This window comes from Synchiropus splendidus, chromosome 4, assembly GCF_027744825.2.
Source record: "Synchiropus splendidus isolate RoL2022-P1 chromosome 4, RoL_Sspl_1.0, whole genome shotgun sequence".
Classification (NCBI taxonomy): Eukaryota; Metazoa; Chordata; class Actinopteri; order Syngnathiformes; family Callionymidae; genus Synchiropus; species Synchiropus splendidus.
In genome coordinates this window covers 26,934,086-27,197,778 of record NC_071337.1, presented here as the reverse complement: position 1 = coordinate 27,197,778, position 263,693 = coordinate 26,934,086, and the positions used below count along the sequence as shown (strand labels likewise).

The following is a 263,693-nucleotide window of genomic DNA, read 5'->3' as shown; positions in this document are numbered from 1 at the left end:
GGAATAGATCCAAGACTGCTGGTGAGCCAATCTCTGCTACATGGGGTGGTCGATGGACATTCCCCGAAGAAACCAGTCCAAATTTGAGCTGCATTCAAAACCGTGGGCTTTGTGCTGTTGGGGGCGCTGTCCACTACGCCTTCAGTGCTGCCACCAAATGTTTATCTGCATAGCTAGTGGCTGCTGGTGAGGAAAAGGGGGCGGGGCCTGGGTGGCAAGACAGGAAGCCAGGGGGCTGCATGATGAATTTCTGGAGTTATGTGACCATTTCACGTCTGTGGGTGCTGTAGTCCCAAGACGCGCTGCTATCGTTGTCTGTCGGTGCAATGTCATGTATGACCACTAGATGGAGCTCGCCAAACTGCACTTCCTTCAGTCTCAGTGAGCGGCCATCAACATTAGTTTTCAAGTTTTGAACTTTCAGGTGACTCTCAGTTTGATTCTCAAGTCTATGTGGATTGTGTTTGAAGCAGCGGTGCAGTTTACCTTCATCTGGTAACGCGTATGCAGATGTTTCTCAGCGGACACTAATTAATGCTAGCATTATCTCAAGTTCCGCATCAGTCGTAAATACACCAGTGTCTCTCATAGATGTCATCCCAGCAGATGCAGTGATGCTCCTGTGTGTGTGTGTCTGTGTGCGTGACGCCTCACTGCGCCTCACTCAGATCCCAGATGGCAGCTGTTTTGGAAGTAATAAAATGCAGCCCAGATCCATTTGCAGCCTGAATCATCCTCCACTTTGTGTGATTTACATCAGAGCTTAGCTTGAGTGTTTTTACTGTGTTATGCTGAGCAGCTCCTTCAGGGTCGGTTGACTTCATCAGCCTTCCACTGTCTTCTGACGCCGTGATGCTGTCAGAGCGTCTGATGTCATCACTGTCCTGATGAAGTTATATTTCATGATGACATCACTGAGCTACAGCTGTGAGCTCAGCAGCAGAAACACAAACGCTGTCTCTCTCCATAATGCAACTGTTGCTCAAAAGACTTGCATTTCTCCAGATTAATGTGTGCAAAACATCTAATACACTCTGTTTCGTTGGACCGCCTGCATTCGCTGTGGCATTGTTTCCATAAGCTTCTGCAATGTCACAAGATTTATTTCCATCCAGTGTTGCATTATTTTTTCACCAAGATCTTGCATTGATGATGGTAGAGTCTGACCGCTGTGCAAATCCTTCTCCAGCACATGCCAAAGATTCTCAATGGGGTGAAGATCTGGACTCTGTGGTGGCCAATCCATGAGTGAAAATGATGTCTCATGCTCCCTGAAACAGTCTTTCACAACTTGAGCCCGATGAATCCTGGCATTGTCATCTTGGAATATGCCTGTGCCATCAGGGAAGAAAAAATCCATTGATGGAATAACCTGGTCAGTCAGTATATTCAGGTGGTCACCTCATTCATTGAGCACATAATGTTGCTGAACCTAGACCAACTGCAGCAACCCCTGATCGAGGATCCAGGTGGTGACTTTTTTTTGGGCCAGGCAGTGTCTATTCAAAAGAAAAAAATCTGTTTTCAGATTTCTGATTTCCGAACAAAAAACACCAGGTGTGAACAATAAAGCACCTTTTTTGATGGTAAAATAAAATGTATTTCCTCATCTATAATTCACACCTCATGCTAAACTTTTCCCCGCTCATTGTCTTTTAACACAAACCTTGAGGGAGAGTTGGCTGTAAATCAAAACTTCAGGTGCTAACATTGTTTCTGTGTCCTAAATAGTGATGTCATGTGAGTAAAGCGTCAGCGCTGAGGGACATCTGGACAAACACCCGTGTGTGGATCTCAGTTTAAGAGCTGACACGCTGTTAAATTCTTTATAAAACATCTGCTTTTACCACAAGAGAGTAAAAAAAGAAACCGTTGAAAACATGTCCTACAAGTCGTATTCAGAACGGGAGGAGTTCAAGTGTTGACGGACGGATGGAGATGGACCAGTGGAGTACCACAAGTATCTGGTAAACACTGCCGTATTTCCAGTCCAGAGGACTCAGGCACCGCTCTGGATTTATGTTCCTACTCTGACTTGTGATCCAAAGCTTTGAGTGATGAACGGATGAACAGGAAACAAGCGGCCAAAATGAGGGTGAGAAGCCCAGCAACAAAGACTACTCTGCATCGAGAAGAGGCCGAGGAAAGGGATGCTCCAGTATCCCAGATCAGCCACTGCTGCTAGCAACAGATGCGCACTGCAGTTGATGATTAATAAAACACTGTGACGGCTTCCTAACCTAATCTGAACGGCGGTCGGGTGGTTGTTCATCACTTCATGTTTATCAACAGTCACTCATCACACTTGATGTCGTCCTCGTCTTGTTTCTGTAAACACTGACACACACTGTCTTCTCAACTTGATGCGTGCCGGTGTGAAAATCTCTGTTTCTTCACTCCTGCAGACTCGACACCTCAGGAGGGACATTTCTGGAATAGTTACTTACTCTCGGATAAACAATTTCATGGGGGAGCGACTCACGGCCCTGAAATTACTCGGCTAATAGCTTTCGACTCCAACCTCGGCGTTAAATAAATGAAAATGTGTGAAAACAAGAGCACCATCACAGAGTGCTGTGTTTGATTCAAATCTCTGCTTATTGTGGCTCTACTTTAGGTGGCAGCATTCCTCGTACTTCGAGGCACCCTGACAGATTGCCTGGCACTGTGAACGCACTGGTTAGATATATGGATCATATTTGACTGCTGTTCCACCCGCGAAGACTGTACCTCAGGATGCTGACCCTTTGTCATGGGTCATACTTTTTATGATCCCACTTTTCCTAACCAAATCACTTCTATTTGGCTCAAGATCACGTTAGTTTTTTTTTTTATTTTGAATGGTGCTCATGGCTCCATAAAGCAGAGACCTTAAACTCAGAGCTCTGTCACTCACCATACAGAGGAATGTCCTGATCTTTCTCCGGGTCTGAATGGCAGGACATCCTCACTGTGTCCTGGTGTAAACCAGTTAATTTTGAATAGTTTGAGCGGGTCATTTCTGTATTTAGATGCGGGTCAAACACCTCTGCTATAGACATGGTTGTTCTGTATTCGTCATACTGGGACCATCGCGATATTTACAGCGTGAATGAGGTATATGTCTCTTGCTAGTGCAAAAGAACTTCACGGAAAAGAGGGAAGTCTGGGCCTCTTTACATAGAAGATAGCCCCACGAACTGACCTCAGATAAGAGGGCAAAAATAGAACATACAGTTTGGAATGTGCCTGTTGTGCAAAAAGGTTTGACGATTTGGGACCTGAAGATCAGAGAGTTCAACTTGTCCAAAGGAACTGCCATCTTTGTTGCTCAGAAATACATTTATTCTGAAAATTACTCACCAATAATGAATGAAATATATGCTCAATAATACTAAAGGTTGTGCTGCTTTTATATAAGTTTTAAAGGAACATAAAAAAAATATATACAATCATGAATCATCATTTTTTGAGTAAGGGAGCGTCACCTATGAAATGTAAATCATTGTATTTTGGAGGAACAGCTTCCTGTTTGTGTTTCTGTTCCCGCCTGTGATGCTCTTGAAAAGTGCCCCGTCTGCACAGCCGCTCAGTCCATCACAGACATAGTATGGTCACACGCTACGAGGATTTCATCCACTTGTTGCCAGAGGGTCCCTTTTCTGTGGTGCCCCAAGGTTTGTGTTGAAACCCGACATAAATTCAGAAAGAGCTCTTCTTCTGCTTCAGATAACACTGCATTATTATTGTGTTGTTTGTGTTAACTACTGAGATCTTCGAATGTGGAACTGATACAGTCCCACCCCCTCGAATTCATTTCTCCTGCTGCCACTGGGTGAATGAATGACTGCGGCAGATTTTAAACGACTCTATTTATATCTAAAGAGCAATTTCTCTTCATTTGTAGTCCCTGAAAATTGACACAGCAATATGTTGTGAAAGTCAGAGCATCCTTGGGAGTTGATGCGGTGAAAAACATAACAGGAGGCTCTGAGACTCATGCCGCTGTTATCTTCCAAAGAAATTCGGTTGGTGGCAAAGTTAGCGTTAATAGAAGGTTTAAATCACCGTTTGGGGACAAACACAACCCAGAGGTAACAGGCAGAAGCATTTGGGAGGAATGAAATGAAGGATTATTACAGCAGATCGTGAGCTGCATGATGAATAGTCCTTCAGGATTTTAGATATACGTGCAGACAGGGACAGTGGGGCACTATATTTACAGATACAGATTTGTATTGGTATCCTTGTGGGGACATTGTGAGGACCGCTCATTGCCATAACCCTTTCCCCAGCCTCTCACCCTAAACCTACCCATCCAAAACGCATGGCTCACCTTAACCAGGACTCTGAACCAAAGTGAAACCCAATTATAATGACCCAGTTATTTTGAAGTCTTTATCCTCAAATTGAGGTTTCGACCTGTGGGCACTGACAAAAGGACCTCGCAAAGGCACAAGGTCCCCACAAGGATAGTGGTTTGTCAAGAATTGGTCTCCACAAGGATGGGTTATACAAGTACACACACACACAAATTTTGCAAAAAACGAATTTATACTACTTATATTACTCAGAAATACCTATTTAATTTGTGTAAATAAACAGCTCAAGATCGAATTCTCATATCCAACAAAATAGAATTGCATCAAAAAGGCATATGTTCTAAACTTTTTTATAACTATTCATTAGAATTCCACATCAGTGTGTCGTGGATTTGGGATGGATGAGTCACCAGCGCCTCTGGGAGTCCGTCTGTGAGATCTGCGTGGGAAGACTCAAGTACCAACAAGTGCTCTCATGCAGAAACGTCGTGCTTTAATTGTGTGATGATCCAGGCACATAAATCACTTCAGGTGCTTACGCGGCAAACTCAAACGCACCGCCTCCAAAACCCGAAAAGGAAACTGTGAGGAGCAGTTGGTGGTTTGTTGACCCAAATTGAACTGTGGAGGCTCAGGTTTCAAAGTGTCTGCTGCCGTAAAAACAACCACTGCTGATGGGACACTGACCAAGACGGACAACAAGATGGACAGGTTTGATCTGGTGAAAGTAAAAGTAAAAAACATATTTTAGTTACTGAAAAAGAAGTTCAAACTTATTTAAAAATATGATGTTTATTCAGTGTTACTGTCTCATCTGTCAACATCCATAGAACTTTTGTTCATAATTATGGTTTCAAATGTATATTTAATATATGAAGCCCAAAGTAATATCAGTCGAAGATTCTTGTTTGGTATTTTCATTTGGCCTTCCATCTGCTGTAGCAAACACAAAATTTCAAATTCAATACACACACATTAAACTCTGTGGATAAATAAGCTATATTCTGTCAAAATACCTCAGAAACAGATGATTCGAACAGATGCAGTTCTAAATTACCATCCAGGTAAACAAGTATTTTTTAAAGTATAGTCACTTTCTGTGGCGAGGAGCTCCAGTTTGAGCTTGAAGAACTCTTCCTACCGTTTACTGTGCATGCTGTGCGTGCAAGTTCCCGAATGCTACTGCCACCTGCTGAATGAGCTAAATGCCAATTGACATGAGGAAAAAAAAAGCAATGGGTGATACAAAGGAAATATGTTGGTGGAAATCTTAACAGATGTATGCACTGTCTCAGTGCTTTTCAAATGTTTCCGTAGACCTCTGTAGGGCACTGATCCACTCGTGTCACAGTTACAGAGGAGCAGGTGAGTCGCCGCTACAACAGCTCTACATTTTTATTTTCATTTATGCTATGTTGAAAGATTATTTAAGATTAACAAGTCACTCCCATGATGTTTTTATTCATTGTTTAATGTAATCGTAATAGCAGAAGTTGTAGATAGAGTAAGAATTGCGTGTGTGTGTTTATTGTTTTTTTATGTTTATTCATTTATTTAGTTTTGCCTCGTTTTTCATCATCTAATATTCTCTTGTTTTGTGTTTCCTTCCGGACTTTCGCTAAAATACACACGGTTTACACTGAACCGGGTGTAGTGTCCGATTTTAGCCGAATAAGGCTCGAGCGTCCCTTCGGCTGAAGTCGGAAGTGTTCGCGTGTTGCCGGAGTGCCAGGGGGCAGAGCGAGCGCCGCGCGCCTCTGAACGCTCCGGACCCAGCGCCATTCACGCAGGCGGACCGCGGGCGCACCTGGTGACACCGAGGGACCGCATCACGACACCGATACAGCCTCACACAGGTGAGTTTCTCCCTCCCTGCGGACACGCGGCTCCTACTTTGGCAACTTTGAAACTCCTCCAACTGAGGCGAGTATTTCGAGCAAACTTCAAAGAACCTGCTGGTTCCTGCAGACGTCGTCGCTGAGGTGATACTGAACAGTCGCCACGTTTATCTCACTTTGACTTCCTCTCTCCCAGAAACTCGAGCTCGTTCTGAGGAATGCGGAGCTTTTAGGAAAACTCCTTATCAACTGCACCACAGACTTTGAACATGGCAACGGGCGGCTTCAAGTCAAACGCCACGACGGACTTTTTGGAGGAGTGGAAAGCGAAGCGAGAGAAAATGCGAGCTAAAATGCTCGGGGACATCGCCGAGGCCACCGGTGCCCCGCTGGCTGTCAGCAACAGCACCGCCGGCCGCCACGCCGCGTCTGATCCTGCGGCCGCCGAACTCGGCTGCAGCCCGGACCGAGGTGCATCCGCCGGGAACTCCCTCCCCTCCTCCCACTCCCCGGTGGTTCGGTCCGCCTCCGGCGGTGCGATTAAGAGTCCAGAGGAGGACATGCAGCCCCCTGCCCACCCCGCCGCTGCCGCCGCCGCCGCCGCCGCAGCCTCTGTACCCGCAGGGAGCGTGAAGAAGCCCCAGTGCTCCTCCCCGGACTTCAGCACCATGACAGGTAATGACAGTGACAAGGAGAGCCCGTCTCCCGGGAAGAGCAAAGAAAAGAAGAGCACGGGCCCCAGTGCCAGGAAGGGCAAAGGACAGATAGAGAAGAGGAAGATGAGGGAGAAGAGGAGGTCCACAGGTGTTGTCAGCATGCCCTCCAATGAGGTGAGTCACATGAATACACTCTTAGGTGTCTGCTGATCCACAGAAGTGTCATTAAACTCGCCCGTGATAACCCAAACTTATCTGCTGGTTCAGAAAAGAGCTATAAAACACCAAGTCATACTGTCGGAACTACTTCCCTCCGCACTACCAACCTGCTCACAGTGACATTTGACCTCATTAATGACAAAAAGAAAGTGAAATAAGAAACTGTAACAATTATCGCACTCAAGATTATGTGTCCATCAACAGCAAGATTATAAATCCAAGGGAATTTTCAAAGGAAAAGTTGCACCAGTGAATGATAAGCAAATGCCTAAAATGCTCTTCACACAAATGCGGTTTGCTAAATGGATCACACATTTAAACCAGATATTTGACCACCTTTTCAGACTCTTAAAATGGCTAGAATTTCGAAGGAGGAATGTTCTAAAGAACTGTGGCCTCTGACACAGTTTGGGAATCTGCTCTCAGGTGACCACTCACTATGACAAGTCCCACAGTGTACTGCAACAGCCCAAGCCGTAATAAGTGTAAACAGCTTTCAGCATCAACTGTCACCGCTCCAAATGGCCAGAGGCCTAACTTTGGACCTGCATTGTTTACATAGACCAAGTGTTTCATTTGTTGCCCAAGTCCATTGCAACCATAGTAACTTTCCTTCTAGTTGATTATCTAGATGATGAAGCAACAGTAAGGATCAAATCAAGGACACTTTTGACTTCCTATGATGCGTGCATTGCGCTGAGCCTGGGGTGAAAGAACGTCGACTTGCTTCACCGTAGCCAAAACAAATCACCTTCCATATGTTCATGAGCATACTGTCCAACCACAGGATTTTCATAGCACACATCTGTATTTATGTATTTGAAGTTTGAAGTTGAAGCTTCTTTTGGTTGGTTGTTCCAGCATTCTATTGGAATATAGTCAGCTGGTAACTTTTTAAGGACTTTTTTTGTTTGTTTTCCTTCCGCCATGTTGAAAAAAAATTGCTCTCCCTGGCATGACTGATTCAAATCAGAGAATAACAGTTGTTTCCCCAAAGTCTCCAAATTCCTGCCGTACATGTGTCTGCTTTAATCGGGCCTCTGTTGTGAGTGAAATGAAAGCAGCGCACAGATGTGAGGAGGGGAGGAGGAGGGAGGGAAATTTGGAGGAGGTTTCAGTCGGAGTGTCTTGAGGTGTGTGTGTGTATTGGAATGTCTCCAAAGGTTTGATGCCGTCCCTACAATCAAGTTTGGTGATACGTTTGAATTTCTGGAGTTCCACTTTTACTTGACATTTTTGACTGCCACCCATATCCCAGTGCCCGGGGGCAGCAGAGCTTCGACCGGCTCCTCAGTTGGCGCTCGGCATCCTGTTATTAGGTGCTCAGCAGAGGCGAGTAAAGTCATTCGGAAATCTGGTCCTGAGCCAGCTCGGGCCGCTGGGCCAAATATCTGAGGTTGTGCTGATTAAATTGGAGTGCCTTTCTGTGCTGTTATGGGTGAAGGTGGGAAGTAATCTGATGAGATTGGAATGCTGCACTCAGGAAAACCACGAGGATTTGTTCTCCAGGAGGTGTTGAACAGACTTGTGCGTTCCTCCACAGTTCTAGTCAAAATGTGTGGTTCATACCAAGCAGTTCATTTGTGTTTGACAGTAGTGTCTTCAAATATTCATCTGAGAAGTGGTGAGAAATAGAGTTTGGGATGTCGGGTTTTTACTCATGTGAGTTTTGCCTTATTAATGGAGGGCCTGCAATGTCACTCTTTAAATATGATCAAATACATAGTTTAAATGAGTTGGAGCCCTGCTTCAACTGTTGACAATGCAATGATAACAAGAAAATAATTTGCTGTGATGCCCTGGGATTTGCTCACAAGTGACTCCTCTGAACATGATACAGACGAGATCTGAATAAACTGACTTTCAATAAAGCAATGTATGAGACCGGCCTCCGGTGGAACATCAGTGGTGTTGCAGTATCTTCCTCTCACTCACTGCCACATCACTGAACATCTCATCATACGTTTGAGCTGAGGCTGGAATTAGGTCGATATTTAGCCCTGCAAACTGGAGTTTCATCCAGTCTTCTCCCACTAAACTAGTCATTGTAGTCTTTTTATGTCTGAAATCGTCATTCTCATCAGAAACTGGGTCAATAATGACTCACTCACGTTTGTATTCAGTTTCGGGCGTGATCATAAAATGAGTCGCAAAACCTTGAATCCATGAGTGAGTTTCACCGGCGAAACCAAAATGGTGTTTGTTATTTTGGTTGACAACTGAAAAGAAAACCTTTCCCAGCCACACCCTCTATCTTGGAATGTCAACCATTTGAATTGCTTTGATAGTCCTGTGTGTGTCGCAGCAGAAGTCACCAACACACCAGCAAACTTACAGGCCTTCTGTCTTTTGTTTGTGACATGAATTCACTTTTTTTTTTACATGAAATTATGCGGTAGATTGTGGTCTCCTCTCTCAATCAGATGGAAAATTACAGGAGCTCTTTGTAAAAACAATAATGCCTCGTGAAGCTTTGCAAATGCAGCCAACCATCATTTCTATTAAGTGTAATCATAGTTTGAAAATACGTTCTGCTGCTGCTTTAAGACCTCAGATATGTGGCTCCGCTTTTGGCACTGGCTCTCACGTGGCATTTTTCTGAGACTTAAATTCAGAAATATCCCTATTAGCGTTAGAGAAATGAATTGATTACGGGAGAAAAAAATCCAAATAACGCAGATTATTTGTGCATACATTTTTTTCAAGGCACCATATCCAGCAGTGCTACATTATACCGTGTGATGTCATAACCGGACCAAATGTGATTATGCTGAAGGATGGAAAATTTAATTTACATCGCTCATCACTGATCATTATGTCATCAAATATTGAAATGCAATGAATTATGGTTCGGTAGGTGGTGCTCTCGAGTAAAGGAATGATGCGCAGATTCATTTAAATAACTGCTGAAAGCCAGAGATGAAGAACACAGAGTGCCATCTAGTGGGCTCTTGACCTGAGGTCGCAGCTTCATGAAGCTTCATGGGTTCATCACTTCCTTCAACAGCGCGGGGTTTTGACCTTTTCCACTTCTGTCACTCTTCATGTCTGTCTTCATGAGTAATAAAATTCCGCTCCTGTAATGATACGGTTATATCAAATGTGGAGCATGTCTGTTTCATTGATGGAAAGTTGTCCCACAGCTGCGATAAACTTCAGCGGCCTTTGATCTGTCTCTGTTTTCTCTCCTGCTCTTGCACATAATGAGGCTCAAACTATGCAAATGAACCCAAACTGTCTGTGTGATGTGAATATGAGCAGACAGGTGTGAATGGATGCGCTGGGTCATTGTCCACCACCTCGTTCTGTGCGGCAGATTTCGCAGCATCTGGGAAGCTCAATCTTCGACCCACTGAAGCTGTAATGGCTGATAAAAGAGCTCCTCTGAGTCGCAGCAACGCCAGCAAGGTGTCTCATTCCTCCCTCCCCACTCATCACTTCAGACTGGTCTTCATTGTTGTTTGGCTGACCTTTGGCTCCTTAGCTGAATGCTTATGCAACAGAGGAATGTGCAGGCCAGCCGGCCTGTGATGAGCCTCTCTGCTCTGTTTTGGGTCATTATTTGAGTGTTTCCTGTTGGTCACGCTGTGTGGGAGCTGATGACGATCCACGCTTTGCGAGCTGAGTTATGAGACGCCGCTACTGGGAGCGTGAACTTTTGTTTCAAGTCGAATCATAACAGAGGCTCCCGTGGTCTGCGCAGTCCCGGCCCACCAGGCTATTTGTCTGCAGAAAAGGTCATCAGGTTTAACATGCGATACTGTGCTGGGCACTCAGCTCGTTCACACTGGGGTGATAGTAGGACCTGTTGGACAAGGAGGGTCCTTGTTCGACCTGATCCTGTTCTAATGCGAGAGTGAGGGGGGGGGGCTCGTGTTGCTTCTCTGTTTATGTGAATGCATCACCTCAGTGCCAGAGTGGCTCATTAAAGTCTCATCCATCTCTTTGCACGGCACCTGAAATTGGACTGAGCCTGAACCGTTCAGTTACTTTTTACATGCTGCAAAAATAGATAAGAAGTTACACCCTACCTCAGTACGCAACGTAATGTGCCATATACTTTGAATACGCGTAGAGTACAGTCTCAATTAATTGGAATTCACACAGTAACAGGAAACAAGGTGTCCATGTTTGTTATTCTTTATTGCACTCAAAGGGAAGCTGTAGAAGTGAAATAAACATAAATATACAATCATCACCCAGACAACCATGTGTTGACGCGACACACAGAGAGCACTCAGGATAAAGAATTGTCTTCTATCAAAGGGCCAAACATTTTATCTTTCATCACCTCAACTACTGTTTCACACACCATGCATTACGTGTAATGCAATGCGATACATTAACCTCTTAAACATGTGTTGTTTGCCTTGGAGTGGTGTGATCAAAACCTTCTTTAATAACTATCACTTCATGTGTATCTCTTCATTTAAGTTGTAATTGGATCTTTGAAGGTAGGAAAACTGCTACATTTTTGTTCTTTTCCTCAAAACATATTTCTGTCATTGTTTAACATTTGTTTTTCCTAGTATTTACTCAGTTTCCAGATGTGTATGTCCATTTAGCATGTTTGAACCCAATCAGTGCACATTTTCACATGGCAACTGCTTGTCGTTTGAATGTATTGAATGCCATTTCTAAATGTTGTTTTGGGATTAATTGGTCAAAACAAACAAACAGACACTGCCTACTTTCTTTCTGTTTGTTTTCATAAACAATCAATTCCACGTTGGAATTTCCATTTCTTTGACATAACTATTAGCAGTTCATACCTATTTTTAAAAAGATAACCCATTAGATTCCAACTTGTGAATTTCAACATTTATTTAAATTTATTTTTTTAATATAAGAGACAATGCTGACATGTGACTTTTTTTGCTGGCAGAGATAAGGAATGCCGCCCATCGACTTCCATTATAGTGGATAGACCATAAGACTATTACTGCGTACTTGCCGACTCACACATTGGTTTAGTTGTGGAATTCTTCACTTGTGAAGTTAAATGTATAATGACAGTAACTCCTCTATGGAATGTCAACATTGATCAGCATGATGAGGAAATGGTTGAAAAGGAAATATTACATCATCCGAGACTTCACTATGAACAGGAGTCATGATGGAAGTGAAGTGAAAGCTTTAAGGCAAATAAATAAAACATGGAGTGAAGAGTTTTGGTGTGGTTTGTTTCAATTTAACATGGTGTGGATTGGCTGTACTGAGCAGGCAGCACCAGATAGGTTACGGTGGAGGAGACCCACGTCTGTGGCAAGCCCTGATGGGGACTCAGAAAGACAAGCTGCTAAAAGGGTAGCTATTGTTTTTCTTTTCAAGACTTTGAGACTCTTGTTTATACTTATTTATAATGGCCGTGCTGTTTGTTGTGTGGTAGATAAAGAGTACACCCTAAGCCAACTCAAAAAAGATCCAGCATTGAAGGGTGGAGACAATCGATGTTCCATCTCTCCAGTAACTTAAGCCAAAAACCCAGAGTTTAGAAACTCCCAGGGGTTGTAAGATATGATGAGGCTCTCTTACCGTACTTCACAGATGTGCAAAGAATGTGCGTGTTTTAATTTGCTTGCTGCACTTGCTGGTAAAAACCCTCTCTGTACCAGAACAGATCATCACAGTAAATACCAAAGCGATTTAATCAAGCCTGTTGCAAGCTCGCTGTGCTTTGTTTCCTTCTCGCCGCTTGTTGACTGAACAATAGCGCTGCTAATGAAACACACGTTTCAGTCAGAGCCACATTTTTCAGCTGTTATTGGGTGCTGTCGCTTTAGAAACGTTTTCAGCAGAGTGCAAGTGTTAATTTGGGAAAAGCACCAATAATAGGGAGGAAGTCTTGAACACCAGAAAATTGTTGGCAGCATGACTCCATCGATGTGGTCACCGAGTGGTCTCTCCGCACCCTGTTAAACACAGAGCAATTGTGGCCGTGGCTTTTGTGTCGTTTTAAGAGAGACATTAATTATCTTGAAACAATTCAAATCATGTCATGTTGTGTTGCTCCCAGACACAAACCCTGTTTCCTTCTCTTTAGCTCTATTAGCTCACAATGTCATTTTCTCATTCCTCGCTTGCTGAGTTGTTTATTTCTGAGCCCATTTACAATAGATATTGGGCGATGACCACCAACACAGTTTCGCTCCTCAGAAAAGTCCAGATTCAAACTGCACCACTTTTTTTATGCCTAACAACACGTTACTTCATGCATGAGTGAATTTAAGTTTATTTCATTCTCCTCAATACACTGCAATTACATTTGACATTTGCATGACTCACATTTCTTTGCCTTACTGTATATAACTTTGCTCCGTCATTGGTCTTACATTTAACTGAGATTTAAAAGAAGCCGTGAAGAACAGTTCTTGATTTCTACCCCTTATTTCCACCTTACCCTGTTGTCCCAGACAGTGTTCACTAGCAACTGTCTGCCCTTTTTTGTGTGTCATTTATGTTGTGTGTTACTGTCATAAGTAAGTCTGAGTTTTGAAGTCTCACATTATTGTTATGCCACAAAAAATAAATAAATAAAGGACAAACTGAATGTTGTTGGCGGTGCTTTACGGACTTGTTAAAGGAAGAAGAATAATTGAAAAATAATAATAGTCTTAAGTTACAGGTTGTTATTTAATTCAATTTTTGTAAAATATGTTAGACATTGTGAGGCATGACGTGAATATAATAGTTAGAATTGTGCAGAAGTTGTTTTTGACAGGCAGAAAAAAAAAGATTTCAAGTAAGGAAAGATTTCGGGAGGGCAACTCTTGTGCCGCAATACATTTGAACCCTTAGCTAGCTATTTCCTTCATTGGTTAAGCAGGCTCAAAACATTTTAGTGATGGCGTTTTAGGTTCAAGGTTTAAAAGAATGTAAGTGTTCTGCTTCTCTACACCTCTGTATTCCCCCATAAGATTTAGCAGTATGTTTCTGGGGGAGAGAGAGAGCCTATTTGCTGTGGCTGCTACCCTGTGACCTGACCTCACATAAACAGTGGAAGATGGATGGACAATGTGTCCTCATGAATGTCAAAAATTAGTTGTGAAAACAGTTTAGATCATTGGAGGACAGAAGACAATAAACTTGTTCTTTTTCCAGTCATGAAAGAGAAGTCCTTGTTCTCTGTGTCACTGCTCCTGAGTTATTATGAAACTCAGTGAACAGAACTGTTTACCAGAGATACTCTGCCCCCCGCGCTGCATTCATGAGGGTGCAGATTCATTCAAAATGTGCTCTGACGTTAAAAGCACGAGGTTACATGACGCCATTCAGGCCAAAAGGCTCTCCCTCTCTGTAATACTGAGCTGCAAGAACAATGTTGATCACCGACTTTGTTATCAACCGAGGCCAGTCTTAGCAACAGTTGGGAGCAACACCAACGGTTTTGGTTGCCTGCTTGTCATCATAAAAAATTCCTGAATGGTGGAGAAATGATTGATTTTGTGGAATTTGCATGAGTTCAGTCGACATGGCTGAGCTGAGTGAAGCGTATAACCGTTGTTAATCTTTAATCACACCGACTCTGCCTGTTCACTCTGCAGACACAAAACTGTGTCACCGTGACTGGTCGTGTCCCCATCTCACCCTCAGTACCAGCCATTGCTGTGACCTGAAAGTTCAAGATGAGCAGTCTTCATGATAGGATGTGTCTGTTCAGTCGAGATCACCTCTCGATCTTTGATCATGTTTTTGGTTTTGCACATTCCTATGACTGCAGGGAGTTTGTTACCCACACATTCAGTCAGGCTACAAGCCTGACCAGGCACTTAGGATTGGGACTGTTTGTCTTCATTCAAGAGGTGTATTTGTACATGCCACTTAACACTGTCCCCGACGTTTCACTGAGATACTCATTCAAATATAGTGGCCTGTGTGAAATGGCATAATTGCTTTTCTCCCCATCATTGGACAACGTACAGTTAAGGCGCTGGATCTGCAGTGTTCCATTGAAAACTAAGGTGCTGTCACAGGAACTGACTTCAATATCATGATGTTTTATGTGCGCTTCATGGATTAATGAATACACACTTGGATATTTTTGTGTTTGGAGTTGTGTTACGGCCTAGTTAGCAAGCCATCAGCCATGGTACTACAATCTTTGCTCTTTGTAATAGACAACAAGATCTGGTGAGTTTTCAAGCCTAGGATGAACTTTCATTGTATATAGATTAGAATTATTGCAGGAAGGTGTATACATTTTCGATTCCCACCACATAATTCATCCGAGTAGCTAAAATCAGTGGACATTCGGCTACGGAGGTGGTGTGGGTCTCAAGCAGTGGTGCAATGATGCAATCAAACAACATGCAGAGCAGGCCTGAACGATTATTTCCCTTAAAGTCAACAACGCGATGTAATAGAATGCGTTTTTCAAATAGAAAAATGTGCCATGGAACTGAAGACGGTGCTGTCGCTACTGAAGTTTGTTTCCGGATTTCTACTGCGGTGCATCTGTGAATGGTGGATTGGGTTGCCAGACTATTTGTCTGAATATCCGATGCATGCGTCCCGTTAATTTAGGTCATCTGCCATGGGGAATTATTTAATTGAGTAAGGCAAATGCCCTCTGTTGGACTGTGGAATGAAACTAAAGTTTTTGACAATAGACTGTAGTTTTTGTGCGCTCAGTACTGTACATTTTATGTTTTTTGTTCCTTCAGAACCAGGGTCATCCAGGCGTTCACGGTTGCATGAAGTCTCACAATTGTAGTAGGAAGTATGTGCTGTTTTTCCCCCCTTACCTTTTTGTTGTTAGTTAGATATTCCTTTCTTGTTATCTTGCTGTGTGATTACAAGTTGTTGTAAGCTGTCAGTCAGTTTGTTTAAGTGAGCTGGTTGAACCAGAGTTACTGGCTATCTCTGTACAGCATGGTAACAGAAATTAATTCCCGTGTTCCGACAAGGTTTGCTTTTCCTCACATGCATCTGTTTTTGATCAGCATGATGTTGTTATGCAGGGCTCCTACGGTGCTCATTTAGTCGAGCTTCCTCACGGGGTTCAACAAGTCAACAGGGTCCAAGATAGGATTGGTACCGTTGGTCCTGAAGGCGAACTCTGCTCTAATCCAATATTCCTGTGCTCTGCCTCGGTGGATGAACTTGTAGACAGGTTCACATCTAAATGACTCCGTCTCCTGTGACCACCCAATGAGCCTGCAATATGCCTATTAATGTCTGGCATTGTTTAAGGAATTCAGACATGAGTCAATTGTCTTACATCCCCATTGTCCGCTGCTATCTATGCTCCTGCAATAATTACTCCACAAGAAGTCCCAGCTTTGGTCGAGCATCCCAATGGATTACAATCCTCAGCAGTCCTTACCTAGCTTTGGTTGAGCGGGCTGAAAATGTTTCCGTGTCGGCGTTTTAAGTTCAAGGTTGCCCTAGACCTCCATGGTAAATATTTGCTGTTTTAAAGAGCCAATCTTTTTATGTGGAATTAACTGCTTCTTTTGCTTTTGTTTGAGCTGAGAGTTAATGTTTGACATGACTCCCTGCCTTGCTCTTACTGCCCTGTCATTGCGTGATGAACTATAATAAAAAGAACAAGCTTGTCTGCGGCAACAGGTTCCCAGTATGATGTAAGCAGCGATAAAAATCTTATCAGACGAGCAGGTTTTAAATGCTCTACATAAACCACAATGTGTCTCTGGGATTCAGTGTGTGATACTGAAGTCTTCTGAAGTCAATGGACTTGTGGTAGCTATGGAACACAGTAGCGCTTTTAAGGTGTCCACTTTTCAAAAGCCTTTGACAATAGTGTGTTCTCCACTGTTTATTAAACTGCTACCCTAAGGGAAGCAGGAGAAGATGGATGACAGAGATGGAGTTGCGGAGGACTTTGTATTGAAAACGCAGCTAGAAGCTGCTCAGACAAACTTCTGAACCAGTGAAATTGAATAAATATGTGGCCCGCCCAACACTGCCAGTCCCACAAAGCCTTGATCTGTAAGTCATTCCTCCTGACAAAGCGGTGTGCAACCTGCCTCAGCAGAGACAGGGGCTTTCTAGTTATTTAGTTTCTGCTTTGAAGGTGGATTGCTTTTGCATTTACCTGTGTAGTCTCAGACCTCGATGCCTGTGTTGTACTCATTTTCCTTTCCTTAATCACAACAATTGCTGTCTCTTGCAAGTCTCTTTAATGGTACATTCATGGTACATTCTCTTTCACGGTACATTATTATAATTACCGCTTGGTTTGTGTCGATGCCAACAGACGAAGAGCATGCCATTTGTTATTTATTTTCGCATTTCTCTAATTACGCCTTCATGACAACACAAGTTATGCAATTCAAAAGCGTGTGCACTGCAATTACATGTATTTTACTTTTCATTTGGTGCGGGAGTGAAACTTAGCCACACTGGTTGTCTTGTTGCTACATTCTGACAACAGCATACGTTGTGTACGGATTATAATATTTATTGAACCGTCATAGTGGCAATGCTTTTTACAGTAATGATTAAGAGACAATGATTTTTTTTAGGCTAGTTTAATGCACTTATCACTGGTTTATGTGTCAAAGGCTGATGTGTTCATGATTTAATTTCTAGCCAACCATGTCTTCAAGTAAGGAAAAGGACCACAAGTTTGACACTGATTTGCATTTATGGTACATTGGTTTGGCTTGTGTCTTGCAATATGACATCACAAAAGTAAATGTGGCGGTCAGCAGTTTTAACTGTTCTAAAAGTTATTTTTCTATCAATATTCGATTGGTTCACGACGATGCTCCCCATGTTTAGTGGTTGCAAACAACCTAAGTGATCATTAACACAGGTAGGTCTTGCTGATGAATACTTCATTTATGATTCATTGTGGTTAATTTTATATGGATGCATCAGGTTTTTGAGAGCATTCACCTGTCATAATGAGATTATTCACTTAACAAGTGCAACACAGACGCATCTTATTTATTCAAGGATTTAAATGATGCCGATTGTCATTCAGTGGTACAATCGCATTATCGTGCCCGATAGATATAAGGTCGATAATATTCAAAACTGTCAGTCATTATGCTATAAACGATGACTTTGCCTCTGCACTTTCTTGAGTAATGCAGCATATTGTTTTCAGTGTTTCTACTTTATTGCTGTTGCTATCAGTAAATCAAAGCCACCGTCACTTTTGACACCATGAAAGAGTGATGACCTGCTGAAACACTAACCAATGAACCTGTACAACAAACTCTGTGACATGGCAACATGTCGACAAACAATTGCCAACATTAAGCTGTCAATCTTGCGGTAGTCAGGCACACCCACTTAGTCTACACTTGCTTAGCAAACTGGGCCATTGTTGTCCCTGTTGTGCTTTGTCAGCTGGCTGCATTAAAGCACGCTACACTGGAAATTAAACAGTCAAAATACAGCAAAGGTCTTGGACTGTTGTCAGCCATTTGTATCCATTATAAATGGCATTTTGGTGTTGTAAATGTTTTACACGTATTTGGCAGAATAGGATTGTTTGTATAGACGTACTTTTGTGCACTAATTCCTGCTTTAGTAGGGCATGGGGTTTCTAATGCGGCAACCACATTCAAATTTAATTTGTTTTCCATTTCTCAGTCATAAAAACCCCCAATAAACTAGAACTTGTTTTGTCCGTCTCTCTGTCTGTCTGCACTTGGTATGACTCAGTGTGGAGTGACCCAGTCACAGTAAAGACCTGCTAAGCTAAGGATGAAATGTGATAATAATAACTCTTGAAAAATGTTTTGGATGGAATTGTTGAGATTGTTTTGTAATTTTGAGTTAAGTCTTAAGTCCCAAATTTTCATCGCTACCACCACAAAACCATATATATATGGTTTTATATATATATATGGTTTTGTGGTGGTAGCGATGAAAATTTGGGGTATATCTATAAAAGGTTGAGGCTTGTAAGCAGAGCACAAGTGTGTAAAGAAAATTTGCAGTCCAGTCTGGCTGGTTGTGAGGAATGAACACAGTACAGCAGATGGGCGTAGCTAAGGATGGAGCCATCCAGTCAAAATGTGGATTACAATTCTCGAATGATGTCAGCAAATATTTGCATGTGCTGATGCTCTGTACCAGCCTTTGTTTTTGTATCATCTCCATACAAAGGAGCTCTAAATATATTTCCTGTCCTGAAATGTAGCTATGTGAGGTATTCAGGTATGTGTCATCGTCTGTTTACCAGGTAGTTACATTCTCACAAATAAAAAAGCATGAGTCAGCTATCTTTAGCTTTGGCTCTGGCAGCGCATGTATTTTATTGTGATTCCTTGAGGCTCCTGTGAGTGGAGAGTTCTATGTTCCCCCTGTGCATGTGTGAGTTTCCTCGGGGCAGTCCGACTTCCTTCCTTTGTCCTAAAACATGCTGGGGTTAAATGTCTAAATTGTCCTCTTGTGTTAGCGTGTATGTGTGAGTCTGTGTGTTAGTCATCCAACCTGGCTTGGGTGGCTTATAAGTCATTAATAGATAACTAAAACTTACATTTTTTCTTTTACTGGAGCGTTGACATTTTTACAGACCGAAAGGGTAACCTAGCAGTGATTCAGCCATGTATTGATGAGTGACACTGAGGCAATTCCTTTGTTCCTAACAGTGTGCTGATGCCTGAAAGATTAATTGGATATCACACTTTTAAACTGTTCTATTACAAAACAGTAGTTTCCCATGCCAACAGATTATTCTCTGCCTCGGTTGTTGTAATTCCAGGTTTCTTTCTCTACACACACACAACATAATTCCTGGTTCTTTTGTGTTTGTCAAGCAATTGAAGGCCAAAAGTCCTTAGGGATTGACTGAATCTTCTCTGTGTGGCCGGGGTTCCCCCTTATCTCTCTCCCTCCCCCTCTTTGTGAAAAGTGGCTTTTTCCATGGGAGGATAAATGAGTCAGTCTCACAAGCTCTGTCCATCTTTCATGTCTGCCTTAAAGGTCACAAAATGAAATGCAAACATTTAGTCAGTCCCCCATTATCTGGAGGATTGGAGACATCTTTTCCCCTTCACACATGCCGTGTTAGCTTCTTTTTTTTGTTAAGGTAGATGGATTGGTAGGTTAGACACTAACAGTTTACATGTGGCTCCTGAATTTTAGATGGAACAACCTTGTCCTCTGATGTACCATTTGGTCACTAGTTGGCTTCCTCCATTTAAATATGGGTGGAGTTGAGTTCTGTAGTAGGTAGTGTGGCGTTAATCTTAAATTATGTGCAGTATAAATTTGTCTTTTCTCTCTCCCCAATACCATGAGCCCAGCTTGAGAGCATAGAAGAGTTGAGAACAGTAATAAAATGAATTCCATCATTCCTTCACTGCAGTTCTTTCATGTTAATCTAGTCTGATAAGGTGATCTTTTCTCTACACTTCCTCATGACTGCCACGGGGAATAAAGCTCAAAATAACCACTCCAATGCCTGAAGAAGTCAGTTTTGCATACTATAGTACCTCTCAACCCGTTTTTCTGTCCCAAACTTGTCACAACTTGTGCTCATATAAAGACTCAGATTCAAAGCCCTGCTGATTAGAAGTATGGTTGAGAGATGCCTTTCCCGGCTCACCCTGCTGGTGGGAAGTTCAGACTGTGCTTAGCATGACTCATGGTCTGGTTTAGACTCTGCCAGCCGACAAAAACAATGGCCTCTGTGCACGAGGTTCCTGCCTCACTCTCGCAGGAATGCAAAACATACTTCAACCATTTCCGATGCTGTAATTGCAAGGTTTTGTTGCATCCCGAGTTTGTGAGGTTGGTCCTCAGTTTTGATCATTTACTGTTGAATTGAATAAGCTGATGCGCAGTATACCTCTCCATGCATGACAAGTGAGTTCCAAAGTCCTTTCATGTTGCTCACAAATATTGTAGAACTGTGAAATGTCTATTACTTTGGAGGTTTGGATAAATATTGGACCTCTTTATATGGATTTTACATGAACGTTCGGCATGTTTGGTAATGGATGTCTGTGTGAGCTGTGGTTCTTCAGTGCTGTTTATTTGAGATGGGTCCAGCTGCAGCCTTGGCGTTTCAGTGTCCACACAACAACTCTCAAGTGGGTTTCCGTAGCAGTCTAATCTGGTGTTGTTTTGCAAATGGGTCGCCATTTCTCCTTCCTTTATGTTGACTGGCTAAGTAAAGTGGTTATTCGAAAAGAGATTATGCCGGAATAGGAAGAATTGGGGGCGTTGCTGTGTTGCTGAGAGTCCTGTTCCATTGTAGCTGCGGCTAGTTGGTACTGGTTTATTTGAGAGACTGAGCCGGTGAGAAGCTTTTAGTACGACAGTTGCAGAGGGGATTTTACTTCATCATCAGTGAAAATTTGAATGCTGATGATTATGAAGTGAAATGTTTGTGTCATCAGCTACAAACACATGTATCTCTTACCTTCTCAATCTCTTAGACTAGCTGGACTTTTATGATTATTGAAAAGATGTGCCCTTCTGATGGTTGTACCTGCCCACTCAAACACACCTTATCATCCAACAGCCATGTACCGCAAATGAGCCGGAGGCTTATGATGGTGATCGATTCGCTCTGGAGATCAGTTACATAACTGAGGGGTGCATGTACCGTTATGCAACTGTCTCACTGGAATGCACGGCAAACCAACATCTGTAAATAATCTCTAAACATTGTGGTTCTATACAGGCACGATTACCCCCATTTGCCTCGAGTGCCTAAAGGAACTAGTGAGTTTAAAAATAGATTTGAATTTGCTGCGCTAATCCCACTGTGATTTAAATTTTTGTCTTTGCTGAACGAAAACATTCAATTGTTTCCTGACCCCATGTGAGCGGCTTTTCTAAAAGGTTTCTATTAATGTGAATGTATTTCCCAGCAGACTTCCTCATTAGCATGCAAAGCTCAGTCACTCAGTCCTTAAGACACGCTTCACAGAATAGATAAGATGCTTGAAAAAACATGCGCTTAAGAAAAAGTCTGAGATCTCAACATCACCGTTGTGCAGACAGACCTCTCAAACGATAAGTGGAGTATTTATGAAAAGGAAATTAGTAAGATGTTTTTTTCTGATAGGTTTTATATGCCTGTGTTTGACCTTTGGACATGCCTGAATGCACATTCTTTCGCTTTGTACTCTTTGTCTTCATTCCTTTCTCTTCTGCCCCACATTCATCCCTCCAACCCTCGCGTCTGATGAGCACTTGGGCTTCTTCCAAGGATATCCATTATCGAAAACTCAACTAATTCCACATCTCAATCTCTTGCTTTCACTCTCTTCTCCGCCACATACACACCAAATCCTCTCCGCTCTTTTTTCAAAGATAAGCCGCAGTAGGGCACAGGGTTGTCAGAAGACTGTGCCTCGCAGAGGCACTTCATTTGTCCTGGTATATAATTTTCCCAGAGCCTCATGCACAGAGTAAGCGTTCTCATGAACAAGAAAAAAGAGGAGCTGAGAACAATGAGTTGGAATCTGCTGTCTCACCTTAGACCTTCAGGCTGCTTCTGGAAGATCACTGAGTTTATTACACATTTCTGGACTGATCCTCTCTACAGGCTGCAGTTCAACAAAGACTGCGCCGGGATGAACACAGATTAAACTAGGTCAAGCACGAGCTGGGCATTTCTAGTTGGAGATCAGGCCCTTTCAAACTATTTTCTTCAGAATGATTAAAAACTCCAAGGTGGGTTTAGCTTCAAAAGATGTGATCCCTTCCGGGTCTCGGCTCACCTCGAAGTGTACAGAATCATCCAGCAGGTGGCACCTTTTCTCATTTGTATTTGAGGTGTGACTTAATGATTTGAGAATTTTAAGTTATTTGCTTGCATGTTTCCATTTGAGCCCCATGATCCCAGTGTCAAAATGAACATACCCTTTTAGTTAAACTTTAAAATGATACAGTAAAAATAAACAGAAGAAAATGGGTTTCAAATATGGGACTTAAGACAGGGATCAAAATGTTATGAATGGAATTGAATAGAAATGAATGGAAATTTGGAGTGAAAACATAATTACGTCCTGAAGTAACCTTGACTCTGAACCCCTGAACCGAGTATAATTCGCCACCCAAATCCTCCCGTCCTCCTTTATCCAGGTGAAGAGGGGATCAAATGTCTCTTGGTGAAGCACAGGGCTTTGCTAATCTGTCACTTGTCTGTGAACAGGCAGGAATGACCAGTAAATAACAGCAACCGTGCAGAGCATGGCGAGCTGTGATAACTATCCACATTCTTTCTCTTATTTACATGTAAATACTGGGATGCAGCCATGCATTGAATCGAGCCTAGAGGGAGTGCTGAAGGGAAATAGAGAAGGGATATTTCACTGTCCGGGCGAGGAGTGGTGAGGAATGCTACTGAGCCACTGTTGTTGTTTCTTGCCTAGAACAAAGAAGAACCTGCTTTTTATCTTTTTCTTTACAACTGTATTCTAGAATGAAAGAGAAACAAAAGTAATGACTCATGAGTACAGCTTCAGAGATTTCCCCATTCTGTCATTTCCTCTGTTTGCTATGACGGGAATTTCGTGTCACATTGTGGAACCTCAGTTGAACTTGAAGACTTAGAAAAACAAGCTGTATTCAACAAAGCTACCCAACCGTGATTACTTTACCCCAGGGTCAGCAACTTCTCATTAAAATCAGGTTCGGGGTACTTTACCATGGGGGCAATTTTGATGTTAATCTACATGAGAAACATATGAACTCAATGTTCTGGTAACTCCAATAAGATCCCAACCCAAGTTTTTGTACACTTTTAATCTTCTTTTAAAAGCATGACTTGCTATCACTTGTGTGCTCAAATTGATGTCTGGAGCAAATGTGTTCTTCCACTGCCAATTCACTCTTTACTTTGGGGTGTACATAATATGGTTTGAAAAATCAGCTTCTTGGTGATGCCAGGAAAAGATGGACCTCAATTTGTGGTCTGAAGTAGTTATTCATTAATATCCTGAAGAGTGCAGCAGCTGGCTGAGAAAATTGCTGTTTATTTAGTGAATGGCTTGTGTAAATAATATGCTGCAGGTTCCTGGAACTCAAAATGAAAGTTAGGATAGGACATTTTTTCAATTTCGCCTTGATCGCAACCTGTTTGCAATCAATCGATTAAATACTCCAAAAATGTACAGTTTTACTTGTTACTGTAAAATAATTTTAACCTGTCTGTTCAAACGGAATGGATGGTCATATATCTGTCAAACTCTGCCATGTGTCACTTTTGAAGCCTTTGAGTTCTAAGTTCCCACAGGCCACCTTTTTTAATTCAGATAGTAGAAAGATGAAAAGTCCGTGCAAGTCAGTGTTGAGAAGTGGCACTTTCATCTAGACTATTTCTGCATAGTTCAGCCTATAGTTATCCTTTGTGTTTTAAATACTCTGCTATGTGAACTAAAATAACAACCATTGAAATGCACTGCTAGACTTCATTCACCTTGATGCCACAGATCATTAGAACCTGACCCCGTGGTGAGCCCGACACGTCGACACATTTAAAAGAGCACCATTTATTTGGTTTCTGAAAGTTCAAACACTGCTGAATGAACTGTGGGTCCACATCATTACCCACGACTACCAGCTGCTTCATGAAGGTGCTGGAGACACAAGACACAGTGGGATAGCACCTTGGACTGACTTCGTGGCCATAATTTCAAAGACAACAATCAGAATCAAATATATTGCCATGGTCAGTGGGGATCCCACCAACTAGGAAAGTATTTAGGAATAAAGTGCTGTCAATAAAATAAAATAAAATACATAGAAATATGTAAAATAAAATAAAATAAAATAACCCACAAACAAAGGCTGATCAACAATTCAGCTGCCAATAAAATAATAATAATAAAATAATAATAATAAAAGCCGCTTGTCGCAATGTCAAGGTATTTCTTTCTAGAGGACAGCATGTTAAATTGCTAAGATATGTCAGAATATCAACACCCACTGTCCTCATGAAGCAGCTACGCCATAGAGGTGGGGCCGATGACTGTGTGGATTCAAGTTCGTGGTCATAGACCATCTCCAGTGGATAACGTAGTAGTAAGCTGTGCAGGTGCCAGCACCTCGACTTTTCATACAGGCCTTCTTTACCTTGCAGTGTTGGGTTGTAGAGTGTTTATAAAAAAAAAAAAAAAGTACTTTTCTAGTCGAGGTGAAGTATCATCGCTCTGTTTTACAGTACAGCAGTATAGTTTTATTGCTTATTTCTTAAGTAGAGTGAGTGCAACACAGCCACAGGAGGATCAGTACCATTGTTGTCATGCGTAAGGTGCGGTGCCGGCGGCTTTTTTCATGGAGCATTTACTCTGCGACGAATCCGACATCATCCTCGAAAGTTCCCACTCTGGACCCTGTTTTCAAAAGTCGTCGGATTCACATGAAAACGGCAGAGACACTGTGGAAATCAACACTGCAACCGACACAAAACGGTGGAGGGAGCCGTTTCGTCTTAGTGTAAACAACACCCAAGACTTGAGATTTTTATTGTTCATCTAATAATTCTCTCATCCCTGTGCGTATACAGATGCTATATTTGCCTTGAGCTCTTCTCTGAACATGGTTAAATGCCAGTCTCGGCTTTTATTTTCGGCGGCCCCAGGATATGTCACGAAGCGGAAGCCCGACAGTGTCCCATCGAAGCGTGGTTGCTTTCAATTTCCTGGCTGCATCTTTTCTGTCTGGTGCTTTGATACGTGTCTGCTGAAGTCAGATAACACTCTCTCTGACAGTGAAATAAAACTGATGTTTGGAGGACACGGATAATGGCTGCTCACTTATTGAATGCAGATTTGAGGGCTTGCTGCTTGTCGTGTCATATTAACTCGCACTGTTCCTCTCCATCTAAACCTCCCTCCTTCCACACATGAACGGTTAAGAGAGAGCCCTTCTGTTTTGTGTGAAATGGACAGTGGCCACACATGTTGACGCATTATACCAGATGGGCAACTGATGGGTCCAATTCTCAAATGTCTGTTGCTCATCTCAGCAGGAGAGAGGACACTCTGGAGGGAATGTGTAGAGTTGTGCCAAAGGAAACTACATAGATAGATAGATAGATAGATAGAATGGCTTTATTCATCCAATGGAGCTATGAGGAGTGTTATATTGTTGCTGCTTTTTGGAACAAAAACCTGCACCCCCTGCACCCTTTTGTGGATCAGTTTGTGACCCCTGGATCAGCAGTTACAGGTGTGTGCCTGGTATATTCAATGGTTAATATAGATGTACCCTGATGTTGGCAGTAGTACAATACACTGAATGCAACTACCATTAAAAAACAATAATAATAAAAATGAAAAACGTGGTCTGAGCCTGTATTTTTGTGCTCTGTTATTACCATTTACATGTCATTGCTCTTTAGCCACTGACACTTCACTTTACCACAAGCATACAAAACGATCTGTGAACTGAATTTCGCCCGTCCCGACAGTGTAAACAAGGATGCGTTTGTGTTGCTGCAATTGTTGTTTGGGTGAGGAAGCACTAAACATAGGTACCTCCAAATGGTTCTGTCAAGCATCTTTCAATTATCCTGCATCTTACGAAAGCCATCGACTGCATTACCATGAGAGTAATTCATCCACAATTTGATAATACATGATTTTGTTGAAACTGGGTGGGCAATTATATACACCATGAAACAAAATGACACATGAAAAACCAAGCATTTCCATTCTCTCACTCTTGCTGTGGAAGGTGGGTGGCACGTCTGTTTATTTGGAAAAGGTGCTCCCACTAGCTTTAGAAGCTCAAGCGTGACGCTCTACATATGTTCCAACAACATACATTGTCAAAAATGAGGCAGCACGACCCACATATTAAAGCACTGCTATTACATTGTGGTCAGTCTTTTATTTTGTGTTAGTATGTCGCCGTTACTAAGATCTCACCGGGGTTGCACTGGTTCTGTACTCTGAACAGCAGTATATGTTGCTGGCAGAGCAGTGTTAAAAGTACAATCAAAACTATGATCATGAACTCTAGGGTGCTTGGCTTTGGTGTCGGGTCCATGCCGTAATATTCCAGTTGCTCTTTTATTGAATGTAAAAAAGGAACAGTCCCAGATTTGAAGCCTTGCCGCACATCGGGGACTACCTACTTGTCTACCATATATACCTGCGACTACCCTCATTTGCGTGAGAGTTGGCAGCCCTGTAAAGACCTGCGATGAATCTGCAGAATATAGCGAGGGAGCAGTGTGGTTGGTATCGGGTGCAGTGATGTGTGAGGATGGGTGTCAGTGGCGAGCGTCAGTGCTGGTATTGGTATCTCGACCTCCCAATACACAACACAATCAACGGTATATCAGGAATCAAACTTCGTAATTTCAGCCATCGAGGAAAGGCTGGAGGAGACCGACTGACTGAGATAATAAAAACGCTATTTATTCAGGGTGTTTCTGAGCGCTGTTCAGAAATTGCTTCATTGACAGGAGATAACTTTAACAAGAATATGGAATAAGAACATACAAAGATGCAGCTTTTCTTCTGTCTCAACAACTAAGTTGCGTTGTCTAGAGGGCTGTTATAGTAACAGCTTGAGAGCCATTCACAGTGGTTTATGTCAGTTCACTTGTAAAACTATGGAAAAATTATATTACTGAGTGCTGCTTTATTTTGGGTCAGTTATGATACCAAGACTATTTCAAGTTTCACATCAAGAAGTTATTTCGCCTCCACGGAGGAATGTCCGGCCTGCTACCCAGAGATCTCTAAGCCCTGCCTCATTACAGAGATAATGTCATGTAGAAGCTAAACAAATACCTTAAGCGACTTCTGAACCGGGCTCAATTCAATTATTTTTCAAAGGAGCATGCCAGACGAGGGCTCTCTGCGTAAAATCAAATTTAGCAATGAGATTTGGTGGCTTTGTCTGAAATAAATTGTCTTCTTTGTCTGGTTAGCCCATTCTGGGTTTCCCACATCTGCATTATTTAGCAAAAGAGGCCACAGTTTTTTCTTGAGGACGATGATTCACCGCTGCGGACATTTGTTCTCTTAGACAGCAAACAATGGTGGAGAATGGCAAACACTGAATAACCCCTTCATAATTAATAACATGCACCATCAAGGAAAGAAGGAATTATTTTTTCCAGGTGGTCCGTGTTCAGGAATTAGACCAGAGTTAAAAACATAATTCTTCAGTTATGGCTTGCTTAAAAATGCAAGGGCTAATTTATGAAAGTAAGGTGGAGCCACTCTCAGGCCCACCATGAAATAATTCTAATATGGTCAAACGCTTCTGAAAAGGCAAGACAGGTAAGCCTGAAAAAGAAAAAAACCCAAACGGGTCATGTGTGGAAACATTATTCCTCTAAGTTTTTTTTCTGGTCGAGCACTGCCATCAGGTGCATTAGGGTTGCAACTGCCTTCCATCTCCCTTATTTGCAAACACTCTTGAGCACCCCTGTGATTAACCTGACTCACCACTTGAGGTTCTCTCGAGCAGCATCCATCACTGGCCGCTCTGCAGGTCCTGTATAATTGGTACAGAATACAAGTGTCTCGATTATACGCAGCTATTGTCTCGTACCGTGGGGTGGATTTTAAATGACTTCAGATCCTGAGAGTAGATGTTGCTCATGCTCTTGTGACTTGTGACCTTGTATAAGCATTATTCCCTCATAGGCTGAGAAAAGCAACTTAAATACCCACCGGACGAACTCTGTAAAACACACTTGTGAAACTCATGCAGCATGACGGTGGCAAATGAAGGAAGTAATATTCCTGCCTGTTGTAATTTGCAGACATCACCCATCAAGTCTAAAAGCCTACATTGAGTTAATTTCAACTGTTGTGAGTCACTTGTTTAGAATGTTAGCCTTCTACCCATAAAACTACCTTTTACCAATTAAAAGTGGGTAAACCACGGCCCTTGGTTTGGAGGACTCATACATACATGCAGCGTGGATTAGGTCCTTATCCGAACATGAAAACTGGCTGAGTTCTCTGTTTTGAAATACTTGGCTCTCGCGTCATTGAGAAGTCGTACAATGTGAAAAAGCCATTACCACTGCGGTTTGCTGCGGCTGCATTCATGGACGACTGGATGCGGTACACTTGGCTTTAACTCCTGCCAGCAAATCTGTGGCTCTTTTGATAGGTCAATGAAACCTGAATAGTCCCAGAGTTTCTGGAGCCCTGAATGACTGCAAGTCCTTCGCCAAGAATACCGAGCTCCCGCCGCCAAAAAACATGATGTCCTAGATGAAAGCTCCAGCAACCGCCTCGTTCTAATTAGATAATCCCATGCAGAAGAAAAGCTACTCCTCATAATGTCAATCTCCATGGTCATTTTTTTTGTGCCAAGAAGTCAGCTGATGATACACTTCTGAGTTTACGTCCTGTACAGTGGTAGATAATCTCAGAATGTGGTCGTAGCCAGCAGCATTCAAACCCTCATTCGGTCAAGGATTAGGCTCGTGATCATAAGAAAGAGTCTTATGAGAATAACTGGTTGACAGAAGATTATTTTTATTGTTTCACATATGGACAGGATTTAAAGAAAAACTGGGTTCAGATCATTTTACATGTTTATTGTATGTAACAAAGGCTTTTGGAGAAACAGCCTGCTGGCAGCCCTCTTTGCTGACTGCTGGTTGCTTTTTGAATTCAACTCATTGAACTGATGCCATCGGATGTCCACTGAGTTTTAGCTTCAACTTCTTGATCAAGATGGTTAAAGTTGCGAACCAAATATACCATCGGCAACAGCAGTGAAGAGATGATACAGGAAAATGACTGCGTAATGAAACATGAGGAGAGAGGAGAGGAGAAATAGCTTGTGGCATCTAATGCACTGTTTTTACCTTAACATTTGAATGCTGCTAATAGGTGTGACTGGACAGTTTGGCCTTGTTTCTGAGCTGAGGAGCAGGATAGCTGTCGATGTGCTGAGTACAAGGACCAGGATAAAGGAGCGTGACAAATTCGTTGTGTAGTCAATTGATTTATAATAGTCACTTATTCCGTGGGGAGTAAGATCATTTTCCAGCCCATTTGTTTGCTTTTTGCATTGACTGATAGGACTTTACTAAGCTGAACGGGACATCAAAGTCGGTCTTTTTATTGCCAGGATCTGCCAGGAGTCCTCATTCAGGTGTACTTTTCCATGAAACATCAACTTCCATAGACATTAAACAGGGATTAAGGCCTTAGTTGAAGGGGATGAAGATGGAAATGTGAGAGTGGCAGGATCTTGTCTCTCTGCCCTTTTCTCTTCGGCATCAACGTTTGTGTGGTTTCCAGTTGATTGTGTGGTTTTTCCAAATCCTTCCTGACTTTGGGCTGCTGAATGGAAAATAAGCAAGCTCTGCTGCATTTCTGTGAAGAGCACAGACCTTATATTTGCAATAGAGATATGTCAAAACACAGCAGCTCCACTGTCTGGTCTAAGCTTTGGTGATGAAAACAGATCAGGAAGGAATGGAGTATGCATCACTGCACCAGAGGGGAAACTAGATTTAGGTTGAACAATATACACAGCCGCTTCTCCAGAAAATGTTCTGATTCTTCTCCGCTTTGAGTTGGTGTTCTCCTGCTCCACGGCGGTGACACACAGATGTTAAAACTATCAGCCCAAAGCTCTTCTCTTAACTTCAAACGAAAGCTGATGTTGCTCACTATCTGTCATGTAATGAGAGCGGGGAAGTCTCTGCAGGCGAGACAGGGCAACTTGATATAAATCTCTCAGGTTTTGAAGCCTTATTTATCTTCTTAATCCACCCTTTTCCAGTGGTTTTGCATTAACTTTGGGTCTCTTAAAGTCTTAGTGCAGGGGTGCCCAAACTATTTCAGCTCTCGAGCTACTTATAAATGACCAAGTCACAATGATGTACCGACCATAAAAATGCTCAACAAATATTTATTTCTAAACATATTGAGTATTCTTTATTGTTCATGGTTGCTATTTCCCTCTGCAGCAGGTACAGAAAAAGACACCTGGTTGAGTAATAATATCAATGTTAGAGGAATGTTAAGATAATTTCCCCTTGACATTGAATGTGGAGATTGTTGTCATATAACGTATAACAACAAAATAATTTTGCACTTTTGTTGGATGCACAATGTTTTAGCTCCAATGAACAACAGGATGAACAGTGAAAGTGTTTTTCAAGTTTTGCTTGATTATACTAAATTATTTTTTTTTACACATTAAATGGTTGCTATTTAGTTCAGATTTTTTAAATAAAATATTTTAGTCATTACAATTTGAGTTTGATCAGTCTATCAATTATGTAACTTTAGTAAATTGGTGGTGTGGTTATTAGCATGTGGCTGATGATGTAAAAATTCAGGGTTATTTTGTTCCATTTCATGGTTTGGTCACTATTCAACAACCAAAAAATTTAGTTTATGCTTCACACTCTCAACAAATAACTCCACATTCTTGAATTTCATCACTTCGCTGGAACTGTCTCCCCAAAAGTCCATTTTTCAGGCAACTACAGTGATGCCTGACATGCAGATGTTGACCCTCATCCCTTACCACCCTGTAGCAGAATGCTCCAGTGATCCCACCTGTCCCCAATGAAGCAAAGAATGGAACATTACATATTACTGAGGTTCTCACACAGATAAAGTATATATATATATATATATATATATATATATATATATAGTGGAACATTAAAGCGACTACGTAATACAATGGTTTGCTATTAATATCCATATTTAAATAGCCCTCGTGACATAAAAATAAAGGACTGTTGAATAGCGTGAGCAGCTGCAGCCTCAGTTATTATAATGAAATTATTCTGCTCCGACATCTGCTGCATTCGACTCAGTGGGTTTGTTTCTTTGACCTGCTGGCAGTGCTTCTCATCCAAATTTATGATGGCATTTGCATGGCTATTGTGTGAGACTAGTCCCTCATATAGGCGTGTTAAAAAATATGTGTTGACAGTGATTTGTTCAGGAGTCAAGTTTGAAAGTAACGATAACTGAGCAGTGATGGTGTGGTCCATTGAATGATCTGAGCTGACGTTACGTTCATTGTTATATTGTTATTTTCCTAGGATGAAACCCTTCAAAAACAAACCCCCAAATTGTTTGTGTGGCTTTTACAAAAATGATCAGGTTGTCTTTATTTAAGCCGCGCGGCGACAAGGAAGACTTCTCGTCCGACTGAGTAAAAGTCTGTTGAATTGCTTTAAGAAATCAAGTCAGTCTGTCTTAGATAATGGAATTTCGTCTTTGCTGTTCACTAGTTTTGATAACTGCTCACATTGAGACTCCCTTCACGGTGTGCTGACTGAAGTTCTACCACATTCACCGGACTGAAAAGGACACAGGCCAGAGAACAAGTTTGGCTAGTTCTAGTGAGCCGTTTCCCACAGATGTATTAAAGCTCTTGGAGAGCGCCAGATTTATTTTTCTCGCTCCCTGGTCCCGCTGAGTCCAACTGTCGTGCCTTTGGGCCAAAGCTCCATCTGACAGATTCAAAAGACCGCCGATGCTTCTGTGTCCAGGTCAACAGTCACTGTGGAACCCCGTTGTTTTCCTAAAACCTGTTTTTCTCTTCAGTGCCAGTAGAATGTTGGCGTGAAGAGAGGATTAAATATAATTGCTTACCAAAGGGAAGAGTTTTCACTTGGCTCACTCAAGTCGATAAGTTTTTAAAGTTGATGACTGCAGCCTGTAATTTTAGCTGTCCAGTACTTCTGAGAGAGAGATGTGAACACCGGCTGTTTTGGGCCACCGTCCCACCTCTCCAGGACAGAGCAAGCCCTGGCAGTGCTCTGCAGCTCTGGGCCAATGGTCGTCCCTCCCATCCCCACATCCCCTGAAACCTTCTTGTCCTGATTAAAAGATAGCGGCCATCAGTGTGTCGCTCCTCTGCTGTAGATCATTTTAATGTACCCACTGTGACCTGACAAGAGACAGCTGATTAATACTCACAAGTCATTACACCAGCAGAGAGCCCATATTTATGTTTGGATATAAATCAGAGGGCGAAATGGTTACGACACCAGAAGAGCCGCAGCAGCATGTCTCACACTAAGGTCTGTGGATACTATCTGCTGACCTTTTTATTGGGAGGTTATTGCATGATAAATACCATGCATTAAAGCCCATAACAGCTTTATGCCTGTGTGCTGTTTTAGTGCCCATATATATTATATTCACATGCCACTATAGATAACAATGGGTAAAGGCCCTTTGGCTCGTATTCCTTATCTGTTCTCCCTTGTGTTTTTAGCTTGTTTTTCTGACAATTCAAACAGCTGTGGTGTATTTATTCAGAAAGAAATATGGTTAAGAGACCTTTATTAAAAGGTGCTCCCCTATATTTGTTCTTATTGACATCAAATTTGATTGAAAAATATACTGTATATATTTGTGTCTTCAACTCGATTGAAGATTTTTGGTGACTCAAAGGGTTGGATGTGGCCCACATTAAATATGAAAAGATTGTTTCAGTTCCTTAAATCTTCTGATTACTATTGTATACATGTGTCATGCCAGGTCAACAGAGACTATTGCCTCTTATGGATTTGCTGCCTTTGTTTGTCTCCCTGCAAAATCAGTCAATAGATTTCAATTTCATTTTCAAGAAATTTGCATTTCATCCCGGAAATTTATGAAGGATTTATGGCTCTGGGTCTGAGAAAGCTGCTGCACCGTGTTCAGGACAGCTTGCAATTTGGAAAAATGCACTGTACAGTGCTATTAGCAAGACTGCTTCTTTGTGGTGAAAATGTATTCATGTTTGTTTTGCTGAAGACAATTTCAAGTCGTTTGCCAACCTGTGAACTTGGATGTAACTGCTACTCAAACTTAGAGTCTTCCTTAAGGTCTTGTAAGCAGCATCAACTAATGCCTTGGGGACCATCCTATTTCTCTTGGATTAGTCTGCTCAGTGCAGGGAGCTCAGGAAGGGTTTGAAAATGATCAGTGTATAAATGGTATAAATTTGTGGTGGAAGGTGCCCTCAATTCCGTCATTTGAAGTTGAATATACCCACAAAAGGCAGTCGGGACACATTCTGTACCTACACCATCGTCGCCTGAATCCAGCATTGTTCCCAGCGTGCTGAAGATAGCAGACTCGGACAAAAGTCTCATCAGAAATGAGCTTCAAATGTGGAGCATTATAAGTGGATGAAATTCATGATACCACTAGAAATGAGCTGCGCTGTGTGGGTGCTCATCTAGTGGCATGCACTGTGGAACAACGGTTACGCTGACATGCACAGTTAATATCCCGTCTTTGTCTTTGGTTGAGAGAGTGGTTGTGGTGGCAGGTTATGTAACATACGTCAACATACATGTAGGTGTTGAAATGTGCAGAGTCAGCAGTCTTCTGCAGCGTCTGCTGAGTTTCACTGGTGAGGTAGTCGAATTTATGTTCCAACTATACTTAGAGGCAATTATGGTGGTTTCTTCTGTATATGGGCAAATAATCAGGGGTTAGACTCTGTTAAGTGGCTGACACCTTAAAAGGAAGACAGAAGAGTTTTGGAAAGTGAAATGTTTGCGGTTGTGAAGAACTCTCAGCTGTTGAATACACAGCTAAACAACCAAAGACTTTTTAGCATGTCCGTTGGCATAAATCACTCTGACAAGCAGGGAAGTGAAACAAGCAAGCTGTACTTTTCCTGGCACTTTTAAATCTTGCTATTGAGTTATCAAACTTCAAAAATGTTTTTTATCCTTAAGGCAGTTTCCAACCGCGAATGTCGAGTCCAGTAGTCTGTCACGCTCAGCTCCAGTTGTGGATCCAGTAATTCGTGTGCACAAGCGGGGTGATGGACTCAGGGATTAGATGGGAGCTGGCCAAGATACTGTTTTATTTAACTGTATTTAGAGGGCTTGGGAACCTTTTGGATGAGAAAACACTGGGATCCAGAAACCTGTCGGTAGTTAAGATTGTTTTAGATTCCTTCATACACAAGTTGTTCGTGGTCCTAAATACCTTGAAGTGGCAACTTACAGCATGCATGTGAGCTCTGAAACTGACTTTGCTCAACTGCTCTTTTTGTTCTTTATGACCCTGAATTATATATTACTGCGTGTGAAGGTTTAAGCACCAATTTATTGTGCATTTTTGTTTAACCTGGTTAGCGCCAGGTTTCTGAATTGTGGGAATCAAGTCTTCTTCTCAGATGCAATACTATGTAACAGTTAAAGAGAACGAAAACGATGCTTTGTATGTATCTCGATACGCATTACTGAGGTGAATGCAGACATTTGAAATACGAATACTGTGGATGAGAAGAAAAACGTAATGTAGCAAGTGCACCTCACCTTTTGGCCTGCTTGACTTGTCAACAAAGTTTCTCTCGTGCCATCACTTTATTCCGTGTCTCTACAGTTCACATGGTACACTCAGAAAAGGAACAGACATCTTTTAGTGAGTCATTACTTTTCAGAAAGTGGTTGAACTTCCCCAAGACATTTCGGGTCAAATTGAGTGTATCCTGGAGAAATAAAATCAGTTGATATTGGGGTGAAAAGCAGCCCTTATAAGGTAACACTAGTCGCCCCCTTTTCCTTGTCTGAAATACCAGAGGGCAAAGATGGAGCAGCTTTTGCAATCCAAAGTAAACTGCCACACAAATTTCATCATAGCAGAAGGGTTTAGTCACTGTATGTCTCACTATGTTGACACAGTCTGGTCTATTTTTAGCTTCTATGGCACCCCATTGAAGTTGCAGACTCTGTGTGGGTTTGTATCAAGCAGGTACGATATTATGCAACTTTGTGCAAGAAGTTGTAAATGAGGTTGTTTTGCCTGTTCCTACCTGTACAGACAAGCGAGTGACTTGAAGTTGCTTTGAGAGGCAGAGAAAGTCCCTGTAAAAAAAGGAGCCGGTGTTTTCCCAAAGGACAGCTGATAAACAGTTTGGCAGGAAAGGCTTCTCCGATGACTTCATTTCTCGTTAACCTTGTAAGGCTATTTTTACCGCTGAAGATCGGCCATCTTCCGTTCAGTTCAGAATTTGAAACAGGAACGGGTGTTTTCATTGTGGTCCTCTGAGAATCAGGCTTTGAGCGGAGAATGTAGACGAACGTCAGGCTCTGCTTATGCAATTCATTTTCAACGGCTTGTGACAGATGAACTCCTTCAGCTCACCACACAGCTCGCTGTAACATGATCCAAATGGAAAACACACAAACATGATGAATTCAACTTCCCCTTGAGGACAGAAATCTGGTTTTGTCAATGAGCATGAACACAGAATCCTGGATAGCCGGTGAATTAATAGACCACAGAGGAACACGGGATAGTTGTCCTTATTATAAGATGGGTCTGAACAGAGAGGATTTGGTTACCACCTTGGTTTTACTTGGAGAACGTCACTGTTAAAGATTTTCACAAACGTTCACAAACTCCCAATATATTCAGCTTCTGCAGCTCCCTTCCAGGGCAAGACATGCTCCTCTAACAACTGTGTTTTGTTGTCGTGGGATATTCCGCTGAACTTAAAGTTCTGTCTGACTGTTCTTGGAGGTTAAAGGGCCTGGAGATGATCCTCATGCTGCTGCCAGACCAGTGTCCATAGAGCCTTGAACTATGTGTAAGCCACAGCTCTACAGGGATTCCTGGAAGTGAATGTGACCGTGCCCTAAGAGGATTAGAAGACAGAAGAGTTTGTCTGTGCAGATCTGGATGTTGATTTGGCTGTTTTGGTGGGAATGAACTTGCATGTCACCACTCATGAAAACCAAAGCGACATAGTTAATGTTACTGGAACTGGACTGGGAAGCCAAAACAAAAAAGTAACCTCAAACGCTGTGTGTTTAAAAGGTTATGGTGTGGGCCACTGAGAGGGATGCTTTCACAGAGACCCTTGTCAGTGTGGTTTCTCAAAAGACCTTAAGAAACTGCTCCCTGATTCACATTAGCTAGGGACTAATTTCCTGTAGTACTCTCCAATAGGAATTACATTTAATTCCTATTTCAAAAACAATATGGACAATTTGCCCTTCATCGTTCCAACTCTGATGGCTTTTGTATTGTGTGTGGATAATGTATTCTTTATTTTTGATATTGTTATTTGATTATTTTTTTAGCCACAGTATCATTCTCCGATCTAATCCTCTAAAAGTTGCACCATATTCCTGATTTATTTTTGTTGTCTCTTCTTTGTCGTGTTGTGTTTTCTCGATCTGCTAAATTGAAGTGGCAGGTTGCAGAGCGGTCCTTAGTTTATCAATGTATATTTAAGAGTTATTTTGACATTGCGTTATTGAGCACTCTGGTGCAGTCCAGGGAACGTATCAATGAAGCTGTTCACTTCAGAGGAAAAGTGTTCTGGTCCAGAACTGTATTAGCTATTGAAGGATCTAAGAAGAAGACATTAACCTAACAGCCATTCAATTTGAATACTTAGATTCTATTACTCTCTCAGTATAATTTTCCGATCTTGATTTTCTTCTCATCTTTTTCTAGAGTCTTGATGAGCTTGATGATGACGACACGGGGGAAAAGGAACGACAAGAAGAGGACGAGCTGGTTCAGGCGAACACTTTCCAAAACGAAGCCATGACAGCTGAGCCCACCACCGGCCAACTCGTGGTACGTCTTCACATTAACATGAATGATGAAATGGTTACGGAGTCTATCTGTTTGCAGCTAATGTGAGCCAGAGAAACGTTGAGGTTTAGTCAGAGTTGCCAGCCATGGAGAGGCACTGTTGCTCAGGGAGACAGGCTGCATTCTGGAGTTGAAAAGAATGTCTCTGCATTTCATCATTGCTGGAAAGTGCTGCAAAGAAGAAGAGAGAAAAATCCTATAATTCCTCTAAATCTTTTACTCAGAGGCCTACTGTTTAAGGAAGGTGCTGTTCTTCCAATGCTGGTGGCTGTTGCAACATCAGGGAATTGAGATAACCATCAGTTCTGCAACACGTCCCACAGTGTAATATATCTTGTATTCACATTTTATAAAATGTTTACGACCATTACTACACTGTGATGTTCTTACAAACTCCTGCAATATGTTTATGTAACAGCCCGAGCATACAGGCGCATAAACACTGCTTAACAACAGGTGAAATATAAAGGTCTGACAAATGATTTCAGTGGGATATAAAATACTTTTTAATTGAATGTCAAAGCCAGGATGCTAAGAGGCGTGTTTCTCATTTATCATCCTTTCCGCTTCAGCGCAATCCGTGTCTGTGAGTCTGACTGACTGAGGCTGTTTACTCAAAGTGATGGCTTGTGTATGAAATATGTAAATAAACAGCGAGCTAACAAGAGAATTCTGACAGCACCTGCGGGAGTTCGTGAGGAGCAGTGAAAAGCAAAAGACCATGAATAGACAAACATTTCAATATATTCTTCGCAGTGCTGGCCAGCCAACTGTCTGTTTGGAGAGTCTCGAGCAATCATCTGAAACAGAATCCATTGCATGGTATCAATTCTTGCTTTAGGCTAGAAAGTAACACAGACCAGATGCAGCCATGCATAAGCAATGCATCCTCGTCCAAGCAGTTCTTCTTTGGACTATATGGATGTATATGCCGTCATTTTAAACCTTTATTGTTTGGATCGACTCTGTGAAATTTCATTAATTTATGACTGCAATGCATCCAGATTCCTGAGAAGATTCTTCGTGCTGTGTTTGGACTTGTGGGCAGTGATAGCTTTGCTTTCTTAGTATCGCCTGTGCGCCTTCGTAACGGGGATAAAAAAATGCACATTGTGTTCTTCATCACTCACAATATTTCAATAACACTCACTCACAATATTATGCATCTCATACTCGATAAGCCAAAGTTTTTGTGTGGCTGTGTGAAATACCTCTACCCACATACCTGTGGCATGAGTGCTGGGATGGTTACATAAAATACAAATGAAGAGCTGGTCCCTGGATTTATTATGGAGCTGTCACTTTGGCATCTGCTATAACTTCGCACTAAATACAGTGTTCCTCCAAGGCCTCGTTTATCATGAAGACTTGGGCAGCTGCCATGTCTTGCTGCTACGATGTACAGTGTCCAGACGAGCCTCTTGGCTGGTATCAGGATATCTGGACGTTTTATCAGGCTCAGTCGTCTCTGTGGGAATCATGGCATTTCACTGTCAAAACAAGCCACTCTGTTGTGAGCTACTTTTATCGGCGTGTCTTGTCTATTGTCTATTTGAGGAACATTGCAGTCATTTGTGATGCACAGGAACACACACGTCCAGGTGTGCTCAATGTGTTGAGTGTGATTTAGAGAGGCCCTCTGCAGGCATGTGGTCCTAGTTCTAAACTTTGGTATGCGATCCATATGAGAAAACCTGCCCCACTGATCCAGCTGCCAGAACTAAATGGAACATTCCTCAGGATCGTCTGCTTTTGCTGCGGCACCTCGCATTTATTTCCGTCTCGCATATAAAACTGAGACTGTCACAGTTTCCTTCTAGCACCTTTGATCGAGGTGGAATTACAATTAGCACCATTCTGATTCGCGGTGAAGCTGCAGTGCAACATTTTAAGGGCTGGACAAGATTTACATTTGCTTCCTCCATTTTCAGCATTCAGAGATTCATTCTCGCTATATAACAACCTGTGCTGGGAGTCAGGAAACTAAATTCACACCCTGAAGCTCTAGTTGTGCAGCACGATTTTGTAACAGAAGAAGAACAGAAGTTGGTGGTCTGGTTTACAACACTTTAGAGGGTAGTGGGAGATCTCATTGTCCAGGTACTGGGTTTGAGTTGACAATGTTAAACTCCCCCACTGCCTGAGGGAGTCATTGAGGGAGAAAAATATATTTTAAGAATCCCTGCTCAACTGCCACTGTTGCCCTACTTATCGGAGGTCGGCCGCAGAGGGAATGACGACCTTTCACTGCGACTTCAAAGAGAATACAGTGAGGCTTTAAGTGCTGGTGACATGTTTTTGACAGTTTTTGTAGGTTTTGGAAAGCAGAAATTCTTCACAATATGTATACATTCATACAGCTTCTATTCTGCTCCAGAGGAAGTGTGCGGGTGCCAATCTCAGCATCAATGGGTGATAGGCAGGGGACACCCTGGACAAGTCGCCAGTTCATCACAGGGCAACACATATTCACATATTGACATTCTCACTTATGAACAATTTAGAGTGCTCAATTAACCTCAACCCCAAATGAGCATGTTTTTGGACTGTGAGAGGAAACCGGTGAAAACCTGCACGCACACAGGGACAAAATATTATGTGGCTAGCAGAGGTCTGGCCCGTTTTGTAACCAAGAATGCTGCCTCTTTCTAGCGATAGTTTTCTTTTTTTGGTTAGAAGTTTTTTTCTTCTCGTTGTATTGTACATTTATTTAACTTTCCTACGGATCTCGAGTTCCGTTACTAGTTTGTGGAGGTCTCCCTGGCTGAAATGGCTGCTCCAGTGGAAGGGTGTTGGTCAAGCTGGACATCCAGTAACCTGTGGAATGGCGGTTAGAATCTGCTCCACGAAGCAGACCTCCGGACATTTTAATGAATTCTGGTTGGAGGAGGTGTGGATGAGTCTTTCCAGCGCAGTTACAGTTGATACAACTGCTTCTCCGTCACACCTTGTTCCGTCATGTAATTACTCAAACAGATTCCAAGTTTGTTTCATTCCAGACAAGCCTTTAGTTCAATGTACTTCTGGGCGTCTTTGGGACGTCCAACACTTAAAGACAGGAGAAACTGGACGCCCAAAATTTCAGATCTCTATAGTCCCTGAATACTAGTGCCATCTATGCATTCCATTAAAAGGGTGATAGTTCCTAGTGATTTTGCTGAGTTTGATCAACATTCGCAGATTCTCATGCCTTTGTGGACCTGTGGCTTTACCATTGCCAGCACCATATTGTTTTGTCAAGGGTCACTGGAACGCCCTGTTTCAAAATTCTCGCTGAAAGCCTGAAAATAATAGTCAGGCCTGTCATCATTGTGAGCTTTCAGTGCCACACAGAGCATGAGTGTGTGCGGCTGAGTTATGTTTTACAATCGATATAACTCACTCTCATTGAGCACTGATGTCTTGATCCTGGACAGAAAAGGATCTGCTGCATTCAAATGTGCAGCCAGTCCCTACTACAGCAGATCTTCCAGCCTCTTATATACGATATGGAGTATGCAGTATAATGTAAATGAGTCAAATATATGATGCTGAGACCACATAATAAACATCTGCTCATTAGAACACACATTCTCAGGAGGAGACAATGTCCTTTTTTCCTCTGTCAGAACCTTGTTTCTGATTTTATCTGCCCCAAACTTGAATTTAGACTAGTAAACACGGAGCTTAAAGAATGTCGTATAGTTGATTCTAATTCTCCCCTTAAGTACAGTAACTTACTTTCAATGGTGTGTTGAAGAATTCCCTGCTCACCGAAGTCTCTGCCCTTGAATTTGTGCTGGTGAAATCTTCCATTGTGAGTTCAAAGATCAAACCTTGCTGCCTGCAAATCTTCCATCTTCATCACCAGAACAGATAATGACTTGAGTGCTTCTGCGTGGGTTGACAAAACAGCAAGTCTTATCCAGTCTTAAACAAGCCGCTGTAGCAGCGAGCTCAGATCGGAAAGAGCTGTGAATGTGTGAGTGCCGAAGCAGTACAATAGCACATGGTGTTGTTGAGACACCCTCATCAAACCCAAAGTGAGAGTTCATAGTTAAAGTGCTGGTTTCTTTGTTGATGTTTGCCACGATGCTTTCGCTGCTGCAGAAGAGCTTCACGGGAGCTGTCAGTGCTGCTCAAGCATGATGAATGAAGTTGAACGGCCTTGTGAGTGCTGAAGTCTTCACACATGAATTACACTGACCTTGTCCTGCAGATTTATCTTTCACATCATCAGCACCCTGACTAAAGGTGTCGTAAAAAAGGGAGCCAAATTTGTTATTCCTAATTATCATTGTCTTTGCTGGATGTGTTAATCTATGGTGTCAAATGTGACACATTGTTGTGGCATATTTTGCAAATTGCATGACCTCTGCCCTCTTCCTTCTTATAGAAGAAGTCAGATGGCAGACATAGCGGTGGGCTGGCCTGACTAACTGCCTGGCTCTGTTGCCTTCACAAAGGGGGACTCTATATAATATTATATATATAATACTGTATATAGTACCTTATAAAAACCGTCTGGTTCTATTTTCCGAACCTGATGACGTCACAATGTTGCAGTATTGGCGCAGAGCTATCGGGGGACCGATTTGACAGTGCTCCCCTAAATTTAGCTATAGTTCTGTCATTTAGTGTCGATGACATATTTATGTTTTTATTTTGTCCACCTTATGTTAATGTAAATGTAAATGCAAAAGGATGCATAAAGTTTTAGAAATAGGGTTGTGAATGTGAGCAGCTCTTGTTTGAACTGCAAATATCTCTGTATGTAAATGAACCCTGGCAGACAAACAATATTCTCACTCTGCTGCAACCTTCCTTTATGTTGTTATTTTGTCTCATATTTTGACCTTTTCCTCTCTCTGGAAAATAATCAATCCTTTTACTCACCCTTATCAGTTAGCTTAGATGCTCACATCACATCTCAAAGATCTCAAAATAGTGCAGTGTCCTGGCAGATTCCATAAATACATAAAAAAAACCCATCTTGGTTAATTCAAGTCTCGCATGTGTATTGTGAACACACATTTACATTTTGACAGCCTTTTCCTCCCGATGCTGGGGTCTGCAGGGACTAGAGCTCTTGGAATGTCAGTCTCAGCTGCGTTCCTAACTAGACAGACTGAACTAGACTTTACTATTAGAACTTCATAATTGAGTTCTACAGCTTCTTTTTAAAACCAGTTTCATGAAATTCAGAATCCCACAATATATTCCCAAGTTCAATTGAAAAAAGGTGCTTGTACATTTGTAAGAAGGCTTCAGGATTGAGAAACAGCTGCAGCCAATGAATATTTTAATAGATGACTAATCATTGGTTGTTGGAGCGTTTAATGAAATAGTTGAATAATTATCATACAATGTCTCATTAATTAAAGCTCTGTCTCAAGTGACTCACTGCATAACTGGTGAGGCACCTAAGAACATAATGTAAACATTGAACGGAAACATTTTAATATGAATTACAGGGCTTTTAAAGGGGCCCTAGTGTGCATTTCAGCCCTGCGGTAATCGCATTGTACATACTCAGAGGAGCGTTGCATGAGGGCTGCCACTGTCGGATAGTATAGTAGTCGAGTATTCTACCGATTATTTTATCGGAAAAATAATTAAAAAAAAAAATCGGAACGTGTGGATTGCCGTAATATAAAATTCAACAGCTACTCGAGGCTGAAAAAAGTCCTGTTTTGTTGTTGTTGTTTTTCTTTAAATTATTTGGGTAATTGTTTCACCCCTACTATGCATCAAAATAAAGTGTAAAATGTTTTTACAAGTTCTTTGAGGTTAACAAAATGGACACCTGCCGGAAGAACTACTTTTCTAAACAGACTACAACAATGGCTGACACACCACGCTACAACAACTCTGAACAAAATGAAGTGGCTGCAGCTGGGAAAACAAACTGAATCCACTGAGCCTTAATAGTGGGATCATAAGGGAGGCGGAAAATGCTCACCCTAATCTTGCAGTTAAAGTAAAATCCTTCCATCAGGTCCGTCGGCCTGGCGGTTTATCCCGGGTGAGGCGTTATCAATCCCCATAATCCCACGAGTGAGTCCATGAATCATGACATCGTGACACATTGGGTCTACTTTTAAAACCAAGTTGCATAGAAATTCATGACCATTGTTCTTTCACACACCACTCTCACTTCGGTCACTCGAGAGCTCACAAAGTGCACTTCTTCTTTTGATTATTACATTAACATAAAAAGAGTTCAAGCAGAAAGTTTGGACTTTTCAAGTGCACAGTTGGCAGCAGCTGATTTCACAGAGTTCTAGTATAATCCAAGGCGTCACCTAACCCAGCAGCGATCCGCTCTTAATGAGTCTTCTGCTGCAGACGACACCTCTCTCTGTTGTCAGTCCTGCTGAATCTATCAGGGTAGCGCCAGGTACAGGACACCAAGGCTGGGTTTTCATCCCCTCTTAATGGATTGGATGTCAGCGAGACAGAGGAGCCTCTGCATGCTTTAGGTCTTCCACAAACTTTCCTTTCAACCCTCTGGAGTTGTTCTGTGACTGATAGTCAAGTCTCCTCAATCAAACCTGGTGCCCCTCAGTGCTTTAGACTTTAGGAGGGGTGACATTTGTAATCATCTTGCAGCATCTGTGGCACACGCCTCGTTTTTCAGCCGAGTGTGCTGTTTGACTCAAGGTGATGGCGTCTAAGCCGCTCTGTGGTATATACCCAAACAGCCATTAGTTCAAACAACAATGGCAAAAGAAGATGAACATGTATCTCCATGGAGCAAACTAGATTGCCTCTCTAGCTCCAGGGGCTACATGGCTCCTGCTGAACTATTAAATGCAACAAAGCCTGAGTATATATCAGCTCTGCAGCTGGGGTTTTGGAACGTACCCGCACAACCCAGAGGCTTCCCACAAATGGCAATGCTGATAAATATCTCACGCTCTGTTGGAGGAAAATGGTGCTTTTCTGTCGGTCAACACATTCATATTCAGAAATTGTAGCTCATCTTTAAAAAAAAAAAAATGTCCTACCTTCAGATGCAGTGTGATTTACTATTCACACTTGTGCAGTAGTATTTGTATGATAGAAAATATTGTTGGTGCTGACAAATGGAAAGCCGTTAGTCTTTAACCCTTATTTTCTTCCTGAATTGACGTCAAGATGGCGGATGTCTCATCTGGGTTCAAGTTCGTTCTATGGTGCAATAGGAAGAATCAGACCACAAGATTGTTAATTCACAGCAATCCAAGACTGACAGGAAAGAGAACTGAGAGGGAAAACATCTGAAACTAAGGCCATAAAAGGAAAACACACCCTGGAGAACAGAGGTACAATATTCAAAATGATCAAACACATTGAGCAATGGTATAAAAATTGAGTAGAAGATAGATGGAGGCCAGAATACTTAAAGTAGAAAGTAGAAAACAAAAATGAGAGCAAGCAAGCACGTGGTGGTCCAACTCTCACACAGCTGAAACAGAGAGGAGAAAATGAGAAACAGAAAGCATGTGGCAGTCGGAACTGGCACACAGAGATTTTAACTGAACATGCTGAAGGACCAAAGATGTGAATCAGGAAGAGAGAACGAAGCAACAAGTGCAGCTACCTGCATGGCAACAAAGAGGTTCGGGCACACTGCAGTGGAACCAGGACGTTATTGCAGAGTGGATTTTTGCATTGACCCAGTCAAACTCATGGAGGCACAGCACATAAGCATGGATTAATGCTCTGAACTTAATAATCAGATCAGGGGCTGATAATGTTTTTAATCTCGCGTTTATGCTTTTATTATGTTTTATGTCTATTATGTAGTATTTTGTAGTTTTAGAAACTAGTTTGTTTCATTGTGCTTTTTACAACCTTCTTCATGTACTTTATACTACCTGTTATTTCATCTTGCTTTTTCATTGCTGCCATTCTAATATTGTTTTCCTTCTTATTATCTTTATCCTGGTCATCTTCAGCTTAATGTGATGAGATTGTGTTCCTGCCATTGGATCATTTATTTTGTGAACTACTAGGTCTTGTGGTTTGTCTTACCGTGTTTGGCAGCACGTACAGCCGCTTGCCAAAATACGTGAAAAGTGCTTGATAATGAATTGACAGTGGCGTTGCCTTGCAAGATGTGCTGTAAAATGTCTTCATCTGTGTGTCTTGTTGTTACGCAGGAAACTCCAAGACCTGGCGGCGGACGCCACACTGGGTGAGTCTTTTTTCATTGTCGTCACTAGAGATAATCTGGTGCAGCACCAGCCTTTATTATGGACTTCTAAAAACAAGGTGGTATCTTATTTCATAAGAAACCTTCATATAGGATTGAGATAATATTTATTGGGTTTTGTGATGTGTGGCACAGTCAATGTTAAAAAGAAAAAAAAAAGAATGTACAGTACCGGTCTAGACATGTACATCTGGCTTGTGAAACATCTTTAGATAGAAGGTCTGACACATATTTAAACTTAACCAATCTTATAGAGGAGTAATTCAGTTAAGACCCAGTTACCGGTGCAACGCTAGTTTGCTTTTAAAAATGTAATATCAACCTATTTTTCTGAGACAGCAGAACACATTTCCCTGAGAGAAGCAAGATTTTCTTGTGTCATGGCGTCACGCAACAGGTACCATCCATCCACTAGGAGAGGTTTTTATGTGGAGTCATTTCCCATATCAAAGGTCTCTGAGGCACAAGTGACGCCTCTACAGTCTGTGTATTTTATTCCATATTGATGCCTTGAGTTTTTCTCCTTCTGTGGTTGAGTGCTACCACCTGCTGAGGGCCCCAACTATGTCTGATTGGTCCCACCTCTCTCCTCCCTCCACAGCAGCCTGCAGGGTGCTAATGGGCCTCGGTGTGATATTTAGTAGTAGAGTTCTGGATGTTTAAGCTTGTCCTATCGCCCGCTGAGCCCATTTTGATTGTGTGTGTGTGTGTGTGTGTAGATGTGCGCGTGTGTGGCGCATGTAGAAACCTTTTCAAGCAAAATGGTTTAACCCTCTCACTCATGTTCGCATAGTGGTGAGCTTGTGTGTTGACGTTATTCAAGAACCGCAATGACTAAGAGTGGGCGATAACAAGGGCTGCATTTGGAGGTTACGTTGTAAACCTAAAGTGATGTGCTTTGCTTCTCATTACACTAGAAGAATTGAAATCACAAGGTTGAAGTCGGGTTGGCTGTGCTACAAGGTACACAAAGAAGACAGTATGGGACAATTCGGAGTAGTAAAGTACAGAAGGAATCCCTACTTCTTTATCATTTGCAAACCCTTTATAGCACCATATCTTAGGTTTTGCATATTAAATGTGTTCGTATAGAGGACAGCAAACCACTCATCGCTTATCTTCCTGTTCCTTTGTTCTGTAGTCTGACAAGTCTGGTGTCACTTTACCTCGAAATGACGAATCGCATTTGTGAAAAATTGAAATAATTCAAAAACATGAAAAAAACATGTCTAAATATGTTGATGTTGACAGTCGCTAACATCTGAATAAAAGGCTAAAACCGAAAGGGCATAAACACTTGGTACTGTATGGAGGACTGCGTTACGTATTTGGTCGTAAATGATGCCCCATTAGCCTTCTCTCACATGCCTCTGTGTGAGTACTGGAAAGCTGGTTTGGAAGGCTAAAAAATCGAGGGACATGATTTTAAGAACCTTGTTGCACATTAAGTTGAGTTTCTTAAACTGTGAGCTCCGAGTTTATGCAGCCATCTGGTGGCCTAACTGGTTACAGGTCGTGAATTTTGTTGCACCTCAAGGTGTTCTTAGCTGCAGATCATCTCACTTGTTTTACAGAGCCTGAATTATTTGTTCAAGCTTACCTCTCACTACAACCTTTGCAATTTCCCTGTGAGGGCATTTATTTTCTTCACCAAGTTAAATGTTGTAATAGAGAAAATATAGCTTTTAGAAAATATAGTGGCAGCTCCAGTTATCTGGTAGTTGGCATTTGGAAAACTTGCATTGCTCGTCATGCAGGAGACACCAGGTGCCACCCAGCAGATGTACTTTTCAATCGTCGTCTCTGGGTTTTTCCATCCAGCCAGGTGCGTTAGAAAGGTGCAATTGGAAGCATTGAAAAGGGGAAATGGAAAGAAAGTCATTTCTTTCATGCTGCTGCTTTCAAAAACCTTTTATGTCCACTTTCCTGGTTTCTCACTGACGCATTCTCCTGATCCCATTTGAAGTCTTAATATGTAAATTGTTTCTCCATCAGAAGCCTTTTGGCAGAAGTCATGGCAACCCTTTCTGCTGCCATGAGGAAAAAGGCTGATGATTGATGCGTAAGAAGTGAAAGGACAAAAGCCAGTTCTCCTTCCAACCTCTTCTTTTCATGACGGAGGTGTCAGCCACTTGAAATTTAATAACGGAGGAATGAGTCAAACAAACTTTTTTTTTAAACTCAAAATTGAAAGTGGAGGAAGAACTATGACGGTGAATGTCAAGAATATGAAGTTCAAAGGTGAAATATTGTCATGAATAACTCTTGTGTTTGGAACAGCTCCGTCGGATCTGAGGAGGAGCCGCTCCGAAACAGCAGGCCGCGACGTAGTCGTCAAGAAAGAGAGAGGGCCTCTTCGACTCCTCTGGAGAAGAGGTTGGAGGATCTGGAAAAGGTAACCTTGAATATGGCAGACGTTTTGGGGGACTTGATGCTTATTAATCACTTATTAATATTGTAGAGGATGAATTCATTTTCAGGACACAAATGGACACACCCAAACTTACTGGGCGTGAAGCTCAATCGCACTACAGACCAAAATGTCATGCACTGTCCCAGACATGGATGCACAACTGAGAAGCATATAGTATGTAGTGTTGCTTTGATCTGCAGCACCAAAATTACATTAAATACTATTCAGAGTATTGATGATGGCAAATAAGTGTATGTTTGACAGTGAATTTTTGTTTCTTTGTTTGTCCACGGTGACTGTGCAAGCATGTTCAATATATTCTAGGCTTTCACTCTAGACTTCTCATAGTATGACTGATGTTTGTGGATATAAGTGTTGAAAAACATTCTGGTCATCTAGGAGTATCGTGTCTTCCCTGAATTCCCAAAAGCCAAGATCATTAAAAATGCTCTGCTTCATGAGGCTCAATATAATGTTGTTACCACAGACCTCAGCAACAGATGGATCAATACATCATCATGAATACATCTGCTCCATGCTGGGTTGAAGTATAGCTGTCAAACTTTCAAAACAAAACCCTTTTTCAGCAGATGAGGCGCACTGAAACTTCAAAAACCTTCTTGTCAAACAGATGAACTTGTACGGATACATTTATTTCCGCTTGCCAGACTCCTGGGTAACTTTTAAAGTAACCACTCGGTGACCCGAGTGACTCCTCTCTGCCGTATTTGTGTGCATCCAAGCCCTAGAAACACTCTTTAAAATCCCATTTCACACAGATTAACACGGTGTCAAACTTCACTTCCATTACAGGTGGGTGAGTACCTGCCACAGATGTTGCTATTCTACTTATACCGGTAAAGTTCAGATTCAAGAGGGCAGAGTCTCAGATTCAGACCGACAGATCAAAACAAAAGTACAATCGTAAAAGTAAATTTTGACCAGCGTGTGTCTATCACCATGAATGGAGCTGCTGCAGTGCACTTGACCTTTGCTGTTTCTATAAAAATAATGTGAACTAAATGGTAACATATCCACAAGGCCAAGCTGTCAATATGAAAATGCTTCTGATTTATAATACTAATGATAATTCATAGGAAAATTTACAAAAATGTGCCTAAAAAACATACATTTACAAGTGAAGTGGACAAGCCCTTGAATATAAAAGTCCTTAGAAAATTTTAAAAATGAATTCCTTTAAAAACATAGTGGTATGTTTGAATAAAATATACTTAGTAAAAGTGCCATGTAATAACAAAAAATATACAGCATTATGTCAGTGACAAACCTCCAAAAGATAGAGGTAGGAACTGGTGAACGTAAAATGTCAATTTTGGCTCATTCTGGAAAAATACATACGTCATGATTAAAAAATAAGACAAACTGATGACAGACGTAAACCTCAATGTCACTTTGGCATTGGCCTCAGTTGGGCTGGACAGATGCGGCAGTGCCTCACTATTCCTAGTCCTGGTCTGGTGGTCATGGTCATTCAGTTGGGTCTGTGCCATTTTAAAGCAAAGTGTTGCCCACCAGGAGCTGGCCCGGGAGCATCAGGAGAACGCCAGGTTGCTAAAAGCCAACCAGGACAAAGACGACATCATCGTGAAGCTGAAGGACGAAATCGACTTTTTGAACAGAGTGAGTCCAGTCTCAAAGTGCTCTTTTCCATGGGCGATCTATCAAGAGTGTGATCCGCACACAACGACAGTGACAGTGTGAGGACAGTCTAGCGGTTCTAAACCAATCCTCTTGTTAGTTGTTACTTTTTTAATAAACAGTGTATAGTTTTTGATCAAGCTGAAGCCACAACACCCACCTTTGTCAGGCATGTATGTAAACCCTGCTGTGAAAGTTTACACTCTATCACAGAGCCAGTTTCCTCAAGATGACTCAACACACCCAAACATCGTCGGCTGATCAGCGTCCTTACTCGCCTTATTCGACTCTGATTTAGATTTGATTTTGGCCTGTCAGTCATCATCCAGTGATTGGGGTTTGTTGTTGTCAATGAAAAACCCACTCTCCTGCTGAACTGAAGTTTTCTGTGGCAGTAATTGCTAGTAGTCTGTTAATGGAAAGAACTAGACTGTTCACGAATGGTTCACATGTTGAAGAGTGATGCAGTCAAACTTTGAGAAACGTGGTTCTCGAAAAGCATATGATTCTGTACATAACATTTGGCGGTGTTTGGTCCGCTAAAGGGAAATGAAAGGAAACATCTGTGCTGTTATTGCTCACAGGATTATCAGAAGTTTGCTGAAAGTTTGTTGAAAGCAGAGCGCATCCGTGACCTTTATCTATACACCAGTAGAACCAATCATCTGTGTTTTTGAAAATGTTCCTCCCACGAGTGATCCGCTAAAAGCCGGCAGCCTGCACCCTGTTTTTCTGGGTCACTGCAGCTGATAGTAAAATCCAGCTCCAATTTTGGCATCTCTAAAGGCAAAGCCAGCTGGAGAGGATGCATCTCAAACGCTCAAACCTGTCTGAAATATTCTCCTATCGCGCCAGAGTGCAAAGTATTAAATTCATACCTGCGCTCCCATGAATATGAGTCTCTCGCCAAGACCTCCACATGCCCTCCAAAAGCACAGGATGATAGCATCACTTGGACAGGAAGCCTCTCCTAAGGTTTGTGTGGGACAGTGGACATGGTGATAGCTATCAGAGACGTCCCAGAGTGAGTCCACTGCAAGGCCTGATGGGAGATGAGGCTTTGCACACTAGACCAGCCCCCTTATTTGAACCCATATCACGGTGAAGAAATTTGATCCCATCCAGCATTTGACTAAAACTTCCTCTTTACAGAAGATATTTTGGAGCTATCTATTGGAAATTCGGTGTGCAAATGTTCTGTGCGGAGCAGGACAGCCATCCGGTGCAAAACACAAACTAACTTGATCCGAAGTCCCAAACCACGATGCTTCAAATGAGAGTATTAACTTAAGTTGTTTAGCTCGCTGGTCACGCCTCAGTGGCCTCTTACTAATGTGACATTGCAATCTGAAAGTGAGCAGCTGAGACACTGTAGGACCCATGAAGCTGCTAATGATCATATCAAAGTAACAGAATTCTTTTGGAGTGACGTGGCAGGCCAGCAGGGGGCGTTTGATGATCTAATCTCTGAACCAAGCTGATCGGACTGGTGTGAAGGCTGCCTTATCTGGAGCTGTACACACAGGCGAAAACCTGAAGAAAAGCCTTTAATCCAGACCTCAGAATCTTCACGCCATCTTTTCGGTCTGCTCACAGGATCTGGACGATCTGGAAGACGAAAACGAGCAACTCAAACAGGAGAACAAGACTCTGCTGAAAGTGGTGGGTCAGCTGACAAGGTAGAGGCACCAACCTCCGACTCGTCCTTCCTTTACTGTCCAGACAAATATCCATTCTTTCTCATCTTGTTGGTCGTTTCTCTTTGTGTCATGACGTTCAAATGAACCAGGGCCTCCTTCTATCATTGTATTTAATGTAAATGAGTTGTATATAGGGCATCGCACCTTTTTTTTTTTAGGTTTTACACAAAACTGAATGTATGTGCTCCTAAAGCACAAGTCCTCTGCAACTTCTTATGCTTGAAAGTACCAACATTCGTGCACAAACATCGCAGTCGAAATATAATTCTAGCACATAATGTCAGCAGCCAAAGTGGGTATCACAACAAGGCACCACATTTCCATCCTTACAAACACACTCTGAAAATACATAACCTTTTAAATTTGCTTGATGCATTTCATCGTCCTGTGTTCTGTATTTCACTGGCGGAATTTGTCTTTCTGTTTTATCTAAAAGTTTTCTTCTCAAGTGTTTTATTTTATTTCAGAGGTTTGTCTCTTAATGTAGTTTTCTCTTCTTTGGCATTGAGAACCAAATAAACGGAACAAAGGTTTGTTCTTTTCAATGGAGGAACGAAAACTGGAAAAAAAATGGTTTTAAGACAAGGAGGGTATGTCAGTCTCTGTTCTCTGTAGTCAAGGGTTACGGCGTCGCTGTGCCCACCTGGGTTTTCATTCATTAATCCACAGCTCACAGGGTCACACCTACAGATCTTTCTCTTTGTGTCTTTTGGATCATGGGAGGAAACCAAAGCTGATCTGTCCCTCGCAACTCACCTCTGTCCCAGCTCCCTCGTCTTTAATAGAAAATGGATCATTATGGTAGCTGTAAGTGAGAATCTACTAGACATCCTGTACGGGTGCATCCAACTGATCCTCAAAATGGCGGCAGTGGGTGCCGGCTTTTATCCCGACCCTGCAAGCAGAGATAGGTCCACCACTCAAGTGCTTACAGTCCTCAGACACCTGACTGCTGAGGTGTGTCTTGATGGGCTGGAACAAATGCCTGCACCCACGGCCGTCTTTCAAGGTCCGGTTTGACACCCGTGTCCTAAATGCTTGCTATTCATCAATCTCACAGCAAGGTTGCTGGTTTGAATCCAGCTGCTGAGCTTAGAGCGAACCTTCCCATGTGACGTTGGTGTGCTCTCACTGAGCGTGCTTTATGGTCTTCCCAGCACTCTGGTTTCAGCCCACTGTCCAAATGATGTCTCGAAATTGTTGGTAGATTTGTGTGTGTGTGTATGTAAGCCACGAGAATAATGAACAGGTTCGAATCAAATTCCACTTTTTGTAACCTCCATTGACTAGATTGAATGATAAACTTTAAAAAAATCATCTCTGTTCTCTCGACACGTTTGAAGCGGCTCTGTTGGCTCCAGTGTTGTTTGTGGCGTGCGGACATGTTGTGTTCTGCGACCAGCTCCGTGCTGAGAGCAGGGGGTAGGACAAGACACGGAAACTTGAAATGTGTGTGTTTTTTTTTTTTTGCTCCGTCTTCTTCCTTTGCATTATGCATGTTCCGATGATTAAGTCATTTAATAAAAGTTGATTATCTCCTCAGTTGCCTCGCTTGTGTTCATTAAGATTAATTTGATGTGATGGTGCAGAGCCTCTGAATCAGTGATGCGACGTGACAGAGCCAGAGGGGGGTTCAGCTCTTCTACCTGGCTCTGCTATCACCCACACTCACGGTAATTCAAGGTGTCAGTCAGCCAGTCTGAAGACCACGATCTCACATCCACCTCCTGGTCCCTATAGTGTTTGTCTCCAAACCACCAGCGGGAAGAGTATCACAGTCATTGAGCTGATCGTACAGATCCAGATCTTGACTTCAGGCTTCCTAAGGACTTCAAGGAGACTGTGAAGCAGTTAGAGGTTTGATGGAGGGACGGAGAGACAGGTACGTACACTGCTTGTGGGGTCAATGTGGGACATGGCGGTGAGATGTTGAATATGATTTTGTGAGAAGAAAATAACAGAACAATAAATAGAAGGGGCTCCAGGACAGGACCCTGAGTAACACCTGTCAGTCGTGGGTGTGACATAAAAACAAAGAACCTTCTCCTTCCTGTGGGAATTTGCTGAATCATATCATAGAAAAGTTGTGTAACACTAAACTTCTGAATAAAATGATGATGAATAATAAAATGAAGATGACTGTTTTTTTTACATAGCAAACAATTTTCCCTTTGTATACATTATCTGAGACCCATGAATCAATAATGTCTTTAGGTGTCCAGTTTTTTCTCTTCAGTAATCAAATCTCACACACTGTTAGAATAGCTTCAAATCAAAGCAGAATTTGTAAAGTTTGTAATTTCAAAGTCATACAGTAACAAGCTAAAGTTTGCTAAATGGCTGCCTCACGCAGCACTCTGTTAAAAGCATTTAAAATAGCTTAAACTAAGTGACCCGCGTGTCTTGGTGAGACGTTATTGCTGCTGTTCAACACACAAGTTACATATGGTGCAACGGCGAAACCATGTGACCCCAGGCTGACTCCATTCATTTTTTGTCAAATATGAAATCTTCTCCCTCCTGAGTTCCTTTTCATTGGAGACAATGTTTTTATTTTTCATATGCGCTGGGGGACATTTGGAATTCGGAAATAGTCATTTGTGGTATTTTAACTTCTCTTCAGATCAGGTTTCAGTTGCTTGTTCGAGTGCGCGTGTGATGCTCGGCCGGTCCGTCTGCGGGTGCAGCTTTCTTTATTTTGCTGACCTGATTATTCACTTATTGATTTCATATAGACACATGACGAATGGTGGTGTTTACGTTGTTTATCAGCCGCAAACCGCATAGTCACCGCACTTCATCTGTTCACCTGTTCCTTTAAGTTCAGCATGTGTAGCATTCTTTTCCGGTGAAAGGGAGGGGGGTTCTTCCATTTTTTTAGTTCACAGTTTTATTCATCCAAGAGGAGTTTTTTTGGTTTTATAGTACGCGCAGCTTCAGTGAGATTCATATTCTGACATCAAGGCTCAGACCCAGGACAAGTGAAAAAGCTCCTTCATTTTGGAGTGTCCATCCACGAAGCCTGTGTCTGTCAAACGCTCCTCACTGTGTCCAGTAGATCTACTGTAGCTGCTGCCTGCAGAGCCAGCTGCTGGGTGAGAGACTCCGCTGCAAGGTCTTATTAATGGAGCTTCACTGTTCTTCATCTTTCAAAACCATATTGACAAACGGTTAAGAAGTTGTCCTTTGGTATCACAAAGTGGCTCTGTTTACGGCGAGCAGTGCGCTGTGTGACATGAAGCCGGTCTAAAACACCATCAGTTAGGGTGAAGGTGCATCTTGATAAACATTGTTGATAAACCTACAGCATGGATTTGCATTCGTGGTCCCCATTAAAATACTGTGTCCTTGGGGAATCAGAATGTAAGTAGAGATGAAAGGAATCGCCTCTGTCTAGTCCTTGACCACTCACACTACGCTACATGGGTTTCTGTCCTCTCCCATTTCTTGGTCCACATCACAGATCGGTCCTTAAAACACCCTTCCACTGTCCAATGAAGCATCTTGCTGTCACATGACCACAAAGAGAAAAAAAAAAAAGCAGCCCGAAAACCATCTGTCTCCTGTGGAGTCGACCTTTCCCATAACTGAGAGCAAAACAGACTCGCATAATGTCAGTCCAGCAGAGTGGCTTTCATCAAAGAGAATCATTTCATGCTTAGCTTCATTAGCTGTGTCAGGCAGCCTCGGTGGGCTACAATGGAATATGGCTGTTGTGGCACGAAGTCGACCAAATCTGTGCTTGCCTTCTTGTAATTGAGTCCTGATGACTGTGGCATTAGTGGGGTTAACGCTGCGCTGTCAGACAGTCACACAGAGGGTCAAAACGTTTGACACCTTCTGAGTAGAAGGCTGGACACGAGTTTGATCTCACGCTCTGAATCCGACTCTGGTGTCACAAGAAAAGGGTTTAAAGAGAATAGTATCAGTCTCGGCTTTTATCATATTCATTTGGATCATTTCTGCACAACAGCTCTTCTGTGGTCTCTAGTGACTCGCAACACTAGACACACTCTCCATCGTATTGCAGCAGGAAGTTTACCTCAGCCAGGTTGTGAAACAACTGGGAATAGCCACAGGTTTCACAAACTAAACAAGCTGCAAGTGATGTTACCGACATATCATTAACCAGGAGTGAGTCCAAAACTCCTTATATATTGTGTACTCTTCATCTTCAGATCCAGTTGTTATTTTGACCATTCGCTGTTATGGAGCTGACTGTTGTCCAACTCCTCACCAGTTCTCCTTACTCGCTCAAATCTTTGCTGAGACCCCCTCTGCTTCTGCGTACTGAGCTGGAATTGTTCGGAGTTTGACCCAGTCACGACGACCAAGCATCGCACCCCTCGGCTGTGTATTTTGTGATAGTATCTGAAAATGAAATTGTATTGAAATTCACTGGAGAATGAAAACATCATTCCTTCTTCATAACAACGTGGTTGACTTTATATCGGTGACTCTTTAAACCTGCACTAAACTTAGTCTAGTCTGGTTTCATTTGACTGAAACTCTGAAATTGTAATCTCTCTTCAAAGATGCAATCCTATTTAACCCTGCCAATATAGCGCAATACATAGCACCACCAGGTTCCTATGATCCACATCTTACTTGGCATAGTTTGCTGTATTAGTGAACCAGACTCCCACGGACAAACATTCCCCATCATTACTTTTCATCCTCCGCTCATCCAAACATCCATCAGTCCCTTCAAATACTAATGGCTTTTTGCAAATGAAGCATATTTTGTTAAAACCACTGCAGCCTGGAGCTTTTTTTTCACACTGAAAACTGTCACAAATGATCAACATTACATCAATGTATGCTTCCAATGCACTTTGCTTCATAAGAGCCGGTCATCTACATACGACCGTAAGACACCTGCTGCACGTATTTAAAACCTCTCAGCGGCCACGTGTGGTCCCCGGACCTTGAGTTTGACACATCTTGAGTTTGCATGGCAACAAATAAAAAAACTTGACTGGTGTTTTCACCACATGCTGCATGTTCAAACGCCCCAGTGTCCTGGTTTCCACGAGTTTAATTGATGTGGGGAAGATTTTGTTCTTTCAAACTGTCAGAGGGAAAATATGGAGACATGCTGATGTGGACGTCCATATTCATGAGGAGAGGCGGGAGGCTAAACACACAACACTTCCAGCTGTCAGTGTTCCAGACAGCCCAGATTTTTCTCTGCGCCCAGAACTAACCAAATAATCCCACTTTTAATTGAGGATGAACTTGTTTGCATATTTTACTGAAAGGTTTGGTGGAAAAAAAAACATCATTTCTCAATGTCTCCTCTGAGTGCATATGTGTCTGGGTGTTTGCTGTCTATTCAAGCGTCCGAGGAGGATACGGCACTTCATTGTATACTGAGAGTTTACTTTTGATGTGCTGTACTTAAAATAGTACTCTCATGCTTTGACTCCAATATACTTTCTAAAATGTACTTGAAGTACAGTATACTACTTGTTATTTTCAGTACATTATTGTGGTGAACCAGAAGCAAAGGAACATGGGAGTGGGTGGCAGAAAACAGCCTCAATTTCTGTGACATGGTTTGATTCTCAGAAGGTTTTGATGGGAGTTGTTTCATTGAGCAACTTCATGAGTCACAGTCACAGTATAAAATCTGTGAAAATTGCTCCGGTGGCCCGGTGGTGTGCGAGGATTACATGTGCGAGTACACACGTGTATTGAAATTCTAGTATATTTCAGACAACCAAAAGATTTAGCATACTTTAAATGTTACAATTTAGTCCGAGTGTGATATGAGTAAACTGCAAGTGTAGTCTGTAGTACACTTTGCCATCCTTGTACGCAGGTATAATAACATGAACTCTCACTGTACCATTTAAAATGCTTGTATCTTTTAATATGTGACATTTAAATGAATTATTGACATAGCCACTAGCTCATTTATGTTGTTATTTTTAATCTCTAGTACTCACAAATTTCAAAATAGTCTGTGTTGCCTGCTCCCCGGGTATCCAGCAGCAGCAGGTGTCATTATAATCTTGACATGTAGCTACGCTGTGTAGGTAAGTGTGAAGGGAAGAGAAGCCATACTCAGCTCACACTGTGACCTCATAAAAAATGTTAGTATAGCCATCTGGATCTGCAAGACTTTCGCACGTCGCCTCGCAGGCTCATCGCTGCCCTGTCTGTGAACTCACAGCCCTCTAGCACCAGTCTCAATTTTTGTGTGTGAGAGTGAAAATGATGCGATAATGCCGTCTTCACGTGGAGGCTTCGCTCTCAGGGCTCTCCACAACAAAAAAAGGTCAGCGTGCTCCGCTGCTACCGTTGCTACATGATCCATGTAAACACGCAAGGCTTGCTGCATAGATGACAAACGTGTGTGTGTGTGTGTGTGTGTGTGTGTGGCCTGTTTCTCTGCTGGGAATTGAGTCATCTGATCCAAAGCCCCTCCCTCTATCTCCCTCGGTTACCATGGTAATGGGATCCAACATTTATCCCTATCCATCTTCTGCAGATAAAACTGTGTCTGCTGTCTGATCACATCCATCACATGCGGAGACTTGCTGAGGACAGACACAGAACACAGACAGGAAACCACACTTCTGTCTCACGCTCTTCTCCAACAACTCTATTGTGTATCGATATTGGAGTTGGACTCTTAGACCGTTTGAAATGATTCTGTTTTTATGTTCTACTCCTGCTTCCATATTCCTCCAAAAACATGCAGGAGTTATTCGGCGACTCACTTGAAGATGAGTTATTGTAGGTTGAAAGCTGTTTATTTACTACCACTACCACGACAGTCGTGACCGCTACACTCGCTAGCTGTTGGTGCGGGGTCAGATTAGCCTTATACTGAGGGAGGGGGAACATCTAGAGTGTGAGTAGCCAAGAAAGGGACAAGTTAAACCACAAAACGCTTCGCTGGAGTTGCTAGAGTATTTTAGGATATAGCTCTTTTAGATGCTGCTCTGAGCCAAGGTCTACTGGAGATTTCAGTCTGACCAGATGAAATGGAGGAAATTACACTCTACCGTAGTCCCTAGTTGAACATTCGCTTGAGCTCAGGCAGTGAGACGGGGTGGTATCACCGCTCATTTAACACTGTCGTTGAGTTTACTGCAATCTCATCACTCAATTTGAAATACCAACTATGCTATTGTTCCTCGTGACTCCAAAAGGAACAGAGCTACTTATGGTTTTGAAAATGACTCCCCACTAGATGGCACCCTCCTCTATAACCTTTTGTGTGAAACACAGTGAAACCACATGTTTTTAAGCGCAAGAGCCACCCTCTGTCTGACCTCTGAAAATGAAGCTTCACGAAGCTTCTGGGTTTCTTCTTCATGAAACAACCATGTAAAGATGCTCCGGTGAAATCTCCTGTTTAACGCTTGTTGTCAGTAGAGCATTGTTACGTAACCAAGCACATGGCACTCATCTGTGCCGCCAATGCGAGAGAGCAAACCAGATTAAATGATTCACAAAGTCCAGGAGAATAGGCTGGGTCTCCAGGGAGCACCGCGAGTCTCTGAAGGTCACTCTCAGCACTGTTTCCATGACAGCGCCAGCGTCCCTCTGAGAAGTTGGAGCATGACTGAACCTGCCTTTGGACGGAAAAACACCTCTAAGTCTCACAACAACAGCCCCCCCGTTGCCTCGCAGTTATCTAATCCGATGAGACGTTCATCGTGAGGCCTCGCTAGGAAAGAAACAAGCACCTTGGAGAGCAGTTTAGAGTCAGCCGAGTTTCGCTTTAAACAGCGGAGGTGCACGAGACAGATTTATTGTTCCGTCTCCCACGGCTGCCTTCAGCATCCTCTCGGAGCTGTGCAGCGGTCGCGGGTAGCGAGAGGCAGAGGTGCAGATCCCAGCAGCTCAGGTGTTTACCCCACCAATACTAAGAGCGCTGCATTCATTATGCATGACTACACCCATGGACACCCTCTGGAGAGCTGACTTCACAGGAAGCTGTGACAGACAATTATACATGTTGGTTTTTCATTTCTCACAGCCATATCTGACCAGGACCTGATGACCGCACTTTGAGCTACAAGCACTTCGTTTTAATCCGCAATTACTCATAAACATCGCAGTTTGTTGTGGGCGTAACTATCTGAGCCTCCCAGAGGTGCAACCAGCCTCGTGCAGAGGTTGAGTGTTTGTTGCAACTGCTGAAGACGTGTTTTCTGTTCTTTTGGTTCAAAACATGTCAAAACTTTAAATGTCTTTGTTTTTCCTCAAGTCAAATCTCAAATCAATATAGTCGACAATGTCTTCATCACATATTAGTGAGCTGCACACTGCTATAGTATATATTTGCCTTGGGACTTAATGACTGGAATTGATCGAGATATTGAATTTGACACCAGATTTGCCAAATTTAAGTAGAATCTGAAGAGCAGAGAACAACACATTTTTTTGTGTTTCTTGCCAGAAGAAGTCAATTGTACTTCATTACAATAGACTCCTTCATCGTGGGTGTTTTGGTCAAGACATCACATTGTATAATGTTGTGCAGCAGGAATTGACGCACAGACAAAGGTTCCTTGTGAAAGCATGTTTATGTGTGATGAATCTGTGTTTTTCACTTTGAGTAGTTATTATCTGCAGTTAAATCATTGAACTCTCTTTATATCTCTTGAAGTCCCAGCCTCACACATCTATGTTTTTAGGTTTTGTGGCGACATTTCATTGCCATAATGCTTTCCCCAGCCTCTTACCCAAAAGCTAACCATCCAAAAGAAATGACTAAACTTAACCAGGACTCTGAACCAAACTGAAACACAAAAAACAGGTTATTTTGAACATTTAATCCTCAAATTGAGGCAAAATGTCTCCACAAATCTATAACGAAAAACCTGTGTCATGAGGTGTTAGAAAGATGTGTTTCAATTGTAAATCCAATGATACTAATAAATGAATCCATAATAATCCTTCTTCTCTCATGAATCAAACTTCCCCAACTTTGAGTAACAAAGCTGTTGACAATCTTCAGAGTCTATCAGGTGTCTCTAATCCCAGCATGCACTGGGTGCTTCAAGATTTGGATGGCATCATCGGTGATGATGTGATTGTGGACTGCACGCCGATCGGTGCCCTTCTGGCTGCCTCATGTCAAATGAATCACTGACACAGAGAAAGTAAAAAAAAGTGCCCACTTTTGAACCCTGCAGAACGTAACGCCAAAGAACAGGTACAGCATTCAGTGCACATATTCTACCTTGCTATGGAGAGTTTCATCTGACATTCATCCACCAGAGCTTCCATCATCCAACATGTTACGCTCCTCTCCATCACAGTACCTGTGAGCCCTCACATGGGAGTGGCCTTATACCGCCATTCGTACCAAACCTACTTCTGACACCAGAGAGCAGAGAACACCAGACTTGACCTGCCTTCCACCCCCCTCCCTCCCAACAAAAAAAAAAAAAGAAAGACAGATCAAGACAGCAGAGTCATACATGTTAGTACTTTTGACTGATGCACATCCCAGAACTGAATCTGGTGTTCAACACGCAGTGCACACCTGAATCGACGCTGAAATTCTCTGCATGTCACATTAAGGTCGTGTATGTTTAGATGTGTCCCCTCCTCTCGCCTCTCATCTATCATCTTGGTTCACGAGACCATTCTAACTCTGACATTCTGCTTTGCTGGAGGAGCCACCGAGAGCATCCCGGGTAGGTGACACATGCCTGCAAAGGTCATCCTGCACGTGGAGTTATCTGGACCCGGCACATGACAGATTTAGAAGACACTGTCTTGCTGGACTCTATGTGAAATATTGACCTTCAGCACAAAAGAGCAGCATGACAGCCAAGTGCTTCCTTGACCCTTTATTGAGTCCTTCTGCAGGCTGGTATACACTGGAGGAAATTATCATTTACAAATCTGGCATGCACCTGGAGTCGCTGCGTGTGTGGCTGTCATACGACAGTAGATGTTAATATCTCTGCGAAAGATCGCCACAACTTTTGGCGTCCAGCAGAAAGAGAAAGGTCATCTTGACTAAGGGAGCTGGAATGGGAGCCGCGTGGAACAGCATATTTTGTGCTCTGTTTTCCATAATGGCTGCCAGTGAGGAGAATATTGAGGGGGTGATCTGGTGAATCAGCACTGTTGACGGTTTTCAAACTCCTCTTCAGAGCCATTAGTGGTTAGATTAAGAGTGGAGATGGACTTGTAATGATGCTCTTTCACAGGCTGCGTCTCCCCCACCTCTGCCAGATGAAAGAGAGCGGGAGCACTTTTGTTGTGGACGTGGTTTCACCCGAGGAAAAAAAAAAAAAACATCCTCTGCTTTGATCATCACCTATTTGCAAGAAATGTGAACGGCGAAAGAATGTGAGCCATGTCCTGGTCATCCAGCCATCAGTGGAACATCTGCTTCAAAAAAGTAAGTTAAAATGAATCTTTTCCCAACAAGACAATAGAAAAGAATAAAGCTTCTTAATGACATACGGTAACTGCATCACTGCAATCATTTATCCTCTCCCTTTGTCTACAAACAGCAGACAAAAGATTTCACCTTTTTCTTCAGCCCCTTGAGTCCATGAAGATAAAATTCTCAAGATGTCACTGAAACTCTCCAACACGTCTGCATGACATTCAGTATTCGACGGCACATGAAACTCAACTGGCCATGTAGGGCCTCACATTAGTGTTTATTAATGGTGCATTAAAGCAGTTGCTGACTCCACCACGATGATATTACAGACTCTGGCCATATTTTGAGTCACAATATACATGTCCCGGAATGATCAGTACCATTAAGGACAATGAGATAGAAACTCAGAGAGGTGAGACAATGTTGCACTTTACAAATAAAGTCTGCTGCAATAAAAAAAAAAAAGTTTCATAAACCTGAATTTCAACTAAACAATAATTTCAAGAAGGGAATACTTCTGGGAGTAATGGGTGCGAATGCCAAAACAAAAGCCAAACATTGGAAAACAGGTGAAAATGACACAAGCATGACTGTAACCTGGCAACCCTATTACCGTCTGACATTGAGGTGCGTTATGCTGATGTCAACAAAACCAACTTGGACTTCAAACTGAATATAAGTTTGATACATGAATTTTGGACGCATTAGTTTCATTATATTTTGTCTCTCTCAAAGAGTTACAGTAGCCATTTTGGCATCATTGGAACGATTTAGCCATAGCTACGCGGACTGGCTAATATACATTCACAGTCCAGTTAAAAAGATTCTGCTGACTTAAAACATACGTGTGGTGATGCTTTCCAGGTAATTTCACTTTTCTGAAGTGTCTCATTCCCACTGCTCAGTAGTTTGCATTGTTCCTGAAAGAGCACATGAACAAACAACAGTTGCTCAAAGTGGGTTGAAATGATACACCACAGTCTGTCTGGCTGAAGTAGACCACAGCTGTTATTATGAATGTGTCACTATAAAGACAAGTTGGCTGTTTAAGCAAGAAAACATTTATGGTGAAGCTTATCGGACTTGTATAATGACTTGCTGTAAAATATTGTTGGATTTTGTTTTGGTCCAGACCTTCTGGCCAAACAGGAGTAAGTCAAATTGACCAAAAAAAAAGTGTTATTTTGTATTTTTTTAACAGTTGAGTTAACCATAACTTGCCGCCGTCTGGCAGTGGCAAAAGAGACGATGAAACTATTCTGCTGTTTTTGTTATATTCAGACATACAAGACTGAGTACGTTTTCCAATTGGAGTGACACAACATGAGGAGTTGAAATGTCCTGTGAGGTGTAGGTCCAATTGTCATTGTTCATGATGGTGTGCTCAGACCCTTTTGGTGTTCTTCCTAAATACTACATCCTACAGATGTTTTGGTTTTTTTCCCAAAAAAATGTGTACTGGCTCAGTTTTCTCTTCATACAACAATGGTCATAATATTATGGATCGCATTAAATTATAGGTATTACATGTGTTTATTGTTCTGTCTTTGGCTTGTGGGGTCCACCATCCCAGAAGAAAGGCCCCTCGAGAGCAGGAAACTACCCCCATGCAGGTACAAGGTTTGTTGTTACACTCCGGAATCCTCCATGTATTAAGTCACACAGGTTGAAACATTCACGTTCCTCTCAGTATCTGCTGGATGAAGAAACGGACCACAAAAATGTGCAGAAGAGGCCGCAGTTTTTTTTTCTTTTTGAAGTTTGTAATTACGTTAAGGAGCTTTGCGATGCCTGTTTGAGCTGTAAGAGGATTCTATAGCGTCCAAGGACCGGCCGACGTGAAGTGTGTTGGATCAGCTGAAATGTTTGGGCAACAAGATAGAGCATTATACACCTGCACCTACTGTAGCTGCAGCCGTGAAAGCAGCCACATGACATGACACAGTAGGTCCACGCACACACTCCATGTGCGCCCCAGTGGATCTTCATCTGTTTTTCTGATGATAAGCCAGACTTTCCCCACGTCTGAATGAAGAGCACAAATAGGCTGAGGGTCTCTGAATAATCCACCTCCCACATCATATCCTCAATTTAACTGATCCTTGGAGTCAGGCAACAGTCACTTGATTCCCACTGGAGTGGAGTAAATGCAACAGTGAGGAAATGCCGCCCGACCATGCTGTTGGCGCTTCAAGCTGACAGGCTGGTCCTCTCCCTGTGATCGGTCCATGTTGAGCCAGAGATCGCAGGATCACTAATAGAGCCAAGTCACTCGACTCGACCTTTGATCTAATGACTGCTGATTCATTTAACTTTATATTGGTGGTTAGCACTGCCAATACCTGGATCTGTTTCTACCTTGAAGGGTGAACACTATAAACTATAGTCTTGACTTTCTTATTGTATTCATAAACTGCCATGCAAATGGATCAGTTTCTTCTGTTTTAGGCCAGACTCCTAAAACAAGGTTGTACAGTAGCAGTACCAATTACAATTTATATTTCTTGACCAGTCATTCACAGGGAGTATGAGTCTGAATGAAATGGGATTTTGACATCATTGGAACGATTTGTGAGCTTAGCTTCAGCTACGTGGACTGGTTAATATACATTCACAGTCCAGTTAAAAAGATTCTGCTGACTTAGAACATAATTTCCCTGCAACAGGATTTTTATTATTATTTATTTTCAGCTGGGAAGCAACCTGTCAAATGACAAAGTTCAGACATGGACTCGGGGTGGTGTGGTTTTTTGGTGCAGTTTTCATTAGTACTGAGTGTAATTTTGTCCAGCTGTATGTATTTAAAGGTCGTGTCCATATAAAATGACTTGGATACCGTGGCGTAAGTTAAGTTAAGTTAAGGCCAAAATGAGTTGTTTAGGATTGTTAAAGTGGTGGTCCCTCAGCATCTCGAAGTGGTTCTTCGTGTCATTTTCATCTCGATAATCTTCTACAAATGAATCTGGAAATGCTTCTCATGGCAAATTGAAGGAAATTGCGTGGAGGCGATGGCGCCTCTTGGAAAGACGGTGATTTTTTTCGATGATGAAATGACGATAATTCAAGCTGTCGTACTTGTCTCCATTTTCTGAAACCAGTGTGAGCTCTCCCCTGTTCTATAATATCTGCCCTGTCGTTGGTTGGTGTGTTGACCTTGGCTGATTGCGGTGAATGATCTGAGATGGAAATTACGGTTGGCAGCCGACAGCTGAAATACTTGCAAAACAATCCCTCTTGACTCTTGAGAGAGGTGAATATATCATTACATTGTTGTGTGTGTGGTGTCTGAATGTCGTGATAGCATCTCCGTCACGAGCCGATATAGTTGAGCTGGGTGAGATCACCCCCATGACACCTTTGAAAATGGCCCTAGAATGCCGACACGCAGGCATAGATCGTGGCCGCACCCTTGTTTTTGGTGTGTCCTCCGTTCCATCCTCCAGCCTTGGAACTGTGCTATCTGCAGAGTCCTGTACCAGCAGCCTTCAGCTGTGAGGCTCCTCTCGCTCTGACATCACGTGATGGCATGGCTAAAAATAGCGCGCTTTCCCACACACCAAGACGTTGATACCCAGACTAAGAATAGGCTCATAGGAGGCATTTGACATGATGCTAAATCACAGTCAGGCAATAGCTGCCATGCCCTTGAAACGCTGCGATAGCAGAAGAACCTGCAAAAACGGATTTGGCTTGTTTTGTCGCCTACACACATGGCAAGACGTCTTGGCTTGAAAGACTGCATGGAATCACGGCTAATACCGTACAACAGCCCCATAATATTTTCCTACTGGAAACCAGGTCATAAATGAAACGGGGATGATCACAAATCTTTGAAAGCCTGAGGGGAAACTGAGAGCTGGGGAGGGATGGATAAGTAGGACGGATGCTTGACCTAGAGGTGAAGTGCTGTTTGTCTGTTCGCAGCCTCACATGTGAAGATCGGTGTGGCAGCATGAGAGGGCAACGACCCAGAACACGTCCAGGTTTATTGGTCGGCCCCGGGGGGTGTTGGGGTGGGAGAGGGAAACATGGCGCTCGAGGTTGAGTGATTTGGTGTGTGTTGGATTCAAGAAATTGAAGTTAGAACTGGAATGAAACATTGCTAAAGAGATTTCAGTGAAACTGCAAGAATGACTTTTAGTTTGTCATCCTGTGCCACCATGGTTTATGAAACTTCATTTGCAGAATTCAAAACCGGCAGTTTTTTAATTTATTTATTTTAGGTCGACCTTTATTCACACACAGCACTTGATCATGGCTTTTTAAGACCTCATGGTTTTTTAGGATGACCCAAATATTGCTCTCATTTCAACTGTAATGCTCATGGAACCTTACAGAGAGGTTCCTGGGAAACACCTCTATTTTTATTAGTTTACTTAAAAAATGTGTGAAGAGCTTTCAATGTCAATGGAAAACCTAAATAAATCAATGGACCCAATAAGTGAGGATTCACAAAGACAAAAGGTGTTACTGCAGAAGGACCTTCCACCATATAGGATGTCCCTCTCTATTGTACTGTTGCAGATGCCAAATGTGTCCTGTGTGTGGAATGTGTCCCGCAGATGTCATCGTCTGCCGCTTCCAATCTGATTTTTTTTAAATGTTAAATGAACTATTTAAAGGCACATTCTACCAGACACAAAATATTTCTATCAGAAAAAGACAGTATTTGTCAGGCAGGTGCGTTTGCCACGTGTAAGTTTCCCCTACTCCCTGGTCTGAAGACGAAAGCACTGTCATTGGTTGACATGTATAGCTCAATGCTTTTAGTTGCCATTGTACTAAAATCAGAATCAAATACTTAGTTGACATGTATTCATTTATAGAGAAAACTGTTAAGCTTCCCACTATGACACAGGACTGTAGTATTGCTTAAGAAGTACCACGAAGTACCAACATGCGCTTGGTAAAGGACCTACTGGGCAAATATCGTCTTTCACTAATACAGTGGTACCTCAGTTTTTGAACGTCCCGGACATCGAACAAATCGGAGTTCCAAAAATCCACAACTGAAAAAAGCTGGAAAAAAACATAACGTGCGCGGACCGATCAGCTGACCCACGACGTGCTTTGTTATTGTGTATAACGCAGCCTCTGTATGCAGACGTGTCCCGTTAGCTACATTTACTGACTGTTTTTTCTTCATATTGAGGTGTAAAACCTTTCCTGTCTCCACACTGGACCGTGGTAGAGTGTCACAGGGGAGGTGCTCGCTCTCCACACCTCCGAGGCTGGAGCGCTCACTCCAGGGTTTGATGTCCTGTTGTGGGCTGGAGCTGGGACAGGGATGAGGCGAGTCTGGGACAGAGCGTTACTTGGTTTATGACTTTGTCACAGCCAAACTGCACAGAAGCGCACATTCAGAGCTGGATACGCACCGGGCACCTCTTCCTTAGTCAGACACGGCAGTGCTCATGTTTAATGTGAAAACACTGTGAACTATGGTACAGATCTGACTTGTGATCTGGAGCATGTGAATGCGTTGCAGTTTTATCGTGGCGACCATAATTGTGATTCATTCCTGCCTACTTTATGAATAACCCCTGGCGAGTCAATGATTCAGTTTACTGCCAACACTGGATACAGGGTGGAATATTCTTTACAACAGTCAGTCTTTTTTTTTCTTCCCTGATCTGTTACTGTACATTTGAAGACGCTGTTGACCTCAGTGCCTCGGGCAATGAAAGCCATCCACACGCGATGATGAACCTCTTCCTCAGAGGCAAACATGTGACCTTGCTTTTTTCACCTATCTTAAAATCCTTCTCCTGACTGAAGTGTCGACACATGATCAGTGGTCACAGGTGTGTCATATGTTGTCGAGAAGGCGTGTAGACCTCTTTAGGCCAAATAGGTCGATAAACATAGTTGGTGTGGCCTCACTGATAAGGGGATTAGAGGATTATGGTTTGCTGGAGGTTAAAGAAAGTAAAGTATTTTGCTTTTTTTTATCATACCATGTTTCAAAGAGATGAGTCAGACCATGTCACACCATCTCAGATGGAAGTTATAATTGTGAATCAAAGCAAGAGTAGTGTGAATGGCAAGAACATTGCTAACTCTTGTGGTACGACTTACATCAGAACGTAGCCTGAATTTCACGATGACAAGATTCACTGGCATGAATTTTTATTTTTTTATTCATTATTAGATATTTACTAACACAACTGTCATATCACTTTTAACCCAGTTTTCAACATGTAAAAATTCTGCAACAGACTTGGTTGCGACCGGGGAAATAGTCTGCTGACATTTTGGAAATCTATAATGACGAATTGAATCATTCGTTCCATTTTAAAAATGAGTCAAATCAGTGAGTGCAAAACATGAATTGAAATTACGTAAAAGTTGACATCCATGCCAGTTATTTCAACACAACTCAATTTCACACTCATGCAACATATCACGTATATTCCCTGGGATAGTGGCAGAAGGTCCCTGGAAAGCCTTTTTCAGGGTCTGTATCCATAACTTTTCACCTTTTCCACTCCAATGTGAGATGCCTGACAACTGCGTTGCCTCGGAGATCATGCCATTATGCATTCAGTTTCTTCTTCTTCTTCTGAAGGGCAAGAACGGAACTGTTTCCAGGCCCCTCACTGCGTGCTTTGTATGTCAACAGCCTCCCAATACCGCTGGTAAGCCGGTCACCACTAGCAGTATATGACATTTTTGTCAGACTGTGTGAGAGCACTGTTGTTGCAGGCAGTTTCTATTTGTGGCGTTGCTGTTAGTGTTCCCCGGCCCGGCTGGCAGCCCCGACTCATCCTCGCGATGACGTCCAAGCCGTGTCATCTCTCTGCACATTCATTTGGCAGTCCTGTGCCCTGTCCCCGCTGCTTGTCAACCATCACGTCTCCTTCTGGTATGCCTTGTTTAACGTTCACATCTATTATTATAGCGCCTCTGTGACGCTAACAGAGACTCAAGGTGGCGTTGACCAACACCTTCCTGTCATCAGGATGCTCCATGTGGGCACAGGGTTCAGCTACAGTTTAATATTAATGCTTTATCACGTACGCGCCGTCCTCTATCCCCCCCTCAGGCAGCGACTGTGAGTGGGTGAGAGTTGAGAGAGGAGGTGTATGTGGGGATGATGACACAGAGGCTCATGAGTGTCACATCATCCATCAGTCTGCCATAGACTGTCGCTTGGCATCTCCCTGAGATCTGTAAACAAGAGAGCTTCCTCCGGCGCTGTGCATACGGTCAAACCCCTCATGCTGTGAATCATACCTGCACAGACAGGATGGAAGTTCTGGTTTAGCAAACCGGATGGCTATGTTTTTCTAAATTTTCAACATGTCTAGATTCTAACTATTGCTATCAGATGACATTATTACATTGCTATTACATGCAGTTCTTCACAGCAGTGTTTTTCAGCCTTTTTCAAGCCGCGGCACACGTTGTGGCCCACCAACAAAGGAACCTCGGCCAAAGAGCAATTTTGCTTGAAAGTCCTGTAAAAAATCCCTTTTTATTTGTGAAAAAATGTAGCTACTGACACACGGCTATTTTGGCATGTTATTTGCAGAAACAAATTGCATAAAATGTGTTTAAAAATATTTCCAGAAAGGGGTGAGCAATAAGGCAACAATCATCATGATTGTTAATATTATTTATTTTAAATAACTCTTTCGATTTATCACAATGCATGATTTCCAAGGGAATCTTCAACGTTCTTTGCCTCAGCTTGCTTCATAACAACAATGATTCTTTCTCTCCTCACATTTTGGGGCAAATTCATTTGGTTCTGCATTTAGCTTAAACCACAAAGCAAACTTTGACAGTCTACAAGTGTCAAAGTTTTGAAAGGGGATGTCACATTAGCCGTTAGCTCTGTTAGCGCAGACACTCTTTGGCGTTGCGGGTCTGACAAGGAACACTCCATCATTCTGTCTACATCTATAGTGCACAGAAAGAATGTGACTGAATCCCTGTGATCTCCTCACGTTGGTTGCTTGTCAACAGGTTCTAATAGTTCATTTCCCACGGCACACCGGACAGTCTCTCACAGCACACTAGTGCACCGCAGCACACTTCTGTAACACAATCGTTTTTTCTGTCGGACCTCTGGCTTCCTTTATCTTGGCTTTTTCCCTTCTGTTTGCTGTTTATTGAATTTGAAGTGGGGAATCTTAATCATTATAAAAAAATATTTTCTCATTTATATATCTGAATTCCCTCTTGGCCTGGACTTCAAGAAAATGTGCAGCACAACTCTCAACATTCTGTGCAAAAGCACCTGCAAATCTTTTATCTTAAAAATTAGCACTACTGTTATGTTAAGACGCCTCATATGTATTATGGATTCACTTTCAATTTCTTGGACTCGTTGGGTGAACAGAAATTCAACTGTTTGGAGGTATAGGTATCCAACAAAGGAGTCCCAGAGGAAAATATTTTGTGGCCAATGCTTAAAATCGAAATTTCATATTTAGGCAGCCTTAGTGCGTTTATTTTTATTTATTCATTTATCTTTCCAGATTTTTCATTTTTTCACTAAGTCCTTCCATCTACCCTGAACTTCAATGTATTTCTTGACTCAGAGGCTCAGGCTTGTCGCAGCACGTAGTAGAGTTGATTCACGTTAACTAATGGAAATATTATGACACATTTCTATACGTAAAAATTGAGTGGGACTCAATTAAAAAACAAAAAAAAGATATTACTTGATTGAGGTTTCGCTCCAGTGATGACCAAACTCATTTAGTGCCCAGAACAACATTTTATCCTGATGTTTTTTTCACTACAACAGTTGCTTTGGTTATTATGACATGACATTGTACAATGTAGTAAAGTAAGTAAAATGCCTCATAATTTTCCCATTTTTATCTGTGAAATCTGTGTTTGTTTTACAGAAAAATCTATATCTGGAAATCGGAAGGCGTGGACACATCTTATGGGAAGGGATTGGTTTCTTCCAAATGTAGCTCTTGAATGCAAAGCAAGCAGCCTGTTATTGGGTCATCCTGGGTTACGCTGTTGCCTAACATCCTCGCGATGCGCAGCCAATCACCGCCCAGGACTGATGCGGTATCCTCCTCACTGGAGGGATTCCTAGCCACCACTGCGTGAGCATTCTTGTCACTGTGCACACCCTCCTCTTGTTCTGTCACTGGGAGTTATCCCCTGCAGCCTGACACGAGGCGCATCTGCTGTTTGAACAGCCGACAATCTAGCGCCATCCACACTGCTCCCACCACACTGGCTTAATAGATGGCAGAGCCAGCTCTCCTCCAGCCCTGTGTCTCTCCTCCTCCTTTCCTCTCAGCCAGGCTCCACCTCTAAGTTTTCCTACCTCTCTCTCTCTCTCTCTCTCTTCTTTTGTCTCCCACTCTCATGAACACCAAACACACCGATGCACTCTCCCTCTCTCTCTCTCCCTCTCTCCTTAAATCCTTCCTACTCCGTATGAGTTGCTTCCCTGTCAGGTCAGCAGCTTCTGAGCCGAAGGTGTGCTTTTGTTGCCAGGTAAGCGCGCGCATTTCTTCTTTGGCTTACTTTTGAAAGGCACGGATTCTTGTTGTTCCAGCGTCTGGTGATAACTGCATGTGTATTGATATGTCTGTGTCCAGATGACATAAGCAGGAAGAGGCACAATTCTCTGTGCTCCATTTCTACTTGTTGAAAAGGAAGATGGTTTGGAGAGCGGCTGGGAACAGCACAGATTGGACTGGAGCCGGGGATAGTAGATGGGCTAATTTATATAGTTCATGGAGCTGGTTGCGAGGGGAGACCACTGTGGATGCGTAGGCGGATGGAGAGATGAGGAGAGAATGGGAGGGGGAATTGGAGACAGAAGACGAGCAGCGGCTTTCATCCCATGGAAGCTAATCCTTCCGTTTGTTTTGCATCAGATTAAATGGGCGCTCTGCTCTAATGTTCTCCTGTCCATCTCTTATTTATAGCGAGATAGCAAGAATTTATGGCTCTGTCATGTGACATTTAAGAGTTGGAAACATCCAGCCGTTCTTGATTCTTCGGCTCGATGAGGTTCAGAGGATTATGATGTTGTTAAACTTGAAAAGTATTAACTCTCACTTCACAACCGTTTACAACCAGCAGCGACTCAGAGTCTCAGTCCGTAGGGTTTTTCCTGTGAAGATGAGAATAGCGGCTCATTAGAAAAAAGGCTTATCACTTCACGCTTGTGCTCAGACATGGGCAGAACATCGGGGCTATCAGAGCCTTGCTTCTCCCGTCCCTTGGCTGAATGTCTCTGGAGATGTGAGGACGCACCGGGAGTGAGGAGCAGGGGAGCTCAGGTGCACTTGTTTAGCCCAGTGCTTGGAATACATTAAGCAGGAAGCTCCCATGTGTCAAACTGCTACACCAGGTGCCAGGGAAAGAGAGGCATCGTACCGTGCGTGCATGTCTCACTGACCCCTGTACTCATTTCCCAGAGAACACAAACTGCCCTCAAACTTTTATGTTTATGCAATAGAGTAAAAAGCAAACAACAACAACGACAACAACAGGCATGATTCATTGAAGCTGTGAGGAAAACACAAACCTTTTACTTGACTGAAATTGTATTTCAGTTACGCATACTTTTTCGACAATAATCTAGTTCCCTTCATTTTATTTTCTATTTACAGGTCTCCAACATGTGTTGATGTATTCTTTCACTATTATCTTGAAGCTGTGCTTCTCATTCACCTCAGAATATTTGATAATTCAGTGAGTGGGTTGTTCACCCTCTCTCTGTATGTTCATTTCAACTTCTGTCAACTGGACATGAGGTCGGCACCCTGAGGTTCCAGAGCTGCATGTGGCTCTTTAGCCTCCTGGTAGAGTGTCCCTTCAGCGTTGACTAGCGATGGGTTGGTTGCGACTGAAACATACATAAGAGCTCTTTAAAATAAACAAGAACCAGTGTTCGACTAAGCTCACCCTGAGCCACAGTGCATGCGTATACACGCGCTGATGGTATCGACAGGGTGGAACTGAGCCAGCCAGTGGTATTTTTTGCATTTTCATATCACCAGGAAGCGCTGCTTGGTCAAGTCCCAGGACAGAAGTGCAGCACCAGAGCCCTACTGGAACCTCAATGAGTCGCCAGCTTGTCCAGAGGGACAATCTTGACTGATTCTTTAGTCCTCTATTTTGATCATTTTAAGGGACCAATAAACTTGTATGATCACCTTACCCCATCCACGGAGTCAAGCGTCGAGTCCCCTGTGTTTCTATCCCTTTATTGGTTGATGAGTAAAATGTCATTCATGAAACTGGTGTAAATATCATTTTTAGTTTAGTTGTTTTGGAGGGGATTCTTACTTCTTACTATTCTTACTTACAGCTTTTTAGATATTAAATAAATTCTTTTTTTTAGCACAAATACAGAAAGGACTCAACAGTTCCTGTGTACTTCAATATTTAACATAATTCTACAGTCGACCTGCACACCAACGTCTGTTTGTTGTATCCAGTTGTGGTACCAGGTTTAATTAAAGTCACTCACAAATAAATATCTTTGGTAGCTCCAGACCGCTTTTCTTTGTCAGGACATGAAACAAAAGAACTCTTTTGACTTGCTCTTGCGCCTCAAAATCTCTCAAAAATGAAACAAAACAAGCAGTTGTGATGCTTGATGCAAGTAGCTGCAGTGGTTTCTGACCTTGCTCTGATAAGACACGTCTCTTGGCTGAAATAATATATTTTTGTCTGCGATCTCATGACACCTGGGGTGGTTCTTCATGTCCTTGAGTTCACCGTGGAGTCTTTCATCATCATCTCACGTCGCCAGCGTCACCGCTAATGGCGAAACATAGAAAGTAATGGCGAGGTAATGGATTTCAGGATTATCATTCTTGCAAGATCGCGCCGCAGCAGCGCATGATGAGGTCTTTCCTCTATGATCATTGATTCAACATTCCGCTGAAATTAGTGTCACATTGTCGCAGCTACCGTTGGACACCCACATCGGCTCAGTAAGCCAAGGATTCTGCCGTTTCTTCGCTGCTCTGTCCTGCAGAATGGTGTTGAGTTCTACTGTGATAAGACATTCAATCTTATCATATAACATTTCTGGCATGTGGCATCAATGGTAATGTTCCAGCTACTTAAACAGGAGTTCAAACAGAACATGAAAAGAGAGGTATTCTTGTGTAAGTCTGCTAGTACAGTTGTGGTCAGAGAACCACTTGGGAGTTTTGAACGCAAAAAGCTGTGACTTCCTTTCCTAGATGCACATTTGGCTTTGAGTTCAGATTTGAGTGTAACTGTAAAAGTGGGGGCAATACAGTTGTCCAAGACGTCCTTGTTCATTGAGGAGAGAGAGTCCCCCTCGACCGACCCCTGAAGGCCTGTTGTAAAATGGTTTATTATGGTTATAATATTCAATTCTTTAACATCACAAATTCATCTTTACCTGACTATGTAGTTTCACAAATGGGGCAGCACGTTGGTGTGGTCGTTTCTGCTGCAACCTCACAGCAAGAAGGGCATAGGTTTGATTCCAGCAACCCACATGCTGTGCGGAGTTTGCATGTTCTCCCCCAGCTTGCTCTGGTTTCCTCCTCAAGTGCAGAAATCATACAGTGTGATTCTAAACTGTGGCAGGTTGGAGTGTGCTGGTGAATGTTTGTCCTGACTGTATGTGCCATGTGACTGGCTGGCGACCTATTCAGGGGGTCCCCCACCTCACACCAGATAGCACACAGCAGATTAAGCGTGACAGGAGGACTGAAAAAGCGTTCCACCTAGCACATCCACTGTAAATACAGCGCATCTCATTGTGCCACAGGATTCACTAGGTGGAACCCTTTATGGCACTTCTGGCACTGCATTGAAAGACAATTGCATTGTAATATTTTATTAACCCTCCTGACTCAGAGATGATGACTATATATTTATCAATTATCTACTGCAAAAGACAAAAAATGTGCTGCATACAATGAATCTGATTCTTTGGATCATTGCTAGGAACAAATGTACTGACTCAATGAGAGTAAAGAAAAACATGTCGCACCAACAAACATCTCCATATCATACATGTGACGTGTGACATGCAATTGTTTTCCCTTTTTAGCCATGAAGGATTGACATGTCACTGAAGAATGCTGCCTCCAATTATAGGCTCCCGACTGAACAATGCTTTTTGTTTTTTATTTGTGGATTATGCTATTTAGGCCTTCGCATAATGAGGGCTTGTCTGTTGAATGTGTATGTGCCATTGCTTGTGTAATAGCTCCAGATAATGTGACAGGGCCACAGTGGTTCAGGTGGTTGAGTAGGGTGGAGGTTCAAATCCTGTTTCCATCAGGCTGCCCCAGTGTTGCTACGGCTACAGGCATAGCTCACCACCAGCTGTGTGACAGTGGCGTGAATGGACTAGGGTTTTAGTAAAGCGCTTTGTTTGTCTATAGAAACGCTGTATAAATGTTCTGCGCCAAAGCAGGTGAAATGGGATAAATACCTTTTGTTGACAGAGAAATTATTATATCGCTAAAGAACATTTTGTGCTTAGTTGAACTGAAAACTGTAAAAACAGACAACAATATTTTTGTTTTTGGGCCGTTCACATCATTGAATACCATTACTATTTCTATATACATTGACAACAAACAATCTTGTGCAAACTGAGCAGTTGTTCATGAAGACCAAAGTATATTTATTGGTTTGCAGAATACATCAACATTTTTTACAGTGTGCCCTGGGAAACATTCATGTTTCTCACTCTCAGGTGTTTATATATACTAGTCTCACTATGCAGCGTGTACAAAGCCATCTATACTGTGTGTGTTATATTGGGTTCTATGTGTTCCAGTAGTAAACCTTTACAGCTGAACTTTCTTCATGGATGAGAGTTTTAATTTAAAAACTTCTCAAAGGGGGATATTGCTTTTTCCGTCATCATTTTTTTAATATCCTGGATCTCACCTAGAGCTGGTGAAACAATTCTACCTCCATTACTTGAGGGGGCATTGTGGGGAAGACATGAGGCATTAGTGTCTTGTTTGGGACTGAATGGAGTGATGCAACACCTTCCTCCAACCTCCCCGCCTCAGACTGAAACATCCCTGCTGTCCAATGAAAGCGTGAATGAATTATTAGTGAAGTTCATGTGTGGTTCATGAGGCTCTGGAGGACTATTTGTTATAAAAGCGCCATGCTCTTATGATTCATATGCTTGTGTTCCAGCTCAAAAGGTCACGTGGGTCAGTCTTTGCTGCACTTGCTGTTATGCATGCCAGTGAGAAAGTCGACCACCAAAGGGTCGTGTTTGGAATAACCAAATCTACTGCAGCATTTTCGTGTAATTGTATTTTTATCTCATTTTTGCCGTGAATTATTAGATTAGCAACACTCCACTTTGCTTCCCCTGTCAATTTGGCTTCTGCGGTTTTATAGTGAATTATCAACTGGGCAATGAGCCTGGACTCTAAATATCCAGAGTCTGTTGTTAAACAAATGTCAGCCTCTGCTAAATGAAATGAGAAAAGGCGCCGCTTTTTTTCCCCTCCTCTGTGAGCCCAACAGCAGATGAGGAATAACATTTTTTTAATTGAAAGATGAATATTCAACATCTAATTTCTGTGTGGAGTTCTACTTGGGCTTACATTTTTCCCCCTGTGAGTTTGTTAGAGCAGAATATCATTTAATTGTTGTTTAATGTCAAAAAAACAAGGCCTGTGTTCTGTAAAACTACGTTGAATAATTTAACAAAATCCATGAAAATGAGCGACCAGTAACTGAGCCTCGGCGTATTTCAGCTTCAGCTTCCATGTGCGTTACACAATCATTGCCTCCGCCAAGGAGGTTGTGTTTCGACTGCGTTGGTTTGTCTCTCTGTCTGTGTCCAAAATAGCTTCACACTGCTGTGGATGATGTTTTCAGGAAATATGTGAAATGGGACAAGCAATAAACGATTCAGTTTTGGGTGTGACCCAGATCAGCGTCTGGATCTACGGGTACTTTGTAGGATTCTTTAACATAACATACATTTTTGGAATTTGTTCCAGATTGGCATTTGGATCCAAGAAATTATTTCCAAAGGATTCTTTGGGAGGTTTAGTTGGGGGTGGTCTGAAGCGGCTTGGTGGAGGTTTACGCTCTCTGAGTGCTTTTCTAGTTAATATATTGTTTCAGTGGTTTTCAAATCTCCTTTAAGCGATCATTCCTAATAAGAGCATAAACTTTATATCTACTGTTTTCAGCTTCCAGAGCATGTGGCACCAGCACTGAATGACCTGGACACATATTAATCCTCACTTACCGGAAATGATATTGCTATATTGCTTTGATTCACTTTTATTGCTTCTTAGTCTCATGTGTACCAAGTCTTTTTTAGCCCAGTGTTTAAAGGTGCCTTTGCACTGCAGGAACCTTTGTTTTGTAGGATCAATTTTCTTCAACGAACTCCTCACTGTGTACATGTTCGCACAGCCACTGGAGGGCAGACGGGGTCACAGTGGTGGCTTCCCCGTTGCAATACAACAGAGTCGAGAACGTTCAATAGTGAACAGTGAGGTAACTGGAATCCATCTCCAATGAAAAGAGGGGTTTTGTTTTTAACACGGCCACAAACAAAGACAGAGACTGCTCACTTCCGTGTGTGACTTGTGTTATGGTACTTTGCGTTGTAAAATGTTGATCAACCTGCCCCACCATCTTGTCGTGATACAACACTTTACAGCCATTTTAGTCAGGTAAAAGAGGGAAGGGAAGAACATACAAAGACACGAGACTCGTGCAACAAAAACTCACTGCATGAAAACAGAAGAGAATAGAACAGTATGTTCAAGTTTTGAGAAAGAATTTGGTTTACTGTCAGTATGTGTTTCTATGATGTGGAAATCTGACATATATTAGTTGTAATATACTTCATTTTTTTGGTTAACTTCTTTGCAAAAACAATTTCCTTCTCTCCGGCTAAGTAATTCCTATCTCAAAGAGCAAAATGCAAAGTTAAAGAAAAGCTCAGAGGCTGGCTGGATGTACGATGTATGGTTAGTGAGGAGCTCTACATTTACATGAATTAAATTGGAAACAGAGTGACGTCATGTGATGGACTCACACACTGGTTTTAAAGATGGCTTTCAAAATGATCAGTCAACACCTGTAATTGTGTGACAATTGCTTCCCTGTAGGCGACAAAGTGTTTTGAGAAAGGGAACGGTTATTGATCCTGTGGGCAGGAGAGCTGAGAGGCCCATTATTACGATAAGGAAAAATACATGCAGATATATCGATTCCCATTTTAACTCCATTTTATATTCATATCTAGTTTATTTTTCCTTGTTTAGTTCCACTTAGTGTATTTTCCCTTCCCCTTTCCATATAAAAAAATATAAGTTATTTCCATATTATGGGAGTTCTGGTATGCTTAAATTGCAGTTTAAAAAAATGCTCCAGCCTGTAGTGGGGAGTTAAATAGCATCAATGATGTAGAATCACTTCATTTTACAGTGAATGTCAAGTGATCATAATCTATCCTGGAGTCTGTCACGGTGCCGCTGCGTCGCTCGGAATATGCGAGCACAACTACAAGCGAAGCCCCGATAAAGTTGGCATGTGCTCTTGGGTGTCCTTGTAAAATGCGTGAGTCATAAAGCAACATGACACAAAACCGTGTGAGCAAGATACAGCAGCGTGATGGGATAAAAAAAAAAAAAAAAAAGCAATTAAACTCAGTGTCTCCCTGCTCCCTTCTGACCACGACACGAAAGGCCTTGGTGGATTTATTATCCACGCTAACATCTCATTAAATACAGGGAGATTTTGCGAAATCCATTGAAGCATTTTGTATATTTCCTTTTAGAGAGTTTGATTAAATTGAGCAGGTTTTTCATACATGCCGCGGGGTGCTGTGTTTTCCCACCGATCAAGGTCATGCATCCGCATTAGATCTGGCGCTGCTGGATTAAAGGGAATAAACGCTCCGACAAACAGTCCACATGACAACCTTGATAATGTCGCCCCGCTCTGAAGTGCAAGGGGTGGTCGTCCCTCCGCTCCTGTGAGCCCCACTCAGGGCCTTTCTATGATGCGCTGGTGTCTAAAAATACAACAATACTTTTTCCACTAATGACACGAGGAGTATGCCGCTAAGACTCTGATGCAAACATCCTTGTTTGTCACCATGACAACCAAGTCTGCAGCCGGCTGTAGGTTGTCATGCCAGCTGCCTCCCCCATGTTCTCCCTCGTCCATGAGCCGTCTACTGTAAAAAAGGGAGGCTGTATATGGCGCACGTTTCATGGTTAGTCTTACTCTGCTTGTGCTGACCACCCATTTATTGGCTTTTCCCTGATCCTTGCATCCCATTACATCCTTGGTGACAGGAACGCTGTCACTTGAGAGAGATGCCAGGCGGCGGAGGAAGAGTCGATTTGTGAAATAATGACACAACTAGCAAAAGCTCACCGCTCACGAGGGTATAACACAAGTGGCCCAAATGAGCCGCGCGCACACTTGTTCACCCGGGCCTTGCCTCACTACGGAGGGAATCCAACATTCTGACATGTTTGGACTGGAACAAAAGGAAGCAGCACATGTGGAGTCATGATGATGTGGAGCCGGGCTTTTTCTTCATAACATGTCCACCCAGTCAGACGAAAAAACACTCATTACCACTGTGCCACGGGGCCAAGCCTGCCTGCCTACTTGGGGATAATAGCTAGGCATCCACTTCATTTTGATATAACGCTGGCATGCTGGCTTGTCTGGCGTCTGCGCTGCTCTCTTTGCTCCCAGAGCGTTTCTCTTCTGATCCTTACGTTGCAACCACAGGATGAGCCTCAACCCATATATGAAGAATCATTACCTTTATTTACCGATCAGATGTATGTCATGGGACCCAGTTCTTGGTTGAGAATGAGTCTAAAAGACGGATAGTGAATATGCAGAGATCTCATCTGCAGTTCCTTATCTCCAATTACTTTTACGTCCTCTTTTCAGGGAGAAGCTCCGCCATGCATTCGCAATGAGGCACAGCGTGCTGTGTTTCACGTGTGAAGCTCCACACAAGGCTTTTCCTCCACGCCCTGTTTCTGTCATCGCTTTAATCGATTCGTGAATGAAATGATGAGTTGGATTAATAGAGGTCATTGCAACGGCAGCACAGGGCGGTTGTTTACGGCGCTTCGTGTCAATATATGTAGCAATGGCTTGTTGTTGATGTTGCATTGCTGCCATAGTCCAGTCATTGCCAAACACATAGAAGGACATGACAAGTACAGTGCAGCGTGAGGGGCGTGTGCACGCCAGCTCACACCGGCCGCTTCATTCAGAGCAAGTTTGTACAGGGCTCCTGCTCCTGTCAATCACACGCTTTCCTTCAAGCACAGTCTAATTGCGTATGCAAATGGTGTTAGATGAGCGGTTGGTACCAAATGGTAATGAAGTGGCATCTCTTTTCATTGTGGGTGAACTCTCTGGCTTCCATCATGTGTTTCGCTCCCCAGGACAAGGAAGTAGCTTTTCTTCCGTTTGCTACTAGAACTTGATTGGTTTTATGTCGTAATTGTATATACAGGATTGATGATGGGGAAATTCATCGAACTTTGTCTGATATGAATTGCTTTTTAATTTTAGTGAAATTTCACTATCCTTAAACTGTTTTGTATATTTTATCACATTGCTGACTTATTTTCCTTTTTGGTTTAGGTCAGTCTATGTGCTTTGTATTAGCCAGCTTCGATTTTATTTCCATTTCTAAAATGTTTTCACCAATATTATTATTATTTATTTTTATGTGAAAAAGTTTAGCTGTGACACATGTGTCCGTTCGCTGACTCGGTTTTAACACACCATGATCATGTTCATCTGGTATCCATCGCAGTTAAGGTGCAAAGAGAAACGAAAAAAAAAAAAAATCTTTCGCAGTCTTACAGTTGAGAAATACTCAGCAAGCAAACAGGCCAGTGCTCATGGCTTTAAAAGTACTTCTGATGATGTGATGACGGGATAACAAGGTACCGATAAAAAAAGAGGAACATTCTGGCTGAGCCAACACCATTGTTCAAGGTGTTTTATCAACGGCATCGGTTCCAGCATTTATTCTTGACAGAGAAATGTGACCTTTCTGGATACAGCTTTTATTTGGCCCAAAAAAAAAGAAAAAGAGGACATTGCTTTCAAAAGGAGCCATGGAGAGCACAATCACATTTTACAGGAACTAAACAGAGCAAACCATAAACCTCGAACAAATAAACTAAATAAACTACTTTGCCTATAATTTGTCCAATAATAAGAAGAATCTCTCTCCAGAAGTGTAAGATCTGCAAGCTGACCCGGATGCAATGAAATAATGGCCCTTTCTGATGGTTGCCTTTGGCCCATGTGTCCGGAATATTTAGGTTTTACTGGTGAAGTCTGGCTGGAGTAATGCACTGTCTACTCCATCACTTACACTTACCAAAGGTTTTTTTTTTTTTACCAAAGAGCATCCCTCTGTCCATTCAGACACCCAAATCCGAATTCCAGGACCTAAGAATATTCACTGACAACTCTTAAGAATTATTAAGGCGGAGGTTATATAATACAGTAATCTTCCCCTGACCATTTTGTTTGGGATAGGGTCAGGGATATCATACTTGAATTTCAATTCTTCAAATGTCATCATTTCCCTGCTGTCGTATAACTCAGAGACCTCTGGCAATCTTTTTAAAAGGCAGATTCTAAACCCTGAAACTGCTTTGAAGGAGGATGCATTTATTTCAGTTTATTCAGTATCTCTGGGGAGTGTGAAGTAGTTAGTCGATAGAACGCCGTGACGGAGAATGCTAGAAACCTTCCCAGCGTTTTGAGAGTTGAGATAATGCTCGGCGCATACTTGATGTGGGGTAAACTGCACCGCTGCCCACCAACAATACACTCACGCAGCAGAACTGTGGTGTGGTCTTTCTGACTAAATCAATGGCACAGTCGTTGATACTAGATGTGGTCTGAAACCTGTGTTTAGCTGGTGATCTTGCTGCGTTCTACCTATGGTGTGAGTACATGGAAGGTCAAGGAAGGCTGCAATCCTTGTCTCAACTGGTGTGTGGCACCTCCACCGAGAATCCAATTTAACATATGAACTGATTTATATACGTTTCCATACTTGACTTCTTAAAAATCCCAGTAATCCCAGTACATTCCCAGTAAAATAAACCCATATTTCCTTTCAAGGTCATGGAAGGAAGCACCTTGAGGATGAATTTGCATCAAACTCATTTTTCACCTGTGACATACGGCTGTTTTCCTTGCACGCACATATCTCACCTCCGCTCTTTGTTGTCTGCTGGACTCATTCAGAGGCAGCGGTGAGGGCAACTTCAATGTCAGAGAATAAACCCAGCACACACAAACACACACACACAGACATCCTCGCCAGGCTCAGCCCTGCAGCACCTTTGGATCTGCTCACAGATTATGAGAAGCTTCAATCAATAACGCGGCTCTCGCCCGCCCTCCTCAGCTGACCAACCCTTCTAAATGCCCTTGTGAGGACTCGAAACCAGGCAAGCAGACAGATATCGGTGAGCCGGCCGTGGGCATGTTGCGTTGCTTTTGTTAAATAGAGCCATGCTGCTCCATGAAACAGTGGAAACTACAGGCCCAGGATGAGACACAAGCAACCTTTTAAATTGATCACTATTGGTCATGTGACCCGGTTTTGGATGCTTCGATGCAATGAGACGTCCCAGCCACTAGATACTGCTGTAACCTGAAATCTGGAACCTCCTGAGGGGAATCAGATATGATACATGTCGGCCTCTGAGAGTCAGCCAAGATGAACAACATCTGATCTTTGGTGTCCAATGATCACACAGTGCCATCTCATAAATCACAGTTCTGTCTATTGAATGATATTTGTGTTTTAAAAGGGTTTAATATAATACAAATACTTGATCCACTATCTATCTATCTATCTATCTATCTATCTATCTCTCTCTCTGTCTCTCTCTCTCTCTCTCTCTATATATATATATATGGCTATGTCTACACAAAACTAGTCTAGTCACTAGTCAGCTACGTTTTATATATATATATATATATATATATATATATACACACACACACAAGGTTCTGTGGATGAAGAGGAATGAGCTTCCCTTTTAAAGTGTGCAGTTTTATCCATTGTATTTCATTGTCAGGATCCAACTTTGTTGTTGCTGAAGATACTGGCATTTGTTTATGCGTATAAAAGTCAAAAAACCCTCTTGTCGTGCATGTTTTGTATGTGGCCTCAAAATAGAACTTTCCCGACAGCTGTCTTTATCGTCGCTCCAATTCCAGCAGACAAGACCTCTTATCGTTTTTAATTGGCCCTAGTTCCACATTGGTGCTCATAGAATTCAATTTTACTAATGAATTTTTAATTTGATGAGGCAAAATCTCAGTACTGTACTTTGATCCACATTGGATTCTTCAGTCATTAATTCTTGATCAGCATAATGAAGATTGGTTTACGCACATTTGAGCATCAAACCGGAGAAACATCTGCTTCTGTTGGGTTGAACTGACTTCAAGTGTTCTCAGAAGCATGTTATTTACCACGTGGATGACGTGTGGGAAGCCTTGGACTCGGCTCATCTCTTCTTTCCCGGCCGTCCTTCCTGCAAATCACCAGTTGCTGACTGACCTTCCACTCCTGGTGTGGGTAAATGATGTTGTTCTTCTCTGTTGCCTCGCTGGCTTCCTCTGTGGACTGTAAACAGAGTCACTGAGTCATGACTTCATCGACAGGTCTGGGGTCACCACGACCCTCCTCTCTGTTTACCCTTCATCTTTTTCTCCCCCAAGCTTTTTCAATCCATTGGATTTACCTCAATGTGCTGTTTTTTGAGATTCCATGAAACACAGGGGTGTTTAAGTCGAGGACCGTAAAAGCAACCCAACCGTAAAACAAGATCAGGACAATAAAGCCACTGTGAAGGAGAAAGTTTTTCTTCATTGCCTTTTACCTGCATGAAAAAGGTTACAGCGTTTGGTGATTCCAAGTGTGGCACACATCCATTAATATCACACTAACACAAAGCTCCACTCACAAATGTTTGCTGATATGGCTTTAAATAATGAGTAGCCTTGCATCCTGCATCTTCTCTGTTGACTGAGCACAGTCACTGGCATCGTGTGTATTTATCTGATTCGGATTTTGTCTGACTTGTTCTGATCTGTTTAATCAAGTGCCGAAGCCCAGTTTCTCTTGCAGCGCTTTGTTTTTTTAACAGGATCTGCTGTTGTTCAGAGGCTTAGGGGGGCAGTGACTCTAGTAATCTGACACAGCCAGTGAACTAGTCCTTTAAATGTTGAATCAATATGCAGTTTAATACGCTGGGTATTGGTGCCGTGCCAAGGACGGGATCACAAAGATTCCTCTCCTGTTGATTAAGACACACTTGATAGAGCGTCTGTCATTCCTGAAACTCCTCTCTTTTTCCCCACATCCTGTGAGGAAAACACCTCTCTGGACACAAATGTGTCTATTGGTGTATCGGAGTGATAGTTTTGCCATTGGTCGTTCTTTACAACGTGAGTATCAAACTCTACTAACCAAGGGGCCAAACTTTTCAAAATGTGTGAGGTTTTCAAGCGCTTCCAGATCATCTTTTGACACTTATAATTTGTGGGTATTATGTGGTTATAACAGCCATCATTTGGCGAAACACTGACCACCACGAGCCATAATACCCACATGCATAGAAAGTGATCCAGTTTTCCTCAAATTATCGATTCATCCTGAGCCAAGTCAAGCACTTATGGATCACATAAAATTATTTCTGACACATATACTTACTTCCCAAGCGTCAATATTGTTTGGTAAACGCGCTGAAAAAGGTGTAAACATTCCCTTTGGTGTGTTAAACCTTTCCTGCCTCCTCACCGGACCGTGGTCGGGCGTCACAGGGGAGGTGTTCCGTCACCTCCAAGGCTGGAGCGCGCACTCCAGGGTTTAATGTCCTTTTCGTCGGCTGGAGCTGGGACATGGATGAGTCGAGTCTTTGGTAGAGCGTTCTTGTGGTTTATTTCGTCGCAGTTCGAACTTGACACATACCGGGCACTTCTACACGTTTTCTTCCCTAGAGAGACGTCAATCTCCCGGCAGCCCCTCCCACACGCAGCGGCCACACTACACATACACGAACAGCGGCACACACTCCACACTCACTCCTACAACAGGTGTAACAAGCTGTCTTCGTATGAAAGTGCATGGTCATGTGCAGAGAGATGTGTCTCATTTCACCCCCACCATCCTCTTCCTCAACCAGCAGTAGACAGTAAATAACCTCCCAGGTCAACCCTATTCCCAGTGCATCCATCTCTCCAGAGTTTTGCGGCCATCACGGGTTTCCCCCCATCGATGTGCCCAAACCATCAAGCCATCTTGGCTTTGTTTCCCTTTTTCCCCACAAGTGCTGCCTCGCAGATGTACTTCAGACTGATTCCAGCACCAGGGACAGCTCCCCTTGTGAAGAGTGTCTTTGACACTTTTTAACTTTCACTGACTTGTGCATGTATTCATATGGGGTTCCAGTCTTATCCCCTCCGGAGTAACTCCCTATACTCTTGCATCATTCAGGGAGTCAGAGAGTCAGGGTTTTCATTCATTGCAGCTGTGTGTGTTTTTGGGCCGGGCGTCTTCCCTGGAAAAGGATGTGAAGGCTTGGCCAGCGTGACACAGGGGGTCACCATTTGTATATCTCGCCAAAGCTGCAGCACAACCTCACACTTGAGACATACAGCTTTCCTCATTTGATTTCACAATTAAAGGACCAGCAAGTAAAACTCAGCTGTAAGATCAGAGAAGATGTGCAGTGTAAATGATAGTAGCGAGAGAAAAGAAGGTTGGCTATGTTTGATGCATTTAATGTCCCGTATCCACGGACAATTGTGCTTTCTCTGTCCCAATTTCTTTAAGTGTTGTTTGTAATTCTGAGCTCAGAGTCGACTATAATGTGGCCACTCTGTCTGCATGTGAAACACTAGTGCAGTGGAAATGTCAAAATTTCCATGTTTTGACATGCAGAGAGTCACACTGTGGCGGCACATCCGCTCCGTGTTTGAAATGTGTCCCTCCTGAGACATGGTGCTGGCAATCTTTTCCTTTTTTCGTCCTGAAGAAAACAAAAAAGCAGGGAGTTTGCTACATCAATGATGACCAAAAATGAAAGGAAGACGCTGTTTACCCTGCACACTTTCATGTGGAGAAAAGAGCCACCACAAACATAAGCAACAACTCACTATCTCTGTCTATACACTTTGTTCTGCATCGCATGTGTGCAGCATTCTTACCGGCTTTGCATTTGGTTCCTTTGGTGCTCTGAGGAGGCACATCAGGCAAGACTCCTTCAACCACTGAGGGAAATGACATACGTTCTTCTCACTGCTGTCACCATGGTGCCCAATACCACCTTGTGCCGTGTGACGCTTGCATGCCACCCAGTGACCTACACGATTCCTCAGCCTTACGGTACGTACAGACCAAACGCGACTTCCGCGAGCGACACGACTGATTTGCATAGAAAGTCAATGGGGTTGGGCGACTGACGGCGACCAGCGGCGACCAACATGGCAGCGACACGACTGGGGTGTGCAACGCTACAAGATTTGAGCTACATACGGCGACTCCGGCTACTCAAGACGACACAACTGGGGTACAGCGACAGTCGCAGAAGTTCACCACCTGCGGAGCGTTGACCAATCAGAGACCAGATCCGCGAGTGACGTGTCCCGGCGGAGGAGAAGCAAATCGCTGCGGTTGTTTACAAGCAGACTTTCCGCCGTCCTGAGAGTGGCTCAAATCGTGCATTTTTTAATTTCCACCGGAACATAAATAGGAAGAGTCTTGTCCGGAGGGAAAGTTCGCCACAACGGTGGCGTTCCTGGTGAGTTGAGACCTTTATTTACGTAAGTTTACTAAAGTTATGTTCGCCTAAACGCAATGTCCACCGGGTTTACGAGGCGAATGTAGTGCTGCGACGGTAGAAACTACGTATGTATGGTGACGAGATAAATAAGTACTGTTTCTGATTTAATTTAATTCAGATGAGACGTCCTGAAGGGTCTGTTTATATGGGGGGAGGACGGTGACCGAGGAGCGGAGTGGTCAGCGGCATCTACTGTAGTGCCGTGAAGTGAGCGTTCTTCACCGTCCTCTCTCTTCTGGAGCCCTTCATCTCCAAGAGAGACCTCGGCCAACATGACTGGAGAGGCAGCAGCTGCTGCAGCAGCAAGGTAGCAGGTAGGTTTGCACGTTCATTTAGTGGGGACATTCTGAATACTAGATTAATATATAAATATAAAAATGTATGTGGCTTTCTGTATTGCTTTTTTCTGTAAAGCTACTACAATAATGTAATCACGCTATGCTGTCATTAAGGAGAGGAGGAGGATGGATCCACTCATGATGTTGGTCATGATGATGAGGAGGAGGATGTACCTTCCTCTGCCTCACCTGGTGCTGCTGCGTCTCCTCCACCTGCCACTGGCCCTTCCTCATCCACTGCTGCTCCTGATGTATGTAGAAATAGCATTTGCTAGTATTATTCTATTTTTTTAAATTAAATGTTATTGTTCTACATCATTCAAGCACTGTCATAGTGACATGACTTGCTTTAGGTTAACTATTGCTGTCCTATACAGATTTTATTTATTAGTACTCATCACTATGGCATGTAATTGAACTCAACTTTCATTATGTGCAGGACACCGAAGGAAGAGAGCAATGGAGGAAGGGGTCACCGGATGCTGAAGCTGAGCTCAAATATCTACTAATGTACTCCCTCCACACACCCAGCTCAGAAGAAGGGACAGTTTTCAAGGTCCTCGTTCCTTCCAGGTTCCACATAAATGTAAAATGTACATGTTACTTTACCAAGCAAAACAACAGCTGACTGAAATCATTTGGACCCTTCATTTATTTTCTTTGTAGCCACAGTTTCATGAAAGAACCGGATGCCACCCCACTTCCTCCGCCTCTCTTGACCCTCGTCCCTCTGAGGAAGATCCTTCAAAACACACCTACGTAGTTCACTTCAAGTTTGACTGTGATTCTGTGTGTATTGAATGAGTATAAATGAATTAGTTACTTTATTTTTGCAAATAAAGTGTTTGACAATGAACATTTCTTTTTGTGAAAAATGGATTCACAGAAAAAAATTAAATCAAAAGCACTTTGCAAAATGTCAACAAATTGAGTTGAACACAGCTTTGTTTTATTGCAGAGATGAAATATATATGCAAGAACCTATGCTTTGTTAAAATAGGTGGCTGACTCTTGAATGAGCAATTGTGTTGCACTGATAACTGTTTTTTTTCCAAAAAGGAGAAGCCTCATCTTCAACAAAAACATATGTGGTCGGTGCCGTGGTCCTCTGGTCAGCTCCTGGAAGTAGACCGTCACGCCAACACAGAAGCAGTTGGTGATGAGTCTCCTGTTACCGAAGACCTGCAAAATATAAACCATACATGGATATGTAAACATATATATGTTGGTGATAATTTAACAAAGCATATATCAACCATACAACAGTGCATCTAGGATAAATTGTTTCATCAGAATGCATTTAACTGTTGCATTCATTGATTACCACAAAGTGGCGCTCACTGAAAAGACTTTAGTGTACAAATTATTGACGATGACAGATTATATAACTCCGAAAATTACTTCAAGCATACAGCAGATACGACCGCGGACTTCATGAACTGATGACAGTTCAGAAAGACTTGGACACAAGTCGCCGTACATAACTACACATCGAGTTGCTTACCGAAGACAGACGTTCGCCAGAGGACAGACCGCGGCACTTGGTGTCCTGTATTCGGCCACTGATCCGGACCAACAGGTCGTCCAACTCGCGGCGGTTCCGCCTGAAGTACCGCACGAAGCGGCCGTATCCCGGTGACGCTGCTGGAGCAGGAAGTTAAATTCACCAGTGTGAGCGGCTCTGGCGAATGCTACGAAACGAGAGACGTCTCTTTTTCCATGTTTTCAATTAATAAGTAGCGATAGTTTGAGCACCGGCTCCGCCATCTTCAATCCACCGTCCACAACAACTTGAGACCACGCCCCCCGGCGACTGACCTACTTTCGATCCGGACAGGTGGCGACTAATGACGACCTGAGCAAGCTACCTGCTGCTGACGACTGGCGCTACAGCGACAGAAATGTCGCGTTCGGTGTGTACGTACCTTTAGTCATCCAAGTGGGATTCACTGCTCGGTCTCTGTTCTTCTCATTCCTCTGTCTTTTCTTCTTCTCTCCATCTTGTGAGTTTATGAGCTCCTCCTCCCTGGTGGGCCAACTCCAAACCCAATAGAGAAGTTGGGACTCTCCTCTTCACACTTGTGCTGATGACAAGACAAAACACCTGTCTGGTCAAAAGGAAAATGATATGGATCCCTTCAAGCTGTTTCACATAGAGCTTTGACACACTAATGTTTCCAAGTTTCAATTGTAGAAGCTGTGGATGACAAACTCAGCTGTCAGGTTGTGTTAATGGAAATCAGCTCTAGGTACATCAAAAGCGGATTAGTTCTCTCACAGAGTTAAGTCTTTGAATATTCTGTGGTATTTGCATCTTTTTCTGTGCAAACACTGCTTTATGTTAATTGTGTAGTGGATGAATCAGACGGGTGGTTTACCGCTACTTATCTACTAGTGCCACATCACACGCCACGCTGAGCAGAACTATACCAGAGCGTGTCAGCTCTGTGCAAGCCATCAATCTCTGCTCATCCTCAAGAGTCCAAGGAGCAGATAAAAACCTAATCAAAACTTCAGCCATCCACTTCATCATCAACGGCTTATGAACACCATCTCCTGGCACGACTTTTTGGTCTTCTTGGCAGATCTAAAGATTTATTGAGTAAAAATAAAAAAATAAAAAAGGACATCTTGCTTTCACCTGAAGCCTGTCTTTGACAAAATATATATATATATATATATATATATATATATATATATATATATATATATGTAATTCTAAAGTTCTTGTTTGTACCATATAAATAAGTTGAACACTTCTGGTTTTTGTCTTTTTCCATCCCGACCTTTTCAAGCTTTCAGGCCCAAAAAGAACATGTTCAAGTTCACTGCAAAAACAAAAATGGACAGTGATAGGCAAAACCTACCTCATCTTAGCACTAGCTCTTTCTTTTTAATAGCTGGATTGTTTTATTTGCCATATGTAAAGTTACACTTAAGGAGCCACACCATGTCTATACCTTCTGGAAGTAAAAATCATTGCCGTTTGTGTGGCATCCCAATTATAAGGGAGCTCAGTCCATTACCACACTTCCAGTCTTTGACAGTTGTCCCTACAACCGGGGTGCAATCCCATTATAGAGGATGAATGAGTTAAGGATACGCTATGCATTCCACTTGATGAGGCCAGGAGGCGGCTGACACCCATGAATCACTCGCATTTTTCATGAAGCCTAATGGAAATTCATGACAACCGTGATTGCTAACCTCAGAGGGACACACGGGGTTGTCATTTCATGACAAGTGCGGGATATTAATGTTTTTGCCTTTTGTTCAGCCGTGCCCTGAAGGCTTCCATGGGTGATTGTTTTTGGTTAATCTTCAGTCCTACACCTTGAAAAGCAGCAGCCTTTTGTGAAAAATAAAACAACAGACTGTTCAATCACTTAAGAAAACCCCTGAAAAATACTTTTTTGGTTATCCCGAAAGACTGTAGGAAACAGCTGGTACAAAGAAACTACTGAAGTGAAAGCATCCGCTTTATTCTCCTTGATGTTTAGTACTTAGTTCTGTTACCATTTTTGAAATTCCATGACATTGTATTCACATTACAAAAGGTGTACTGTGATCTAGTGAGGGATTAATGTTCTGAATTGCTCAGTTGCTAGATTCCACTGAAGTGGAGTGACTTTACTTTCAACATCTGACCTTGTCAGCGCGCAACACTTTTGGCTACGCATGGATTCCAACAGCAACTGGTCCCAAACCATCACTAGGTCCCCGTCAATGGATATCAAACAAGGGTATGTTTAACTGTGAGTTTGCATTGAACTCGTGGATGACAGAAAGTTTTCATGACCAGGATCATTTGCTAAAGCCCAGGAGTGGACGCCCATTGTTCTGTGCCTGCAGCCGGCATGAAACAAGCTGTCAGCTCTGATGGGTCCCCAGGGTTCTTGGTGGAACCACTGCAGCATGAGGGACATGAATGAATGCATCCTTGGAGTTGATGGTCGAGTTGCTACAAAACTATTCAGGTGTACGCCATCAACCCCTTCAATAGCTATACTTCAGTATGTTCGACATATAGACATTGAAAGACGCCACTAAGGAGCTGGCTGCTGTAGCTGCTGTGAGCCATGTCATCCAAAATTACAAGAGAGGTCCATAATTGGTCTCTTTTGCAATTGACCAGTCGCACAGAATCTCCGCTCCTTGTGTGTGTGTGTGTGTGCGTGCGGTTTGTCAACATCCATTTCCTTCACTCAGTACTAATACCCTGTATTGAGCAACAAGCAGGCCTGCTCTGAACAAAGACTGGAGCCTGAATGAAGCCAGCGCTTTCTAAAATGGGGAGCAGCGCATTCAGAGTGTGTGAAGCTGTTGCCGTAATCTGTCCTGATGGAAATCAATGGGCATTACCTCTCCTCATAGATGTATGAAAAGCCAGGGGGCTCATGAGCCTCTTTAAGTGGAAATCATTTGAGCATATCTTCAAAGCCTGATGCACAGACAGGCACACTTCCAGATGGTTTACCTCCCTGTTAACAGTGGACAGAGGCACAAAATCCAATTCACAGTGGGTGACGTGGAAGGTTTACGCCAGTGCTACGTGTCATGCTTGCGTCAGTAGCGCTTGCGTATGGGTTATAATTTCATGTCCGTTGAAATCTACTTCATTACAAAGTAGATTCACTCAGTAATAAGATGGCATTTAGACTCACAAGTGGTTGTCAAACTCCATTTAGATGGCTAAATGTGCCGCTGCAGTACGCGTTATATAATATTTATCTCACAGCAGGCCGTTGAAAAACTTGCACAGAACAACACTATCAATAATTGAAAAGGGCATATGTGTCAACGTAGAAATATGGATGCATCATTGAAGGATGGCTGAGCGTGTTGACTGAGTTGTCGCTCTTGAATCGCTGTGTTTTCTTAGACTGGCGCGTTTAACCAGATGTGATATTCTGCTGAGAACATGTCTGGGTGTAATGTAAATGCATAAAGACGGGAGGGGTGGCGATGGCTGGGTTCTGTCACATTGAATGTCTTCTAGAGTCTTTGGATTTGACAACGAATAGAGGCATGATGAATCTCGAGAATCTCCCGGTTTAGTCAGATCTGCCGCGACTCTTGCTTCTGCTCATATGTTGGCTTCAAAATGAGAGGTAAAATGTCACGGCATCCTCTGCTCCTCGCCCTGCTATCTGCCCTTTTCACTCGCCCCATAAGATACCCCACTGACCTCCGGTCAGGATCTCGTGCTCAGCGTGGCGGCCGTGTGCCAGCTGTGAAGAAAACGTGAGCGACGACTCAGTGTTTTGTTTTTGCACTGATATTTGTGTTTGTTATTCCGTCCTTCAAAGTAAAGACACTGCAAGCGTTGAAATCAATTGTATTTATTTGGCGATGCACTTTACATCTCACTCTACAGACACCTTGGCTAACACAATGAACGTGAATGTACTCTGACTCTGACTGGATAGACTGATGATATTTGTGATTTTTTGGTACTAAAACAGATGTCCCAAATTATAATCTAATGTAAAATTTTTTACGGATTGTTGATAGTTGCATTGAAGTCAATACAATTCACATTATTGATGTTATTTTTTTTGTTTTTTCTTTGCTGCGCAGTGTGTCGCCCAAATGACAGATATCTTCTGATTGGTGCAATTGCTTTTCTAGGTCAGACACAAGATCACATGCGTCCGCAGACAAATATGCTCTTTCTTCCTCACACTCACCCAAATACCACCACAGTGGAAGGTGATTCATATCGTTCGGATGGTTGCTTTTGCTCCCTTTTCCCATCTACACAGTCATGCTTGCACTTTCCCAACATAACTGTAAAAATAAAAGAAATAAATAGAAATGAGCTGAAGGCTGTAGATGGGTGATGGTCTTGTGGCTGCTAGGAGAAAAAGAAAAAAATCTGCTTTAATAGACTTGTGCAACTCCAACAGATATGTACTGCAACTTTTATTTAATGGTAATATTATTTAGTTCCCGTCTGTATGAAACTGTGGAGGAGATAGTGTCCTAGTTATAAGGGACAGATTTTTGCAAGCGACCAAAAACTAACTGATGGCCAATGCAAAACTGTCTGACGTAATAAAGGCATGACCTCGAACGTTTGCTAACCCAACGAATATTGATGACCAATGCAAACATCCGAGAAAGGTTTCAGGACTTCAAGCTGTTCTCACGTTTAGCAGCTTGTACACAACACGTAGATGTTCTTTCATAGACAGGGATGACCTTATCTGAACTAAAACTGTGGGGGCAAGCAGCAGCATTGTCAGATCGATCATCTCTACCCCAGAAGCTCAGCCTCATATGTCACTGTTTCAACATTTCTGCCTCTGTGCTTCATCACAGCTATCAATCATCGTGTAAACTCAGTGTGAACTGGCCTCAAAAGGCTTCTTTAACTCCACATTCTCTGATGGTTCTCACTGTTAACGTTCTGTACTGCATTTGGAAGAAGTCCTTCTTACAATTAATCGCACATTTTGTATCTGTTCTAAAAGTCACTCAAGTTTTTAATTTCCTTTGTCTGTGGGTTCCACATTTTCACTCCCTCTCTTGCAGTGTGCATGTATCTCAGTGTGGTTCTAGCATATGGTTAGTAGAAGTCCCCTCTTCTTCTCTGCTCCTCTTCATCAGGAGTAATTTAAACAGTTTTTTATCGTTGATAGCAGCTGCAGTCCATTTCTAGCTCTAACCATGACCCGCAGTGTTTGTCTCTCTACCAGCACAGCTAACTTCAGCAGTCTTGCTTTAGCTAACAGTTCAGTCATATGTGCTGGATATTTATTTTGAGAGCCTTTTCTGTGACAGAAGCAATGACCTTGTATTATTTTGGTCTCTGTTCCCTAAGTTACACAAGGGTTTTCAAGAGAATGTGTCTGATGTACAAACAATGGTCATAGAAAAGTCCCAATTTGTGGTGTAAAGTCTTTACAATGTGTTCGAGGAGATTGAAATAACTATTTATAAATTTGTTCATAACTAGCTCAGCACCACAAGAGTGGCCAATAATACTTTCCTTGTTTGTTTACTACAACAACCTCACATAAGAGAAATTATCTCAGAGGTACTGAATGCTCAAAGCCCTACTAAAAGCATAACATTCTCATTACATATCTGAAAGAAGAGCGTGGCGACGATGCCTCTGGAAGGATGGTCATGTTTGAACTGACGGGGAAGTGAAGTGTTGATACAGGTTTGCTGTGTTATTTGACCGATCAAAATGTAATATTTTACAAAAACCTGGAATGAATGAACAAGAGCTCTCAGTCAGCCTGTTGGAGTGTTTCAGTACAGTTTTATTGCTTATGTTTGGAGCACGATTGCTGTGCTGGAACACTGGGGTGAATGTGTAGTTGATAAGTGTGATCGCTGCGGAGCTGGCAGCGTAAGCACCGGTGACAGAAATGATAGAAATCACCATAGTTCAGCGTCGGCGCTGCTTGAACGTGGCAACATGAGCAAGTTTAGAGTGGGAACGCTCATCACCCGGTGAATACTCCACGAGACGCAGGGAAGTCAGGTGGTAACCGAGTAGACAGGAACTGCAAATAACTTAAGCCTTGTCAAAGAACAATCTGACATGTCTCTAAACTTGCCATTCGAATAACCGTCCCTGAACCCTGTCTACTTCCTACTGTCTCTGCGTTCAGGATAGATGGAGGGCCATTCAAAGAAGCAGATGTGCCTTAATCGCACATCAAAAATATTAGCAACACTAAGATTCACTACAGTTAATGCACTAACTTTGACAGTCTTGAGGGAGACCACTTTGTGACATTTCAAGAGACACTGACTGTGGCCTTTTATAGCCCTTCATTTCTGAAAAACCTTCATCATTTGCTACCGCAGACATCATAAGGTGGCCATGTCTGTTGTGATGCAGAAGCTCTCCGGGCTACTGTAGTACCTTTATACTTTCTCCATGTAGTACCGACATTTTCTTAATACTCTGACTTGAAAAGGCCTTAAATCTATTCATCAGTTTTTCACACTTCACACGCACCACCTTCAAAGAACAGATCAATTCCAACCTCTGATGTTAAGTGGTGCACAAAGAAACCAGTTAGTTCATTCTGCCTTTGATTTTTTCCACCAATCGAAGAGCTGCAGGTCAAACTGTCAACCTCCACTATTCTTTCATCCACGTCTAAGTTTTCTTTTGAAAAATCTATGCGGGTTGAATGGGGAGCACCTGTGTCTCGGCTTTGCATTTAAGCTGCAGTCAACAGATGAATATGAATGTGTTAACCATCCACTCACAGGTGCAGTACTGCAATCTTCACATGTAAATACTCAATGGCCAAGTTCAGGGACTTCATTTCCATTTGCATGTTGCAGTGGGAGCAGCAATAAGTCAGGGGCTTGATTGTGCCGCTCGGTCCCCCTCTGAATGCTAATCTCTGTATTACGTGTCAGTGGATTGGAATGTATCAATGCAGAATGCACATATAGTTAAAAAACAATTTTAAAACAATGTTTTTATGAGCTTAAAAAGCTTTGTTTTCTTGCATGAATCTTTTTCATGAATGTCATTTTTCTTTTAGTGATTTGGTTGGAAGCCCCGTTTTCCAGGGTCATGTTTTTGTTTTTTCATAGAAGCTACAAATGTAACAGACCATTCCAAAACTTCCTGAATGCAGAAGGAACTATAGATTGCCACCAAAATGTAATTGTTTATCTCATTCCACTATCAACATTTCCTGAAAAGTTCAGTGAATCACCTTCAACTTATTCTGCTGACAGACTGACAGCACGACTTCACCGACCACATCAATATTTTGGTGGGGTTAATAACTGTACTGGTATCAGTTGCATTTTATTGCAACTTTTATTTATGCTTTCATCACAAAAAGGTGATTTCTCCACCCCACTTTCTATTCTTGTTCAGGTATTTCGCTATATGATATATTTAAACCACTAACCATAAAGAAGGTTCTTTACTAATTTTTTTTTTTTTTTTAGAAAACTACAAAAAAATTAATGATTAAATGAGAACAGTCAGTGCAGAGCGTTAATTAGGAGATAACAGGTTCGGGATGCTGCAGGCTGTGTAGCAGGAAAAAAAGTCAGTCATCAATTTGTTTGCTTTTCCCTCTGAAATGTTGCACATTCATTTACTTTGTTTTCCGTCTCGTGGGCATTTAACTTGTTGATGGAAATAATTGTCGTGGAAATGACAGCTGCACTTTGAAAAGCATGCGTGAAAGTTGTGGTGAAATGTGCCCTTGGAATGACTGGTCATAACACACACTTGGTTTGTTGAATAACATTGACGTTGTGTGAAAGTATGATGGTAAATATCCAAAATAAAAGCAGTGTGGATTTTGTATAATTGCCAGTGGAAGGATGGTTTTCAGACGTGTTTCCTCTTTCCTGATCTGTATTTTGGACGCCTCCAAACAGCAGCACATTTTCCACTCTAGTTTTCGGCTCAGCTCTAAATTGGTTTGTCACATAGGAGCTCACAGGCTGCACAGCAGCCAGCCAGCCCAAACCAGTTGACATGACGCAACAGTCCATGTTATATAACCCACATTTCTTCTGGCTCTATGGCATCCCACTCTTCAACAGCTGACACACGCTGCACTAGAAGGTCATTCAACCTGGGTGACATCATTACGTTGACCAATTACTCACCAGTTTGTTCCTCACAATTTCTCAGAAGTTACTCCCCAAGAAAATGAGAAGTGCTTTGTGATGGAAATGAATCGCTTTACTTTGAGTCATTTTTTTCTTTACTGTTCCACTTAAGTCTTTACAGTAGCTAAGTGCACTGTGTTGTTTTTTCCTGGTAATATACAGAGTTGAGCTAGAGCTCAGCAGGGATGCTGTTGTGCGCACAGTCGCTTAGTTGCTTTCTTAATGGATTATATCACATGAAAGGTCACATACAAAGGGAGGAGGAGGCAAGGATTATACTGGTGCTGCTTTTTGAATCAGGCGGAGACGCAGCGGTAGAGATGGCAAGAATGGGAACACTGTTAGTATCCGTCCAAACCTTTATCATCATCGACCACTTTTTTATGAGTGGAGTTTAAAAAGAAAAAGAAAATAATGTTCAGATGTAAACAAAGAGATATAGTTGCCATAACAAAACACTGGGAGAGCTGCAGCTTATTTACCCACGTCTTATGACACATACATTTACAATTCTGATAGGTTTTTTAGTCTCCAATGATTTGTTTACTGCAGCATGCGGTGCGTCAATTTGAGATGGGAGACCCAAGTGCAGCAGGGAGGAGACTGAGACCGAAGGTCAAATCCAACAATTTAATCAACTGAATACACTCAGCTTCAGCACTGGAAGGAGGTCGGAAAAACAAAGAACAAAAAAGTGCTAAACACGAACTGAATAACGTTCTACTTCTACGCTAGAAGGAGGCAGAAAAAACAAGACAGTACAAAGCCTCAACAGTGGGATACAGAGTTCGGAAAATAAAGTCAAACAATTCAGAAACCAAAACGTCCTTGAGCGCAAACAAACGGAGGAGTCCAGAGTCCAGAGCACGAAATAAGTCCACAGGATTGGGGGTGGGGGCGAAAGGAACCATGGAAAATAGGCACAGAAAAAAAAGAGAAGAATCAGACAAACTCACAAACTCAAAGCACATGGCAAAATGTCCACGGTCAGGAGAGGAATCATTCACGATATGAATACAGGCACAGCGGGTCATACCAGAGCAAGCACAAGCAACAAACTGACGCCGGTTGTCTTCTGACCGGTGTTCAAGTAGCGCAGAGGACGATGACATGATTAAGCTCAGGTGTGTGTGTGTCTGTGACACCTGTGTGGTGGGAAGAAGACCCCCCAATCCTGGAAGAGAGGAGGAGAGAAAGGCGGGAGCAGGAAGCAGTCCAAACAAATAAGACCTGACGGAGGGGGTTAGTGACATGCGGTCTCCTTTAGCAACCTGAAAACCAAGAACAACTGAAAGAGTGATAAACCATAGCTGGATCCATAGTGCTCATAATGACTTTGGTGTTCTGACGGGGGATGTAACTGCTGTATGACACAGAGCAGTATACAAAGCCTAAAGAGAACTTTGGTTCAGTTCAAGTGCTAAATGGCAAAGACTGTCATACATACACTCATTTGATATCCACCCATTTCTTTACAACCGTGACGGCTTTTTTCTTTTCAATTTAATCATGTCATCTTTTTTGGAAAAGGTTTAAAATAAGTATGTGCTCGTGAAATGTTGGCTGAGGCTGCAGAGCAATTTACTTCTCTTTGACGCGTTGGACCCACTTCTTTGAATCTCAATGAGACTGAAAAGGCCAAATAAAGTTCAAATAGACTGACTCTTTGTCGGTTCACCTTGGTCCCCGCTGGCGACACTGTCGACTTGAAAGGTGAAAAAATAGACTTTCTATTTGGGAATGTTGTTTAGCCTGAAGACCACTGTTCAGGTTTGAAATGTGAATTGCATCTGCTCGTCGAGGTTTAGCTTTGCTTCGTCATAGCATCAAGAGAGAGTTGATTTTAGTTCCATTTGCGCAGTGTAGATTCTAGAACAACATAAAGTGGATCAGGAGGGTTTTTTGTTTCCCTGAAATGATTAAATGTCATTCTGAAATGTCCGCAAAGCAGTCTGACCTCCTTCATCTGAGTGAGGCTTTGGATCACAGTCCTTTCTTACATTTCTCCTTGAGTCTCCTCACAACATTCATGTGGGAAGTCCACAAAATCTATTGTTGCCCTTGTCTATAAATGGGATGGTTGGGCTTCGTGTCTCCCGGATAGCAATTTTCATCTTCAGTATTGGTGCGCGTTTGTCAATACTGTGCTGTATTAGTCATTCAACATCAGTTATGTGGGGGGAAGAAATGTAACCATTACTTTATAAATATGCATTTATCGTTCTCACTGGCTCTCTCCAGGTCAGTGGAGAGTTCTTGCCCCAAGTGGTGGAGTTTAAGTATCTCTTGGTCTTGTTCTCGAGTGAGGGAAAAGGGGAGCGTGAGATTGATAGACGGGTTGGTGGAGCGGCAGCAGTGATGCGGTCGCTGTATCGGACCGTCGTGGTGAAGAGGGAGCTGAGTCACAAGACGAAGCTCTCGATTTACCGATCGATCTACGTTCCCTCCCTCACCTATGGTCACGAGCTTTGGGTAGTGACCGAAAGGATGAGATCGCGGATACAAGCGGCTGAGATGAGTTTCCTCCGCAGGGTGGCTGGGCGCACCCTTAGAGATAGGGTGAGGAGTTTGGTCATCCGGGAGGAGCTCGGGGTGGAGCCGCTGCTCCTCCACATCGAGAGGAACCAGCTGAGGTGGCTCGGGCACCTGATCCGGATGCCCCCTGGACGCCTCCCTGGGGAGGTGTTCCGGGCATGTCCTACCGGGAGGAGACCCCGGGGAAGACCCAGGACTCGCTGGAGAGATGATGTCTCCGGTCTGGCCTGGGAACGCCTCGGGATCCCCCGGGAAGAGCTGGAGGAGGTTTGTGCGGACCGGGCTTCCTTGCTCCGAATGCTGCCCCCGCGACCCGACCCCGGATAAGCGGCAGAAAAAGGTGAAGGTGAAGGTGTTCTCACTGGTGGAGATTCCAGCATTTTACCCAAGCTATGTACCATAAAGTTGCGTTTTAACATCAGTAACAGAGTCTGACATCACAGTAATTGTCAGCAGCCTCACGGACGAGCTCAAGCATTGAGCAAATGGAAGAGCACTGTTTTGAAAACATGGAAATTTTGTTCACATGCTGGGAGACTCACAAAACTGTTCACTTTTGCAATCAAGTAATTTGACGTTTGCCTGTTTTCTGTTCACGGCTGTATTGTGTCTGGGGAATCAATGCGTCATTCCTGTAAAGCGCCATATGATGACTTCCACCAGGTTTGAGAAGCAAGATATTTGTTCTTCTAGGTAGCTGTCCAACCATGCAAACATAAGCAGAAAAACAGTCTGGTTTCAGGATGGCGCCTAAGACTAACCCTTACTTTACTTCAAGCAAGTCAAGTCTGAAGAGAAGCAAACATTTTAAGGCCACTCATGAGCCTACCCTATTGCCTCCCGTAGAGTATTCCGAAGCCACACCAGATAACCAATAACCACGTGATGTTTCAGGCTTGCTCTGACTGGTGCTGCCTGAAGGCTTATCCAGCAGAGGTAACCATGTTAAACAGTGACGGGCAGCACAGCTTTCTGCGTTGCACTTATCTGCGCATCAGCCACTTGACACTGATGAAAACCTTCCCAGTAAACGTTGAAGGTCACCAGCCTGGAAAGTCAAAGGACTCGTATCGTCTGCAAAAAGCAGGAATGCAATGATTGCATCACCACAGAGTTAACACAGCATCAGGGCTGTGCTTAGAAAGCGTTTTCATGGAGAGCTTGATGCCTGATAAGACCACTCTTGAGAAATTTGCTGGGCTGATCCCAGGAGCTGATAATGCCAGCTCACACCTGCCGTGCAGTTTTATGTCCCTTTCCTTTACTTACACGTACATTACATAGTCTTATGGTCTTCTCCAAGACATGTCTTTTTTAACAGTTCAGTTTGTCAAAACTGATTTTTATCTTGCATGCTCAGACTCCTCCAAACTCCTCATTGCCTTGTTTTTTTTTTTACAGCCAAACTTCAGTGCGCTGTTTCTGCAGTTCCATCTATATATATTGAGTGTGACACATTCTCACTCTCATTGCATCAAATAGCCACAATTTTCAAGTGGACTTTTGCACAAGCAGATGTTTTCAGGAAAAAAAAGCAGAGTAAAGATAATTCTGAAAATGTTTGCATCTATACAAAAAGACATTGGTGCATAATCCATGTAAAATTACCAGTTTCACTGATGTGGCGGGTGAAGTTTGCAAATTTTAAAATCAATGTTTTAAAATCAATTACTATTATTAATATTATTTATTTTACATTTTGTTTGTCTTTACAGCTACAGAGGTTAAGCTGCTCTCTTGTAATAATTACAAATCTCGACTGTAGTGATAAGACGGTCTTTGATGTGTATAAAGCACTAAGCTGAGCAAATTAGAATAATAAATAAGGCATTTTTGTTGTAAAAAAAGAAGGAATTTACTATATAACAATGATCATCACTTAAGTAGGAATCCCTTGACATCACGGTAAATGTGTTTTTGTGTTCAGACCCTATAGAGGGGTGAACACAAAAACACAGAAATAGGTTCAGAAATAGGTCGTAAATATCTTGTAAAGTTGAATGAGGTGCCCAAACAGTTAATTCTGTTTGACCCTAGATCGCTAACGTTAAAATTGGTAACTCCATCATATCATAGATTTTACCTCTTTACCAAAAACTCTTATTAAAAATCTGAACTAGACATGCTATGCTTAGGTTGTGTGTGTGTTTGTGTTTATTTAGTCATTTTTAATTTTATTTTTCTTTGGTTTTTGTTTTCCAAATTGTGCTGAACAATTTGAAGCACCAGACGTTAAGCGCTGCGAACCTTGGTGCACCTTGGCTTCAGAGTCCCCAAGAATGCAAACCGCAATTTATGTCAAATGAACAAAGTAAAGACTGATTCAATTTGGTAATTTAACAAACAAAATTGGAAGTGGTTGCAAAAATATTAAGTCAACTACTTTGAAAAATCAGGCAGCTGACAGCTGTTTGTAATGCGCTGCACTTCGCTGCAAGATGGAAGTGGTGCATATATTCATGAGAGCAGTTGGACCTGTCTGAGGGTATTTTAATTCTGGTGTCACGTCCAATTACTCAACGCTTAAATGTAAAACCAACCCACTCTCATGGAGGAGAGATTACTGATGACAAAGATGTTCCGGGTGAGTGAGCCCAATGTGCTTCACATGAGCATCAATGGGAAATGCTCGACGTGGCACCTGTGGAGACCATGTCATGTGATGTGATTGCACAAGTGCCAAACCTAAGTGTTTTTTTTTGTGTGAATGTTGAATGTGAGAGGCTGAACTCCCCCTCACCCTTGAGATGAGAGAGAATATGGTGAGCTGTAAGGGTCAGTTGATATGCAGTTAAGTGTTCCCCATCATGCTGCCTCACAGTGTCAGCAAGATTCAACATCACACGTCTGTGAAAGGATGATGTTCATGCCCATTCATCGTCATGTTTATATGTGTTGTGGGGACATTTCATTGACTTTCATGTTTTCCCCAGCCTCTCACCCTAAACCCTCTTCTCTTCCTTTCGGCTTCTCCCTTCAGGGGTGGCCACAGTGGATCATCCTCCTCCATCTCACCCTGTCCTCTGCTTCCTCTTCTCTCAAACCTACACACCTCATGTCCTCCTTCACCACCTCCATAAACCTCCTCTTTGACCTTCCTCTCCACCTTCTGCCTGGCAGTTCCAACCTCAACATCTTCCTACCAATGTACTGTCTCTCTCCTCTGTATGTCCAAACCATCTGAGTCTATCCTCTCTGACTTTGTCTCCTACTGCTCCTGCTCACTCCCAGAGAGAACCTCAGCATCATCATCTCTGCTACCTCCAGCTCTGCCTCCTGTCTTTTTCCTCAGTGCCACCGTTTCCAAACCATTCAACATTGCTGGCCTCACCACCATTTTGTACACTTTCCCTTTCATCCTACCCTTTTGTCACACAACAGTTGAGTCCAAGTACTTAAAATCCACCACCTTCTTTATCTCTGCATCCTGTAACTTCACCTGTCCACTTGGGTCCCCCTCATTCACACACATGTATTTCGTCTTACTGACAGTTATTTTGAAGATTTAGATTTAATCCTCACAGGTAGGTGAATTACCAAGAATAGGTCACCACAGGTACAGTTCTACAAGTTTGCACACACCAACAAAACAAAACAAAAAAAAACTACTGCCTTCACTGAAGTACTTCTTTGATGCGGCCATTATAGATTTTCCAGTGAGATTGAGGAAGTGTGTTTTTGACAGAGAGAGAGGCATGTGTGGATTAGTTTAAGGTGCAGTCAATGCCTTTGTGGTGACCTCAGTCCTTGTGGCCATTTTATTGACTTTATCTTCATACAACTTTGTAAATAGAAGCATTTCAAGTTTGAAAAAAAAAAATGCAGTTGGCCCCCTTCAAGACAACAACAACCTGAGAGAGAATGTCACAATCCAGCAGTCAGTCGTGGCTACGGCCACTTTCCTTAATCTGGAAACAGATATTTTCTGCACAATCCGCGGAGCTGTGCGAAATAATGGAGAGCAAAGGTTGACAAGGATCAGCCTCCATTTGGGTAGAATATAGTGAAACACGTTCTTTACAGAAAGAAAGCAAGTGTTATTTATTATGTTTTTATGAGACATAACTCTCAGTTGGCTTACTTTGTGTCTTACATTGACCTTTACATGAAGACAGAAACACTGTAATTCAGATTTTAGTTGTAATAAAAATGGAAAAATGCTGTTGATATGCTGTGAGTCTAAACTGAATAATTTCAAATCATGTTTTTGGAGTCCGTCCTCGTAGATCTTTTGTAGTGTGGATTTCTCCCCTGAAATTCAAAGGTTGTGTGTTTTGACGTCCAAGGACGGAGCAGCAGAGGGACGGAGCTGGCCAGTGATGTGTCACCATCATGCAGAGAGACCATCTGAATGTTATTATGCCGTCTGATTTGAGTGCCAGCTTCAAGGGCATCTCACTTTACCCACCGGGACGTTGAGGATCAGCATACCACTCAGTTGGAAGCAAAACATTTTTTTTAATTCTAGGGAAAAACACATTTCCGTCTACTTACTGCGTTTTAATCAAGTTACTTCAGTTCTTTAAAGACTCTTGTCCATTAAGCTGCTGTAATGTTCTTGTGGAGCCCGTCTGGTGCTGAAAGATAATGCCACATTACTTTGGTTTCTCCATCAGAACAACTCTCCATGCAATGAAGAGGTGGCTGTTATTCAAGGTTCCTGTCATGACTGCTAATCTACGATGACCCAAGAGCAGATGATTCTAAACTCAGAGAACTCGGATGAGCAAGTTCTGTTAGCGAATAATTACAATAAACACACAAATCAAACACGAACAATAAGGTGAACTGAGGGCGACGACACCAGAAGCGTAGCGTGGAGAACAAACACGAACAGAGGGGATAAACCTGAAACAGAAAGCAGGTGTAAGAAATACAAGCCTGAAAATGGGGACAACTAAGAAACACTCAGATATAACTCTGATACAAAACTAAAGATGCTCGGTAGAGGTGAAAACAAACACTCTAACCGAGGAAATAACTAGCACACAGGCTGAGCTAAAGTAGCGAGTAACACAAACACTCGAGGAAGCTAAAGATGGGGAGCAAGCGATAGGAGAGCGAGATAGAGTGAGAAGAGAGACAAAGGTGACAGAACGAGGAGATGAACGCAGAGCAAAACAGAGAGATTAACTGGGTCACAAGCGAACAGAGCGAATTAGAGAGAGGACGTACCATGAGAACAAAAGACGATCATCTGGCAGTACATGCTGGTTCTCCAGGTGTATAAATCTCTGCAGAGGCAATCAGTTAAATAAGAACCAGCTGCACTGCCATGAAGCTGGAGGGGGTGAGAAAGCAAACAAGAAAACAAGGAAGCGGAACACAGGAAGTGACAAAGTAAAAGCACAAACTATGACAGTTCCAGCCAAAGTGTTTTGTGTGTTCTAAGCAGCTCCTGGAGACAACAAGTAACTCAATGCCATTCCTCTAACTGAAATCAGCCTCAACAATGGGGAGTCAAATCATCTTCAACTGAGGAAGGGCACCGTTGGCGCACCATCAGTGGTCAGTGGTTGGTGGTAGAGCAGCTCTTGCAATGGAATGACAAAAATAGGGTTTATTTGTTTAAAACCAAACAGACCATAGAGTCATTGTCTCTTCAATAGAAAAAAAGCAATGGCTCCGTTTGGGCCCAACGAGCGAGGTTTGCTGCTTCTGTCTTGCTCCTTGAAAGTCCGGTTTATCAACAGCGTTGCACCTGACGGCTCTATGTTCTCTGCGTTTAATGAAACCATTTCATCCTGCTTCAAAAATCTAAGGAACAGCGCTGAAGCCTGATTCGCATATTCATGGAACAACTTCACTCTTCATTTGCATGTGTTCACTTTGTGACTGTTGCTTTTTTCAACGCTGCAAAGCGACTGATTGGCAAATGTCACGCAGTCTGAGGCGTCACAGGCAGCGTCATTAGCGGGAACACTGTACGCGGCTCCACACCCTTTTTCAGCATCTGTTACTCAGCGATTATTAAGCCTTTGATGCAGAGAGAAAAATGTTGAGTGACAAGCCGAGCCAGGATCATACGATGAATGACAGCAGAGGCTCATTTCTTCTTCTTTGCACAAAAGCACATGGCAAACAAAACATTGAATTATTTTCCGCCGCGACACTAAACAGACTGATGTGCTGGAGTGACTTTGTTCATGTTTATTCCCTTATTTGTGCATCGACTAGATGACGGCTGAATGCCGATGCGTTTAGGACACTTGACAGCGCTTCTCATGGTCATGTCAACATCAGACATGCTTTATTGCATTTTCTATCTGGAAATATTTTTGTTGTACTATATATAACAGATAGATCATTGTTTATAATATTCTACCAAAAAAACAAAACCTGCAGCTGCTGGCTACAGTTCATAGCTTTATTAAAATACACGTCTCAAATGTGCAGCAAGTAGTCATTTTAAATGTGGTGACAGCTGCGAAGATTGAGGAGCTTAGGTCTTTGGGATCAGTCATCCATATGAAGGGACGGATGTCAAGGGAGGTGACTATGCAGGATGGGTGGGACAGGTGGCGAAGACTTTCAGGGGTGACAGAAGAGTAGCTGCTACAGTGAAAGGGAAGCTTAATGTATCTTTTAAAGCAGTGGCAACCAACCAGTCGATCAGGATTGACTGGCACATCATTGTCCCTTTATAAGTCGCTCGCAAGCCGCCGTCACGTCAGAATCATCCCAATCTATGTGATACACAGCTGCAGTGAGAGATGAAGTGAACAGGCCTTAAGCCCCTCAAGAGTGCATCTTGAATTGTTCGTGAGGCTGACGCTCCTCCAATGTGACCACACGCTTTAGCAAATGGCTAACATGACAGTTTATTTTAAAAAACCTTACAGTATTTTTAAAAACCTATTTACAGTACGATCGTCGTTGTTTCATAGTTGCCTTAATACTAAATGCTGTATGAAATAAAAAAATAATAAAACAAATAAGTGCGCATTTATTACAGGATCCAGTGCAGCAAGTTAAAATGATGTTATTACGTTATTAATGTTGTGGATTGGTCAACACAATGTGTAAAATGAAGATGAGCGAATGTCAACAGGGAGGAGAGCAAAAACTAAATCTGATGTTTGAAGTAACAAATCTGAAATAACTCACCTGACAGCCAAAGATGTAAATCACGGTCTTCATGATAGGGTGGCGCGGAGCTCAACTCCACTTGACACCTGCATAATGAACATTTCAGCAACAACAGATAAAAAGATGAGTGGGTGAAGCAGACAGTGTCATATGGCTGTCTCATGACGGCCCACAAAAACACACAAGCCCCCGTGCAAAGGCTTGGCAGGACGGAGGTGTATTCATCTTCTGTCTGCTTGCTAACAGCCGGGTTGCTATCCTCCTGCCAAATTATTTAGGCCAACTTTGACTGTGCCATGGATTCGACTGTTGTCATAGCTGCCAGTCTGGTTAGAAGGAAGCAAACAGCTTCAGCAGAACAATGCAAGCAGCCCCACCGGCCTCCTCACTCTCCACAGGAGTATGAGATTCATTGTACGACCCTTGCTTCTGGGTGATATCTTCACACCGGATATTGGCCCTGCGTCCCGGCTGCTGCTCTGGATCCACCATTGGTCTGTTCTCTTCATCTTCTTAATAAATAGATGGAAAGATCTACACAGCTATATGAGCTCGGGATTGTTATCGATAGTGTGTGGTGTTCTGATGTTCCTCCAACTGCACTAAATATTGCTGTGTTTTTCTGGGCCAGAGATTTGACGTGGGTGGTCACTTGTTCATTTCACTTGCTGTCATTTAATGTTATCTCATTTGCTGCCGCTTATCTTGTCGGACAGTCGCTTCAGAATATTAATCCGGATGATCTTGGTAGAAAACTTGTTTGGTTGAAGTGATTCATTGGTTTGAATGAAGACTGAAGTATCTTTTATTTTTCCCTTACTCTGAAATAAATGTTTATTGACATGCAACAGGGTAAAAAAAGAGAAATTCTGTCTTATATGTTTAAATTCTTCTTGTTTCTATGAGTTTATAATGAACTGTATAGTGTTAGACACGTAAATCTGTCCCAATGACATGATGACACATTACATATTATAACTAATTATATTAACCATAAAAAAAGAAAAACAAGTAAAAAAAAACATTGTTATTCAGTCATTTTAACTGTGAATTGATGGGTGGAACCAAAGCATTTCCTGTCAGTATGATACTGACCTCTAGAGGGCTGAAGTTCTATATCATGTCATTTGACAGTTGTTTCTACTTTTGTTGGGAGCTTGCTGCAGTAATAATCAGTTACACCTAGTGATGACACTAACTCAGAGTTGTCTTCTTTTCAGATCCCGGTTATTTTCCAAAGAAGACTGGAGGATCTGCATTGCGTCCACTCAATGTAAGTGTCTGACCAATATTTTGAATAAGTGCTTGGTTGTCCGATCGTCCACGTTACTCTGTCCATCACTTTAAATAGTCAGTCCCTCCAGAAAACCACAATGTTGCCATCACAACTATTAATCCATTGATCCATTATTAATGCTTGACTTCTGTGAGGTGCTACCATATCACTTTAGTCTCTTTTCGCCCACCCCTCTTCGCAGCACGTGTGTCATCATATTCACTCCCGCCTTGTTGAGCTGGAGTCATGAGCGACGCTCACCGAAAGTGCTGCCAAGGGTCAAGATTCGGATGTGAGCAATTCTCTCCAAAGTCAGATAAATCATATCTAATAACACATTTGGTGATGAAAGGAAACTTTGATAAAAGGACAAAGAACAGGTGACTGTATCAGAGGTCGCGCACATTGACATCTACACAATGTCCTTCCTTGCTTACTGTGTATGTTGTTTGAACGAGTCTTGTGACGCTACTGCCACCTGTTTGTCCTTTGAGCTCATTTGAATCTTAATCGTATCAACTATATTTCAACTGCTTTGTATTTAAATGGATGAAGTAAATGTAGCGCAGGAATGAGAGGTGTAAAAACTCAAAAACAGAAGCATCTCAGGCGAGCGGAGTGGAGGTGTGGAACGTTGTTTGACCCGTTTATACAAGAAAGCAGTGTAATGTGCGTGGTTTACAGCTTGTTTCACAGCCCCAAATTTCAATTTTCCTGCCATTGGGATAAGTGGGATGATTATGTTTGCTGAGAACAACATCTTCCCCTCTGACGCATGAAGACAATATCAATCAAAGCAGCCCGTCCTGCAGGGAGTTGGGATGTTTGATGGCCTCGAGTCTCATTTCAGATGCAGACATTGTCCTGTTGCTTCCTTTAATGAGATCTGGAGGCGTGCAATCTAATATTCACCAGCGAGGCCCCAGCTTGGCCCCCAGAACTGCAGCCCTGAAGAGGTAATTCAATGGAGGGAAGTCAGCCAAGATCAGACGGGCTGGAGTGGTCATTCAGTCAAGAGGACCAGAGGCATTTGTCTTCTTCATATTCAACAAGTCACGTCGCTTTCATGCAGAATATACATATACTTGGCTGAATAAAGCATCCCGTGTTAGATCTATTACAGCAGCTGGAAGAGTGACAAGTTAAATTACAGTTAATATCTGGGACTCATTGGCAGATTGATGGCAGGATTTTATGTAAACCAGGTTTTGCTCCTCCGTTTCACTCAAACAAATGTCACATCCTTTAAGTCTAGTGGGTGGAAACAGCTGGCACGTGTCTTGAACTGACACTCCAGAGTCAAAAAAAGTTCTGTTTTTTTGTTTACAGTAACATTGTACTACAACAATGCATATTTTTTGTCAACTGAACTAATGTATTTGAGATCATAGTGATATATGCTATGTATTTGAACATAGATGTGTTTAGACCAAAACAAAACTCCTGAACAGTTTTTCATGAAAAGCAAGAGAGAGACACGAGAGCAAGAGAGAGCAAGGAAAAACACTGCGTTCTTGTCTTCATGGGCGCGGAGACGCCGGAATTACTCATTAGCCGAACGTGATTTTTGCAAGGCGACGCGTCTTATTACGGTGATGAAGCTGCTGCGTCTGTCTCAGCTGTCAGCTGTGATTGATGCACTGGTCACTTCCCGCCTTCTCCTCCTCTCGTCGGCGCCTCATACCCGATCATGCACTCGGGAAGCGCTTTTTCATTGGCTATCTTAGAAAACTCTTTAGGGCATGGAGTTTAGAGTCTATACTTCAAGTTGCAGACATCTGTCTTTCACTCTTCATTATGTCATTCATGCCATGACCAACATTCAGTGGTGGCGCTGCTTTTCACACATTCTTTCACGCAATGCCGCTTGATTCATGTATAGCCAGGGTTAAAGCAAGCTCATGACCTAATGCAACATTCTGTGGAAGTCAAACGTGAGGCATGGAATAGCCAGAGAGAATTGAGTGATGCAGAGGAAAGGCATATCAGTGCGTTGTTGGTTCAAATAATGGAACACTACTGAAGTGGATCGACTGTGGTGAACCTTGGGTGTTGTCAAGAATCAGCTCAAGCAGTGCAACCATCTCAACCCGTAAATGTTGCTGTGCGGTGTTTCAGTCCGCTCCACATGGGGCTAAGTAGCCATGTTGCTTGATGACCCGTAAAATAAAATCTTTGTCCCACAGTGGTTGTGTTGCTAAGTGATGCTGACTTGCACAATGAGAATCTGCAACAGACAACTATTTTTAATGTATTTTTCTTAGTCATTAAAGCATGAGATCTCGCTTCACTGCTGGTTAGAGGCAGCAACACAATGAGAATGTTTCATATAGATGAAGCTGAACCTGGAATTAACATGGCACAGAACATTTAAATCTGATGAAAACATGAATTGATTATTTATTTATTACCTTATTATCAACAAGATTAAAAACGAATTGCGATTTATTCTTTCAAGGCAGCGTGAACTGCAGTTTATTCCGACTGTTTGGTGCGTTTAGGGCATGTGGCGCCTGCTTGAGGCTGTCACAAAGTATTTTTTAATCATCGTATGTGATGACCCACCGCTGTCTGCGGTGCTTTATGATTCGCTCATGTCGAGAGGAAATGAAAATCCCTCTGGATAATCTCAAGAGAAGGAAACACATGAAAGACTTCAGCCTGGTGTATTCAAAATGGCTACTGGGGAGCCATTTCCCTCAATGCATCAAGTCCCCTGGCACCTCACTGTTGATCGTTCCTTTGTGAGCCAAAGTGTCTTAGACACATTGCGGTCACTGTGGGCTGGAGGAGATATGACAAATGCAAAAGAGCGACCTGTTTTTTTTTTTCTGTCCCTCCCTTGAGAGGAGATTGTGCAGCTTGTTGACGGTGATGAACTCAGTTGGGTGAGACACTTTGATTTTTATTTCCAACACTGTCATGCTTAAAATGCAACACAACATTTACTTAAATCCTTGTGCTTTCTGTGTCATGCATCATCTATTCTCTAATACCAAGTTCCGCTCAGAGTCTAGGACCATAGAACAAGACACATCCAATACATCCAAGATATATATATATATATATATATATATATATATATATATATATATATATATATATACTAATGTCAAGCCACTAGTTCTGATCAAAAATGGGGAGGTAGGTTGAAGAAACATGAAGGAAACCTGGAAGCTACTGAACAGAATGGTGGAAAATAAAGTGGTCTTTTCATTTGCCAAGTTCTGACAATGATTCAGATGGCAGGATTGAAAAGAAAAAACAATCACTGAGGAATTTACTGGTTACTGAGTCAACACTGGCTCTATGCTCACTTAGCATTTTCAGGCTCAGACCGAGGGGAACTTGCTTACATGATTATTATTACAGCCTGTTTTGGGGAGGTGCTGTGGGGCAGCACTTGGTCCAGTCCTGGACATGGTAGCAAAATGAGATGTCAGAGGCCAGTGATGGAACTGACCCCAGTGGAGTGAAGAGAAGCGCATTTACTGTGACATATAAGGTAGAAGTGGAGCACACGTGTGCACACAAGAGTGAAACCACCTAATTTTCAACTGCACTGTTGGTCATTCATAGAGCCAGAAATGAAACTACTACTACAAAGACGCAGATATGGATAGAAGGCGTGGAAACTTCTGTCAACACATGCTCAAACTACCCTGACATGAATGTACACGCCAATGATATGAGATCAAATGTGGAACTCACTGTCTGCAGGTTAATGTGTGGCCATATTCTGTGTCATGATGATCTTATGCCCATATAAATATTCAGGCACTGCTGTACGGACACTTTGCTTCTCTCCAGACAAACAGTCTTTGCACAATCAGAGCCTTTGGCTTGCATGGCGAGCCGTCGAGGACGCTTGAAATCAAGATAATAAACTGGCAGGAGATTCTCAGTCAAAACAGCCCATTACACCAAAATGTCAACGTTTGAAGAAATGCTGTTTTCAATTTCCCTCCTGCGTTCATTCTGTTTACGTAAACAAATATGAGTGTGATTTCAAACTCTGGTTTTCACATGAGTCAAAGCTCGCATCAGCGCTTGCTGCACTGAACCACCACAAACATCTGAGCAGGAAGATGTGCAGTCATCTTGTCAGCGGGCACTTAATGGATTGACTGGTTGAATTTTTGGAACAATTGAGTTGCCTCTCAGCGTCTGAGCAGCCCTTGGCCCATTTCCCCTTCTCACTGCCATAATGACTCACACTGAGGCCGACATAATTGCACTGAATTGTGTGTTTAGCAAAATTAATCTGCCAGGGAAACATTTGAACAGAGCACCAGTGTTAACTTCCTCACCGTAAGGATGCTTGTTTGAGCTAAAGATTTGACAGCTTATGATAGGTCGTGGGCTGGACCTCAGGCAGGCGCTCTCCAAAACATGTCTTTTTTCAAGGCACTTTTGTGCCTTTTGCTACTTCAACCCATTAAAACCGGAGCTTTTCTTTTTGAGATAGAAATGACCTTGAAGGAAAAAGTCTATTATAACTAATATATGTCAGATTCCCATGCCAAATGGAGTTCAAAACTGTATTATACATATTGCATGTATGCAAGTATCATTCTCAAGACTTGAATATAATTTTCTTTCTCTGTTCTGTTCTCATTCAGGAGTGGGACAACTCTCGTGTCTTTGTATATGCTTGCCTTCCTTCCTTCCATTTTCCCTCTGACATGGGTCAAATGTTGTTGTATTACTACAAGATTGCGTTCCTCAATGTGGCTTGTTGTTTCAACAAACATAGTACCACGGCAGTGAAAAACAAAATGAAATCTGCACATATGTATTTTGGGGCTGAAGCTCCGCCGTGAAGGCATCAACTGATATCTATAACAGGGTTTCCATCCACATCTAATTTTCAGAAATAGCGGGAAAAAAACAAACATCGTGAATGCTAGATATAAAAAAAAAAAAAGTCACTCTTGGAGGAGGTGAATTTTCAGTGTATGGATAAAAAGAAATGACGTCTTTTTGCCATGGAAACAGGTTTTGCCTCTGCTTTCTCAGAAGTCGCCACTTCACATCAAATGAGTGTACATTCCACGATAACTGTTCAGGCTGTGGGCCACACACATGAACTCAAAATCTTCACCTACTCTGTCATTATAAGCAGCAAATGATCGTTGTCATGTGAGCGGCACACGCTTTTCAAAGACGCCAGTCTCAAACCCAGGTGTAACGCATCCACTGAACGTTTATTTCCTCAAACCCCGATCAAACATGAACTGACGGAATTTAAATACAAGCTGGTTACAGCCATTCAGCAGGAAGCAGGTGACCACATGGCTGCTGAGAACCTTGAACGCTCTCCCATGTCTCTCATGTCTCTGACTCATGTAATAAAAGCTGAATCGCATCGTCGGTTAACACCGGCATCTCTTTGCTACTGATTTGTTTCGCTGCAGTGCTCATTTTAGCTCAGAGGCCACATTTGCGCATGCGCTGTACTGTGCATTACGGCACCTCTACAGTCCTGGCACGGGATCATTTTAGAGAGTTCTGGATGGCAGAAACAGCTCAGTATTAACGGAGCACTTTTTTGAAACCGGCATGGAAAAAAATGGGTGGCTCCATGTGGACAGAGCCTAATGCTATTTCAATTGGAAAACTGCAAAGAAAGTTAGCAGACTATGTTGTTTGCTTTGTGGCAGAGAGACGCTCTATGATGACATCATCTCATGGAGCACTCATGGCGTCATTTACATTCAGATGGATTCCGACCTTCTGAGGCAGCTGGAGTTGCAGCTCTCTCCCGGGCCAATAGTCCTCTGGGCTGCGTTTATGACCCTCGTGATTCTTGTGTGATTCCCCCGGACACTTTGCTGTGATTCAGTTAGTGCTCTCCAGTGAGGATGCCTCCTCGGTGAGGTGTCCTGGTCATGTCAGACTGGGAGGACTCATAAGAACAGATCCAGAACCAGACATACTGCCGTCAACTGAGCTTGAGGGAGTTTATTTTTCACACCCCCTGTTGAATATGATTCATGTACCCCATCTGGAGCAGTGAATGATGATAAGCGAGCCCGATTCTTCACCGAGAATCGGTCTGAAGATGAACCCCACATGGGCTCATTGTTCACTCAAGTTGCAAGTTAAGCGAAGTAGTGTTCAGACCAGTTCCAGAGAGTCACTTTGTCTGCCAAGAAGGAGGTTTTTCATGCAGCATTGTTCTCATAACTGCTGTTCATTTTGTTCATAACTGCAGTTCTATGGTGTGTGTTGGCAGCGAAAACGCCGCTGAAATTCATTAAAAACATTATTGTGCACCAAAAGGCATGGATTTGATTTGAAAAACCATCTCTCCCTAAAATGGCCGGTGGCTGTTTATTGCTGGGGATTTCTTTCAGGAGAGATTTAATCACTATTGTGCTCATGGTGTGTGGAATCAGCCCAGACTGGAGGGAAGCGTTTGCTTTCATCAATGCACTGAAGAATATTTTGGGCAACGTATCAAGGTCTTCCAAACTCGAAGACCAAGGTATAAAGTTGGCTGAGTTAATTGGCGAGAACGCTGGCATGAATGTCAGTCGAATTTGGCTCGTGTTTCGAACAGTGTCCTTGTTTCGTCTGTCAGAAATGATGTAAGGCATTTGGCTTTCTGGACAGCGGACCACTCAACTCACGAGCGAGGGTGCATTATTTTTATGAAGACGTTGTCGAACGTCAAACATGGTGCTGGGTCTAACAAAGGATTAGAGACTCCTGATGGCAACCAGAGCCAAAGAACCCAGATGCTTGTTTAATGCTGGGCTGGCTCACAGTCAGCTGTAAATTGAACACGGGAGTCTAATTCGGTGTGTCTGTTTGTTGTGTTCAAACAGCAGTGAACCTTCTGTCTGCATGGATTCATCACCCTCACCGCCTCCATCTCACAAGCCAGCCCTCAAGTTTGCCTTGTGATGCATGGGACACCACTTTGGTTCAACTGGCATTTTACAGGAAACACTTTTCTTGCTGTCACTTCACTCAGTAATTTTACATTAAATATTTTTTTCCTTTAGCGCCGTGTCAAAGAAGGCTCCCAACGAGTTGCTAGGTAACAAAAAAAGTGCTATTTCAGAAATCTGCCGGCAGATTTTCACACCTCTAAGAATAAAGTCTGTGCCGATGAGCTGCTTTGTTCAACAGATAGGATGACTAAGTCTGCCACACAATGCCGAAAATCTTATCTCTGAATACATTGTGCGTTCAGTGCCAGGGGAAGAGCAGCAACTGTAGCACATTCTGAAGAGTCTGGAAATTCACCCATGCACGATTGACATGACACTGTAATTGTTGGAGGTGCCACTTCACGATGGGACCTTCTTACAGAGGCCAAACAAGCTCAGCAATGCTTTTACCGGCAGAGTTCGTAAATGCACTCGTGTCCCGCCGGTGTAATCGTCCCAGCAGGGTTCAAGCCGACACAACCCCGGTGCAGCCAACATGGTCTCCTTCAACATCCTGGCGGAAGATAAAGAAAATGACGGCAGTTAGTGCTTTCTTTTGCCCGAGCACACTTCGTCCCCTCAGATTTGAAGATAAAAATGCAGCGGTTATCCTTCAGGGCAACTACTTTTTATAAAAGCAACTAGGCAGCAGGAGCAAATGACAGCTCAGTTGGATCCTGAACGAGCCAAAATCAATGGAGCCTTCCTGCCCTCTGTGTCAGCCTCTTCGGTGGCTTGTTGAGAGATGACGCTGGAGGGGTGCATTAGGCACAGGCAATCTTCAACTACACGTCCAGTTCATGATTCCTTATATATGTGCGGAAGCAGAAATATGAATGGAGCAAGGATCTGGGCTGGCGCACCTGGAGTTCAAATGTTCATGCCGTGGCTGTCTATGGGATCAGACCCAGGTGAAATGTGTGCTGGCTGACAGAAGGCTCGGAGACAAGGTTAGTTTAAAGATTTAAGAAACAACGAAAGTTATACACAGACAAACAGATGCGATGAACCAAGCGCACTGGAACCAGAACACGTACCAGGAAATACGCACAAGGTCTGGGGAAAAACCTGCAACAGAAAAGAGGCGAATTATAATCAAGCCTGACTAAACAGGGAGAACACAAACGCACTCGGGAATCAACTCGCGAGGCCCAATCAACAGAAAATGCTCGTTGGTGGAAAACACTCACGAGGAAATAACAATATATATCAGAAAACAAAAGTGAGATTTACAAAGCACTCACACTTGGATCGAGCGGAGAATAATCGTGGAAACAGAGAATGAAGCAAGGAGAGCGAGAACTAAGGAAGCGGCTGAAAAGGGAAACAAGCGCGCACAGAAGGTAAAATATTCAGAGAGGCAACACGAGAGAGTAGAGTCTTGGAAGAGTTTACCATAGGAACACGAAGTAACCATCTGGCGGCACAAGCTGGCGCCGAGGTGTTGATATCCATGAAGATTTGATTAGCAGATGAATGCCAACTGTGTCGCTTGGAAAGCTGGGGAAAAACAAGGAAACGGAAACGAGACCCAACCGGGAATCACAAAAATAAAAGCATGAAAAACGCAGACATGACATTTTATGTGATATGGATACATTGTAACTAATGGACTGAAAAGATGAAGACCGTCCTACACAGCAGCCACATTCTTTTAAATTCCTGATGCATGTCAATCACTGTTTACACAGGAGGATTGTAAGGTCCTTGATTCACTAGTCTGATTCTGAGTCCATGGAATTACAGTATGTAACCATAAGGGGCGCCGTTATCCTTAATTTTGCAGGATCATCGATCGGCCATTTCCTATTTTGGAAATCGATCGATCTTATCTACCTCTGTAAAGCAGGTCACTGTTCCTCCCGCTCTGCTGTGAGAGATGACTGTGTGATCAGCACGTCCACCAGGTTGTGCCTGATCTGGGCGTGTGCATGACCACAGCCACCTGCTGCTCGCTCCAGCAAACATATTGTCAGAGCAGGAGCATGATCCAAGTCATACAAGCCAACTGTGAAACAAGACCGTAGTCAAATCTATCACTAACACAACAAATCTAATTTGACACTTTAAAACTTGCTACCCCACGCAACATTTGGACCTTTGTTATGCTAAAGCTAAAGCTAGCTGGAGCGCACAGTCAGCATCTCTAATGAGCGGTAAGAGGGGCGAAGCAACAACAAGGAAACTCATGGAATTCATGGTATAGGAAGATCTGTTTTTGACTCGTTGATGACCAAGAAATGCACCACCTAGTCCCTGATATAATACGCAGATGTTTGTCTATAAGTAGCTATTTTATTGACTGCCTCACCGCCGATGTTTTAAAGGCGAAATATTGCGCTATCTAGAGATCATTTTTCAATATGTTTCAATAAGTTATTAAAAAAGAACACTGTAAACATCAATATTGGCAGGTCAGTTTTAACTTGCCAATAGTATTATAAAGCATGCACATTTGTTCGATTTTATTAGACTTGCATATTTGTACATTGAGATTGGGGTGCTTGCTGTTCAGCATGGAAACAGTGCCGTACAGCTGAGAGGGCTTTGCCAGATATGGAATGGGTTCGTAGGGGTTGAGGCTGTTCCAATGACACTTCAATGAGCTCCATTATCATGCACTGGAAAAACACTTACATTCTAGACCTCAAAGCAATTCGCTTGCTCAAACTTACCCTGAAATTCTCTCAAATCTTTGGCACCAAATCGTTCTTAATGATGCCCTGCCAAGTCGTAGCCCATGAAGCGCTTGAAATGAGACGTGCAGAAAAATATTTAATCAACCATTGTCTTGATTGCATTTCTTATGCAACACAGGTGCACCTGGCTCTTTCACTGCCGTCACCATGGAGATGAGCCCCCCAGCTGCTCCCCCCCGTTCGCTGGCCTACTTTAGTTTGCCTGCCCTTGCGAGCACATAAACTTGACTGCGACTCTTGCCTTGTGCCACAGAGGGCAGACACCGCTGATGACACATTACCACTCTCATTCCGCTGTGATGAATCTGAAGGGGGTGGGTCTGTCAGACAGGATCTCATCTCAACGGTATTTGTCACAAATGTGGGAGGACAAGGACGAATACTGGCCATTTTTGACAGTATAGCCCAGTAAAACAGCCACTAACAGAGCAAAATTGAGCCAAAAGACGCCTATGGGACCTAAATGAGTGAATTCAGTCACCATCCATCATGTGATAAGAGGAAACTGAAGAAACCGAGGTTGATTTTTCCAACATTATATATACAGGACTCTTTATTTGACTTGGGTCCTACTGAATAGAGACATGTGGCCTCATAAATGTACAGTATATTTACCCTGGTCATGCATGAATTGAATGTTCCTGTTTCAGATGTAGTAAAATGTTTTGTTTGAAAAGTAGGGGATAAGGTTAGCAGCCCTTAGCGTTCCAACATACAACACAAAAGTCCACTTGCAAATACTCACTGTTTGAGAGTGAGGATGTCGTGGAGAACATCACCAAAAACAATCTATGCTCTTAATGTTTACCATTACGTTGCTCCATGATTGTCATGATGGCTCAGGAGAACACACCCAAACGCTAAGATCATACCTGGCTTACAGGGGACTCGAGGACAAACAAGGTTAAATTTAACAATGTTTAATTCCGAGTTAACAAAGAAATAACAAACAGGAAATGAGGAACTAAAGGCGTTGCCACCAAAACGCGGAACGAGGGAAACACTCAAGGGCAGGGGAAAAACCTGAAACGGAGAAGAAGCGAATTACAATCAAGCTTAAACAACGGGGACCAGCAAATCGGATAAACTCATGAGGCCCAAACAACGAAAAACGCGTGGTGGTGGAGTACTCAAACACAGGCAAGGAAGAAAACAAAACGTGAGTACAAAACTTTCACATGAAGCACAAAGCTGATCGAAAAGGACAGAAGACAAACTAGGAAGTAACCAAGGAAGCGGCAGAAAAGGCACGCACAATAAAAAGTTATCAAAGAACGCGACAGAAGTCTCGAGGGGATCTTTACCGGTGAACGCCAAGCACCCATTTGGCAACGCAGACTGGAACCAAGCTGTAGAAATCAGTGGAGCTTGATTAGCCGATGTGTTCCTGCTGCGCTGCTGTGAAGATGGACAGAAAACAACATACAAAAAAACAGGCAGTAACAAAATAAAAGCACACAGAGACCAAACATAACAATGATGTCCTAGTAAGGATCTCCCAAAATACAAGGAAGGGGAAGCCATTCCTCCCCTGTGCTGCACCTCATCTCCTCCATTGGTGATTTACACACATGAATATTGGTGCAAAGAGCCTTTGAGCTATTGCCTGGAGTAGTCACTATGTGGGAGAGGGTTAAAGCTTACTGTCAAGTAATGACAGTAATGACAAGTGTGGTTACGTATCGCATAATATAAGGCGACGCAAGAAAGCAGCCCGTTGAATCCACACAAATGTGCAATGATCAGTTATTTTTTAAATCCCAGCATCAGCTAGACAGTATTTAGCTGCATGTACCGACTGTCTCTACTGAAGGCAAAAGACAAAAGATAGAAAATGAAGGCGTGATGTCTAAAACACACCCCATGTGTGGCATTGTCTGCGCCCTTTAGTTGTCCTGTGAAATCAATCGTGAGTGAGATACTGCATCTTGAGTCCTCAAGATCACAACATCTCTTTGTAATCTCGTCATTTAAGGACAGGGCATCCTTCCTCTGTCCCCTGGCAAGCTTCAGGCATGTGTATGTAGAGCAAGCCCGCTGCAGCTAGCCGTGAGAGCACCGCCTGCAGTGGATGGATAAACCATTGTGGGAAATGACAGGGACTCAGATAGGAATCAGCCATCCTCGGACAAGATGGAGACGGCTTCAAATGGCGCTCTGCCAACCAAGCGCACAAATATCTTTCAGAGTCCGGCAAATGCGTTGCGCACCAGACACATGTCCGCATCAATCATGATCACAAATGACCTGAACTGGAGTGGTCCATGAACAATGTGTCTATGTATTCAACGCTACAGATGTGGCGGCTTGATACAGTAAACATTGCTTAACCATGTGAGCTCCTCCATGCAGTACTCAGTGGTTTGACAAACTGGAGGTACCTGATGTATAGGACTTGATGCATTGGAGTGTTTTTTTTTTGTTTTTTTGGAAATGCCAGTCACAAAAGGAGACTGAATGAAAACTGAAAGACTGAAAGTGATTGTGATCGACCACTGTATTGTAAAAGATGAAAAGAACAAAAGGCGACTTGTGCGGAAAATGATTTGGTGTGATCATAACAAAAACGTCCTCAGCTGTTTAAAAACAAAAAGTATCACTTAAAAATAGGGTTTGAAAATCATGAGGTAGATCATAAGATGAGACAGGAAGACCCTTTCGTGTTAATCCTTCAGGTGCCATGAGGTCTGCAACATGATGTCTGAGTCTGATGGATTTTTAACACTGTCATCCATGTTGCACATGGAGCTCAGTGCCTTTCTCTAGCACACTTGCATTTCAACTCTAAAGTCTCTCCTGGCAATGACTCACCCTCAAAGATCCTTGGCACAAGCAAGTAAAAGTAAAGTAATGTCTGAGCATAATGGATGCAGAAACATGGCCTTGACTCTTGACTTCTATATATATATATATATATATATATATATATATATATATATATATATATATATATATATATATGTGTGTGTGTGTAACCAGAACACCCATGTTGCCCATGGAGCTCAGCTTGCGTTTCAACTCTAAAGTTTCTCCTGGCACTGACTCACCCTCAAAGATCCTTGGCACAAGCGAGTAAACAAACCTGCCTGTGTTCATCAACGTAATCTTGTTTGCTCAGGGCCGTGTCTTTGCTGGACAGCTCAGTGCCACACAGATAAAGACCTGTGCAGCTGAAATCGAGATCCTTGTTTGGGTCTTAAAGGAAGCCCTGGTGGGGGATTCACGCAGGATGACATGTGGTGACACAAGAGTAGCAAACCACAACTGACTCATGGTCGCTGGCGGAGCACGCCAATTCAAGGACAACTCAATCCGCTCTCTCCAGTGTTTATTTGTCAATAGCAACTGAAAGAAAATAGTGAATGGATTTTCATGAAATGAAAGTCAGTCAGTCCATGTAATGCCAATCTTCAAGATATTTTTGAGATAAACAGCTCAACTCTTTATTTTAAATCAGCAAACAGCTTCACATTTTGATGACTGTCAGTATGAAGGATGAAAAACACAGACCATCTGATGATGCGGCTCGTGACCATGAAAATGATGGATGGCCAATCGATCTTAAAACACTTACAACGCCTGTGGGCTTCGAAGATTTTGCTAGTGCAGTCGCCACTGTAAAGAAAAGCTGTCACATTACCAAAAACATATACAAAGAGTCAATTCAACACATTCTCCAACCATAAACAAACATGTTTGACCAGCAGAAGCTTCCTCCACGCAGCAGATGGCGAGCCTGGTGGAGACCTGTGTGCACAGAGGCTTGCCTTGTGTCGACGCACGACACACAAGGAGCATCGTTGTCGGGAGGCATGCTGGGAGACAGTTGCTAAGCAAGTCATTCTGCTTTGTAGCGAGAGATGCTGCGTGGAGACAAACTTCTCAGCCATTCATTCACAAATAATGTGTTGATGTTTTCAGCATTGAATTTATCTAGACTATTGAAATAACATGAACAAATGCATGTCATTACTAGACAATTACAGGCACTTCCATATTAGGAAATTAGAGTCCAAACATTATCTGTCATTTTTTGGGGCGGTTAATTTTAACATGGCTCACCACCACTGCAAGTCTTGTTCAAGCACAAATCTACTGTCTATCATCAGAATTTCTTCCTCCTTTATCACTTTCTTTGGAAGTGTATTGATGACTCACTCTGGCTGGAAAGCTTTGTGTCATGGACACTTAACTGTTTGTGAGTTATATAGATATTGACATGCTTTGTTGGTGAGCTGGTTCTTAGTGTCCTGTAGATATGTATTAAATTGGCTTTAGCTCCGATAAAGCTCTTATGGACCACATAAAATTGGCTTGGCGGGAGGGATTTGGCACCCCGGGTCATGAGTTTGACACTGGGCTTCATACCAGCTGCTGCTTTAACATATTGTTAAAACCAATACTGGAACTGGAGAGACGTCACTCACTCGGCAACCCCTCCCACATGCAGTGGCCACACACATAGAGGAACAGCGCACCTGCAACAGACACTCTACATTCACTCTGTACTCTGTTCACTTTGTATTTTTTGATAAATGGAAACTGTACTGCTTCTTTATCATTCGTAATGCGCTTGTCCTTGTACACAATCACCATCGAAACAACAGCAGAGTCTTTGCTCAACTCTCAATAAAACTTAGGTTCATCTGCCTCCAGGGTACCGATTTCTGTAACAATTTTACAGAAGTGGCGGATTGACATTTGGGAACATGTTCTCAACATTGTCTTTTGGTAATCACACAACTAAGTGGTGGTTACAACACCAATTCAGAGAAATTAAATTGCGCTGAAAAGTCACTAACAGCAAGTAAAACAGTTAAGGGGTTTCTCCTGCTGGTTTCAGATCAGTAAACGTGTCATATTCACAGTAGGATTGACGATGAGTATAATTAGGATGACTGACATGATGCGAAATTTATCAAGAACCTTGCCTTTGTCCTGAGCATCGCAAGCGCTCTCTAAACAACCCTGTCCAATTCAGAGAGAAATCTACAACAACAACGCTCTCAATGAATAACAAGGACCCCTGACTGATGCGGCACCGTTTTAGACCTGCAGTTATGCAACAGAAAACCATTCCCCGGCATCAGAACCTGGAATGACACTCATTCCGCTCACAGCATCCGAGATATCACACATGCAACATGTATAGAACAATCTCCAGGTTCAATAGCCCGTGGAGCTGCTTACCATGAGCCACAATCTCAAGATGGAAAAGCAGACCGGCAAAGAGCGAGTGCTGAAGCCGAGAAATGGGACTTTTGAAGATGCAATGTGCGTATGATGTTGTGGCAGATAAATTAGGTGATGAACTTTAAGCAGATGTTTATCAGCGTCAAGGATTTCCGGAACATGATTTAAGTTCCATTTTCAATCCCATTGACTATTCCATTTTCGATCCGTTGTTGAGAGCCATGTATCAGCAGAAAGATTATGTGCATGAAATCCATTGGAGAGGTTTTGAAATACAGTGGTACCTCGGTTGTCGACCACAATCCGTTCCAGACGGCCGTTCGAGAAGCGATTTGTTCGAAATCTGAATCGATTTTTCCCATTACAATGAATGGAAAAAGAAACAATGGTACCAAGCCTTAAAATAGGCTTTTGTAGGAGTGAATGTAGAGTGTCTGCTGCAGGTGCGCTGTTCCTCTATGTGTGTGGCCGCTGCATGTGGTAGGGGTTGCCGAGTGAGTGCCGTCTCTCCAGAAGTGAAGAGCTGCCCGGTGCGTGTCCAGCTCTGAATGTGCGCTTCTGTGCAGTTTGGCTGTGACAAAGTCATAAACCAAGTAACACTCTGTCCCAGACTCGCCTCATCCCTGTCTCAGCTCCAGCCCACAACAGGACATCAAACCCTGGAGTGCCCAGTGCGGAGACAGGAAAGGTTTTACGCCTCAATATGAAGAAAGAACAGTCAGTAAATGTAGCTAACGGGACACGTCTGCATACAGAGGCTGCGTTATACACAATAACAAAGCGTGTCGTGGGTCAGCTGATCGGTCCATGCACGTGATGTTTTTTCCGACTTTTTTCGGGGGCGTTCGAATTCTGCATTTTCGTTCGAAATCAGAAGCGAAAAAAATCTAGAATTTTTTTTTCAAACTCCGATTTGTTTGAAGTCCGGGACGTTCGAAAACCGAGGTACCACTGTATTGATTTTTATAGGCAAATAAACTTCAGACCAATGAAACCAGAGATGTTTAATATATTAGTTGACGTTTAGTATTTAGTAGTTGCGCTGATCTATGCCCCAGCATTTCCTCAGGAGCTACAGCCGCACCAGCTAGATAACTCTGCTGGCTAGTTTGTTCGCCAATTCCAATCAAGTGACGACCCCATGCGTAGCGTATAACATTTTATGTTATACTTGTTATATGTTATATATATATTTTTATGTTTTATATGTTAATGACATGGCACACTGGCTGTACAATAAGAGACATGTTTCTGGTGCTGCACGATATGGCCATCTTGTTGGAGTCTATAGGACACGAAACTGAGACTTTGAAAATGAGTGTACAATCTTGTTCATCTAGTCTGTTTTGGACATAGTTGAGGTGATGCAGTGGCCAGTAGCGTGCAAGTGGATATTATTTTTCCAGCTGTGGTGTCATAAATAATGGTATTATGAGAGGTATTGTTTGGAGTCTGGCGTGATAGGACATCACTGAAGGCCTAGGTGTGAAATGCACAGCTAGAATTTGCTTTTCCAAATGTCAAAACTTGCTCAATTCTCAGTGACCAAGAAATCCTGGCAACCTTTTCTATAGTTGGAATCCCTTAGGGGAATAAAAGAGAAATACTCAGAGAAAATCATAGTACACCAAGAAGCAGGTACCATCTCTACACAATCATTTGTGCTGATGGCTGCTGACACGTCATTCGTGCAACTATTCACTTGCTAAATTCTAATATCACATTGGCTTGGCTCATTGTGTTCAGCAATACATGAATATTGAACAGAGCATTTACAAAGATGAGTCATCATGGCTTTGTTCACTGCTTGGTCCATGACTGTTACCGGAACTTCAGCCCCAAATAAAATGGCCACGTGAGAACAGCTGCGTTAGAAAGGAAGTACAACGATTCTATCAACAAATAAATTAATACTACTTTTACTTCCAGATTCTTCAGACTTGATAGAAACATATTAAATGCATAACAATGTATCCAAGAAAACGATCTTTTCCCCTTTGTTCTTTTGTCCTGGTGACATGGAAAAACAAATATTTCTGTTGGTCTCATTATATTAAAGAGACAGAATACACAACCCATAAAGGCTGACAATTCAGGTAGCAACAGTGAGAAAATAAACATCATTATCATTATTAAAACAACCTGTAAAGAAGATAGATGTTAAGCTTTTCTAATTCATTTCAAAAACTGCAGTTTTCATGAACAGTTCTTAATCTTTTGAACCGGGTTCAGTGGAAGCAAGTATGTAAATACGGCATGAAAAATAATTTTACATGCATCTTATTTGAATAAAAATCATCATAAAATTATAGACCAAACATCGAAGATGAATAGGCAATTTATTTAAAAAAATATTCAGAATTTTCTCTCAACAAATTTTGATGATAATACTAAAATGAAAAAGAAGACACAAAGGTTTAGTCATGAATGCGTTGTGTTTACTGTTGAAACAGTACTGGCTAAAACGGAAACATGATTTAAAAAATGACAGAAAAATGACTACTTATCAGTCATATAGTTATAGTCTGACCTCATCAGGGCAGCAAAAACACAGGCAAAGGGCCGCATATGGCCCCCGTGCCGCACTTTGCCCAGGTCTGCAATACATTCACATCAGAACTCCTTGATTTCAGCCATGTGCTACTTTGCAATACATTTGGATATTCATGCATTGTTTTTAGATTATTATTTTAAACTAGCAGAGAAATGCAATGTGGTCCCTTTTTTTGACACTAGACTTAAGACAATCCACTGTGAGTCATTTCAACGTGAAAAATGGTATTCACTTCATGCATTATAGCGATATATGGAAAAGCCCAGTAACAAACGTTCTAAAGGAGTGAAGCGCTTCACTCACACGTCCACATATATATATCATTATTTTCTCAGTGTCTGCAGTCCTCCTCATGCTGCCGAAATGGTTGCCTCACTCTGCAATTTAATGTTGAAATCTCAATTGAACTGCGGCTGCTGGTTCAAACAAGGTTCAGCCGCTATTTACTGAGGCAAAGTGAGTGATTCTCCTCTTGTTAAATGGCATTTTGTATTGTGAGCGCGGAGCTTGGCCTTGTGCAGCCAGATAAAGGTGCAGAGGGAAGCCTGATACTGACTGGGATCCGAAGGAGCGCTCCAATTTTTCTTCCTTATTACACGTGACACGTCCAAAGTGGCAGAGCGCAGTCCACAGGGAGACAGGGCAACTGCTTAGAAGGTCGGAAAATGATCCGCATGTAACTCAGTTGAACTGTGAGGAGTCAGTGTCTGCTTGTTTCTCCTGAGCTGGCCCCCCAATTTTCATTGCTGAAGAATACCACTCTCTGGTGTCTGTTAGGGCAGATGAGGCTAAACTAAGAGTCTCAGGGTTCCTTAGATTCTCTGTCTTACTCTGACTCCAACTTTAGAGCTTAGCCAGCAGGTTGATAGCTGGAATAATGTAGTATGCCACCTCCTTATCAGGGCACCTTGATCCTGAATCTTTATTTCTAGCTTGAGTTCACAGAAGTAACTCCTTTGCATTCACTTCAAATTTGTCGTCCACAGCAGGTGAAAGTGTCTGAGTGTCTTTTTAACTTTAAATTCTATTCATTTGGCATTTAAAATATATTTTATGCTCACTCTATTTTTTATAGTGAAGGAATGCATGTTTATTTTCAAGGAATGTAAGGTGGTTAAGGCAGCAAACGCAGAACCTATGGAGTCCTCTGTGAGAAAAACCAGTGGTGGGCTCTGTCAAGGTCACTCACAAGGAGAGATGAAAGAGGGGTGGGCTCATCATTTACGGGGGAGTGACTTCAGAGCGCCTACGTGACTGGGAGATTTTCAGCTGGGAGATCTTCCCCTCTCATTCAGCACTGCCTTCATTCTGGCAATTGAGATTAGGATCTCGTGTTGCAATTATTGGTTCCGTGAAGCAGCCTAATTCTGCCACGTCGATGGTATCGCACCAGTCAGGTGCTGGAGAGAGAGCGAGGCAGCAGCGACATGTTCCAACCCTCTGCGGTTCTTGTCCATTATAGGACTGCCTTATGATATGTGTCTTTTCGATTCAATGTGTTCTGGAGTGATGGCAATCCCCCGGTTGTTGGAAGACGAAGAAAAAAAAGTAGCGAGATGAAAACCCATAGGTGTCTGGATTTGATACCTGATGCGCATCAGAGGCATCAATCACCCGCCGCAAGTGCTTGGAAACATATTGCAAGCTGTCTTTTCTCTGAGGAACACAGGTGCTTGACAGGAAAAGTCAATTCTGCCTAATGAGCAATTGTGCTGCCATGTTCAGTATTCTCCAGCATGCACAGGCAGGAGCAGATCCAGCCAGACTGCGTCCCGCAGAGACGGTTCAATCCACTCCTGTGACATTTGTCTGAGTCTCATGGCCAATTTGGGTTTGCAGCTCAAGTCCTGCTTTTGGAAGTTTTCATTTGACTCATTCGGCTGTAATGTTCAGGACACCTGCATCGGTGTAGAAGTACGATCCTTCCTGAAGTGGAGGAGGACAGCAGATAGGTGCTGTGTCTGCTCTGACAGGTGCACGTTTTATTGGCCACTCTTTTAACTGTCAACCACCAGCAATTCTCACCTCTGGCAGAGCCTGGATTTGGTGGCATCTCATCAGAATGCACTGTGGATGTCTCCTTGGTGATGTCCGACTCAAGTGACATCCGACTGGAAGTAGCCAGACACAGGACTCACTGGAGCAATTATTTCTCCCCGTTGTCTTGGGAATGCATGGGGAAAAAATAAATAAAATAAAACATCATCATCTTGGCTTCCACTGAAAAAGAATCGATGGTTTGTTGAGTGGAGTAATATCAAACTGCAAGAAGCACTTTCCTGATTGTAGTAGTAAACACTGTAGTAAACACTGAGTGTAGTAAACACTACGTCTTGATGACTAGCTATCATCTGTTATTTGAAGAAGTTACATCCGCGGATCTCAAAAGTGACTGCAGACCTTGAAAAAGCTTTGGGGGACTGCAGAGAAGCTCATCATACAAGCAGTGTGTTATGAATGGGTAGCTATTAAGCGAACCAATTGGTTTCTCCCAAAAAATGTTGCAAAAATTGAACACAAAATAGTCGCCCTACAAATGTTAGCATATCCGTGTGAAAAAACCCCCCAAACAAAAACGTCTCTGTCTTCCATGCTGGTAGAAACTAATGCCCTTTGTTTTAAAAAATGCATTTATTTATTTTCTCACAACATAGTTGCAATACATATACATATACATTCAGCAGGTATGTAAAATGAAAGTGTTTTTCCCTGCGAGGGGCGGTTTACATGTCAGTTGGAGCGGAGGAGCTCTTTGATGCAGGCTCGTGACTCCTCTGGCTCGTGTGGGGGCAAGTGCTACTCCCACGCATCTCTTCTCCTCCACCATTGTGGCGATCAAATCTACTTAGTGTTCCGAATCATCCCGCTGTACTTATAACCACCAGTAGGAGCACCCGAGCGGCAAAAATGAAAGCATGAGTATATGAACCAAACTGCACGGTCCCTATAGGACTAAACCGTAACGCAATGTCTGAACCAGAGCCACCCACCGTCTTGGCCACGTTGGTTTGCTCAAGAGTCTCTGAGGACTGAGCAAAAGGTCTTGCAAAGTCACTCCCCCCTCCTTTTCTTTAACCCCTAAATTAACCCCAGTGACAAAGGGGGAGTTATAAATGTCTTTTTTCCTTCACGGATAATGAAAAACATTTATTCCCCTGTGTATTGAAAAAACTCCTCCTGACCTTGGAAAGTGACAGTAAAGAGGTGGGAAGGAATCATTGAATTACAGTGTCTTCATGGACAGAGGTAATTACTGTTCCCCACTAATCTCCCCTCTGAGTCCTGTGCACAGACTTGGCCTGGGGCACCTCATCGCCTCAGCCCAGACACGGGGGTCCCCAAAAATATTCGTCTCATTAAAGCCACTTGAACGTTCAGAACGAGTCCTGATTCATTCTTTTCACATCCGCCAGCCACAACCACGGGGTCAGAGGGTCACTCATCTACCATTCAGAGTGCTATCATTGCCACTGCTGGGGATGGGAAGGTTGTGACCTCTGAGCTGCTTCTTTTGCTGACTAGACTGACAACAGAAGGTGATGTAGATGAGGACAGGTGGAGCTTCTGTGCCGACTCTCATGCTGTCTTATCGAAGGCGAGAATATGCATTATGTGCACAGATGATCAATGTTAGGTGAATGGTTGAACCAAAATGCATCTCACTGGTTGGACTTTTCCAACACCTTGACATATAGTTACTCAAAATACTTGTCAGCAGCTCTGCTACGTGTTATTTCAGATGCTTCATCGTTTCATTCTGAATTTACCTCCACCATGTTTTTTTGGGAAATTGTTAAGGAGCCGAGTGGAGTGGAACCCAAATGCTTTGATAAGTGAGTGAGAAGCGACACAATGCTAGAGGAAGAGTCCAGACATGAAGCGCAACACAAGAAAAGAGTGAGACAGAAACAGGAACTGAGTGACAGAGTAAAGCCAAGAGTCAAATGGAGTGGATCTGGCACAGGTTGTTGGAACCAAAGTGCTTAAGACAGCTCTGATGATTTGTTGCTCCAGCCTTGTGCCATTACCATGGTATAACTAGAAACAACCAAAGGCATAGGGAAAGGACGGAAGTGATAGAGGAAAGTGAAAGCAAATCTTGACAAATATATGTCGATACGTTAAGACAGGATTGCAATGAAAATTTCCAAAGACATTCGCAAGTGGACATATAGTTGTATTTTAGTGATGTCACAGATTATCATCTGGATCCTGTTGAACTGTCTACCTCGCTGGTTTCTACTGTATTGTGCGAGTGACTTCTGTAACACTGCCACCTGCTTTTCAATCGCATTCATTTGAATCTGGCTGTTAATGCTGTGGCGCTCTCTTGTATGCAATGAGACATACTATAGAACAGAAAAGCTGAAGCTAATTCAACTGTTTTGACTTGTTAAACTGAACATGAACAAAAATGGAACCAGTACGACCTCATATATCGCAGTGGGAAATTCATTTACAGGACATGAGGAAATGTGAACTTGTGGTTATTCAACAGCGACTTTGTTTTGGTGCAAATAGTGGATTTAAATAAGCATTTCCCCACAGTTTCAAACCTATTTTGTGGAGAATTCCCAGTGTGTTTTTTGCCCCATCTCCTAAGCGTGGACACAGCCTAACACTTGCCTGACGTCAGCAGCATCAAATAGTTTTCTGACCCGAGCAGGTGCTGTTTGTGCATCTGCTGTCCTCATGTTGCTAGAAACCCTGGTGAATGGAGCACCTGCTCGTATTGAGTTTTGTGAAGGCTCCATATTTGGATCGACACTTATCTACTGATGAAGCTGTAACTGATTTGTAACAGCTTCCTGTCTGTGGTGGGGAGGAAAAGGGAGGGTGATGAGATAGTGAGGGATGAGGGGGTGTTAATCGGAAAGATTAAATGAGAGCATCAGCTGTAATTATGCTTGATTTCCCACATTCAAATGCCCGAGAACCTCAGCAGAATTTCATAGTCTTGCTCTGCCTCAGCAAGTTTATCTTTAAAAGATCTTTTCCATACCACCTGATGATGGTTTGTCTTTCTTAATACAAAAGGAAAAAAAGAAACGAAATTAAATCATATGGAAAACACCGACAATAAACTCCCAACATGCTGTTAACCTCGATGTACTGTATTCACTGCATCCTTTAAAGAGGAAATATTTTTGGGCTGAATTATATTCTGCAAGGGAAAACACCAGTGATGTTTGACTTCATGTATCAACTTCCTGTGTGTTATAGATAAGCATGACCCGTGATTTGGCCGAGTGCAAGCGTGGCCCTTCAAATGCACCTGACATTTGGGGAATATTGAATTGCTCTGACCTCTTTTTTTAAGTGTAAATGTCATTGGTTTTTTTCTTCCTTAGCACACTTCATCTTCATCCTTTCTTGTAGGTTTCCTGTTTTTTTTTTTAAATCATGATGAAAAGATGCACAGTGTCTTAAATGTGTGTATGAACAATATTCACTATTCATTCATGGCTATTCTGGCTTCAGTGTCACCACTGAGTAAATCCGTTATCATGCTGTCCCTGGTCCTGACTGTGTTGTGATGGATGACCTCGTGCATGTGTCTCTCCTAACTCACTATTCTGCAAACCAGGAATCTTATACATAATGCATTAATACGATGCATTTTAGTTTGAGGCAGGAATCTTGGTAAATCTGCCCCAAACCCTCAGTTCCAACAAAAGCATTTGCCTAAGGTTGATCGCTTCAATGTTGTAAAGCTGGGTCTCCGGTTGCGCCCCCCATCCCATGTTTATTGTTTCATGAGGACGATCCGTGGCGAAACAGCGGAAAATGTAATCACAGATGGCAAAATGCACAACAAGTCAAGCTTATACTATATATATATTATAAACATCATTCACATCAGGAATTGAACTCCGTCATGTAGCCAGTGAGGAGAGGCAGGATCCAGAGACCACTTGACCCTGATAAAACTTTATTTCCACGACATGTTTCTGAACTCTGTTCACAAATTGGAACGTGAACATAGAATAATAAAGAGGAAGATACAGCTTCTTTTCACCTGTCTAACGTTGTTACGTCATGACTCGGTGTGCTTCAGTAAGGAGCGATCAAAGCGTGAGCACCAACCAAAACCTCTGTTTACACTTGTTTGGAGCTGATGGTGGAGACAGACGTCAGAGCCAGGAGCTAGTTTTCTTCCATAAGTTCTAGAACAATGGAACAGGGATGTCTCCAGCTCTGTGCGTGTCTGCAGCGGAGTCTGCGGCAGCTGCACGGACACATTTGTGACAGAACATGTTCCACTTGTCGGAACCAGATCGTCCATCAACACTGCTAATGACATGGAATCGGCTACACTCTCTTTTCTGTCTGATAAATGCTAGTGGACATTATACTAATAGCTAGGAAGCCAGACTCTGATTTATTGTTCCTTTAAGATTCCACTGTTACTACACTACTAGATGTCACTTGCTATATGTAGTATCCAATGTAACCATGAGATTCACTCATGAGGCCACATCTTCAGCGTTGAGAAAAAGTCCACTTGACAAATGTCAGTCTGACGCCTTCATGAGGAAGTGTTGGTTTTGGGTTTTGCTCACTCTCTACGTCTGGCCATGTATTTTTGTTTGCTCCGCACAGGAGGTTTAGTGATCGTCTGTGTTTATCCATCTAAATGCTGCTCAAGAAAGTTATAGCACATACTACCATCTGCTGTACAAAATTATTTGCCATTTATTTAAATTTGACGTTGAAATGATTTTAATATTCGAAATAAAAACAAATAGAAAACATAAACGTAAGCTAATAATATTGGTGTTGGTGAATGGCCAAGCTGTCTGAGTGCTTTTCTTGTGGCTGTTGTGGTTTGAAAGTGTTTTAAAGGGAAAAAAAAAAGAAATGCATGATTCCATCTCAGCTTGGACTGGGCCTGTATTACATATAGATTTCTAAATGTTTCTCCCCTTTGAAACAAACATTCAATTTCTTTCTTTTTTTTTATTCCTGGTGCCACTACAGTGTTATGGTGTTGCTTTAATTGAGTAAAGGCTTTTTATCCCTGTCAGTGGTTCAGCCAGTTCAATCACAGTTCAGTCTTTGCTGATCCCCAAATCCATAAAGGGACTTGTCTTTGGTTCCTTCCTCTGAGCTCGTAACTGTTGAGCTGGTACGGTAGCGTTCCAACAGAGATAAGTATAAAGTTGGTGCAGCCATGCTGTCCAAGCCCTGCTGTGAAAGACGAATTCTCTGGGCAGAGCGAGCTCAGCTGACTTTGCCAAGCGACACAATGATATTCTCCACAGAGAGTGGCTCGCTCCGCTCAGCGTGGCCTCCCTTCTTCTTCTGCTCATTAAGGTTGAGCTATTAGACTGGTGGCCACAAATCCATTCTGGCCACATCACCTCACCTAGAAATCGATGTCCATCCTGCCACACGAGCACACAAGTGAGTTAACCAATGCTTACACACAGAGGGGCAAGCTGCGAGGCGTCCAGGCAGGTGTGTTTGGTAATCATTAACACACACCTTCTGTTTACTTCCCCCCTCTCCGTCCATGACTACCAGCTTGGAAGCAACAGTGTTAGTGTTTTGGATTGTGTTGTGAATGCAAGTTATACCCAACTCCCATCACGACATGCCAAGGAGCATTGGACATCAACAAGTAGCTTTAGCAAATAGGAGATGTTGACTGTTACATGCACATTAACACAACCAAGGGTTTCGTCTAGTCACGCACAAGTGTGTTTCACTGGGATTCCATCTCCTGTTTAAGCACTTTATTATTATTTAATGTCAAGAATCTCCACAGGATATTTTTCCCCAGAATAGGGCCCTTAAGTTCTACCTTAAAAGGTGGAGTCCTGCTTGACTCGCACTTCTCACTACCTATATAGACAAAGACGCTCAAATACTGGTAAAGTGCCAGGGAGAAACCTGAATGTGTTTGGAACTACTGTTGGTTCATATTGCAATACACACACTGTGTCTTCATTATAGCCGCCCCAGTGGTGATCCCTTTACTGACCCTGTTATGCAACTATAAACCATCTACGCAGATTGAGTACATTTATTTCAGTCATTTTTAGTCGTTTCTATTCCACTTGACACAGACAAACTCAGTAATAATTTCATGTTGTCATAATCGACTTTTATGGAACCAGTTCCTGCGAATCGATGGGCCACTTTGCGTCCGTCTACGTTGCCGCATGAGGCTCGACATCTTGGCACACTTTTGTTGCTTCTCCTCCTTTCTCTTTGCATCTGCTGCCCCCTCCCTGGCAGTGCTGCGTGCAACATCTGGAGGGCCTGAGAGGGGAACGCCAGGCATCTCCTTGAGGATGAGAATTAGCATACGCTTATTCTGGGAATGCCCTTGACTCGTCAGCAGAATGCGTCATGGGCTGCATCAAATCCACGGGCGTGCAAACAATTACATGTAAATGACTGGTTCGTTTATGCTCATCCTCTGTTCCTCTCCCCCTTGAAACGCTCCATAAAAAAAGAAGAAGCAGTGTTGCGAGTAGAATGCGCATCTAATAGTCCCCCTGACTGAGGTTTGTTTTCCTGGTGTCCAATGTGCGTGTAGGTGGGGATAATGTCAGGAAAATAGTGAGCTGAGAGATTGAGGGAGTATGTGTGTTTTGTCTGACAGAGGAAGTTAGATGGAGCAGGAGAGAGAGGGGGGGAGGGAGCAGAGAGGGGTGGGGGCTTGGGTAGGTGGGCGGGAGCAGCGAGTGTCACGGACTGAAAGAGAGAGAGAGAAGCGATAGAGGGAGCTCGCCGGAGCTGTTGACTGTGCTCTCGTGTTTGAAATCAGGAGTAATAATCGGAAAGGGAAAGAAAGAGTGTTCATTGAGCATTTTTTTTTTATCTTTCTGCTCTCTTTGAAGTGTCAGCCAGATCTTCAATAGCGAAAGCAGAACTTGAAGCTGAAGAGGATCCAGGGACGACAGCCTGCTGCCAGGTAAGGGAAGAATGTGTGTGTGTGTGTGTGTGATGACGGTGACACGTTTCCTTTACAGTCTCTGCTTCTGCTAAGAGAACGATACGTGTCACCAAGGACGGGGTGATGGGAACTGGCATTGATGTGCATGTCCGAGTGTGTTTGTGCGTGGACACGAGCGTTGCCCACAGGACACCGAGATGCATGGCTGATGGGAAGAGTCAGATCATATGGTGTAGCCTGTAGTTTTCTGACAGCGCCTCATCCTGGATGACATCTGCCTGAGGGATTCAGACTGACCTCCACTTGGGTTGGAGATAAATATTCACAGTGTCAAAACTAGGAGACATTTTTCTGCCCATGTGTCTTCCCCCGGAGTTGATGTCCTGTCCGGGTGTTAATGTGAACCTTATTAGCTCCTTGGCAGAGGTGGTTCCTGACGCCCTCAAAAGAGCATTTAGGATTCATGGTTTCATAGTCTGCTGTCTTTCCCACTTAATGAGAAGTTGCAGTGTAATCAAATCACTGCGCTGCCTTCTCTGCTGTTTGTCATGTCCTCTTTGTCATTCCTTATCTCTTCTTCTTCCCCTCTGCCCTCATTATCCCAGATTCTACAGAGATGAAGGCTCCCTTCCTCTCAGCTTGTACATACAATGCACTTCAAATTCCGATTAAACAAACGCCTGGTTCCCATATCACATTTGCTTTCCTATTCCCCCTCCTCTCATTTAGCAACATGAAAGAGGTGACAGTTGGAAGGCTGTGTGCAGTCCTCAAATGGATCCTGTCCATTTGATTCCATTGTCTCTTGCCTGGACAGGAACTCCAGTCTATAAAAATGCAAGACAGTCAGTTTTGTCTTGCCGAGGGACTTCCATTTTCTCCTCCGCCCTGCCCTTTTATTCGCCCCGCAAGGTCACATTTTGTCCATTATCAACTAGGGCCTTTTGAAGATGTCTTTGTAGTCCATATTGAACCGCCAGCTCCCTTTCAGCAAAAAAAGAAAGAACCTGAGCTAATAATTGAAGGTATTCAACCGAGCTTCTTTTCTCTATGGACATTTCCATGTATATTTCTCAGATCTCTGTTCAGGCTGCTCATGTGATGTGCTTGCATGGGAAGGATTTCAGGCTCTGAAATTGGCTTAAAAGGAGCAGTGATTTTTTTTCATTTTCTTTTTCTTTTTTTTGTAAATCAAAACTCAGTTTAAATACAGCCAATGTGTTTTGACAACTGTGCCGTGGTCATAACGGATCTACTTTCCATCAAAACGAATTTGAGCAGACAATTGCCTGTGATGTGTCTTTGGCTGCAGCTACATTTGTAGATGGCCTGGTCCTCCTCTCCAGAGTGCAGCCTCTTTCAGTCCACTGGGTTCAGTGCGCTCTCTTCGTGACTCATTGCCTCGTGCGTTGCGATTGGTTTGACACGGCCGACGAGCATTTTGGCCTCACATGAGCGGGGATCAGCCGTTCTCTTTGCACGACGTGATCGCCGAATGCTCATTTACACCATGAAATTGAAAGCTGAAACATAAAAGGTGAACTGGGAAAGGATGATCAATCTATCTTTGAGATGCACTGCATTTGAAGGACACATGAGGCTTTCTCATAATTCTGGATTGTGTCAGTCGTGACAGCTCCGAATTAAACATGCACACAGTCTGCTCTCTTGTAGCAGTCAAAGTCCAAACCGACCTTCCGGTGCGGACAGTTTAAATAATTCCCCTCCTCTGTCATCTGCGCAGGCTTGTGCAGTTTCAGCACCATGGACAGCTCCTGCGGTGCAGAGACGAGTGAATTGTTTTTTGTTTTTTTTTATACACAAAACGGCTGTTGCATTGGAAAGGTGCTTCATTTAACGTGGCTTTATAGAATAATGCACATGATGAAAAACAAGAAAACAATGTTCACGATTCATTAGGGAAGCACCAAACGCATGGAAGATATGGTCATTCAGCTTTCACAGCCAAAATGATCGCACAATCTATTGCTGAAGCTGTTGCCTAATGACTAAAATCAAACACGCTCACAAAAAAAAAAAAAACACGAAATTGACACAGCAGTAACACAAAACCTGATTTATTTCAGTGATTAGATTGAATGCTACATTTGGAAAGTGAAGTCTTGCTGCAGTGTGAGAAGTCTCACAAATAATTTTTTTCACTTTTTGAGTTATGCTGTTGACGTAAACAAACCAACAAAAAAATGACATGCCTTTTTATCTTAAAATAATAAATGAATTGCCTTTTCTTTGATTAAAAAATACATATGTGTTTTTCTCATGGCTTTGACACAAAACCCAAAGCAGAGGTAAAAATAGTGACATATACTGCAAATGCAGGCTCAGCAGATTTTGGTCATTTTCTAGATTGTGTTGTTGATGGTTTTGAGGTACTGCATACATTTGTTTTGTTCTACACTGCAGACATTGATTTATTGATTATTTTGGGTCAGGTTTGTTACGTCCCATGTGAAACTAGAGCTGGTGTAAAATTCAAATGTCAACTTGGACATATTCATTTCCCACAAAATAGGGGGAAAAAATGCACTGCTGTTGATTATTGCTTCCAAAGATCAAAATTACACTGCAACAGCAGCATTGCAAGTTTTATACAATACATCAATATATAACGTAAGCTGATAAATAATTGCTTTGCGCATCTAATGACTCTACTCCCACATCAAACCATGTCTAATATACGCGCATAAATAAATATTTCTCAGTAAAATTGCACCCATTTATCTGTTGGATACACAATGACTTGACACCATGAATGAATTTAACAGCCCCGTTGTGCGTAACACAGGGGGAAGCCATTCATCTGGACATAATGTGAAGGATTGTTTCCCTTCTTCCTTCCGAGAGCTGATGCAGGATCACACTTTGACAAGACCATGGTGCCCGCTAGAGTGCTTGAGTTTCATACACAAAGTTCAAGTCACCTTATACATCGTATACGCAGGTGAGAGAATATAGGTTGTTCAATGAAGTCCTTCTTAACATTAAAAATGAGTGGTTGTTGAATCAGCAAATGATGCCGATAGAGATGTGTCAACTTGTTGCTGCCTTGTTTTTCTTCATAGTTGAATGTTACTTGTTATAGTAGTTTCTGGAGGTTGGAACTGTGTTTTAATATTCGGAGGGAATTCTTCACAACTGTATAGAAAATGGAGAACGAGTGAAATGTGATGTGAAAATTGATCATTTCTGGTGGATGAAAGCTTTCCCTACCCTGCACTTTGATCTTCAGTCGTGCCACTCGAAGGACGTGTTCTCGCCGTTTGACAGATAATCAAGACGCTCGGAAGTGCCACTTCTTTGCTGGTTCCCTCACACACGTCTGCACACATGTACACACACGTGCACGCTCATACGCACATGTAAATATGCAAACATGTTCTCAGCATGACAGTGATTTTGTGCCTCGCTGCCTGTCCTTTAAGCTAAGAGAATCTCCCACCACTTCCTGGCCCCTTGCGCAGACAGCACAAGCAGAACCTGCCCCGAGGCCTCTCTTATCACTGCACACCACCTGCACCCCCCACCACCACCACACATGTGCACTCACTTGCCTCTCCCATCAGAGCCCCCCGACACATGTCCACTCATTGAGTCACAACTAAGTAGGGTCATTTGTGTATGTAACCATTAGCATAATGGAATTGGCATGTCTGCTTTCGACTGCTGGACTAGGAACAAACGTGGTACATTGTTTCTAAATGCACAGCTATACTTACCTTTTTGTTGAAAAAAAAACAACAAAAAAAACCACCAATTACATGAACATTTGGTGGAACTTATATTCAACAAAACACCAGTGTGACTTGTTTCTGAAGTGCTGGTTATCGCTCTCCCGTTTGCCTATGTTACCTGAACTTAGAAGCTTCATCCTTCACTTTCTGCCCCACCACAGGACGAGCTAAGAAGCATTCCTGATGGAAGGCGTTTATATGAAGAAGTGATGTGAACTAGTCTTGCGGGGGTGAACGACAGGACGGGAATGCTAAGAGAATGTATTTTCCATCTGAGTACACCGTGGCTGTCATTCTTGTCACTGCTCTCTGTAAATCAACACGTCGTCTGCAGAGATCTGGGTGGAGACGAGATCCGCTTTTTATCACTACGTGGTTGATTCCATGCCAAGCCGCAGACACACCAGGGACGTCTGTTTTCGCAGAGAGAAGCTGTGAACTGATGAGATTCCTCCTCACCTCGCTCACCTGTATATATCTGAATGTTCAGTGTCAGTGATGTAGTTTCGGCGCAGCATTTAATATTGCTTTTCATTCGCTATTCATCATCTAGATCCCTCCGGTATAGGTTTGAAGACGGGTTTTCAGCCAAGAGGTAGATATAAAAATGAGCATCTTATGTGACATGCTTGGTCAGATTGCGCCGTCATTAAAGTTTACCGCAAAGCTTTCAAACATCCTCTTGAGCAAGTGTGTGTTTTGAAAAGTAGTTTCTGGCAAAGTGCTCTGTTGCCCTATATTTAGTCTTAGCCGTGATTCGATTCCCTTTCCCTTCCCTAGCAGTCAAACAGCAGGTGGCGGTAGCGTTACGGGGCTCGCTTGCACAGCACACACTTTCGTAAGCGACTTCTACATACAGAATATTACAATGCTGGACACTTGGTGAGCACAACTCTGGTCTTCTGAGAAGGCCTTATTCATTTTCTTTCTGATAGTCAGATGATGTTGTTGATTTTTTTTGGTCTGTACAACCAGCATTTACCCTTTAAAGAGCATCTTGAATCTCGAGACAGATCATTTGCTCCTGGCCGTATTGAGATGGAGACCGTCCTTTTCTGGCGCAGGGGTCAGCAGATCTCTCCGGTCAAGCCTGGTTAGCCGTAATTAAAGGATCTGTAATGTTTAAAAGGCTGCTGGAGAGAGGAAAAAGCCGGGAGGTTATCTTCACATCAGGCAATTTCTCCAAACCTCGTCCCGTGATACATTGACAGGTCCAGACAAAAAGCAGACGGCGGTAAATGGATGTAATCACTGATCTTGGGTGTCGATATAGGAGCCAGCATCAGCTGCCTGGTGGAGAATATCCACTGTTAGAGGAACTGATCCCATGACACCTGTCGGACACTGTTTCCAGGGAACATGCGTAAACACACGTCAATACGGAGGCTGCGTTGTTGTCCTCGTGACTGTAGATGCAGGAGCAGATTCGTCATTGATTGATGACAGAAAAAAGTTTTTTTTTTTTTGTCCTCAACAAGTGGAGTTGTTAGAATTGAGAACAAACCCCAGTGTCCCCAAACCACAGGCTCATTGTTATGGATAGCGACGAGCCGAATAATGAGTGCAAAGATGAAAGCGAGATGTTGAGGCAGCACAAGAAAAAGTTCATTCTACCTCTACATGCTATGAAATAGATTTGGCCCTTGTTCTTTTTCATTGCGCTCGGATCAAAGTGAAATGTTAAAAAAAAAAAAAGTGGCGTGTCTGTGTGTGAGGGCTGACGATCCAGAAACGCTTGTTCTGTTGGAGGTTGATGCTGAATCCATTCATTTTGGTTATGAAGCCATAATGTTCAGGATTTCATTTCTGATTCATCGCTATCTGTCCATCGGTCTCTTGCTTATTAAACATTAAGCATCTTTGTCATGAATCATTTACCTTGAAAAATTAAATTCAAATCTAAGGATTCGTTGAACGTTTCGGATCATTTGATCCATACTTGCTTGGTCGCCTTTGTTCACTGTCCAGCACGGGTTGGTCCTTTCATTTAGGTACGTTGGTCTCAAAGATCTTCATCAGGTCACTTAAAACCTTATCTAGAAAAATCTAGCAAAGTTATAACCCCAAGTGTTAAAATGAATACCTGCATTCTAGTAAAATATTTGACGCATTTAAAGAAATTTAAAAGAAGAGGCTAACTAGATCCACAGTCATTTTCAGTTCACACTGTGAATTGTTTGACTTTTACTTTTACACATTTCATATTTGAAGAAATGCTCCTCACCGTGTCCAGGAAATACATAGCGCCTGGTACGTTTTACCAACTTGTCTCATTCGATTTAAAAACAAGTAAATGACTGCAAGTTTATTCCGTTTCGAAGTCAATACTTGATAAAAAAAAAAATCTGAGTTGTGAATTGTGTGGTGATGGTGACGTATGAATCATAAAGGGCATCACTTGGACTCATTTATGCGCTTGAATTCAAATCCATACTTGATAAGGTGGTTGTAGTCAGGAGTAAGATCATGGTGATTAGGCGCAGCAGAGTGTTGCATTATTCATCCACTGTCACTTTCACGGCTGCCAAAAGTCGTGACTGAGTTTTGGGAACGGTTAAAGCCAAATTTCCATATTCTCACTTTTAATCCAGCCCGTCTTTCATTCTCTGTGTTCACTCATCTTCCACTTGTCAATCTAAGGTCTCGTTTTATTTATTTATTTTTAGAGGAGCAAGTTTAAAGTCACTCCTGTGAAGACGCATTCATGTACTTTTTTTTATCTCTCTTTCTTGTCCTCTGCATTTTCTCTCTCTATGTACCATGCATGTCAGTCTTAATACCATCTCTGTGCAGCTGATGTGACATCCCCCCAGGAAAAACAAATGGATGCACAGTGAAACCACAGTTCACTCAGAATGACTGTGGCTGGAGTTTGACATTCACTGACAACTTGGTGCTAATTTATGGTTTCCATGGAGAGGGTTTTGTGGCCAGAGTTCAGCCTCAGGACTTCAATTCCTTTTGAGGGCAAATGTCTGTGCCAAGAGATAGTCTGTCGGTACGACCCCTGTTTAAAAGCGGTTCGCATCATTTTGCAGTTTCTGGGGGTTGTTTCTGAGGTGCCATTTTGAATTTGAAATAAGGCAGTCAATAACAGAAAAGGTTAAAAGAATTGGCGTATTGTTCTACTGTCTGTGCAGTTGTGTCAATATGTAGACCATGTGACTAAGGACCTGTCCATGGTGCTGCCTTACTTTGGCCAGATGCAGGGGCAGGAACCACCCTGGCACCTAAGAGACAGAACATGGAAATTTGAATAAATCAATCGTTGTTCAGAGATGAGCTGCAATTTGATGTGATGAATACTATGGGATGTTGGAGTCGCCATTATGTATCTATGCATCTGAGCGTATGTGTGTGTTTCAATGGTGACACTCCACCATTGACACTGGTTTTCTCCATTGCTATACTCCTCTTTGCGTTGTATTGTGTGGTTTTGAGAGCTGTTTGTAAGAGTCAGAAGACAAATAGGATGAATGCAGAATCCAACAGTCTTTGAATCGTGTTTAAAATAGCTTGGCTTGGTTTTCTTCAGCTGGTGCACGTTGAGAGTCAATTATTTTTATGTCCGTGGATTTGATGTTGCATACTGATGAGTATGAATTTGAAATGTGCTCCAGTCAGTGCTGCAGATCATTTTTATTTCAATTCATTTTTTATTATTTATTTTTTTAAATGATAGTCAGTCTTTGAACTATTCCCAACACCACCAACAACCATGTGAGGACACCAATAAAATGACCTTTTAAAAAAAAGAAGAAAAACTTTTTGTAGGACCAATGTTTTCTACACTGCACACACATCAAGAAACTCTTATTGACATTGTCTTTATTCATGTGTGGGAAGGATAATGAGTCACCAAGCAACCATGTGCAGAAAGATAAGCAAATATATCAACACATAGGTTCCCGGTAAATGAAGTGCTTCTCACTCGCAGTAGAAAGAGAGCGCAGTGTTTCAAAGCAACATAACAAGTCTGATATGGATCATAAAGATCTCATTCACGACATACAGTTCTATGAATCACAAAGTATTAATTTATTTGTTTTCATTCCACACATTTGAAAATGATAGTAACAGCGGAAAAGTCAAAGCTCGGGTTTAACAGCAGTTTAGTAATTACAAAGTGAGTGTGATGTCAAGAGGAAGGGGGTGTTTAGAAGCTTCTTGTGAGCCAGTGGACCATGAAGACGGCTCTTTATTTCTTGCATGCAGAAGTCGGATCACTGACAGCTTCTGACCTCCACCCTTCTGCCACACGAGCTGTTTCCCTCGGTTTTGTCCATCCATCCATCACCCTGACCTGTGTCGCTCTAGTGAGCTTGACTGGCGCTCAGTGGGGACTCTGGTCTTGAGGGGAAAGATTAGCCAGTGTTGGTCTCCTTTCTGGAAAACCAATGAAAAACAAGATTCATCTCCGCATGTAACCCGCTGTCCAGGTCAAGGATTTTCATCTCCTCGATATTGATCCAGCATTGATTCTGTGAAGCCGATCGAGCAGATCTGCGTGTTCTGGAACAGCAGTATACACAAGATCTTTTAGTGGCCATCACTACAGCCGCAGCTTCAGTGTGGTTTTATTTGCCAAATGTGGCTATTAAAGTACAATGGTTAACAGCAGGTTTGACGGCTCATATTACCACCTTTGGCTTCCATCCTTCACACTGTCTCATTTAGTTGCCTTCATCATGGATGAAAAATCAACAGAGCTTATATATATATATATATATATATATATATATATATATATATATATATATATATATATATATATATATATATATATATATATATATATATATATATATATATATATATATATATATATATATATATATATATATAATAATAATAATAAGAAATGACCTTATTGGTCATTTGAGGACTTTAAAAATGTTATCCTTACATTAGAAGTTACATTCAAAATAGCAAACGCAAATGGATGTAACTAAAGAGTTACTTATACATTTTCCATCATCTACACAAACACTTCCTGTTCAGTTAGAGTCTACCATTGCTGTGTGTCCGTGAAGATGAGGTTTCTTTCTTACACTTTCTAGACAAGCAAAAGAGCTCCACCTGCAATAAAGTGGGTATAAAAGATCAGACACCTTCAAAGTAAGAATGTCACTGTTTCCCACACATTTCAAGTCAAATATTGAGCTTTTCATTACCTGCTGTCGGCACCACATCAAGTGTAATGACAGGTCTTATTGTGTCGAAAGGAGGACTTTTGAAAACCTTTTATTACCTTTTGCCATGTGAAAAAGACACTTGCAGGAAAGACTGTTTTCTCTTCTGGAGGTTTGGTAATAAGATTAGCTCATTTTCCAGCAGGGGCACACAGATGGCTGAGCTCTCCAAGTGTGGCCAAATCACCGGCTTCATTTATCTCCTTTTCACAGCACTTCCAGTCTCTCTAAATACATGGAGGCCACACTTTGCTTCCTAGACCTCAGTGTTACCTGGCCTGACAAGGTCCGACTCTTAGTGGAGTCTTCATCGGCTTATTGACAGGAGGTGTCATTCCTCTCACTGCTTCGTAGAAACATTACATTAAATGTCTGAAATGATCACATTTTATTGGTATGTAAAGCCCAATCTCTTTTTTTAATAATAATAAGACATTTTTATTAACTGGTAAATCACTTTTGAAAGCTGAAATTTGTCACTGCACCCTGTTAAGGACAGAAGATGATCCTCATTTCCTCCGATAATAGAGTTTTAAGCCAATTTCATTGTCCAACACTAAAGCTCATTACTGAAAGACTGTTACCCTCCACTGTTTGTTGCAGCATGCTGCATTCAAGTGGTGTTGGGACAATCCGCTGACAATGGTCTTTTGAATGGAGACCTGAAACAAATGAAGAGCAACACTTCATGACATGGTTTACGCATGTGATGGCAGGTGGTGTTTGATAAAGTCATGCTTTCAGCTTTGTGGTAAATGTGCTGAACACAGTACAGTGTTGAGGAAAGTGACTAATCTTTCAGAAGATTCCTGGATTCAGATTGTCTTTCATAAAATTGTAAAGCAATAGGAGGCACAGCAAAGGAATCTGCCTGACAATGATGTAAAAAAAAAATAATCTTAAACATTCAGTAATCTGTGATCCACAACCTGACTGTCCAGAGGCTCCATTTCCAAACCCAGAGTTGCCACCAGCTACTTTCAAACCCAGCAGTCAGATTAATTTATGTTTCGTTTCTATGACCGTATGAAGGTCACGGCTGCAACCTGGAAACATTTAATAGGGGCGTGGAATTTGTCACGTTATTTTTAGGGAGCTCAATTTTCACACCGATTCCCAGTGTTCTTGGATGTGTACGAGACAGCTTAACACCGTGCGCCCTCCTCGGTTTCCATGACGACCGTGATCCCTGTATGATAATCGGATTCCCACTATAGCTGTGAAAACATTCATTCCTGCCTCATAGAGGAAAATTATAACATGAAACGACAGTGAGGATTTGGAATCTGTGACAAACAAGCTGGCGACAAAAAAAAAAAAAAAAAAGCACTTTGTTGTGAAGCCGGCGTGTGGCGTCGGACCCTCTGTGAGTCGACTCCTAACTACACCAGCGAGGTGAGCTCTAACAGCACAGCAGCAACGCTGCCTCTGGTCCATTTACTAAAAAGGGAAGATGAAAAGATCTGCTTCATCAAATTTAGCGTGAGACTGTGATAGCCTCTGCGCTGTAAGTGCAAGCTTCGTTTTGCTCCCCAAAAAGCGACAAGCGAAGTCGCTATGATTGGCACATTTAACTTCTTACTTTAATTCAACTGTGAAAATGTGCTTTCACACTGGCAGCACTTCATCATTCGACAGAATCACATGGACTGAATGCAAATCAAGCAGGAGGTGTAAATGATTATGTGAAATGCGAGCCTCCTCTGACAGCGGCACCTTGATTTGGTGTTTTTCTCAGAGTATACATTCTGGGGATGTATTCAGAGAAAGTGTTTTACATTTGAAGGAAACCTTGCCTACTTCTATGACAAGCCCAGCCTCGCAACTGGGCTCTATTGCTTTGTTAAGCCCCGAATATTGGAACAAGCCCATGAAGCACTTGCGTCAAACTTGAGGCGCGGTTGCCAAATCCAGCACGCCACCTCACTTCCATGATTTAGGTCTTAGTTTGCTTGGTTTATAACAAAACTATAAAGCTATAAAACTATATAGCTGTGGTATTGTATTGAGATTTATTGAGGTTTTCAGTTTAAGGAAGGCTGAACTGCGGTGCTCCAAATCCCTGCAGTTCACAGTATCGCAAAGCCACGTCTCCTCCCCTTTTGCACAAGACAAATGACCTTATTACCAGAGAGGACCATTCAAAATAGGATCACGTCAGGCGTGGCAGAGCGCTTCAGAGGAAATGCAGGCCTGTTCTGCCAGCCATGTATTGTGTTTCAGGGGAGCCATCAAATGTCCGTTTCACTCTCAAAATGAGAGTTGTGCAGACTTTGCCTCTGTTGGTGTCTGTGTGACTCAATTCCGTTTGTCAAAAATGAACCATACTTTCTCTGAAATAGCTTATCACTCCTTAAGGGTGAGCCATGATGCCATGTTTGGGCGTTCAATTCCTTACTAAGGAATTGAACATTTTCAAGACCAATAAACTACAAGGCTGGGTATGACTCATACATGTCAGCCCTCTCAATCGTCCTCAAAAACATTGAGCGAGAATTGTGGACCTTAGTCTGACTTCTGAAACGTTGAAAAGCATTTGGTTTTGTTAACAAGTGTCATGCTGACCCCGTTGATCCTTGAGTCATCCCGGGAGAGCTCTCCTAAGAGTCGGCCATTGATTTGGTGGAGGATTGAACGGCACGGACGGAAGTGCCCGACGTGCGTTCTTGTCCGTTTGCAAACCATCAAGTGTTATTAGCGATGGCAGACCTCAGTAGCTCCATTCCCCGCAACCCGATGAGCAATTACATTCCTGTCAATCATCTGGAACTGGGCTGCTCTTTACAGTGGATCCAGTCTATTTACATAAATGTCAGACTTTGTGTACACATACTAAAACTACGCACTTCTGTACATGTAGAATAACACGCAGCATTACGCTGAAGGTAATGGTTTTTCATTTGTACAATTATGTGCAGTACGAAAGCAAAGTCTCTTTCTCACTGCTGTTTATTTTACCTGTGTGCAACTATTGCTTGTGCACAAACACTGAAACTTAGCGAAGCTTTTTACTTGATGTGCATCCCTGGCTGCAGCCTTTTTCTCATAGCAGGATCACTTCATTAGTGTACGCATATTCAATAATCCATTTACGAAAAGGACATCCACTGTGCCACTGTACGTTTCTGAGGCCTGGAACACTCTCTGAAAATAAACTCTAATACAAGGCCTGAATAGCGTCATGGTTGAAATCTGAATGAGAAGCTGCATCATTATACAACCCTTTACCTTTAGAATATAGATGAACTGCTCCAAAATCTTGTTTTTATTCCCCAATAAATCAAATATTCCATTAAAATCAATCTCGCTAAATCTCTTGATGTCGCATGTTATCATGTGTCTGTTGACAAATTCCTCCTTAAATAGCTAGAGTTTTTCAGTAAGCCTTCTGAAGTGTGTCTTTCAAAGTGTCCTGTTCACCTTTGCTGTGTGTCGTGTCACAGATGTGGCCTTCTCTGAGTGACTGGCTAAACAGTGTGTAGATGCTCTGGCCCTCCAGGTGAGCTCCTCACTCCATGTTGATGTTGCCTGTCAGCACCTGCCAGCAGACCCAGCAGCGCTGGCAGTCCCTTTCCCTTTGCTTGACCGGGGTGGACTGGTGAAGCACAGCCAAAGGTCAAAACTCTGTTCCTCTGCAAAGACGGCACACACTATGACTGAGAAGGAAAACAAACAAATTGCTTGCCATAACATTGATTCTTTCGGCAATGCCCTTCAAACATGTTCCAGTCACTAACAGTTGTGTTGAGGAAAGTTGCCTTTATGTGAATTCAATGGACACATGTTTCTGCCACACGACACAAAGCCAAGAAAAATTTCTCTTCATGAAAAGACAGATCTTCCCCTGTGTCATCTGCTGTAAAAGCTCCACACACATGCAGCCCCAGCCTTGGCTAAACTCTAACAGAGACAAAGTGGCTGTCATTTTGCCTCCTAACACCACCTAATTCTCTTAAATGTCACAGTGACTGTGTCAAACGTCCTATTTCCCTTGTGGGTATTTCACAATTGGCTCTGTTGGATGATCCGTTGGAATCAGGAGTGCAACAGCGGATGATGTAGTAGATGAAATCTACTCAAGTGTGGTTTTCCTGTCTTTGTTGTGTTCGCTGGTTGAAAAATCTGGGCCACAGGGACTTGAAAGCACTCACTGCGGGAGAAATACTGACTTCTGGCAGTAGATTCTTGGTAGTCTCCTGCTAATTTTTATACAGTAAGTCATCAAAAAGTGAGAAAATTATAGCTGGAAGAATAAGCGTTTGTCCACTTGGGTGTCAATTGAACATATATCACGATTCAGATTTATCAGTTTTATCAGTTTCTCACAGACATTTGATCAAAGTGGTGACCGTGGGTGGATTTGTGTATTTTTAAAGAATATCACTCACTCTTTATAAATATACAAAGCAGTTGATGTGAGAAAACAAGGTCAAGAACATCCTCTGACAGCAAAACCATGCGTTATCACGGACCTCTGCTCTGATGCAGCAGGAGAGAGACGACGTGTAAATAAAGAATATCCAACTACTTTCATTACAGTTTTACAGCCCAGGATGACCAGCAATGGTATGATATGTAAGATATGTAATGCTGAATTTGCAAAAAGTCACACTGTTCTAACCAAGTGACTTAAAATATTTATATATATTATGAACGCAGCCCGCGATGCGCTTGCCGAAACAGAACTGTGGAGTGACAGTTGACCTTCGTTGTCACCTTTTGATCAATTCCGTTTGGATACTCATGCCACCTTTGACAACAACACATCAAGAGTAGTATTATTTATTTCAGACACATTAAAGAAAACTATTCATTATAGTGGGCCACACAGCAGCCTCCAGGTTAGCACTCTTGCCTCTCAGTGGGCTGGACTCTCGGGTCAGACCGATGACCTTTCTGCACGGAATTTTCATGTTCTTCCCAGTGTGTTTTCTCTTCGTTCTCCGGTTTCCTCCCACAGTCCAAAAACATGCTCATTTGGGGTACAGGTTATCTGAGCACTCTAAAAAGGTTTGAACGTGTGACCAAATAGTTGTTTGTCTACATATATGTGTGTTGCCCTGTGATGAACTAGCCACTTATCCAGGGTGTCCCCTGCATCTCGCCTGTTGATTCTAGGATTGACACAGCTCCCCCCGCAACCCTCCTCTGGTGGCCACAGAATAGAATAGAAGATGAATGTACGTTGTCCATTATGGCAAAGATCCTGGGCTCGTGGCAAAGCTCAAAGTGTCCTTGTGAACCTGCCAGACTTCTGCAGCGTGGACTTGCAGAGAGTGTATCCAATTCCTTCTTGTCCCCCAGATCTTTCACACAAACAGAGGTCAGCATCATTTTTCTGGGTCCCCAATACATGAACCATTGGGAATCCTTCCAAGGGCGTATGCTAGAATCCCACTTCTAATCCCATTTACCCTGGTAAATACATTGACCAAAACATTCCTTACTTCTGTAATAATGCAGTGATGATAACTCCATTTCACTACCCACGAGCTCATGAGGTTCATGTCAGTTCAGTGACTGTTATAACTGAGCAAGTTGTGATATTTACCCACACGCCCTCATGGGATATCAAACAGCTTGTTCTGTCAAAGGTCACCGTTTACAGACGGCTGAAGACAGTGATCAAACATTGCAGGAAGTCTTTGGCTAATTCACACCAAGGTTATATTGCCAACCCTCACCGTACATTTGTTTCCCCAAAAGAACGCGTTTACACCATGTTTCTGGTGAGAAAGTGAGGGACAAAACCAAGCATTGCTTCTCATTACAAATGCTGAGTTGCAGTCTCCCTTCCCGCCTCGAGCCCCCTTCTAGCTGTTTTATCCACTAATCTTGATTAATTCTGTTTACCTCAGCTTGGCCATTACTGAGAATTGCCTCTTTAATTTAGGCGACAAAGGCCTTGGGAAATTCACTTCATGCTTTCAATTCTTCCCCTCCGCGCTGATGCAAGACATTCCAGAGAGGTAATATTAAGATTGGATTGAGTTTCTCTGCTTTGTTTCGGGGACAAATATGCCTTTCGGTTGCTCATCCAGAGAGCGGGGGCAAATCATCGTTTTTCAAACGCAATCATTCATTCATAGGTCTGTTATTTTTAAAAGTGAGGAAGAAATGAACAGTTATGAAGCCCACATTCTTTTCCTTGCCATTATTTATGAAGACACACGGTTAATCGTCTCTTATATTCCTTCAGCATGAGCTTTGTAACCAATAAGAATGGGAGACAGGAAGCGGCTGTTGAGGCACTGACGTGGTGTAGTGTAGCTCAGGGGTGTGCAAACTGGTCCTCAAAGGCCCAGGCTGGTGCAGGTTTTCGTTCCAACCCAAATGGCTCACACACCTTCACGAGTCAAGTCTGTGAACAATGTACTCAAGGGCTTCTCAGTCGGGTGTTGCTTGTTTCTGCTGACACACCCACTACCTTTTGTGGAAGAGTTTGCCCAACCCAGGTATAGCTTGCAAGGATGGTTTCCTTTTTGGCGTTTTCCTTCCATGCAGTACGTAGCTGAAAGTCAGGTTCATCTTGAGGTCTCTCATTTCTAACCTTGTGAAGTGAAATCATAAATAACATCCCGCTCTGTGTTACTGTTGCTCATTTTGCATGGGATTAAAAAATAGTTCATTTCCTACAACAAGCATTTTTCAAGGAGTTGGAAATGTTGACTGATGTCTTTAAGTCTTTTTGAATACAACAAAGGGGAGGATATAGCTCCCGTACGACACATCAAAATTCCGATGCACCCCAATGTGCAAAAACCTTGAGATGGATGATGACAAAAGTGGTAAACTTACTGATCCAAATGAGTTGCAATGAAACCTCACTCTCTTGCCACCACTCTTTACTTTGGCTTGTGATAAAGCAAAAGATTGTTCCACTTCGACTGCATTCCCCTCTGTGTTGTCTTTGAGAATGCAAGTACTAAACAGGGATGATGTCACTTCTTTTGTGCTGTTTCGAGCGCACTTGTTTAGATGCAATTGTTCGCTGAGAGCACGATGCACCGCAGCCGGAGAAGCGGCAGTTATGAGCTATTTTCTGTGATGAGATAAATGCTTGTTTGATGTTACAGATGAGGCTTTACCTGATTTTTGAAATCTGTAAAATGATAGCTGTTATAGTTTTCCTAATGAAAAGCATTCATACAGAATGCCAGCCATCTCTATAATAACAGCCACTCTGCGAGGGATGTACGATCAGCTGCGGTTTCACTCATTCCATTTAAAGTAACCACACTTGTTGCCGTCCCACTTTCCACTCATGACTCTGAACTGTTAGTGAATAAAAGCTGACGAAAGCCACTCTGTGAAATGTGTAAGTCAAGCTAGTTCATATGTCTCGAGAGACATCAATGAAAATGCAGCCATTTATTGCTGAATAACTTATGGTCCGATGGTGTGATACTTGTACAATGTACAGTGTGCTGGACTCTGCAAAGCGATTGACAATGCAAGCGGGGAAAAATCCTCAGAGCGTGGACTGCCACTCCCTCCCACACAGCTCTCAAATGGATCACTGTAATAGACCAATTTCAGCTCTGCCTGAAGCAAAGCAGTTCCTTTATTCATGCACTCTCCTCTTTTCCCCTCTTGCCACATTGCACAGAAAAAAAGCTTCAGAGGGCTAAAATAAAAGATGACGGAGCAATAAGGAATCCATACACACCTCTGAATCCACAGCATCCTGTGTACAGTCTGTGGTCTCAGAGGGTGCCGCACCTCATTCCAAGGTCACAGCAGCTTAGTTGGTAAAGCCATTCCAGAGTGTACTGTACTGTGATCCCCCTGGTGGAGGGGAGGAGGGCCACCCATTGTAGAGGAAGGCAGGAGTAGTAAAGCAAACTGCTCCAGCTGTTTGTATGAATACAGTAGATTATATGTAAACCCTCTCCGGGGAAGACTTCTACACTGGTATGAGGTAAAAAAATAAATATGTAATGTCAACTGACTAAGTTGCACACATCTATTTGGTGTGACAGGATGAAACTTCAAGTCCTAAAAATCGCATATGTTTACTGTAAAATACTGTAGAGAATGGACTGTGCTGTTTTGCTGTTCCACCCACAGCAAATGTAATATTTTCTCTGCATATTGTCTCATCCTAATATTGTGGTTTTGTATAAATGAGAGCTACACTTTACTTGTCTCTGCGTTGGTGCTGAGCACCTCTCAGCTTCCCTCCTCTCAGCTGCAGACTGATTTTTGCTGTCATGTGGTTGAAATGCCTTTTTGGCTGCTTTTTCAATAAAGATATTCTTGAGAAGACCTTCGAGTGCAGATGGTGCAGCAGGTAGCTGCTGATTTCTATCAATTTTAAGTCGACTGCTCGGCTGGTGATCTTCCAATTTTGAAAAGGAAGGCACCATTTGCTGCACTGTTTCTTTAACAAACCATTATGTTGCTACTTTTTGGAGTGTGAGAGAGTTTTGTTCAGCTATCGAGGTATTGTGAAGCTTTTTCAGATGCTGTAGTGAGCAGTGGATTTTTTTTTTTTTCTAGGGAATTTCTTTTGTTATGTGACTGTTGTGAATTCATTATTAATATTATTTTATAACTACTAAAATCTTACAATGTTAAACATTAAAAGAATATTTGTTGCACAAAGTCGAATTTTGCTAGACCCACAGGAAATGGCCGAAAATGCATTTTCAGGTTTGTTCGAAAGAATTTCCCCACCAAAACAACACGGCTGAAAATGGTATGATATGTAAGATGTGTAATGCTGAATTTGGAAAGAGTTTGTCAACATTGCACATAGTACATCCGGGAAAAAATGTGCGCAAATGCGGGTCTTGGCTTCGCTGATGCCGAGCTCCCGCAACAGTAAGACTGAATAAACACTATTTTCTTAACCTCTTTGAGCGGCAAACTACAGAGACCAGCTCCTCTGACACGTCTGCAGCAGATGTTATTCCTTTGCCGAATGCAAACAATGTCACCGTCTCTACGATAGTTGTGTTTTAGTCCAGTGCACAAGTTGAATGCCAGAACCCTTTGAATGTACACAAGCGAAAACAAAACAGCATGTGGCATGAAGACTAAGCGTAGCAATCGCATGGATGTTGGTCTGTCCATGTTTAATATGTTATACCTCGCAACATAACTGTGTGCTCATAGCAGCATCTGACATCTAAGCAGTGTCCAAACTTACCTCATACCTCTTCCTGACCTTAGCTGTCCCTCCGTGCAGCTTGGTTTCCTCCCACCGTCCAAAAACAAACATGACTGTTCAATGAATTGAGAGGTCATCTTGTACTGCTCTATTGTTTCTCAATTACTCTGCCGACACGTTTGTTTTTTTTCTGTTCCCACCTTCCATTCACTTATTGCACTGGAACGGCATGTTCCTAATGAATTGCTTTGTTCGTCTGCCTGACTGTGTGGCATATTTGTCATGATTAAACTGCCCCTCATGCATATTTATCATGACAAACGCGCGGCACCAGTGAGTGTGGAACGCCACCAGTGTCCTTATTTCATTATCACAATACATTTCATGCAAAACAATATTAAGATCGCGGCCTCTCTGAGTGCAAACGGCAAGAACTTGAAAACCGGACTGTGAGGAAAATAGAAAATAAAATGTTGACACATAAATGATCACGACTTTTGAAACAAATAGAGGAAACAAAGTCCAAACGTCTTCAGGACCAAGCTGTCAGATGGAGGACAGCAGCGAGGTTTTGGACTCAAACAATGGTCCTCTGGTGTGATCGGATTTAAGCTGCTATCTTTGTACTGCCCAGTGGAGGCCGACTGGCATTCTGTGCCTGCCAAACTGGCTTGATGCAGGGATGTCAAACTGGGAAAATAGCCATCCAATCCAGCTCCTCCCCTCACTTCTCCTGCTGTTGCCTTGAATAAGAATGATCACAGCAGCCTGTTCTGCTTCACGTTGTCCCAGCTCATTGTTCACATTAACTGATGACACTCAGTGTGTGACAATGAAAACAACAGAGTTGAAACAGTAGATAAACTAATGAAACTTCTGAGTTAAAACTTGGTTGACCTCTACACCTCAATCTCATGTGGAGATGTTCGCCATTGATCTTAACAAAGAAATTCACTTCAGATTAGGACATGCTGGACTGACATAGTTGTGAAGTGATTGACTTCTTCCATATAATTTCCCCTGAAAAAAAAGTATTCAACATTGGTCAGAAAGTTCAGGGTATGAAGAGAGAGTGACAAACATGTGCAGCTATCATTAAACCATAGAATATTTTCTTCCTCCTTTTTCAAATGTATCAAGTCAGCAGGTTGAGGTTGCATGTTTCGATTGAAGGATCATATTCAAGCATTAACCAAGCTACCAGACTTGTGTTTTTAACCTCAGCACCACTGACACCCCCCAAGTTCAAAACACCCTACTTACACCATTAAAATAAGATGGCAGGATTAGCAAGAGACGCGCAAATAACATAGACCCCCAAGGGGCTCATTTATTTTAACAACAGCACCATGCAGTTCCAAAATGTACTCTGGCATTCTTTGGATGAGAAGCTGCTGGTTTGCTCACTGCCACTGCCGATAATTATCATGTGGGCTGTGGGAGGCAGAGACGGACCATGGAGACACTTTAACAACAGATGTTTTGGTTCAGTGGGTCGACTTCCAGAAAGAAGACGGCAATAATTACGATTTGGTCTTAGAATGATCGCGGCATTGACTGGTTTAAGAAGTACTGATAATATATTTAGTTCGAGGTGTGACTGGTCTGGTTGGAATGATACTAACACTGCATGTTTTACAAAGACATTGGATTAGGGTTTTCCACACTTCCCAGGCCTATGACATACTATTGCAATGACCATGCCAGATAGGTAAAACGCTAAGTGAAATTGGTGTACTGTAGTGTAGCTCCTGTACATATGAGCTGCGACACTGGTTGTCTTGCTGCGCGACATGGAAAGGCATGACGATCAGGACCAGAGGACCGATCACTATGAGTTTTTTTCTCCACAGTGACAAATGTTGTAGTGAGGATGATTGGCCAACTTCCATTTCTTTTAAAGGCATAGGATCTACTCTACTCTTTTACGTCATGATCAAAGTCGTAGCCACCCCAGTATTACGCAAGAAACTTGGATTACGGTGCACTAAAGCGGAGTTTTAGTTCACTTTACAACCAGAGTCAGAGTCTTGTCTTGTATTTCTGGGTAATATTTAGCACCTGTTTCGAGCGGGGACTGGACTTTTAGCCTCAGATTTTGTCACTGGTCCTTCAGTCCTTTATCGCTGAAAGATTAGGATGGATGAAAAGCAAGAGCTGAGCTGAAAGACAAAGCTATTGGTGTGACCAGTTGATCCAGTTTCCTTGCCGAATCAGAATCCATAAGCAATGAGTTCTGATTCTGGGTGAGGCTTTGGCTAACACATCTGCCAGAGAGAGGCACAGTGGGGCACTTGCTATATGTTGTACAACCCCATGACCTTGAATAAGTGGATGGATGCTCAGTGGACTATCATCCACTTTTTCTCATGTGACTATATGGTGAACATAGGAAAATATAAAACTGTGGAGATATTTTCTAGCTAGCTTAGCATCTTCCGTGCCTCATTTTCACTCACTTTATTCACATCCGCCCGTCTGTGTTCAATCTCTCTCACTTTAATTTTTCCACTGTATTATTCAAGAGCCATTTCAACCCAATTTCACAGGCTGCCTTGTTAAGCTGCATCTGATCCCAATCTACAGACTCACAAGAGCAGTGCACTGTCTGATAGTATCCAGAATATACCATGTGTGGGGTTAAACCTGTGCCAAGGCAATAAAGACGAGATGTCTCATGCGGCACACATATGGATGACAGAGATCTCCCAGCCTTTTTCAACGCCTCGGGTCACATGGATAATGGCAAGCTCACAATTGGGAGCATTTTTCTCAAATGAGAAAATCTGAACTAATCCGGTGTCAAAGACTCCTTGTGATAGATGAAGCATGGTGGGTCACAAAGTCTGTTTATTTCAACACCCCACATTTGTCAATCTGCCAACACTGTCAATGAGCTCACTCTCACTCTTCAAGCCACTCAGGCATCGTGGAGTATGATTTAGGAAGGTGGTTGTGTTGAATGATGCTGCCAGTGAGATAACAGTAAACGTCTCTCTTTAAGAAAGACAGAGACTAATGGCTGTTTTCCGTGGAATCTCCAAAGCACTGCTTTGAAGGTATCCAATTTATTCTCAGTAGAGACTCGTGATGCAAATTGGAGCGCTTGCTTTGGACACGTCTCAACCAATTCTTTCCATCATGTTTAACATTTTGTAAAAGCGAGGGCTGCTTCAAGTATAAAAGGAGCAGAGCGACAAAAGAAAACCGTCAGAGGTTCAAAGAGATTGCAGAGGAGCTGACTCTTGCTCTTGTCAGGGTTTGGGAGGGTAGGATGCAAGAGGAAAGAAAGGATGCTGATTTGTTGATACATTTCAGTGAGTATGTTTACATGACAGAAAACAAATATTGGCATTAGTCCATCTAAGTTCAGACATTTAAGATGTATGTAAACAGCTTAGTCTCTCAGACGGATAGTGTGGTTAATAACAGCATGTGTTGCAGTACGACACATGCCTTGCATGCGCGGACATCCCTGCGGAAGAACGGCGGAGGAGAGAGACCCTCCGTTCGTGGTTCAGCGGCCTGCTCGAGAAGGCCAAGCCACCCGAGCCCGAGCTGTTGCAGGCCAAGATCAAAGGCAAGGCCAAGCAGCCCCAGTGCGGGAGCGACGAGGACGAGGAACCGCCGCGTCTGTTTACCGACAGTACCGCGCTTTCGCAGGAATTGGCTCTGCGGGATGTCCCGACTGAGGACGAAGAGGAGGAAGCGGCCGCTCCCCCACCGAAACGCTTCCCCCTCGACGATAGGCCGGAGCTTTTCGCGTCGGGGATGGAGCGTCTGGGATGGAGCGTCTGGGATTAAACATCCCGCAGGACCCTGACCCTCAGAGCTCAAGACCAAGCCCAAGAGGAGGTCGTCGACCATCTGCCCCAAGATACTGTCGTTGTGCGGCTTTCTGAAGAAGGACATGGAGGCCCCGGCGACCATCAAGACTCCGGCCGACGCATACGAACCGTATGCGAAGGAGGAGGGAGTCGATTGGAGGAAGGGCGCCCCTCCGCTGGGCAACTCGATGGCATTGTGCCTGGCCCCGTCCACTTCTCTGTGGGCGACGGTGAAACATGTCCGGCCGGGGGAGCATTCCCAGTACACTTACACCCTGGTGCACATGTTTGGCATAGCATGGTTGCAAAGTTAGTTAGGGTTAGGGTTAGGGTTAGGTGATCAAAAGCGCCACTCTGTGCTTTAGATAGTTGACATCTATCTTTTTTGTAATCCAGAGACAACAGATTCTCCTGAATATTTAATTTTATTCAGAAACTTGCTAGTTCAATCCAGACATCCAGACATCAAGGAGGAGGGTGATGGACTCAAGTATGAATTGGAGCAAGGGGTGGGAAATGATGAGTGAGTGAGAGGGAGTACATCTTAAATGAAGAACAAAAGGTTGAACTGGGATGTGAACGAACGTTGACGGCCAGTTATTAGAGGCATGTCTGTGATATATCAGACTGTGGTCTGCTACTGAGTCACTAATCGTGGCCTCCATCAGGAATGCCACCTGTATTGAACTAGAAATGCTATGAGCTTCTTGCTCAACATATGAGGCGCAGCATTTACATCCACCCTATGCTAACTGAGAAGGCCATCTGCCATTTGAAATGACTCTCACAATCATGCAGATGTCTTCATGGAATGTGGCAGTCGACGGCTAGTTTCAACGTCTTCTGACTTGAAACAAAGTTGTTTCAGAGTTTCAAAGCAACAGCAGCTTACATTGCCATTGGAAACCTCTCTATTTTTGTGACATTGCAGTCTCCAACAATACTTCACCGCTGATAATTTGAGAAACCATGTCGGTTCTGATATTGGTTGCTGAGCTCGGCAGGGGGTCGAATGCTGAGGCGAGAGGCGTGAAGACAAAGGCAGGGAAGAGAAAATCTCAGGGAGTGGATGCGGAATAAATACATGTTTTCATGTTTGCTCAGCATTGCTTCTGAAATGATACTGAATAACAACACAACAACGATTGTATTTGTCTTTGTAATATCACGGATGGAAACTAATGGAAGCTAATACTGTAGGCACGAAAGCAAGCTATGTGCTTAGTCATGCATGTTGTGGAAGCTGATAAAAGGCAATGGTGGCTACAATACCTGAGAGCGACTGTACTGTAATAAATCATCGATGATTTGGTCTGTAATTTCAGGCATTTATGGGTTTAAACAGCAGATCTTTCAATGATCTTTTGATGGTCTATTCAATGTAAAATCAAAGTAATTAATAGCTTATGTTTATGTTGATATATGTATTTTTCTTATCAGTATAATGAGAGACGCCATGTGCAGATGATTTTTCAGTGAGAGTCTCACTGCTGCTGTTAGCAAAACTACAACTAGAATTACACTTGACTCACTTCAAAAGGGTGGAAATTGAATCATAAATGAGCATCGCTGCCTTATGAAGCCTCGAAGTATTGATCGACTATTCCCTCCGAGCTATGTGGCTTTCCCTACTCCACATTCTTTTGCAGTTGCCGGGCAGATTTCCCCACAGGGTAGCTGTTACATTGGCAGTGGCTGAGGAAATTGCCCTCCTGATATTTACGTGAGTCACCTAGTAGTTGTCACAGCCCGGCCCCTGGCCTCACCTCCTACATCAGACTGATTCTAAAAGACATGATTCCCCAGGCACTGCTATATTTGACCCTGTCCACCTCCCCACTGCCCCCTTTAGCCAGCAGATCCAGCAAGCAACTCGGTCAGGGGTCATTAAAGGTGCAGCTAATTCAAGCTTTGCCTGGTATTTTATTTTATTATATTGTGTTTTTCTTCATTTTGACTGCACGTTATTGACAAGCTCCTAGTTGGTGGAATCCCCGCTGACCATGGCAAGAAAGCTGATTCTTATTGAGCACTGCACACAATATTCTGCATTACATTTTCTAACTCACTTTGGTAAATCAGATCTTTGTTTTGTCTGCGTGAAACAGAGAATCCTTAGCTGATTGTATGTAAATACACCAAAGCAGGAATAAACACAGACAGCACGAAGTGAAAAGTATCTGCTTCCCTTCACTCCCCTCCATTCATCTTACCTTCACCTGCTTCCATGAGTAAAACTGAGGACATATTCATGTATAGTTGCAGAGAGGTACATGCTGAACTTGAGCCATTCTAACTGCTGTTTAGATGTGTGAGCTTTGTTTCAAATGATGCCATGGTTTGGTAGGTTAAGATGAAGCCTCAGTATTTGAATAATGGAATACAGTCATCCATTCTTGGTGCCACCAAATTCCGTCCGCCTTCTTTGTGCCCTGATTAGGGAATTGTAATGTCAGGTTTTGACTCATTACTCTAATCAGACTCGCCTGAATGGTACAATAAATGACTGCAAGTAAAGTTTTAAAAGGTCTGTTGGCTCCATGAAATTATTATTTTTTCCCCCTCAGTCGTGTCCCACTATTGTACCTGTCTGTGCTCTCAAGTCCCTAGATGACAGACCTATTTTCCGGTGGGTGTGCTGTGTTTGCCTCACATGCTAACTGAATGTACGCGCCCACGACTAGCCTGTATGAGGAACAACAGCTGACGATAAGAGCCACTCCGGGTGTGGGGCTAGTCCCTCTCTCTTTCTGACGGACTACAAGGCTGCTTTAGAAGAGGTAATTGAAAATGGGGAAATCTTTGTGCACTGGCTTAATGGAGCTGTCTTGCCCTTGCTGCAAAGCAGGGTTAATAACTTTTTCCAGTTCCATTACCCTCAGAGATTGGCTTCAGGTGAGTAAAGAGGCAGTTCTGGACAAGGGGGAGTGGTCATGTGGGCCATCTTAGCCGTCTCTTATCTTATTCTCTCACCCGGTGGCAGCTTCTAATGCACGCAGACCTGCCCTGTGCATGTGCCAGTGCGAGTTGTACAAAGATAGTTTCCTCAAGCAGATGGTGGGCACATGACTGACAACCAGTATTTAATGTGCCAGTTCACTAACTCATGTCCTGTTCACCAGCGCTCCCTTACTCTCTCTGCTCTTAATACGGACCTGAGAGTCTTTTCCATTGACATCAGTGACACGCGACGGCTCGGAAATGTTTTACAAATGCACTTTGAACCGGCCTGTTTGATGCTTTAGGTGCAGAAAACAAAGACATACCATCACACATTATCAGCGTAATAAAGGCGTAAATATGTGAGTTATCAAACATCCGCACACATTGCGAGTCCCGGACTGCTGTGCTCCTGTTCCCGAGCGAAATCTTCCTTTAGTTCCCAGCTGCACACCTCAGTGTTCTGGGAGTTTGACAAGTTGTTTTTGAACTATGTTGTGTGCCCAGACAGCGATCAGACCCTTTACTGCCCGGCATTTATCATGTTTGTGTGAAGTCGCCCTGTACACATAGTTTCCAGCATCTAGCGCCGAGTCTCCAGAGGCGAGAAGCTCACCATCCGCTGAGAGTTTCCCAAGACAAAGTACAGCTCTCCAGCTGGGATTGAGCCCGTGGCCAAAACCCGACTCGCTTGTGTTCACATCTCGGACTTCTGAGCCGAAAGAGCTTTGTCTTGAGACGGAACCCGCAGTGTGAAAGCGCCCTTGTTTGATGTTCCCAAGGACATATATTTTTTTGTTTCACTCGTCTTTATGACACCGAAAGCTTCATGTGTTAAAACACTCTCATGTCCTTATGTATCAAGGCTGTAAATAAATAGCTACTCTCACTTTTAACTCATTAGAACAGAATTGGGACTATTTAGATCAATTATGACCAAGTTGGGTTACTCATAAATGTTATGGCTATAACCCCGGGCATGAATAATGGTGTCTAGTGGGTGATGTTTTCCATTTGCTTTTCATGTAAAGACTTTTCCATGATCAGTAATTAGACCTTTAGAAACTGTTTTCTAAAAGCGCATGTATTCATGTCCCAGATTCTGAATTATTGCCAGGAGGGTGCACCATTCTTTCAGCTTGACATGCGAGTGATTTGAGCTGGACCAGCTCTGTCACTGGGATGTTCATCATATTGCCAAAATTCCAGACCTTCATTAGCGCTCAAATTAAATGTGTCCCACTTAAATGTATTTTTTTTTTTCCTTCAACGTTGCATGCTTGCCAAGTCAATGCATGATCATGTTTCCAAACCCATATCATAAAGCCCATTCTGACTGTGCTGCAAAAAGAAACCAGACTGTGTTGAAAATGAACAGCTGAAGTATATAATTTTGTGCTTCAACCATTACACCAAGGGTAATTATATTGCCCATATCGTACTCCAGTTTGTGGATGATTATTTTATTGCCACGCGACATGATTGCTCACAGAGCCTATCGGGCTCAGCAAATTGTATAAATGCGCTCATTGGAATCATTTCATGTTCTTGATCAGGCGACTGTAGACTGTTATGTGTCGCAAAGTATTGTTGAATTTGGGTGTCGTTCCTGCTGCTATATAAAATGTAATGGTCAGCTGTAGAGCAGGGCGATGCTGACAGAAGCTGTCACTCCCCCAACCAGCATGAGGTGTGACATTTGCCAAAACTGGAGGGAGCACTGAGAATAGCCAGACACCAACGGTCGGTCCGAATAATGACCTCAGACTGGGCGATGAGGTGCGTCTATTTATCCCAACAATAACCTTGAGTTGCGCTGGAGAATGTCCCAAAGTAACACTGGTAAACATGAAGGATCGGCGCAGGGAACTACAGCGGAAGGCCGATGAAACGATGATAGAGGAGTTGCGGCGAAAGATGGAGGGAGGGGACTGACCCAGTTACAGGATGATAGTGTGTTGATGGGATGGATGGAGCTCATACTGGGGTTGGGGACATGCTGGGCCATCTGGCAGTTCTGTAATTGGGTTGTGGTTTTACACCTGAGTGATGCGCCACCAAAGACGGAGAGAATGCTGCAATGGATTTCATCTGCCGCCTTAGTGATAGTTCCTATTACATTTCCTGCGTTTATAGAAAGCCATTGCTTTAAATAACATCACAGTCAACCGTTTTAGAAACACTTTATAAACCTGTCGCTTATATAATGTGCAAGAAGAACATCAGAAGAGTGAATTAGCCATGGTTGTGAGAATTACAGCTGAAAAAATATCAATCTTGTCTCAGAGACCGTCCGAAGACTTGAATCTCATGTGGTTGGTGTTGGTTCTAAAGCACCTTATGTATTGTAGACACTGCTGCTTCGACTGAAAAGAAACCCCCTATGTCTTGAAGGTTATATATATTGCATACAGTATGGTGTTTTGTTTTTTTTTTAAATGTAACGTCTACAAATACTTTTCCACTCAGATCAATTTTCACCCACTGAAACGCCTGTCTCCGTTTTCAGCTCTGGGATAACATTTGAACTGCACTCAGCATTGTTAGCTATCTTGTCTTTATTTGTCTCAAGCCCTTGAAATTTGCACGGTAATATTGTGTCTTTGTACCACATGAGAAATAAACACATCTCAGTGAATGCCCCTTTATTTCTGCAGCTGGAGCCGCCCACATGCTCTCCGCAGAGCGTTATTGTCCACCCGAAAAAGCCACGGCCTGTGTTGAAGTATCTCTGTCATTGCCAACCGCGCCTCTCAATAGCTCAGCCCCCACGCTGGCCTCGCCGCATTTGAAAAGGAGACCACGGGGCGGCTGAGTTGCATGTACGAGCGTAGGTGTCTGTTCACCAAGGAGGAAGGGTTGAGTGAGCGTTCCGTTCAAACGTAATCCTCAAGACGAAGGAAAGTTCAACACTGCTCTTTACCTCAATATGAATTCTCCTTATTGTGAGTCATGTTTCCTAAGCATGGTGTGACTCATAATAAATGAAGGACTAACCGTTTTCTAAAGCGTTTCTCTGCTAAACCTCACAGAAGGACATTATGTTTCATGTGAGTGGACCTGTTGACACTTGGAAGTTCTCTTTGAGCAGCATGGCCTTTAAATCAAAAATGTACTTATCAAGTGTGAGCCTCATATTGTCTCACGTTTGTGGGTTTGTGTGATGGAGAGCACAGAGAGACAACAGATTTCCGTTGAGAACCAGACAGACCAACTGGATTGGACTTAAATGTCACACTCATAACAATTGGAAATCGGACTCAAATCAATACTGTCGCCATTTTAGATTCTCCTCAGAATTGTATTGACTTCCCGGCTGTCGATAATGTTTAAGTGCTGAAAAGAATTTTTAATTAAGGAGCTGCTTGTCAGTCTGTGTGAGTCTCTATTGAGGTTTTTTCCAATATTAAAGGAGAGATGGTCATGTTGTATTGAGCTCAATCCATTTACCTGTCCAGTGTTTGTATGAGTCAATATAGCCTTCATGTGGAAATAGTGTTTGTACATTGCACCTTCTCCCTCAGCTTTTTCATTTGCACATCTTTTGAGTCGTTTTAGGATTGACATTTGCCCTCACCCAGTAAATCTAAGGTGAGCAACGACAACTTTCTCAGCGTGTGTTGTGCGAGCAGGTTTACAGTGCTACTGCCCCCTGCCGTCCGCTTGAGCTCATTTTTATTTGACTGTTCGTGCTGACATGCCAATAGTGTTATGGATGGAAATTAGTGGCTTGGTGGATTTAAAAAAAAAACATTTTTGAGGTTAGATGTTTTAAAATAACAAATGACATTTGCTCAGGTGAGTGTCTGAGACACCAAACTAGCTAGGTGAAAAACTGTCACTAGAATGTCTTGTTTTTCTGTCGCCACGCACGCGGCTCCAATAGCTGAAGCATATCACACAAGCATTAATATTAAAAACACTTCATGCGCCGCTGTGGATCCAAATTGCCCTGCTGCCTCGACAGAAGTAATTTTATACTCAAAGAAACGCAAATTGAAAGTCAGCTCTTTAAAGCTCCATTCCCTTCGTGTTTTTCCGTTAGATTACATTACGATGAATGCTTCCACTTGGCTCTTCAACGTCCGGAGACAAGCCACATTCAGATAGTCGCATTTCAATTTCAATTACATGTCGCTTGCCAGCACTCGTGCCCCATTACAAACAAGTGACAAAATAGCAAATATGACTGCGGCAAAGGTGACGTGTGTTTTTGGGAAGATAAAATGTTTGCTGTCACAACACAAGCAACTTAGATGGTGTATACTTTTTCAATGGAGACAGGACAGCAGCGAATAACCATAGTTGAGAGAATCATAACAATAAATAAAAATATCAGTTGATGACAAGACACCACAAATGCATTGAATTGGAGCCAGTTTTGGTGGTGTGGTGTTTATGGTATAACATGTAGGAGGCCCTGGGGCAGACCCAGGAGATGGTGAAGTGATGATGGAGCCCACAGAAGAGGTTTTCCTGGAGTGATGCCTGTGCACCCTGACCTCGGTTCGGTTCACCAATAGAAAGTGATGGACAGTGAAGGATGAGGTGTGTTTTTACTCTGTACTTGAGCATTACCAGTGTATTACACATAATAATGTAGTGGGACGGTTGAGGCTTTGATCTGCTTTGAACACAATACCATAATTGAACGAGTGCTCGGATACACGGCTCACACTTTTGCTTTGATGCTGACAGAAAATGCTGTTGAAGGAAGCAGATTTGTCACTTTGATTTGACTTGGCAATTGACCTAGAATGAAAAGAAAATGTCTTTTACTTGTTTCGTGACAGACTATACTCCACTGTACCTTGTGCTCCTACACTGTCTTCTCTCAACCTTACCAAGCCCTTCTTCCTTAAGCAAGGGTGGACCATACCTGTGGATGAGCTTAAAGAAGGCCTTGCCTTCCTTTCCCTCACTTGTGAACAAGCCCCAGGTGACTAGAGGTTCAGTCCCTGGTGACCACGGAAAGAGAATGAACGTCGGAAATCAAAAGCACATCAGGCATGATAGCCTCGAAACGGGCTAACTTTAATATAATTTAATTTTGGTGGTGTTCTGCAGTTCCATGTGGATTTAAGAATATTTTCAAGGAATCATCACTACTGTGGAATTTCACCTCTGCTGCTGTATGAGGGACAAAAAAAAAAATCATGAAAATGGCATGGTAGGTTCTCGACCGGAACACGGTGGTTTGCTCTCTCCAGGTCGGTGGAGAGTTCTTGCCCCAAGTAGTGGAGTTTAAGTATCTTGGGGTCTTGTTCTCGAGTGAGGGGAAAAGAGGAGTGTGAGATTGATAGACGGGTCGGTGCAGCGGCAGCAGTGATGCGGTCGCTGTATCGGACCGTCGTGATGAATAGGGAGCTGAGTCACAAGACAGATCGATCTACGTTCCCTCCCTCACCTATGGTCACGAGCTTTGGGTCATGACCGAAAGGATGAGATCACGGACGTATAAATGAGGAAATGCTTTTAAAACTAAATACAAAATATGTTGATTATAACAAAATGTAAATCAATAATAATCATATGCATTTATGTCATTTTTCATCCCTCATATTTGGCCACTGTATTTCCAGGTAGGCATGCAGCAGGTCAGTCAGTTCCACTTCAAGGTGATTCGCTAATGCGACAGCAAACCATGTCTCATTCGAGCATCTTAATTTAATTTCTACACTCACATCCAGAATTCTTTGTTTCTGAGAAGCAATTCAAAAACACCTCTGTTCATCTTCAGGTGAGAGCAGCTTTCACGCCTGTGATGAACGCGTGATACATTAGTCATCTGCACCTCACCTGGTATTCACAAAGACCTGGTGCGGTAGCTTGTGCGATGAGACCAACTCGATTCTCTGCACAGTCTACAGTTCCTTTGGGGGTGACTAGTGAACACACTGCATGTCAACTGAGTGTCTGGCAGTGCCGGGTCCTACTGTCTGTGTTGTAGCAGAGTAATAAATAATCATCCCGTCTTTGCCCTCTGATGCTAATCGGGAGCTTAACCAATGACTGAGTGGCTTTGTTCAGGTATCAGTGTGCCGGCCAATTTATTCTGGATCGCAGCTGATGTTTACTCAAGCAAAGCCAGCAGCTGGTTACACGGTTTGCGTCAACTCACTCATCTGACTAAAGAAGATTGCAACGCTGACGTACATCTATCATCGCAAAAAAAAAAAAGAGAAAGAAATTCACTCTTCTTTTGTCTCGTCTCCACCTCTGAATCCAGCGCTAGATGCCCAGCGAGATGAACGAGAGTCGAAGGGAAGCGTTGGCGGCGGCAGCGCCCGTGCCCACCTCCGCCTCTTCCTCCACATCTGGCATCAACACCACCATTATCACGGGTCCAGGCGCTGGACAGAAGGATGAGGCCTTCTCTAAATTGAAGGACAAGTTCATGAATGAGCTCAACAAAATACCATGTAAGTGTGGAAACTTTTCAATCTTAATCTGTTTTTTTTTTTCTTTTTTTATATAACCTGCAGATGCCACTGATGCCCTTTCATAACATCATGATTAAATTCAATACACTGATCTGCTATGTGTTCAATAATCACATCACACATATTCAATGCAGATATTTAATGCAAAAAGCCCAGTTTACAGTCTTATCTTGAAATGTCTCACAACAAATACAACTGTATCTATCTATAACAGTCACTTATAGCAGTAGTAGTGGTAGTAAGAAGAAGTGTTTTGTGTTCTCATACGTGGCAGTCCACACACAACGGTCAATGCAACACGTTTTCTGATTCCAAAGACGTTCCATGTACAGAACAACGACATATGTCAAGTTTAATTAAAAAATGTATGTTATTGGAACTATTAAAAGCTTCTCTGTATTTTAGGTCAAAACACAAAAAAATGTACTTTTGCACTTCTTCCTGAAGTACAAACATCATTTAAAACAAATTAATCGGCATTTTCCAAATTCATGTTTGATATTTATGAACCCCGTTTTTATAAAAGCCTGTTGAACAGCATGGTATCAAGATGCATTGCTTTGAATCTATTTTTTTACATGAAATTTGTTTATAAAATCCATTGTACGACACTCACCACCACATCTAAACTGTCTGCTTTCGGGGGGCTAAGTATACTATCACCTCAAAAAATACAACTGTGCTACCCAGGGAATCTGCCGCACTGTATTTGTAAGAATTCATCATTTCAGCTAAGCAGCATTTCTTCAAATGTTCCTCGGAAGTCCAAATGTGGAAAGTAGGTCATGCTGTCTCTCTGAACGAGCAAGCTTGAGCTGACGGACGTGTCGACTAAATCCACATCCATGCAGAAAGATTCCTTCGCTTCTTGCTGTTTAGTAAAAATAACTGGTCAAACTTGTCTGAGAGGGAAAAAAATCTAAATGAAAGCTGCAAAAGAAAAACAAAAAGCTACAACAGTAAAGAAATTCAAGCTCGGTGGACAGAGCAAAATCGTAATAACATTTAAAATAAATTTGTAAATGATTTGATGGTCACTGGAAAAGGTGTTAGTAATTGTTAGTAGTATTAGGAAAAGGTAGAGTTAGAAATATATTGAGATAAATTCATTGAAATGGCGACTCAAATCTGTGAGATTATCATAAATGTCTGAACTGTAACATGTCACACACAAATCACCTCCCTTTACTGAAACTGCAGCACACGCTCAACATGGAACGTTAGATGTCATTGGAAGGTTTACATGAAATTCAAACTGTCCCAAAGTCCACCAAAAAAGTAGGAATGTCCCGGATGCCACTTTTCAGCCGGTCGCATGAAGAACTAACCACTCAGGTCCTCACACCTGTGACAGTGCTCTCTCCTCTCTCCCATCACTTCCACCTTATCACATGTGCATCAGCACGCCGTCTCCAACAATAATAATAAAATAAAACACACACATATATATTGCATTATTCCCATGCGCCCTTCAAGGTTATCATGACAACATGGTTTAGATGAGATTAAACATCAACTGTTCGCAGTAGCCTTTTTTTTAGAAGCCAGGGAAGCAGGTACAAAATGCCACTTAAAGTATGTCAGTGAGCAAATGATTCAGTGCTGTCTACCATTGTTACAAATATCTCCCTCTTCACAAATGACAAGCCGCACCTTCCTACATTTTTCTCCTTCTTCTGCTTCTTCTTCTTCTTGCCTCCTGAGGATGATTAGGTACAAATAAGCATGGTGCCCGTGATGAATCATTCCCTAGCTTCTTAGAGAATTGCACATAAAGAACTCTAAATATAGATCATCCAATAACTGGTGAGGCGGCACATTCGCCCGTCCCTGTGGAAGTAGCGCTGCCTATATCATCAAGATATTGCCAGGACGAGAACAGCACACTGAAAAGGATTTCAAGATCCAAAACATGGAACATCTTTGAATCCCCTTAAGACACTTGAACTTCCACCCTTAAAAGAGTGATTCACAGGATTGAACGTTCACTCTCTTTGCTGCTGGGAACAATGGACCTGATGAGAAGACAACGGAGGCTGCGAATTAGCTGTGCAGATTTGGGCCGTTGTTCTGGGCCCAGAATGGAATCCGCGTTAGTAAACCCACATTTCATAGTCTGATGCCAAATATGGCCCATCACTTTGGTGCTGGCGTTATTAAAAGACCAACATGCAGCTGTTTAATTCCCTCCCCCCCACACACACACAGAGACCAGAACCGACTGTGCCCCAAAAACCATCCATTGTCACACCAGCTTACTGGCATAGTGTGACGTTAAATGTGTTCACCAGAGGAAGAAAAGTATATGGAAGAAAGTCTGCCACATGAACACGCTTTTAAATTAGTTTTCTCACCTCGGCCCCTCAATCAAAAGCAGTGAGTTTGCACCCGGTGCTGCCAAGCCGATGATGAATGCCCAAAGACTTGTTTACCGCTTGGGATGTCGATACTGTCTGGAGAAATTTAACAATGAGCGCATGGCAGGGGAAGCTGCTTGCTTAGCTCCCACATTTTCTTCTTGCTTCTGCTGACATTTTTTTTTTTCTTTTCACTTTATAACTCAGCTTAGGCTTGGCAGGTTTTGAGGTGGGGTCACATCCTGCTGTCGCCCGCCACTGAATCCTTTTTTCCTTCCATCAGGATTTGCAGAGACGTATCTGGGGTTGGGGATATTTCCTCCGTCCCTTCTGTTGGCTGAACTGCACATGTCAACGATATCTTCTTTACACATAGATTTGTGAATTTCTAGAGGCTGCTAGCTGAGATGACATTTTCTAGAAAATGTTTTTGTCATTTTTGACACTCTGCACTATAAAAACTCAATGATGGTAAAAACAAATCGACATACATTAGTATGGTGTGTAGCTCTGAGTGCACCTAACTGGTCACAGATGGGTGGAAATACACATGGAGGAATCATGACATAGATCATTATAAATGAAAATCTATAGATTCTGATATTAGTCAAGAAGACCACGCATTACTTGATAATAAACAAGTGTACATTCTGTTCACATTACAGTTTGAGTGAAACAAAAGTGTGACAAAGCTATTGTTCAAAAACGTGCTTCATTAAATTTGAATGTATTTATTCACTTTCATGATATCATTCAAACCCTCTAAACTACTGGCAAAACCTGGATGACTAAGAAGTTTCTTGAAATGGTTCCTCCTTCATTTGTGTCAAAAAAATAAGAGCTTCAGGATTCAACTTGACATTTTAACTTTGCACCTCAGGTCAAAGTTGTCGACATTCAATTGACTTCATTTAATTGTGTCAGATATGAAGTCAAGCAAATTACCGGAATGCCAATAAACGGTGAAAAGGTCTCATTGAGCAGCCGCCTCGGAGCAAACAATTTTATTGAATTTCCTCTAAGTTTTGTAAACACCCAAAGCTTCACTTTCCAATAACAATTAACCTCCCAGCATTGAGACCGTTTGATCCGTGACTGCTGCCTCCACCAGCCATTACTACTAATAACGTTGACATTTCTGGAGAAGTGCGTTTGGGATTTTGGCCTTAGTGCCAAACAGAACAACAAAATATAGCTGTGGTGAGTTCTTCAATAGCTTCGTCCCAGCCAAGGGCTTCTTCTTCCTGACATTTGAGACACTGGGTCAACGTGAAGGATTTTGAGACCACATTGTGAAACAAGTTTCAAACCATGTTGCGGGCTGCACAGAATTCACATTTAACACTGTAAATAATGTAAAGACGTAATGGTAAACAATGACTCTCTCTCTCCCGCTCTCTGTCTCTCGCTCACACACACACACACACGTTTGTATTTCTCTTTTTGTGGGGACTGCTCGTTGCCATGATGCTTTCCCCAGACCATCCAAAATTATACCTTCACTGGGATAGATATGCTTAAACACACACACACGCACACTCACAATGACGTCTGAATTTATATGTAAGTTTTTAAAAATTACACATTCAAATTTATCAAAATGATTTGTTGCACATTTGGGGAGAAATTTCTTTTTATTTTTTTGTGATTTTACATCCAATATTATATGAACACAATATGTCAGAATGAAAAATCAACTGTGCGTTCAAATAGCTGAAGCTGGAATGAAAAGATGATTAGGCAAGACCAGGTCAACCTTTTTTAAGGTGACATATAAAAGTAAATCAAAAGAAGGACAGTTATATCCTAGACCAGAAGGTTCTGCTTTTTTTTTTGGTTATACACTAAGTACTGTAAATGGAGACAAATGGCTGTTGCTGGATGCACCTAACAAAGAAACTTGTAACCAAGCTTTAGATAGTAAAACCAACAAGTAACAAAATGGTTACTTTTTAAGGGAGTAAAAAGATTACCTTTTCAAGGTAACACTGGTCTGAGAGTGGTATTATTTATAGTCATTTTTAATGTATATTACCTATTTTTGGTGCACAGTAAAACATTTTTAAGTGGGGTTAGTTTATCACGAGCATTATTGATTATAGAGCAAGTTACGAATTACTGTGTCATGATGACGACAGACGCAAGTTACGACTTAAACGCTGTGCAGATAACAAAAGCTCAATCAACAGAACTAGCTCTCCTCCAAACAATCAAAAACTCAGTCATCCGTCTTGGAATGAATAGCTCTTTAAGAGCTCTATAGTTAGTGACTGAATGCGACCGTACTCCCCATCACGCTTCTATCAATACGTCCATTGTAAATCCGTTGCGTCTGTTAGGAGCACCATGCTGTTCATTACAGCATTATGACGCCCATTGTTTGCCTGTTCCTCGATTCTCCCATTTGGGGTGAAATATGGAAGGGGAAAGAAATGCAAGCACATTTCCATTGAATAATATGATCACTGATGTTGCCTGAATTATTAGCTCTGACCGCTATATACATTGTATGGTTGATAATTTGGAGGTGGCTCAGTGCTGCAGTGGTACAGCAACAACTCTCCATGCCTTTGTGATGCGATGCGTTCGCTGGAGGGAACGTTTTACGATCTGTTAAAAATAAATAAATATACCTGACATCTTAAAGCAGTGAAGAACATAGTACCTCAAACAACAAGGAAAAAGTACTATTGTTTATGAAATAGTTAGAGCCACATGCGGTCATACATTATTCCTCTGAAGGTCAATAAAGTCCTCGATCTCTACTTTTTGGCTACTGACTGCCACGAGTTAATACCCAATTATGTTATTATCTCTATTAGCAGTGGGAGCTGGAGCTCACTTGGAGCACAGCTGTGCTACAGCTCAAAACATGCTCTTCACCTTTAGCTTTCTGTATTTGAAGTTCAGGGTCACTACACTCCGCACCCAAGGTGAAGCCAGATTTTAGAGATCAGAAAATGTCAGCTGATGACTCTTGACTTTTTGTTTTATCCTCCAGTTGTGTTCCACTGGCCGACTCTCAAAAACTGAAAACTGATAAGACCGGAGCTCTGAATAGAAACTCAGATCAGCAGTGCGTCAAGGCCAAAGAAGATGACCTGGCATTTAAGTGCAGATTATTTTTCTCGTGTGTCTGAACAAATATGAAATAATATACTCGAGAGCAGCCAACAAATCTGCTGAATCTGCACAAAAATGCTTTGTCATTTAGTGCCAATATCAAAGTGGTCGAGGCCTGTTGTCCCCAGAATATTGTTGGCATCTGAATTGTGAATCTAAGCCATTGCATTAATCTACTACACTGATCACATTCATTTTGTCATTCAGATTATTTGTTTAATGCTGTTACCACTCACTACTCAAGACACCTGCAAAGTACCTGGAAAATCGAATGGTCACCAATAACAGGCAGAAAACCAGTCTGACTTAATCTGACTTAAAGAGTTTTATTCCAAGCGGCGCTAGATGTTCACACAGCAGCTCACACCACTTGTGCCGTGGAGGAGACTAGACACAATTTTGCCTTCCCCTTGATACGTCACAGCCCCAAAAGTATCTCTCACCACTCTCATGAAGAATGTGAAAGATCTGAATGATGTAATGAATATGTGAAGACCACAACCTCGGCTCAAGCCACATTTCTAAGAGTAGGAAGTCAGCGCCAGCTTTGACAACTAATAAGTAATTCGCCATCAAACTGAGGTTCAAACTTTGCACTGAGGATTTCTGCTCTGATGAAAACATTCGGTGCAGAAACACATAAACGTAAGTCTTGACCAAAGACGATCTCTACATCACCTCCACTTTTTGTTGTTGTGTACACACACAACTGTCAGTAGCACTGTGTAGAGCGAACGCGGCGACACGGCTGCAATGGCATTCTTCTTCTTTCAACACGTTTTCAAAACAGCCAGCTCTTGCCAATGGATTTGTGGACAATGTTCGGTATAGTTTCGATAGATTTGACGATGTTGAGCGTAAAGCATTGAACGTCAGGGAGCACATGGCGGGACTCACTATGTGTCCTTGTGCTGAATAATTCAAGCTTTCACTTTTGATAAACAGCTGATTTTAGTGATAGACAGGTTTGTTTTAATAAGTAGTGTCAGATTCCAACTGTTTTTTACTGGTGTGATCCAGTAGCTGTCATCCTGAAGAAAATGCTCTGATTTTACAAGCAGATTTTATAAGTAAGCAGATGACCAGACTATTTATGAATAATTTAGCCGTCTGGCTGATGAAAATAAGGTTCAGGATGATTGTGTTTGTTTTTATACAATGCGCTCTACTGTCAATATCTATGTCGCATTGTTCAAACTGTGAGTTTAGCAAGGATAAATGTCTGTAATACATGCCATGTTTCTGCTGTTTTCTTGTGAAAAAAGTGATGAAAACACTCTCTTATGTTTACCTTTGGCTGTCAGTTAAAACCATGGTGGAGGTCTGTCAAGACTTCAGTCGTCGCCGGACCAACGTGATCTCTTTATTGTTGCCATTGTTATTGATGTTTTTATTTGCATGCGTCACCAATCGTGCCATTGATCGTGTCAGCACGGGACAGCCCATCCAACCGTGCAGTTCTGTGGACGCGTGTCGCGCCCAGCAGCAGTTTGCTTGCAGTCACTCTGACTGTAGAATCCAGGCTTTTATCTTAAGCACCCCACATTGGCCCGAGTGTTACGATGCCTTTAGAAACATAAGAACATTGAAACAATAGCACAACACATTTCCCCAATAAACTTATTTTGTAGTGGCTGGTATTGTTCAAAAGAAGAAAAAAAAGCAATTTCAGAAGTGTCCAGAACTAAATGGTTTTTCACCAAGTGGGAATCAACAAAGAGCGATAAAATACAATTTCATGGAGCAACAGAAACCGCTGCATGCTCACTGGACTGTTAGGGGATTAATTAAAACCAGTCTGCCACTCACTAAAATCATATTTAAACTTTAGCCGGACCCCAGGCAGTAATTCACGGTCTGTTCTGCCTATGAAAGTGGGGCACCTCACAGCACACTGCTGTGGCAAAATAGTTGTAACATGATATGATGGAGCTGAAGACAGGGATTGAAACGTGGCGGAAGTCGGTCGTGAATCGAGTCACGCCAAAACTAGGACTGTTTCCCACCCAGGTGTTCCACAGCTTTGTACCGTTCGCCGTCTGGAACAGCAAACATGGATTTCATCCTGCGCCACTCAGCCATTAGAGTGACTGTATTTTCCACGTCATGTCACACGGCGCAACCAGAGATAAGCGCTCTGAGTCGCGTAGCCGCCATATCCGGAAATGCGTCGCCCCTCCACCCCTCTTTCTTACTCCAATTTTCTCCGAAGGAAAGACGCTCACACAATGTAGTTAATTAGGAAATGCTTTTATTTCTTTCTGGGACTCGGGTTTCTTTAATTAAAGAGCACGGAAAAGTCTTGCCAGACGCAGGCTCGATAAAAAAAAGATAAGAGTTGGCTCAAGATTTGTTCCCTGCAGCCGAGACTTGATAATCTGCGCGTATGAAATGCCAAAATGACTCTCGAGTGGCGTCGGGCAATGTGAAAAGAGTTGTTTGTATAATTCTCCGTTTTCAGTTCTGTTGATCAGCGCGACTATTTATGGGGAAAAGAAATCACTGTTCTCCATCTCTCTCCCAGACGCGATGGCTTCTTGAGCTTGAAGGATGAACCTGCCTCGATCCCATTATTAGACTGCCTTTGCTCGAGCTTGGATGGGTCTCCGCTGGTCAGAGTAGATATTCAATCACGCCAGTATGCCCTCAATAGTGGAGGTCCCTAAAATGTACTGCAAATTTAGGCCCTTTTCATTTGAATAACTGTTTTCATCACAAGTGAGAAACGTAGTCGGGGCTGTTGACTCTGTCTACACATTACACATTTGGAAACAGTTTTTTTTTATGTGTCACGTCAACTCATTCTCACTTCTAGGCAAGACATATTAACATTAGTTGCATTATATAAGCAGCAGCAAATGGTGGTCTAACAGGAGTAAGTTAAGAAGCACCGCACCTCCGACGTCACACACCAATGTAACTGCGTGGTCCTTGCTCTTATTTAATCAGTATTAAACACAAAATCACGGCACATTGTGTCTTTTTGGTGTCTTAAAATGCGTCATCATTATCGCTGCGTTCCATATCGCTCATGTTTCAGTGAAGTGATGACGTGTCCCGCCGCGTCCTGCACTGTGTAGCAACCACTTTTCATATGAGTCACTGGTTTGCATGAAGCGGCACGGGGCTACTGCAAACTGCAACCGCTTTTGGTGTGAGTCTGGGGTAATGCCTTTCCAGTAATACGTCCTTGTCCTTGCAGTTCACCCTCTTTAGAAACCGTGATCGTGTAACCCAAACCTGGGCAAAGTGAGGCCTGGGGGCCAAATACGGCCCTGTCACAGTATTTATGTAGCCTTCCTGGAGTCAGAGTAAAACTATAAAACTGACATTATGGTTGTCTCTGACATTTTTGTCTTGTGCATTGTTTTCATCATGATGCAACTGGAAAATAACTTTTTTATTTTTCTTAATTGTTGACTATTTTAGGAGTATTTCTCCCGTCTGTCCCTCGAACTACATCAGAATTGAAAGTACATTTTGAAATGTACTATATGAGACACATCAGGAATCTTTAAATGGAATATGGTTTAATTTAAATAAAGCACAACAAGCCACCGTTTTCTGAGCATTTTTAAAGCATAAGTCCATATTCACACATGATGTCATCACTTGATTTTTAGTTTTAAATTTCTCTTACCCTCCAGTCTTTGGGTCGGCGCCTCTCTCGGTCACAATATAAAACCTGGCCCCGTAGGAAATTGAACTGCCCACCTCTGATGTGACCCACTAAAACAGACCAGTTGCTCAACACATGATGTTTGATGCATGATGGGATGAGCAGGGTGGGTAGTTCTTCTGACTAGCTGACTGGCCTGGATTATTGATGAAAGCTAACTATCCAGGTCACACCGTCCTCTCTGCTTCTTGTCGTCGTATCTGCACAATTAAGAGTCACACAGGAAACCTTTTCTCTGACTTCCCTGCTTCTTGTCATTCCTACCAAGGTCCAACAGCAAACATTTAACCTCATTGCCTGCTTGGACAAACAGTGCGAAAAAGCAGCATTTTTCCTGTGCAAGCTCTGACATAAGTATCATTATGAGAATCATCCTAGTTCACTTTAATTGAAGAGCTGCATTTCCTTTTGTGTTCTATACGTATCTATATCTGCTGAATTTTATAACAAAAACAAGTTGTTGGGGGTTTTTTTCATGGCGGAAGATTCAACAACCATCTAATGTGCTTGGGGCAAAGCCAGTCCTGCAGAACATGGAGTTATTTTTGAACATTGCTTGGTGTGTTTCTGTGGAGAAGCGAGCTTATTCATTTTGTCAACCCAGAATCGATTTTTTTATTCCTCTGGGCTCCTCCCTTGTACCTCTGCAAAGGATCTGCAGCTGAAGCCTGGAGTGCAAAACCTCGGATAGATAGACTGCAATATTCTTCCCTGTTTTGACGGGTATTTCTGGAATTTTTTGACTGACTTGGCTTTGACCTGGTTCATGTGATTATTTTTTGGTTTAGTGGATTTGTCACACTCAAGTGTCCAAGGACATGTGCAGTATGGATTGTTTTTCTTTTGTCTATTCTTCTCCCATGAGAAGACACTGTAGATCCGAAACAGTAATCCTGTTGGTTTAATCTAGAGAGCAAACAGTAATTAGTTTCTTGACCTTGAGTTTACTAGACTGCACATCAGAAGTTATATATTGAATCTCTGCTTCAGTCAGGATTCTAGCTGGATTTCACTGTTAGACTGGTTTGAGTAAAATCAACCTATTTTCAATCTTCCAACCAACATTAAACATGACAAGTGTCATGCTTTTTTTTAAAATTATCATGTCATAGTCTTTCACCCAGAAAGTTGTCACTTCACAAAAATGACAGACTAAGGAGTAGTGCTCATTCTGCAACCGGAAATATAACGTTTAAATGCAGTTTTGAATTCGCATGCTTCATGTTAAGGTTGGGCAAAGTGAAAAATGTATAAATTGGCTTGTTTACTTCGATAACAATAAATGCACGACAACTCCCCTCTCAGTGTTCTGCACGTTAGGAAGCACAAGAGCAAACTGTTGGAGTTAAATTGCAGTCAACCCTCGATCATGTTGATTCTTTGAAACCAGCGTGTACAACCTCAGAGGAAGGATACTGAGCAGCTCCGTCTGAGGTAGCATTGTGCGGCTAACCGTGATTAGCATCATCTAGGTGGGTCCTTGTACGAGTTCATGTCATACGTTGCCTGAATTAATTGTTTGATTTGGGTCTGAAAATAAACGTCTGCCGCATGTATTGAACATCTTTTTGATGGGTTGCTCTGTTGAGCATGTACCTGAACTAACTCACTCGCGCAGCACTACCATTGTGTGCAGTGACTGGTGAATGTTTAGTGCTCTGGTTACTGGACAAGCATGGAAAGCATTACTGTATAAGCAATGTTCCCTCTAATTTTTCATGTGTCTGAGCAAACCCACAAACTCTCTGAGCGGTCACCCAGATTTCGAACAAATTATTCAGGATTTTTTTGCTTTGGATTTTGTGAGACTGAATTTTGTCCACTTGAGGCTACCGTATTCTATGACCGCTCCTCATGGAGCAGTGAGCCTGTGTCTAAAATGCAGAAAAAAACAGGTGTTTTTCACTGGCAACACAGTTAATTTCCTCACCTGACTAAGCATGTAGTCTCTGTGTATTGTAGTCTGAAACCTGCGCTGCAACGATTTTCTCTCCTGTGCGTAACTGCGCCGCCCAGTGCATGTACATTTTGGACCAACCACGAGCGACTTTAAGACAAATCAGCTCTTAAACCTCAGCCAGCTCCAATAGTTCACTTCAAATAGCAGCTACTTAAGTTGCCGTTAGTTGTATTGTGTATGTGGCGGTGTCACTCGGCGGACAGTCTTAAGCACCACAGCACCGAAGGACCTGTGGAAACTGCCGGTTAAGGACACACGCGGTCAAACAGCGCAGTCAGCGCTTCATTTTGTTGATCTAATGTCGTAAGGCTTTACGTCTTGGCAGCAAGAAGCCCTGTATTCCATATATATAGATATAGATATTTCGTGCGCTGAGATCGTGTCACCTGTGCACAATTGTGTACGCGCGCATCTTACAGAGAACATTGATAAAACACCATTTCTGTGGTGTCTGTGCAGCACAGCATCTCCTCCGTTATTTACAAGAACAGTACCTGGAACAACTGCGGGAAAAGGCTTGCAGAAGGCGCCATTGGATATGTCTGTTCTGTTATGAGGAGCAAGCCAAGATCAGTTTCCGGTGGAGGGAAGGAACTTTGACATTTTTTTTAATACAGATCTATTGATTTATTTCATTGTATTTTCGGTGTGCGCTGAGCAGAGCATCTCGTGGTTCCCCGTACAGTCGGCTTGAAGATAATAATAGCTGCTGCATAACACATTTTCTTCTTTAAGCTGGAATTAGGTCAAGTAAATAAAAACCCAAAACAAACTCCTCTGCTGTGTGAATAAACAAGCAATGCTGCCAACAAAATGAACCTAGTTTTCTAATGGAGAGAACTTGTTTATGGTTCATTCATTTTAATGCTAATGACTTCTACCAAATAGCCTCATAAGAAAAAAGACCCACACACGAAGTAGTGAGGGCAGCAAACCACGCAGAGGAGTAGATCTCTTTCGTTTTAGCATCAAATATTCTGCTTTTTATAGAATTAACAGGAAGCAAGTGTCAGACTCCCTTATGGATGAATGCTCGATGAGAGAATATGTAGACTTCCAGTTGTTTGTTCAATAAAACTAAGAAACCGTGACAAATACTGAAGGGAATCGTCTGTTGGACCCACTCATTATTTACAGCCCATCTGGACTTCTTTGAAAATCCAAACCTGCTCCTTCCGTCGCTTTAATCGCCAGTGTTTACTGAACCTGTGTGAATCCACTTGGGACCAGCAGCCCACTGCTGATGCTGCTCAAGGAATTGGGCAGATGTTCGGCTGTCATCGGAGAGTTGTGTGAATGGCACATACTGGTAATAGGCGAGAACTTGCCACACTTACAGTATAATGCTGGCTGAAGCATGTCAATGTTTCATAGAAGCACTGCACTGCTTGTAGCTATTATGAAAGCCTGTAAAAGAGTAGTATTGCCCTGTTGTAAAAGTGAAAGCGTTGGTGCTAGCATTTCATGCTTAAGAGGATAATCTTCATTTTATCTAGTGTTTCAGTGGAGCACTGAATGACAACCTGGAAACTGGAACTGTGTGTTGTCTACTCAAAGAGAATGCATTTGAAGGGAGTCCCCCCCAAAAAAAGATGAATTTGATGTCTGTTAAGAGGCACATAGCTATCATGATGTTTGAATCTCCCAGATTAGTCTAGAGAGGAGGAGCATGTAGTTAGTACATTCGGAGGACATCATAATGCATTTATAATGATGTTCATGGTCATGGATAGTAGCTTATGACAAGGGTTATCAAATATTATACGTTGTGGATCTATTTAGACTGAAGAGCCTATAACTATTACCCTAGTCCTGCACATTACCACACAGTGTAATACTACTAGAAATAACACTTTGGAATTCTGCACATTATAATACTTAATGTGACTTAGCCCTGCGCACCAGGACAGACATAGAAACAGTTTCTTCCCCTCCACCATCACCATCTTGAACAATTCGTCATTCAACACACCTCAGTTTTTTTTCTGCTTTTTACACTTCCAGTCTGCACAGTGTTTTTTATTTTTTATTATTTTTTTACTCATTATTATTATTATTATTATTGTGTCTTTTTCTATGTAAATATATATTCTTCTTCTATTTTTCTCTGAAAATATATATTCTTCTCTTCTATGTCCTATTGAAAATCTCTATAGAGTCAACATCGGCCGGAAACAAATTCCCTGTATGTTAAACATACTTGGCAAACAAAGATGAAACCTTATAAATGCACTATGATATCTTATGAATGGAGTAATAATGCATTATAGATGAGACCGTCTCCCCTTAAAAACAGTTGTAGTTAAGGAGGAGTTGTCTTTGTAACCAGAAGCATGGTCATCATCATAATGGCACATGCTTATGGTAGTCTATATCTCTTGAAGGCATCGAGAAACTGCACACTAGAAAGCCGTGTCTCCCACAAGAGCATTCAGTTTAACATAGATGGCCAGCTGAAATAGCCAAGAATTGGCTGTGCTATCTCTTTCCTTCCTTTTTGGCTTGGTGAGAAGCCTCAGCTGTTCCAAGTATATGAAGCTATTATTAAATCTATCTTTTGATCAAGAGCAAGAGAGGACTATTGTCAGGCAGTAAAATAAGTACCACATTTTAACAGCGTTTACTCTGCGTGATGGGAAAGACTGCAGTTAAGTTAGTGTTTAATCTGATTAAAAAAATAAAAAAAAGAAATCTGCTCAGGTATTTTTACTTACAATTTCCTCATGTAAGTGCCTTCAAGAAAAAGCGACATGAATCATGTAAAACCATCCGTGTTAACCACAACGGTGAGGTTTCTGAGCTGCTGAAATGGCTTTCAAGCAGCTCCTGCGAAATTACCGCCAATGTCAGCGTGAGCGGACCCCAATTGCGGTGAAAGCGTCGGATGTCTGAGGATCTGTTGTTTGAATCTGTTCCTTCCCTTAAAGTGGCCTCGACAGTTTAGCCGGACCTCATTCGTGTTTGTGGAGCTCGACTGTTTATACCCGAGTCCCTTGCTGACTGAGGGTCTAATCTGGTTTGTCAGCTCCCACGTTAATATTTGTCTCGCATCGTCTTCCAAGTGTAGTAACCGCAGCTTTTAATGGTCAATTGTATTTACCAAAAAAAGCTTCTCCTGCCTGCCAGAATTGTTTTCCCTTTTTTAAGGACAGCGGTGAAACCCAAACTCTCTTCTCTTTCTTTCAGTGCCGTCATGGGCTATTGTGTCCATTGCCTTTGTGGCAATCATCCTGGTCCTGGCATGTTGCTTCTGTGTCTGCAAAAAGTGGATATTCAAGAAGAAAAACAAAAAGAAGGGCAAGGATAAGGGCAAGAATGCCATCAACATGAAGGATGTCAAGGATGGGGCCAAAACAGAGGTAAAAACGTTGAACTGTTGGCGTCCAAAGCATATAAATGTTACTTCACGGATTAAATACAGACACAATAGCTGCCTCTGCATGCTGTAGCAGCTCCTTCAAACACGCTGTAGCGCTTCCTGATTTTGCTGTTTTGTACATGCTTTCAGCTATATTCATGTCATGTTTGCAGAACATAGCTGCAACATTTCTGCTTTTTACTTATGATATTCTTTGCATAAAGATGTGTGCTGCTTCATGTTCTTTTTATATTTCTAATGATTTGCAGAATTTTTTTAAAAGTCTGGCCAAAAGTTTTAGAAGCATTTGACAAATTGAATCTTTGGCGTCTTTGTCTGTCAAAAATGAAGACTTTATGTCGGCTCTTGACAGTGACTGATCGGCCCCAATTTCACATGTAGTTTCTCATATGTATATAGTTAGTTTTTTCTCAGTCAAAGTTTTAGCATTTCTATCCACTTTTTGATTTAGATATATGCAGATTTTTCTCAATATGTCTTGCACACTTTGCTCTCCTTTCACACCTCAATTTTCTTCTTTTAATCTGCTTTGATTTTTTTCAGGTCTCACTTTTTTTTCGTCTTTTCCTAACACGATTCCATTTTTATCTTGCTAAAATGTGTTTCTCAATATATTCATGTATTGTTTTGCTGCAAGAGTTGAGGAAACTTTTGGCCCAGACTGCAAGAGGGCGCATGCGCAGCTATGATACTTATGTTTCGCTTTTCTTACCCAACTTTAAGCTTTTTATTTTATTTATTTATTTATTTTTTGCTTTGCTTAAATCCTGCTTTTTGTTTATTTAAATGTATTTTTTTCTCTTCATATGAGGACCTGCTCACTTGAGTGTGAGTAATGTTTACTGTGTGATAATGTTGTGGCACCCTGAGAAATGACGTTCTCAAACAACGAACAGTTTGGTTTGACTCCCCGCGCAGGGAGGCTTCGAAACGCTGTCACTTGAGTTAGCGAACTAATTGCACCGGTGTCGACCAGCGTTCCACCGACGTCCCGCGTGGAGTCATGTACAGATCATGTTTAATTTGCTGCTTCTCTTCTTCTCTCAGAGTTGGAGCAGCAGTCACCAAGGATTATTTTTCCTCCACATTAATTTGACCTTTCCATTGTGCGCCGCTAAAGGACACATCCTTTAATAAAAGCAAACAAAGCCTAACCATCCGAGTGAACTGGATGCTACCTTTCCAATTTCAAATATTCCTTCACTTATCCAACGATTGCAGCTTTTTTGGTCACCATAAATGGAAATAAATGAGCTCAGCTATCAGCGGCATCTTAATAGCTCCCGTCCAAGATCAATGAATCTGCTTCCTCTGAAGCTGGCGGTCATTTCTCCTGGTGTGCCCAGACTCTGGCGTGTTAACTCCTGTGTGTGGTTGTTTTAATTTGTGTTTCTTCCTTCTATGTCCTCCTTATCTGTGTTGTGTCTGATGACTGTTCGGGATGGTCACTGGCGGTAGGTTCCAAATTGCTGTTGGATCTTCTTAAGCCTGCTGCTCTGACATTCTTTTTAATAAGCCTCTTGAAAACGACTGACTCCCATTGAACCAAATATATGTAACTATGCATACAGTACATGTATATCTAATGTATATATGTGTGTACAACCTGCATATGCACATATATATATATAAATGTATGAAAGAACACTGGGTGCACCTTGACAAGGTTGAATCTCACTGATGTTTCTCAAGCTGAAAGTCTCCGAAGGTTTCGAAATCACACCACTGTTGCGAAGCAGATGTAAAATAATGTCGTTTTTTACAAAAAAGGTGGAAATATGCGTCACAGCAGGTGTTTTTAAACTGAATTAAATTCAAGAGGAATACAAGTTGCAGAGTCAAAATTATGAATAAAAAAAGTAGAAAAGCACTCACAGAGCGCAGACCTCCACCAAGCAAGGAGGCAGCTGGTCTTTGTTGTTTCTCTGGCGGCCAAGCTGCGGGCGTCCATTTTTTCATGTTTTGCAGACGCTAAGACGCCCTGCTAGCTAAAAGCCTGACCCCCGGATTCAGACGAATACACAGCTAGCAGGAGTTGAAATCACTTCAGTGATCGCGTCCATCAAAATGTCACAAGTGACCTTAAAATCATGACAAAATTTGGTTGCATTCATGCCATGTCAAAGCAAAATTATACGTGTATTTTATTTGTCTTAATTATTTTACAGCTGCGCTTTTTCCAAAAATCATCGAAGAAAGAATTTACAAATCCGGAGACATTTTGAAATATTTGATCGTTCAGTGAGATTCCGCCTGCAGCTAACACACTGGCCAATGGACAAATTCTGAGCGGGGACGAATGGACTTGAGCAACACTTTACCACATGTTAACTCACCTTGCTGGCATGTTGCTTCTAGCTACCATCAGCAGATGTGGGAGGGGGAATGTCCAGGCTTTGGGGTCATGATGAAATGTCTGAAGAGTTAGACAGACTCGGGAATGGGGACGTGAGAGCACTGGTTTATGCGACGGAGAATGCTCTGCATGCCAAGAGAAAGAAACACTGTAGGAGGCAACTTTCGATGCGGAATGAATGAACTTGACCAGACTTTGCCTCTTCAAACGCATGCGGTTCTAAAGACACCCTTCCTGTTACCCCCCAACTTGCCACTCAAACCCTCACATGAGTTAGCAAAAGAAACTCTTCACCCCCTTCTCTCTCACCACCTGACACTCTTCCCAGTTGACATATGTTGTATTTCTTTGCCAGAGACTTGATCTGCCTGAAACAACATCAAGCAAACTGCCATCTTGTGATCTTCTCCGGAAGAACTTCTCTGTCCTTCTGCCTGTCCTCTCTCTTTGTTCCTAGTGTCATCTTTGACCTCTTTTGCTTGCCCATCGCTCTCTCATCTCTGGTTCAATCATTTTAACTTTCCTCCCTTTAGACAGCGCTTCCCAGAGATTGATTGAAAAGCGCAGCCAAGGGACCAGGCCTGGGCCATTAGTGCATCGTAGAGCATGTCCTGGTGTTAACTGCTACAGTGTTTTAGTGCCTGCTTTCCTCATTTCCACCCCATCGAAAAAAAGAGTGGCAGCTTTTTCAGGAGTAGGTCCACTGGCAGGACCTGGGCGGGGAGCGGCTGGCTGGGTGCTAGCGCCGGCGGCGAACAGACGACACTGACTGTTGGTGGGTGTCTCCTTCAGGCCTTGAAGGATGAGGAAGATGCTGAGACAGGGCTGACCGAGCCGGAGAAAGAGGCAGAACCTAAAGAGGACCAGAAACTGGGAAAATTGCAATACTCGCTGGATTACAATTTCACTGAGAACTCGGTAAGGATTTTGGATTTTTTTTTTTTTCCACTTTTCCCCCACATGGAGTGAGATCCTCAACAGGTTTACAACATAACCAGAAGTTGAGACTCGATCGAGCCCTTTAAAAGAACTGTTTTGACTGATTTTTTATGAATTGGCTTTGTCTATTCCTTTTCTTTCGCTTAGACTTCACATTATGGAACATGAACAAACTAGTTACTTGCCTATTTACAGTTAATATTCAGTAATTGAGGTATTGTTAAGAGTGAACTTGTTGAACAAGAGACTAGTTGGTACATTATAATGTATAATAACTGGCTAATAAGCTGGTAATACACACATGAATACGTACGTTTAGCTATGGTCATGTGTGTTCCTCAATTTAAACGGTGACCTTACTTATGCGTGTCATGTATTTACTCTTTTCTCATGCTGGACTGTTGTCTTGTGTTGCGTTTCATCATCCCATCTCAATTTCTACTTTTTGGAGTTTTATGAAGGTTTTCTTACAACACAATTCAATTTCAACATTGACTAGAACTCTATGCATGCCACCATTACCATGGCATTGATAAGAAGCAGAAGTTTTATGTCTTTAATGTTATAATGGGTTGTAACTTTAAATATATATACAGTATTCTGTATGAATATGTTTGATGGAGACACAACGTTTTTGTTTTGTTTTCAGCAGGGTTCCAAAAAAGTAACAGCCTCTTGTTTTTGCTCCATTTGACAATTTTAATGGCTAGACCACACAGGCTCGTAAAATATTGCCTCAAAAATAATGCACATCTGTTGGACATCTCCTGGGGGTCAGTTCCAAGTTATAGATATTTGATCAAAAATAAATCGGGAGTCATGTCACACTGACAGGGGCATAACTGAATGCATAAAAACTGCTCTCTGTTTTATGTGTTTTTAGTCGTCCAAGAATGAATGAAATACACACTGACACACACCTACTTAACTCGATGACTACAAGACTCGCACGGCTGCATTCTCACTGTCATAGTTTAGGAACAATCCGTGAAGTTGTGCCCGCTCCTCAGAGCCCCTTTGAAATTCGAATATGGCCTGCCTCTGATTCAGTTTCCACTTGATTGAAGACGGCCCCTGCAGATATCCATCTGTTTTATTCCTTCCACCGACTTTGGTTTAAAAAGCGGAATGAGGAAGCACATCAGCGGCATCGCGCCAGATGTCGTGTGACAGACAATAGACACGGTGCGTGAACAAAACAGCGTCGCTTCCTGAGCTGGCTAACTCCCCGTCATAAACAAAAGTGACATCACAGTATTATTGAGTAACTGGCGCTCAGTCACACACCGACAAATACAGGTAAACACACTTTATCTATGTTAACAGCGAGGAGGGGAAGGTTTGTACTGAAGCTGATTACGAAGCAGAACAAGGTTTTCATTTCATTTTAGGACACAATCTCCCTGTCATTTTATTGGGAAGGACATTTTGTGGGCATTATTACTTTTCAGCCAGTTGATCTGTCATACCGGGGGAGGTGGTGACACTTCCATCCACCGCTTTCTCGATTACACTGGTAATAAACGTGGGGAGGATGTCATGAATGGATGACAGTTTTCACGCTTTGTGACACTGACCTCAGTGAGTCCGGCTGAAGTTGGAGACAGGCGAACCCAAAATCACTGAAGGCGGCAGCTCATCAGAGCTCCTCTGCTCAACTCTACTGCGCAGTGGAATTTTGATTTTTTTTTTCCATAATCCTCAGCTTTTTAGAAGTGTGCAATCACTGTGAACACCGTGCAACAGCCCAGGGAGAACTGCCAGCAGTGATTGGTTGTCATGGTCCTCATCGAAGACCAGAGAAGCTCTGAAAACTGAGCTATAAAATGGCATTATTTCCTCTCATAGAAGCTTATTTTCGGAGCTTCAGTCTTTACTTCATCTGAACAAAACATGTTTGTTGGACATATATCATCACATCCTAGTAATATATGGGATGCACCACCTTGATTCAAGTTTTATTCCTTGCTCTTAAAAATGGTCTTTTCCTGACAGACACATGAAAGTGGAAGCTTGTTGAGGTGCATGGTCTGTTTGACATTCAAAGAAAGAAGAAGCCCACCATCTTCAGCAGCAGCCAGACATTTTTAAATATCTAATTTCTAGGAAAGTGGAACATTAAGTTGTTTTTAGCAAATAGTTAGTGCCTCATGAGAAAGCAAATGATTTATATTCATATTACAACGTATATCTTCATGCTCTTTCCAGTGGTGACAGCTAACACTGAGCTGCTTTTGCATGAGAACTAGATCACTTTCCCTATTTCAAGATTAAGACGGCCAAAACAACAACAACAGCAGCAGCCTTAGCAAATGAACCCAGACCTCCCTCGGCTGCCTCCTCCAGCTCTCCTCCAGAGGAATTCTCAGACTGTCCTTCGGACAGAAACACAACAGTGTGTCCTTGGTGCTCTGAAAATATGAATTTGAGGGCAAAAATGTTTGGATTTTTCTCCGAGTTGTGTTTTAAAATCTTCATGCGTCATGACGGCTTTATGTTTTATTCCAGTGAAGTAGGGCATGAAGTGAGGCCAGAAGCCGGCTGAGCGGAAAACTCACTCAGATCAGTGTTGAGTCGTCATGGTAAAAAGTCTATGACTGTTCAACACAACACGTGGCGTCGGCCCTCAGCGTAGACGGCAGCCGGTTTACACCCTCATGAGACCAAGAGTTTTGTAAAAGATCCAAATCACTTAGGGAACAGCGTCGCGGCTGCATCAGGCAAATACACCGCAAATGAAGCACAAAGAGCACTCTCGGCACAGCGGGGAGAGAATTAGAGTGTCATTTCAACTTTCAACATCATTACCATATTCATTACTCTTCCAGCGGGTCAAGAGCCTATCGCATCAGAATATGTGCTAGTCACGATTTGGAAGGGATGGAAATACATCTCCTTCTTTCAAACAAAGACCTTGCTGTGGTGTCACACATTTTAGGGACAGGCGGGTTGAAGTCACATGACGCACTTCAAAATAACCTGTTGATAAACTGATACTAAGAAACGGCCTTTTGCTGCCCACTGCACTGAGCAGATGCACAGACAGTGTTAACACCAGCAGCAGCGAGAGAACCTGAGACACACAGATACACGCTCAGAGCAGACTCGCTATTTCAGTCTAATTCAAGCCCGGGGCCAGATGTAGCACTTGAATTCCATAATGAGCACAGTGTCAAAATAAATATGGAAATCTGTTGAGAACGACTCGCTTATATTCTTTCTCCATACTTTTTTTCATCATGACTTAAACATCTTAGTATTGAGATATTTGTCTTCCCTTAGTGACCACGTATCTTTATCCTTCTGTTCCTAGCTCGATTTAAGACTCTTGCCCTAACGTCAGCTTCACCGCCCCATTTTTACTCCTTTCTTTTCTTCTCGCCATGGCATATTCTTTTTCCCCAAATTCCTTATGTTACCCCCATATCCAGAACACAAGTGCCGTATAAAGTTATGCATTCACAATTCAAATGTTGACTATCCCTGCCACCAGGCCCTAACTTGCATGTGGCCCAGTGGAGAGGATTTGTTAAAGCTTTCTGCGTTTTTGCCATTTATCAAGACAGCAAAATGCTTTGCATTGTCCACAGGGGCAAAGTAGCATCTGTGCCAGTTAGAATCTGCTGAAGTGAATAATCCATTCATGCCGTTTACATGTGCAAGCTCAGGGAGGATAAAATGTGAATTAATTCATTTGACACATTATGTGGTTCTTCAAACCTTTGCACATAGAAAGGAAGTTCTGCACGTCCAACGGTTTACATGCACTATTGTGCAGACTCGTGCCGCAGTTGAAGAGAGGAGAGATGTCCTCATTTAAACAGCATTTTCAATCACAGGAGGACTTCAGTCTTATGTGAAAGAAAAAAAAACGTAGGTGCCACCACATAAGCACGGAAGAAGTGATTCACTGTCAACCTCTGACGTGTACAATGAAGCACTTAAATTCTCAAGAGTCTGTGTTTGAGGCGATTGACGTGTGGAGGTCTTGCATCTGTGACAAATCTTAACATGTCAAACGTCTTTTCATGACCACACATTCCAAAAGATATGTGGAAGGTGTCAACATCTGGGTCGCGATATAGTCAGGTGGCATCTGAAGACCTCTATTTTATGGCTGTTTCCTGTGTTTACTTTCTGTTATTTTTTTTTTACTTAAACACTGTCAAATAATTTTGTTTTAGTGCTGTCCTTGGTCCTGTGTTGTGTAAGGCCTTTTCACGCTCTTTGTCCCTCCGAATGTGCCATGCTGCAAACCAACTTAAATAGGCATAGCGTAACATTTTAATTCTGTTTCGAATTGTATTTTTTATTTATGAGATGAGCTCTTCAAAAACTCCATGACTCATTGACATTTACAATTACAATTTTTCTCTTGTTAAATTACTAAATAGACAGAGGCAGGTAAGACGGTAAACACTTCCATCAGGACAGGAATTTTAAAGGTGAAGGTTATATAATCATCTGCTCTGGAGGCAGAACTAATCTCATTAGGCGCATCAAAAATGAACGTCTGCAGGAAAACAGTTACCTTTGAAAGCAGCGGAATCACTTGATCTCACCTGGAAAACGCACATCGGGATCAAACAGCTTGGCTTTTTTTATCTGCTTCTTTTTTTTCCATTTTAGCTGAGAAAATCACTTAACTGACCCCCGATGCTTCACATATGCTGAGCACCTCGCTTCACGTCCTCATGTTAACCTGGACTATTTCCTCATTATTGAAGTGCATGGATGCTGGAGGGATGTTCTGTGGTTATTAATCCGGACCTGATCCAATATAATCTCCCAATTTCCACTTCATTACAGAGGTATCCACTTCCGCTATCAGGGGGCTGTTTTAACAGCTTATGCAGATCATGAATCTTCATTGATTAAGTCCCACTTCTAATCCTTGGTCCCACTTTGTAGGTTAGTGTGTTAGTCTGTTTTCACTTGTGTTACTGGAAGTTTGTGAAGAAATTATATAGAGGACAACAACATTGTAACAAGCCAAATGGTGTATGTTCACTGGTTGTTTTTGGCAATGGCATTTTTTCCAATTCACAGACACAAAAAAATAAATATATATATATATATGTATATATAATGAAATCTATTTACTGATATTCTTGTCATTTATTGTCTCTCCTGACCTTTTTTAAATTGTCTATTAGTGTGTTTATCAAATCGTGGCCGAAATTTACGATTCCTTTTTTTTCCAACAGGCGGTCTTTGCTTACTTTTTATTGACTGACTCGTGTCACGCTTCTCCTGGATGTAGCCTCCGACAGCTGTTGTGCTCCACAGCTGAGTGCCCTGGTCGGCCTCCAGAATGTGGCTTGATGGCCACCTGATAGGAAGTTGATGGAGTGACTAGCGGGGGTCTCAGGCGAGGCCATTGAAGAGGGCCAGTGACTGGCAGGTCAATCGGCCCATTGTGGTTATCAATTATCAGCTTTATGTGAAGAGAAAGTGTCTCGGCAGGACACGCTTTGACCTTTGCGAACTCTTCAGTCGCCGCCAGAGTCTGTCTTCATAACCTTTAACAATGGGGTCTGCATGTCAGAGAGATGACAGGGAGTCACTTTTGAGGACTAAAAATAATAAGGAATGACTCATGTGGATAATGAAGTGTCCAAAAGAGATTTCAAGTCAAGTGAAAAAAAAAAAATAGCCAAATGGCACTGAACAGTTATATGAAAGGATTGAAACTTAAAACATTTGTATACAAGTAACATCTGACTTATGACTGGGATCGGTTCCGACCAACCGGTTGTAAGTCAGATTGAACGTAAGTCGAATGCCATTCAAAATAGCCGACGCGAGGGTTATAGGTGCAACTGTAGTGGTAGATGGCTGGGATGCTGTGCTGCCGTAACTGTCGTACGCGTTGCCGGGCTGCTAAGTGCTGCGGTGCCAGACATTGAATAAAAAATAAAGAAATAAGCATCTGCTTACGTGGTCATAAGTACGGGTGGACGTAAGTTGAGCAGGTCGTAAGTCGGATGTTACTTTTACTGTATATATTTGAATGTTTTCCGTTTTTTCTTTTCCTTTTTTATTTGAAAATAAATATTTAGAAAGCACTTTGGCATTGATCTGTGACCTGTCTAGGGTGTTCCCAGCTCCTTTATGTCACTCAGAATGAGGGGGTGAGGGAGAGTCAGTGTACGATGCAAATAGGCCTCAACTGTAAGACCGACCTCTCAATTTACAGTCCTATCTAAATCCTTACTCTCATCTATAGGAACCAACTTTAGTAGTGTTGGGAATTCAGGTGTCTGGACGCTCACTGAGTAAGGAGCTTAGTCATGCGGGAAAGACTCTTAGTAGAGTTGCTGCATCACTGATGTCAACATCTGCGTCAGGTTGATCTGCGTCAGGTTGTGTGAGATCCATTGGAAAACATAATATCTGTCCATAACCCATAACTTAACGTCTCCAATGCTCCCTCCGTCCTCCCACAGCTAATCGTCGGGATCATCCAGGCGGCCGAGTTGCCTGCCATGGACATGGGCGGCACCTCTGACCCTTATGTTAAAGTCTACCTGCTGCCAGACAAGAAGAAGAAGTTTGAAACTAAGGTCCACAGGAAGACCCTGAACCCCACTTTCAACGAGCAGTTCACCTTCAAGGTAAAGCCTCAAAAGTGTTTCTTCTTACAGTCGAGTGTCTAAAACAGTCGTGTACCTGGATATGTTTCCGCTCTGCTGACAATCTGATTTGCATGCGTCTGTTGAAAGCTGGAAAGGTGTTCAGGCAGCAACCAGCTGGCGCATTAACAAGCTCCTGACGAAATTTGTCTCTTGCACACACATGCATGCGCACACACGCAAACACACCTCCACACACACACACACAAACAGGCTCCGTTTGATTGGGATTAACACGAGCAGATGCACCGCTTCGCCCTGGCGACGCGGCAGCCATAATGGATGCGTGACTGTTGCTCAGCAGTGAGGAAAGTTCTGCAGAAGTGAAGAGAGCAGGTGCTGGTAAAAGTAATAGAGGTGGATGTGATCCACCAAATGACTTGGTTGCTAACATGGACCTGACTCCTTAAATGTGACTGTTCATTTTTATCAGCACTTTGAATGAAAAAAAAAAAAAAACGACTCGGAACTTTGAGCTTTTCTGCTGCGTATTGAATAACTGGTTAATTATTATTATTATTCCGCAGCATGTTGGAACATGCACAGTATGAGTGACAAGTCAATTGTATTCCTTCCTCGACGTGTTTAATGAAGCTATTTCACAGTCTGTGTCACAGGAAATCACAACCATACTTGTAGAATTTTAATGATTTCTGAGTGTGGTTCATTGTGTGTCAGTAACGTTGAACAGCAGAAGGAATTAGTTTCTGCCTGCTGTTTTTTGGTTGAGGAAGCAAACCAGCATCGACAGTGTTGTGCTGTGTGTGTGTGTGTGTGTCAGTGTCTGTACCGTATGTTTGTCCCAGCCCTGCGACTGAGTTGGACATGTTTGCTCTGAAGGAATGTGGTTTTCCAATTTCAATCTTTTTACCGCCAGGTTCCCTATGTGGAGCTCGGAGGCAAGACGCTGGTGATGACGGTGTACGATTTCGACCGCTTCTCTAAACACGACGCCATCGGTGACATCAAGGTGCCCATGAACAAGGTGGATTTCAGCCACATAACGGAAGAATGGCGGGACTTGCAGAGTGCAGAGAAGGAAGAGGTGAGGAGACGGAGATTTCTTTGCTCCTATCTATCCTGACACTTGATCGTCATCGGCGCCATCAATCTCTCAAGCAATGTCGCGAAATCAGATGTCCACACTTCCTCTGAAATTAGCAGAAGTGTGACTCTCCCAGCAACAGATCAGGAGAGTCAATTTGCTCCGTAAATGTCATGGCATATAGAACACGTTGCAGGGGAAACCTCATTTTTAGCATGATGTTCGACTTGATTTCACAAAAGGTTAATTGTAAATCCAGTGTGGCGGCTGGTGTTTAAGTTGAAGGGCATCTATGTATCTCGGTGGCAAGCGGTCGCACCACTGCACTTGACAAATTTAAACATGGATTCAGACACCTGAGGAGCATTTGTTGTGTGCCTCTGTGTGTGCAAGGTTTCACTTGCAATAGAAAAATCCAAGATGGACCGACTCAAACCTTAAACCTTACATTAACTCGGTGGTACACAGCAGGCATGGGCAGCTGTGACTATAGTGACGGGACACCAAGTCAAAGGAGAAGAAGGAGAAGCTTCTTCTGTTGGTACAACCATGAATAAAACAAATTGATAACAATATAAACTAAACAATAAAACCAAGAACGTTAAAGTGTTGAACTAGTAATGAAAAATAAAAACAAATAAAATGAAAATTGATAGCCATTAGAAACATTTTATACAATCGGTTTTATGCTTCAACTCCCTGTAGACCACATGAACACAGTCAAAAGAGCCTGTTTGCTGGGCTGATAATGTGTTTCTTGAATCTTAAGTATTACATAGTAAAAATTTGATTTGTGTTTTCTTTTGAAAATTCACATTTAATATAGTTCATGAAGGTGTCTCAAATGATTCATGCTTTCTCCCTTACTTATCATTTGTCTTTATATTTTTTTTTTTCAGTTTTGCACCTGAACACCGTGAATTAGTCTGACACAAATTACAGTTATATAACACAGATTAAAACAAACCAGAAGAAAATCCTCTTTGGCGCTTGAAATACATGTATCTGCCACAGGACATTTTATTTTCCCCTCTTTATACTGTGTGTTCTGTCGAGTGATGAACAGAAAACAGGCTCTGGGCTTTTTGAGCTATTTAAAACACTTAAAAGGAATCCCAGGACACAGACGCCCACAAACCTGGTGCGCTCTTAATAAACCTATTTAATAAAGCTCAACATTTCACTGAGGCTGTGGTGAATAAAAGTCTGCTCGGACTTCCACAAGTCAATATATATGAGAATACAGGATATAGGTTTCACCATCCTCTCTACCTCAGTTAATTCGTGTGTGTGTGTTTTTCTTTACATGACCCTCCAAGTGTAAGAGAGCACTTGACATTTAATAGTTGTTAGAAGTAAAGAGTCCGGCCACTTCTCCAGACAGGTATAATTACCAGTCATCTTCTCCTCCTCTGCTGTCCTCCAGCACACTTCTGTGCTCATTAAAACGCCATCTTTTTCTTTAAAGAAGTGACTTTCTGCCTGCTGACTTTCATCCTGGGCTGAAAGGAGAGAATAATGCTCAAACATTTGCTGCAAAACCAGCCTTCATGGGATATAAAAAAAAAAAGACTAGTGTACATTTTAGCTTGTTGCTGATTTGCGCAGCAGGTCTGACCCCTGACAGAGTGATTGGCCTCTTCTGATACAGGACACGACCAGAATATAAAACACTATGTACATGGCACAGAGCAGTGTTGTTGTGATGGTCAAATGTGCTATTATACTGCCAAAAAATAGATGCCATTGCTCATCTTAATGCGAAATACTGTGGTGTACAGTCTCTTTGTATATGACCTCATCTAAACACACATAAACAGTATTATACTATGAAACAAATGTACACCCACACTATAACTTAGTAATTCAAATGAATGCTATTCAAATATTTGACGCTGACCCATGAATATCCAGTAAATTGTCATACCAAATGGCTCCTACTATACACAGCAGGACATATTCTGTAGACTTTATTTTCTTAGTCACCTGCGGAGAAACGGCCCTTTTATGCTCTGTGTTACGTACGGATCTGGATACGGACGGAGCCCTCTGTCCGTGCTCTGCTTTCATTTGAAAAAGCTTACACATACCGACCAAACGGAGCAGTACCACCGGAAAACATGGATGCAGTGTTGCTGTTACTACCCGGTATCTAGCTCTAAAGAGACACGAAGAAGATATAATGATGACGGTAATACTCTGCCGTCCAGTTGCGCTATATTTAACTACCTCACCAACCACTGCCTCCTGCAATCCTAAGTTCTGTTTCATCTTTTGTGCAAGAGGTACATTATCAGCACTTGTTGCCATGTTGGTTTTGGAGTCATAAACGTTTTACTGTGGGCTGCTCCCCCTGGTGGATATTATGGTGAGCAGCAATACCAGTGTAAAGAACCCATGGATCTATGTGATCAGTGACTGAACATCTTTTGAAACGGACGCCTACATTTTTGTATGTAATGGCAGCATAAATGGCTTTCAGACGACATCAGAGACTCTTCTGTACACGGACCTCGAAGGACCTGTCTGTCTTACATGTGAGCAGATAAAAAATGCATCACCAAAAATGAGCACAGGCAAGAAACAGGACAATATGTTTGAGGAGTCCAACGTACAACAACAAACACAGTAAAGGAAAAGGTTTGAAGTCATATTTGTCGTCGGAATCGTAAACGCAAGTGTGTAGAGGGACATAGCACAACATGAAGCGTAACATAAAAGCACTGGATGCCTGTTTGTGATTTCATTGTTTCCCTCTAATATCATATTTTATCACAAAAGAGCTCGGCCAAAATTTCATTTGCAAACGCTTGCATCCAGCAGAAAAGTGCTTCCTAGCAGTAAAACTATTGATCCATGTGCAGAGACAATATTACTTGACAAGTTATTTTCAAACAAAAAGTCGCTCGTCTGCTTCACACAATTTGCTCAGAAACAAGTTCAGATATATGAAATTCCAGTGAGAAGTTATTGAAATCAGTCTCTGATCAGACCTCATGGGCTGGAAGTAAGAAGGTTGTTGAAGGGAAGCATGCGGTAAATGAAGTAGTTTAAATCTTGTTTGGGGGAGACACATCTGACACCTTGACTGAATGGAAGGCTGAGATTATGTTGACCAGGATATAAGCAGCTGATGTGATGATGCGGCAAACCTGGACTGTGTTAAAACAGTTTTCTCCTTCACAGCAAGAGAAACTGGGCGATATCTGCTTCTCCCTGCGATACGTCCCCACCGCTGGCAAGCTGACTGTCGTTGTCCTGGAAGCCAAGAACCTGAAGAAAATGGATGTTGGAGGCTTGTCAGGTGAGGAGAGCTACTCAGCATGTAATTGTACGGCGATCACATGATGGTTATTATCTGGAAATATCACCTGCCCCTACAAAAAAAAAAGCTATTCTGCTTGGACGCTCAACAAAGCATCTCACTGAGGTCGAAATTGTCAACCAGTTTGCTCTAAGAAGACTGTAGGAAAGAGAAAGAAGCACTGTCGGACTGCCAGTTGCTGCTCTGCCAACAAGTTCAGACTTTATTTGGGTCTGTTGAATTAGACTGTGTGTACAAGATTAGATGCACAGGAAATAGCCTCCAGCAAGCTTCTCAAGTGAGAGAGCTTCTTGCCATTTGCATCCTCGTCAATTTAAAGCAGGAGATGATATCGGTCATACAACTGTCCCACTGATTTGCAAGGGCTTTATCTCGGTGTGTTTGTTCCTCAGAGGTACAAAGTTGATCTGCCATTGACCTGGAGAGACCTGAAGGTCAATGGCATTTTGGAAGGTACGGTTTGATGGAAATGTAAATCGCATGTTCTAGTTTGATTCAAATTCTTTCATTGACAACGTTTATTTATAGCTGACCACATCCATGGAACAACTGGCCGCCTCTTTCTTTGTTCATTTCAAATTCCCATCTGAACTCTTTTCTGGCGTCTCAACACTTTCTACTGCAATTGCTGCACACCTGGGTCCACTTCCTGTCAGCTCACACTCTCCACATAAACTGAGACATCCAGCGATGTGGTAACATTAGAGATGGCCTGAACTGAAGCAGCTATTTGGTAAAGTGGGGGGAAAAAAAACAGCTGCCATTTTGTGTAGCTTACAGCACTGACTTGCTTCAGGGACAGTCAACGACATCATGTTTTTTCATGTATTGTCTCACCTAAAATCATCTGTTTGTTGATACGCCAGGAAAACTTCCGCACAGACGCTCGCCTCGATCCTACAAAACTGTTCACAAGCTTCTCATCCCAGCTAGCTGGGATAGGCTCCTGCCTCCAAGAGACCTCACTAGGGGGTGAGCAAAAGAAAATGGAGGGATGGCGACAATAAATGTCGCAGAAGTGAGAGACCACGTCCTCTTTGTCTGGCAAGAGCAGGTGGGCTGCGGAGTGTTTCAGGGTGAATATCAGCATGCTTTAATGGCACGGTTTGAAATAACCGACAACCCGGACATGCTCTAAATAGCCTCGTTTTGAAAGTAGGGGCTGCTTTTCTGCTTTAAGAATGTATTCAAAAGCAGAGCAGGTGGAAAAACTAATGGGCAGGTTGTGTAATTGCAATAATGATGCATCTCCAGGGCGGCTCACAGAGAGTTTAAGGAGGAGGACAAATAATTGATGGCCTGGGATCAGGCCCGGCCTCCACTGTCAGCCTGTTTACCATGTCTAATGGTGGCTTACACATGAAGATGGGGGTATTACCATTAGCCAATGTGTAATCACAAATCATTCTCCTGCTGAACTGTCCCTTCACCGTCTCACCAACGCTCTTTACCGCAACCTCCGATGTGACAGCCTAACCACCGGGCTCTGGCGCTGTCGGCCCAAAATAATTTCAAGCTCATTACAGATCGAGAGATAGAAGCATCAGCGAACCACGGCCAACTTTCTGTTGTTGTGGCTGGTGGAACTTAGACTGGAAGTGGGTGGAAAGCTTGCCTCAGGTGAGGTTCAAGAAGCTGCAAAGAGAGAAGAAGAGAGACGAGAGCACTACTGTAGGGAGGGATGGAAGAGAGAACATGTATTGTGTTAGTATTATTTTACACGGTGTGGGACGTGATTTAAAAATGAAGTTAGTTTGTGGTGATCAGGTGGTGAACAGGTGACCCAAGGGCAGAATACACTCATAAAAGACTCTAGAAAAATTCCTGGATCCAAATGATGATCAGGCACAGATGCTGCTGTTATGGAAACATTTTTAAAAATCCTTCACTTCACTTTATTACTCAAGCAGTATCTCATTTTGATCTTAGTCACAAAAGGAAAATTCTCTTTTGTCTTTCTTTAAAAATGACATATGACAAGATGTCATGAATTGCTAGTGTCTTTGGTCCAGAAGAGTTGACTCAGATGATATTAGGTGATGATGTGACTCAATTCATTTGAGTCACATCATCACTTCACCACTTTTATCTTTACATTGTATACATATTTATTTTATTTTTACTTCAATTTTGTAAACTAAATTAGGACTTCAGTTGGCTTATTTCTTGTCCCAACAAAAATGATGTGAAACCTGCTCATGCATTTCAAATGTTGGGACTGTACAGATGAGTCATCTTGATGCACCCGTGAATTCCTTCCATTTCAGTTGGAACAGGCAGATCGTCTACATATGACGCAGTGCCAAGAGATGATTTATGCGCAACAGTGTTGAACCCACATTTCTGATTGAAAGTTCTGGGGTGGAATATTGAGCTCAAACTGACTCAGAAAGTCCTAACTAGGTTGCTAGTGACAGGCAGGAAAGCCATTTTTAAAGAAAATAAAGATGAAATAGGAAACGTATAGACTCTATTCCTCTCATTTCCATTAGTTTGACGCAGAAGTCAGCATATTGTCTCCATGTCAGGCACCAACCTCAGTTCACTGCTGTTTTTGTAGTCAGTTTCGACTCTGCCGTTAAAGGTTGAACACCACCTGTCTGTCAGAGCAAGTCAAATCTCTGAATCGTTCCACGTCACCCTGCTCTCAGCCGCTGTCAGGGCCATGAACTCTTGAAGAGTGTTTGAACACACTGGTGCTCTCTGTAGAGAAGTCTCTGTAACTGTTGGAGGGCAGAGGGTAAGTGTTTGAAAGGTGGTTGTAGAATAAAGAAGAGGGTTCTGCCCACCCTCTGTACCTCCCAGAGGGCCCTGAGGCGGCACATGTCCTGATTATGACCCTCAGCGGGGGACGTCTTCACATCGCTGTGGCGGTTGTTAACAGGATGGTGCGGCTCTGAGCTGATATCCTTGTGTTGGTTTTGCTGATATGCTATTTACCAGACCGAGGACACGGACATGGTGGCGTATAAAACATGCTCCTGTTGAGGAACGATTGCAGCTTGATACACCGTGGTGGTGAGGGTGTGACTATTGCATTATTGTCTTGTTACTGCCGTGTTGATAGCATCTGTCCGTTGATGGTTTTACACCAGCAAGGTCAGTTCCATGACTTACACGGCTCCTTTATTTATTTGAGTGAAAGCAGGTTGGAAAAAATGCTAAAATGTTGGTTCATTTCTTGAGTGATGCCATGTAAGAAAGAAATAACATGTTAAAACAGCTGAGATTAGATCTGACCTTTTGCAAAGTTATGACTAAATATGTGAAGCCAGACATGTGACCTTTCTGCAGCATTTCAAAAAATAAAACCAGCCAATCTGGGACTTATAAAGATTCCCTTCAATTGATAAATTAAAATAAAATCTAATTAAATAATCGTTCCAAATAACACTGCTAAATCGCACATAAACTTTATTTTTCAGTGCAGCAATTCCAGGTACCACATTATATGTACAATATACTTTATGTATGTACAGTATATGATGTCATCACCAAACCGTCTATACTGCAGGAAAAATTTAAATTAAAAAAAATGTCAGTATAGAAGTACACACAATGTTCTGTGCAATTTATGGAGCAAAGTATGGTGGCTGAGAAGTTCAAATTTTGAAACAAATTTACAAACTCTTGGAACAAATTTACGAATAGTGAAACACATTACAAAAACAATTATTACATACAAAAATACAAAACATTACAAACATATTCACAAACTTCTCTAGCAAACGTTTTTTTTTTTTCCCCGAGTGTGTAGGTGCATTTACAAGTGTGTCATTGTGTTTTCAGCGTTAGGAAATTTGTTATCTGACATTATGTTTTGGAATCTAGACCTGCTCCTAATTCAAATACAATTGAAAGAGCACACTGGGAAATAAAATCAAACAAGTGGCAGATCACCGTCATGTTTACTTGTGACATGGCAGGACGGTGGTCATATATATATATAGAGCCATGTGTCGGATCTCCTGAGTTTCTGTTTGTGTAATGTGGGTGTGTGGAACTTGAGCGACGGTTACTGTGGATGCAGTCACCATGGCCAATTCAAATAGATAGGAGGAAAACCTGGATGACAGCCAGGCTATATTTAACCGTGACGGCGGCGGTCCTCATGGTATACGACTGCTGTCTCCAAAAAGCCCTCGAACACATGAGTGTGAAGTCATGATGGTGCTCCCTCTTTAGCCAAACAGCTCGTGTTGTATGAAAGTCACCGCAGTCGTATAAGCTGGTTCTGGCGGAAGGTTTCAGGCACTGCTAAGCGCGCCATTGAACCCCAGGCCAGATGCACGATGTGATGATTCACGCGCACATGGAGGAGCGCCCTGGATCCACGAGTGCAGCCATTCATCCGTAAAATGGGAGAGATTACATCCATCTCGGATGAGACGTTAAAATGGTCCGGATATGAGGTGCAGCGAGCAACCCAAAATCCAATAATACCAAACTCTCATCTGTGGAAGATAAGGCAGGTCTGGGATGCAGCGATGTGGCGCCACAGGTGTTTGTTCCTTTTTTTACTTTGATTCAGTCAGAGGTTATCAGTTCTGATCCCATCCCTGCCTTTCATTTGCCTCCAAACTGGCAGAATACAGACTGAAAAATTCTTGTCCTCCTCTTTTTTTTTTTCTTTTGGTTACAACCCACAGTGATTTTTAGATGAACCGAGGGAGTCAGCAAGCTAGCCTCATCACATGGCCATATAATTGCAGGCGCTCCGGGCGCCTCTAAGAGTCACTGGATCGAACCTGGAATTACCAGGATTGAATTTCTGAGTTTGCACTCGTGTTCAAATGACGGTGCCAACATAAATGAGCGCCCAGTGGGTGAGTGAATACAGTAATTATCCTGAATTTGCAGAGAAGTGCTCATTGTTGTCAAATCAATGTGTGACAAGACGCAGCCCAAAAGCTTTTAGTTGGACAACTCCAGTTTGTTTTGGATGCCTTGCTCTTTCACATGACGTATTTCTATCACAGTACATCTCTGTCCATTTTTCGACAACTTCACCCGACTCCACATTCTTTCTTTATGTCCTCTATTTCTGATTGGTTCGGTATCTCCATAAATCATTTCGCTCATTGCCTCCATTCTCACAGGCTCCACCTCCTTGTCCTCTATGGTTTCATCTATGAGACTTTATCGCTGAGAAAATGTTTGTCCTGAAAACGTTTGTATGGAGTCCTGGAAGTGACATCCATGTGTTTATTTTTTTTGGATGTGGCATGCATGACTTTATTTTTTTGCCCAAGATAAGTTATCTCGAGATAATTTTTATCTCATGATAATGCGCATCTCGAGATAACAGTTATCTCGAGATAATATTCATCTCAAGATCATAAATGTCAGCGCCTGCGTAACTGCCTCTCTGGCAAAGCTTTTTGTATACGTCCTCCTGGAACCACTATGTCTCCCACGGCTTCGTAACTGTTCGTCAACGTTGTCACTGTCTGCGTTTCTAACCCTCTGATCAAGTGCCTTCTACTCAAAATAATGCCACATGTGGCTAAGCTATACGTATTACGCGTCCTTGGAAGTGACATGCATGACTTTATTTTTTTTATCCTGAGATAAAAATGTTCTCTAAATACAAATTATCTTGAGATAACTGTTATCTCGGGAGAAAAAAATAAAGTCATGGATGCCACATGTGGTATTACTTTTAGTAGAAGGCACTTGATCAGAGTGTTACAAGAGCACAGACTTTGCCGTCGGCAATTTTCTAACTTGCAGACAGCGAATGACAACGTTGACGAATATAATATAAATAAAGTCATGCTTGTCATATCTAAAAAAAAATAAACACATGCATGTCACTTCCAGGGCTCCGCACGTTTGTCTTTTTTTTTTTTTTTTTGACTTGATCAGCATGAAAACGTTTGTGCCTATTAAAAAAAAAGCATAATATAATTAATTACAGGTTTATAATTCTGTAATGGAGCGTAATCGTGTTTTTCATGTGAATTAACTGAAGGGTCTCGTGTTTTTTTCTGCTACGTTTTTCCCGATTACATGATAAATAAATATCTGTTGATGGTTTCAATGAAAGGCGTCTGGTCCACGTTCTAAAGTGAATGTAATGGTCAGCGGTGGCCTGTAGCTGATTAGACAAGAGCTGATGTGGAACACTCGGGGAGCACTTGATGGGGACTTGGACAGATGAAAAAGAGCCTCTTGAAGCACTGAGGTAAACAAACACAACTCTGATTGCTGTGTTCCGTAACAATGTGAAGGACGTTGGTCTTGGTTTTAAGGCTGCTTCTGGCTAATGCTTCAGAACTGCTGCCTTCTGTGTGTTTGTCCATCTAACAGTTAGCTTCATAAGTTTCTGGGGTGTTACTGCCACCTGCTGTCCCATTTCATGTCATCTATGATAAAATCGAATTCAATAATTGAAACTAGAAAGGCACTGAGAAGGCACACACCTCCGCCATACCATGTGTCTTCATCGAAAAACAGCACAAAACGAAAGGAATAAAACAACTTCCCTGTTTTAAAGGATTGACGTGGCTCATGGCAAGAGTGAGTAAGATTTAAAGGCTGCTGCACTATAGGGGGAAATAAGCTGAATAAGGCTGAGGCTTGTGTTCTGTGAATGCTTTTCTAGTTTTCAACGCCAGTAGGTACATGACTATGACACACATTGGAGGAAACAGTTGTTTGGCTTTGAGCAGAGAGTTGATTTACACAGGCAGAGCTGGACATGAGTCACATTTACTCTCCACGCGGCACTGAGTTTGAAGTGACGTGTCTAATGTCTGTTAGCATGCTGCTGGGTTCCTTCTCTGACACCGGAATATAACTGAGGCACTCCTCGATTGCTCTTCAGTTTACATTTTTAGCTTCAGTCTCAGTGGATCTGGGTCAGGCTTTATTTGAAAACACACACTGCAAATCTATGTGAAGAATGTCTGACTACAAAATGCATTATTACTGACCATACTGATCATCGTGCGATAAAGAAATAACTATGTGCAATAACAAGTCATTCACGTTTACATCCAGATAAGTGCTACTTTCTGTTATTACGCTCTTTTTACTGATGCTACTTGTGTATATATTATTTATTAGTTCCTACTTGTTGTTTTCTGCTTGCTTGATTGTTTTGATATATTCTTTTTACATTGTTTGCACCAATGGAGTAGCGCTCAAATCTCGTTGTACACTGTACAAGGACAATAAAGGCTATTCTATTCTATTCTATTCTATATGCTCAATAGAGGGCGGTGTAATAGTCAGGTCTATCACATCAGTGTTCGTTCTCTTTGTATTTTCAGACTCACACCGTCACAATAGGCAAAACTAAAACACTCCAAATCCATATTTGTTTGACCATGAAAATGCTTGTATTCCAGACCCCTATGTGAAGATCCACTTGATGCAGAACGGCAAGCGGCTGAAGAAGAAGAAGACGACAATCAAGAAGAACACCCTGAACCCTTACTACAACGAGTCCTTTAGCTTCGAAGTCCCCTTTGAACAAATCCAGGTACGTTTGAATCCTGCCAGCTTTTCTCAGTGGATTCTGGCTGCCTGAAAAGACAACGGTCCATCTCTCTGCTAGTGTTGCTTCGTGGTGACAATCGCCACACACTACCAGATTTAAGACCAAATGATCGCTAAGCGAACAAACCTATTGTGAATGAAAATCCTGCACAGCGTGCTGCAGTCGTGTGTTTCTTCAGGCGCTGAGTAATTCCGTCAAATTGATCCAGCCTTTTACAGTCCACAAATCACAGGTCTGAACGTGTGAGTGTGCGACTCTTCAGAGGCCGTAATGATCCCAATCAACCCTGTTGAACTGGAGCGTTTATCCGCGCTTCCTAGGATCCAGGTGAATCATTGAATAATTGCTCTCCCAGACGCGGCGAGCTTGTTCCTCGGCTTGTGGATCAGTCACTCCGACAGGAACGTGTTCAGTGATGAACTCTGCAGCATCAGCCACACTTCAGCGCAGCGCTTCCTGGCAGAGTTGCACCTCAGCTCTGACAGGCTGAACGCAAAAATAGTGAGCTGCTGAAGGAGCTGTTTGATCTGGGTTCAATGTGATCTTTGCCTTTTTTGTGTAATTAATCTTCAGGTATTAATTATGTCACAGAACGTGAGGAAATGACAGGCTGCCTTTAATTATCGCGTTTGGAACAAGGAAGTGGAATCACTTGGGACCCAAGTACGAGCTGGACGTTTTGTATTGAAGAGAAGGAAGAAAAATAGTCAACAGTTGGATCTGCTTTTTAAAGTACATGAATGTTTTCAACCAGCAGTTGCACACTGCCACAGTGTTTCACACCACTGAAACCTACTGTTTTTAAATACACAAGTTTTCTTTTTGTTCACCAGAGATGAAATAATCTCCAGAAAATAGATAGATAGATACTTTATTGATCTCCAAAGAGAAATTCCCATCTATCTATCTATCTAAAAAAAATGGAGCCACGATAGCCACGATAAAATGATGGAAAAATGACAATTTCCTGTCCTCCTATATAGCCCTAGAAAAAAAATAAACTAAAAGCCCCATATTTTGTCATAAGAGAATGTTGACTGCTCAAAATAATCTATTGCCAATGTGATGGACAGAAGCTTCATTTTATTCTGAGAGCACCACCTACTGAAAATGAGGCTTAGTCAGCCGATCACACAATGCTACTTGTTATATACTGTAAATATTGTTTGGAGGCAGTTTTTATGGATGTGATATGTGGTGTTCATACAGATCTCTAGGTATATACTACATTAAATATTCCCCAAAAAATAGAGATTTTATTTATTCATCTTTTAACTACAAAGAGAGTCACAAACCTCGGCCGAATAAAATGTTATTCCCTGGCTGGGAGTCGAAGCTGGGCCATGGTGGTGAGAGCACCAAAGGAGTCTGAAGATTCTGAATTCAATGAAACTTTTGTAACTTGCTGAGTGCGTCCTTGAACCTGTCGGACCTCAGTCAGGACCAAGAGTGGTTGTTAACTGGCGAACTGTACCTATAAAATGACCCGACAGCTCGGAAAGCTTATTACATGGCGTGTTGGACATGAGCTGTTATCGGAGCGGCTGCGCCTCGTGGCGCCGCTGGATCGAAACTTAATCAGAGCTCTCTGGGCACTAATTCATATTCTCTGCCAGAGATTGATGCGCTGATCGCGTCTCCGTGTGTCTTTGAATAAACACATGCAGAGGTCGACGCTCAAACCGCTGAGTCATCAAACATTCTGCCCACTTCGGCTGCCAAACGACGGGTGACTTGAATGTTGTTCGACATGAGTGAATACTTGGATGCATGGAGCCACCAAAGTGAGCAGTTGTACTCCAGCAGGAGCACGTGCTCTTGGTTATAGTAAACACTGAATCTCAGACATTTATAGCCACGATAAAATGACGAAATGAAAAAATGACCATTTCCGGTCCTACATTCCTATATAGCCTTAGATAAGCTGGAAGCCTACTGTTGTTTCTAACACAGTGCCCCTAACTATGATAAAATGAATCCACTAAAATATGGTGTCCACTTAGTCAGTGATGAAGCTTCATGAAGCCTCACCTACACAGCTCTGAAGGCTGACTGGGGACATCATTGAAGCCAAGGCCTCCCATTGTGCATGTCTTCTACAGCCAATCGTGTTTCACTTATAAAGTTTATTTTATTCACCAAGTTATATTTAAAGTAAAGACGTCTTTTTCTTCAGTTCAATGTGTAACTCGCAGCCGGATGCTTCACCAATTTGGCCACAGATTTGAAGAACGCTATCACACATATGTTGAGATGTTCCCTTCCTCCCTTAGTTCTTATGTTTGTCTTCATGCCTGTTGTGGGCAACAAAACCTCAGATTTCTCATTCTAAAATGTGTTTATTGGTATTCTGACTGGGCCTAAAGGTTCTGATCCAGGATTGACTGAGGGGTTTTCCACACAACCTGCAATATTGGTCACATCTGTGAAACTGTCAAATGTCAGCCGTGTAGAGAGTCTGGTACAACCTGACTATAGCGACGGCGACTTCAAGAAAAGCAAGTAAAGACACACTTCAAGACCTATCCAGTGTGGTGCATCAGCTGCCAAATGGATGAACATGGATCTACAACACTTCAATACATGTTCAGGTGACGTTTCGGCATGCTGCTAACCACTTTAGTGGGCCTCTTTAAGCCGGCAAAGATGAAAGAGCAGACAGTGCCACCTAGTGAGGCCTGAAGATGAAGCTTCTTGTCAGGCTGTGTCCAAGTGTTCCAAAGAAAACCCAACCAGAGGAGGCTACCAGAAGACCTTGGCCTAAAAACCTTCCGTTTAAATATATTTCTCTGGTTTTGCTTCGTTCAGAAACACGACATTCGTCTGCTGCTCTTACAGTGATAGCAGTGTAAGGCCAATCCATTCACTGGCAGCAGGTTCTTACACCACTCGAGCGCTAGGAATTAACCAACGCAGAAAATGATATGCTGTCTTGGCTTGGTGCTTGTGAGCTGGTGCTTGATCCATGTATGAAAGAGATGTCATCCATTCCCGTCTCACTGAGCTGTCACGCCGAGTCTGACGCACCCTCCCATCCCCCGCAAATCCAAACAGGTCAACTAATCCTCAGACTTTGGAGCACGTCGGCCTTGAAGATTCCACTCCTCCTTCTCTTCCACACTCACCTTGACTCTTGACCTTTCCTCTCTTTCTTCCCATTCTTCCACAGAAAGTGCAAGTCGTTATAACCGTTCTGGACTATGACAAGATCGGCAAGAACGACGCCATCGGCAAAGTCTTTGTGGGCCTCAACAGCTCGGGCACGGAGCTGCGCCACTGGTCCGACATGCTGGCCAACCCCAGGAGACCCATCGCCCAGTGGCACGTGCTGAAGCCCGAAGAGGAGGTGGACGCTCAGCTCTCCACCAAGAAATAGACAGGACTCTTTCAGCTCCTGCCTTGTAGTACTCTTTAGCCAGTCTGTGTAAATACCTCAGTGATAAATGGGTCCACCCCTCTCCCCTTTACTCTCACCGAGCTTTATGGTCCCCCGAAAACAATCCCAATTAATCAACCGTCCATCTGCTGCTTTTTTTCTAACAGGGTCCTCTCGCTTTGTCTTTGCTTTTCTGTTACTTCTCGACCCCGTGACCAAAAGCCCCCTTCTTTTAAGCAATATGATCTGTATAGATAGCGCATGACTGAAGGAGTTTATTGTACCACAGTTGTGTATATAAGTATGCAGACAAAAATGATTTCTAGTTTCTGTGTTTGTATGTTGTTACCCGTTTCCTAATCTGTGTATATCTTGATGTTTTTAATAAGATGTTCTATTTTAAATGATGTAAATGCTGATATAGAGGAAAGCCAATATAATCTATCCCAGGACTACCACAGAAGCGTAAAATACTCAGCCAGAATTCCAACATGGCGGACATACTGTATTAAAAAAAAAAAAGAAAAATAATAATAATAATAATCCCAAATTTGAGGCCATTAACTTCTTATGGTTCGGTGGCGGAAATTATGCTGCTGGAAATGAAGCACATGATTTCATACAACCTTTTCTACAATCAGACGTTTAAATTCTCCGGAAATAATCGTTGTACAAAAAAGAAAATTCCCCCCGGAGACACCCTCAGAAAAAAAGAGCCCATGTGGGGGGAAAAAAAGCACCAAGTTTCAGCCATTGTGTCCTTAAAACTCATACTTTCTAATATATCGATTAGAAAATCGTACTCATACTTGCGTTTATCAGAGAGACGCGGTGGTGGCATTTTGGCCGGAGTTTTGTGTTGTGGAGAGAAGTTATCAGGTATTCAGAGGACTATTTTTTAGAGCATTTCTGCGTGATTATTTTCACAGACTTTAACGGCTGAGGGTGTGAATCCTTCGATGCCTTCAATCGAGAAGGAGAGAAAGGAGAAGCAACTGACCACGGTGAAGCCAGTTTCTAAACACTGCCATTTTCGGAGGACTCACCTCCTCATGCCGCGCACACTCCCACGAGCTTGGGGTCGTAGCTTTGGTTTATCGGGAACAGTGTCGGACTGCAGCGGTGCCCTGAATCGCAGTCTTTCTTTGTGTTGCCTTCTGACAGTGACAATAGAGCTAGCCATGTTTTACTGCCAATCTTAACTTTTATGTGGCGGCTGTTTTGCACTGGATGTCTTAGTTTGTTTTCTGTTTTTTTTTCTTTTGTATTTTCTACTTTCTGTTTGGTACGATTGTCGGCCAGCGTTACATCAGGACACCTGCAGGGGGAGCGGGAAATGATGAGAAACCAAGTTCGCAAAGTTCATGTTTGCTCTGCTCAGCAACAACCCACTCTTGTCAATCTCGCAAGCATATACACAACTTCACGCTAAACCTAGCTGTACGCTGACGTGCTAGCAAAGACCCATTCCTCAGGTCCTCTATGAGTTTTGTGGATACAATATAAAAGCTAGGAACCCGACAAAAAGACTGTAAAGGTTTTACTTGTGTGTGTTGTGTTCATCACAACCTCTCTCTTGAGATGTGTGGATTCAGGTGTGAGGAGGCGGGGCTGCAGTTCAAGCACTTTTGGACTGGGGTGTGCCAAAGAAGCCGAAACTTACTCAGCGCAATAGGTGTGAGTGCGTTGCTTTAAGACCACTTTCAAACTTAAAGAGGCGCCGATGGGGAAGTGAAAATCAAGGCATGAGGATCCGTTGTTGCTGATCTTTGGGCAGCGTTGCCGAGTTGAACATGAGGACGAGCACCTAGCGGCCCGGTGCCTTGTGTTTGTCCTGTGCTTACTACTTTGGAAGTGAGAGGAGACGGGCGCTTGAAATCCGGTGAGCTCCGGATCGTGTAGGAGAGAGCCCATTGAGCAGAACATTCAATCTGGACAAACATCGACTTCCTCTCTTGGGGAACCGCTGAAGCATTTCAAAGTTGTGTCATCTGTCGGCAGGTGGACGAGTTTGGGCTGCCGAGAAAAAAAACAACCGTAAAAGTTAATGGTCTTCGTAGGCTATTACGTCATTGTGTCTTTACTTACGGGTCCGATTAGAATAAGTTTGAATCCATGAGTATCATCCAGTCTCTTTATCTGGGAGGAACCTCTTGCATATATTTAGCGTCAGGAGGACTTTCTAAATGTTTTCAATGTTCTTGTGTAGTTGATATTATGAAAAAGCTACTCGTCATTCCATAGGAGTCTGTTGAGGACTGCTTTGTGTATCACTGTGACTGCCGTGTGTGCTTAGAGACGTAGACTTTATCAGTACTTAGCCGAGCCAGTTCGTTCCGTAGTGGTGTCGTAGCGTTTCAATGCCATTTTCCCCTTCTACACGCAGAGAGACAGAGGACGCACTCCGGCGGGCGGCTTCACACGTTTGTTGAGCACTGTGCAATACTTGTATGTCCATCCCATCGCGGAGACCTGGGCGAGAGAGCAGCAGGTTCTAACTCCGGAGGGTTCTTTTCTCCTTTCCGCTCAGCTGGTCAGGAGCGCAGCACACGCAGATTCAGCGTCCGGGTCGGAGCGTTTCCGGTTCCCTCCCTTTTCTTGTTTTTCTTCTTGCGCACAGCATCAGAAGTTTCAGGGAGTTCAATACCAAACGAGATTCTTCGCTCAATTAATCCCCTTAAAATCACAATGTACATATATATTTACATGATCGTGTCGACGATGTATATCTATATAGTATCTGTAAAGTGACGAATCAGCCAGAATATATCACAACATCCATCCATCCACCATGTTCTTTTCCATTAAAAAGCGGTTTTATATTTGAGAAGAAAACTTTGAATGTACAGTGTGTCGCCGTGAATTACTTTAAAAGTGACATTAGATGTACTTTGCACTTTTTGTTGTATAAAAAAAAAAAGTAGTCGATGATTTATATTTTTTAACTGTTGACTTCACGAGGTCAAACCTCCGCCGCGTGACTACATTCCAGCCATCGAGTCGAGTTCCCAAGCGAGCAGGGAATCATCCATGTTTGTGGAGTCGTTCACTCCAGTACAGCTTCAGATCCTAGTGGGAAACGTCGATTTGCTGCCGGTGGAATGAATTTCAGCGATGATATCAGGGAAATCCGTAAAAGGCAGCATTGCAGGACTCGTTTTATTGCGAAAAACACAACCAAGCATAAGCCATGACCTGCACTGAAATGCAATGCTCCTCTTTTACCACAGTTCCCCACCAAAGTCAGAAGATCAACCCCCCCAAATTCTACTGGCGAAAAAAAGGAGTCTCTCCGGTGACCTTTACTCCAAAACAAAGCTGTGTCGAGTATTTCAATCTGATGCTGTAGAAAGATCCTAGTTGCCTTGGTGTATATCGAATTGCCTGCTTGAGTATTTTGTGTGTGGACTTTCTGTGATCTTGTTGGGGTGTTTTCCTGCCATATCGCTCGCAGGCCGACGGCGGCGAGCTGCTGACGGTACTATTTGCTGTGCATACCTTCATTTTTGACGAGGTGTTTTACAGTTTCGTTACACTTTGTGTAGTGATTCACTCTGTGGAGTTTTCTGACTGTTGTTATATAACTTCATATACACAAATGACCAATAAAAATGTTTAATTTCCTGTTGATACGGAACTGTATCATGTCCTGTGGTCGTTCTTATCTACCGACCTGCAAAAACCGCGTCACGAGAGTTGGGGCTTCATACGGAGATGAATGCTGCCACCTAGAGGACAGAACTGGATGAAACTGAAAAGATCGGGGAACGCTGCCCCACGTCCAGCGGAGTCACAAAGCAAGTGTCTGTCCTCGCGGTCAGTGCGTTTGGCCGATCAATACGGAGCTTAGCTTCGCTAGATTTCCTGATGACTGCGCTTGGAGGACAATCGGTCATAGATTTCTTTCCCCAATGCAAGTGGAATATTATTGATGCTTCTTTTAACGTCTATTCCACTCTGAGCTGAAACCAGCAACAGGTATTCAACACATTTTGTCATTGTATAAATCACGTAATAATAATAATAATAATAATAATACAACCAGGATGGGTGTTATTAATATTAATAATTATTATTGGCATTATTATTGTTGTTATTATTATTGTTATATAAATTATTCAACAATCGTAACCTCTTTTTTTTTCTTTTTTTTTTTTTACTATAAGTGTATTAGCCCATTTGCGTTCCATTTCTGTTACTGTTTCTGCCTTTCATTCATTTAATTTTTAATTTATCATTTAACTCCAAGATTTATCAGCATTTATCAGCAGTGCTTGATACGTGAAATCGTTCCTTACTGGCTCGAGCAGAACGTGGTTTACATTTTCTTATCACTGTGTGCTATTAATTAATTAATTATCTTTGTATAAATGTACATGTATTTTACAATAAAACTGTTAGACGTAGACGTAGACTTTCTTTATTGTCATTGCACAAAAACATATCACTGTATTATGACAACACTATATGTCCAAAATAAATAAATATTAGATAAATACTACCAACCATACATACACACACACACACACACACACATACACACACACACACACACACATATATATATATATATATATATATATATATATATATATATATATATATATATATATATATATATATATATATATATATATATATATATATATATACTACATAAAAAATATTTTTATTATTATTATTATTGTACTCGTGTTCTTATTGTACTTTATGAAAACGTCGAGCCTGGGTCAGATGAAAAAACGCATATCTGATATTCATATAGAGTGGACATATGTTTGTCTAACTGGCAATGTACTGCTTTCTAAAGTTCTTCACGGAAGTAATTTTGATAGCCTCTGAAAAAAGCGAAGCCTTTAGTAAAAAGAATACGCCTATCACATCCGGAAGTGACGTTCGTCACAAGCCTGCGACGCGAAGCTATTTGTAGCTATGTCTACTTTTACTTTGCAAGAGCTCCCATTGAACGATTGCAGAAAGTAAATATTTTCAACGCTCCAAGATCACTAAATAAACGCGGATGAAAGCTATTACGGTTATCGCGAACTTGTGTGAGCTTTTATTTTGAAGTGCCGTTAGCGGTTGTTGAATGCTGGGGCTCGTGTCATCTGACAGTCGTACTTGTCCTGGGTCGCTGCTGCTGATCCCTGCACCGATAAACTCGCCCTTCTGTCGTCTGCGCAGACAATGTTGTCCTACATCATCGGCGTGAGTATTTGAAACACACAACACAGGTGATGCCGTTGATCGTCTAAAGTAGTGCAGTTCGCCCGGCAGCGTTAGCTACCGTTAGCTTCTGTGTTGGAAGTTGTCCGCGGGAATGCATGACTCAGTTCTCCCCCCGGTGGGAGAGACCCACGTTTGTTGGAACGTGGAGACAACGCCCCGCCAAGGTCGTGGTGCTGCTAACGGACTGTCTTGTCCCACACCAGCTGATCCGCGGCGGCTTTGACAGCATCGTCAACCTGATCCTGAGACTCCTCTTCTCCAAGAGGAGACCTGCGATCACACTCGAGGACCCCAACATCAAGTACGCCCTCAGGCTCATCGACAAGGAGGTGAGTCGCGCTCGAGGACGCATGCACCGAACACACGGCGGCCGGGGACTGTAAAACTGGCTGGCGACAGGAAAGGCCACTGGAGTTGACTTTGGCAGCGCGACAGCTCAAGCAGCTGCCGTGTACCAGACAACCGGAGCGCCTCTCACAACAAACTCGGACGTATCCGCCCCTTAACTTATCGAAGGGAGACGCTCACTCGACGTATGCGTCGTGTAGACGGAAATACGTCACGGTGTAACTCGCTGTCCACTTCCTTCTGCAACTGTCAGTGTTCTTAATCCTCCTGGTTACCAGTGAAGCCTCCCTCTGCTCAAGGAACATGTTGAGGAAGGTCACCACCTGCCCCCTTTTACTGTATTATACACCGGTGTCTGGGTGTGTTTTGGTTGCGTGGCTGTGAGAGCAGTGTCCCTGTCCCATGTATGTCAGTCAGGTCACAGCAGTCAGCAACACAGAGATGAGTTACAAGATCACAGGCTGACACGGCGTGTTGGAGACTGATGCCATGTCCGAGAAACCATGACGGTATAATTCAATTAGAGAATTTTTGGGAAGCAATAGAATGAAGTATGAAAAATTGGATTTTTCAATCTGATTTGAGGTAAGAACTCTGAAAGTGTTGGGCTGTGCATGTCACATCTAGTCCTTCAGTGAGTCAGACTGCAAACTATTCTGAATAATGCCATCGTGTTTGGCATCAGAAGTGGTGTATGGAAACACACTTCTTCTCTACTAGGCATTGCATCCGTCCGTTGAGTACAGAACAGGGGACATGTATGTAAAACTCATTGAACCCGCGTCAGCAAGTAAAACATCGACATGGTGCGGTGAAAGCATAATAAAAGGATATTTGAAACGATCTGGCATGAAGTTTTAATAAGGCCACAAAGAATAGCATCAATATTTCCAGAGTATCTTTATCATATTTACAATAACAAACCTTGCCTCCTGACCTTTTATTTGTCAGGTTTTCTACCCTGGTGACAAGACAATGTCGTGCAGTTCTTACTTACTCTGGACGTCTGTTTCTCAACTGAAACTCAAAGCAGAATTAGAATAAAGCTAAGATAAAATCACTCTCTATTTTGGCTAAAAATAAAGGCTTGTTTTCCAGCGTTTTATTTATTTTCTCACCATGCATGTGTTTGGTCCTGCTGCACGACTGCTGTGGTGTTCTGACACGCTGTGTTCTCCTCTCGGATCAACATTTATTGTCATTTGAAATGTGCTTGTGAGATCCAGTCGGGGGCAAACACAGGCAGTTAATAAGTAAAGTTTGCTCAGGTGTCTAGTTTAAATATGGAAAGTTAATTGTTTTCATCAGCCTTAAAATTTATTGAATGTGCCAGATGCTGCCAAATTCACATGGTAGAAGGCGGGACAATTGAAACAGCAACTGCTGTAACCGTCCACCCGCCAGCCCACATGACAGGTGCTGACCTTCATGTGGCCACTCCTCCCTCATGACGTCATGCCTGTGTATTTGAAGTGGCAGCTGCCTACAATCTGAAATTGAAACCCCCGTTGTAGTTTATGAGTCCAGGTCTTGTATTCTCTCTTTTTCGAACCCCTTGCATCAGTTGTGTGTGTTTGAGTTGGTCCAGCTGGTAAGCTGCATCTCCATGTGTCCAGATCGTGAGTCATGACACCCGAAAGTTCCGCTTCGCTCTGCCGTCTGCCCAGCACGTTCTCGGCCTCCCCATCGGTGAGTGTCCTCAGCAACGCTCCACCATGGCCACGATAACCTCTGACTGTCTCCCCGCTCGCAGGTCAGCACATCTATCTGTCGGCACGGATAGACGGCAATCTGGTGGTGCGCCCGTACACGCCGGTGTCCAGCGACGACGACAAAGGATACGTGGACCTGGTGATCAAGGTGATCCTCGTGTATACCGCAGTGTTGCTTTGCTCCGGAAGTGACTCTAAAGCAGCCTCTTTGTAGATCTACTTCAAAGATGTTCACCCGAAATTCCCTGCCGGGGGGAAGATGAGTCAGTACCTGGAGAGTCTCAGGATTGGCGACACCATCGACTTCCGAGGACCCAGCGGGCTCCTGGTCTATCAAGGGAAAGGTCAGTTTCTGCACTCCAACGTCTTCAAACCTGAAGCGTGCTGGAGTGAGTCCTCAAACACTGCTGTTTTTATCCACAATAGAAGTCCATGGTTGGAGTTTAAAGATAGAAAATCCTGAGATGAAAGAATATAAAACTGGTTTAAGGAGTTTCAGTAGTGGAAGCTCTTGATTCAAGTAAGTTAGTATTGTGCCTGAGGGTTGTAATGTGTTCTCATCAGAGGAGATTAGTAAAACTAAGCCCCTTTAGATTCCTGTGCCGTTAAATGTTCACACCTCAGAGGGGTGTGAGCCTCTCATGCTAGCAGATGATGTGGTGTTGCTGCAGCCCCCTTCATTCATGTTGAACGGACAAGATGAACAGATCATGTAGATGGGTCTTCTAATGGTACAGGCCGAGCACTAGAGCTTCTGAGACAGGACCTTGTCACAATCGTTCTTCACGCCCTGCACTAAAATAGATCACTGAAGGAAGTGAAGCTGAAGGTCTTGACTGTTCCTCTGCAGGTGTTTTCTCCATCCGGCCCGAGAAGAAGGCCCCTGCTGTGACCAAGACGGCCAAACACCTGGGGATGATCGCTGGAGGGACAGGTGAGCCGCCGTCACCCTCTGTAGTCATGGACTAAAGCACCGTGTCTTCACCCAGGCATCACACCCATGCTGCAGATCATCACCGCCGTGATGAAAGACCCTCAGGACCCCACCGTATGTCACCTGCTGTTTGCTAACCAGGTGAGCTGACGGGCCTCAGCCTGGTTCTGGGCCGGCGCTGAACTTGTCGTCTCTTGCTGACCATGCAGACGGAGAAAGACATTCTGCTGCGGCCTGAGCTGGAGGAGATCCTGGTCAACAACCCGGACCGCTTCAAGCTGTGGTTCACCCTGGACCGAGCTCCTGCCAGTGAGTCGTCGATGAATGTCATGTCATGCTTCAGTATCGGTTGGACAAAGAAGTTGGTCACGGCAGGGTTATGTTGCACAAGTGCTACTAAACATTGATCACATGACGTCTTACGTGATCATGTGGTCATGTGATATCAGTGTTTCTGTTGGGAAAATGACTCAAACAGCTGAACAGATTTCAGTGTTTCCACGACATGATGATGATGATGATGAAGCAACAAATCCTTATATATTGATGGTGTTCCGGAGCCACACTTTCATTTGAAGACCTGCATCTCTCAGTGCTCTGGTGCTTTCTTCTTCAGCCTACACTACTGCCACCTGCTGTTCATATGAGCTCATTGCCCTCAACAATATTTCAATAAAAAAAAAAGTTTATCATTGCCTAAATTTAATATTGATGGGCTAGTGAGGCTTCATGAGACACCGTCATCATTCTCTTAGCCCACCAGGTGGCGCTCTCTGCTGTTTCACACTTAGAGTTGCAATGACAATAAATAGTGTAAAGGACTTGAATCAAGTTAAGATGAACCAATTGGACAGGAAATGACCAGCAGGTGGTGGCCACAAGTTAAGTTTGTCATAAAATGAAGGTTTTCTGTTTTCACTATTTTAAATGCAGGTAGATTTTGTTGCATACTGTTCTCCTGAAGCCTCTATGGGGCGCTAGCGTTCTCAGACTTTTCCTGTGGGGCTTGGTCATCCTGTTTGAGTGAAATAGACATTTATTTGAGATAGGAAAAACCTGGGCCAATGGAACCATCACCGAGCAACATTTTCACCAGTAATGTTTCATGAGAATTAGATGATGAGCAGCAGACAAGTGAAATATATGCCTACTGCACTGTCGCTAGAGGAGCAGATGAATGTTTGTGTCCTTGTTTTAGTAGGTTTTTTTTTTTTCATGACCTTGCTCCCAGTCCCTCACCCACCACTGTGTTTCAGACTGGGAGTACAGTCAAGGCTTCATCAGCGAGGACATGGTGAGGGAGCGCCTCCCTCCTCCCAGCGACGACACCCTCATCCTCATGTGCGGGCCTCCGCCCATGATCCAGTTCGCCTGCAACCCCAACCTGGACAAAGTGGGCCACGCCGAGAGTCGCCGCTTTACTTTCTAGGTACGACGGAGAAAGTGGTTCAACCCCGAGAGCACTGCTGCTGTTTTGCACTCTATAGTCTCGCCATGATCGTCACGCAGCAGAATCACAGCACGGACCAAATGACGTGGACGGTCGGAGGAGGTTGGTGGATGTTGAGGGAAGCTCTGTTGCAAGTGTTTGGACTGAGGATGTGATTCAGGATGTGTTGAGGCAGATGGGCGTTTGCTCCAAGTGCCTTAAAGCTTGAAGCTTTTTTTATGCAAAACCAAATCATGGCTGTCCGTTATTCATGAGCTCTTATGTACATGTTGGGATGTTGTGTTCGCTGTGACGCTAAATTAAACATCAACTGCCAGTCCAGTTTCAGTACATTGACTCTCATGTTTTAAAATGATTGAGAAATAGTCGTGTGTCGGTCAACCTTTTATAATGCTTTATTACTATAAAATAGCATGTTTTTTGGGACACGTAAAAAGCTCATTCACACATCGCCATGACAACAGACTGCTGGAAAACCAGTCAAAGCTGAAATGGAAATTCTAGTTTAGGCTAAATTTACAGTACTGCAAACAGTTAACACTTTGTTTCCCAGAGTGCTTCTCCCATCAGCTCCACTGCTGGTCCTCACAGAAAAAAAAAAAAAAGTCCTCATAAAATAGGTCGCATTCCAGCACCTGACTGATCCCACGTCTTTGGTCAGAACACCAGACCCACATTCCATTGCCTGCCAGGTTAGGTACTCCAGAAAGGCCCCGGGACCTGTTGGAGGGACTCTATTTAAGTCGACCTGGCAGCACCTCTGTATTTCCCCCTCGAAGAGCTGGAGGAGGTTTCTTGGCGACAATGCAGTCTGGGATACTTTTCTCCCGCTGACAGCGGGTGGGTGGATAGATGGCCTCAGTAAAGTGAAAGGCTTTATGCAAAGTAAGCAAACGTACCAATAAAAACTTAAAAGCTAAATTCCTACTGAAATAGAATATTTGAGAATATTCTGAAATACAAGATGAGTCAAAACCAAAGAGCACTCTGACTCGCATCAAAGTGGAACCTACAAAATGTACAGTTTCCAAGTCCTAAAAAGATAAATAATAAGGAATAACTGTGTATATTTACACAAGCTGACCGCTAACTTTGGAGATGCAACGTCCTTTTAGTTGTCACACGACTGCCTGGCTGCGTCCTCTGATGGACAGACCTCGGGCAGGAAGTGGTCGTCCTTCAGCATGCTCTGAAGAAGAAGGCGATTTTATTTCAGGCTAAAATACATCAGCGGTCACGAGACACTTACTGTTAGGTTGTTGATCTCCTCTGAGAAGGCTCCGATCTGCCGGACGGTGCCTTCAGAGTCTTCAATCTGCAGGACATTGGAAACATTTAGCGGTTCTCAGTTGCACAGGTGCGTAAGTCAGTGCCCGTACCTGATCCAGACTATCCAGACAGTCCTCGTACATGAGGACACCGCGCTGGAAGCTGCTGCTTTTTGGCATTTCGATGTTCATCGGACAAACATACTCCTCTGTGTCGTCGTGGCGCTTCCTCCGCAGAGTTCCAAACCCTCCAAAGGACAGGCGGCGGGGCTGCGGGACGAACATGTTAATCCAAGAATGAGTTGGAGCGAGGCAGCCGTGGGATGAGCAAAGGTCGGCGGGCTACCTTGACTCTGGCCGTGGCAGTGAGCACGCAGTAATCTGGGTTCTCCAGACCCTCCTGCTTGAGCCGCTGGGCCTCGGTGCCAACCAGCAGCTGGAAGTGTGTGGCCAAGTGGCGCCTGAGGAGAGTTTTGCTGGGAGGGATGTTGAGCAGCAGAGCCAGGGCTTCCACGTTAAAGCGAGGCTCCAACACCTGCCGAAAGAAGGGGACGACGATCAGGCGTGCTCATCCAGAGCAGCGGGCCCACCCGCCTCACCATCAGCCCTCCGTGGACACCGCTTCCCCGCAGGTTCGGCGCGTACTCGGCAAGGTCCACCGAGCGGAGCCACTCCATCACCCTGTGGTTGGTCCAGCGGGAGATCTCTGCCGGCGTCAGGTTGCTCTGCGTGGAGAGGAGACGTGAGTGCGACGTGAGTGCCGGCCAATGAGCTGGCCTCACCTCGTCGGACGGCCGGCGCCTCAGACAGTTTGGGTCGTAGGAGTTGAGTCGGAGGACTTGGATGGCTCTTTTGATGCTGAGGTGATGGAGGACGCTTCCCACCTTCAGAGACAGCAAGTCATCCTGGGAACATCAGAGGGAGTGGTCAGAGTGAAGCACCAGCTCCGCCACCAACGCAGAGTTCACACTGTCAAGGTCTGGAGCACTGACCACCGTCATGAAGTGCAGCACGTGTCCGTCAACCCGAGCCTCGTCGAAGTGACTCTTGTACTGTGGAAGGCCGATGTCGTCCAGCCACCCTGAAAAGACAAGTTGTACCTTAAAAATGTGTCTCCATATCCCACAGTCTTCACGAGCAAGTGCTCACTGGTCACCCAGTTGTGATCCAGCCGCCCCATTGAGTCGTCCTCCTCTGAGCCCAGCGCCTGCAGGGCCAGCTGGAGCTTCTTCCTGTGGAGATGCTGCTTCATTCCCAACTCCTAGATCAACAGTAGCATAGGTGTGGAAACACAGTTTCACCTACGATCAGCAAATCTTTTTGGACCCAACCTTCTCCAGGTCGTGCTGTGACGCCTGCAAAAGCGTTTGTCCAGATTTGATCCAGTTGAGGCCAGCGGTGACGTACAAGCCCAGACCCTGGTCGTGCAGCCAGTCGCACACGTCTTCTGTGCTCCAGCGAGAGAACGGAACACTGCTTCTGCTGCTGCTGGGGACCAAAGAGAGAGGTCACACTCAGGCAGGAGTTCTGACAATTGAGTCTCATTTTGGGGGGAACCGAGAAGTGAGTAGGCCTGTGATCCAGATGATGCAGACGCTTCAAGATCTGTGTTGACAGAAGTGGGCGTGTCCCTGCATTGAGTCCCGTGGCATCAGTGGAAAATCACAAGACCAAAAAACAAGCAGGGCCACGTCTACAGTCAACCACATGACTGCCTGTCTGACTCCAGGAGCTTTGCAAATTCAGGAAATGTTTTGCTTCAGCTTGTTCATTTGGAAGCCTTCACGGCGGCAGCAGCGCCACTCAAAACGGCCGCAAACATCTGAGCATGTATGTGAACATTGCACTCGTATTAAGTTACAGGTAGCTTTACCGATGTCAGACACGAGAGTTGCTCCCAGATCCACCGGGTTTGCTGCTCACCTATTTTCACTGTGGGAGTGCAGTGCGTAAAATGACCAGCAGGAGTCAGTACTGCGCTAGTGAGCAAGGTGAAAAGAATTGAGACGTTCGCGGGACCAGCCCTTATACAGTCACCATCTTATATACATATTGAGTCAGCAGAGCAGTAAAATGAACGGGCTACACATATCGGGTCACGAGAGGGCGCCAAAGTATTTCAGTTTAGCAAATGCACAGCCCGCAAGAGCGTCACAAAGCCGCGTCTTTTTCTTTGGCCCCACCAGAGGGCGCTCTCCGAACAACTGTTTCATTAAGCTCTACATTTGAATTGCGTTATACAAGAACACAGTCTACTGAGGCGTTGGGTGAGGTCCCAGTGAGATGTGTGTCTGCAGCACCCCTCCTCACTTGTTCTGAGTTTCTCTGGACCAGCCCAGTCTGGGGCCGGCAGTGGCCCGGACGCCTCCTCTCCTGAACTCCACGTCCGGGGCGTCATCCAGGTTGAAGGAGGTGGAGTGACTCCTCTTGAGTCTGGCGGAGGAGACGGAGCTTGACGTGCCTGGTTTGACTCGCATTAGGTGGATGAACAACAATGTTACCTGCCAAAGAACCTTCTCAAGCCTCTGGACTTCTTTTTGGTGTCTGGTGAGGAAGGCCGCAGTGCGCCACCGTGAGGCTTCTTCACAGGGAGGCCGGCCAAGTCCAGGTGCTCTGTGCCTTTACGTTCGGCCTCAGCTAAAATCACAGCCACAAAACCGAGCAGAGATGATAAGCTGCCATTCCATCTGCAAGTCCTCATGAAGCGACACGTGACGAGGACACTGCTAGTCTTTGTCGCACACAGCCTGATAATTGAAATCATGCTTTTCAGACCCACAAGAACGTCCAAATATTTATGCGCTGCCACAGTCATCTGCCCCCAATAGAACTTCAGAAGACATTGTAACTGTCGTACTGAAAAACAACAGGCTATTTTGAACCATCACAAGCAGCTGAAACTCAGCAAACCAAGTGACTCCTCATGGGCAGTATTCAGCTAGAATACCATCAGAATGTTCAGAGAACATTTGTGAAGTCATAATAAGTGTACAGTTTCATGATTTACACTGTCTTGTGCAATATCGTCATCACTTCTTGGTCCTGTGCTTTGCATCATACTGCAGAGCTGTCGTTTACCTAAATTCACTATTTAAAGAGGCAACAGTTGATCGGTTTAAGAACTGACAGACCATCATACATCTCATCTGACTCACTCTTCTGGAATCATAAAATCACACAAGCATTCGCCCACCACCTGCTGGAGTCTGGCTCACCCAGATTAGGAGTGCTGGACGTTCGCTTCCCTCCTCGCAGCTTGAAGAAGCCACGGCCGAAGGACGCTCGAGCCTTCTTGGTACCGAAGCTGTCATCGCTTGTTGTGCTTGGCTTTAAGAGTCTGGATTTATTTTTACTCTGCAAGATTCAACACAGATGGATTGCTGGTTAGCGGTCCACCTCTAGATGTCAGTCAAGCCTCATCTGCCGCAGAAAACACTGTATTTAAAGCTTCGTTTGAGTCACTGTTTGCAGTTTGAGGAGGTCACACTCAACAAGCTTAAGTTTAAATTGACGTGTCTCACCTGCTCCGAGGAGTTGGACGGGGCTGGAGCACCTGAGGAACTGAGAGCCAGAGATTTATTGATAATAAAGTAATGAATCATAGACATCTTTTTGGCTTCTTATTGACCTCATCCCAGCTAACAAAGAGGAACACTAATCCACAGTTCTAGCTAGTCAACTCTGCTGCAACTCTGAATTTGGTATATTACTGAATCAAATGATGGACTCATATATACATTTAAACAACAAAATATTGTTTATTTTGCATCAGTTTCACAATAGCACAAAAAATCACGATGGTGGCTATATTCAAGTTTTTATATCACCTTATTTAAACTAAAGCTCTTTTAATGTCTTGAAAATATTTGTATAAGAATTTCAAATACATTCAGAGTAGTGGAAACCCTGACCATTGTGTAGAGAAAAACATCCCTGAACAACAGCAAACAGATGCTTTTGTTTGCTTTTGTTCAGGGATTCCTCCATGTTTGTTGTTGTTGTTATCATCCTAGCTGCCACGTGTCTTGTGCATCAGTGCGATCAGTGCACTCCTGCACTTACAAAGGTTCCGTGTAGTCCAGAAAGCAAACTGTTAAATTTAATAAAAAATTTTGTTGTACATTTTTTGTTGTACCATCATGGTCGCCCTCCCTCACACAAATCAGCGTCCCTCCATAAATATGCCTTCACAGTTCTTAAAAACAATAACTCGAGAGGTCACCTTTGAACTCGCAGCGACTGTCGCTCTCTGTCCAGCTCATTCATCTCCGACAACACAGCGATGCAGGGACTGGCCTGGAGGAAACCAACGCAGGGATCATTTCTCAGCAGTCAGATGAGCCGCAGTGTGATGTCATTTTAGGCTCTAGAATGGTGGGAGCATGGAGCCTACGGAGGAAGTCTGGGGTTCATCCTGTCCAGACTGTTGGGAGGGAGCTTGTTTACCTCGTCATGGCTCCTTCCTGTCGCCCCCTCCGATGACAGCGTGACCTCGTCCACCACCATGGTGACGGGAATAGAGGGATCATCTTGGATATCGTCGTAGTCGTTCTCTTTTAATTTGTCTGCGAGGACAGAGACTCTAACTTGATTAAAAACATGCTGTTACACAGCAGAGGACAATAGAACAATAGACACATTTCTGCCATTCATCCAGATGTTTTAACAAATTCTCTTAACACAAGAGAGCTGGAGAAAAAAGATTTCCTGACTTGATGAGGCATCAGCAACCAACTCAAACTGGACAGTAAATTCTAAGAATCCTAAAATAAGCATAGCTGTCTTGTCCCTTTATTTGAATTACCGCTCGCTTTTCCGACTCAATTCTTTTCCTTTCAGCTTCTCCCTTCAGGGGTGGCCACAGTGGATCATCCTCCTGCATCTCACCCTGTCCTCTGCTTCCTCTTCTCTCAAACCTACAGACCTCATGTCCTCCTTCACCACCTTCATGAATCTCCTCTTTGGCCTTCCTCTCCACCTTCTGCCTGGCAGTTCCAACCTCAACATCTTCCTACCAATGTACTGGCTCTCTCTCCTCTGTACATGTCCAAACCATCTCCATCTATCCTCTCTGACTTTGTCTCCTAAACACCAGGCATGTGCTGTCCCTCTGATCTACTGCTTCCTGATCCTATCCATCCTGGTCACAGAGAACCTCAGCATCATCATCTCTGCTACCTCCAGCTCTGCCTACAGTCTTTTCCTCAGTTCCACTGTTTCCAAACCATTCAACATTGCTGGCCTCACCACCCTTTTGTACACCTTCCCTTTCCCTTTCATTGCTGACACCCTTTTGTCACACATCACACCTGACTCTTTTCTCCACTTATACCATCCTGCCTGCACCCGCTTCTTCACCTCTATCTCACACTCTCCATCGCCCTGGACAGTTGAGCTTCAGTACTTAAAATCCATCACCTTCTTTATCTCTGCATCCTGTAACTTCACCTGTCCACTTGGGTCCCTCTCATTCATACACATGTATTCTGTCTTGCTGCGGCAAACCTTCATTCCTCTCCTTTCTAAGGCAAACCTCCACCTCTCTAGCTTATCTTCCACTTGCTCCCTGCTCTCACCACAGATCACAATGTCATCTGCAAACATCATCGTCCGAGGGGCTTCTTGTCTAACCTCATCTGTCAACCTGTCCATCACCATGGCAAACAAGAAGGGGCTCAGAGCTGAGCCTTGGTTCAGTCCCACCTCCACCTTGAACTCCTGTGTTCCACCTGCAGCACACCTCATCACTGTCTTACACCTGGCACACATGTCCTGCACCACTCCCACATACTTCTCTGCCACTCCAGACTTCCTCATACAATACCACAACTCTTCTCTTGGCACTCTGCCATATGCTTTCTCCAGATCCACTAAGACGCAATGGAGCTCCTCCTGACCTTCTCTGTACTTCTCCATGAACATCCTCAGAGCAAGCACTGCATCTGTGGTGCTCTTTTTTGGCAAAACTGTTGCTCACATATGCTAACTTCTGCCCTTAGTCTACTTTCCACTACTCTTTCCCACAACTCCATTGTATGGCTCATCAACTTTATCCCTCGATAGTTGCCACAACACTGGACGTCTCCCTTGTTCTTGAAGATGGGCACCAGCACACTTCTCCTCCACTCCTCATGAATCATCTCACTCTCAAAGACCTTGTTAAATGTTCTAGCCAAAAGGTCTACTGCCACCGCTCCTAAACCCTTCCAGACCTCCACAGGTACATCATCAGGACCCACTGCCTTTCCACTCTTCATCCTCTTCAATGCCCTTCTCAATTCAGCCTTACTAATCGTTGCCACATGCACAGCTTCAAATTAGCTGGAAAACTTTGTACAGAGCCGAAGGAAACAGCTTTTGTGTAAGTAACATGTAATAACATTTTCCCACAAAACACTATGGTTTTGTTTTTTTCACCTGACTTCTTTTACAAGCCTATTTAAAGACTTCAAATATCAAGTTCTTCAGCAACAATTAACTGTGCCCACCTCTGACCATCTCCTGAGCCATCAAGGAAGACTCCAACTCTTTAATGCGCCGCTCCTGTGGGTTGAAAAACATCACATAAGCGAGCACTTCAGCAACACCGTGTTCTTGTCAGCACGAATAAGTGCATTCACTGTGAGAGATCGCACAGCATCTGAAGACGTGTCAGTGATCACACAACCTCATACCTTCTCATCGTTCGCCGACCTCAGCGACTCCAACACTCTCTTCACCTTCAACATCTCTGTCTCTGTGACACAAAAGTAGGAAAATCAAAGCTTGCTACAAACACAGGGCCAATGTCGGCGAGGTCAGAATGCACTCGACTTGTTGGACCATCTTTCACCCGATGCTCAGGCTGGTGAAGAGAGAGTCAGCTTCAATGACGATCGTGCTGTGTGATGTGCCTTTATCTGCAGTGATAGCTCAGCTTCCATTTGCTCTGTAAATGCGCTATAATCTTTATCTTATTGACAACTGTGTGTGTGCAGCAGAAGAGCAGCAGGCAGAGGCCGTCACGACTCTTCTCTATAAAGTCCAGGGCTCATTTCTACCCACGTCCACACTACAAAATATTCCTGTGAAGTTGGGGATGGAGCTGACATGTGACCAAGCAGTGAGTGAAGATTCAAAGGATGACCTGAGGTGACTTTTTTTTAAAGCCTCTTCTGAACTGATGCATGAGGTTCTTCTCAAAAGGAGTTAAGAAGAAAATAAGCCATGAAAGAAATCTGGGGATGTTCTCATAGGTGACACCAACTTCAATACATTTCCAGTTCACGGTAGCAAACAGCCTCTCCGCAGGAAGACCCTGGACTCAATTCTGGCTTGGAACAGACCTGGGTCATTTCAGTACGGAGCCTCATATCCACTTTTCCTTACGCAGTCCAAAACACATAGTTAAAAAGCCAAAGTTTCCACTGATCGCAGAAGCAAAGCCGCGCAGAGGCCTTTTTTATAAACAATCACTGGTCATCCATCAGTCAATTTCCACTGAGAACGGTCCTAAAGCTTCGCTCCACTTTTCTGTTTGTCGTGCTCTTGTGTGTTTTCAGTCTGTGAAACGTGACATAGATCTGGATTTTTTCTTCATAATAATAAACCAGGTGGAGACTTGACTCACAGGTTACTGCAAAAAAGTAACATAAACATTACATGAGCTACCTATGAAAGACGACAAAAAGCAGTCGCAGGGCTTTTGTTCTCAGTCATATTTGAAAAGTATCTGGACACAAGGAACTCAAGAGTTTGACATTGCGATGATCCAAACTAAACTTGAGTTTCATACGCTGCTGTTGGCCCTAAATATTGAAATGAGTCCATAACAAACACTGAACCATTTCCGTATTGACAGTCAAGCGTAACCCAAAATATATGTAGATGAAGTGAAGGGTTATAGGTGTCTGCAGCATTGTGCAAAGTAGCAAAGTAGTGGTGGGGTTTGAATGAGTTTTAAAACAGATATTACAAATATGTGACGCAGCAGAGGCGGTGACATGGTTTCTAACTTTGGTGGACACACTGGACTTCAAAATCTAACCAGTGATGGGAGATGGTGCTCAGTGAGTCACCAGCAGTTGGTACACAACTACTTTGCACTCAAAACATAATGTACTACAGGAGTTGGACAAAATAATGGAAACACCTTCAAGCTTTTTTAGCTTGACGGTGTTTCCATTATTCTGTCCAAGCCCAGTATATGGTGTGCATGTAGTCACTAACTGATGCCCTGATCTAAGCTAACCAAGCGAGGCATGTGTTGAGCACACACTCATCTGAAATAACAGCAATACCCAGAAATTCCTGTTGACGATATGTACCCCAGCGTAATCTAATCCTCTTTAAATAAATGAAATTCCTCCAGCAGCAGGGTAGAAGGTCGTTGGAGCCCAGGACGCGGGGGGGAGTCTAACGTGTGTGTGGTATGGACCCTCAACAAATGTGAACAAAGTCACTTCAGTGCCGTCTGTGAAACTGAAGATAGTGAGAAAATAATTATTGGACAAATTCCATTTCTAAAATCCACATTTCAATATTTCTTCAGGGAGTGCTGCTGCTGTGACGGCGTGGACATTAGGAATGCAAGAGCAATATTTATTGTTGTGATAAGAGACTGGTGAGGGATTATTCAAACCGCTCCGACCTCTCTCTCCAGCTTCAGCTCCGCCGGGGCCCTCCACTCTCGGGCGGCTCTCCTCTCTCAGCCTCCTCAGCTCCATCTCTCGCTCCTCAAGCTGCCTCTGAAGAACAGCCAGCTCCTCCTGCAGAGGAAGGAGAGAGCAGACGGTCACCTTCTGCCTTTCTCATTTATTTTCTTTCTGAAATCGGTAAAACAGAACCAAGTGGAGGACTTCAAAAAGCAATGTTTTTTTTTCGGTAATGAAGTGGAAAGTTTCCTACTGCTGAGGCTCCACTTCCAGAACTTCTCACCACCTACTGGAGCCGAGGATCCAAAAACTTCAGATGGAAATAGTGAGACGGCTCCTGCTTTACATTTTGATGGTGGAAAATCTGTCTGGATTGAATGGGCTTCTGTGGCACTTATAATCCACATACAGGCTGACAAGTCATGGGCGTGGTTCTGACAGCATGAAAAGGTCTGTGTCCTCTGACGGTCAATCCTCAATCACTTCATTTGTTGCTGAGCTTCCAATGAAATCTAACAAGAGGACTGACATCATGGGCCCCCTGTCTTCTTCATCTACCACATCATAAACTCTACTGTCGTCTTCCATTTTTCTCTGTACCTTCCTCGTCTCTCCCATCTTCAGCTCTGACTCTTCTAACTCTGCTTCCTGTCTTTGAGTCAGAGCTACTGACCCTAAGCCACACATCATGTCCGGCCTCACTACTCTCACTCACACACATGTAGTCTGCCGTCTGCTTCTAGCTCTCCTCCTCACTCACACTACAAGTCACTACATCAGTGAGAAACTCCACTCATTGTTTTTACTCATCTGTCAGTCCGTCCGTAACAATTCATTCATTCCGACACATAGGCTTGACATAACTGGGAATCGCTTAGTTCAATTACAAGGTTAGAAGGTTCACATTCACCTCACAAGAGAGAAAACTTGCTACGACCACCCAGTGTTTTCTAATTAACCAAGACAAAAACTAGAGTTTTGCTCCTCTGCAATCTCTCTATTGTGTTTGGTAATTCCATTAGTTTGCTCTAAAACCGTGAATCCCTTAACAGAGAGGATTTGTGGATGACAAAAAGGGTCAACCACAAATCCTCTCATAATAACACAACTAGCTAGCAAGAGTGATGCAGAGGCAACAGCGAGTGAGTGGTGGTGGGTTTGAACTCGGTCCAGGTGTCAGCACTTACACAGTGTGGTGAGTCAACAGTGTGCAGCAGAGCAGGGAGCAGCTTTAGAGGATCTTAAGGAGCAGAAGAGAAAAGAAGAGGACAGACAGACTGAAGATTAAACCTTGTTCACCTCGACTCCAGTGAACCGGTCAGAGCTCCACTTTGGACGCTTGACAGGTTTGCATGTAGCAGAGGAATATTGTTGTTATTGCGGGAGATGATGAGTCAGTAGGAGTTCAGAAGGGCTGCGCGTGACTGATAAGGAAATGTTTTGACTCAGTGCGCCCACCACACTCACTTTGCTTGCTCTTAGTTTCTTCTCGCTCTGAATCCGTTCATTCTCCATGTCAGTCACCCTGAACCGCAGCTCCGTCACTTCCTGGTAGAAGCCCTGGGGAGGAGGAAAGAATTCCCACTCAATTCACACAAACTTGGGATATTCTTTCCAGACAGCACTCCTACCGAAAGAGGCCAGCCATTCATTTCAGACAGCTGCCGCTCCGGAAAGAGTTTGAGAAGATCAGAGCACTAATCCTGGACTTGAACAACATTTCACAGTCAATCAGCAGATTCTGGGATGAAATTCACACTTCATTTTTTCCCTCAGACATCGAGTTTGTAGATGATTTACGCGCATGTGCTGTTTCAATACCCAAATGTGACAAATCACCAGCTAGAATCCATACCGAGAGGCAAAGAGAAAATGCCTTTGGATTTCATATTTCGCATCAGAAACTGGCCACATAAAGTGACCTCAGTTTGACATGCGGTCTGAGCGACAATGTCTGGCCGTGAGACGTAGAATGGGAACACAAATCAATACTACCAAGGACAAACAAATATCCTTCACCCCAGAGTCCCAGTCAATGTAAAGAAAGCATGGAACGTTTTACAGCCTGGAAGATTTTCAGGAAGAGTCGAGGCTTTTAGGGGGTCTGGCAGGAAACAGCTGCAGGAGCATGAGGGGTGTTTCATCTTCCTTTGTGACCCGGAGAGCTTCACCACAGTGTGCAGCGCATGACACACCAGAATCGACCTTTTAGTGGAGTGAGACAGACCTTCGCGAGACCCAAACAATGGCTGGCAGGCTGCCACAGCTGGGATACGCACATCGTGTTCAAAAGTGCAGGTGCAGCTGGGACTTCAGATTTCCTGCCCCGTCACTGAGAAGAGGCCTGTAAAAGGAAAGAGTCCAACCTCTTTGTCCCTGTGATCCCTCTCCACCGCTGACAGCTTCAGCTTCAGGCCCGACACCTCGGTTAAGAGCTCCAGCTTCTGGCTCTCCAGCGCCGTCCGGGTCAACAACTCCTGAAAATAAAGAGGTTTATTTTCAAGAAAACAATCTGAGCGCTGGAAGGTTTATCAAAACAGAGGCAAATAGTGTAACTGTTTATACCAGGAATTCGTTTTCCCATCTGGCCTCATGAAAACTCTTGAGGGGACAAGGCCTGGAACTAATTTACCAAAACAAAAGAGTACTAGTAGAAGCAAAGCTTAAATTCAAACAGAAGCAAAATGTAAAAATCTTGATTAATAACTTTCAGCGAAAGGAAAGGAAAAGAAAAATGTAATGCAGTATGAGGCGAAACATGGCATGAAGCAGAGGGTTTCATATTTAATGGTTTAGTTTAACAAGGAGATTACAATATGTGATTTCTACCTACTGACATACAGGCAACACATTGAGCAAAAGCATTTTAGTGAAAGACGAGAAAGAATTGTACAGTCCACGATTGTAATAACAATAATATTAGTAATATATTGAAATATACAACTGCAGTAACAATGGCAAAAGTATATATGTATTGAGTAAAACCACAAAATACAAAAGACAATAGCACTATGAGAAAAAGTATGAAAACAAATACGAGGGATGTAGTTTAAAAATTTCTTAAAATGTTTTAATGATCTTCTGCATCGACATTGAGTGAGTTCATGGGGGCAAAGAGCCGCATGGTGCCCTGAGATAATACAACTCAGCTTGGTGGTGCACTGAACAACTCTCATCCATGGACTAAGTATCAATTATTCATCTTCATAAGGTGCACTGATAATGCCTGGTTATTGAACGTTTATGAATCTACATCAGCGCTCAATGTCACCTTCATTATTCTTGATAAATTCTTGTATTGCAACAATATAATAAAGCTTCATCACTGCCACTGTTCTTAAATGGCATTAAGCAGAGCTGCTACAACAACTGTCCCATAAAACATTCATATTGTTGCTGGGTTGTCTCTCACTGTTTCACTTGGTTGAGAAGTGCCTATTGCCTGAGATCTATGACTAAGATGCCATTGTGTTCGCTATAACATGAAAAACAAATATCTTACTGTCTCAGCCAATCACCCACCTTTTGAAGTAGCTCTTCAGTCGCGTTTAATTTCTCTCTGTGGCGCTCAAGGCAGTTGTCCAGATCCCGAATCTTTTCCCCCTGCACCTCCACCTGGTCTGTTAGGACACTAACCTGGACATTAATGGGACATGGAGAGTGATGAAGTCAATGTTTCTTTCCTCTGTTTTTTTTTGCGGAGTAAATATGAGTTGGTACATGTAAAATGAAACTGGTTAAATCACAATTTGCTGAAATCCAGGGATTAACTAAGGCAGTTTTTCTTATGTTTGTCCCTAGTAGTGTTGTAGTACTCCAGATTGGTCTTGGTCTTGAGATGGGACTCACAATCATGTCATGGTTTGTGCTTTTACTTTGTCACTTCCTGTGTTCCGGTTCCTTGTTTTCTTGCTTGCTTTCTCACTCCCTCCAGCTTCATGGCAGCGCAGCTGGTTCTCATTCCACTGATTGCCTCTGCAGAGATTTATACACCTGGAGAACCAGTGCTGCCAGATGATTGTCTTTTGTTCTCATGGTCCGTCCTCTCTCTCTCTCGCTCTGTTCGCTTGTGACCCTGTTCATCTCTCTGTTTTGCTCTGCGTTCATCTCCTCGTTCTGTCACCTTTGTCTCTCTTCTCGCTCTATCTAGCTCTCCTATGGCGTGCTCCCTGTCATTAGCTACGCGTTAGCTTCCTCGAGTGTTTGTGTTACTCGCTACTTTAGTTCAGCCTATGTGCTAGTTATTTCCTCGGTTAGTGTTTATATTCGAGTGTTTCTTAGTTGTCCCCATTTTCAGGCTTGTATTTCTTACACCTGCTTTCTGTTTCAGGTTTATCCCCTCCGTTTGTGTTTGTTCTCCACGCTCCGCTTCTGGTGTCGTCGCCTTCAGTTTAGATTTCTGTCTGTGTATTATTTTGTGTTTATTGAAATAAATCTTGTGTTTAACTGTTAACCTCGCTTGTCCGAGTCCTCTGCGAGTTCAAAGTCATCTGCTCTTGGGTCACCTTAGCTTAGCAGTCATGACAAACCTTTTTTAGGGTCTCGGTCTTTGTCTCAAATATTTTTTTTATTCAGTCTTGTCTTGGTCTCAGACTCCAAATATCTTGGTATTGTCTCGGTCTTGATGCTCCCCAGTCACGATAATGTCTTGGTCTCGGTTGGTGTGGTCTCGACTGCAACACTAGTTAGAAGTATATTTGATCATTGTGAAGATGTTGTAGCAAAACAAAAAACTAGGGTCTTGAAAAAAACAACATATTAGTGTTTTTTCAAGAACACAGCCAGCATGATGACTGAACACGCCATTCAATTGTCCAATCAGTGGTGATTGTTCAGCAGCTGCACATCAACAGGGTTCTTACTGACTCACTGACCTGAAGAATGAGGCACTCTTTATCACTCTCCAGCCGTGACAAGCGTTCCTGATAGACTGCCTCCACCGCGTGGCCGTTAGTCTGGCAGAAAATGCTGAATGTTACAGGTGTACACGTGGTTAAGGATGTGATTTTAAAAAGCTTTTAGCACATATATACAAAGATGTGATCTGGCTCAGAGTTTGGTGAAACAAATCCATATCACAGTGAATTTGAAGGAAACCATTCCGCGCAGGTCTCCAGCAGAAATCTTCACACGGCACATTCTGCAGTTAAACAGTCACATTTGGGATAAAGAGCAGAGTCACATGCTGCAGAGCAGATAATCTATACAAGTCTGATCTCACTCACAGACGCAGAACTTTCCATGACCTTATTCTTCATCTGAAAACTTGAATCTGCTTTTAAACATTTGAGCAAAATATTTTCCGATACCATTCGTCCATGCAGCCACTCAGCCAGACCCTCTGCAGTGGAATCTGAAATCTGACATCGCAGGTTGTCCCTCTCCTCGTTGTCCATGAGCTCCAGCAACGCTCGAAGATCCTCCAAGAGGTGCAGCACCCGGAGACCACCCAGGAAAGGCGAAGTCGGAGACTGGCAGTCAAAGAGGCCATTGGAGTAGTCCATGGCCTTGGATCCTTTATGAGAAACAAACAAAAGCATTACAAATGAACTTAATCTGTGCTTCAAATATAATGAACCCACACCATATGGGACCACGTGGTCTTGCTGGAGTGACCACACAAATGGCACTGCAGTCCCAAAGCTGAGCACCGTCTTCAGCTTCACGTACGGCCTGATGCCTTTGCTTCAACAGCTGTGTCAACTTATAAACTTAAAAAAAAAGTTGCCACAAAAAAAAAGGGTCATAAACTCTAATATTTCATTGGACCGCTTTTAGCTTTGATTACAACACGCATTCACTGTGGCATTGTTTCGATAAGCTTCTGCAATGTCACAAGATTTATTTCCATCCAGTGTTGCATTATTTTTTCACCAAGATCTTGCATTGCTGATGGTAGAGTCTCACCACCGCGCAAAGCCTTCTCCAGCACATGCCAAAGATTCTCAATGGGGTGAAGGTCTGGACTCTGTGGTGGCCAATCCATGTGTGAAAATGATGTCTCATGCTCCCTGAACCAGTCTTTCACAGCTTGAGACCGATGAATCCTGGCATTGTCATCTTGGAATATGCCCGTGCCATCAGGGAAGAAAAAATCCATTGATGGAATAACCAGGTCATTCAGTATATTCAGGTGGTCAGCTGACCTCATTCTTTGAGCACATAATGTTGCTGAACCTAGACCAACTGCAGCAACCCCTGATCCAGGATCCAGGTGGTGACTTTTTTTTGGCCAGGCAGTGTAGATGTGAATTCATTGTTGTGATCTAAGCCTGAAGGTACACAGTGTTTGTGATGGCATTAGCAGCTTCATCGCTGGACGTGTTGTCAGAGGTTAGCCGACCAGATTCATCCTATCCCCCTTTAAACTCAGGATGCAGATTTCTTAAGACTATTAGCCTACTGTTGTCACTGCAAGGGTACAACATAAGCAAATCCACCTCTGCCAAACAACTAAAACTAGAAAACCATAGGGATCAGCAGTTGTCCAGGTTAAGTGTGGACACATTCAAGGTGGATTGAAGGTCGTTTACTGTACTATGGTGTAAAAAGGAAGCAAAATGAGGTGAGCAGGGGAATGAGGAAGTCAGACAGGATCATGAGCTTGACGGGGTCATGACCATCAGGTTTTTTGAAACAGTAAAGAAGCGGCACCTCCCCCCTAGTGACTAGGAAGTGGAAGATAGTGATGGCAGAGTCACAAACCATATGGTGAGGCAGGAAAAATGTTGCCTTTAGAGTGGGAAACTACAGCAGAAGTGGTGAGGGAAACTGCAAAGAAAGTGGAAAATGGAAGAAAAGAGAGGATGAGACTTGCTGGTGGTGAGATATGAGGTTCAGTGGGGCATGAGGAAATAGCAGTAAGCAAGAAATCATGGGAAAAGCAGAGAGAAGGGGAAAGCAGACAGGAGTGCTTGGAGTAAAGATGCTACGCAAACAGAGTAGTTGTTCAGGATAAGCAGTAGCTTATTGTGAGTTTTATTTTATGAGAGAGTGGAGAGCAAGGAAGTTGCATTTCAGGATAGAATGTGCCACAGGTTAGGTTGACATTGGCTACATGTTATATTGTCGTGACTGAGACTGAAAACACACTGAGATGGAGAACTGGTTGCAGGGACAATGAGACACTTCTCGGCCAAGTGCTGGTGACTTGAGGCGCATTGTCAGACTTGACCACCTGAAGGCTATAGCACCAATTGAAACATGACACAGTTTGATGCTCAACACAAAATGCGGATTTTTTTTTTTTGTGCTCCTCCTGTTGATTCAATTGACTTTCGCAGAAATGATCTTTCGGCCCCCACATGTAATTTTCAATCCCAAAGATGGCAAGACAACAAAACCATTCATAATGACCTCTGTGTCAACAGTTGTGCCCACCATATGCTACAAGTTGTCGGCAGCAGAAACATTGTTATTTTAAAGAAGAACAACAGGACAGTGGTGAGTCAACACCGAAATATATTGGCATGCAAAAGGCCAAGCCAAAACATATAATATAGGCAAGACAGAATTGCCTACACTATATATACTGTAGCGCATGTCTCTAGTCACCTTCCATGCTCTTTCCTTCACAGGAAAAAAAGTTTCAGTTTCTTTGGCTGGGATTGGAACACAGCGATTTAAGTCATTCAAAAGATTTACTTTGAGGTCTGTGCTTTGACTTGGCCTTTGAAAACAAAGTGGCTTCAGCTCCCTGCAGGCAATCTCAGGCCTGGTAGATGCTCAGCTTCCATCTGCTCGATAAAACTGTATCCTTCTTGGTCCAGATCGCTTTATATTACAAGTGGCTTTTGACGCATAGCATCTGCATTGAGGTAGACATGCTACCATCGAAAAGAAAAACTGTCAAACACATTTGCCTCTTCATTGTTTAATGCCAGTGCATACAACACATGCATACTTTCATCTTCAGCGAACCACAGCTTACATTTTCAAAAATATAACGAAAACCAAGCAAATTCAAGTTTATTTAACAAAACATTTTCACAAACACATCACCACTGATCTCCATTTTTCTTGGGTTATTTCAAACATGTTCACATCTGCCTTTCAAGACTTCCAGTCCACCTCATAATGTAATATAGATTAGAATGCCACTTTGAGTGACTTTGACCTTATTTGGGAAGAAGCAAGCGATCGTGCAAGAATACTCAACCTTCTTAAGTCTGGGAAGTTACACTGGAGTTGTGTGGCACTGATTGAATTACCCTGATTTGTGATAGAAGAAGTGGACAAAAATAAAAGACCAGTGAAAGCTAAGGCTGTGTCTGTGTGGCAACAGCCACAATGTAGTCGACTAAAAGCGAGAAAATTCACACCTCATGAGGCTGCAGCTACACGGCAGTGCAGGTACCGAATGTGCTCTCTTGAGGAATGTGCCTGGGCTGTGCCTGGTGATGATGTCACATCGGGCAGTTGCCATCAGATGAAACTTTTCAATGAGTAAACCGGAGTGTCCAAACTGTTCCAGAAAGAGCGGCAGTGTGTGCTAGTTGGGTCGGAACACAAAGTCACCAATGAAGTAAATGAAAATTTAAATGAAGAGCTTATTCATTTTATTTGCCATCGCACAAAAATTTGGATGCGACTTCTGGGGAGACAATTACGCACCACAGAAGACACATATATTCATTTATAGCTAAAAAAAATGTGCATCACTGAACTAGCTTTTCGCCCTCACAGAATGTATCTGGGCTATTTCCTGGACTGGCGCCACACTGTACATGTCAGCCAATCACAATGCGTCTGTCGTTTGGCACCTGCAGCAGACACTCTACATTCACTCCTACAAAAGACTATTTTAAGGCTTGGAACGCATTATTTCTTTTTCCATTCATTGTAATGGGAAAAATTGATTCAGATTTCGAACAAATCGCTTCTCGAACGGCCGTCTGGAACGGACTGTGGTCGAGAACCGAGGTACCAATGTATATATTTCTGACCTGTAAGGGGCAGCTGGAGCCACCAAAAATAATGGCAATAGGAAAAAGGAAAGCAGTGTGGATATTAGTAGTAACTGCCAAGTTCGCCACAATACTTGGTCATCAATATGACTAGGTTCTTGAAGTTTCTTTGTTGACCTTGTTTACTGGCCATTTCACTGCAATTTTCTCTGTTGTTCGTACATAATTCTATGACAGATATTTATACTCAGAAGTCGATAGTAGGCAATTTGTAGAGTGAAGAAAGGTAATGTTTTAACCTGCCTTTATTTTTGGAAGGACTCAAACCCTGCACCATAGGTTATAAATAGACAAATCTATTCATAGATTTTCTAAATTAAGTGACAGAAGTCATCAATGAATGTAACCAAGGTAACTGCATATATTGCAGCTGAGTTTAAATGCAGGTTTACACGGTCTAGAGATGCAGCCTCCTCCGTAGCATCTGCCGGCTCTCTTAAATGTCATGTGTAATGAGGATGTCCAACAACAAACACGAAGGGAGGTAAACACATGCAAACCCAAACTGTCAGTCTTCACAACTCCTGAGGTTTCTGGGGACACAGGAAAGCTAGGGGGAAGCCGCGCGATTAGCCGCCTGGTTCCCATTGCAAAGGTCAGCGCTATAATTATACACATCAGCAGAAAAGTCTGGACACGTTCATCTGTAGCAACTACCAAAGCATCGCAAAATCAGTATCTCTTGCTACCTTATAAAACTCATGAGTCTATCTTGCTTATGACGGCTTTGCTCAACTGAGCCACAGAAAACAAAGGGCACATGGTTTTACAGTCAAAAGCAATCTCAGCTTGATTCTCAACAGCTTCCAGATGTGGCTCAATACTACAACTGCTCAAAACGTGCAAAGGTCCGTGAGCAAACTGTGGTTACCTGCTATGATTCCATCCATTTGCTCCAGCGCAGCTGCCAACATATCACTTGCGTCAGACATCATTCTCAAACCTGAAAGACAAAAGTAGCACAATAGTAAAAACAAAATAAACAATGAATTGATGAAGATGGTGAGAAGGTCACTAGAAGCTTTACGGAATTTAATGCTAGAAATTAGATTCTAACTGCTGAAACTGTAGGGTGTTCTGAGTGTGTTTTTATGCCTGTGCAAACAGGAAATTAACATGTTTTAGACAGATGTTTATGGAGCATCAGCACTTGGAAGAGTTGCAGGAATAGCAGGAGACCTCGCCAATTGGTCTCAGACCAATTAAAAACACATAACCACATTGTATATGGGGCTGTTTTATCTTTTTAATGGACTTTTATGCAGAGCGATAAAGCGCTCATTTCTTGTGACAATGTTGCGGCCTTAAAACAGTTCCCGCATGCCATTAAACTTTACAAACTCTTCGGAAGATGATGATAAGATGACTGTCTGCGATCATCGACGAAAGACAAATGATCCCAGGGTTATTCCCATTCAGACAACCATTGAGAATAAAGGACATCTAATCTAACCTAATCTAATCTTGACAGCAGACATTGGTGTGTGACAGTTGTAGAGAGTGTGGTGGACTTGTGTGGTTCACTATCATAGTTTTTAACTTATTTTTAATAGAGGAAACCTTTGAAAATGACATTGCTCGACCCTGAGTCTCTGGATCAGTGTGTGTTTTATTAGATGGAGCGGTCCTCATAGCCGTTGTCTGCTGTGGTTCACATCAACACACAGAGTCTCCCGCTACGCTGGCGAAACACCATGGTGAAAATAGTCGCACATTCGACGGACATCCACTCTGGTATTGGCGGCGGCGTCCCCGATTGGGGTTCACTGATCGTGGACACACTCTCGTAGGCAGCGCTAATGCTACAACCCGGAAACGTCCGGAGTGGAAACTGACAGTCCCTTGTCTGCTGTAATGATGCAATGATATCAAGAATAGAGTATGAAATGATCATTTATTCACATTATTTCTGATATTTCTTCAATAGCATCTAGGGAATGTGTCCAGATGGGTCCATAGTTGAAGTAAACTGTCAAGAGATGTGAGATACATTGGGCACAGCATATAGTTATCGCCGAAATATGTAAGCATTTATCTTTTTGGTTTTTGTTTGTCCATATCGCCCAACCCTACTGTGCTGTTTATATAAGGGAGAGCTTGCTTGTTCTGCCTCTCCCAACATATACATAGATATATAAGTCAGCTGTATGTTCACATTGGAAGCATTGTAATACTTTTTCATGAGATCATGACACAGAGAAATCACTTCTTTACACGAAACAAGGCATAAACACAAAACATGAAGCACAATGAATTTGATAGGTCTGAAGACTCAGACAATAATGCATGATTTAACCTCCAAGAACTGAAAGACAAATTTTGCTTAAAAATAAGGGGCAGTTATGGACAGTCCCGTAAATGTACATTTTAAGTGGCCCACGACAATTTAAGAATTGTGTGATGGAGTTCGCCACCTCTGAATTAAATAATGTAAGCACTTGGTTGAATCATTTTCTCGGGAGACGGCAGTTGTCTTTGTACTTTCTGGTGTCCCTTTGTTCTTCAGGCTTCCAATAGAGCACTACACAAGTATGTCTTGGAGCTTCCAATACAGTCCCTCACTGTCTGTGCGTACATTTGAAATAAACGTGACTGGTGTTCACTGTTGAAGCGCACTGTATTTCTACTCATGCATGCTAGATGAATACAAGTCCCGTATAAAATATATCTGAAAAATGTTTGGCAACATAAAGTGTCTTTGTTTCCCTTTGGGGGGCAACTGCATCTCATTAATCCTGGTATTTTACCTTATGAAGCTGCTGTCTGAGGGACAAGCAGCGCACTGATGTTGGACTCTGATCATACCACGTTGGCTAGATAATGGCAGCCTTCTCCCAGGGGTCTTAAACTCTTCACACATGGCATGCATGGCATCTCGAGCTGCTGCAACAAGGCCAGACATTGCCCACATGACACTTTTATCTAAACACTAATCACCTGACACTGGCCTCATATCCAGCAAGATTTCAATTGCCTCTGCATGAGTGGGAGAGTTTTCAAACACACGCTCTGAACTCGACAAGAAAACTCCTATTCAGGAGTTTGGGGGTAGGGCGACTCCATTTCCTCCCTCTGTGGGGTCACAGTGTCACACCCTGGAGGGGAAGAAACACGCACTGAGAGTCTAATTAAATAAGCTGGTTGAAGTGTGAGAATTTTGGGGGGGTTGTTGCTATTAAAAAGAAGCCATGTGTTGGGTAAGAAAAAAATGTACAATTACAGCTTTAGCATTAGCTTAACCAGCTTCAAAGACTGCCTGGAGAGCAGGTGATGAAGTGACAAGTGGTACTTTTTGTGTTGCCAGACGCCAGATACGCAGATACAACTTACTCTGCAACTGTGTACTAACCTCACACAGATGCGTACGTTTCCCATGGTCTACAAACAGTGTGTAATAAAAGTCTGGTTATGCTGCGTGTGTGTTTTGTTGGCAGCATGTCTGTCTGTGCTTTAGAAAGAACTTCAGGTTTTTATCACTTCTATCAGACGTTTTTTTTCTCCACATGCATATACTGATCTGTTTTGTGTGTCCTTGATATTTATTTAACTCAAATTCTGACACAAATTATGATTCAGATCGTCTGTGCCCTAATGAAATGAATTGAATAAATAACTACATTTAAGGAAAAATTTTTATTTTCATTCATACATGTATGTCACACTTGGACCGATGGGTGTTGCACAGTGGCAGCCGCACTGACAGCCTGCTGCTGAGGAACCAGTGATCTCACTTTCATGAGCCCGGAGAACTCTCCATTCTCCATCAAGCGCTGGCGCTTTAAATAGTGTATTTATATTCAATGCGCTTCCCTGCACAGCATTTTCCCGTGCATGTGCTGCAGGAAGCAAACTTTAAATGACAGATTGAAAGAACCACCACAGCAGACATGCTGCTGCCGAGTGAGCAGTGAGTTGGGAGGAGCGGACGCATCATAACCAGCGGGGCTTCATCAGAGCGCGAGCTGTCATACCTTTTTTTTTTTTTTTTTTTTTTTTTTTTTCAAAAACATTACTATACTATTTCCCATCATATAATAAGGTGATAATGTACACATGCTCTAGGTAGTTTGGTTGAACACTCATTGCAAACTGCAATTCTATTCTCCCTCTCCAACACATTACAAGAACTGAAAACCTCTGTATGCACTATGACTTTGGATCACACTTTGCATTGAAACGTCGTCATGACGACGGTTGGACCTGACCATGTTTACTACTGTGACACCGCGGACAACAAAGAAATAATCAAATTAAGAGGAAACGAGTGATACATGGGTTGGACAGTCAAAAACATTTCCACTTCAATTGAACCACTCCTCGGTCATGAGCCGAGAAGGCCGTGTGCGATCTCCCACAGTCCATTTCACCTCCACGCCACATTTTTGTATTTAAAACAACATATCCTGTTACATCGCGTGGTCCATTCGAAGTGGAAATCATTGCGTGCTCAATCATGTGCTGGACTGTGTTTGCTCACTACGATCAGTAAAATGCCTTTTTTTCACAACTCGCCCGAATCTATATTCGGCCATCAAACCTTTCTTGACTGCCTGACTGACATCTGACCACAGCTCAGATGACTGGTGGGTAACGTTGCAATGACTTTACTTCAATTATCTGGAAAAAATGTTGCTTTATGACGAGATGTTTAATCGTGGTCTGCTGTAATGAGTCCCTTGTTTTGGTACAGAATGGAACACATTTCTATGGATAAAATGCCTTAACAGCTGCCTATTGATTTAATGGATGGAAACATCAATTAAAGATCTACCAGGACAAAATAAGTCAAACAAACAGCATGTTGACATCAAGTGTCACTGATATCTTAGAAGCTTAAATGGACTGAGAATTTAATGGAGAAGAAAACAATGTTTCACCTGTAACAGAAAGAAAACATACAGAAACAAAACAGAAAGGTGCAGTGAATAAACTGAATAAATAGACTTTCCTAGGTCTTTTAGTGAAGCCCAACTTAATAAAACCAATGTGACCAAAGTCAGTCGAGACGCATTTGAACCGCTGTGGCTTCATGCTTCCCTTCAGTCTATCCCTCTGTTTTCCACGCCAAGATGCCAATATAGGCAAACCAAGGATTGAATTTCAGCTTTTGATAGGCTTTCTTTAGTTAACATAATTTTAAGGATGGCCTTCGAGCTAATAGGCCGCATTCTCTCTCAGTCCTGATTAAAACCAGAGAAGGAAAATCCCCATCTGTCCATCTGTGTGAGGAAGTTTACGTGGAGAAAACTGATAAGACAGTGGAGGAGTGTGCACAGCACACATTCCTACGCAGGTTAGCTGTCAGGAAATCCAAACAGCAGCCGCTGGTACGGACATCCCCGCTGACCTTCGTGACCTCATTTTCCCCCTCCACCCTTGGCACAACAGTGCTGTGGAACCATCTGATTTTCTAACTGAGTCCACATTTACCTCAACGTTCTCATTATCAGCCCAATAAACAGCCCAATGTTTCCCTACAGGAGACATTCTTAAGGTGGCCGCCTTGACTTGAAGGTGCTACTGGAGACCCTCTAATGTATTCATGAACTCTTGGTGGGAGCAGGAACACTCTGGGGCGCGTCCCAGGGAGTAAGGGGACTGACTACAGTGGGACAAATGGAAGGCTGAAAGCAGGACAGAAAAATGCATTGAGACACTTTTGTGTTTTTTAACCAGTGTGCTGAGGCACATGCCGTGCGAAATGGTCAAATGTGCTGTAGAAAATTATCCAATTTCACCTGAATGGTCTGGAAACAAATGAATTATCTTCAGCAACTAGTCTGCTATGATACATGTGTGTCTTTAGCTCAAGCTTATTACAGAATAATAGGTATTTTCAACAATTTCAACAAACCACAATAATGCTTTGGCCAAGGTTCCATTGGTGTTGTGCTTTGGGCTTTTTTTCCAATGAAAATTATTGTGCTGTGGCTTAAAAAAAGGTTGAAAAATACTGCTTTAGACTGTGAGCTTACTCATGAATCGGATGTGTGACAATAGTTTGAACAGGTTCATCTGTTCAAAGCACTTAAGATAAATGCTAGACACAAGGAAAATGTATCTAAAAAATACTTGTTTGGATCGATCATAAAACTAGGGGGGACAGGGGGTTCCCTGTAGAGGCAGTAGAACAAAATACAGTTAAAGAAACGGCTTGTATTACCTGCCACTGACCAGCCCCACACTAAACTGTTTCCACTTGCGTGTCATACACGCGGTATCCAATGACCCAGTTCCAGCTGTGGCACAGATGTGCACTTTGGAACTTGACGGCTCTGGGCAGCAAAGACACTGCTACCATTCAGCGTAAAAGAATGAAGCATATCTAATCAAGTTACGCTTCCATTTTACTTCTGTGTCTGATTTACAGCTTGAATTCATTGCTCCCCACAGGACAAACTTGTGATACTGTTTTCTTTTCTTTGTTGTTCTCTGTTGTCATTTGGGCAGTGTAAAATCAAATGTAAAAAACGCATTGACTGGTGTGAATCTTAACACCACTAATATTATTGACACGAGATTAAGGCGTACGTGTTTGTACGTCTCCACGTGTGTGTCTTGAATGACAGTACAACCTGCCATAGTTTGGAGATCAGGATGCCATGCTGTATTGATGTAAACAGAGATGAGAGTGAGACGTTCTTCTCAATGGAAAGTTTGGTTTTAAAGTCATGCCAGTCTGTTCTTTCAACAAGGCTTAAGGTGAAAATCGAGAAGCTACACAGATATACAGGGCAGACAACCATATATTAAATAGCATTGAGTTCTAAATGACATTCAGATTGGGGGTGGGGGGTGGGGTGGAGGGGTCTCCAGACACATGAAAAGACCACCCATGTCTGGTAGTTTTATTCTCCTATTGAGAAGCTCCAGAGAAATGTTAGTCGTTGTGTTCTACTATCATTTTTAAAAGACCTCTACAGCACCAACAGCCTCACAGACAGCCTCACAGACACACAGCACAAATGGGTCTTTGTGTATCTGGGACTCACATGCAAGTCCTGGAAACAGACATCAGGAGTCATTACCGTTGTTCCACGTGGCTCCAACTGCACTCATCACACACATCACAACTCACATTGGAGGGAAAAAAACTTGGACGACTCAGATTCAGTAAGTCAGTAAGAGATAGTCATGCAAAGAAATGCCTTAGCCTCCATGGGATTTTATTGTGTTATTGTGGTGGATGAACTTTGACTTTGATCTGGATTAGAAACTTAATACTAGCTGAACAATATAATTAGATTTTTGAGGAAAACAGATACTGGGGGTCAAACCTACAGTAAGGAAGAGCAGGGCCACCTCCTGTCAGGAAGCACCTCCTGACCCATCCAGGAGAAACGTCTTCCTCCCAGTCCCCAACATCCATTCAGTTGTATATAAATATCACTGAGGCTGCGTCAGCAACATGGAAAAAATGCTATATACAAAAAAGAGTTTTTTGGGTTTTTTTTAACCATTTACACTTTAGTTGCATAGTGACCAGCTATATTTATGTTGTTGTCCTTGTGAGAACGAACAGCCTAAAAAGTGGACTACGGTGGTTGAAGCCCAAATGGACTGATAGCCATCTGTCATCACGATCGACAAGGCTACTGATAACAGGTTCGCCTCTTCAGCGTGGATAGAACCAATGCAGCGTTTAGTTACATGGTCCATACAGGCATGTAACTGTTCATACATGTTTTAAGTTCTTTACAAAATATCTGTATGTTGCATCTTTGAGTCTGAGGTCGTAGTCCGGCCTTCTCACCTAGTGTGGAAACATGGACACAGTATTGAAGTAGAACTGAACGTCGGCTATGACCATACAAGGAACTGCTCTGACTGGACTCCCTCCACAAAACTGGACTCCAATCCACAAGCCAAGGGGTCTCAACCTTCACTCGTGAACGATGAGCCACAGTTTGATTGATGGACTTTGCCTCCTCATTGAATGAGCAACAAATTCCTGCAGGCTAGGAAAACACAGTGAGGGCAGCAGAGATAAGATCCTTCGTGTCACACCAACAAGCCAGGAAATGTGGAATAGACCCCATTTCACTCAGGACAAAAGTCAATAGCAAAGCCAACTTTACAGGCAGTGTTTTCTCCAGCCAAAATCACAGCATCAGACCAAAGCATTGAGGCTTCCAGCAGGTCAGGCAAACCTCGGGTGTTTGGAACCAAAGTACAATTCAGAGATTTATACAAACAGAAGTCTCATACGAACACTGCACAAGCCATGGAAGCTATTACTTTCCAAAAATGATGGCGGATGTGATTCTAAATCATGTCATGAATGAACCCACATAGAACAGAATAACAATAATTATTCTTCAAAGGAGACAGGGATCAACAGTAGGTACATAACATAATAAATAAACCTAACAGCATAATAAATTTGAACTATTAACTCTTAATTCATAACGTCATAGGGTTTAGAAGTTGACGGCAGTTTATATGTCATGTGGTGAAAAGCATATCATGCAGCAAAACAAAAACACCCCATCGAACATGAACTTGAGAATAAATCTAGTTAGAATGTCCCTGTCTATCAACTTGTAGACAGGACTAAATAGCTATTGAATAAAAAATAGCTTACGTGAAACGCTAATATGAGCGTCTAACAGTCACGACAAAGCTAGCGGTCCTGTGTATAGAAGAGTAGCGCGTGAAGTATAACGGAACTAAGTTGTCAAAAAACTTCAACAAGAACTTACTGTTTTCCACCAAATTTCAGTGAATGCTGTCTTGTAGTCTTCGCCAATCCTATCCTAAACTGTTTCAGCGAGGCTTCATCGTGCCCATGACACAAAACCACTCGGTTTCTCTGACAAATGAAGTTTTCATCCCAGTGGAGCGGCACAGCAGCGTTAACGTCGCTAGAAAAGAAATGGCGGAAATCAAAGAGTAGGATTACAAAATAAAAGACCACGCTATCCACCTGTGGGACAGGAAGCAGTATGTGTCTCGGTAGCCACAAAATGGTTATCTGAGCATTATTGCGAATATTAATTTTGCGAATTAACTGATAAATTCTCATGAAAATATTTGATTTGTTCCTTAATTCTACAGTATTTTGAAATACATTTCGGAAATGGTACTGACTGAACTGTGTGCAACAGTCAGTGCCGTTGGCGTGTCTCCAAAGTAATTGAAAAACCATGCAGGGGCCACAGGTACGAGGACGCTTCCTTTTTCGAGGAACTAGATGCATTTCAAGTTCGATGAAAAACAGTTGGGAAGCACAAGATCTTTTTTTAATGCACCGTCGGAGCATGGCTGTGTCTAAATTTTGACTATTATTGACGCTATACAGCACAATAGCAAACTTTTATAGACGATTTTATCTAAATGTCACTCCCGAATTGCTTTGGCCGCATTTTATTGCATAGGTATCCCAACGGTTTATCGTTTTTCACTGAATTTGCGAGTGATCAACCCTCAAATTTGTTTTATTTTATTTTATTGTGGACAAACAGGGGGATTAGAAGAAACAACTAAATATATATGGCGAAAAAAACTCTGAGTCTTCACGACGAACAGCGCCCCCTGGTGAGCGTCGGAAAAATAATAAAAAATCACTTTCCGGTCTGCCGCTAGGCGGCGTGAGAGGCGAACCAGAGTTTTAGTATGGAGTGAATCTGACACTGTCTTCTGTGCATACATGAACCTCCAGTTTTCCCAACACGCTTGAGTGGCGCACCATAATAGAATGAAAGTGACTCATATAACAACTATTATTAACTACTAAAGGTCACTGGTAGAACATAGCTGCTACACTATAATATACTACAGTATACTTTTTGCTAATTTGCTGAGAATATTTTAGGGTTATATGAAGATACAGAGTTGCCACTTATGAGAGTCAACTGATGATTTGCAGGCAGTTTAGGAGCCCTCTATCAAACAGCTCAGCACTTACTGTCACCTGTGTCGAGCACCACCTCTGTGTCCAGTCAAGCACGTCCACCGCCGGGTTCACAGTGTCCATGGTAACCCTGTCGCTCTGTATCTATCTAGATACAATGTACTGTGAATTTCTCCCGGGCTGAAAACTTCAGATGCTTGAGCGAATGTCAAGCTGTTCTCACTGAGGCAGAGGTGCGAAGCACCTGGAAGTCTGACTCACGGAGGGCTTTAACACTTTTGGACATGCATGGGTTGGTATTCATATCGCATTTCCAAAGTTAGATAGGGAGTTTATTTTGGACATTTTCCGATCTTTACTCTGCTATGAATGTCAATGTATCGAAGGCCAGTCAGACACAGATGTAGAGGTGTCAAGCTCATTTACATTACTAAATTTGTATACAATATAATGTGCAAGTCACGAGATGAACCAAAACTATATCTATGTTCACAAGTTAAATGGGAAATAAATGCATAAATGAAGTCCAATACTGGACTTTTGGAGGCTAACTTTAGAATAAAGTGTGTTCCGTGTCCTTCTTTAAACAACTCAAACGCATTTCAGCTTAGCCATTCGTGATCAAATGTCTTTACTTATTTAGGCGTCATTTTTGATGTGCTTTAAAGAACATTGAATTGTTTTCTGAACCAAGTATGTTTTTAAACCTGTTGCCAGAAGTATATAATGACATGGCTGCCCGGATCCGGGACCCAGGCCTTGGGTTTGACCGCTCACAAGTCATACGGGGAATTTGTAAATGAATGAATGCTTAAAATAACCCTCTGCATCTATTGGCAAACATCAGCCAGAAAACATCTCTCACCAAATGATTAATGCTCTGTCACAATGATAAACACTAGCATTTTCACCCCAAAATAATAACATGATAAAATGTAGGCAGAAAAAACTGCCCGCAGCCCGAACTGCAAGTCAACAATCACAATCCTATCTGATGGAGTTTGCATTTCCGCCTTTTTGATTGAGAACCATGGACTTGGAGAGATCAGTCGTAACAGCAGGTCCAGTGCTCCAGGATGGTAGTCCAACACCATCACCCTAGGAACACGGTCAAAGCCTTTCTTAAAGTCGACTTGGGGTCGCCACTATAATAAAAACAACTTGATGTAGACCCTTAGTTGTTCAAGGATCCAGAAGTGAGGGAAAGTGTTACGGGCTGAAGAGGATCTGGTGCAGTGGATGAGCTTCGCAACATCAGCACAGCAGGCAAAATTACCAGCAGGCTTTGTGATCACTTTTGAGATTTGGCTATTTTTGAGTCTCTGGTGGCCAGAGATAATGGTGAGAAGAGTTCCATTAAGGCAAAGATTGAGACAGCGCTGCCATATGAAGAGAAGATTACAGCAATTTCCTTTTCAGCAAGGGAGAAAAGCCTTGATTTGCCCAGGGAAGTGCAGAAGCAGACATTCACCGTACACTGTCAAGGTTGCCTACAAACTGAGAAGGAAAACCTCGATAACACTGAGTAGCTGTCAACTTCAACTAGATCCTTTCATGCTGCATAACATCATCACAAGTCTCCATCTGACCCAGAAAGTGTGGTCCAGGCTTTCAGCATCTCGTGCCCAGATGATTGCACCTCACCATCAGACCTCTGCACTTCGCATGTCATGAGATCTCAAGAGGGCATTGTTCACAGAGCAAGTCAACACAGCAAGTCTCCATCTGTCTATAACAGAGGTGGTTCTCATTTCAGTGTTTGTGGGATGGTGCCATCTGCTGAACAAAACCCGTTCAGTTTCTGTAGATAGATGGGCTGGAGTTAAATGCTTCACTTTTCATGACACCTTCTCTCGAGACAGGATACGATGAGCATGTTCAGAAGTCAGTGTTGTGGAGAAGCATCAAATATTTCGGTGAGTATGTGATCACTGAATAAATCTGCGTAAAACCTTCTGTGACTTTCTGCAATCCTTACCTGAGCTGCAACATCGACAACACTCTCTCTTTTTCAACACTGCTGGAATACCAGGTTCTTTAATGGGGAAAAGACTAAGTCAAGAGTCTTAATCGTAAAACAGATCCACAAGTTTTCAATAGTAGCATCACTATTATTAGTATTGCACAGCATTTAAAGAGAGCGATTAACCACTATTAGAGATACAGATACATATTTTGATGCACACATTAAAGGATCACAGTATGATGTCATAACATCTGTGATGATAGAGACTGAATGACTATCTGCAGATGGATGAAAAGTTAAAGTTTAAAAAAAAATCATCAATCGTGACTAAATATAAACCCTCCCATCATTTTTTTCTTGACTCTAGTGCTTCCCTTACTATGTACAAATGGGTCTGTGTACAACCTGCTAGAGACATTCAACACTTTAATGAAGGTGTCAAGAACTGAGCTGCTCTTAGAGAAAAGAAAACAGTGTTTCGTCCGCATGGCTCCAGGAGCAGACCAAACACATCTGTGCCTGTAAGGACGACGGCGAGTTCAGCTCCCACGCGACATGCTCGTACACGATAATTAGAGGTATTTGTCGAGCGATATCTCAGAGGATTCCCCCGCTGATGACTCCCCTATGACTTACCCACACTCCCTTCTGAACGTAGCGGAGAAAAATAACCTTCCACAGGTGGTGTATTTATGAATATTTTAGAGTGACGGTGAGACAGCCGCGCAGGGGTTGCAGGAATCAAGCCGTGATTGTGTTTGGGTCTGCAGAGCTTTCCCAGATCAATGTGCAAAGGCTGAGGGGAATACTTGAGCTGGTTTAACTGAGCTACCTGCTGATGAAGCTGGTGGGCTGTATGCCTCCGGTACCATTTGTACCATTTGTTATGTAACCAGATGAGGGCAAAGGTGGCCCATCAGAGAACTTGCACAAGCCACTCTGACTCACAGCCATTGCCGCCGGTCGCAGTTATCTGTAGCATTTTCTTCTCCCACGGTTTGGGCCATGAATTTAAACAAAGTTTCATTATTGCTCATGGACATGGTTATCATCATGACATGGGGATGAAAATGTAACCAAAGATTTTATTTTACACTGGCAAGCATCGCATACATTTTTTGAAAAAAGGTTCTTTGAACACATTCTGAAAGCTTTAATATCGACACATTACTGCGTTGTTTATGTTAAGCTTCCGATATGAAGGACCAAACAATGTTCCAACAAAGCTCCACACTGATGCTCGCAATCTTTCACAGCAGATTTTGGAGTGTGCGTATGACACTTTGTCTTAAAAAGTATGCATTTGAATGATCACGGTAATTTTCAAAGCTGTGAAAAACAGCAGTGAAACAGAACATGTCACAATGCTATCTCAGCACAGTGTACATTGTAACCGCACTGAGTATCAGTTCTACTAGGGAGGAAGGTTTTGCTAATACAACAAATTGTTTTAGTTCAGCGTTTTAGTTCATCATTTTTGTCCTTGAAGCCTGACGTAATGGACCCAAACGTGATAGGAGACAGGGAGACTCAGAGATGAAAGATTACAATGTATTCACAAGAAATGAACAGTGACACAAAGACAGACGAGACGGAAGAACCAAGGGCATCACCGAACCAGAAGAGACAGAGAAAAGAAAAACCTGAAACAAACAGAAACTGGAAGTTAACAATGAATAATGAAGGAGAATAGAAACCGCCACAGAATAAAGAAATAAATGCTGCTGCACAGTGAAGCAAAGGATAATGTGGTGGTCACTACTCAGGCACAATACACGAAGAACGGAAAATGCATGTACTGTTGTGGAAAAACTCAATACCTCCAGTCGGAACCAAGAGAATGAAGTGAGCAAAAGGCATGAGGAGATCAAAAAACACTGCCAAACTCGAGAACCAGAGAACATGAGGAGGGTAAGAGAAGTCAACTTCAGCAGCATAGGAGCACGGACGATCTGACACAGAGTGGAACCAGGAAACTTTTGAAAACTTGCAGGTGCGCTGATAAGCTCATTGGTTCCAGTTGGGTGTCGTTACCCGTCAAACAAAACCAAAGGATGAGACGAACACAGGAAATACATGGACAAAATAAAAGCATGAACAAAGCAGAACATAGTTCTATTCCTCCCATTGATCCCCCTCCACCCCATTCATTTTCATGATCATGATTCTTATACAATATACAATTTTATAGCTACATATTTTTGTCACTTTGCTTGGTACAATTGTGATTCATGAAAGTGACTCATGATGGGGTTTAGGAGTGCTGTGAGATGTTGAGATGTTCTCTCGCTCCCTCAGTTAATATGCTTATTCTTGGTCATAATCACAACATAATGTTCATAGTTTCATTCATTCTGAAAAGCCCTTGTAGGTGTTTCAGTACAGTATGTGGCAAAACCATCATATTCATTTCAGTGACAACAACTCCAGCGGACCCAAGTCCCAGGATGCGCTTGGAAAATCTTGACTGACGGCATGAGTAGTTTGCCTGCTGCATAGGAAGAGTCTGGTCAAAGCTGAATGCAGCTGTTGGCTTTAGCTGTCGTGCCTTTCAATAAATTCAAAACACTGTTCCTCATCTTTAAGCAAGAACAGAAAATGTAGTTGCGAATTCTTCCCATCAAGCCGATCGACACAGTGGTGGAGCTTTTATCCAGTCGAGTGATCCTTTGGGTGAGTTCCAAGGATGTACCAAGTCCTGCAGACTTCATGGAAAGCCACTACAACGTAGTGCATTGAGTAGGCTTTCTTGTAGATGGATGGACTACTCTTTCTCAGTCTGCTATATATTGATACGTTGAGGTGGCATCTCAGCTTGCTAGCACGACGCCAACATGGATAGACACGTTTGCTTGTCCTGTTCCTGAATTAGTGGAATAAAAAAGGGCGCAGTTTCCACTGACAACAGCGTTGTAGCCACACCTTCTTCGTCTTCATTCGTTCATCATCATCATCATCATGTCCACATTTTCTGCATTCATGGAACCTGCCACCAGTTTCAGTCAGACACTATGCCATATACTATATTAATTAATGAACGCATGAATTTATATAGTCTTTATATAGACTTTACGCAACCTCCCTGAGCAACAAAAGAACTGGTCTTCAATCAATACCCATCACTGTTGGGAGACAGATCTTGACTCTGTGAGTGAAGACGACTCATCCTGAATAATGGCCGTATTGACTTTACAATGGAACAAGATGCTTCTTTCTTTCGCCCCTAATAAAACTGTCAGAGTCACCGAGTTGGATGTTTGTCAGGTAAAACTCAATTTAAGAGTTACAGCGGTGAGTGTGTGTCTCACTTGCCAAAAGACTCCACAGGTCGTCTCTTTCTTTCACATCATTTTCCATGTGGTTTACAGTATTCGCAAGAGCAGCCGCAAAGTAAAGCTGTTGAATGTAGGCTTCTCTCTGACAGGTGGAAGTGAGCTATTGTTAATACGGCAAAAAAAGACGGGTTTATTCATCCAAACTGATCAATTAGCTGTTACCAAATCTGCTGAGAGGAGGGTGCGGTGTCATTTTCGCAGTCTCAAGACAGGCAGCGGAGTGGATCGGCCCATCTGTGGCTGATGAATCACAATTCTGTAAATTATATTAGCTTTATATTGAGCTCCCACACAGACAGGATCAGATTACTGCCGCGTCTAAGCAGAGCGTCTCACCTTCAAGGCTGGGGACGCTTCAGTGAGTGCCACTGTTAGAAGCGCCACTGAAGGAAAATGAGCCATTTACATAAGGGCACACAAAGAAGGCCAGCATCTATACTCAATGTTCATGCCACAGAATGTTTCAGTCCAGACGCAAATTTTTCCAAGTAAACTGGAACTGTTCTTCAAAGTTCCATCCACAGAAGCAACAAAACCCAGCATCCTGATCTGAGCCGAGGTTATCTTGGCTGCCACATGAGGGGAGCTAAAAGGCCTTGGTGCTTTTGTCCCTTACTTGAAAAGGTTTCAGATTTTTAGTAAACTGACAACAATATCATGATGCTGTACACACTCAAAAGTCATCTCTGGTTTTCTGGCACATGTAGTGCAAATGGCACATGACACGTTTCCTCACATCTCCTCATTTTCAGACACTTGTCATCAGAAGAGGCCAATCTATCATTGAAGAGCCCCAGTTGCCGCCATGAGATGTTCACTGCCATTATCTTCATTTGACATTATGACCCACACACTCTGAAACAAGGAAGAGATGATCACATTTTGGTCATGTGAAGTTCCATCTAGATCCAGCAATCTTTGGCATCTGCCGCATGGTTACTGTATGTTCAGCACGATTTTTAGAAAACTAAATTGTTGTGCAACCAAATACAAAAAAACAGTGGTGACAAAAATGTGTTGTAGATTGCTTGATATATTTTTTCTGTATGTGAACACCAAACCACAAAAATATTAATTGAGGTCAATGTGGAGCCATGATCACGTGCAACAATCTCTCGGTCTGCAACAATGGAGCGTGGGGTGACACATGTTTCATACATACATCATCTATTGCGCTTTGTCCTCCAGAGGTGGGTGTGGGGGGAGCTGTGCCAATCTCAGCATCAACGGGCGATAGGCAGGGGACACCCTGGACAAGTCGCCAGTCCATCACAGGGCAACACACATACAGACAAACATTCACTCGCACATCCACACCTATGAGTCATTTAGAGAGCTCAATGAAGATGAACCCAAATGTGGAAGGAAACCAGAATGCTTAAGTTGCATCTGGACTCCAAGACAAGACTGCGGCGTATAAACCAATCACACGCCAGATATTACGGGAGAGGGAAAATTCACCCACAAGTCAAAGAAATGAAATCCAATAGACGATGATCTTAGTGGTCGCTGCTATCCGCCCAGCTAAAAGCTTTTCTGAATGTTCTGCTGGACTCCTTTTGCTGGTCTATTTTTGTTTTGAAAATGCTTCTTCAGTTGAGAGAGGGCTGCAGTTCTGCCTCTCTGATACGCAGATTGACATCTTGAAGGAGATTAATACACTGCATTTTCATTAAAGTGCTTTTGCTCTGCCATGATTCAGACGGAGGTGAAGCTTATGGGAGTGAATTTAAGTGCAAAGCGCAGGATGGGAGGTCACCACGCTCCCTCTGACCTCAGCTGATTGAATGAGGTCATGAAGTTTGTGAAGGTCAAACAAGTGCAGACGGACATTAACCCGCATGCTGGGAAATAACTCCCTAAAAAAGGAGTCAAGGCAAAATCCTGACCTGGACACAATGGATGATTCGATCATTTGTCTAGGGGGGGGATTTCCAGATACAAGAGGTCCAACGACTTCATTATCTCTGCCATCACAAGCTCAATTTGATTTCTTTCTAAGCCAAAGGTGTTTGATGAGGTAGTGTTTCACCAGCTGGCCACTAAACTAAAGGACGCAGGAAGGGTGCGTGAGGTATCATCTTAAGTGAACGCTGCTGCATGTGTAATACAGTGACAATGGCACTAAATTCAAGGTCTCTCACAGCATTGCAAATCCATTACTGGCTTATTCAAAGTGTCTAGTCTGATTCATGTCGCCAGCGCCTCGGGAAATAAACAAATAAATTATCATCTAAAAGTATTTGTTAAGAATCGACAACTCATTCCGTCCTGCTGGTGTAATTACACAGTCACAAGTACCTGAGCAAAGTCATTAGCAGCAACACGTGGCAAACTTGAATCAGGGTAGCCAAGTGCCCAGCACAAGCCTCTGTTCATAGATTTAAGTCAGGAAGAAGCATAGCATTTTTTGTATCGCTTTTGTACTCCTGTCCAATGAACCTGAACATCGCAGAGGAGTACTGTTGGTCAAATGTTTGTTTAGAGAAATGACGAGGAAAAACTATAGACAAATTTCATTTCCACTGGAATGGTTGCACGTGCAGCGCATCACATTGCATATTGAGAGTCCATTATCATAAGGTACAGGTTGTCACGAGTCAAGACGTGGAGCGGGACCCAAGTGCAGTGGTGAAAGTCACAGGAGGCAGGAGCGAGTCAAAAATAATTTTAATCATTAACAACAAAACACAACAGAAAGCGTCATCGAACTGGGAGAAACAAAGCAAAGTCTGAATGTTCAAAAACAGAGTCACCAAGCTGGCAGAAGTCCATAAACATGAATAAGAGTCAAACAAACTTAAATCTGGAAACAGAGACAAAAGCACAATGGACAGAGATAGTAAAAGCACAGAATAAACCAGGAAACACACGGAAACAGGAAGGAACTAAACTCTAACTCAGGCACCAGGGTTTCAAAGAGTGTAGTCAAAAATGAGCAAACTAGAGCACAGACAGAGAACAAACAAGCAGAACCAATTTACCACAGGAACTAGAGGAGACCATCTGGCACACGTTGCTGGAGTCCAGGTGCTCTTATACTCAGGTGATCAGGGGTTGATTGGCTCCAGCCATGTGCCACAGGAACAGGAAGAACGGAGGGAGAAAACAAAACAGGACTCAAGGGACCAAAATAAAAGCAGAATCATGACACTGGTGAGCAGTAGTGGGTGCATTACTTTTATTACCAATGTACAAATGAATGTCCTTAAAGAGGACATTACGTCAGAGGTATCAGACTAACTTCTCCGCAGTTGTCTCTGTCTTTCTGGGTCTTCATTGTGCCTCTAAATCCTCCAGCTGGTGCGTGGTGCACTTAGGAGGCAGCAGTTCAGACAAAGGTTGTGACCAAGAAATATGTTAGCAGCACTCAAGAGATTATTAAAGGGCGAACCAGATCACACACAGAAAACAAACCGCTAAAGATGTTGCAAAGGGTTTCATTTCAAGATCTCTGCTTTGTAATACAGCTCAACCAGCTGATCAGAATTGAAGTACTATCACATTTATATTTTGAGACTACATTCATTTTCCTCATCGAGTATGAGAATAATAATTCCCAATATCTTTCTATCGACTACTTCATGGTTGGAGAAATGATGTTTTGCAACCGGTAATTATATTTAAATATATATGAGTAATATATCAGAGATAAGCTCACGATGTGAATAAAGTCTGCCGTATTGTCTCACATGTCTGCTCCTTTATTAACAGTATTATTAGCTCGTGCCTCTATACTACGCCTTTGTCATGTGACTTCTTCTCAGGTCAAATCGAATTCAAGAGGGCATTTTCATTGTGTCGTGACACAGTGAGGGCTTTTCATGGATGAAGGCTGGTGGACAGACTGAACTCTGCAGGAAAACTCTGCAGGCGGTGCTGGATTGAAGTAACCAGAAGACCAACAGTGTGACAACAAAAAAGCCCCATTTCACCCAAGAGACATCTTGAAGTCAGAGAAAACGACTCTTAAAAATCCAAACTCCAAAGGAAGTTGTTCTTCAAAGACCTTGAAAATGTAAAGCAAAATTTCTTAAATGGAGAGATTTGAAAGTCTTCAGTGTCCTTTTGATTAAAACCTGTTCAAATGTTGGAACATTTACATGTTTCTTCTGATGTGTCTCCATAACTCATAAGTTATGTATGTATGTGTCATCAACGTCACACTTCCAGGGTCAGTCACCTGTGAGTCTGACCAACATCTGATCAAGTTTCCCACACTATAAAATCATTGGCAATTGCCATGAGAAATATTAGAATTGTGAATAACTATTGTCCATAAACAAGGTCACTGTTCTTTCCAAAAACAACTTTCCTTAAACTCAAGAAAAGCACGTCTTAAATGAGGCGGCCATTTTATTAACTTTAACAAAATATAACTTACAAATGTAAAATATTTATGAAAACAAATATTTAAAGTCTTAAATAATTAAATTAAAATAAATAAATAAACACTGACCACAAGATTTTTTGGTACACATCAACATTATCACAGCATGTCCTCCAGGTCCTGAAGCAGCTCCAGACCATCAAACTGGCTCCAGCATGATTTACTGTGACTATGATGCTCATTTCCTTAAATGCCTGTGACCTCGTGGATGAGTCGCCGCTCCATGTTGTCACCATTTGTGGACGTGACTTTCACCGTGGTTCGCTTTTGAGTCCCGAGGCTTTAGAATTGGCTTGATTTCCTTTTCCAGACTGATAGATTTCTCTGGCTCTCTGCATGATTCCTGGCTTTAAATTCTATGGACATGTATGCGTCGACCTGTGTATGTCAGCTACCAGAACATACTGCTGCTACCAGTGGCACATTTACATGAGAAAAGGCCAAAAGAAGGGTGGACAGACAGTAGATGTCACAGTATGCAGCAGAACTTGCACTTGTGTTGAAAGTGTGAGTGCTATGGATTCCCTCAGAGTAGCAGCAGAATTGCTGTTGGAGCAGACCCTCTTTGCATAACTACAATTGCAAATAGAGCAAAAGGTGCTCTATTATATGAAGGAGCAGAAAAAAAGCCCTTTGTAGAACAGTTTGGTGACTCTTGGCTTAAAGGATGGTCTTCTTCCTGCGATTTCATGACTGAACACAGGTGTGATAAACCACAGTTAAGTGTTGTTTTAACAGAGGGATGAAATATGTGTTAATTTAAGATACACCTTGAATATCAGGGAATCAAATCCAATACATCCATTTAATCTGTCTTGGCCACAATTACTCACAGAGTAATGCGAACAAGCAAACATACAAATAAAAAAGTCGATGTTTTCATTCAGACAAAATAATCCCAGGCTTATATTCGAAGATCTGGAGCAGTGCGAGGAATAGAAAGGTCAACCTCCATCAGATTACATTATGCAAAAATGAAGAAAATGACTTAAATGACAAGATCATAAAAAGGTCAACCATTGTCTCGACAACTTGCTCCTGCTTAACTAAACTAGACCGCTTTTGTTTTGAGGGAAAAATAGGCACTAAATCTGCCCTGGTTAAAATCCACAAAGCTATTCTGTCTTATTATTAATCTGTCTTATATATATATATATATAAAACATGATACTTGCTACTCAATTGCTATATTTTTTAACTATACTGAAGTCAAGTGGTGTCATTTTGTGTTGATGCTTTATTAAATCACTTTCTTAAATAGTCCTTGTCCCCATTAATATTTGATCTATCTTTGTGATTCAGGCTGTTTCCAGAGGGTCAAAAACAAGAGCCATCAAGATAATGATGATTCATAACTAAATGACTTTGGTGTTTCCAGCCACGTCACTTCTCTACTGCTACTGTAGGTTTAGTTGGACGAGGTTGACCATATTCTGCCACCAGCCATCCTGCACTGATCCCAGACCGCAGCATGTTGTTGTTGCTGCAATGGAAGTGAACTAACAAGAGTCTCATATTTTCCGCATCAGTCACTGAGCATGCGTCACTATCTGTCTATTTTTTTTATTTCCTCATTGAACATTTGGGGATAGCAACTTGTATTGTTTGGTGCTAAAATCACATGGATGATTTGAGACTTTTTCTCCGCTCGTACTGGCAGAAGACGTAGGACTGACTGAAAATATCTGAGCGCAGATTGTACACAGTGGAGGATTGAAAAAAAAAAAAAATAGCGGCCATATAAATGGAAGAGCCTGGACGAAAATGCCTGGCTGAGCTGTTTTGAATTTAAATGTGACCCTGTCACCATACAGTCATGTAACCAAATCATTCATAAACCAAAAAGTTGATCTAGAATTTCACTTTACCAAAGTCTTAGCAGCATGTTGACATCTTGCAAGGTTTCAGTACAGCTGATGTTTGAGTTAGATTTTTCTTTCTTTTCTTTCTTTTTTGTATTCCTTTTTCAACTATTTTAAGGGAACTAAAGGGAAAGAGCAGCACCTTCCAACCGACATACAAATATTACAAAGACAGATGAAAAAATCTGCCAGATTCCAAGAATGTGGACATTAAAGCTTTAGGGCTTTGTTCCCAAGAATCTGCTTTTTCTGATCAAACCTGTGGTTTGTCAGTTTTCACCAAGCCTTTTTTCTGTCAATAAAAATACAGCAAATGTGTCTCATCTGAGCTTCATTGTGATGCCATACAGTAACTGTGATACAAATGTTATTTCAACATCTCAACTTTTCAGGAAACCCAAACCTCTCAACCTGCATAAACAGTGCTTTCCCTAACTCAATACCACGGTATTTTAATGTAAGCAACCGGTATGCCAATGGTAAGCAAAGAGGTTTCGCTGAAACACAAGGTTGTCTCAGCTTGGATGTCTTTTGTTTGCACCTACGGTTGCTGATCATTTGACAGCTGAGATATAGATTCATTGAAGCTTCTTGTTTCACTAGCCCCTGCTGGACTTGACAGGGAAACATCATCTTGTCTCCCCCTCATTTCATGGAAGTCGCAATAAGAAATGACCCCCGCGACTGCTTGAAAGTTCAGCTGCGGGTGATATTTCCTACCGCTGACAGAAAGTCACGCTTATCAATCGAAGCGTAACACCACCTCATGTACAACCCAAAGCCCGGTGCTCTTTATTTTAATGTGAGAAATACTTAATGCTTGAAAGCCTGATTGTTTTTATTGCCTTATATCGACATAATTTTGAATGACTCTTCTCAAACACATATGATGTGCGTGCAGTACAAGAAAAACCTTTTGTTGCCATCAAAAACTATTGTCAGTGTGTTGAAAGTTGACTGTAGTTTAGCACTCCGACGTGTTGCAGTGCTGTCATGATCTTTGCCGTAATCTGGCTTGTTAGTAAAATCACTTACGCAAATGTTATTTCCAACTCAAAACACTCTTTGAAAGTAATCCAAGTGTGTAACATCCAGTGAACTTTGTCATCTTCATGTTCCGCTTTTCTCCTCCACCCATTTTCTAAATTGACTTGTTTACACGGATCAAGCTAAATATATCTCCCCTGTGCTCCAGAATATCTCAGCCGTGTTTGCGCACCTTCACGACTGCAGAAGAGCCTGAGCTGAAGCTGTGCTTGTACCCATCATATTTCAGTTTGCTTGCAATTAACCTTTAGCCTCAATAATACAACGGCTTTATGATAAACCAGTGATGGATGAAATGCGGCAACACTCCAAGGTGAACGTAGCAGTCAGACTGTCGCGAGAACAACCGTTTTTGTTCGCTAATGTTGTTAGTTGTTTGGAGGTGAAGCGGAGCAGAATGAATTCCTGGCAACAAGCGCGACTTGCCTCATTTCTTCTCCTTAATGTCCTTACACATGGAATTGATCAGCAACACAATGGGCTCTGTGCCTTTTCAAGCTAGTTCTCTGCTCTGTCACTGTGTGAATGTCGTCTTATTGTCGGCCCGAGTCACTTTATCGTTTTTAATGATGCGTCTTTGTCGTCTAATACGTCCTCTTATTACTGACACCTGAGAGTCAATGCAGCTGTCTGTGTCCGATATGTCTGAAATGACTCGGAAGGTTATTAACTTCCATCCATTTTCAGGAAATGTTAGTAAAGGGACATTAACCAATGACCACTTGGAGGTTTTCTGGATCCAGGTAGTGCCAAATCCAGGATGAAGTTTTGTCTGGAGATTTAAGAGTTTAGAGGAATGAGACATTTTATTTATAAAATGATCTCTACAAGTGAACAGCTTGTTAGGGATTGATATCATTGACACAATCAGTTTTGTGTTCTTTTTTTCTCCTTTTTTTTTAACCGCATTCAATTTAATTTCAATGCAAACAACTTTAAAAAATGACCACCCATATGTAGTACCTTCTTACAAAGTACATTGGTGCCTCGGTTTTCGAACGTCTCGGAATTCGAACAAATCGGAGTTCGAACAAAAAATTTGAGATTTTTCTGCTTCGGATTTTGAACGAAAATTCAGAACTCGAACACCCCTGAAAAAAGACGGAAAAAACATAACGTGCATGGACCGATCAGCTGACCCACGACGCGCTTTGTCATTGTGTATAACGCAGCCTCTGTATGCAGACGTGTTCCGTTAGCTACATGTACTGACTGTTTTTTCTTCATATTGAGGTGTAAAACCTTTCCTGTCTCCACACTGGACCGTGGTAGAGTGTCACAGGGGAGGTGCTCGCTCTCCACATCTCTGAGGCTGGAGCGTGCACTCCAGGGTTTGATGTCCTGTTGTGGGCTGGAGCTGGGACAGGGATGAGGCGAGTCTGGGACAGAGCGTTACTTGGTTTATGACTTTGTCACAGCCAAACTGCACAGAAGCGCACATTCAGAGCTGGACACGCACCGGGCACCTCTTCACTTCTGGAGAGACGTCACTCACTCGGCAACCCCTCCCACATGCAGCGGCCACACACATAGAGGAACAGCGCACCTGCAGCAGACACTCTACATTCACTCCTACAAAAGCCTATTTTAAGGCTTGGAACGCATTAGTTCTTTTTCCATTCATTTTAATGGGAAAAATCGGATTTCGAACAATATGCTTCTCGAACGGCCGCCTGGAACGGATTGTGGTCGAGAACTGAGGTTCCACTGTACGACTAAAATAAGTTTATACTATAAAAATGTGACATTCATAAAGTTATCCAAGCGCCTGTGCCTTTTCTGGAGTTATTTGTTGAACCTCCTTCATCTTCGCCCATCTTGATTCATGCAACACCCACACCGCAATATTTTGAATCCCAGTGGCACTATTTTTATAGAACGTTATGTTTTGTTGTAAATCCAAGGCTCCAAGCTCGGCTTCCCGCTTTTCCAACTTTTAAGTCGTGGATCATGTTTAACAGCCTCTGTTGTGGGTAAAGTTCAGATTAATTTATTCATCTTCACATTGTGTGTGCTTGAAGGGAAATCCATTTTTTAGGGGCATTCATTTTGATAAAACGCACATTTTTAGATATCGAATTTAATAAAATTTTCTAAATTGCAGTTTATAATTCACTCTAATCCTTGACAAATCAATAATTTTCTCTTGTGTGAACTTTACCGGTCAGTGTCTTCTTCAGCTCATCTCTGAACTGAGTGAGTGCCATTCCATTCAGCCCATTGGTAACATCCAGATACACCCATCTTAATCCAAACTGTGGATCAAGCATTGTGGCTAAACTGTGGCTGAAAGGCTCCTTCTGACTCCGGTGAGGGCTCTGGACTGTTGCTGAAAAAGAGTTCAAACTTCAGGCGGAACCTTTTGGTCTTCATCATGAGTTACATATCGAAGTTGGGAAGTGACATTTGAAGTCCTGTACTGGCGCCAAAGGCTGCTTTCCACGTCGTATGTTGATGCATAGATGTTTCAATGGCGTAAAAAACATCTTCCCATGTAGCATTGCAGACAGGGGGCGTGTGGATCTTAGCAGGCAAATGCACTCAGGCTGGTGGTGGTGGCAGGAAATGCTGGTCTTTGTTTTACCAGAAAAGACAGCTACACAACTAACATGCTTTCTTTAGTAACTCCACAAGACTTCCTGGATCCAGAATACTATACAGCACTTCTATCTCACATTGTTAATTTTCCTGAAAATGCTATTGAAATACATCCATACCTTTCCAGTTATTTTGCTTTGCCTGTAGCATCCTACTCATTTGCTCAAGTTGGATCCCTTGCGCTCAGATGTACTGTTCATTATGTCAAGCTCAGCGACTTCACATGCCAATGTGATCTGCCATCTGACTCACATCATGCTTCTTCCCCATGTGGAAGCATGAAACAGTCATAGAAATAGTTATAAATCGGAATACACCGAAATGAAAATTCCGATTCAAAACTGTAAATGAGCTGACCAAGGAAAAAAGAAACACTGAAAGCACCATTGTGACAATAGCAAAGTTGGATTTTTGGCTGTGACTGAGTGCTTAATGTCATGTCTGCACTTTATTGTCTCTTCCTTTTTGCATTTTTCTCTTGGGCTTTTATTGTGTTACCCCCCGGTTGCCTTTGTTTCCTGTTCCTGCTTTGTCTCAAGCGTCACTGGCAACACAGATGTCATGAATCTCCTCGTCAGACTCCTCCTGGATATAAACCTGTCAACGTCAGCACGTTTGCCAGATTGTTGCTTCTCGCTTCGTGAAGGTAAAACGCTTTCTTCCCTACTCTCAATTCAGTCCACATGTGAACTGTTTATGTAAGCCTCACTTTTTAGTTATAGATCTGTTCGTTTACCGCTCGTGTGCGCGAGTGTGATTAGCCGCCGCCGAGCGCTTTCAGTTTAGTGCCACCACCATGTTGAGCTTAACTCCGGGTGTGTGTTTTCTGTTCTCCCATTTATATCGTAGGTCCTTGATTCTAATCTGCCTCTCTTGTTTTCTAGATTCACCCCGTTCCCTGTGTGTTGTTCCCGTTTCCAGTTTCTAGTTATTTGTCCATTTATTTGTTCATTCCAACAAATAAATCTTTATCATTTAACCTCGTCTCCCATGCCTTCTGCCGACCAACACTTCCTACACTTGGGTCTATTATCCAGAATTATGACACTTAACTCACAGAAACCAACGCGCTACGTTCACATGAAGTAGCAGTCAAGATACAAATAATAAATCTACGAGAAATGTATGTAGCACTGACAGCTCAACAATGTGCAATAGAAATTTTTAATGAAATTCAAAACTTTTTTTGTCAAACTTTACCCCTCCTGAATGATGGACAGGCGTCTGGCCAAAGATTGTAAAATATAACATGTTTTCTCATGGAAACACAGTCGTGTGCATTTTTACATTTATTTATAGGATGACTACAACAAAGAGTGTTCAGAACAGGTACAACTGCTGAAAGAGATGAAGATTGACATTGCACATATGTGAACTATCATTTCATTGCTGACCACGAGGGCGCAGAGAGACGAGTCATTTCTCCTGTGTTCTGTGCATCTCATCATTTCTACATCCAAATAGAATCTTTATAACGCAGATCAAGTCTGCCATGGACTTTCTGTACAGTAGTTAGCAGCTCAATGCGGGTAAAAGGAGACATGTTACGACCTGACAGTCGCAGGAGCCGGCGAACAGTGCCGTACACAGCTAAGGCCTGGTTTTGCGCACAACGAATTTCAGGGTTTCCAGGTTTGCACCGAGTCTTGTCATTTCGGTGTTGCACATCTTCCACACCACTATCCGTCAGTCTTTGCCAGCCCTTCCATGCAGCAGACATGTTGGCTGTATCAGGTCCCGGTCATCATAACATCCGGTTTCTGCCATTTTCAGTGGTAAAAGTCTTTCAGATGATTGGGCCATTTTCGGCACAAATGTTTTGGTGAACGGATTTTGGGTGCATCCCTAGTAATCACTGAAGACTTTCATGATCTTATCAAACCTGAAGACAGCCGTCTTCATTTTGTTGCTGTAAGTCTTTGTATTGATGCTTAGAACTGCATTTTGTGGTTTCATTCTCAGCCTGATCAAATGCTCAACAATCATGAACCGTAATGATCAGTTTGTTCTATTAGGTGAGCGGCTCCGCCTGCTCTTGGCTTCCATGGTGATCCAGAGATGAATAAGGCCGGCGCAAGGACAGCAATCTGTGCAGCTCAGCTGAAAAAGGCTTTCAAGGTTCTCGTATTGTAGCTCTGCTTTTTGATATTTCCTGGGCTTTGAAACGGTAAATTTAGCAAAAAAAATATTGAGATCCTTGGAACGACATGTTGACACAAGTGAGCAGTCGGCAGATGTGTAATGCAGTACATGCTTTCCTACAGCATCATAACATTTAGCAAGCGGATTCTCAAAAGACAAACAAGCCTTTCATGGCAACAAATAAATCTTTGCGTACACATTTGGAGCGAACAAATCCTTAGACGTCTCACACACAGCAACTGTGGGTGGATAGCTTCCATATCCTCAGAACTATGACGCATATTTAATCTGCCTAAAACATAGAATGTTGTACATTAGATGAACAGTATCCTCAGAAGAACGGCTGTGTTGTTTGCTATAAGACGCATTCCAATCCTCTCAGGACATATTTGCTCAAACATAAATATGCATCATTTACTGCAGTTTTCCAAATGGCTCAATTCTTAGATTAAAAAGCTTTTGGATATCAATGATTGTAAGAACCACTGCAGTTCCATTACATAGCTAAGTGATCAGCCTGTGTTTCTGTGTTAGCTGGAGAATAATGACATGACATCATTGCTAACCAGGAAGAAGAGAAGTCTCTCTCTCTCTCTCTCCTTGTCCGTGGATCTTCTTTTGGTTTAACTGATCTAAACATCATCCAAGCAAACTGCGGGCAAGTGGTGCCTCCCAAAATGAAACAGAGATACTGTCAGTCTAACATCAGGGGGAGCAGACTGGCAGGCCTGTTAGTTAGTGATACCTTTTGTGGTGGAAGGACCACACTATACAAAGGTGAGCAAGAATTATGTGTCACTCACCTAATAGTAGTGCAGTATCAAAGTCCCGTCACTCACTATGCCGACTTCAGTGAGTAAGATAAGCTCCTTCACGGTGGAACCAAGCTCACATCAGTTCCAAGAGTGGAATACATTGGCTCTGGATGTTATTCAGGGGCTTCGCTGAGGAGACGTCGCTAAGCAAAGTACTGCAACCAGTGGTGGTCATACATGCTACTCTTTTCGATTTCGTGTTCTTTTTTCATAAACTGTATTAAATCTTCACCATTTTTGGTTGTTTTTTTGGTTTTCTTCACCAAATATTAGTCTAACAAGTATGTGAAGTCTATACCTACTGCTCATTTTTGCTGAGGTTATTGTCGTGCGGTTTTAGATTACATTCCGTATATATTGTTGTTCTAGCGATCCTCTAGTACTAGTTTTGAAAACGGGGTCCAGTGTCGAGACTGACTCATGAAACAATCTTGCCAATGTTCTGAACTCCAGTCATGAACTCCTCACATCTTATTTACATTTTAAGTGTTCAGAAAGCGCTGTTTTCATCCTCCAGTAGATCGTCTCTGTTAGCAGAGCTGCGGACACGCGGGCGAAAACAGCGCAATTTGAGCGTTTTAAAGGTAAATAAAACGCCTGTGATGTCATCGGTTTGATGTGACGAAGCTCAATATTTTTGCCAGCAAAGAGCATGCTCATTAGACTGTAAAAACTCGGGATGCTCCGAGAGACAGGGAGAGCACTCAGCTGAAGCAGCGCGGTGTCTTCAACCTCTTTCATGAAAGTTCTCACTCTGGACGGTTGCAAACGTTTCAGATTCACCGCGAACGCTGCATCTGACACACACAAGACTGCAGCGTATTCGGCTGTGGTTGATTCCGTCGTAAAACGACACCTGAGAAAGGCTGCTCATCTGGCGCGTTGCCAAGCAAGTGGCGAGTCGGGAGGGAGGAGCGGACGCATCACAAACCGCGGGCGGTGCCTCATCAGAACGGCTGCTGTCACATGTGATTGGATTTTGTGACCGGCAATGACAGGCAGTGGTCGGCATTCACAGATCACAACGAGTTCAGCCTTTTATAATCGGTGGCCGATTGATTGGAATATCCCTGTATAAATCAATATATTAGCCGCATCGTTTTATAAGCTGCAGGGTTCAGACCGCGAGAAAAAAGTAGCGGCTTATAGTCCGGAAATTACGGTACTCACACGCTGATGAAGGTAAGAAAGTGACGGCAGCACTGCTTCGGCCCGTCTGTTCACCGTGATAGTCCCTAAGCGGAACATATTGGTGTTTCACTGTGGGTGGGACTTGGTGGAGACACGTTCACAACAGTGACGAAGGTAGCAGCACAGAGAAAAAATATCAAAGAAATAGTGGCAGACACAGTGGAAGCCAAGATCTGCCATTTATGCAACCACTTCATCGTTAGAGTGCTTGGCATGTTGAGTAAAATAAATAGTAAAATCTGGAGGCACAAGATACTGAGAATAATACAAACTTGGCCAGAATTGATAAGAGAGGGTTATGCGTGTTTGTTGTGATAATGAACGTACGCAGCTCCCAACCTTTCTTTTTTTTTCTTATACAGTGGTACCTCGGTTTTCGAACGTCCCGGAATTTGAACAAATCGGAGTTCGAACAAAATTTTCGAGATTTTTTTGCTTTGGATTTCGAACGAAAATCCAGAACTCGAACGCCCCCGAAAAAAGCCAGAAAAACCATAACGTGCGCGGAACGGTCAGCTGACCCACGACGCGCTTTGTGATTGTGTATAACGCAGCCTCTGCATGCAGACGTGTCCCGTTAGCTACATGTACTGACTGTTTTTTCCTCATATTGAGGTGTAAAACCTTTCCTGTCTCCACACTGGACCGTGGTAGAGTGTCACAGGGGAGGTGCTCGCTCTCCACACCTCCGAGGCTGGAGCGCACACTCCAGGGTTTGATGTCCTGTTGTGGGCTGGAGCTGGGACAGGGATGAGGCGAGCCTGGGACAGAGCGTTACTTGGTTTATGACTTTGTCACAGCCAAAATGCACAGAAGCGCACATTCAGAGACGTCACTCACTCGGCAACCCCTCCCACATGCAGCGGCCACACACATAGAGGAACAGCGCACCTGCAGCAGACACTCTACATTCACTCCTACAAAAGCCTGTTTTAAGGCTTAGAACGCATTATTTCTTTTTCCATTCATTGTAATAGGAAAAATCGATTCAGATTTCGAACAAATCACTTCTCGAACGGCCGTCTGGAATGGATCGTGGTCGAGAACCAAGGTACCACTGTGTACCGAAAAAGTTGACCATGTCCCTGAAATGTTTTGCAACTCCACTACTGGTCATGTTGCCAAACCTGCTGTTTTCAGCCCTGTGATCATGAACTGGATGTGACTGAGAATGGACCAAAGACAGAAGCCA

At 42.8% G+C, this 263,693-nt stretch overlaps 4 protein-coding genes across 9 annotated transcripts; 3 read left to right on the top strand and 1 right to left on the bottom strand.

The window, feature by feature from the left end:
* The first annotated feature begins 5,999 nt into the window (after positions 1-5,999).
* On the top strand, positions 6,000-51,613 carry pawr (PRKC, apoptosis, WT1, regulator). Of its 2 annotated transcripts, none has more exons than XM_053863126.1 (7): positions 6,000-6,157; positions 6,336-6,969; positions 37,335-37,460; positions 45,605-45,639; positions 47,938-48,052; positions 49,607-49,711; positions 51,326-51,613. In XM_053863126.1, exons 2-7 carry the CDS (start codon positions 6,409-6,411, stop codon positions 51,410-51,412), a joined length of 1,029 nt encoding a protein of 342 aa, XP_053719101.1. In that variant the 5' UTR covers positions 6,000-6,157; positions 6,336-6,408; the 3' UTR covers positions 51,413-51,613. The 2 variants fall into 2 exon arrangements, with proteins under 2 accessions (XP_053719101.1, XP_053719102.1); XM_053863127.1 differs by having other exon boundaries at positions 6,104-6,224.
* Positions 51,614-71,017: 19,404 nt separating this feature from the next.
* On the top strand, positions 71,018-208,409 carry syt1a (synaptotagmin Ia). Of its 3 annotated transcripts, none has more exons than XM_053863121.1 (11): positions 71,018-71,275; positions 107,462-107,514; positions 133,757-133,830; positions 164,868-165,060; positions 179,387-179,559; positions 182,728-182,853; positions 189,324-189,491; positions 190,387-190,554; positions 193,741-193,858; positions 201,235-201,368; positions 204,556-208,409. In XM_053863121.1, exons 4-11 carry the CDS (start codon positions 164,874-164,876, stop codon positions 204,760-204,762), a joined length of 1,281 nt encoding a protein of 426 aa, XP_053719096.1. In that variant the 5' UTR covers positions 71,018-71,275; positions 107,462-107,514; positions 133,757-133,830; positions 164,868-164,873; the 3' UTR covers positions 204,763-208,409. The 3 variants fall into 3 exon arrangements, with proteins under 3 accessions (XP_053719096.1, XP_053719099.1, XP_053719097.1); XM_053863124.1 differs by having other exon boundaries at positions 71,024-71,275; positions 182,737-182,853; XM_053863122.1 differs by lacking the exon at positions 71,018-71,275 and adding an exon at positions 106,717-106,735.
* A 1,261-nt stretch (positions 208,410-209,670) lies between these two features.
* Positions 209,671-214,780, top strand: LOC128757660 (NADH-cytochrome b5 reductase 3). The gene is made up of 9 exons (XM_053863130.1): positions 209,671-209,970; positions 210,195-210,320; positions 211,956-212,028; positions 212,093-212,199; positions 212,266-212,395; positions 212,902-212,985; positions 213,041-213,126; positions 213,195-213,294; positions 214,242-214,780. The coding sequence occupies exons 1-9, from the start codon at positions 209,950-209,952 to the stop codon at positions 214,412-214,414; spliced, it is 900 nt and encodes a 299-aa protein (XP_053719105.1). The 5' UTR covers positions 209,671-209,949; the 3' UTR covers positions 214,415-214,780.
* A 35-nt stretch (positions 214,781-214,815) lies between these two features.
* ppfibp1a (PPFIA binding protein 1a) lies at positions 214,816-242,150 on the bottom strand. 3 transcript variants are annotated; one of them, XM_053863110.1, is made up of 25 exons: positions 242,005-242,150; positions 234,174-234,245; positions 229,646-229,851; positions 229,211-229,291; positions 227,859-227,972; positions 226,703-226,813; positions 225,804-225,896; positions 224,333-224,450; positions 222,378-222,439; positions 222,192-222,246; positions 220,150-220,268; positions 219,926-219,999; positions 219,225-219,264; positions 218,919-219,057; positions 218,205-218,340; positions 218,014-218,136; positions 217,035-217,191; positions 216,853-216,964; positions 216,696-216,784; positions 216,486-216,608; positions 216,303-216,428; positions 216,050-216,238; positions 215,815-215,973; positions 215,685-215,750; positions 214,816-215,624 (listed from the first exon to the last, which is right to left on the bottom strand). In XM_053863110.1, the coding sequence occupies exons 2-25, from the start codon at positions 234,235-234,237 to the stop codon at positions 215,547-215,549; spliced, it is 2,634 nt and encodes an 877-aa protein (XP_053719085.1). In that variant the 5' UTR covers positions 234,238-234,245; positions 242,005-242,150; the 3' UTR covers positions 214,816-215,546. The 3 variants fall into 3 exon arrangements, with proteins under 3 accessions (XP_053719085.1, XP_053719086.1, XP_053719087.1); XM_053863111.1 differs by having other exon boundaries at positions 217,035-217,188; XM_053863112.1 differs by lacking the exons at positions 226,703-226,813; positions 227,859-227,972; positions 229,211-229,291; ... (1 more) ...; positions 234,174-234,245; positions 242,005-242,150 and adding an exon at positions 225,968-226,696.
* Between the last annotated feature and the right edge of the window lie 21,543 nt (positions 242,151-263,693).

Excerpts from the sequence above, each read along its gene's own strand:
- pawr (XM_053863126.1), top strand. The coding sequence starts at position 6,409 with ATGGCAACGGGCGGCTTCAAGTCAAACGCCACGACGGACTTTTTGGAG. Across the intron at positions 37,461-45,604 it reads CCACCACCGGCCAACTCGTG|GAAACTCCAAGACCTGGCGG; the intron begins GTACGTCTTCAC and ends GTTGTTACGCAG. Across the intron at positions 45,640-47,937 it reads GGCGGCGGACGCCACACTGG|CTCCGTCGGATCTGAGGAGG; the intron begins GTGAGTCTTTTT and ends TGTTTGGAACAG.
- syt1a (XM_053863121.1), top strand. The coding sequence starts at position 164,874 with ATGCCCAGCGAGATGAACGAGAGTCGAAGGGAAGCGTTGGCGGCGGCA. Across the intron at positions 182,854-189,323 it reads ACAATTTCACTGAGAACTCG|CTAATCGTCGGGATCATCCA; the intron begins GTAAGGATTTTG and ends GTCCTCCCACAG. Across the intron at positions 190,555-193,740 it reads AGAGTGCAGAGAAGGAAGAG|CAAGAGAAACTGGGCGATAT; the intron begins GTGAGGAGACGG and ends TCTCCTTCACAG.
- LOC128757660 (XM_053863130.1), top strand. The coding sequence starts at position 209,950 with ATGTTGTCCTACATCATCGGC. Across the intron at positions 212,396-212,901 it reads CCTGGTCTATCAAGGGAAAG|GTGTTTTCTCCATCCGGCCC; the intron begins GTCAGTTTCTGC and ends GTTCCTCTGCAG. Across the intron at positions 213,295-214,241 it reads CCTGGACCGAGCTCCTGCCA|ACTGGGAGTACAGTCAAGGC; the intron begins GTGAGTCGTCGA and ends ACTGTGTTTCAG.
- ppfibp1a (XM_053863110.1), bottom strand. The coding sequence starts at position 234,237 with ATGATGTCTGACGCAAGTGATATGTTGGCAGCTGCGCTGGAGCAAATG. Across the intron at positions 217,192-218,013 it reads TCCAGAGAAACTCAGAACAA|CAGCAGCAGAAGCAGTGTTC; the intron begins GTGAGGAGGGGT and ends TTTGGTCCCCAG. Across the intron at positions 215,625-215,684 it reads AGGAGATCAACAACCTAACA|AGCATGCTGAAGGACGACCA; the intron begins GTAAGTGTCTCG and ends CTTCTTCTTCAG.